Here is a 216162-nt window from a genome sequence, read left to right on the forward strand (position 1 = left end):
ATAACGTTTAATATCAATATATAAATAATTAACATATTGCGATTTAAGTCTGCTTTAATTACAGATAATTATATTATATATAAATAAATATATTATACTTTGAATATATATTTACAAAAATATTTTATATTCTCTAAAAAACACAATGATTATATTAATATGAAAAAATTAGGTGTGATTTGCGGTAAAATAATATGTCGGTCTATTTTCGGATTCACGCGATTACTGTAGTTTTAACCGCTTTTGATTTCCTTCGAAAACAGGAAAACCTGTGCACAGGATTTGATTTGAGCAGTGATGTTTTCATCGTTTTTTCGATGCCGTCTTTCCTGTCTATCTCGCACTTCCTGGACGGATCCTGCGGTCACTTGGAAGCGCGATCGTTTATCGTTGACAGACCGCCATATCCTTTGCGATTCTCTTATAAATGCCAACATCAAGACACTTAGTTAATAACTCGTTGTGTCTCAGGAACAATCCTTGTTCTCGCGCTATTGAGATATCAAGCTTCGCTACCAATTTCCAGCATACGCATCACGTGTTCGCTGATCCTTTACTTGTCGAATTAGTTGCTCGCACTTGTTGACAGTCAACATGTCGGGAAACAAGAAATCGGATATCCTATACCTGTTTGATCGACCCGCAGAGCCGGTGTACGTGCCCAAGGGAGAGAACCAAGTCGCTTTTCAAGTACCAGATAACTATCTGGTGAGTCTGATCTTGTTTGGTGCTTTTATTCCGCGAATAAATTTGAATTTCACAATTGTAAATTTGAAGCTTTGTAGTTTATATGATTTTGAATCTTTCGATTATATATTAAAAGTAAATTGTATCTTAGATCTCTCTCTAGTCATCACATGCGATATTTTTTAAGAGTTATTTAGAAGCTAAAAAATTGTGTGTAAAGAAAGGAAAAATATAAAAAGATTCCTTTTTAATTCCTTTATCATTATGTCTCTTGAATTTCTCTCATATTATCCTCTTCTTCATTTTTTACAGAATTTTTATAAACAATTTGTAATATTAAATTTATTTCCATAATATGCAGAATTTTATTTAAATGAAGAAACAACTTTAAATATTTTTTCATTAACATTATTGATCATTTTTCTTTATGTAACGGTTCTTCAATATAAATTTCGCTTTTTTTTCAAACAAATTTACAGCCCGAAAATCGACAAGCGATGGCTCCCGCGGTGTTTAACCGTTTCGCTGATGACACCAAGACAAGAGTTCAAGTGAAACAGATTAGTCTGCCGGATTTAAGCATCCCTCTTCAACTTGGACGTCGAGAGCCCTTCTCTCTTTTCATCCCTAAACATCGAAAATTAGCTGCGCGACTTATCGACATCTTTTTAGGTTCATTTCCGTGATTTTATTTGTAATATCTTATTTTGCTTGCGCATAATTAAATTAATTTCTTATAATATCTTATTTTGCTTGCGTATAATTAAATTAATTTCTTATTTTGCATAATAAGTTTTTTCATGCGGGCAAACCTTGCGTTTTCACAATTAATTTTTAATTTATTTTATACAGGTATGCGAACCTACGACGATTTTCTTTCGGTATCTGTTTACTGTCGCGATCGCGTTAATCCCGATATGTTCATTTACGCTCTCTCGGTGGCGATCCTGCATCGTCCCGATACCAAGGATTTGCCGATACCACCGCTGTCGGAAATTTTCCCGGACAAGTACATCGACGGCGCGATATTTGCCAGAGCAAGGGAGGAAGCCAACATTGCACCAACTGGCTCCAGGGTATAATGCACTTGCTCGCTGACGCATTAATTACCAACAAGCCTGTTTACCCGATTATGCGGTTTAATTAACCAGTTAACTTATTCTTTAAATGCGAATAATTGTGATTTAGAATACTATGGAATTTTCTTTCCGATTTTATTATGCTTTTCGATATTAAACTCGGGAAAAGTATCATAACAGACCAAAACACGTTTGATTATACTCTAATAGATTGTACCAGAAGCTCAAATAGCGTATTACAACCTATTATAGTTTAGTAAGCGAATCATGTTTAGATGTTCAATTGCAATTTTCGGAAATTTACATACTTTAGAGACCGTTTTATTAGATTTGTATTCCAATATTGTTCGCAGTAAAGTTTCTAAAGCGAAGAGTTACAATAAAAATTATTATAACGCGATAAATAGTCGTTTCGATAGAGGTTTGCTTTTGTCAATCTTCAAACGTGAAAAATTTTATTGCTATATTCGCGTAATATATTCGTAGATGCCCATCGAAATTCCGCGAGATTATACCGCGTCGGATCTCGACGAGGAGCATCGCGTGGCTTACTGGAGAGAAGACATCGGACTCAATCTTCATCACTGGCACTGGCATCTGGTCTATCCATTCGAGACTGACATAAAGATTGTTAACAAGGATCGACGTGGCGAGCTATTCTATTATATGCACCATCAGATCCAAGCTAGGTAAGACACGTAAGATAAGATTGGATACCGTATCATGCCGCAAGATCACGCGGACAACCGAGGATCAAATTCTGACGGCGATCGTTATTATCGGAAACTTGTCTCGAATCTGATATTCCAGCATTGTTTGCCAACGGGTTCTAGTATGCATTCACGCGTAGGAAATCATCGAGGAAACTTGTTACGTGGCTAATTTAAAAAATGAAACTCGAATGCTTGTTGAAGCACTTATCGAAATGCATCAGAGAAATTAAACGCAACGTTATAAAGAATATCTCGTATAAAGAGAATTATATTAAAACTTCAAAGTTATTATCTTTCTTAACGTGTAATAGCCTCCAGCTATTCATGAAATTTTAATTTATTTTTATAAACTCTATTTATATAAAAAAAGCGACTTTTATCCGTAAGAAAGCTTAGTTTTTCTTTTTATTACAAAAGTATTTGCCGTCAATTTATGATTTGCCGGTAGATCGAACATTTGCGGATATCACCTGAGGGAATTTCCGAGGCTTCTGCCGTTATTATTCTCATTCCGTCTGATTTCTCTCTTTTCGCAGATACAATTGCGAACGTCTGTGCAACCGATTGGGTCGGGTGAAGCGTTTCCACAATTGGCGCGAGCCGATCCCGGAGGGTTACTTCTCCAAGTTGGATTCGTTGGTGGCCAGTCGCACCTGGCCGGCCCGTCCGGCCGGTGCCGTCCTCAAGGATATCAACCGTCCCGTGGATCAACTCAACTTCGATCTTCAAGATCTGGAGAGATGGCGCGATCGCATCTACGAGGCCATTCACACCGGCGCTTACATCAACCCCCGAGGCGAGAGGGTGCCTTTGACCGAGTTTGGCGGCGTGGACGTGCTCGGTAATATTATGGAGGCCAGCATTCTGTCGCCCAATCAGAATGTCTACGGGGATCTTCACAATCTCGGTCACGTTGCCATTTCTTACTGTCATGATCCGGATCATCGCTACTTGGTAATGGGTTACGCAATCATATGTTGTTATAATTATAAAAAGTTCGATATGAAAATAACGATATATAATTTTTAATATTAAAGATTTCTTCTTAACTGTATCGAGACAATCGTTTTGTCTTTCCAATTTTTTAACATGCAGTATCTCGGATAAAAAAAAAAGTCACATCTCTACTTTTCACGTTGAGAATTAATGAAAATAATTATATTACATGTTGAAATAATAAACGGAATATTTTTTCTTCGTGCCCTTTTATAGGAAACTTTCAGCATCATGGGAGAACCGGCCACCGCTATGAGAGATCCCATCTTCTACAGATACCACGCTTTCGTCGACGATGTATTCCTGGAGCACAAGAATACACTTCCCGAGTACAGCCTACAGCAGGTGGGTGTGCACAGCTGTCCCGTTTCCGCGATATATCATCAGTTCACCCTAGTATATAATGCCGCTAAGTACATGTAACATGTGGCCTCAAATTGCGCGAAGCCACCAGACGACAAAAACGCGTTAAACTATTTAATTTAACAAGACCACTGGACATGTCGGAATTTATCAATCTTTTTGCCATTGTGGCGTTAATTTAGTAAACCGATAAATAATACGTCAATTTTATTTTATGATTATTAATAATAATATAGGATATTTTTATCAATCTTTTTTCCAGTGTGGCGCAATTTGGTTAAATACTAAACCGATAAATAATATATCAATTTTGTTTTATAATTGTTAATAATAATCTATTTTAGAATTATTTTTACAAAAATCTTTGAAAAATTCTTTTCTCAGTAGATATTTAATTTTTTTTGACGTAATTCAACCGATGTAATTTAATCTTCTCACCAACAATTTTTAAGTTTTTAATTCTGAATAACTTGGTAATTAAAACTTAGCTTAAAGCAACGTAATTTAAAGACGTGGTCGGAGAATAAAAGAAATTTAGAATTAATTTCACTACTTCTTTATATTCTTAAGTCTTTACGTGTCACATTATTTTTATTTTTAATATGAAGAGCTTCTTAATTAAACTTCAATTTAAATTTTATTTCCGAGAATGCCAGCCTTAAATCCTATCTTGGAATTTGACTGAAAGATTGAAGAGAAATAATTACGAGACTCTCTTTTTATACACGGCATTAGCGCGGAATTTAATGGGCTTTTTTTGTTCGCTCATGCGATTTAGTTGGATTTTCCCGGCGTGGAAATCACGGACATAGGAGTGCAAACTCCGAATCAGCCGGAAAATCTTCTCGCTACTTTCTGGAACAAGAGCGACGTCGATCTATCCCGCGGTCTCGATTTTACACCGCGCGGTCCGATTCTTGCTAGATTCACTCATCTGAATCACGCCGATTTCATATACAAAATCATCGCCAACAATCGCAATAACGCACCGCTCCGAGGAACCGTTCGTATATTCATGTCCCCCAGACAGGACGAACGTGGACTGCCTTACGTCTTTAGAGATCAGAAGGAGCTTATGATAGAAATGGATAAATTCACTGTGCTATGTGAGTCGCCTTCATATTAATTTCGTTATTATTTTTATCCTGACTTATTTTTAACATAATCTTATAATATCATATATCCAATAATATATCCAATAATAAATATAAATATACATTATTGTTGGAAATTTGTAGGACCTCTTTTAATTTATTTTTAACATATGACGATCGAAAATGAAAATATTAAAATAATAATGTATAATTTTTGTCATATCAATCTACTTTTGTACATAATCCAAAATTCCAAAAATAAATATATTTTATTATTTAAAAAAAATGTGTGATAAGCAAGCGATGTTTAACAATACTTGTATTTTATAAAATTTTTGTTTACTCGTGTCTAGTGCAACCAGGACAGAATACTATCGAACGTAAATCAACGGAGTCCTCGGTAACTATACCGTTCGAAAGGACATTCCGCAGTCTCGAAGAGAACAGACCGATCGGCGGCGATACTCTGGACCAGTTCAACTTTTGCGGGTGCGGCTGGCCGCAGCACATGCTGATACCTAAGGGAAAGGAGGAGGGATTCCCGATGGACCTCTTCATCATGATATCCGATTACACCGGTGACGCGGTGAGTACTTTTTATACTTATTGAACTCTTACGGGGGGGTGCTTAAGAGCTTACGGTGTGTCAGGTGATGGAAACCTTCCAACCTTCTCTTTTCGTCCCTTTTCCTATCCCTCTTCTTTTTTAACGTCGTTCCGGAAAGACGCGTTCGCGTTACTTCGCTTCTACCCGCAAAAAGAGAAAAAGGAAAAAAAGTAAAACGATACCCAACCAACGCGCGCTAAAGAAATTGCTTTACCGTTCCGCGGTGACGCGTACAGGTGGAGCAGCCCGAATCACGGGATCAATGCAAGGACGCCGTGAGCTACTGCGGTCTGCGGGACCGCAAGTATCCGGACGCGCGACCCATGGGTTATCCGTTCGATCGCAGAGCCCGAGTTGGCGTCGAGACTCTGGCCCAATTCCTCACCGGTAATATGGCGGTCACGCAGATCACCATCCGCCACACGGACACGGTGCTACCGCGAATGCGATCCGGAAGCATGAGCAACACCCTCACCTTCGCCTGAATCTGATGATTGACCGACCGACCGACCCACGGACCACTCTCATGTACCTCCGCCGAGAATTCCGTCACCTCCGATCTTCGCCGCATTCCCGCGATCCTGCAATATCCGTCGGAGATCGCGACTGATTGCGGGGGAGGAAGGGGGCAGGAAGGGGTGCAAGAGACATGGTTCTATCTAGTCTATATCCTTGGACGATGAATGCCGGAATGGCGGGACGAGAGCGAACGAGAAAGGCCGGACGTTGGACGACACGCTATTTCCATATTTTCAAGACGCAGGATTATCCGGAGGATCTTTTCTTGACGCAGGAACGCAATCTTGTACACAAGAATAATTTCTCTAAACGCGAAATCTCGCGAAATCGATTCTCCCTCGAAAAACGATATTTCACTTCAATTGTGTTCATGTTGTAGAACTTAGCGTTTCTCCTCTATTTTACCGCAATTTTTTTTCATACGTACTTAGTTTATTTTTGTTATTTTAGCATACACTTATACAAATATAGCGCTTTATCTGCGTAACTTAGTTATATTTGCGTACTTTTTTATATTTTAATTTTAATTTTATAAATTTTTTTCTATTACGCGCGAATCAATCCTATTTGAATCTTTCTCTCGAACGATTCTGTAGAGATTGTTATATTTACGATTTCACAATTTACACGTCTACGAACAATAAGTACCGCTTAACAAATGTATCTTTGCGTAAAAACGGGAACAAAGACATGCCTCGGACGCCCAAGCGAAGCTTTTCCTGTCTTCTTTCTCTCGTTTCACCCGCATTACGGAAACTAGATTGTAGGAAGCAGCAAATGTAAAAAGCAAAAAAAGATAAAAATAAAGTCTATGCAAATTAGACGCACGTTTTTTTTAACTCCTTTATCGCATTTCCGGTGTTGAAAGCGAGCGACAATGTTTCGAATACACGAAAGCGTCGTTTAGCGAAGATTCTAAATAATTTAATTAAATATTTCAAATTCTATCACATAAATTTCTCTCTTTCTCTCTGTCTCGTCAGCTCGTCATATAATTAGTTTTTACATTATTATTAAAAATGCGTATCTCGCATACATATTTTCGTAAAATATTTTTAAAATATGTATATATTAAACTAGGAATATTTTTATTATATTTCCTTTATTCGCCTCGTTATCATAAAAATTACAACGCGATATTAACAGAAGAATGGAAAAAATTATGAGATTTATGTGTATGTATTTCATTTACAATTTATATTATAATTAACATATTATAGTTTAATTACTAAGTACATCTCTATCAACTAATCCGCAGTCAACATTTTCATATGTATGTATCTAACAAAAATGTCGCTCGCTTTAGAGCCGCGCAATCCTGTTCTCTCCCCCCAAATGCATTTATCACGCGTTTGTTTCTGCTAGTTCGCAGCTAGACGGACGTGGATTTATTCCTGCGAGGGGTGGAAATAGGGACGGGCGGACGAAGATAGATACACGTTTACGACCGTCGCTTAAACCGTCGTCCCTTCCCCTAATATCACTCGCGCGGTTATTCAAGGATTCCGTTTCACGCGAGCATACATTTTGAACGTTTGATATACCGAGTCGTCTGGAAGCAGCAATCAAAGGGCTAAAATTATTTGTCATCGTGCTAAGGCGTGACTAACTGCGACACCATCGTGCAATATTCAAATCAGGGGAAGTGATAATGCATATTTCGTGTTTGTCGATTTGTCGAGGGAAATTTAATGGCGCTACGAAAAAAAAAAAAAAAAAAATGTTCGAAACAATATTCGATAAAGTGCATGTAAATTTCTAATTTTTTAATTTTTATAAAATATTTTCATAAAATATATCGACTCTTTATATAAGAATTAAAATCTTATTTTTATATGATATATATATATATATATATATATATATATATATATCATATAAAAATATATATATATATTTTTATATGATATATATCATATAAAAATATATATATATATATATATATATATATATATATATATATATATATCTTAATGATAAAGGTTAATTTATAAAAAAATTACAATATATATGTATATTATTTATAAATTAATCAGAGTTTTCTCGAATAGTTGAGAAACTTCTATTAATTACTTTTTGCCAGCAAGAAAAAAGAATTTCTTTTCATTACATTCATCTTAACATGGTCTAAACAGCTTTTTGACTTAACAATTGCATCTTAAAGGACACTATTATAGTTTCGTTCAACTGTTATTTTTGAGCTCTCTCATTGTAATGAATGTGTATACACACATTCAAAGGTGGAAAAGGGAGTTAAACGAAGTGGGTAACACTGAAACGGTAATGGAGTCAAGTTATAGATCAAAGGACACAATGGAAGAGAACACTGCAGATGTTTTAGTTTCAAAAACGAAATGGATTAAATTGGAATATATTTCATCAAATATATATAGCATAAATAACATGTTTTAGTTGTTTGTTTCACGCCTCTTTGTATAATTTCTTGTATAAATGCAAGTAATGTGTGTGCTTAGCAAATATATAAATAAAAATCTAAAATATCAGATAAACAACTGTAAATAAATGCAGGAGAAAAACTTCTTTTTATCATACACACAGTCTAAGTGCTCGAAATAGGAATGATACTTCGGATAGATGAAATGAGATCCATCAAAGAAGTCGTACGAGTAGACAGATGTCTTGTGCATTTAGATATGCATTTACATTTCGTAACAACTTTCTCTTTACCTTTCTAAGTTACAGCGAAACTATTTACGCTTTGCAGCGATTTGCCGAAATGAATTTAGGGAGAAAGCATGCAATCCAATATTTAGTCATAATAACTTGTGATACACACACACATACATACGAGTATTTTCATATACATTGCAGTGATCTGCGCAGGTAATAAGGATCGTTGGGATAAATACCTCTCGGTTAAAAGCACGATCTTATTTCGAACATTCATTTCCTTTATTCAAAAAGATTTCGCGAGACGAGACGTTACGTTTATGACGTATATAAAACTGAAGTGCGGGCGTTTATGAAATTGCTACGGAACTACGTAACCGTCTCAGGTATACGTTCTATTTCGCAAAGGAAGAGCACGTCTTGTCCTTTGAATTTAAACGGAGAGCTAGTTCATTTGCACCAATTATATTTTCAGCTACGATGTATTATATATTACGTTTCATCTTTAATAGTTTGTTATTAAATCTCAAAAAAATAATTTTTTTTGTAACGTCATTATTTATATTAATAGAATCAGCATATTATCACTAAACAGTGCTTTTAGTTATAAGTATAGCATTACAAACAGTGAAATTTCATTGAGCAGAATCAATCAGTATTCATGATTGACTTTTTAATGAAATCTTGCCATAATTAATGAAATATAAGATGGAGAAATAAAGTATGAGTATTTTCATCGAAAATCAATGAAATATTTGCTGATTTTCGGTGAAATCTTGTCATTGCTTTAATCAATGGCATTTTTACTGATCCAGCTTAAAAGTGTAAATAATAGCTTAATAAGATTACTATTTTTAGAAGGAATAATAAGGAATGATTTTACGAGCCACTATTACGGTTGCATGATGACAATTTCTATTACCCAAAGATAATTACGTAGGTTCATTCAAATTACTCCTGAGGTTTCTGACGTTGTGTTCTGACCACGTAATTTCCTGATATCGATCACTATGCACCGCGACGCCAAAGAGGGGATGCAAAAAAGACCACTAAAGGTGATCGCGTTATATGTCTCGCTACTTTAGTGAAAATCAAGCTGCTTCCTTCCCTGTCACGAACCTTAATTCGGAGCAATTAGCGGCGCATACATGCTGGGTGTGCACACAATTTGTAGTCGTGTGTATGTTAATGGAGAGATAATCGGTCATTAAGTCTCATAATATTCGAGGGATTACTTCCACAAATAATGACATTTTAATACCATTATTGTTGTTTTGTTTCACGAAATAATATTGTAGACTATTTAACTTGTTACAAATTAATCAAAATTATTAATGCGATATATGTTATTGCGAGATTTTGCATGCAATTTATTGTATATTGCACGGGAAATTGTCATTTACGACTGTAATTAATATCATTACATACATTAGGCTGTATACATATATTTATACCTATACATATTTCAACTTTACAATTGCGAATAGGCAATTCATTAGCAATTGACATAGGCAGAAAGATTTTACGATTTTTTAATTATTAAAATATAGGAAGATACAAACTCTAACTGTATATATATTAATTTATTTTTGTTTACTGTTATGTATCGCTGTTATTTAAAGGTTAATTTGAAATTTGTACGTTTTTTGTGCAAACATGTTTGTTTGATGAAAAACTCACTGTTTTTTTCTCATTCTATTAACCTAATTAATAACTGCATAACTGTGCAGCACTGTTTGCCCACACGCACGCAATGCACGCAATACCTTTCACATGTGCACATAGCCAAGTTCATATGATGCTTGTTAAGTTTGACGATGCGGAGAAGAGTACACGAGCAACGAAAATCAGCCCAAATCCAAACTTTACCATGTGAAAATCACGTCAAATGTGTAACATCCGGCGCGATAATAATTGTTCCGGTAATAATGTAATCCAATCTTTCACACACGGCCATATTAGCGAGAAGACAAATAATATATAACGGAATTAAATAAATTGTGTGCTATATTAATTCAAATGAAATTTATGCATCAAATTAATTTCAAATATTGAGTTTGTATTCCTATCCTCCTGCGACTTTTCTAATGTACTTAATGTCTTGAATAAGACACTACTATCTCGATAAGGGCACGATACAAGAGCTGTAATGTATATCAGCCATTTTTTCGCGGTCTCTTTTGGGAGTGCGATTTCCCAACTGCATTAGGCCGGGAGAAAGATAATATCGTACTCGCATCTCGATACATTTGTTATAGCGGAAAGAAAGAAAGAGGATGTCTTAGCTCTCAGAGGAAACACGGCGAGAATGAGAGTCAAATATCTTAAGTCCTCAAAGGAGGCTTTAGTCTTCCGTATATATTTACGGGAAGCTCATTAAAATCAGTAATTACGCTTGCAGACTCTCAAAGAATTTCCAAACAGGATTATCACCCTGTTAATCATACGCTACAGGGTGGGGTAATGACATGCAACGTAATACTTCGGAGTTTGTATACTTTTCACAGAGCAGCATCAGCTGCACTTAGGCTTCTCTCGCAGGTGAGCCATGTAATATCTCTACGAAATATCTATGTCGTATCTAAGATTTCTAGAGAATAATATTTGTAAAATCGAGAATATAGAACATAATTGTCTATTGCAAAATAAATGCGCTAGTGAAATTCTACATCAAAGATACACCTTTTTCGATTAAATATATTTACGATATATTTTTAGCCACGCATGCAATTTTAAATATAATTACAATAAAATATGACTCGTTTTTGTTTTATTAAATAATCGCATCCTTTATTATTTCTCGTACGTGTGAAAAAATATTTTTATAGGTATCGAAAGCAAAAGAATTATTTTGCGCGTTTTTACGCGAGCATTCGTCGATAAACATCTCATCATTTCCGCGTTTATCGTCTCGGAACAATCGTCGTTATTCGACACAATTCGTTTATTTTCCTTCTCCATTCGCCATAAGTCATGCGTAATAATTATACCCTCCGAACTTGACGACTCGATCTCGATTCCATTCGGTCGAAAGCGAATAGTCACGTTGGCGCGTTAATCGTTAAAGTTAAACTCCGTTTAGGCATTCGCATAGTTTCCGGACGCCAATATAACTTGGAGATTTATCACCGGGCACACGTGCTATGACGGCGTTAATTATTCTGCTTTTATTGAATACCGCGCGGCTTTTTTACTGCGAGAGACGGAAACCCCTCGACCAAACTTTTTATCCGGCGATCATATCTCTTCGGCGATTCGTTGGCTTCTTCTGACCCCTTTGTCGGATACGGTGGTTAGCATCGGGCATATATTACTCGACGGTGTCAAAGTATTGTCCCCGGTGGACCCAGATGGTCGATTTTTCCTTAACTTATTGTCGGAAATTCGTTCTCTCTCCACAAAAATGTTGTAAAAAGTACATATTATATATTCAATTTACAATTAAATTTATAATTTAAAAATTATGAGAGAATGAGAGAATGAATTAATGATAAACCCTCTTGCTCTAATTTTTATATTAAATTTCTCAATAATGAAATTCTCAATAAAATGCGAAGAATACAATGAAACATCCGTTAAAGCAAATTCCGCGTTTGAATTTTTTTCTTGTTTCTCCCTCTTATTAAATTTTCTAATAATAAGGATGGAATTTAACCCGAATTTGTCGAGGGAGAAAGTGATTGCCAATATATCCCCACGTACATAGTTTAACTTCTACTTGCACAAACCTCGGTCAAGGTCATGTCCAGCACTCCACGGGACATCAATATGTATTTTGTTCGAAAGTTGTCTGCACTAGGCAATGTATATTACATTGAAATATATATATATATATATATACACAGGGTGTCAGGGCAATCTATTCCCAAAAAAAAACTCTTGTGGTTTATCTCGAGAGCTTTTCAAAACACTATAATAAAGTATTTTTTCATCGAGTACTTTTCGAGTTATGAGACTTGAAATAATTTCTTAATTTTTACATAAATCATAAAATATCTAGTAAAATATTCATTTTCCGATTATCTTACCTTAATACTTTTATGTACAAAATAATGAGAGGAATCAATTGGTGTAAAGAAAACACATAATTGTTTCGAAAAAAATATGTAATTGTTAATTGCAAATTACATATTTTTTCTTTGGGAGCTTTTTTTTAGAAGAGATTGCCCTGACATTCTGTATATGCAAATTTCTCATAGCATTTTATATTTAATTTATTACAGCATGTTTATACAGACGGTAATAATATGTCGATCAACGTCTTTCAATTTCCTATCACGTTCAACGCCGACGTAAATGCTTCGCGAGGTATAGACAGCAAATGACAGGAATCAAAAGCAAATCTGTTCCCTGCCTATCGATTCCTCCTCCGGGGAATACCGGCTGCTTTCTGTCGTCGAGATCGCCGTTTTATAAGCCGTATAAAATCTGGCAGCGCGGCGACGTTTCCGCGTCTTCTACGAATCTGTAACTATGAAAGGATAGGAAAATGCTAAGGAATCGGTTCTCCCGCCGTGGTTATCGATCGTTCTTACACAGACTACCTGCTTCTCTCGATCTTTCTTCGTCACTCGCATCGGCCGACCCTGTCGCTCTCCTCTCAGAGATAAATCGAGTTTACCGCCAGGTACCGCGCTCGAGACAAAGTTATTATAGTTTCGATTCGATTACGTTGCAACTGCAACGACAGTTACAGGGGAAAACCGGCGTCTCGAATCCCACCGCTTCTGTCCTTTCGTATCCTTTTATCCGACCACGATGATCTTTGTCCTAGATTAGCTAGATCGCCGTGTCTTTCGGGACACTCCTCGCCTGGGACGAGAGGCAGCGAACAGCATGTGTACAAAGTTAGTATAGGTGAAATCTTACTTTTATAATATACAGTTATATACAATTTATAGAGTTTTGTGATATCAAAGTGTCGCGATACTTCTTTTAAATATTTCAACATTAACATCAAATAAGTGACATCGATATTTGAGAAATAATTGAAAATTAAAAACTGAAAATTAATTGAGATTTAAAAAAATTAAGGGAAATTTTTTAAAAATACGTTTTGTAAATTTATATTAATTGCTTGGAAAATAAAAGGTTTTACAAATAATTTTGCTGTCGCAATCGTTAAGTAAGGAGGTGCTCCGATTACACGGCTATATTTTACCTCAGCCTCAGTAATCCGGTCGATTCGAATAACCACATAGGTATTAGTTGGGTAGCCGAGTCTAATTTAACTGGAGATAATGGACTGGATATAACTAGGGATGCTTAAATTAATGGAGAATTCAATAGGAGACGGTTACTTTTTTACACATTAGGCATCGAATACCAAAAGTGTGTATCCAGATTTAATACCTCTTAATATATTCCGTTGTTAAACCTGCGGATAACTTTAAATGCATCACAGCTGTTATTTGTTACTTCCTCTCCCAGTTGAATTATGAATAATCATTCAGCGAAACTATGTAAAACGAAAAGTACCTCTTGCCATGATTATTCATAAATTATTGACAAGAACAGTATAGTGTGTTTTCGTTTCAACGATTATTAACAAACTTTCCAACAAATCATTCTTCTTAATAAACGAGGATCAGTTAGTGGGGAATTTAATTTTCTGTTACGACACAAAATCTCGTATTTAACCATCGCGCGGTCGGGTGTTAATAACGTGATACGTGCGATTTCGCTCGTTTTGTTGCAGCGGCTATTGTAGCGAACGCGGACACTTATTGAAGCTTGCGCCAATGCCAATCGCCGTTCCCTCACAGCTTCCTCTCCCTTTTATCGTTCGCGTTGCTTTTTTTCTCGTTTCACGTAGTGTCCGGTCTATCGTTCGTGCAGGACGAACTGACACGTATCAAAATGTGGAAAAAAGGGCAAAGCCAGCGAATATTGCTGCGTACGTGTCGGGAAATCGTTTACTCTATCGTCCCCTTTTGGGGGGAAAAGGGGAAAAAGGAATGCCGGGAAAGTATATTGTTCGCATATCTGACAATTTCTACTTCCCCGTGCACGCAACATTATAACGTTGTCTGTATTATTACATACACACACACACACACAGTCGCGCATTTTCTCTCAATGGAAATGTTGAATGTCGAGGTACGAGAGCACGACGGTTGTTCCAAAGAGCAAAGATGTGAATAGTTTCCGAGTTCTGTGCAATTTTAAGCGAAAGGTCAGGGTGATACGCTTGAAAAATACATAGGGATAACAAAATTCAATTTTTTCTCTCTTCTTTACATATAGAAAAAAATTCTTTTCCATACACAATCTTTGATATTAAAAGAAAGTCATTTCTAGATTTTTAAGAAAAAACTTTACAAATCCTTTATATTCGAAAATATTCTACATTAATCACGATTAAGAGATAAAATTAACGCGTCGACGGCTTGTAATTTGCAATACTGAACGCTGCGATTCTGACAGCGCGACGCGGCAGGAGGGACATGAGTCATGGAAATATCGTTCGATGAACTAGATACTCGCGAGTAATTGAAATATCACTGCAACGTGTCGGAGTAGAATAGCGCGGGCGACATTAATTCGCGCGTTATTTCATGATCCCGATTGAAACTTTTCCCACGTAGTCGCCGCCGTCAGACAACGGCCGTCCATTTCTTCGTAATGTCGCTTCCGCGATCGGTCCATTCAGCGGGGTAGGTGACCCATCCTGGACCACCCAATGCGAATCGTTCCCCGTGAAGCGTCGCACTTCGCGGATACTTCGCTTTTACGAGTAATGGAAAAACTTTGCTCGACGACGACGACGACGAGGACGGGGAGAATATCGCGCGTTTCCCATTCTTCTCGGTCAGCGACGATAAACACGGCGAATGTGCGCGCCGTCAGTAATGTCAGAGCTTCTGCATTCCTCGGTGGCGTTGACAGAGCGATGTCAATGATGGTCTACCACCATCCACGATGAGAAACACGAAGAATGTCGTGTAAGGCGAAGTTGATTCCTATTTCCTATCCCCCTATTTCCTACACTGGAAACCATTAATGGTAGATGGAAGTTTAATCGCTGGGCTATTTTTAACTCGGAATATTCTTTGACGATAATTTAGCTCAGAAAGTACGGAGATGATAGATGAAAAGTGCGGAGTGGTCCGAGATATTATACTCTCGTAGTAAGTGGTCGAGAAATTTCTTTGTAATTACTTTAAGTGTGTTCGAGAGAATGAGATTTAATTTCCGATTTCTCGCTTTTATCACTCGCAAGTTTCTATTCGGCGTGTATATCCTGCGATTGTGGGGAAATTTGCACCTTTAGAAACGAAATTCACGGGTATTTGAAATTCTAAATATGGACTGACGCGGTTCACGGCCGACTGAAACTGCAACGTTCCCGGTCGATTGCATGCATTCCATTTGGATTCTCCCTTGTAACTGTTGATCGCAGTACTTTATCGTCTATTAATTTCGCCCCAACGAACCGCTCCTTTAACGGGAATAATGTTGCATATATTTCGTTACATTTTACGTCATTTATGCCATAAGTATACACACGTTATCGCGTGACTGGAAATCGAACTACGTACTTTTCTCAATTGCGGTTAATATTGCATGGTTGAAAGAACAAGCTTCTTACACCTCCGTTATTCCTTATTCCGTGAGCTAATAAAGAAAGATAGATTGCTCTATTGGATCGCAAAAGAATATTTAAACATTTTCCTATTTTTTTCAAATCATTTTTTTTCCTTTTTCGCAGTATATGTATGTATATGTATATTTATATTGCGCATATACATATATATATATATTGTCATTTCAACTATTTCAATCAATATTTGCCCGTACAATTCCCGCTGGCTCTCTATGCGGCTTCCACTTTCACAATTAAAGCCTTTCTTAAGATATGAATTGTCTAAGAATAATGAAAAAAGAACTTTCATACATTTTGTCGTAATTTTTCTATATATCTTTCTCTTTTCTCCAGCATAGTCTGTTTCGTCGACTTTTCGTCGAATTATCCAACTGTCATTCTATATGTTTGCCATAAAAGATTGACGTTTCTCATAAAAAGATATGCATGTCAATATAAACTTCGTTTTTTTCAATTTCACACACACAAATTGCATATCATAAATTTTTCAAGTTTATATATTCTTTTAATCTGATAATCTAGATATTCTTTATTTAAGTTCTAGGATGTTATTCAAACTTACATTTTATATCTGAGATATCGTGCAAATAAAATTACTTAAAAGTTCAAGCATACGCTTCATGTCTAATGTTATATCATGCGAGATTTGCGATTGCGACAGTGAGGCGAAGTACGAACGTATCTAAAAATGCGATTTCATCCTGCGGTTACCCGAAAGGCAGGAGATGATGGCGATTTTCCGCTCTGAACCGAGTGTTGCAAATCAATCTCTTGCAACCGAGAGGTTCTCGTCGGTAGCGATCATTTTTATGCCCGCTTGCCTAACGCGAGAGGGTTGCGACGACAGTGAACGGTAGGGTAGTAGAGTCTCTCGAAGATGCTCGAGCAGCAGGAACGGCGCGGTGAAGAGTACATTTTTCCGCGGTGGAGGAAATTTGAAAGTCAAATCGCTGGAAGAGGAAGATCGTCGAGCTGCTCTAACAAAAATCGACTCGAGCCCCTTCCGGCATCTAGCGTGTTCGCGCATTCGTTTATTCTCGCTAAGGACTATTGCGTTCTATTTCTGTTCATCTTTCGTTTTGTTCATTTTTCTGTTTATTACATTCGAGTAATAAATTCTATTATATTTATATTTACACACTCTCGCAAAATAAATTGTCTCTAATGCAAGAGAAATTACGATATTACGAAAATATGATTATCGAAGTATAAGCGACTGAAAATAAATGGCATTTCGTGTGAATTAAACTTTTGAAAGAAATTCAAATAGATAATTTTATTTTCCTTTTAATTTTTTTCGGATGGATCTTAATTTATCAGAGAGAATTTAAATAGGATTTTAAGTAAAGTCTTTTTCATCTGCGAATTCAATTCATATTTTTCTTTTTAGAAGAAATCAATTTTAATTTTGTTACAAATAAAAAAAAATTTACCATTTCCAACTGGTCCAACTGAAAGTAGGATGTGCGAGGATTGAGTTTAAAAACATGGCACAGAGTGTACTTAAACGATGGTCAAACTGATCCGTGCGTTAGCCGTGCAAACAGAGACTGTTAGCATTTCCATGTTGATATTGGTATGCCGCATTGCACTTTGAGCCAGTTGTCGCATCGTTCAAGTATTGACACTTCTGGACTAGATGCTAGGAATACTTAACAATCGAAGGCAAACTTGTTGGGTCGTGTAACTCCATTGTTTGTCTCGTAATTCATTTTAATGTTATCCAGCTCCTCGACGGGAACTAAATGGAAACTCCGCTCGATAATTCAATTGTTGAAATTTCCATTTCTTATTAAACAACACGATGTATCGCGTAGTCTCGACGCAGTGCAAATACGACGTGGGAAAAGCGAGGACAAAAGCCACGGGCAGGAAAGTGGCTGCCGGATAAAATCAATCTCCAGCTACCGTCGAGGAGCTTACCTCGATAAGAGCTATCGTAAATCGCATTGGTTCCCGCATAGTTATTGGCCACTTGTATTTTTGAGATTTATATGCAATTTTTGCGCTTACGATATATATATCGCTGCGACTGAATAAAAACATATTTTCATAAATAAATTTCTAGAAATGACTATATACTCCCGTAGCATCACTTTTAAATTTTCACAAATGTGATTTAAATGATTCATTATTCTCTTCTAAATGACATTTATCATAAAAGAAATAGGATCTAGTACTAGTACATAAGTAATCCATTCCGTTATATCTGGAAAAGGTTTTAATTATGTTCGCAGTTTTAATAAAATGCCCGTAAATCATTTTATACTGATGGCTAAATAATTTAAAGTAATCAATAAAGTAATCAATAAATTTGAGCGATTTATGTATACCTCGATACGATTTACCCCATTACCGTTTTACCGAGGTAGTAACTGATTAGCTTCAAAAGTACTTTACAGCCATGCCGCCTTACTGGCAATCTTCGCTTATTGAGGTAATAGGATCAACGCTTAAGTAGTTTAGAGAGAAGATAAGTTTGGCAACTGAAATCGCAAAATAGCATTTACATAAGTAACTTCTAAAATTGCTGAGCTTTTTCTTAGAATTCTTCCGCAAATTCTGCACTTATGCAACATGTAAAGATGCGTATGTTTTTAAATTTAAATTTTAGGGAATTTTGAAAAAATCGAAATATAATAAATTTCGAAAACATTTTACATGATCATAATATGGTCCTCTTTACTGTTTCAAAAGCGTATTATTATTAAATTCGTTATTCCATAGTGACTATAATTTCGTAAATGTACACGCACTTGAAAGAGATTCATAAAATACCATGCACCGAATCGCGAAGTGGAAATTCGAATCAAGGCGAATCTTATTAAAATAATTAAAAGACTACTTCGAGAGAGGAAAGAGAGACAATCATACATTTACGGACTTCAATTAAACTCACTCCGAATCACGAAGTCGAAAGGATAGAAACGGTAAAACATTCCGCGATCGTGATTTGCATTTATACAGGTTGCCTGCGCAATGTCTCGCTTTAACCGAGGATGATAAATTTATCGTTACAGGCACACGAACGAGCATGCGAGATTAAATCCGACGTATCCCCCTCTTTCTCAGTCACCCTACTTCTTTTTTTGGCCGTTTGATGAGATAAAGTACGAAAACTTTTCACGGATGAATTTTCATGCTTGCTCACGACGACGAATTGAGATGATATATTCTCGCTGGCTTTTGAAGGGAAAGGATCATTAATTCTTTCGTCAGTTACACGATTTGCGGTGAACTTAAATCGCGCCAAATACCGGAACTTTCACAAGAATTTCCGAGATCCTCGGAAGGCATTTGTCGCGGTGAATTTTAATCAAATCATTGTTTTCGAATGCATGGTATTTATCAGAATTGAACTTACAATAATAATTAAAATATATGTTTTTAGATATTTAGAAAATTATTTTATGTAAAAATGACTATATTTTGGAACATATAAAGTGAGATTTTGACATATAATTTATAAGAGAGACTAATTTGTATTAAAGATTTGTTTTCTCTTTAACATTCCTTTTAGAGACATAAATAATAAATTATTTTTTTATTTTTTAATATTTTTTTATAAAATTTGGAACTTTCATAAAAATTTCCAAAGAAAGGCGAGAATTTCCTATTATTGATTATTTTCTAACTAAAAATTTTTACAAATTACATTATTTTACAAAAAAATCTCATAAATCAATATCTAATAATGCAAATTTTCTGAAAATTTCGCGAAATGTGCAAAATTATAATAAAGTTAAGTATAAACAAATTAATCTTATAATTTTTATATATTAACTTATATATAACATACTTTAAAATAATTATTCTATATATACATATTTACATATTTAAAAAATTATTTTGTATGTTCCAAAGTAGTCATTTTTGTATGGAATTTTTTAATTATAAGTAAAAGAAAAATAATCATACTCTTATATAGAAAATAATCTTTTTCATATCGAGAAATTTAAAATGTTATAGCATTTTCGATCCTAAAAAAATAGTTTTTAATCTTTAAAAAAAGTTTTGATAATTTCTTATTATAAGTTGATACAAAACATTCAGAATTTTCTTGGCAAAATTTAAATTCTTTTAATAATTAATATAATGATTTCGTAACTAGTTAAATTATTAAATAGAAAAAATAATTTAAAAAGAACGTGCATTTCTGGAGCAATAATAACTTTTTTAATTTACTGCGTAATTTTGCTTTTTAATTTATTGCAAATTTATTACAGCTCAAGTTCGTCGCGCGCATAATCAATTGTTGTCACCCCCAATTACCAAACACTTTATAGATATATTCTTGCAAACTTGGTTCGAGTGCCGAACTATTAATTTTCTCATTAAAGAAGTTATCGTGCAGTTCACAATAGCAGTAATAAGTTTAATTTTCGCATGAAGAAGCAGGATACGTTTCCAAACCTCGAATTATACTTCGTATTGACTTAGGTTAAGAAATTATCAAGAACTTTTGAAGTTTGTTAACTGCAAGCTGCTAATTGAAATGCATTTTATAACAACTATATATTTAATATAAAAATCTTAATTAAAATGAGAAAACAATGGAATAATGGAAATTCAAAATGATTATAAATCGATATATAGACTAAATCGGAATAGACTATATATATATATATATATATATATATATATATATATATATATATATATATATATAGTCTATTCCGCTGCTTCAAATCTTTTTATATCAATCGATTTTCGTTCTACATTTAATAAATAATTGAAAAGAACACTTAATTAACAGAAACAATAATGTGTAAATTTGGATAGTATACTGATGGTGTGCGCATATGCCTGTTTGCATATTGTGAAAGGCATTTGTTTGAAATATAAACAATTAAAACCACACCGAACTACCCGCATCGCTTTTATCACGCGTGTTCATTGATTCATCCATTTTACAGTCGCATCACAAAATATAATTAAAATTATTTAATATGTAAACAAGATATAAATAGAAAACTTGTAACTTGTAGCTTGACTTTAATCACGAAACTAGAGACCTTGTAATTACTTACACACATACACACATACATACAAAATGTAATATTCGAAAATAAAATAAATCTTTTCCTATATTTATTGCTATATTTATATCTCTTTGTTTACATATATTTATATCTCTTTATATTTCTTTATTTATTACAAGAAACAAATCTGCTGCTTGGTAACATTTTATTTCTCTCATTATTAAAGTCAACTAATAGTGCTGAATATTCATAATTAATATGAAAATCGCAGCATCAAAAATGTAATTTAAATGATGAATTTACTATTTTTTGAGAGCGACATAGTAGTAAAATATCTAACATTTACTTGGAGGATATAAATTGATTATTCTGAAGAATTTTATATATAAAGCATTAAGATGTTCGAAAAATATAGAATTTGCAAAATATTTCTTCTATTATATAAAATATGTTTTCGAATACCACTCTAAACAATAAAGATTTTTACATTATTTTATTATAATTTTTATTATTATTCTATTACTTTTTATTATAAACATATTTTGAGGCTTGATGCTTTATATAATATGAATTATAAAAATATAATTATAATTACAAAATATTATTAGTATAATATTGTATTATTAATATAATATATCATTAGCAAATTTTATACAGTTGCAAGTTTTCTTCTCATTCGTAGCCATATGCATTCCGGTTCGTAGTCCAATGCACCCTCTTCTTTACATCTTCGGATTGTTATGGCTTGTTGCATTCCATTATCTCGAGAAAATATTATCATATTATCATATTAATATTATCATAAAGGTTTAATGCGCTTCTTCCTTCCTGTGAAGTCCATTGGAATATCTTCTGTGACTATTTATTTTCAAGCATTTTTTTAAAAAGATGTTTAAATTATTAAAGTTTCCTCTTTTCTCGATCACTAATCTTTTGCTCCCATTTTATTAAAAAATATTAATAAAATAATTATTAACGGTATCTCTTTTGGTCTGACTCTTTCCCTTCGATCTGTTCGGCATGGGTGACCCTACCGGTAACTATGTTATCACCGGCATAGCTCTCCGGTTCATTAGAGTACTCAAACCTCTTCACTCGGCAAATGCCTTCGTTAAGGTGGAGATACCATCGAGGAGATAAAATTTTTATAATTATTTTATTGAAATACAAGTTATTGTATTTCATAAAAAATATACAATATATAATATTTAATATGCATAATATACATACAATATATAGCAATATATAGAATAACAATACATAACAATATATAGAATGTAATATATCTACTTTATAAAACATAATTACATATGTATATGTAATAATATTTATAAATTAATATAAAATATCGTATTACATATAGAAATACAAAATGTATGAAGTAAAACACAAAATTCATTCAAAGCTTTTAAATCAGATGATATTTATCAATTCTCAATTTTTAAATGTAACATACTTATATGCATATAATATTCGGAGGACAATTTTTCGAAAAATAAAAAAATATTACAATATATTTTTTCTATTTTTCTTTATTTTATTTACGGAGATGTTTCATTGTCACATTATAAACACAATTTTTACATAATTTTATTATAATCTTCATACAAACGTTATGACTTGATGCATATTTTATTATAATATGATAGTTTACCTCGAAATATAATAGAATACACTATAAATAATATGTAGTTATAAAATATAAATATAATTACAAAATTAATATATTTATAAGATTTTCTAAAGCGACTCCATGCAAAAATATATAAAGCTTCGATATTATCCAACTATTAAATCAGAAGATACATCACGGTTTAAATTTCACGAATATACACGATGAATAAATAAATTGACGGTAGTTGTAATATTTAATTACGATGCCTCTAATTTCTCTGATAATTGAAATACGACGTGCGCGCGCGATATAATTATTATTATTTTATATAACAAAATTTCGGTACATTAGGAGCGCATTTCATGATCTATAATTATAATATGCGTAAAGAACCAAATGCGAATATAAAATCAAATGCTTGATTTATTTTCAAATTTGATGCAAATTTCGCGATTTAAAAAAATATATATCTTGTTTCAAGGACAAATTATGAATAATATATTATAAAATGAACTTTAAATACTTAAAACAATTGCGTTATCGCCATGTTCAATGAAGGATAACTGGCCCAACGATTAAACCAAATCAAGATCCCTCTGCCGAGTGACACACTGGTTAATATCTGATAGAGAGAAGAACGATCCTTAAAGTGGAAAGCGACCTCAACTTATCTTATTTCTATTTCGGGCCCCGTGGAATCGATCCGCAAAGGGAAGTTAAGTGATTCATTGAACGTCAGAAGTCCCATTACAGGAGGAAACGAATCCCCGATCTTCCTGATTGCTCCCGATAACAGTGATTTTGGCAGCGAATTAACTTTTATCATATATTGAAAATGATGACGACTGTTACCGTCAATATATGTTTTCAATATATGAGATAAAAATTCGCGTGAAAAAAACATGTTCTTCCATTATTAAGAAATCTCTTTTTATTAAAAAATGGATATAATAATAAGTTTTATGTACACGTGGTTACAATCGAATATATTTAAGGAAAATAAAATACATGCGTAATTTTGTCATTATTTAGTTAAATATGCGAGCACAACTTTAGGGTATGTGCTCGAGACGAATCAAACCTGATAACAGTAAGATTTAAACAAAAATTCAATTCGAATATTTAACAACAACAAAAGAAAAATTATCAATCAATTAATTTTTCTGTAATATTTCAATAATTTGTAGACATCTTACTGATATCAAAGTACCTATTCAATTTGTCTCGAATTTTTTAATTACTCACATATTTTAAGTTTATTCATGCATTCATAATTTAATATTAAGTACAATATAGAAAAGTGTTATAAAGTAAGTGTTATATGTATTATCAAATATATTACACAATTAGCGCATGTATTTTATTATATACATATACATATACACTCGTCCATAAATTAATCATAATATGCTGAAATGGGGATGTCCAGTGCCTGCAAATGGTTTCTTAAAAGAGACAAAAAATTAAATTACTTCAAAATTAATTAATAAAATATATTTGTTTGTAACCATAATTTTTTATTAAAAAGTTTTAAATTTATTTAAATTTGTAATTTAAATTTATGTATTTGAAAAAATGAAATTTATCTATTATATCCATATTTTATCTATTATTATTTTTATTATTAAGATAAGATAAAAAGATAAATATTAATACGAATACTAATGGAAGAACATTCTTAATTAAGAGAAGAAAATATATCTTCTCTCAAACTATACCATTTAATGAATCTAATTTCGTGATTCGATTTTAAAGTGTATGGTGATCGTTGTTAAATCACTGCCAAAAAGAGTATTCCCAGAAACCACTAAGAAAATCTAGGCTTAATTTCAATTCTGTAACGGAAACTTTCGATTTTTAACGAGGCACCGAACTAAATGTTGCGGATAGATTCCACAAAAACCAACAAGAAATAACTTTCTAGTACCTGCAAATTTATTTAAATAATTTTGTGTTTCCCTGAAAATATCTTTTTATTTTTTTTTATTTCCCTAAAAACAAATTTAATCTTATAGCTGTAAATTTTTTCTAATATTGAACTTTTTTCTTAAAAGTCCTAATAGACCGATGTTGCCGTACCTAGCTGCTCTAATAACCCTAACAGACTTAATTTCCCTACCTCCCCGTCTTATTTAGCTTATGCCAGTAGAAATTCGCGATTTGGGGAATCCTAATCAGAAATCCGCGATAATGTGATTTGAGAAGCCCTAACCAGGAATTCGATTATGAGATTTAAGGAGATCAAATCGCGCGATTTAATCGATAACTTCTTCGCGTGTTTTTAATTGTGTGTTATCACACACACTTATTTTTTACGCATCTCCTGGTCATGTACTTTTCAAGCCAATGAGACTTACCTTTATTTCTGGCCATATTTATTGTAACTCGATTTCTTTCTCGAGTCAAAGACCGAGGAAGGAGAATAACTCCTTCTATTGCTGACTAATTATTATTGCCAGCAGATAAGACGACTAATTATGATCGTAAACAAATTTTCAGACGGCAAATCATTTAGTCGTCAAACGTACAAATGATCATGCATAAATAGAATATAATTAGCATGCATTTTAACTCTCTGTCAGCGGGTTATTAAAAATTCATGTATCGTAAAACTTATATAAAGCTCATATTATGTATACATATATATATATATATATATATATATATATATATATATATAAACGAAATAAATATTTCATATATGTCTTGCGCAAAATTAAAATAAAAATATCATATTTTAAAAAATATGATTAATTTAAAATTTAATATACTATATTATTTTAGGATATATATATTCAAAGGAAATTTTTTTGTGATTTAAAATTAATCAGAGCCCGCTATGCATATGGTTATCCCGCCGTCTGAGAGTTAAAGCAACGGATTTATCTAGAATTACTACAATATCTATATCTATATATCTACATCTCCATAAATCTCTATAAATCCGATGCTTCAAAATAAAAGTTTTTGTCACTCACCGACACTGATGCGCAACAGCAGAGTTAATATTGAAGCTACGTTGTCTGCAACATACAAATATAAAATCTAAATTAAAATAACGCTTAAAATAATTAATATTTTAAGAAATTGTTATTGTATGCATTGAATTTTATATCCGATGCATATAATTATAAATAGATATAAATATAAATATGATATAGATATAAATATGAAACAATTTTATAAAATTAATTTTTAAGTAGAAACTTTAATAAAAAGAATTTTTATAAAAAATTTCGCAATTTCTTCTTATTTCAATCATTTAAATAAATGAATCAAATTAATACGTATACGCAATTCATATATAATAATTAATATAAATAATAATACTCACCATCAGGTTGCTCTGCCGGTGCAGGATGCCTTTCCTAGGCCTGCTCCTCCTCTCAGATCATCAGGATTGTTGAGTTGATCTATAACATACAAATAGAAGATCTAAATTGTAATAACGTTCAAATAATTAATATTTCAAAAAATTATTATTGTACGCATTGAATTTTATATTCGATGCATATAATAAGCAAATTAATAAAATAATTCTATAAATTTTGAAAAAAGAATATTATTAATAATTCTATGGTAACTTTATAAAAATGTATATCTTAACTTTATAAAAGTTTATAAGATTATAGCTTTTATATAAAAATTTTCCCCAATTCTCTCTTATTTAAATCATGTAAGTACAAAATTAAATTACGCGATTAATTGCTTAATTTAAATTGCCCGTATGCAATTATAATAAATATTTAATAATAATTACAAATAAATAAATTACTTACCAGAAGGTTGCTCTGTCTGAGCCCGATGCCTCTCCTAAGCCTCCTCCTCCTCTCACAATCAGTCTTAGACGCGCGATACTTTTATCGGCACTCCCGCACTCACGTGCGATATTTTTATCGCTATTTTCGCACTTTTACGCGCGATACTGATCGGCTCTCCCGCACTATTTCGGTACGATAAAAAAATTTTCTATTTGATCGCGCGATGTATATACTTAATATATATATACTTGGAACGATACTCCCGGTACGAGCGAAAATCCCATTTCACTTACGAGAATCATCTTCGAGTCAACAGTTCGGGAATTCAACGGTACCTCCGAACAAGAGTTAAGTCCGAAACGGAAGAAAACTCTCGATTGATGGAATCGACGCGAATGGAGTTTATTCGACTCTTTTTCGCGCATAATTATCCTATCTTCCGAGAGAGGAGCGAGCGTATACAATGTTTCGGTTCTATCGGGAATCGAACCCGGGGCCTTTGGCTTTGTAGACTAGTGTGCTATCTACTGTGCCACGCTTCGCTCTGTCACACAAGGCTAGTAGACGGTAAAAGAAGAGGATACCCACATTTTTTAAATGCTAACAATCAGCAGTTTAGAAAATGGGGAGGCAACCTCTTTTACCGAGTGAAAATCGTGCTTAGAGGAATCCACTCGACAGAGTCTCAACAGGGTTAATACACGCTGTGCGTATGATTGTAGACGGAAAAAGAGAAGGGGCCCATTAACGACGATTCCAAGCAATCGATCGAATTCTAACCGATCCGTACCGAACTAGAGCCCGAAGTAGAGCGTGACCTCAATCAGCCGAACTTGAGTAGAAGCTCAAAACCGCGCGCCCATGTACATAGGTACTGGACATACGTCCTACGCGGCCGGCATCACCAAGTGCCACGATGCACGAGGCGTGAGAATGTTGCATTGGCAACGACTCAATGAAACATCCCGGTTAGTTGGCATCGGAAGATGACAACTCGATGACAAATAAATGAAATTGGGATCACGAAAAAGTCCAACGCGGAAACGCGAAAACACGATGACGCGAGGAAGCTAAACGCGAAAACGCGGTAACGAAACGCCGCCGTCCGCGACACGTTGACGGCACCGACGACGGAAAGTCAACAACGCAATATGTGTCCAGCACATTAAATGCGCGTGCCACATATGAGTTATTGTGCGACTCGTGGCAATGCTGTGCAAATGGGTACTTAGCTTCCCCTTCAGGCTCCTTAAGATTTATCCTAAATAAAAAAATTTAAGATAAACCTCAAGGCACCATCCAAGTACTGAGCCCTCCCACCGCGTCAAGGTGTACCCATGGGGGGTTGTATTATATATACATTTATAATATAATGTATAATTTGAAATTTATTTTATAATTGAAAAATTATATATATAGCATCTCTCTATTTTTTCGATTAAAAGAGAGAAATGCAGATATGTTTTTAAAAAACAAGCTTCAAGGGCCGAGTAATTCGCCTTTTAATTAAAAAATAAATTATATAAAATATATTATAAAATTATATAATATAAATATCATAATTCGAAAATTCATTTAAATATTGTATCAGAAATTAATTATTAGTTATTTGATCTATTATTACTCGTGATGCGAAATTATATTTGAATATAAGAAATGTACATGAGAATCATAATAAAAATAATTATTGTTTGTAAATATATTACAAGCGATATTAGTTGAGATATTAGTTAATATAGATAGATGAGATATTAGTTAATAATTATCTATTTTCGTCGCTTTGATTTCTATTTTGAGAATGAATAAATTGTACGAAATATTTAGTTCAGTAAATAACTATCACGTTGAGAGAGACACATTTATAAATCTTTAACTGTGAAGTTAATTAATTATTCGAACTGTTCGCTACCGTTAATTGTCTGTGAATAATGACTACAAGGAACATCACACAGAGCATCTCGATCAGCATAATCAAAGAACTTTGCTTATCAAGAATGTATACTAATCGATTTTGTTATAATTATAATCCTATAGTATTACTTTTTATTACACACATATATTTTTTTCTCATTTTTTATAATATATAATTTCACACAGAATATTTTACACCTTGCATTTCTAATTAATTATCAATAAACAGTACATCTGCTTTTAACAATACATCTATGCTTTATAATTAATTTATTATTTATTACTTATAAAACAGCTGTTATTGAATATTCTTAATTGCATTAAATTATAATTTTTTCCTCCTTTTACTGGAGGTAGAAAATAATTAATAAAATTAATCGATTTTTATTTTCGCGATAATGGTACTTTTCAATTATTTATATGCATTATATTATATTATATATTTTATTTTTAGAAACTCTTGAAATATATATTTAATTAAATATTTGTAATATTTAATTAAAAATGTTTTTTCTTGGCATATATATGATGTTTTATTATAGAAGAAAATATTATTACATATAGTGTATAAATTTAAATTTATGAATATAAATGATAAAGTAAATAAAGATAAGAAAATATCTATTCTATATTTATAATCTATAATCTTAATTCATTGAGAGAATACTCTGATTGTGTATTCTTCAAAAGACAAAATTTAATCTGAACGTTATGTTCAAGATAATCCAGAAAGCATTATGTGAAATCGTATGCAGAATATACAATATTACAGAATATACTATAATAAAGAGAATATACAATATGTATTAAAATTAATTTAATTAAAAACTAAGTTTTGGATATATATTTCCTTTATTTTCTTAAAAATGATGTATAAATTATAACTAGTAATACTAATTTTTGCTATGATATATAGATGACGGTAATTTTCTTCAATTAAAGGAATTTAATTCGCAGAAATGTTGATAAATAATAATAAGAAAATTACTAATATATAATCACTATTAATAAAATTACTACTAATCTCAATTTTCTAACAACGTTAATGTTAATACATATGACTGTTATTAACTCTTTTTTTCATTATTTATTTTCACTCTTGTATGCACGTGAAATAAAAATAAAAACTGATCGAAAGATAAGAAATATATGTCGAAATATAAAATATGCTGTGTTAAACTGAATCAGTGAAAATATCATTGGATTAAAATAGTGACACAAGATTTCAGGTACTTTGATTTCACTTAAGAGAGTATTGTATCCCAATAATATTCTTTGTGAATTATTTCTATAGAGAAATAAATAGTTTTTAAAAATCTCCAAAAAAATATAATTAGGATATATTTTAAATGTAATTTAAACACGAATATACATATATGGAAATCATCAGTGAATTAATATTAATATACATTAATTATAATGTCATATTATAGTTAAAAATGAAAAGAATATCAATAATATACAAACATTTACTTCTTATACAAACGACATTGATTACTTTGATCGCAATATATCAATATGTTAAACACATCTTTAATAAACCGAGTTTAAAGAAAATTCTCTAAATTACATCAACGTTATAAACGTGTATGTAACACACGTGTAACTAAATGAATAAATTAAATTTGTGTGAGAAACTAAATTGAAACATATAAATCACTCGTACGTGATAAGAAAGTCGATAACAGATGGACATGTAAATAAACATGTTATTTCACACTTTCGATGTAAAATACAACACCTAAATAGGTGAAATGAAAAAAAGCCGAATTCAGGAGAGCCGAGCGAGGCTCACTCGAGCCTTTTTAACAATTATAGAAATAAGATAATATGTAAAGGATGCAATAAGGATACGAGAAGAAAGTCCGGAATATCAATAAGACGCAAGATGTTTCGCGAATTGATGAAATCTGAATTTTCTATTGGATCGAGAATTAAATTGATTATGATTATTGGCTATTGATCGCGAGTCCGCGTGGAGTATTTAGTTCAGCAGTCCGCGCGGATTGTTTAGGTCAGGAAATTCGGGATGTCACCGATATATTGTGAGATATGTCAGACGGATATTGTTCGTTACAAAGACCATACACAAACGAATTAATTGCAAATGCAATCAATTAATAATTTTACAGATCTATATATTCTGTATCAAGCAAAGTGTGCAAAATAATTCATTTTGAATAATTAATTAATTCTGCAATAACTTTTCTTATTTATCTTCTGAACAGATTATAATATTACAAATTACATAATTATAGAAATTTTTTATATAGAAACTTTTAAAAATATGAAGACAATAAAAATTCTAATTTTCATATATAAGATATCTAAATAATTATATTGTGAAATATTTTTTAAAATATTCGAGTATATATACATATATTTTAATTAATACACAAATATTTTACTATATAAATATATCTTTTTTAAATATTTTAAAATAAAACTCGAAATATATATATATATATATATATATATATATATATATATATATATATATTATACGTTATAGTATACGATAATATAGGATCAATCATTATGAAGAAATCAAAAAGGAACGAATAACGATAATTTTGAAAATAATATAAATAATGAATAATTTATAAATTACTCACATATCTCTCTTGTTGCTCCGTACGTTGCTCGATGCCTTTTTAAATCTTTTCCTTTCTTGTTCATCCTTTGCTGTTTTCTCGTGGCAACTTACTCGCGAAAACACAATTAATTATAATTAAATACAAGACATTCAAGACACCTTACACGACAGTACTAATTACGAAACAATCTCATTAAAAATACACTTTATTACGTTGTGAAAGAGTAACCCAGAAAACGATCATTTGATGTTTACGAGGTCAAAATCATAAGTCACTCACTACAATACTATCATTATTGTTGATATACTATATGTATACTAATATGAATCATAGCAAGGTGGAGGTGCGGGAACGAGGAGGAGAGGAACAAGTACTGGAAAGGTGAAGCTGAAAAAAGATGCCAGATCTGCGAGGAAGAGGAAGAAACAATTGAGCACATAAGGAGTCATGTAGACAGTATGAATATTAGAATAAAGGATATCTTAAGCGAGGAAGGAAGGAAGGACGCAGTGGGATGGATGGAAGCGGTTAGGAGGAAAAGAGAGGAGAGGGCGAAGAGAACAGGGAAGACGTGAGAGAGAGCGAGAGTGTATGAGGTTAAGGAATTTATGTAAACCAAGTCCCTTGGCTTTAGGCCTTTTGGCTAACCAATAAAGATTATCTATCTATCTACTAATATGAATCGTATCTTAATAAGATCGAAAGATTAAAATGTGATATAGCAATCATTTAATTAATAATTAATTTATAACAATTTAGCTTGCAATTTAGAAAAATTTAAAGTATTAGACAAAATATATTTTTGTCTCCAAGAGATTATTAAAGAAATAATTTTTATTCGATTTACTATAATCGAAGGATTATGAAACGATATTTTATAATTTTTATTTCTCTTTCAATTTTTAATTGCGATAATGAATAATCGTTTTGATAAAGATTTAGTGTCACAATTCAATTTTATATCGTTTATCAACAGATTATTAATAATCATTAATTGTAATAATCATAACAAATTAGACTAATACTAGTCGCGATCACGTTTAGAAAAAGAATTCGACAATATGAAGTATTTCGCACTACTACTTTATTGTTCGAGTATCGTGAATAAGTTTATACGTTATACGGCGTCAATAATAGCGCGGTATTTAATGCTAGCAAGGTCGAACCTTATGTTATTATATTATTGATAGTTCATTGCCGAAATATTTTACGTACTACGACTTACCTGTATATATGCGTGGAATAAATTAAATTATACGAGTATTTTAAAGTATAGATTAATTATTTATTAAACGATTAATATATGTCATAAAACTTTAACTATATGACTTTATCATTCGATTATTTTATCACGCGTTCTCAATTTGAATTGTATTTAGATTGTTAAAAAGTTGAATGAGATAAAACGAATCGAATAAAATATACTTAATCTTTAAGTATCGTTAAAGAAATAATTATTCTTATAAAGATCATAATAAAACGATAATTTACAATTTTAATTCTTGCCTCACACTTCTATTTTTAAATCAATACGTCAAAAAATAAATACAAGTATAATCACAATTAATATTCTTATAGATTTATTCTTTATAAAACTCGAAATAATTCATTTTATAAAACTAATTATTACGCGCAATCAATTTTTTTATCTTTTAAGAGAGATATTTATCTCTGATATATTAATACTTTAAATGTAAAACTACCAAAAAGTTTTATTTATTATGAATTTTTGAAAAATATAATTAATAAAGAGAGTATGTTAATTTTTATATATGAAATATTGAAATAATTATATTATTTTAAAAATATTTTATAAAATATTTTATAAAATATTTCTACATAAAAGTATTAATTAATAATATTACAAAACTATTATAGGTGCTTTATTATACTTTAAATGTTAAAATAAAACCTGGAATATTTTATACATGCATTATATTATGTGATTTTTAGAATGAATTATATATACTATCAAAAAAATGAAAAAATAATAAGCAATATATCTATTTTAAAAATAGTATATATAAATAATAAGTAATTTTTATTTACCGCATATTTTTCTGGCTGCTTCAGGCTCTCTCACTGCTCTCTGGCTGTCCGATACTTTTCCATGTCCTTCTCCTTTCTTCATCTTTTGCTGTTTTCTCGTAGCACTCATATTCACTCGCGAACAAACAATTAATTATATTTAGTTATATATATGTAGAAATGATCGCGAGATATTTTGCACGGCACTCCCGATTGCAAAATAATCACATGAGATACATACGTATTTTTTTATATTGTAAGAGAGGAACACGAAAAATATTACAATTCGCTCGACATTTAAACGAAACAAAATCATGCAGCACTCGATTTTTACACTAATGATATTTGTATTTATTGATGTATAATATATGCCCAATAACGCGAATCATAAAATTGAAATATTAAAGTAATTAATTGTTAATTGTAATAATCGTAGCGAATTATATCTCAATACTAATCGCGATCGCGTTTAGAAAAAGAATTCAATAATACGAAGCGTTTTGTATCACTACTTTACCGTTCGAATGTCGCCGTGCGAATGATACAAGGTCGTCTATGTATTTATAATTTTTGCCCCTTTCGTTTCAATTTTTATTTGTAACAATGAAAGATCGCGTTTCGATGGATTTATCATCGCCATTTTCATGTTATTTATTAAGAGTTAATTAATTGTTAATTTTAATAGTCGCAGCGAATTATATTTCGATACTAATCGCGATCGCGTTTAGAAAAAGAATTCAATAATACGAAGCGTTTTGTATCACTACTTTACCGTTCGAATGTCGCCGTGCGAATGATACAAGGTCGTCTATGTATTTATAATTTTTGCCCCTTTCGTTTCAATTTTTATTTGTAACAATGAAAGATCGCGTTTCGATGGATTTATCATCGCCATTTTCATGTTATTTATTAAGAGTTAATTAATTGTTAATTTTAATAGTCGCAGCGAATTATATTTCGATACTAATCGCGATCGCTCTTTTAGGAAAAGAATTCAATAATACGAAGCGTTTTGTATCACTACTTTACCGTTGAAATGTCGCCGTGCGAATGATACAAGGTCGTCTATGTATTTATAATTTTTGCCCCTTTCGTTTCAATTTTTATTTGTAACAATGAAGGATCGCGTTTCGATGGATTTATCATCGCCATTTTCATGTTATTTATTAAGAGTTAATTAATTGTTAATTGTAATAGTCGCAGCGAATTATATTTCGATACTAATCGCGATCGCACTTTTAAGAAAAGAATTCAATAATACGAAGCGTTTTGTATCACTACTTTACCGTTCGAATGTCGCCGTGCGAATGATACAAGGTCGTCTATGTATTTATAATTTTTGCCCCTTTCGTTTCAATTTTTATTTGTAACAATGAAAGATCGCGTTTCGATGGATTTATCATCGCCATTTTCATGTTATTTATTAAGAGTTAATTAATTGTTAATTTTAATAGTCGCAGCGAATTATATTTCGATACCAATCGCGATCGCTCTTTTAGGAAAAGAATTCAATAATACGAAGCGTTTTGTATCACTACTTTACCGTTGAAATGTCGCCGTGCGAATGATACAAGGTCGTCTATGTATTTATAATTTTTGCCCCTTTCGTTTCAATTTTTATTTGTAACAATGAAGGATCGCGTTTCGATGGATTTATCATCGCCATTTTCATGTTATTTATTAAGAGTTAATTAATTGTTAATTTTAATAGTCGCAGCGAATTATATTTCGATACCAATCGCGATCGCTCTTTTAGGAAAAGAATTCAATAATACGAAGCGTTTTGTATCACTACTTTACCGTTGAAATGTCGCCGTGCGAATGATACAAGGTCGTCTATGTATTTATAATTTTTGCCCCTTTCGTTTCAATTTTTATTTGTAACAATGAAGGATCGCGTTTCGATGGATTTATCATCGCCATTTTCATGTTATTTATTAAGAGTTAATTAATTGTTAATTGTAATAGTCACAGCGAATTATATTTCGATACTAATCGCGATCGCACTTTTAGGAAAAGAATTCAATAATACGAAGTTATCCGTATCACTACTTTACCACTGGAATGTCGCCGTGCGAATGAGACGAGGTCGTCGCCTATGTAAACAATAGCGCGCTACGTCATCAAGGCCGAACGTCGTATTATTGATAACTCGCTGCCGAAATATTTTACGCGTACTATGACGTACATATACGAGAATTGAATTTATATACAAGTATATTTTTAAAGTCACACACACACGTACACACATATTAATTATTACACACAGATTTATTAAACGATTAATATACCTCACAAGGTTTTCCGTTATGTTATTTATTCGATTTGATCATTCGATCGTTTTACTGCCCGTTCTCGATCGAATTATATTTAGATCGTCAAATAATTACACGATAAAGCATCGGACGAAATATTTTTAATTCTAAATATTAATAGAAGAATAATTATTGGAATTATCGTAAAGATTGCAACAAAATGATAATTTATAATTTTGATTCTTGTCACACACATTGATTCTTAATTGCATTCGATTCTTAATTGCTTAATTAAATGAACGCATCACGCGAAATACGTGCTTCGAAATTATACTCCAATCGAATAATCGAATATTTCGAATAATGGAAAGAGCAATGGTCAAATCAACTATTTATTAATAATGAAATTGTAACTTACAAATGTATTCCATTTATTCCGCACGTTAATATCGCGACAACAATGAATAAACTTTTAAAATAAATAATCAGTATATTGAAACAATTTTTCCAATTACTGATACAAAAACTGGTCAATTGAGTTGGTAAAACTGTTTCAATATACTGGTTCTTTTCTTAAAGGACCTGTTATATGGCGTACATACATCGTATATTATGTTTACGCGCGTCACGCGTTCGAACCTTGACATTCTCGCGGGAAGACTCGAGTCGAACAGATCGTGCGTCGTTCGGTGTCGTTCGTCGTTCTTCAAAACGCGATTGTTGTTTATAATTTTTGCAATTAGTGATTATTAATTTGTACGATTCTTATTCATGCAGCGAGTGGCGCGTTATTTTGACCCCAATTAATGTCGAGTTATAGCTTTTTGAGATTTATTGCATTATTGTCGTGTAGTAAAATGGCGTGGTGTAACGTCGCGAGTGTTATACGTCACGTAAATTGCTATATGATCGTGTGCTGATTAGTGCGTGATTACTTTTTTCGTAAATGAATATCAAGTGAGTCAAATGAATATCAAGTGCCATGAAGGAGCAGGAAAAAATGAACAAGGGAAATGAAAATAACGGCCCATTGGATGCATCGTGCGATGGCGAAGCAATCGTGAGTAATTTATAACCTATTTTATTTTATTATATTATATTATTTGTACAATTAATTATTTGCTTTTATCTTTAATAATAATTTATTTGATCAATGTGAAATATTAAAATATTCTATATGTATTATATATATAAACTTTACTTTAAATTACTTTAAATTATATAAAATATTAAATGATATTAAAATACATAAATATAAATAAATATACGTGAAATATATATATATATATATATATATATATATACATTTAAATATTATTTAAAATTAATAATGATTAAAATAAAAAATAGATTTTCGTTTAGTATTCCATAAAAGCATATATTTAAAAAAAAATTTAATTGCATGCAATAATTTTTCTAAATCTTATTTATTTGTTTTATTACCACTTTGTATGAATTGAGTTTATTTATATTTAATTACATTTACTGAATACTATAATTCCGCTGTTCCGCATCGTACCGGAGAATTAATTTATTTTTATTTCATAAAAAACTTTAAGTATCTTATCGTATTTTTATCGTTTATATATACATGTAACCATTTCTGCACAAATCCATTTAGTATCTCGGAGTGAATTAAAAATTTTTTCTCCTCTTTAATAATACTTTAAACTAAACTTTAATAAAGTATATTTTTACATTTCTGTTGGCACATTAATTCGATATTAGATTCAAACATCACTTATTCAATATTATAAATAATATTATGGACACAAAATTTATATGTATTTTGTCTGACAAAATCTGTGCTTTTTATCGATGCACAATGCATCGAAACGGATTGAATTTAAAAATAGAGAATATCATTGGTCGCAGGAAAAAGGTACGATGTCGGATGAATCGAACGTCGAAAATGCGTGTACGGATAGACGGTAAAAATGTTGGAATTTACGGGGGTATATCTACCTTTCTTTTCGAAGTCCTGCCCGCTTCACTGCACGCGTATTGTCGGCCTTCACGAACCAACCCTCCTACGAATATCCCATGAGAACCTCTCCATTCTACGTGAACTGTGATTCGCGAATCTACCAATTTATCTGCTGTACCTGGTCAGCGACCAATCAAATGTGACATGAAAAATTCGTTTAGCCCTCATGCCCAACAATTTCATATGTATACGATAAAAAATATAATTATTGACTATCACGAAATATTTCTAAATATCTAATTATAATTATATTTACATCTAATTATAATTATATTTTATATGCTTCTCTTTATATGTCTTTAATCACTAATTTTAAAAAGGGTAGAGTTTTTTTCATATATATTTAAAACTATATTTTTCACATAACTTTCTCATTCATGAAAATTATTGCGTGATTAAACAAAGTTATATTTCTACCTTTTACGAAAGGAACCTTTTACGTGAACAAATTGGGTTACACAAACATACTAATTTATCTATTTCCCAACCATTCGTTTAACGATCGAAAAAATAAATAAGACTTACTTTCGAACATTTACGTTTGCTTGTGAAAAGAGAAGATAGTTATCATATATAAGTTTATATATATAGTTTATATATATAGTTTATATATATAGCTATGTTATATAATATATGTAAAATTTCCATTATCTTTAAAAGAGATTATTTCTATCGTGTTTTTCTAAATTTTTTAAAAATCAATTAAAGATTAATATTCAAATCTATAAATTTAATTCGACTTTTGTTTCGGTTGGTCTTTTTCCGGTTTGAACTATTGCTAATTATATAAATATTATATTGCGATTCGATCGCGGCAGATATTATATATGATATTAGATTTTTACTAATCAGGAAATAGAGCGAAAATAGAGAATCAGGGATTCTATTATACGATGCATTATATTTCCTGCAATAATTAATATAATAACGGATGTGTCGCGTTTCTCGCGTAATGATCCGGCGATAACTTAATATTAGCATGTTAATTGTGCGTGAAATCCTCATGGTTTAACGTAAAATTCAAGCATAAAATTTGATAAATTTAAAGTGATATATATATATATATATATATATATATATATATATATATATATATATTTCCGATCGGGAGTGCATAACAATATAGACAAGAGTATTAGATTTCATCTCAACAGGAGATAGCTTAAATAGGAAGTCGATGGCGCTTAACGCATCGTGTGTTCTGAATTAAATTGGTAATTGGGTTATTATGATGTACACATATATCATTAAAATATGTAATAATAAGCGCACATAAATATATTAATTTTATACGTTATTATCGTAGAAAATTTAATCCATTTTGTAGACGAATTTTCTGTGCCGAAGACATTAACGTATTGCCGTGTGCATAATTCAGTTGTGCCTTACAGGCATCTGATATAGGGACTCTTAGTAAATATAACTACGAGTTGATAACTGACGTTGGTACCGGCGGCGATATTAGTATGATAATGCGAAGGGCTTAAGTAGAGGCTGGAACGTGTAATGTTACTGTATTCAATTACGATATAAATTACGGGAGAATGTTAATTTCGCGTTAATTTCACTTTAATTAAGTGTATATGCAGGGATAAGCTTAACGTATTATAATTGAAATATATATCTTAAATATTTCTTCCGCAGAACTCAAAATATATATCTTAAATATTTCTTTCGCAGAACTCAAATAATTTACGAAATGTAGAACGATTAAAATAATTATGTAGTAACATAACGTTTTATTTTTTTCGGTAACATAACTATAGGTTGTGCTTTTGCAAATCAAAAAAAAAAGATTAAAATTCTATTTTATATATAAGATTAAAGATCGCGCGGGTACTTGCAAAATGTGAGATAAATTCATCTCATTAAATTAATTTGTAGCTATTACGCGGTGTAATCGATCGAAAGACGAAGTGTCGATTGTCGATAGGAAATATTTGGTGTAGTAATCTAATCGACACTTTAGTCGTGTTGGTGGATTGAATCGATATCTAACATCGATATCGACTGTTATAGCGACATCGCCTTTCGTTTAGATTAATAACTATCCGAACCCGATATTCATCAGTGTAACCCGACTTAAGCACGAACAAAGTCGTGCCCTTTCGAAGAGGACGGATAAATTGGCGGGTTGTCGACACGATAGTCCAGGATAGCTCCATAGGTGTTAACCGGAAAATGCTTTCAATTAATTTGAAATATCGACATTCCGCACAGTGGTGCTTAAAAGGAATTTCACGGATGAAAAGTTTGTAATTGAATTTTTTAATCGTTTCAGAAAATTGATCAAATGTCACATGCACATGTAATAATAGAAATTATTTAGGAATCGGCAATATCTATAATAAATGTCTTTATGACTTATTCTATATTTTTATGTCAATGTAACATTTTTTATTTCCTTTTAAAGAATATCTTTAAAAGATATTAGACTCTATTTAATGCGAGAAATCATTCCATTATAAATATTTGAATTTACTTTTGATTTTTATTGTAATTTCTTGTTAATCAATAATTTAAAATCATGTTAAATATGTTAGAAAGTATTTTAATTATTAAAACAAATTATTTTAAAAGCATCATTATAAAAAATGTTATAACAAAAAAGAAAGAGTGAGAGAAAGAAAGAGAGGATTTTGGTTCTGTCAGGCCAGCTATTATTGTGACGCTGCAATGCAGTTGCCGGCAGCATCGCACGCTGTGTATTATTAATGGCGATATAATTAATCGCTCGCGGAGATGCGATCGATTATGTCGCGAATGTGTTGCGGCGACGGGAAACGACCAGGTGTATCGGGCAGAGAGCATTAATGATAATTCTTCTGCAGTGTTTTCCTACTTTTCCTCTTAGCTTTTAGCACAGGTTTCACTTCGAAAACCTGTGATAGCATTAAAAACGATCCCATTAAAAACGTATAAAGTAATAATAAATTTTTTGTAATTGAAACAATTATAACGTCGATTTACGCGGAATAATATTCGATTATCTTATTTTTGCTATAGTTAGCCGCGATAAAGAATACATATAAATAAAATTCACGAATTTTCAAAGAAAATCTATTATTTATAAATTTATTATTTATATTATATATACATTATTATTTAATATATATTGCTTGAATAATTATAAATTCGTAGAGTGTGTTAAAAGAAAGAAATGGTCGAGAAAAACTTTTTCCACATTTCGCGCCTTTTCATTCTGGTTATCAGCAAACTTGCCACTTTCAATTTCGTTATGTCTTTTATAGAGCACACGGCACATAGGTTGCCGATGAAAAGCCAATCTTTGTGCTGCCAGCGTAAGTAGTTTGGAAAAAAAAGAAAGAAAAAGAGATAGCAGCGATCTCCTCCCCTACTTCGATATTTCGTTCCACACGAATAAATCGATAAAGACTGCAATGTACATGAGCTATTTATTTTAAAAACGTTGCAAACCAAATTAAGTGGATACATTATTAAAGTAGGTGGACCGCTAAATTCGATCAATACGTATGTTGCATTTATATAATTCTGCAATTGATTGTCGATCATTTTTAAAATAAATGTACCGTTAAAATAATATACTATTAAAAAATAATGCGTTAATTGGTATAACAAATAGTTCGTACATTTTTGGAGTAAATCAAAACATGAATAGCTGAAAATATTTCCAAATTATTATTACTTCTTTCTTTATTGTTCATATTATCGGCGTCTATTTAATTATAATGCAAGATGTGATATAGATTGATGCGCATCATCGAAAGAAAATTATGCGACATTAGTCCCATTATCTCTTTTTAATTAATCTCAGAATAAGGGTAATAGACGTGAACGGTCTCTTCTTGGAAAATTAGTTTAACGAGATTAAATCGATCGAAAGAAATTTTATTTTTATCGAAGTAAAATTATCGACAGACGTACACGCGCGCGAAGGAAAGATAAAAGATTTCTCTTAGATGATTACACGAATTGCTTCTCGCAGAAGTATCACAGAGATATAATGCGTAAGCTCTCTTACTGAGAAAAGTAACATCGTTTATTTTATCATCGCGACATATTTTTCATTTCAGTAAAACAATCCACGGTATATTCTCAAATAATCGCTACTATTTTTAGAGAATAGACATAAAGTAAACGTTAGCTTCTGCAAAGTGCTGAAACTTGTAATCCGTTGACTTGCGTTTATGTCACGGAAATTATATTACGTCGACCCTAAAAGGCGAATCCGGGATTATTGAAGGAAAAAAAACGTGTTAATGTAGGAATGGTAATTTCGACGAAAATCGTGGAAAAGTTTCACGTAAGAAATGACTGGGCAACAGCATTTCTCTGCGCGTGTACATACGTTATGCTATGAGAATTATGCTTAGTCAGGTACTGCAGCGGACGAAAAATTATTCAGCATTTTTATTCGGGTGAAGGGGGAGGGCTCGCTAGGGCGTTTTATAATTCAGAAGCGAAAATGTTAATTGCAACTTACCTGTGCGCAGCGTGATATGTAAAAACGCGTTATAATAATTTAAAACGCATCAATTCGACATGGAAAACGCGTTACTTTAGTCGTAAAAGAAATTCCTCATTAAAAATGGTCCAATAAAATAAAATTTTACAAGTATGAAGACAACTTTTCGCATTTATGTCATTGCATTGCTTGAGCATGAAACCGCGTCTGGAATATCGAAATCGCTTACAGCAAAAAACAAATGGAAATGATTGAAAAAATATATGCTTTGACTAAGCGTTTCGATACTGCGAAAGCCACTTAACGCATTTGGCTCTTTGCTGGTTTTATCGGATTCGGACATTTCGAATATTTCGTATATTTTGTTGACGTGACTATTTTATGTAAATTTTCATAAGAAGGTTCGGTGATTTTATTGAAAATTCGATGTATGGAATCTTTTTATTCGCTCGTTTTCCAGCAAATAAAAAGATTCCATACATGTTGTTCAGTGAGAGAAAAAGAGAGAAGGATAGATTGTACACGCATATAGAATATTTAATATTTCTGCTAAAATATATATATGTATATATATATATAATTATGATCCCGTTTCATATCAATAATTTTGCCTTGCTGATATGAATTAAATATTCGTTGCCATGATACAAAATGTATAAACAAAATGGATTAAAATAGGATTGGAATGCATCAAATGCCCGATTACTCTGCTTAAAACTGTTTAGTAAAGTGCAATATTAAAAAAATATAATATTACTTCTGTCTAATAAGCAATATAAAATGTAACATTTCACATATACAAAAAGTATATTTGCGATGTTTACTTATAAAGTTTAAAAATTTGAAGCGAGAGTTGTTTAATTAAAACATTATTACGAAACATAGGATATACTTTTTCTTGTACATTAAGTTCGTTCCTAATTTTTTAACTATATTTGCTTAACTATACTTAACTTTTGGTCAAAAGCATTTGTCTTTCTGTCATTTGTACGACAGATTAAAACATTTGCTTAAGCTCTCGAAATTAAAAGATATTTTTATATGTAAAAGACTTTAAAGAAAAATACCACGCTGTAGACAAATATAAGAAATAGCATTACACTGCTACCGAAATGCAACAAGAAAAATGTGGTTATTTCAGTTGTTGAAATGCAGTTTGTTTCGAGTGCTTCGATATGAAAAGCGTTGTGTATATTCTGTATTTGGGGAAACAAAGGTATATGTACTATATATTATAACTCATTTAGAAGACATTTTTCACGCTCTGTCGCATTTTAGTGAAAAAGAATTTAATATAAATTCGATGTTTTTTATGTTTAAAAAATATAAAAAAGTAAAAAATAAAAAGTCAATAAAATAAAATCGACAGTTTCATTCCTTTTTATTTCTAAAAATATAAAGTTAACTATTTAGCTCTAAAAAGATTAAGATATCTATTTATGAATATAAAATTGAATATCTCCAGTTAAGGATTGAATATTCCATAAGTTAAAACGCAGCTGTCACACAAAATGTCAATTCTCGAGCCGGAATAGCGACTATATACTTTGTTTATTTGCGGTGACGATATTTTTATATTTTTCTCCAACGAATGCTCTATTCTTCTTCTGCGATCCTGAAGTTTTATCTCGTCGTGAACATAGATGAACGATCGATGACGACTATGATAAGCAATCCCGGTGCCCGAGGGGGTTGTGCTTTATCGCCCATCATCGCGTTCTTCATGGTCTCCTCATTCTCGAACTACATTATACTCACACCAAGAACATGTTACTGCACATACTCGTACATGTATATATCGTGTAAATGTGAAAAATACATTCCTAGGAGAAAATCGCGTGCGAGCGCGCGCGAATAACGCTTCAATATCGCCGCGCATTCGACATTTTCTAGGATCACGCTCGAGCGTGATCTCTCGGTGTGATTCGTGTACGTATCGGCTGCCATCAGCCATTCTCTCGGATTGTACGTTCTTCTATATGTCTATTTCGATATCGCAAGCTGATATCGAAGTGACAAATTCATCGCGAGAAACATTGTTACAATTTGATATTAATCATTCTGAAACACAGCAAGCGAATTATAATAAGCGAGTTAATTTATAATATAAGATTCTTGATTTTTTAAATAAATATCATTACTTATAGAAGACTGACATCGCTGTAATTCTCTCAAATGTAAAATATAAAATGTCGGTAGCTAGATTTGTAGGAGTATTCTCATTTAAATCATCGCTTTATCTCATTACATTTTTTTAAAATAATATTCATTATTAATTTATACGCATAATAAGATGTAGTTAAAAGTTTATAATTAGTTTTTTAATTCGCTTTTAAGAAAAACATGGCTATATTTTTATTTAAATATTTGTATTACAAATATAATAATACTATAATTATTTTATCCGTCTTCTTATTTATTATCGAATTGTTACTGTTTTTCAATATCTCCAGTAAATAACGCGCGTATTAATTATCATTGAAATTTAATTACATCTTTAATTCTATTGTAAATTGATAGCAAGCAAGTGATATCGTTCAAATTAAATCGGATATGACATAATCGTAATATCTCTTGGAGCTGTTTTATATGTTCGTTACCACAATTAACTCGAATTTAACGGTAATGCAATTCGCGTGCAAATAACAGAAAGTAATCTATGTACAATTCGCGCTGACAAGCTATTTCCGTTCATTTACAATTTATATAATCGAAAATTATTTTCTCGATTATTTCCAATTATTATTATTTTTTCAATCGTGACGCATTATTGTAATCTATATAGTAAAATTGCTTTTGCGTTTGATTATTTCGTGCCAAGGCATAGAAATAATAATAAATTAAATGCATTCTTGAAAATGGAAAATGCATTACCTGTAGTTCCATTTTGTAATCGTTAAATATAATATTAAAAATGTGATATTAAAAAATATATATATATATATATATATATATATATCAGATTGATTTATATAATAATGTTTTCTCTATTAAAACAGAAACTTTTCTTCGAGTTTTTAAATTTATTTTGATGTGAACGTGCATATCATGCATTCTGATTTATATTATGCCACGTTCTCATTATAGATTCTGATCTCGTAATAATGAAAACCTTATCTACTAACTTTTTCTCGCAGAGGTATATTATCCATCTATATGCATAATTTTTTTTAATTTCATTATTTTATCTTATATGAGAAAGAGAGAAAAAGAGAGATTAACACGCGCGTTCATTAGTTTGTGCTTTATATATATGTGTGTGTATTCCAATTTTTTTTAAATATTTTATTTTTAGAGAATATATATTTATTTATAATACGTATATATATATTTCTTTCTCATATTATATTATATATAGCAGAAGAATTAAACGCGCGTAGCGCGCACTTTGTAATGTGTTCTAGTTTGATTTAAAATTAAAATTTTTTTTCTTTTGCTCGCACGCACGGGTATAATTAATCTCGAATGCATTTTAATTATTTATCGAGAGTTATAATATTACCTTGAAGAATAGAAAAATAATAGTCATATTTGAGTTGTTGTTGCATAGTGTTAAATATTAAAATACTATATTATGTGTGTTATTTCTCAAACGTATTAATTTTTAAAATCTATTTCTATGACAATGAAATAATAAAATTGCAAAGAATTAAACAGTAAATCCTCTTAATCAGTGTTAAAATGCAATGTGAAAATATATTTAATTATAAATAACTTCATTTTTGTTCGCGTAAGTGAAATAAAATTTCGCGATATTTCGACGTATTCAAATCTGATTTGACAACGTAATCCGTAGCAGCGCAGATAATATATGCGATACATTTATATTATTTTTATTATTGTCTTCATCGGCAATATTTCGTTTCGTAATAGCCCGAAGCTAAATATAATTGTAATTGCGCGCGATCTCGAATGTACGAGTAATTTTAGCTCGGGGAAATAATATGCAAAATCATTTGCAGAAACATAACTCGCAAATAAAATTGAACGAAACGCAATCATTATCCATAATTACGTTTTTCAGCAAAAAATCTGCTGTTCAGTAAAATGTTAAAAAATTAATGTCTTGAGCAAAAATATGAAGAGAAATTAAATTGTCATCTGTCAGTAGCACTTTGCGTAAAATTAAATTTCAGCGTCGTGATTCTTTCGATAAGTCAATTTAACTTTTGTGAAAGATTTCTATCTCTCTCTCTCCTTCTCTCTCTCCCTCTCTCTCTCATTAGATCTAGCTGATTATTTCTGTATCGGAAGCCATTCTTCTCGAGTTATCTCCTTTCATTCCTGTGCCCTTCGTTGCATCGCATCGAGTTGGAAATCCGTTCGACCTCTTGATAGCATGAGTAATCTTAGTTGGAAATAGAATTGGACTAAGTGAAAATTGAGAATCACCGCCGCAAAATTAATATACGACTGTGTAATTCGCGAGCGAAAGAGAAGTTAGATGTTGGAGCAAACTACTTTCTCAGGTTTCAGGAAGAGAGCTTTCAACTTCATTCTATATCGTGTGTTCTGTAATCGGAGTGCAATCTTCGTTTATTAGATTTATTGTTTAATAAGATAATCGATTGTCGGTAGTTACAAGTTTCGATAAAACTATCATGAAATGCTTTTATTACGGTACAAGTTAAAAACGTTTTTGCATCGTTCATAATTATATTTAAACGAATTAACATTTGACGAAGATAATATTTCGCGAAAGAATATCGGAGATTTTTTCAAAATACATATATCGTACGTTTGCATTTTCAGTCAAATCAGTTTTATCCGACGTAGTTTAAATTTTTTCGTATTTTATTTTCCAGACGTGTTCTGGACATGTGCTACGTACGTGTAAAGCAATTGTTATCAGAATTCGGTGGTTTCGCGTGATTTGTTTTTTAAGTTTAATTCAAGAATTATGTGCATCGAAATTCTTCGAGAAAATACGCGCTTTTAATATTAATATATTCAACACACATATATGTATATATATATATGTTTCGAGAAAATATTTCAATCAACTATTTGAATTGTCATTAACAAATACGTCATTTGCAGCATATTATTGACATGTAAGAAAAATTATATTGTTATTTTTGAAATTGATATATTGGTTATATTAATTATATAATAATATTTGTTTAATAATAAAATTTGATGATATTGCGATAAAACTTTTTTTGTTGTGTTTTAAATAGATGTAAAATTATCTCTCCCTCTCAAAAGGAATATTAATTCTAGTAATACTTAACTGCTCATAAACTCTACGAGATATTAATAAGTGATAATTGCTACATAAGTTGCATTCACATATCATTCAAAAAAATAAATCGAAGTATCTTTATAAACTTTTGACTAATCTTAATAATAACTTTAATAATAACCTAATTAATATCTTTGTTGGTGCGCTTGATAATGAACTTCGATTTATGATTAATGAATCACATTGCATTTGTTTTTTAACATTATTATTGAATATTATTTAATAAATTACATTCTGCCATAATGCAAGATATTTTCTGCAATTTATGCTTAACAATAGAGGTGAATAAATTTAAATTTTATATAAAATTTTGATGAATGTAAATTTACATTTTTGCTTTCTCTCTTTCTCTCTCTCTAGTTTCCATTAATTTTGAAATGAAAAGTTGTATTTGAATTATTATATGAAGAGGTCTAAAGTACAATCAAGAATTACGATACAGATAAGAGGGGTTTAACAAATGACATTTACAGACGATGTAGCGGAAAATAACATCACACAATTTTCTGCGTCATAAGCGAAGATTATATAGTATGATAAACGGTTCACCATGGATAGTTTAATCGTTTCGTTGTCACTAATGCGAGCTTATCTAATAGCGGATCTCGCGCGTCGTGTTTCATTAACGACCCTTATACCGTCCCAATTGTTTCTGAACGTTGTTATCAAACGTTGCAGTTGATCGTCATAGCGAAAACGGTACATTTTGGAGAGAAAGAGAGAGAGAGAGGAAGAAAGAGAGAGGGACAGGAAGAAAGATTAATTGTTTCATTGTAACGCGTGTTGTATACGATGCGGATGCGCCATAATGATTGGCATTATACAGTATTATACTAGTCTCGCCTGGAGTCTCGTTAGTTGTTAAATTATATTTAAACTGTGTTTATATAGAAACTCTTCGCACGCAGTACGGGACAGTAAACTAATTACCTGGGTGGATGCATGCGACATGCGAGTCACACGGTTGAAAGTTTCATAGGCCGGGACGACGTATTTTATCGATCGACTAATTTATACTTTTCTTCACTGTAAAAAGATTATTATTTGCAACCAGATATACGATATGTAGACAAAGGGGAAGGAAAATGAATAATATAACGCTCGATTTGGAAAATTAAATGTATGCAAATTTTGCATAACGTACTTTGAGTTCCAAAATTGCCTCCACAAAATAGATAACTGCTCGTGAAAGAAGTTTCTATTACATCCCCTTATATTCTATCAAATATAACCTGTTATCATATTTGCGTAAATTTTTAATATAAATAAATAATATTGAAATAATTTAAAATAATTTAAAATATTATATTGAAATAATTTAAAATAATTTAAAATATTATATTGAAATAATTTAAAATAATTTAAAATATTATATATTAGGAATTATATAGATATAAAACAAAATATAATAATTCTCGCCTACAACATTACAGGGGGGAAAGAGGGATAATAATTAAATAAATTCTCGAATTGAGAATTATTTAAATTTGCTTGGTATCGTACCAAGAAAATTTGTGCCCTGTGCACACAAATAAGTTTCAACGAAAACTTATTTCTCGTTGAACTTACGCACTACCATTCGCGTTTAGCTCTTATTGCCCGTTTAAATTTAAGTTTATGTTTTAATACACAGAGCCTAATTTTCTTATAGTTATTATAAAAATATAATAAAACAAGATGTTATAATTAAAAATGCTATGATGAAAATGAAGAGAAGACTTTTCATAATAAACGCTTCGTCTTAAGATGATGCGTCGGGAATGAGGATAAGAGGGAGAGAAACTTTCGCGACACTCGGCTATATCTATAGCTCTCGGGCCAGCCGTCTTATATAGAAAGGTGAAGTAGACTGCTAATTACCGCGCGAAAACTCGGTCTTGATTTCTCGGACAACTCATTAATCTTAATTAGCACCGACGAATCTTTGAACGCTCGCACACGCCACTGCGTCTTACATGGTGGGTATATTTCGGGCATTTATGCATTTACCGAAGAACCGAAACGGTACGTTTGCGCATCTATCCGCCAGTTGAATCATCATTTGTAAAACGCAACGTCATTTAATTTAAAAAATCGAATTAAAGTCAACTAAAGAATATCATAAAATTGTATGAATAATTAAATTTTAATGGTTCAAGCGTTTTAAATTCGTATCTTGTCTTCTTACTGTCTTCCTTTATTTTGAGATAGCGCTTTCCAATTCTCCCTCGTACGGTAGACGTTCAGCATGTTCATATTTTATCGATACATTGTGCATTCACAGTTGCAATGAAATATGCAGACTGTGCCGTCTCGGATCACGAAATTCCGAAATTTCTAGGCTACGGAGTATCGACTCGTAGCTTACGTGCGATACAAAGACTTTCCATGGCGAGCGGTACTAACGAGCTCTTTCCTATAGATACCGAGACGCTGAAGGATGTAGTTTGAGATGCTTCGGCTCCACAGGAGAGACGAAAGGGGAAATCGTTAACGGAAGTGAACAAGCCGCATACCACGGCATTAGGTATTTACATGAGAACATATACATCGAGAACATATACACAGGGAAGCATCTAACTTTACCATCTGCGAAATATTTCTCTTCTCACATAAAATAGAATACCTAATCGCTCTCTTTTTCACATGTATACAACACATATAAAACGTGTAGAAGGATCTTATATTTACGTCTTGAAAAATTTCGATATCCATCAATTTCTACTTTTTGCTGATTAAATAAATTCGCGATCATTAAACATATATCGCACAATAGTGCGATACGTCGCACATGTGCTCATGAAATTTTACGTTTACATGGGCAAGTTATACGATCCATTTCCAGATTAAATGAATGGGGCAACAGGACTGATATGTCACATTGGGCGCATTCAGCAGAAACAGCAGTTGAGTGGCAATTGGATGTGATTGATATATACCTCTAGATTTCCACTGAATCAGGTTCGATTGTTACGCGGCTGCTATTCAATTTTTCTCTGCTAAATGCAGCCATTCTTGCGAGAATTGATTCACGTCCTCACGCGGATAAATTATTATTTCCCATTGTATCGCATATGCTCTGATTTTAGTGAGTCTCCTGATTCTTTCCATTTGATAAAATTATTTTCTCGAACGGTTGAAGTAACGTGATAGTTGCGAGAAGGTTATAATATTATATTAAAATATAAAAAGCAAGGCTAATTAATATTGTTTACCGATACTCGCGATAAGTAAGAAGAAACTTATGTATGTAAGTGAAATGTTAGTATTCAACAAATTTCTTGAAACTAAGCAACTATTGCTCCTCAAACTTCTTGTACTTTCAAATATTCTTGTGCTTTATGGCGAAAATAAATGTTTCGAAAAAGATGTTGTGATGCAAATAAAATGAAACGCATTTCCTCGATTCTTGATATAAAGATTTATTTATATACTTGTGAAATCGGGCTTACAAATTGCAAATTGCAATTTTCCCAATAGCTCGCTCATAATCACATGGGTTGCTTGCATATGGATTACATGTAGTAATTGTATGAATTATACAGGACAAAATCGATAATCGCATTCATATGTCGCTTTTATCAACCTGCTATCTTATTCTACGATGCGATGCGATGCATTGCCGTTAAAATTCCAACTAAAACGAGCGTATATTTGCTTACGTACGTATGTATATATGGAATGATTTCCATAATTGCACTGTCGATATTCGTGCATCGAACAAAGTGATCTCAAAGTATAAAACAGTCAATTGATCTTTTCTTGGAAAACTTGACATTTACGCTCTCATTTCACTGCACATAAAATAATTAAGGATAATTATAATACCTCTCATTAATTTTAATTTTAATAGTGCGTCATTATATATATGATAAGGTCGATGATTTTTTACCTTAAAATATTTTACACGCGGGCGCAATTTGCCGGGAAGTGGATTTATTTCCCATTAAAATAATCCGCTCTCACCTTATATGTATGGATCACGTAAGTCACCTGTTCGAAAGTAAAAGTAGGTGATTCATAGTCGGTCGTAAGGTATAGTGGAAGTGGCAAGAATGGCTAGCCGGAGCGCTCCATTTTCCAAGGGTTATCACACTTTATCAGCTACGTGAGAGCTTGAACACGGGCGCGGTGAAATTATTTGTGGCGAACATAATCAGGTTACGAGAAAACAAAGTTAAGGGATTCATATGTAGCCTTTTGCACTACGGACTTTAAATATTTTACGGTTTCTGTGTACGAGTTTCCCTGGCGAACAATCTCGTGTTTCGCGCTCTGAAAATGCGTAATACAGCGAATGTACGGTACACGATTCATGGCATATTAACATGAGGATGCGCTTCTAATTTACACGTAACAATAATTAGTATACCAGCTTTAGTATACCGGGAGACCATCCGCATTTAGTACAATTTAAGCAAAGTTGCACCCGCAGTTGTACGGCTAGTTCGGGTCAACTAAGTTTGTTCACACCGATTCGCTGTGTCTCACTCTGAATTACCCCGCGATGAGGAAGGAATATTCAGTTAACCAGTTTCCACTCGCTTTTAATTTGTCACGATTTCCGTCGCGCACTATCGACGGCTGCATTTACATTCGAGAGAAGCTTCACTCGTCACTTCCCGCCATCCGAATTCTCTTTGTCGCGTTTCCCCATCGTGTCTTTTTAATGAAGCGAGAGATGAACCAAGTGAACGAGACGAGGATAAATAGTTCATAATATTGATCACGGATAGAGAGAGACCGCGACAAATGAAAGTGATATAGTGGTGATCATTTGATACTTGCAGAGCACAGTAACATACGCGCGCGGAAGTGGTGGAAACTTTTTAGAGGACTTTCCTTCACGCATTTGTCTTTTCCCTCGTGTCTTCCGTCTTACTATTGCACCTGGCAAACTGTATTGCAACTTCACGGAAGGGAAAATAACGAGGCCGCCTGTTACAAAGTGATTCTGAAGGTTGGCGTAAAGTTTACGAGTGGCTCTATGAAAAAGAACGGTTTCCACGAAGGTGAAACATCACGTAGAATTTCATGTTACCAGAAGGACCTAGACGAAATTGCACTCTCTAATCGAATGTTGATCTTTGTATGAATTTAATATTTTTAGAATCTCGATTGATGTAAGCGGGAATTTTCGAACTCTTGTAAATAGAAGCTAAAACTCTCTATCAATTATATCCTGAAATTCTGAAAGTAGAATACTAGAACTTTGCAGAAACTAAGTTTTATTCTCTCTTGAGGAAATTTTTCAAACTGACTGAATGACTAACTTACAAGTTATTTTAATTCTTGTCGCTAACAACTGTGTATATTTTATCCCAAGCTAAAAGAAGAACTAGGTAAGGATATATAAACTCGAAAGTTGTAATTTTATTTTAAATTCTCAAAGTTTAGTAAGTAGACGTTTTTATAGCTGTAAAAATTACACGCTATCATCTTGATAATTTAACGTAATACGTCATTCGCGCATACTTTTTATTAATTTATTATTTATTGTCTAATTTTTCGCATACTCGTTTTACTCAGCGAAAAAACGCGTGAACGGAAACGTGCCTGAACATATGAAATAAAGGTACGCGTCCTGGCCATTAAGTTATATAAGCCACGAGTGCGACTGACATCGCACAAATTTTGTACAATCGATTCTTTCTTTCCTCGATTTTAGTCGCACATTTTTTGCCTCTTTAAATTTCAATTACAAGATCAAAACTGCCATGGGAATAAGACAAAGACAGCAACGCGATACCGGATAATTACGAACTAATCTGTCTCTTGAGTAATCCGTCTTTAACTCCAGTTAATTTGATCAAATTAATGTTAAGATATAATTGCGTATGATCTACTTAAAATTAATCATAGTCGAAGGAGGAGACTATATCTTTTTCTGGAAGCTTTTTTTCTAGGTTGCACGAGAAAGATCGCGGTGCTTCATTAACAAACATTACGTTTTACGGTTGCTCCTAAACGACTCATCAATTGCTTTAATGAATATCATTGCGACGACGATGCGCGTTATCTAGGAAAAGATAGTCCGTTGCCTACGTTTAACGAACAAAAATAATGCACAAAGGAGATGCGGCTGGAACAGGGTGAACTCTCGAGAATGCTTTCTCCGTCGTCGCATTCGAACTTCGGATACTTTGTGTAACTGGTTGTTTAATTAAATGATAAAAGGAAATACTGTGGCACGTGGAGTACGCGCAAACGGGAAATGGACGAGAACGGAAACGAAGAGAACGGAATCGGGCGAAAAGTTGGCCGTCTCTTCGGTCAGTACTGATTTCCATGCAAGGAAACCCAATCCCTTCTTCCTCTTCCCGAGACTTCTTTTTTCTCATTTTCTCTTTTTTCTCACTAACATTCCCCTGAGCACTGACCTCGTTGCAAGGCGGAAGGGCTATTCTGCGTATACATAGTTATCTTTGCTACATACAAGAATGTATAACTATTTTAACGAGTTCTTCTTCCGCTCGCTTAAAAGCTTTTTGTCGCTTTTGATTCTTCGATTCGAATCGGCCAATAAAAATAAACAACAAAATATTAATTGACCGTATTGAAAAAGGAGAAATCAAAATTAATAATTTTAATATTAATTTTAATATAATTAAAAATATAATTTTATAATTAAAAATATAATTTTTATTATGGAAAAATGTAATCTTATTTACTTATATAGGTCGATATTGATTTGTTTAATGACGTCAGCAGAATTAATGAATATATAAAGCGGACAGCGGTGTATTATAATCCGAAGTAATCTTTTTTAGTTTCGATGCTCGTTAAATTTTTGTTCATGAAATTAAATTCAGTTTGGATGTATTGTTTTTTTTTAGTACCATTTTTCCTGTGTTTTGCAATTAGCAATATATCGGATAAATAGAAAGTGATTTATACGTGTGCGTTCGAATTTGTCTCGCTGACCTCGTTTTACGTGCGTTAAATAATAATTTCACGACAGCGTGCTTGCAGTTAATTCAATCCATCAACACGAACCGCGGATAGGATTGAAAGGCTTGTACGGTAAACCACGTGACGGAAAGTACAAGTTGTTGGCTATCAATTTATATATATATTTGTACGGAAAGCGATAAATTATTTTGAATATTTTTATTTGAGCAACAATTTTTATAATATATCTCTCTTTACATACTTTTTACACTAATATTATCCCATAAATGCAAGTTTTGCTGCTTATAAAATTGAATTGTGACCTAAATATAATAGTTACGTAACAGTATTAGTTGAAACAAAGGTAATTATAGTAGAAGAGAATATACCTGACTGAATATACAAACAAGCAAAGACCAATTTTGTTTCAAATGTAATGTTTCAAGAGTGTTGTTACGCGTCGCATAGCCCGTTGATGGTACAGGAAAATTTCAGAGATCTCACTGTCCTTTGCAGAATCAGTGTAGTGGCTAAATCGGGCACTCGGAAAGCGCGAGCATCGAGCAAAATGTGATCGTATTTTAGCATGCTATTCATTATACCATGTATAGATATCTAATTATCGTTTTATATAAAATTAATCTTATGTAAAATTCTGTTATACGCGCAGAACCATCTCGATTGAACAACTTTTACGTAGAAAATCGTGGCTAGAGCTGGACTTTTTTCATTTTTTTGACATTTTAATAAATTTTTAATACAAAAGAAAAAATTTATTTACTAATTATTTATTTTGTAACGATTTATTTAATTGTATATCAAAAGTATAATTTTTTAAAATATATAAATAATGATATTTAATATTTCCCTCGCGTATGATATTGTTGACTGCAAACTTTTCACCTCAAGACCAATTTGTTTCTTTCGCGATGCGTATCTATGAATTGATCGCCCGAATTATTCGCGCAAACATAACGGGATATACGCGCCGTGAATAATGTGCTAAAGTATATTTCCATCTTTACGGCATAAAAAGGGGAATATAAGTGAAAAACCGTCGCGAGCAATATCGCTCGCGCGAGTGAACACGTACGAGCCTCTAGATATAAACTGAGAAAATATCTTATGAGACGACTTGGCGGCACAAAAATGCACTCTTCAAGACTCGCCATCGTTGCAGCAGTCGCAATCGTTGGATGCGATGATGCTTTATTCATTATAGTGCCGCTGCAGGCGCCGGCGCGTAAGAATTCGATATCCGGAGATTCGTTCGAGGCTGGGCAGAGACGAGGGAGAAGAAAACCCCGACAATGATAGAAATCGTCCTTCTGATACCGTCGTGGCGCGAACAGCGGTGAGTTATTTGGAGGAAACCGTTCGAGCGAACGGAGAATAGGGCGAGAGGGTTAGACGGAGAGTGGCGGAAATTACAATAGAGGTATACAGGTGAAGGAGAAGTAGGAAGGGGGACGAGAGACAGGATGGTTGTTCCAGGCATCGGTGAGGTCGAGGACGAGAGTGGATAACCGCGGAGGCGGAAATCGTTATTAGCCTAGAAGCAGCAGGATTTGGATATCAAAGGCTCGCGGCCGCGGTTAGGTTTATGCGCGGTATCGACGTTATCGGAGACAAAGAGCCGCGAATGTACCAGGATCTCGCCCTGTGTTTGCCATGCGTGTTCAGTTCTCAACTCGACATTCCTAATTGAACGATTAATTGACGTTAAATGTGTAAAAATTTAAAATCGTGAACAGAAATATTTTTAAAATTAAAAAAAAATCTCTATACTTTTATCGAATGTTACTTGTGCTTCATTCTAGCCTTGATTTCAGCCAATATCGCGTCGATATATCTCGAGTCTTTTCATAAAGACGTTGCTCGATTGCTTCGCGTGTCAAGAAATGTGCGTGCCTTCGGTCTAGCCATAGGGAGTCTAAAAGCGATATTGCCCCGATATAAAGTTGTATCGATATTGTAGCGCGCATAATAGGAAGCCATTATAAAAATCTATCGACAAGGGTGAAGCTAACGAAGAAATAATGGAATATCGAAGGCGAGGAGCTAAACTCTTTGAAAGCTTGAATAATGCGCATAGCAGTATTTTTCATATATTAATCTTTAATATATATAAATTTTTAAGACAAAATTGAAAATGAGAAATGAACTTAATAATGGTTGCTGAATCATTTTGATTGATTGACACTGCAAATAACGCTTGCAACAAATTCTAGTCACGTTTTATCATCATGACGGTGAAAATATAAATATTCCGACATCGTCACACAAAGCAAAGAGAGGGAAACGACGAGAAGGATATACCGGAAATTACGGTCGGTCGGACAGAAACACAGGATATCGTTACTTGGTCGACGGAGCATTGCTTGTTCGCGGCAACATATCCTGTTATCGATATACATATATACATATATATATATATATATATATATATATATATATATATCGATTTTCGTTTTTCCTCGCATGCGTCCTAAGGGTCGAATAGACATTCACCGATAAAATCAGTTGATATGTACAAAAGGTATACCTTTTGTATGGCTGAAAATAGGAGTGAGACACGAGTGAAGTACACAAGTAGCCGATAAAAGATGAGAACGAGCAAACGAAACCGGAATTCTATACAGTTATAAATGATCTAAGAGACAAGCGAATACAATTCGATAAATCGTTACGGATAAAAGGTATTTCGATTGAATGAAATTTAATTATCTTCTGTGGTCGTGATCAATCATTTTGCCAAAAGACTCATGTGTGTTAACTAGAAATTATTTATTTTATTTACGTCGTAATTTATCTCAAAATAAGAAATTTATATCTAAAATATATAAAAATTTTCTGCGCGTATCAATTAACGTAGGTCTGCAATTTTACGACTAATATCAAAGCTTACTCGCGAAATAGTCGCAAAGCGTGCAAATACATATAACTTGTACAATTTATGATATTTACCCATATTTTACCGCCAATCTATATGATTATTTGATTACACGCATGCTTTTCAATTCTCTTTATTTATTCTGCATGTTCCCATCAATATTCACGGTGGCCTATTTCCGGCAGATCTTTTCGATAAAAAGCGCAATACAATATTTATAATATTCTCTTTCATAGCTTGGTAAAATCTTTCTACAATTTCTTTGCTTGTATCAATATAATTCTACCGTGTGTTTAGTTAATGTCGTGAGTTTGTAATGCAATGCCTCTTAACCAGCTCGCGAGCTTGTTGAATATCCTGAAGAAAGAAGGCGCGAGAGAAATGGATCTCCCGTTGTAGGAAGATTTATATCGTTGAACTCAACGAAAAGAAAAATAACGAGGAGAGAGGGCAGCAAATGTCGTAAGGAGCTACGTTTTGTGATATGGTTTAGAAGAAGCGTTTTTACGAATGCTGCGAGAGTTTTCATTCCGCTTACTCTCTCGCAGCTTGCGTATCTACAGAAGCGACGCACAGAAGAAGGATAACGTACAATATGAACTTTCTGAAATCAAGCCGGGATAAAGCGAGACTCCGGCCATTCGTTTTATTTTTCACCTTTATTCGATAACATACATTGATACCTCGAGTAGCGGATAAATTGAATTGCGATGAATCGCGATGCCCCCGACAATCGAATTAGTCGACCAGAACGAGAAATATCAGCAATTTACTTTTATGAAGCTTTATCCACGTACGCGTCATATGGCGTCGCAATAAACGGCGTCTGGAATTTCTAGATCACATCGAGAAATGAACCACATCCGGGGACAGTTGGAGAGAACAATATTTCGACGATATCGATACTATAATAAGTATCGAAATAAAGCTAGAATTATACAATAATTTTTAATCATAAAATTATAAATATATATAAAATTCTTCAATTTATACACTCTTAATCAATAATCGTGATTACGTCAGGGAAAAGTTGATTACAACGAACGGATTAAAAGTTATCGTTGTTTGCGATGATACCTGCGAGCTATTTTCACATTTGCACGTGTTCTGTAATTCTTCTCCACCGTTCGTCCACCGCAAACACTTTTATTTTTTTCCCCTCTCTCGTAATATCATGCATATTTCATACTTCTGCTGAATGCTCAACCACGCGGTATTGTTTACGAAAAAAATCGACGGGTATAAATTCGGAAACAACGTAGGCCGCATCGAGCTGCGGGTTACATTTGGTACGCGTGGAGAAAATCCGGATCGTTTTACAAGCTCGTTCGCAGCGTGTCGCCGTATTCTCCTCTGTCTGGCATCGCTGTGTACGGTAGCTCCTCTCGATGCAATGCACGACGACGGAAATAAAACTACAGCTCTCGCCACGGGTCGAACAAAGCGAACGGAACCGGTAAAAAAAAAAGGGAAAGAGCACGAAGGAAGAAAAAAATCGCCGGCGCGATCGTAACCGGAGGCGTTTGCAGGTTTCAACGACGTCCTGGGACCCGTTAATTCACTCTAATCCGTTGCCGCCGCGGTTCGCGATCGAGCGCATAAATCGTTCCAAAGTCGGCGGAAGTACCGGAGAGACCGGACGAGTTTTCCGAGCCCTTCATTGTTTCCTCGGGAACAACAGATGCATTGATATGCGCGCGGTACAATGCGGCCGCGGTCTTTGATGTACATATGGAGTACATTAATGCTTCAATGCATTATTTTATGCACATATCGGGATAGCACATATAGCGTGTTTGTTTTATAGTATATGCAATTTTTTACAATTATAGAGTTACAAAAAATCTTTTAAATAAAAGATATTTGTTTAAAAAAATCTGTATAATGTATGTCTGTATGTATGTGATTTAAACAAAAATTTTAAATTATTTTTTTTAATATTATCCACGACAATTTTTATTGGAGCTGTCTTGTTTTCCCATTCATAAAAGTAAAATAAGTGACGATATCTTATAAACGACTATTGAAAATCTCATTTTACTGTATCATCGAATTTATTATAAAATGCCTTACAAAACTGTAGTAAAATAGATGTATTTTTCTATTAAAAAAAATAAAATTGTTATGCACAAATAACATTAAAAAAATAATTTAAAATTTTTATTTAAATAATATATTATATAAATTTTATTAAACAAAAAATAATTTTTATTTGAAGCATATTTTTATAATTCTATTATTAAAAAATAATTGAGTGTATACATTTAAACCAAATACATTGTATATATGCATTCAATATATATGCCTGATCAAATACATACGTAAATTTATTTGTCAAGATAATAATGATATCATGCGTACGTAGAAGACTGCTGGCTTAAAACGCGAACGATGGGAGTCGGAAAAGGTAGAATAGGGGTGAATAAAACATGAACAGAGCGGTACCCTAGCGATAAAATTCAACGGAACGCGATTTTCAATAAATTTACAATGCACAAGACTCATGAATGTGTTTCTATAATTTACTTTTTATTCTATTCGTTGATTTTTGAGATCAAAACTCATTATCTGCAGTGATATCATGATTTTATTTGTGATCGATGTCTATGAGATATTATAAAAATTGAAATTTAATAATACGTTCCTTCCGATACGGCACATTGAATTGATCTAGACATGGTCCATTTTAAAATGAAGTCATCTCCTGCATGCCATCATCGTAAGAGCATCGGCTGCAACAATTGCGTTATCTCGATTTATACGGGTTCTCTTTGCAATACGGAAAGTGTACGCGAGGTTTTCTGCTTTCTATCGAACGATTCCGCGTCCACATTTATGATTCTTTGTCATCGTTTCTCTTCTGGGGGTGCGATGAGAGAAATTATTCTCTTCAATTTGCCGAAGTAGGTTCTACTTCTTTCCCGCGCAAATATACGCTTTGCACTTGTTTCATCGTAGCTTAATTGTATCATACGGGCGCTTTTTTTATTTGAAATTTCTTGACGGTATAATTTTGCAATATAATTTTGCGTGGTGTCTTTTTTCTTTCCAATTTTTTCTATTTAATGAATAGACAATTGTATATCACAACCTCAAAATAATAGCGATAGTTAAATATAGAATATAGGGAAATATAAATAGTAATGTCTGTCCTTTCTCCCTCTTTCTCTCTCTCTCAGCTATACTGCTTGTATAGTTTCATTGATGTATAAAAGAGGAAATGAAAATTCAGAATAGATATCATAAGAATAGATAACATAAGCTTTCTTTGTTTTTTAAGAGCATTGTCATTTGATTTTATCCACTTGCTCCACTTTTATCTCAATTTTTTCATCTCTTTCAATCTTTAATTAATTTTTTCTCAACTTTAGAGTTTGTTTTGATATAAAAAATATTGATTTTACTTTAACGTGAAAAGCATTGAAGTCAATTCAAAGGATTAATCTTTGTAATTTATTGCACAAAAATTGTGACATTAAAATATCTTTTCTTAACGATACAAGTATATACGAAGAAATGTACATGCGCCTTTAATGTTTCTCTTTGTAGAGAAAATGTATTTGAAAACTGATAGAGCTAACTATTCTTTGTTTTATACGTTTGTTAGGATACGCGAATTCGCGTCTGTTGTTTCTATATTTTATCTTCAACCGCGTACAAGAGAGAGAAAGACCAGAGTTGTCTGTAAAATATACTGGATATTTCACGAATTGAAATTTTTACGACTTTAACTAATCCGACAAAAAGCATTGCGCGAAGATTGCCTTACGTTTACGAATATTTTGTATAGCTACGGACATATATTTTCTATCAGTCTCTTTATAACATCACAGATATGATTGCCCCGAATTGCTTTTACTGATTTTATTATTCAAAAAAAAAGAGAGAATATTATGAGAATTATATTTAAATTGCGATAGAGAAGCAATATGTAAAACATACGAAAATATTACTTTATAAATTAATTAGCGACTGTGAAAATATTAAAGCATGCTTGTCTCGATGAAATCTTTTTTTATCACAAAACATTTGTACGATTTTTCAGCCTTTTTCTCTCTCTTCATCTCAATGTTTAACCGCCACTTCTATGATTTTTACACTTTTGTATAAAAGATACAGCGTTTACGCGAAATTTTTACTTGCCAGTCTTTTTTATTTTCATTTTCCTCTCTCTCTCTTTCTCAGTTTTCCTTACTTAAATATTTTATCTTGTATGTGCACGAGAAACAACTCTGAAGTCTGACGTCTCGTTAAATATCCCACCCGCGTAACATTTCGCGTGAGAAAAGAAAAGAAAATAAGAAAGAGGAGCCGTATATAAAGATAGTGTTCCTAGCAGTGTTTTAATAAATAAAGCGTGAAATTCATAACGAGAACTCATAATCGTGAAAATACTTGCATTTGAGAGAATACAAACAACACATCTGGGTAGGCACGCATTTATACATGTAGCAACAATGAATTTAATAAATTCTTTATTTCCCGAAAGCGAGTACGAGAAAAATCGTGAGCAACGCAAGCCACGGAGCAAAAATGATTTCGCTTCAACGACTCGCTTCTGGTCGCGTATAAAAGTACTATATATATACAAGTAAGGATAAGTAGTCGCCGTTTCAAGATTCGTCGCTTCAAATAAAACGTTCGACGATGTTGGATGAGCAAGTTTGCGCCGCGCCCAGAATGGAACGCGACACGGCTGTCTCTGTCACCCCACGTTATTTCGACTCTGCGAACTTTCTACGTCCTCCATCTTCTTGCCACCACCCCTCAGGAGTTCTTGAATTTCACGGAACGTCCGGCCCTTGGTCTCGGGTACGCCGAAAAATACCATTATGAACGCACATAAACATGAACCTGCGAAGAAATAATAAACGATGTCGGCACCCAGAGAGTCGCCGATCACCTGGTATAGCTTTGAGACAGCGAAGCCAAGCACGCCGTCGAAGATGGTGACGATGGCGCCGGCCAATGCCTTTACCTCGGTGGGAAACAATTCACCGATCAATGCGCTCGGTAGCGTACCTAATCCGAACTGAAAGACTATCTGAAAGGCGATCACGTCGATGACCGGCAGGAGATTCGCTGCGGACATATCGATGCCTTGTCCGTCTAACGTGAGGTATATCGCAAGAATCATAAGGGTAACGGAGGAGCCTAGGGTGGAAGCAATTAACAATGGACGTCTGCCCGCGCCCTCGACGGTCGCGGTTGATAATCCGGATGAGATGAGGCCGACTGCGAGGACGAGTACCGTAGCCATATTGGAATCGATGCCGACGGCCACCTTCTTGAAGAGTACTTCGAGATACTGCATAGTACTGAAGTTTCCGCTTAGTTGTTGCGCCATGATGAGACCGAGCACGATACCGAGGGCACGGATATTGCTGGGCAACAGCATTAGCTTCAACTTGACAATCCAGTTGCGCTTAACCGGTTCCGTTCGTGCTTCGGGACCAGTCGTCGGGATATTATCGTAAACGTCCCCGAGGAAATTGTTGCGCAGAGCATACTCCAGTTCTCTTCTAGCCTCGTCACGATCGCGGATTCCTTTGAAGAATGCCAGGGATCTAGTGGCCTCCGCTCTGCGACCCCTGGCCGCGAGAAAGGCGGGAGTCTCTGGAAAGAAGGAAAAACACACCACGAAAAGGATGGGTATCGCGAGTTGTATAGCCGCTAGAACCTGATAAGACACCCAGGGGCTGATACAGCACGTCAATAAAGAGCCGGTGAACACATTCATGGAGATCAAAGTGCCGAGGGCGCCCCTAATACCGACGTCGGCTACTTCCGACACGTACATCGGGTTGGCGGTGTACGCCATACCCACGCCGATGCCCAGGATTATCCTCGAAACGTAGAGAGCCCCGACGCTCTGGGCGAAGAAGACGACTGTCCAGCCGACGATGAAGAAACAGCTGGCAAACAGAAGAGCTCTCTTGCGGCCATATCGATCGGCGAGACCCGCTCCGAGAAACGGACCGATCATCGAGCCGATCACCGTCAGCGATACGATCCATGAACTTTCGTCCTGGGTGATCTTCACTGGAACGTCGCTGGCGCCGTCCGTGAGTCGTGAGAGAGATGCAGTGGTCCATCCGTAAACAGTACCGACCGCTACCATGGATAGAGTTGCTGCGAAATGAAGATTGATGGAAGATTAATGGCGCGTTGATTAAACAATTGATTGTCACGTGTCACTCTTAAATGCATGATGTCTCTGAAATATGATGCAAACCTGATATACATGCTAGCCATTGCCTCCATTGTGTGCGTTTGCTGTAGTGATGCTTATCTTGGGAAGATGAAGCTTGCGTCATTTCTTCTTTTGGGCCGCCTTCCTTTAACGCACCAATCTACAATAAAGATAAATATTGAAATATTGACCTTATTTTCAGCCAGAAACGCTGTTAGATGAGGCTTATAGCTGCTTAGTAACGTAAATAACGTAGCTTTTTTTCCTGCTTAGCAAAGATAGACACTATTATTTTACATTATAAATCTTGTTGGCAGCTGCAGTTACAAATAAATCAACCGTTACTCCTCTATTGCCAATATGATTTATGAAATATTTCCGTGAGTGAGCTCGAATGTTATTTTCAAATCGGAAGAAATGAGACTCGCGAATGCATCTCCTTGAGCGTGACGGAATGCAGAAATTCTTTCCCGAAGTGAGAAGCAACAGGTGATAATGATTAATGTGGTGTGCAAAGAATTAAATGGAAACCGCGTTCTTCTCTCGAAGAACTCGGACATATCGTGGGAATCAAATAAACTACGCAAACTACGTCAAACTGTAGAAAAATTATTCTCGATTTCGTCAACAGTCGGCTCTCCTGGAGAAGAAATTTGTTTTAATTGCCAAGTAAACAAGCAAACATTCACAACACGCGATTTTACATAGGTTTCTTACTCTCCGATTGAATAAAGCGCCATCATAAGATCACTGATCGAATGCACATGCGCGCTACTATTTTCGAAGCGATACGTCACTCTTCTGCGTGTTTGCGTGTTCGTCGGCGACGCAATCTACAACAGGATCTCATCAGTCGTAACGGCAGCCACACGCGACTTATCGCGATAGTTTGGTGCACGCGAGAACATCGGCGAGGCCAGGAAAGCGAGCGAGCTAGCGAGGCAAATGGTGAACCTGTCTTGGCTTTCGTTCCGTTGCTACTCACCAACGTGTTTGCGCTCCTCGTGGCTCTTCGGAGCCATCGCACGCATTTGCCCGCAAGGTGTCGGGAAGCGGCATCGAATGGAACATCCATTTTTGGCCTCGCCACGGGACGGACTGTCTCGAGTTTATTTCCCGATCGCATGCCGACATCACAATCATACCGACGTGTACACGTGTATCTAATGCACGTAATATAGAGAAAGCACAAAGCGCACAACATTCGTTACGCGATGCGCCGATGGAGGTCAATGAGCGCTGTCTTCATTCTATGCTGAATCATTCCGCCTCCAGCTTTTTTCACTTGCACGGCTCATGTGTATATTTGAAAGATTGGTTAGAACCGGATCATATTTGGACAAATATTTTTTATTTTATTTGGATGAATATGGAGGATTGAATTTCCTGGTTCGCACGAGCGGTTTCAAATACTGGTTTGAAACGCGACGCTCTGCGTGGATGAATAACTCTACAACTTTAGCGAGTTTAATTCGCCGAGTCATAATCTTGAAATGTGATACGTGGATTAAATTTTACAAAGTATAATTAGGAATCTCGTGTGTACACGTTCCGTTCCTTTATTTAGAGAAGCGACGTATATGAATGGGATTTTTTCAGAATCATGAGATGCTCTGAATAATTTCGCTAATGGGGGCTCATCAACCTTTTCGCGCGATTTTCTACAATCGAGTAAAAAAAAAAAATGGAAAAAATGTCAAGATCGTTTGCCAATAGATATACGACACCCGTGCATCGCGTGCGCGTGCGCGCACGCGCGTTTCCATAAAAGCGTGATAACGGCGTTTCCTTCACGTGCACGCGCACGCCCACACACGTAGATATAACCTCAGATCCGAAGTGGATTTTATCTGACACGCGGTACGAAGAATCTCGGAAATGCCAATGTGTCTCGATTCCGACGAAGCGAACGAATCGCGAAGATCGATACTCACCAGCGGGTCCATTGTTTCAGTCATGTCTCCTCCGCTCCGGTCCCTTCAAACGTCCCTTTAAACTAATACCCGCGATCTAAATACAACGTGCCACGATCGACCAGCTCTTCTGTCCCAGATTCGATAGAGGCGACCACTTTCATGTTTTCATCGGAATTAACTTTGGACCGTGTTTTTGGAACCAGATACGTCGGAAAATACGCAGGCGCTGTCATCGCATCTGCTTTCACATACACATGTGATCGCCTCTCTTCATATATATTTTCCTGTCTTTCCCACTCATTCTCTAGATGTTCCGCATTTCCATATTAAACGCGATATTTATAATCGGCCGGAAGACAAAGGTTATCGGTTGATGATCCCTCTGTCGCAACGTTACGATAATAAAGAAATTGAGCAATGGCACCAAGAAATGATCGATGAATATGTAAATGATTTCCTTCATTAAATTAGAAAAGCCATAGAATTTGACAAACAAAGAATGCGCGTTAAAATGTAATTACTGAATAATAATTAATTATGTTAGTAATTGATAAGTTAGTAATGCGATGATTATTATGCGACAATTGCCATTGCAATTTGCACATATTCGTGTAACAAAACTATAGAAATGTTCGAGGAAGATTTATGATGGATTATTATTCAATATTGTACTATAATACTCTGATCCAACAAACAATTATCGAAAATCATTGATTCAATATGCGCGGGGCAGCCGTGCAATTACAATTAATAATAAGTGTCAATTAATCATTTGACTATTGAATTAACGATTGGTAGCAACGTTTCGATTTCGTCTGTTTACGCGGTAACGAGAGAAATCGGAGCAACGTATTGCAACTGCGGAGAGCGCGCGAGCAAAACTGTATCGCTTACATTTGCGATCGTAGCCATGTGAGACGAGAATGGAACGGCTGTCCTATTTTTCCTGACGATTCCGGAGCTGCAGCTTTCAATGCAATGAATTCAACAAGTAGTTTTCTTCAAGTTTTATCGAATGCCCTTAATTTCATCAGAGGCCATCTCCGAGTATCGATACTTTCATTTTTGGAGCATACGTCGCTCTTATCACTTACAATTATTATAGTTTATCGAACGTTCGTGCGCGATCAGTTTTTCAAAGAACGATTTATTAATTTCTGTATTTTTTTATTGTTTTATATTATATTTTTTACAGTATTTTATAATATTTACTTTACAATTTACTCCGAAAAAAAATCGCGTTGGCGTAAATTATTATCACCGGTTCGCAGCAATCGCGCGCAACACTTAATACGTGTACTTTGACGCGTAAACCGAAAGTATAAAAAATTAATTGAGTCAGCTTTTATTACTTTTCGTTTTTTTTTCTCTCGCGGCTTTATATTTGCTGATATCAGCGTCGTCGCGAAAGTTTCTCGAAGGTCGCGATTAACTACTAGCCATTTATCACTTGCAGCCTCGGTTTTCTTGATGTTTCCACCATTCGCAGCTAACGGGCACTGACGACTTCAGAATTCGAAGTCGAGCCGACATCGGAGTCGGCTACGTCTTATCGATGTGTGTGATCCAAGAGATCTAGAGAGATCTATTTATCTGTTACTTCATAATTAACTCCGGAGCTGTAGCACAGACGACCCATCACCGCCCTCGTGCCATCCAATTGGCCTTAATACGATTGTTGATTGTTAATTGCATGCCGGTACAATTATACGGGCAGCTTTAGAGATAACCAGTAGACTCATGGGTCTTCTTTCGTTAACCGATGATAACGTGACGAGCAACAGGCGGTTACTGTTCTCTCAGGGTGGTAGGACTCATCGTTCAGGCATGAAGAGAAGGTGCATCCTAGAATGCCTCTTTTGTGCCCTTATCTCTCGCATGTTTATCATTATCTCGACAATGTTGAGGTCATATGTTTGCCCTCGCATATGTAATCCGCGAAGACGCGCCATGGTTTATCTCGCATGTGCGTTCTCAATCAAACCGCGACGACAAGCAATTTAACTGTTAATTAGCGCCAGTGAGAGATGTCAAGCGATGAGTCTCGAGAATCATTCGATCAACTCTCGCAACTCGATCTATTCCAATCTCGTTTATCATCATTGAAATCGAGATCAATCGCGGAATCATAAAAAGAGAATTTTCTTCCACGTTACGTCCGAGAGAGATGAAAGATATAGCAGTTTCTTTCCCTGGCTTGTTATACTATTACACGTATATACAATATTTGTTCTTTTGAGCAACGCGAGATCGAAATTTATCTTTGTATTCTTTCATAGTTGGCCCGAAGGCTACGCTGTAACGTTAATCTTTTGGCTTATATCGATGAAAGAGAAAATTAATTGATTAGTTCGAGTCTTAATCGTGCGCTGTTGGTTATTCTATAACGAGAATAACAAATATAGGATGCGTTAGAGGGATTTATTGCGTTTCAGAGTTAAGCTGATTGCGTTTCAGAGCGAGTTTCGGTGCTCTTGGAATACGCGTGATCCAGGATAATCTCACGTTTCAAAGCTGCGGCTTTTGCAGTAGTCTCTGATGATTCATAGAAACACTTTCGATGTGACACAAAAGTACCAGGTAAATTGACCTTTAGTTGCTGTCGCAAATGCAATCGAACTGACTCTGATAGATGTAAATTAATTTAAATTATAAAACATATATAACTTGATAGAGCAAACATCTTCTAAAGTTCGTATTCAATATATCTTAAAGAAGAGCAAATTTAAAAGAACAAACTTAAAAAGATTTTTAGCGAAACTTGTATGTTTTTATTTAATAATAATATCGCGCGTTGATATTGCTTTTATAATAATTATAATTGACAATCGTTATTTATTTGAACAGTTTGTACATTTAAGATCCACAGTTTGTGCACACTTTTTGCAAAAAAAAGATTAATGACAAACATTTTAATTATAAGTATGAAGGCTGTCATACTGCAATTTACTATGTCTTGTAACTAATAAGACTACTGTCATTCAACATGTATGTCAACTTAATTAATCATAAGAGTAGTGACAGATCAGGCTTGACATATTATTAACGAGCAGCGAACGTCACGTTGCGCTTGTTCCATGATTAATTCCTATGCAAGCTTTGGTTTCGATTGGTAAATACACGAGTAATTCCGATGTGATAGAAATTTATATCTGTAAACAGACTGCCTTTTCATTGAAATATTAAAAACATTTTAACCGAAAACCACATAGATCCAGATTCAAACAGCTACGATTGATATATCCTATATTTATATAGATTTAAACAATTATACGTAGATTTAGTAATATTTAAAAATAGTTAAACAGTTAAAGATAAATTTGAATATAGACTACGCTCGAATATAAACTACGCTTTAATGAATATACATAATGAATATACATGCTTCTAATAATTTTTTAAATAAAATAATTGTCGGATGTATCAAATATCTTATTATGTATTGTAATATTCTCAGCAGAGAAAAATTATAATATTATTATCGTGATACAGTTTATGCTCGTTATATCGCAAAACAAATATCACATAAAATCATCTCATCCTAAATCGATTTAAAAAATGTATGAACACTGAAATTTAAAAATATTATCGATTATAATTTATTATAATTAATTTAAAAATATTATGAATACTATCTTCCTAATTACTGTCACTCATCTGTCGCAACTGATTGTTTTGAGATAAAGTCTTTTCGCGAATTTAAAGTGATTCCTCCACCGTCGTTAATAAGATAAGGATATGATAATGACAGGGTTTCATAAGAATCTCTTAAATGATTAACAAACAATTACGAGAACAATTTCGCTTTCTTGATTTAAAACCTTCTGTTTCCTGAAACATGTGATAATATCCTGAAAATCTGATATTATGAGTCTCAACGATCCATCGAAAGTAATTCTAAACTTTAATATTTACTAAGTTGCTTCTTCAGGTTACAATACAATAATATCTGTTCCATCTTTTATTAGTTTTACACATCGTTACCTTATATATGCCCCGTCCTTCAGATTTATTTCATTCATTACTTCTAAGTGACAGACAACCTCGCGCATTTTCGTCTTGAGAGAGAACTATATTCGTACTGAACAGCTGTCCTCTTCTCTCTTTCTCTCTCTCTCTCTCTCTTTCTTGAGCAAAGTAATGGCAAATCACCAAGCTTAATGCATTTCGCGACAAATTGCTTCAGTCGGTGTCCCTTGTAATCACGTAAATTGTCATTATCTTAACTGTTTCTATTTAACACAACTGATTGCTCTGCACGAAGCAGAGAGTCTTCGAATCTTAACGCCGCGTTTCGTGCTGCGGCCTCGAGACGAAAAGAAATCGCACCGGTACCGTTTGCTAGCATCGGCTGGCTACGTTCATTCCCCCGCGAACGTAAAGTTAATTAAAGTAATCCTCGGTTAATCGGCGTCGCCCGGAGCCCGTGCTCGTGCGCTCATTATGTCGCCTTTATAAATGCGAGTGCGCCTGCGAGGGTGCCTGCTCCGCTTGGTGTGATTAAAATTTAAAGCGGCGCGCACATTTGTGCTCAACGAAACGAGCTTGGTGAAAATATCGACCCCATCCTCTTCCATCTCTTTTGACTTTTTCCTGCACTTCGAGTCAAAGAGCGTACGTTTATTTGCTTGTTCGCTTGCTAAATATTACGCTTTGTTACTCCGCAAAGAGAAAACAACAGAGGAAATAACGTGGTAACACTCTTCCGATCGAGATAGTACAAACATATTTCCTTATATTTCCGCCATATATTCGGGAAAAATTCTGAAACATTTTTCGTCCAACGGTTAATCCGATTATAACGATTTATGTTACAGAAAAAAAAGACGCGTTCCATTTAACTCCTGTGCGAGTAATTACAGATTGTTTGTCCGAAATGTTATAAATATTCGTATAACTTATTGAAATATTATTTTTATTCATTTTTCCTGTAGTTTGCATATTATCGTTGTGTATATTTCTCCATGTACGTTATTCTGCGTATCGAATATATAAAGCACTATGTCGCGAAATACAGAGTGACACCCAAAGCTTGTATAACGAATTCGATGAAATATCGACGTTTCAATCTCCTGCGTTCTTTTAATTCTTTTTTCTACCTCAGTTGCACTGATAAATCCATTTATCTGTCGGGAGCAGCGAGACATCCATTAAATCTCTTTTTTTCCACATCAAAGAATGGAAGATAAGCAAAGGGGAGAGAAATATATGTGTTTATTAGCTTCTTATACATACATGTAAAAGTTCAATAATATTTTCTCACAAATCTAAAAAAAAAAGATATTGAAAAGGATTTTTGCAAGATTTTATGGCATTTTTTTTTTTGTAAAAATGTATAAAAGCAGGTTTGATTAAATTCGTATTGGTATGAATTTTACCTTGGTCAGGTTTCAGATGAATCATGTTCGTTTTGCGGCACTATGACGCTGTAACGAGTGCGCTACACGTCGTATTATGCGAAATAAATCAGCACCGATGCCGGATTATGTAAGACATTAATCTTTTCGAGACGCGCGATTTTTCACCCTCTTATTGATCTCCCAACAAGAGCAATGACTTTTGACGTTTCACGGGCCTGCGGACGGTTACATGTTCACGATGAAAAATTCATGAGGCGCTATGTAACGCATATGTAACACGCTTGCCGTACATAATCTCTGATCCATATCGACTTTGTGTCACGTGAATCATAACAGTTGTAAAATATTCTGTTAAATTATTAATGGATACTCTGCCATTGTAGAGTACATTGATGTTATAAAAGTTATGTTTTTTTAAATTATTATTTATTCGTGATTATAAATATTTTAGTCATAAAAGTTTTGCTACTTTATAAATTGCATCCATGGATCTTAACGTAAACTTCTTTTTATCCCGTGAATTGCTCAACAAGGATTAATAAGAGTCAGCCTTCGTCGTGACTACGCGTAGACACATATATCTCTTATATTAAAATTCATATTTTTAATTGTCTTATTTACGAAGATATAGGTTTTCCTAACAGCTTCTAGGTATTTTATTACTCTATTTTACTTAGTTTAAAGTTACATCGTTTAAATTAGGATTAATTGTTGGTGAAGCTTTCTAAAGAGCTTATTCAGAAAAGTTTATTCAGAATATTTGTGTATCTCTTTAAAAAAAACTCGTGTTAGTTCCTCCTTAGCGGTATCTCTTTAACGTATAAAAATTTAATTAAAACATTGATTCGCTTAAAAATGCAAATGTTTTCTCAGTCACAGAATTTAAAACGGAATAAGAACCGTCTGTATTTATTTATGTTTTACTTATTACTTATTGTTCTTCACAATGCATACAGCTGATACTATCTATGTTAATCGATACTTTAATAATATATTGATAATTAGGACAGCTGTCGTTATTGTACAAGCGTGAAATTTTCATTTAGAAAATCGATTCGCATCATCCAACGAATTGGTTATAAGCCTCGTTGTAAACCATAATAACTTATACAAACTATCTATGATTTACTCACAGAATTGGCAGTTGTTAAGCTAAGCTACAAAATGTTGCGATGTTAAGCCGTATAAGCTCGTGCAATTCTTGCTTTCTGTTCAACGTGCGGATTAATAGCTGTGATGCAATTCACGAGTGAATAGGTGCAAATCAATTGCGAGATATATAACGATAAATTAGCAAACGTCAAGTTAATTGTTCCGTTCAAACTATTTGTTTCAAAAAAGAGCTTACTATTCCGGATTTATATAATACATTTCCAAATTATTAGATATTTCTTGATGTTAAATTTTTTGAGTAATCTGTAAGCAAAGTTGCAAGATTTTGCTTTATCGTCAATTTTTAGAACAATAATTAAATTTGCATTAAAAAAGCAGGAATGAAATTATGATTTGCCGATAAAAAAATTTTTTTAAAGCGTGTTTTCGCGATTTCATAAAAATCGTAAATGTTATTAATGTATATATATATACAAGGTGTCATCAAAATTCGCAGATACGGAATGCACATCGTGATAGTTCGTGCCAAAAGAAGCAACTTTTCCTTTTAGCAAAATTGCATCTGAATATTACTTTTTTAATGAGAGCAACTTTAAGCTAACGCTTTAGATTACGCATGAATCAAGAGTAGCGTGCGCACAGCTTGCGCAGCGTTTGAGCATATACGCTATTTTATTATTTTGCTAAAGGTTTTACCAGAACTATGCATGATAACTAAATATTTATTAAATATCTATTAAATATCTATTAAATAGCCATTTTCAAAACAATTTACTTAATGAAAGAACATTTTCCATTTGATATCACCGAAATATTGAAAGTAAAATAAATAGATAGATAACATGTAAATAATTTTGATCTACACATATTAGATTTAGAAGAATAGTTCCATTGTGCAATAGCAATTAAGTATTCTAGTACACCCTAAATATTGTATATTTATACAATATTTTCAACTATTTTATTAAAATTATCTCAGAATGATGTAGCATACTGAAATGAGAATTGTGTCGCGATAATTCTCCCTTATTTCGCATTTTCTTTGTACAAGCGTTAACAGACAACAAGCGTTAACTAGATTTGCCTTTGCATTCTTTTCAAATTTGCTAATAGCAAGCATTACGTAGGTCTCGACGCACACATGTTTATGCATTAATCCAGTGTGGTACTGTAATTTATCGGAGCGTGTAGTTGCTCGCGAATGGAAGTCATGCATATAACGTAATCTCTAATGAGAAGCCATGTCGAGACTAAATTTTTACTCCCTTGATGTGATATACGCAACATATACATTACGCGCACACCGTTAAGCCGAGCATATATACTGCATATACCATAGAGGCATATTGTAAAGTCGAACTAAAATCATTGTTTACCAATACTAAAAGTGAATATTGATAAAATAAAAACTTAAAAAAATTTATACGGTTAATGCAAACTTTGACCAAATTATACAAATAAATTATAAGCGCTCGAATCGTTTCGTGATAATCGATATATTGTGCATATGTGTGTACACATTTTTTTATCAAAAATATAATAAAATCATGGCGCGAATCATGGCCTTCGTATTTTAATTATTTTCACGGTTTAATAAACTTGGAAGGACTTACCTCAGGAAGAGGAGGATTTCGTCGTCACACAAAATGGCACATCCATCCTCGTTGTCTTCGCTGTTGTCGCGGAAGCGACAGTAACTTAGTCTCAATTTAATTGTCGCTCGTCGCTTTATACGCATCTAACTGAGGTAGAGTCTGACTACAGAAGTGATGAAGAAACAGAGTGCGACGAGGAAAGCCGAGAGAGAACGGGAGTGTGGTGAATAGAAGGGAAAGAGCTTAACTTTACTTCGGAACTTTGGCGAGCGGGACCCGTCCCGCGGGAAATCAATGTCTAGCTCTTCAAAGGGAAAAGTCGAAAGAGGACGAGTGATCGTATATGTATGTACACGTGAGTCGGTTTATGTGTGATAGTTAATTTGATAACCAACTCGCGCTGGCCTCCTCGTGCCTCTGTTTCTACTTCTGCGACTTCTTCTCGCGAACTTTCCGTTCGTCGTTTTGCCGATTAAACTTCAAGATATTTAGGATGGTTGTGATGTACAGGACGATGAAGAAACACTTCCGAGTAATTAAATAGGAGATCTGCATTTTACAAAGCAATAAGTTACACGAGAATCCTTACACGAAACCAAAGCCCTAATTCGAGTCGTGGCACGCGTTCCTCTGTCGTGCTCCTTTCCTTCCCTTTCTTTTCATACAAATATGAAAATAGCAAGGATTGCAAAAATAATAAAAAGCACAAATGTGTCCTTTTCTACGTAGAAGATTGTTCCCGAGCTAATTCTACATGAAAAAATATTCGCACGGCGTATATTACGTTGTCGGACAAAAGTACGAATATCCTATAAAAAGTAAAATTTTGCGATGTTAAGAAAGTTTTAATCTACGCAATATTTGTTGAAAAATACTTATTTATACTTTTCTAATAAAAAGATTTTTAATATAAAGATTTCTAATATATCTGTATTAAAAATGCTTTTTTTTCATCGGATATACTTCGACTTTTGTTCGGCGTCTTTTGTAATGCGCGTAATTTCATCAATATTCGCATTCGCGTTTATGAAGAAATGGCTCGAATTTTTGTGGAAGACTGGAAAAGGACGATGTCGTTGTCGTCGACGGTTCAAGAAATAAAAAAAAGAAGAAAAAACGGACAAGATAATAGCACCGCAGATGCACGACCAGATGCGACGTGCAAAGTTAGCCACGACATCGAGATTTTTTTTTTTAGAATTATACATAGTTAGCACCTAAAAACTTCATCATCGCTCGCAGAGACAGAGTGCGTGGTCACACAGTTGATTAATTTAATGACCTTAGCTTGATCCACAGCTCGAACTTTAACTCGCAAGTTTGATTTCGTCATTCAACGACTAGCTTCCGCGCTAGTTGATTCTCTTTCACGGTGATTTTATTCTCTGTGACAGCAAAAAAAGGACGCTTTTTCAGTTCGTCGTTCAAGCAGCACGATCAAAATTCATCGTGATTTCGAATTATTTCAGTCCTTCGCAATCACTTTACCAGTCTTTCGTTTCTCCGGACTATGATTCTTGTCACTTTCATACAGGTTTCGGTCGTATACGGGTTAAATACGGATTCACGTTTTGCTCGACGTCTCAATATGCGAAAGTCCATCCGTTACCTGGTCCATTGATCCTGTTTCAGTCGTGCCTTCGTCGTTTTGATCGGACTCGAGGTCCGATAACGGCTCGGATCAATCACTATGAAAAGAAGGAAATTTTTCTTGTAACCAAATTGGGCAGCCAAAATTATTCAGAATTAACAAATGTAAATACAGATTTCAAAATCTCATTTATCTCATATTTATAATTATTGTTTTATACTTTTGATTATATTATTTTATACATTATATTCTTTTGCTCTTACCTATCACTATTCTCGCTGGTGGCTTCCTCGCTGCAGTCCAAGTCGAGTTCACCTTGAATTGCGCTCTGCAAATCGTCGATCCTCTGTAGCGCCAATCTGAGATCGTCTCTAGCCACTTTGGTCTCCGCCTCTGCGGCTTCCAAAGATTTCTCTGTGTCACGACGAGCACGTAAAGCCTCCTGTTCGCGCGATATTGCTGCGCTGGCTTCGTCGCGCGCGTCGCGCAAGGATCGTTGCAGTCTTCTCGCCGCGTCTTGAGCAGTCTGTTCCTTCGTCCTAAGTAAGGCTGATTCCGTCTGTAATTTATCTACGCTCTCCTTCAACCGTGCTATTTGCGTCTGCAAAAAAAATAGAAGTAAATAATTAATGTCAGCTAATTAAAGATAACTTTTCGGAGTAAATTAATTTGACAAATCATGTGTCAATTAATTTTTTTTGGTATTGTTATATAATTTATTTTCTGTGACTCAATAGATTATTTTTAATAATTAAGTACTTGCTAATTTGACAGTACCTCCAAACGCGCTCTTGTAGTTTGTTCCAGTTCGAGTTTGCTCTCGAGCTCTTTGGCTCGGAATTCCAAGCGTCTCGTGGCGAGACTGTTTGCCGTAGGATCGCCAAGTTGCTCCACTGATTCTAATCGTTGTGCCAGTTCCGATAATTGATCCTTCAACGATGACTTTTCCGCCTCGAGTGCGACGATTTGCACCTGTGCCTCTTGCAATTGGCTTTGCTCCGCAGAAACTTGTTGCACGGCAGCTCGATATTTCTTTAAGACCTTTGCAATCATAATAAGATGCAAAATCATTTTACATTCGTATAACTTTCATGCGCGTCTACATTATAAATTTACAGTATTATTCTACAAATCTTAACAATGATATTTGGCGAACATATGATTAATTATTCTAACTTATTAATTTGCTAATCTTCTAGGAATAAAATAGCATACTTCAGCAAGCTCTTCTTCGTTCTCCTCTAACTGAGACAACAGCTCCGTGCGTTCGCGATTAGCCACATTGGCCCGTTCCTCTGCTTCGGAACGTTGTCGCATAGCCTCCTCCAGACTCGCTTGCGTTTCATTCAATTCCTGTTCCAATGCCTGTTTCGCTTTAATTGCCGCTGCTCGAGCGCATTCCGCATCTTCCAACTGATTTTTCAATTGACGGAGCGCGGCTTTGCCTGTCGAGTCTCCTTTGGATCTCTCAAGCATTGTCTGCGCATCCCTGAGTAAAGCCTTTGTTCTCTTCAGGTCTCTCTTCAGTCTGTTTCATTATACATGTGAATTGTTATTTTTTATTTCATAGATAGAACAAATGGCAGAGCTGGATGAATAGAAATGCGATTTCATAGTATTTGATACTCACCTCTGCAGAGTCTCGGCCTCTGCCGCGCGATCGGCTCGATCTTGTTCTTCCAGAGCTACCAAACGGCGTTCTAACTCGTGCTTTTCCCTCAAAAGAATCGTCCTCTCCTCGTGCTCGTTTTCCAACTGCGATTCAAGAGCTTTAACTTTCTTGTGAGCGTTTCCGCGAACGTCTTCCAATTCCTCGTCGCGCTGTTGCATCTCCTTGCGCATCTCCTTGCGCTGCTGTTCAATGCTCATCTCCAGCCTGAGTTTTGCTTGTTCGAGCAGCTGCACCTGTCCAGCTAAATCGTCCAGCTCCTCTTCTTGATCCTTGGTGCGTTTCTCCAGCTCGTGTTTCGCTTTCTTCAGCTGCGCGACTTCCTCCTCCGTTTTTCCACCGAAAGTGAGCTCCTCCAATTCTTGGGTCAACGTGCGAAGTCTCTCCTCCTTCAGTTCAATCTCTAGTCTTGCGTCCTATTATAAAGGTGATATATGCAAATATATGCGATATCGCATTCATCTGTTTCAAGCTGGGAAAATGAGAAAAAATAGATAATAAGGAGGAAAATATACTCACGCTCAGATTTTGCTCCACTGTGAATTTTTCTGCGATCGCAATCTCCTTTTCTCTCGCTAATCTTTCACGCTGTGCTTTCTCTTGTCTAAGGTCGTTCATCAGGTTCTGAGTTTCCGAATCGAATCTAAATACATTTAATACGATGATTAAATGAAAAAGATTTAATAACTTTAATACAACATAATAATTTTATATTATTGATGTGTAAAAAATTCAAAAATTTAAATAGATATTTCAGAGATATTAACAATGTTTAGTTCAGAAAAATATTCTCATATGTACCTATAATATACAATTAAATACATGATAATGCATAAAAATTAATCAACTATTTTAAAACGTTATAGAATAGGTATTAGAAAGAACGGACTGGATTTTGGGAGAGAGTCCAATTTCGTTGCTTATAACGAGATCGGCTCCAACCGGCAACGGACGCGCGCTGCATTTAGATTAACAGGAAGCTATCTTCGCGAACGGTCAATCGTGATTTGCAGGCGCACCGGACGCGTCGCTGAATGCTGGCAAGGTAGATCGGGTGGCGTTACTGGCCTGGCGAGATGCCAGAGACACTTGTTGCCGCGAATGAAATGAGAATAGAGCGAGCTACTACCCGACACCGACTCGTCGATCATTAGTGAATTAAATGCGCTCACATTGTTTCTCAATGCGCGACAAAATGCACAATTTATTTTGGTCTGCAACTTTGTTGACGCGTGAGAGACTTACTTAATGAGACTTACTTGCGCTGTTTTTTCTCGAGGAGATTATTCCTAGCAGTCTGTTCCTCCAACAGCAATCTAAGATCATGCATCTCGCCGTTCAATTTCTGAACTCGCCGTTTCCATTGTCCGACGACTTGTCGTTGCTCCTCTACTTCTTCGTAAGCATCAGCCAACTGTTTGACAGAGCGAAAATGATGATGATGTTCGTTTGTGATTATGAGCATAACTTTGGATATACCTTCTTCTCCAACTGCTTTTTGAGTCCCACCAGCTGCTCCAGATCATCCTCGTGCTGCTGTGCCATTTTCCTCTTCGTGAACTCGAGTTCCCGGATGGCATTTTCGTACCGTTGCCTGTAAACACCGCCGTCCTCGCCTTCTTCGCCATCAGAAGCTACCCCGTTCAAATCAGCAGCTCTCGCGTATAGCAGTTCCATCTCCAGCCGTTCGGTTGTTTGCTGAAGATTCTTATTAGTCTCAGTTACATCCTGCAACTCTCGCTCGAGTCGCAAACGCTCCGATGTTTCGGCATCAATTCTCTCCGCTGCTAATGTTGATGTAGAATGTTCCTCGGCAAAGTCTGCAGTCATCTCGCTCAGCTTGAACAGAGAAACACGTATCTTACATAAGAAAATCAAATGCGACACGCGATAGTAGGTATATTACGGATCATCATTACTTAACCTTGTACTATTATTTTCTCCGTTCCGTGTCTGTTAGTTTTAAATAAATCCGAAATTGTAAAATGAAGTAAATTGCGCAAATTTATGATAATACTTTTATAAAACTCCCTCAAATTTATGATAGTATTTTTTTAAACGAAAAATTTTTTTGACGTTTTTTAATTTCTTATTTTTTTCTTAATGAAAATTTGAAGCCATTATTCTTACTCTACCTCCTGCAATCCCTCCGATAAAGTGGCGTCCTCCGAAGCGCGAGATAAGGAACGCCTCGATGGACTCTTTGTTACACTATTTGATCTACTATAATATTGATAGCCGCGTATCATGATATTCGTGGCGCTTTGACTTCTTCCGATTATAACACGAGGCTTATCTTGCATATGCGGCAAACTTATCGCCTCGTTGTCTACGTCATCCTTGTGACCGAGGCTCCGCCACTCGTCCATGATATGATCGGTACGTTTCAGAAATTGGGAAATCTTCGAGGAGAGATACGATGAAGCGGTGGACGGTTCCAAGTGAGATGCGGTAGGTCGGAAGGATTGCTTCACTCTCTGCCGTTCGCAGCCCAGGACAAAGTTGAGACTCGCATCGAACACGACCGGAGCCTGTTCCTTGACTAGAACATTTTCCACCGACGGCGAGCGCGTGCTTTCGCGAGGATACGTTCTTCGTGGTGGAGTCGAAAAGTTGGGCGAGCCCAGCTGAGAGTGACCTCGCGAGGAAGCGACGGACGGCGATCTCATTCGAGACAAGGATTTCGCGCGGTAAGAGGTATTGGAGGAAATGCTGCAAGGAGAAGGACTTCGCATCGTGAGACTTGAATTGCCAGCGACATGACCTCTACTAGGTGGTCTCTTGGAGTGCGGCGGCAAGGGTGGTCTTTTCATCAGGATCTTCGTGGAATCGGGTGAATTTGATAAACCATTCATCAGACTGCTCATCGAATCATTCCTTTCAAGCGATTCGTTCGAGCTGCTGGAGGCGTTTTGCCTATTATGATGAGGAAGGGAAGGAGTATCCGAGTATCTTGTCGGCACGGAAGGCATCTTGACGATTGATTCAGGAAAGTTAACTCGGGAATATTAGTATGTATAATTAATCCGATCATGAGCGATGGATTAAACAAATTTTCCGAGGCAGAATCGTCGCGATTTGCATTTCAAACTGTTTTCTTCGTGCTTCATAACTTCATTTGTAGTGCTGACGGCCAAGATTGTGATGCGATATTACTTCGGCGAATTGCGTAACGTCGAATGACAACGAAGACGCCCGTGTCGGCAAGGAGTCGCGATGCAACTGCCTCTTCCTGGGTCGACTCGCCGCCGAAGGCGTTCGTTGGAGGAGGCGGTCACCTCCGAGTTATTCTAAGGGGAAGACGGCGAGAAAGAGAGGACCAGCGAGGGAGATAAAAGCGAACAGAAGCGTGCGAGACAGCGATTCTGGCTATTCGCCAAGTTCTCCGTAGATTTCGTGAGAAAAGTATCGAAAGTAAAAGAGGAAAGGAGAACATTTACTCTAGCATTTCGACAGCGGATCTAAGAATTATACCTCTGCGTTTGTAAAAATAGAACGAAGAGAAATGGTGGAAAGAAAAAAATTGCCGAGCTGCAGTGAAATGATTCGAGAAGATTCCAACATATTAATGACATTCAAAGAAACTATGATGCGAGATTTATTGCCATTTGCTAATTGCGTTGACTAGTAAATGATCATTAAATAATGGCTCTTTGCAATCATTTATTCTTTATTAACGAAGACATGTGCAAAGCATGGGAAAGGTAATTTTCTCGAGCAACTTATAAGGATGCACGGACCGTCAGCGTTTTTATATATTAGCGTCCGACTAGAATGGTAGTGTAACGCGTGCGGTTTACTGGTCGAGTCACGATAATAGTCGCGTACTCTCGACACGAGCCGTCTGGCGTGCTTAACCCAATTGTGCAGCGTGCGTGCCGTGAATGCCTAAACGGGCAGTTTCGGCTTAATGTATCCTTCGAGAGTGCCTCTATTAGAACCCATCACGCGGTCACACGCGAAATCATTGTGGTAAAACGGAGAGCAATTTGCAGCAGCGCGTTTCATGTTTTTCAAGCCACGAGATCGTTTTTTAGCCTCGCGAAAACATTGCATAATTGTAACTAAGAGTGGATATTCGCGTTGGATTATAATACCCCTTGCTTGTCGCAACTCACCTTCGCCTCTAATTTATCGTTGTCGTGTTTCAGATGATTGCGTTCCTGCTCCAAGCGCTCCACTTTTGCCTTGAGAAGCTCGAGCTCTTCCTATTGGAATGAAAAAGTGCATTAGAAAATAATATATAATAGCGCGAGTATATAAACTGTGTAACACACATATAGATATATAGATATAACTATTTCTCACCGTTCGCGCCTTCAGCTGATCTTCGGTCCGATGAACGTTCAACAAGGGCGCGACTTTCACGTACAATCTCCACCAAGGCCATTCTCGCACAGACATTAGCTTCCTCACGTTCCTTTGGATGCAGCGCACTGCGAGATCTTGTAGCTGTAAGAAGATTTAATTTGTTAATTTGCTTTAAATCAACGTTATAAATTAATTACTGAAGCGTTACAAATTATCACTAAAGCGAAGAAAATGGAAGAAGTGATGCAAGCATATATTTTTTACACTGTATTTTCCTTCCAATTTAGCAAACTAAAAAAAAGGAAGGTTTTTTTAAAGGTAAAATGTAAATTCAGAGTCATTAGCACAACATAAATTAGACTGTGATTTTCGAACACTACGATCTCTGCATTAATCGAGCAAAAATGAGCGAAAGTGTTCGCAGTTTCTCATATGTAAGGAAAGTTTTTAAACAATTTCTAAATTTTTTTAAATGATTTCTAAATAATTATATTAGAATATTTCAAATTCGCAAGAGAGGAAAATAAGCGACCCACTTTCAAAGTGTTTAGTCTGCGCCGCGCTAGATAGCCTCTGCATCTCGCCTGCAGTAGAATAATGTGGCCTGTGAGTTTCTCGTCCCTCTGAGCTTCTAATCGTTCCAAGGTGCCCGATCTGAAGAATATCTGAGAACAAAAATAGACTCTGCTTCAGATTTTTCATCGATGAATATTAATTGGCATTTAAAATGCTGATATTGTTACGCGATGCTATATTACTGTTAATTATCCTATCTTGATCAAGCGCAATTTATCGAGAGGAATAATCAACTATTAATAACCAGTACATTATACGATGCAAGAAGAATCGCATATCAAATTCGAGTTCATGGGCGATGAAAATGTTGAAATATGCATGGCATAGTTTCCTCCTACTTTCATCTTGCATGTAAACGAAGGATAAATGCATATTATAGCTACTGGAGCGTAAAGGCGCATCTCGATTGCGTTAGATACTTTTACATAAGACTATGTAATGAAAATGTATTGAGTATTAATATAGTTACGTTAATACACACTTTCAATTATACATGCAATGCAATCTCATAAATTCTTAAGTGAGAGGACTCACATATTTTGAGAGATTCGAATCTTGAAGTAATGGTAATCGTTTATGTGAAATTAAAGTATTAAATTAAAGTAATTTAAGAAAGAAGATTTAATCAATAGCGATTTCCTACCAGATTTTTTCCCTATTAGCATTTCATTATGTAAAATCACATTTCTTCTCGCGATATAAACGATAAATATGAACGCGAGCGTTGGATACGCAGAGCAATTAACGCGACCTAATTATCCAGTCGACCTTCTAATTACTGAGCGCTATCAGTATTTAAGTTAACAACTGTACGAGACTGTAATTGTTCGACACGGACCTGTCGTCCATTTTCCGAGCATCTGTCGTCCCGACAATTATCGGTACTGCTAACATCGCTGGACATCAAGGGACTTTTTCGGTTAATGATGATCTTCTTTTCAGGCTCGGCCAGTCTGTGAACGATCGTCGGTTTGAAAATTTTCATACCGTTGTTATCGTCATCTCGATCGATCCTGCTAAAGTACTGCTGCCCTTTGAACTCGTTCTCTCTCTGACCTTGATTCTCCATAGTTTCCTTCCACTCTACTTCGTTCTCATTACTCATGTGACCGCTGTCCTCCGAACAGTTTCCATCCGACGCGTATCCGCTGTACTCGTTCCCGCTCTTGGACTCGTTCTTCTTCAAGGCAGGCGTGTCGATGATAGGATCCACAGATCGCGACTTGATTAAAACCTCTCGCGGAGGCTCCTTGGCGGCTTCGATGTTTTTGCAATTGAAAAAGTTTACCAGATGTTCGATATCCTTGGCTCTTTTACCGACAATATTTTGCTTCCTCTTCGTCTCCTGCGCGTTGTCGACAACGTCGTTTCCAATTCGCGTCGCCTTCGACAGGTTGACGGTTATCTTTCCGGAATTCGCAGGATGGATGGTTTTCGCGTCGATATTTTGACTCGCGGTTCCTCCGATCTGTTTCTCCCAATTGCGCCTCAACTCTTGAATGGAATTCACATTCTCCTTGCTTTTCTTCAATTCCTTGGTAAATTCATCCGGATTTTCGCAGATCTTGATTCGATTAGATTTAGATTCTTTTATCACAGATTCCTTTTTTTGCGAATCTTTTTCTAATTTCATATTATTAATATTTTCAGAAATATCTTTAGAAATAATTGTTTTCTTTTTCTTTACTTTTTCTCTCGATACTTCATTGTTCTTATCATCTTCAAAGTCGCACTTTTCTATAGTAATATTTTCATCATTGCGCAGAGTCTCTCGATCCTCGTAGACAATTTCCGTTCTACACGGAGGAGCGACATCCATGACATCCACTGGCACAATCTCCTTAGACTCCAAATCGTTTTCTAATTGTGCCATTAATCGCGCGGCTCTCTCCTCGAGATTACTCATCGACGTCGATCTCAGAGAGTTGAATTTCGACGCACGATCTAGAGTCTCGCGACAATTCTCGTAGATACGTTCGTTCGATGAAGCATCGAGATTGAGCTCGAAACTGACCATCGTCTGGCCAATTGTCTCTCCAGCACGATCTACTTGCGATAGATCGGCGAGAGATCGGCCGAGACCGGTAGATCGGGTCGCCGGAAGCGGTATCTTACTCGGCCTGAAGACCGAGTTTAGCCTCGCGGGCGCGCCGGAAGATTTCCCGCATTGACTGTTATCCGCTCTCGGGGTCCGGACGTTCCACAAACTGGTAGATCGGTTAATGAGACTTTTTCTCGACAGTTCCGTCTTCTTCTCCTTTTCCGCCGATCTTTTCTCCGAGAAAATCCATCGCGGACTGTTTGAATTCGTTTGATTGTCCGGAGAGGACACGGAGTTTAAACTGACCGAACGATCAAGAAGACTCCTTCGTCGTAGGGCCTCGGGTTTTGCTGGCCTCTTCTCGGGCGTATAAGTGAGGCCTTTTTTCAGCAACGCTCTGTCCTCTAGTATCGTGCACGTGGAAGACGAGCTGGCTGTTTTGCAGACCTTCCTCTTGTCGTTACGTGCAGCGAGCGAGACAGTTTTTGCCGCATCCGGTCGGGCTTCGTTCGGGGATCGTTTCAGAGGCTTCGAAGGCGCAACAAGTCGAGATTTCGAGGAATCCAAATTAGTAGAAGCACGTCGCGGTGGATTAACTACGTCGTTAGATGTCTTGATGGATATCTTCGAGTTTGTTGGTGGCTTTGTCGAACGAGACGATTTATTCGGAGCAATCGTGGGATTCGTCGTTGTCTGGTTTGATTGACTCTGCTTTCTAGCGGACGAAAGCGTCGCTTTTGATACATTCGGACTGCTCTTGGCCTTAACTAAACGTGAACCGCCGCCGGTCACACATTTAGATACGTTATCGAACATGTTGAAAAATCTAAGATGCAATAATGGAGTAAATAAGTCGTTATTCCTAATGGCAATAATGTGCTCCGATTTTAATATCTTTTTTCGGGATTTTTATATTGTCATTATAATAATAATTATTATTATAATAGTTTTTGTTATAACAAATCATCTTGTTCTGTCGTCATGTATCGCAGTTTTCACACATCTCCAAGTAAATTTTCTAATGCAATGAATTAGCGTATATTTTTGTATGTTTAAAAATATGTCTTCTCTCAACAAAAATTAATTTTATGATTTTTGTCTTATCTTCTTTTTTTTATCGATTTAAATATTTTATTTTTTGAGCATTAGCATTTCACTATTTCCCTCTCTAATTTGATTTTGATATAATTCGATAAAGATTGAAGACACGTACTTTCTCTAAAATTACTGCAATGTCTCTTCAATTAAATACTGATTAAGTATAACTTTAAATTCGTCACTCTTGAATCAACCGATAATTTTGTTATGTGTGAGCATTTGTCATTTGTAAGCTTGTGAGCGATTATAGTAAACAAAGATACAATAATAACTCGAGGAATGTTTGTCAGTTCAATTTTGAAACGTTAAACTCCTAACGATTCAAGTTTAAATGCACATTATTTCTGCATAACAAACGTCCATTATTATTTCTGCCTCATCATCATTTCAAATAATGTCCTTTGCAACCTCTTCGCACGACATTAAGCAGTTCGTTACGTCGCGCAAACTTCGCACACAGAATAAATATATATTCGAATACATATATACAAACAATATATGTAGATAATCGTAGGTTTATCTAAATATCGGATTCAATTAATATAGTATAAAAATACAAAAAAATCACAAGTATTTTGTAAGATTAAAAGACATCTAGTCACACGTGCGGAGAATTGTGTATTTAAAGTCTAATAGCTTGTCATGAAAGTCAAGTTGTTTGCCGCACTTGTCACCTCGAGATCGCATCCCCGATCACTGACACTAGCGGGATCGCGATAATTCTCACTTGCATACGTTGCGGAATGAATGGTCGTTGAAGGAGACTTTTTCCTCTCCTCTGCCGCGCAGAACAAGCCGCGACTAAGTGCCGTAAAAGCCGCGTAAAAGTGTACACGCATCCAACTGCGAGGACAGAAGTGAAGAAGCGAAAGAGAGAACAGCAGAGATGACGACAGGAGGGAGGGATGAAGGAGTGAGGGAAATAAAGGGGAGAGAATCGAGAGAGGGACCGGTGAAGGGAAAGGGGCAGATTATCTTGAGAAGCCGGTTACCACGCATCGGCCTGCAACTCTCAACTGGCAGGAAGATGTAGCTGGTTAATGCCCGGGTGCCAGCTTATCATTTTCTTTGAAGGGAGACATCGTGTCTTCTTGCTCCGATAAATCGAAACAAACCGGAAGACATAATAATAAAAAATGTCCGTAATGTTGCGATTTATCGAGAGATTTCCGACGGAAATCGTGCCGGCGAAATTACTGCGAAAAAAATGTTTCCGATTTCCGCATCGCCTATTTCTAAAAATGATAGCGAGACGAACACAGACATTAAAATTTAAAAACGTTAGATAATCTTTATTATAAAATAACGAATCGAATATTTGCCTGATTTTATAATATGAAGTTATAAATATTAAGTTTATAAATATTATGTTCCCTTATATGATGATATAAATAGATCATTAAGAGAGGCTAATAATAAGCGCAGAAACGGCGCGTTAAATTTGCTGTGACTTGGTTAATTAAACGTGCAACAGGGATATTGTGTAAAGCACATTTCGCAATCCTGACCGCTTCTCTTCCTCTCCTTAATTACACGACGCGTTCGTCTGAAGATAAAACACCCGTTAAACGAATGTCTGTACTAAAGTCGACAGAAACAAAACATTGAGGTCCTCTCTTAATCATCGCGAGCGCTGACGTTTTAAAAGAAGTTTCGCGACACAGCCTTTGCAACGTGCTCTTCATTAATTTCGAATGAGGCGAGATATTTTCGAGATAAAGTCACCGTTACGCCAATCAGTGAATACGGAAATGACGTATTAAGGATTCTTTTAGATCTCTTACTTTGCATGAAAGTCTTATTATATGCGAAATAAATTTTGTTACACTGATCGTGTACGTCTTCGTTTCTTTCATCTCTCAAATCGAAATGGTCTCTTTGTATGCAGATAAAAAGCCTATTCAGAAGAGCTCGTTAACTAGTGATATAATCGATTAAGAGCGACGATGATTCGACCGCTGACCAGATGTGAGGCTAATATAGCCAATATTATTCCATCATCAACTCTCAAAGAAAAAGTATATGATATACTGCGCGTGCGAGGCATTTGCATGTTTTTACATAAAGCCGATGATATAACTCTCTCGTATATATATCATCTTTATCTATAATTATTTCTCGAAGAGAAATATTTATTGTGAAATTTTGAAAGATCTGCAGAAATATTTTTTTAAGTAGTTTTTATTTTAGTCTAAAAGCCGGAAGAACGTTACCGAGCCGTAAATATCAAGAGATCAACAAATAAGGCAATTAGCAAATTCACGATGTAATGTCGTAACGTTCGAATAAAGCAAAAACCGCAAAATAAAGGTTATTGATCTTCGTTGCGGATTTTATAATTTTTCTGTAACGCGATCGTACAGAATTATAATACCGGCGTTTCGTTTGGTCGGCAATGAGAAAGCACTTGTGCCGTTCGGTGCTTTATTTCCAGGCCGATGATGTTTACCGTTATCGAAACTAACAGGAAGGTACCGGTGTGGCTGTGGACTTTCTCTCTCTCTCTTTCTTTCGCGGATTAATTAAGAAATTGATGACTTTCTCTCTCTCTTTCTCTCTTTTTCATCTTCCCTCGATCATTAGACGTTTCGTCTAATAGAGTGAAAAGCGAATGTACTTTTCTATTTCGCGCTTCATCAATCTTTACCAAAATTATAATAGATCGTTCCGTATTCGGCAAAATTAAAAAAATCATCTAAAGTGTCGTTCCTTTAGAAAATAAGGGCAATAAAAAGTTTAAGTTTGATTAATTTAATCTTGAACAAATTCGTCAATGATTCTATTATTTAGTATTGAAATTTAAATAATTCAAATCACGAGTAAATTATGCCTTTACAAGACATAAATTTCAGAAATTTAAGAAAATTTAAAAAATTTTATACGATATCTTTGTTTTTTTTAGCAAAAATTTGATAAAATTTCCAAGATTAATAAATTACTGATTTAATATTGTAAATTTAAAAGTTTATAAATTTATTGCAGATTATTATGTATGTGTATATATTATAAAATATGAAAAAAAGACGCGTGTGTGTCTCTTTTTAAATCAAATATTTATCGTATGTGTTGCTTTTAAATTAATTATCGCAAATTATCTTTCTTTGCACCTTTCTTTGCAATCAACCAATATATTCTAATTAATTATTCTGAATAGATATCTCCATCTCCACTTTCGGGAGGAAGTAAGAATTTAATCGACCGGCGTACACTCGCACTGGAAACGCATATGCGCACTCCGCGAACGATTCGGGAGCAATCCGACAAAAGGCAATTCCCTCGCTTGCTGTGCAATGTCAAGGCCGAAAGATGTTCGACGCCCGACGACGTCTCGACCGGGACCAACCACAAACTGAGGCGCAGAGGAGCGGTCGCACAGTCGTCTCGTCGTCAGAAAGCTTGTTTCGCATCAGGTACACGTCCCTCCATCTCGTCCCCACTATACAGGTAATGTGTCACCAACACACGCATAAATCTCGCGCATTCAAACGTACGTCTGGTAGCAACCCCCCCTGCTAGCAACGGCACGTTCTCTCGTAGTGCGCGCGATATCGAATATAAATCTCGAAATTATTATGTCGGAAGAGATGGATAAGGAAGACGCGTACAGTAAAACGCTCGATTAATCAAAAGCGCGATTATGCGAATAATGAATGGCAATGATATATTCGAATTACGTGTCGCTGGACGCAAGTTACACGCGTTTCCGACATGTATAAAGTACTTTGAATTATAATTTTTACATACGTCGAATTATAATCTTGCAAAAACAATTACAGATCCGCGCATTCGATATATCACAGAACCAAAATTTCGAAAGTGCAAGGGAAAGGGATCGCAGATTCGGATCCGTGACAGGTGGGCGCGTCGAAGCGCTGCCAAATGAATCCAGAGGACCGGTCCAAACTGGCAGGTCTCTTTCTTGTTTTCTCGCCTATCCCCGAATAAGGCACACTTGGCGAATCCCATTTCGCTCGTCCGCTTTTTATCTTATGGTCCACCTTGATATTTTAAGGACACGCTCTCGTGTCATTAGTTTTCTAAAATAGTATTTTATTCTATTAGTTAGTTATTTAATTCTATAGAAACGATAAAACATGCATACGCAACAAAAGATCCAAGAAAGGGGCGCTTTTTTGCCCCAGCTCGGCTCACACTGACTCTGCGAATTTTTCGAGCGTATTGCGGAAACGGGGACGCGGGGCCGTTCGCCTTTCGGACACGTAGAAAAGGTCCCTGCATCCTACCGTCCACGTCGGATCGATAGATCTTTGCGGGGATGGCTGCCACGAAGAAATCCGAAACAGACGCGGCGCGGCGTTGGAAAGCGGCCGGCGAGAATGTCCGCTGGCCTACTGACGAACGGGAGAAAGGAGAGACGAGACGACGAGAGAAGGGAGCCACATAAGAAGAGAAAAGAGCTCTGGCCGCGTTATGAAATCGCGAACTTCTTTCCGACAGTCCACGCCAGACGTTTTTTAGTACTTTTGTTTAATGGGACCAACAGCCGCGTCTGCAAGCGATTTCATCGGAAGGTTTATTACTTCTCTTTGGTAGATATCGTCGCTTTATCAAGCCCGTTTCACGAGCAATATCTCATTCTTGTGCCCGTAAGAGAGTGTGAGGTAAGTTGATCGGGTTTATAAATTGCATCGTAAACGATTTCGCCGGGAGCATAGAGAGTAAAGAAGAAAGTAAAAAAGAACTCGTTTCGTGCATTATGCTCGTCGCACGTCCGATTTCATCGTAATGCAATTTTCTTAAGAGGCAATTATTTCTTTTGGAAAGTAGTATATTCATTTTCATCTGGAAAGATCCCATAAATACGAAAATAATCGAAAAGTCTCATATTACAATATCTAATAAATCCATTTTCTATCTCTTACGTGACCCACTTGTCATAAATATACAAATGTCATTTTATATTAAGCTTATCATTGGAAAAGTAGGAGACGATAATTAAAAAATTGTGTCGCAACACATTTGATGCATACGCATGGAAAGTGAAGAAAAGAACCCGTTATATTTCGCATCACGTCTGATTTAATCGTAATATAATTTTAACGAGCAATTAATTCTCTAGATAACAGTAAAGTATCAATGTCAATTCAGGTAGAAACACGACCCGTTTCATGCACCTGCAAGTGTGAATCTTATCGGAAGACATCGGACGCCTACGCCTGGTCAATTAATGGCTTGAAACCGCCGGTGTGCGGTAACACGCTTCTCAAGGGCCGAAAGAAAAGCAGGAGGAAGTTACGTCTAGCTTGTCGCAATTAACCGCGGGGTAGATAGGTAGGTAGAAATGAAGAATCTGACCCCAAGAGAGTCGTGGGTTGACGAAGCCGAGATTGAGCGGTAGAACGCGGTATGCAACGTTTCCGCTTCCCGACGAAGGGAAAACAGCACCGTGTGAGAAACTCGACGGCGTGATGTATTTCGCTTGGTAATTAGTTGGTGTCTTCTTCAATCGTCTATTCGTTTCTGATACTTGATGAACCTTGATCATAAACTTCTCTTCTTCATCTTAAACTTGAATTAATGATATATCCCGAAGTTATAAAAATAAATTTAAAAAATAAAATAGTAAACAATTTAGAGAGGATATAATATATCACTTATCAATATAAAAAAATTAATATAAAAATTCAAACTTCTTTTTCCTTATAATGTACACTTTTTACGTCTAAAATAGAAAATAATTATCTGTATGATAATATAAATTATATAAATATTAAAATAGAATTTATCTAGTTCTCAAGAAAGAATGCGAGTTACTATATATTATATGATATCAAATTCAAATATATATTTTTCCTCTGCATTAACGTAGGTGGAGGCAGCGGGATATTCCACGATCTCGGCTGGCTTGTTGCCGAGATTGTCGTGCGAACCTGACCTAGGCATGCAAGCTTCTTGGATAACTAATCGCGTTTCTTCATCATGGTACTTGATTAGTAGTCCTTCAGCTTCCCAACTTAGCATTGTTGAGTGTAAAATGATTCTTGACATGCATATAATATTTACATATAAGATTCGTATATTTCGATGAGATGTAATTTTATATTATTTTTATTCTTGTTCATAATTTAATAGTCTCTCTATTCCGCATTTTAATCTCGACTGATCTATCTAATTGATTTAATTTTCACTTTTTATTCTTCACAGTTTATATCACATTGGAATGCGGTGGTGGTTAAGGCACGTGCGCGCATAATAAGAATTAATTGTACGGTACTTGTTCCAGAGAATCAATATTCTAATGAAGTTAAGCCACGCTCGTGCTGTTTGCACTTGGCGCTTCGGAATTACTTGGCATACCGATCGCTCAAGATGCAAGACACGCGGTAATCGAAGGCACGTGCAACGGTCACATTTCCGTCGTGAAAACGTTAGCGCCAGATATTTTGGTAGTCATGATGTATATGTTTCAACTGACCGATTAGCTCGACTAACGTTCCGAAAATACGCCGATGTCCATCGTAAGGAATCGTAAGTTGAATACTTTTTTGAAATTTAGCAAGAGAGATACGTCTTTTTTATCTTATTAAAATTATATAGATGTGATATGAACATGAAGAAAAAGATGGAATACGCTGGAAATGGAAATCATAGTGCATACATACGATAGTTGTAAAGCTGCCGTAAACTAACGGCAAGAAATTGCAAAGAAGAAGACGAGAGAGAAGAGAAAATAAGAGATATTAAGAATTAAGTGTACCGGAAAAAGCTGCGCTTAACGTAATGACGTTGTAAGGAGCATATTAATTCGCGAATCGTCGTAGCCGAGACTACTGGTCTTCTTCGTCTCGCGTGAAGAGAAATTGACCGGTTGCAGCGCGTGCAATAGAAAAAATATCGGGGAACGGAAGCGCAGTTAACGTTTCCTCGGGCGAGATACGTAACTCCGGGGGAAAGATATGGAAAAACCTCGTTCTTTCCCGGTCATTCTGGTTTTTCGCATACATGACCGCGGGCAGATTGCGCTGGCAATAAAAGGAAAGGAAAGAACTCGACAGTGGATGACGTACGAGAGAAATAGGCGCATAAACACTCTCGAAGATGATGGAAGATTCATCTGACGGTCGTATAATTTGCACTTCATAATTGTAGCATCCCAGGAAGGAGAGTGCCACACTCTACGTGATGTGATCGTAATAAACGCAATTTAGTAATCCTCGTATCCTGTCGCTTTAGATAGTAACGCGAGAGTTCCGTATCTTTTTTTTATTCGGATAAATAATTCAGTGAAAGGGATTTCACACATCTCATTGGAAGAATAAAAAAAGTCATCCGTCTTCTCTAGAGAACTTTCCACAGAATTTCCAAGGAACTTTCGTCAAATTCGTCAGCTACATGCGGGCGTTTCTTTTTAAAGCTGCGTCTCGCGCAAGTGTAATTAGGTGGGAAGAAATGAAAGGCCGAACGACGAGATGTAAGGAGGCTGATATATCCGCGGTGCAAAACTGCAAATGGATCGGCGAACCAGTAAGGACCAGTACGGCAATTTGTATGTGGGCCACGAGAAAGTCACAGCGCGTGCACTTTTTTCCACCTTCGGGATATATTCATCTTTTTTACACTTTCGCAAGCGAACGATGGTACTGCCTTTTTTCTGCGATTTATTCTATTATGATAATCTCTCGACAAGAGAAATTCGCTTTTAAGCCGAAGAGAATAATAAAAACAAGAGTCTCAGGAATTTTCATAGTAAAATTCTTGAAATGCACCTTGACAGCTGTAAAATATTCACTAGTTGTTGTCACGAAAGAGACCACGTAGATCGTTCGTTGAACATCGCACATCGTAAATCAGACAGTTACGACATTTCGCCCTGCGCCGATGCGCGACTTGGCATGACGTCGATAGTTCGCAGCTGTTTCGATTAAGCTTCTGCAGAATCAGGAAGCATCGGTGAACGCCGCCGTACACATCTATACGAAACGATGACTTTCCACTCGTATTACAAAATGTAAGATGTGCCAGAGAAATACAGCGGTCTTACTACGAATGACGAAGATGGCTTCAACCTGTATCGCCAACGTTTAATTTGTATTTCCTCTATCAACGTAATCATGCAAGTTTACTTCATGTAGAAGTATTTAGATCTCAAATTGACTTAGTTATGTTCGATAATGTCTTAGCCTCGAGATACATCATTCTCTTCTCAGTTTTGTTTGTAATAAACAAGCTTGAAGGAAGTGATCTTTAAAATACTCTGTACATGCTGCTATCTTATTTAAATTTCAAGATACTAAGCTGAAGAACGATTTCACCGAGATGTCTGTTAATTTCGATTTCTTTTGATTAGCAATTTAATAAGCCGTTTAGAATTTGTTGAAAGCATTTACATATTTATCCACAGATTATATCATCGCATTATCAGAGATGAGAAATTCAAAGCTATTTATATTATTGCAACAAATGTAAAAGATTGGAGATTCTAGAATTGAAAAATCATGGAGTTTTATTTTCTTTCTTATATAATTCTCTATAAATAAACACTTTCCAATAATAATTATATAGCTTTCCCCAATGATTTATTTAATATTATTAAATTCTAACACGTTTCTTCATTTATCAAGTGCAGCGAGACTTTCAACAGACGCCGGGAAACAGGTGGTGTCGGTCGAAAGCACTTTACATTCCCCGCTTCTTTAGGACAAACGGGGCGGATTTCGTGCGATGGTGGCGGAGGTGAAACGAGGCAACAGGCAAGGCCAAGGTAAAGGTAAAAGGTAATATGGGGGGCACGGGGAATGCGAGACTGGGAGAGAAACCATGCGCGGCGAGCCGCGCAAAAGTCAACGAACCGAAATCGGCATGTACGCGATAACGCGCTAATCCACGGGCGATTTCCTCGGTAAATTTCAATAACTATGGTCCACGCTACATTCCCTTAATCTCGAGGACGTATACTTTAGAGCGAGGTGTACGTTAGGTACTTTTTCTCAAAGTTCTCAAGGCGGCGAATCCGCTTCAATGACTACGAATTTGCGCTCTGATGAGCGCGAATGTATGTGTATGCATTTATATTATACATACATATTTTTTTATAAATAAAAGTGTAATAAATAATGGAGGACTCTCCTTATGCAAATGTATAAAAATTAATATTTTTCAAATTTTTTTTTATAGTTTTATCAGACCTCTAATTTGAATTTTGTTGAAACGACAATTCGATTTATATTTCGATATCGTAAAAAATCTAAAGAATAATTGTATTTATGCATAGATACATGTCATATTTATACCGCGTATGGTTTATCATAAGCAGAGGCAAACGGCCGCCGCATAACTTACAACACGCTCCGAGTCCTTCGTCGTCCGCGAATAAACCGAGTTAACGGTTGATTGCCTCGTACAAGATGCACACAGCATCAGTTTTAAATCTCGAGCTTTGCGCCTGCTTCGCGTCACACCATGCATTTCACCTGCTTAAAATAATATTGCAAATCATTGTTGTGACATGCTTCCATATTGAATAGTCATTCGCACTCTATAATGGTGCTGTAATATAAAATATGCAAGACGTATCACGTGAAAAATTACAACATTGCTACGCGGGAATGATGACTCGTTAAATTCTCTCCCAGAAACCGATTCTAAATTCGTCTGAGGTGTTTTGCTTAGTAAAGCACGTTTCTCCCTGGAAGAAACGCTACTTCCATGACGATTGCTTTTTCTCCATCCAGTGTGTTTCATGAATAACGCATCAGCAGGTCGAAGAGTGGGACAATGCGGGTCCCGCAGAATCAGAAAGTTGCGCGTTTCGTCGAAACAACGAATTTGGGTGAAATGCCGTCACGAACGGAAAAAGGAAATCTCGATTTTGTTCTCGCAAATGGGAAGTGGTGCACTATGCGCGAACCATCGATGTGTGCCATTGAATTTATCGCATATCTCTCAATCCTATCGGTAGCATTTGCCAAAGATACACTTCCTGCTGCGCTGCAAGCTATGCGCGTTGCAAGGTGAAACCGGCGAAGCGGGTTTTGCGTATCAAGTACAGTTGGTGAAATGCACGAACGCATGGATCGCGCGTATCGTTCGTGCGTGGCCCTTCACCGTAAAAATATACGAACATAACAGGTGCGGTAAGAGGCTGTCATTTATTGACAAGTTGCCGACCAACACCTACTCCCATAAGCTTTCACGCAGGAAGGAAGAGAAATTAAAGGAGGAAGATAGCTTTTTTTTTTTTGAAAGTAACTCGACAAGATCTCGAAAATAATTTCAAAAAGTTGAATTTACACAGCTTTATATAACGCACATGTGCTTTTTTTGAAAAATATTAACATAAAAATATTAATGTAAAAATGTCAACAAGGAAGGAGGGGGAGAACTACTGTTGATTTTGTCCTCGATACATATTCATGATTGAGATACGGAGAAATCGTATAGTTGCGGGGGAAATGTGCACATATATGTGTGCTTGTGAGTTAGTATTCCGAACTGCGGCATCTGTACACGAGAGAATACGATCTGACGTGCGTTATCGATCTTTGGAAAGCGTCTCAGCATATTTCCACTGGCGAAACTACCGAAAGACTAATACGCATGCGACCTCGTTGACCCTCATCTAGCGAACTCGCTTCCTTTCTTTCTGATTTCTATCTAATATAAATCCTTTCTCAAAATCAAGTCTAGAATCTAATGCACAATATTTTTATATCTCTTATTATCAATCAATTAAATCTCTAAATTCTTCTCAAATTGCTCCGATTATAATAAAAGAATTAAAATAAAATTAGTAACAAAAAGGAATCCATTAGAAATAAAATTTCACGACTTGTGACGTTATATTGTAATTATTTAAAGCCAGTTTTTGGATTAAATAAAATATGATATATGTTTTTATAACGATCTAAATATTTGTTTAGCCACGCTCTAACGATGTCGTTCCTGTTCAAGCGGCGACGCTCGATCATCTTCGTGACAAGGACAATTATCGACTCGCGGAAGTGTTGGACACGATGATTTGCACAACGCTCGTTAGGTTAGGCTCGTTGAAGTACGGCTGTCATTTTCCCTTCTGAATTCCTTCGACGACTTCTTGGTTGGCAAGCGAAAGTGCATTGACACGTTTCAGCCTGTGCTTTTCTGCGAGCGTCGTGTCATAAAGCGTCGTTGCGAGGAAAAAAATGTGCGGTTGAACGGTTATTCGCACTTAACATGTCATAAAGATTTATAAGCTCTCGAGTAGTAAAATTCTATTAGAAAGCGAATATTATGCTTTCGTGGTCGGGAAAGAAATCGCGCGTACGAAATATCACGATTTCGTGAATAATAAAATGATAAGATTATGCGACAACTGATACATCACCGCTTTCTAACACAACCTTCGAGTGTTACATGTGCATATCTCTTAATATGTTTCTTCCCGTTACAATCTTCTGATATAAATTATTTATATGTGTAAACTTCTCTAGTTAAAATTGCATTTAATCGCAAATTTTTTTCACATAACTAATTTTATAATCACATATTCTATCAGACTTATACGGTTTCTCTCTAACATTTCATGCAAAACGGTACCTCATTGATGAATATTTCAATGTCATAATGTAACAAACTTTCTCGTAATAAATATTATTTGTTCCGGCCTTTATGACTGATGACATTTTCTCTATTTCTAATAGTTTGTCCACTTTCTAAGTTGTATCGTAAGTTTAACAAAATTATGCACACTTTCGAGAAAATATTGACTCACCTGGCTTTGACCAACTCGATAGGAAGCGGGGTCGACGTCGACGGTGAGCAGCATGTCTTCGACGGCGCGACGTTCATCGGTAACGGGACTTCCGGGACGAGCGTTCACGTCGCTCGACAATAGTCCGAATCGACGTCTGAACTCACCTAGAGCCATATGCTTCGGGAATCCAACTTTGTGTAAACGAATGGCGTCTATTATTTGGCTACCGCGAATCTGTTTAACAAACATACAAAAATGTACCGTTAATATATACTGATTAAATGTTTGACGGAAAGAAAATTAAATCTTCGTAAAAATGAGATTTTATAAAAAATTATATTTTTACTATTTATGAAAGATCTTTCTATAATAATGTGAAATTGAAATCTTTCATTAATTATAGTTTCATTTTCTCAAAATCTAATATTTTTTAAAAATCTAATAAAATGTTTTTACCTGCGATCGCAGAAGAGGCACATTAATAACGCTATCCTCGCTCTGATTTGATTTCACGGAGAGAAGGCTTTTATTGTCGGTACAACCGGCATTGTGCTGAGGTAGAAGACAGTGCACAAATTTCACGCGTGTTCTCCGTAATGTTTCCACGAGACCGTCCTGGAAACAATTCATAATTGTGCTTTACTCCGCTTTATAATGTTGGAGGCAAACGCCAACGAGATAAACAAAGAACCGCATTGTCCTTACTAGATAACGAGCGCAAAAGAGAAAACACGAAAATAAAACAAGGTAATAACAAATGATCTCAATACATATTTCTCCGAACATTTCTAACATGTCGCATTTTGCAGAGCGAAGAGAAATGATTAACGTGCGTGAAAATGTCCACTAGCTATAATATTTATGCGACCAATGTATTGAGAGGTCTTACGATAATGGAACTTGATAATAGTCTGATCTTTGACACCGAGAGACGATTAATGACCTATACTTATAAAAATAAATTTACATAGATGCCGCGATATTCAAAGACGCGAAGAAATCCGAGAATATTCATTAATAAAGAAGCAAAAATTCATCGCATCAATTATTTCAATTATTTTCTCAGGAGAAAGGAAAATGCGAAAGTGCGAATTAAATACTCACTACAGTGAATTTCACTTGCAGGCAAACGTTCTTTCTTTTCACGGCCGTGAATGTTCTTCGTATGCTTGAGGCTCGCCTCAAGGATTGCGAGCCTTCGAGTCCTGGCATGGAACTGCATAAAGCGCCGGAAACACCGGCGCCTCGAGCACTTACAAACAGTTTGCTCACGTGTTCTCTACAAATTTTTATAAAATATAATAACAAACTTTATGTATATATATTTGCTAATGAAAATCTTTGCATTAAATAGATATTTGATTAGTATTACCGTGTACTTTCTTGAAGTATCGTGATGGCACTCTTGGAAACGGGATTCTCGCGCGTGGCTTTAAGCCAACCAGTGGCAGTATAAAGGACGGGATTAGTTCCCAACAAGTGTTGCAAAACGAATTGATTGTTGCCCGGCGCCTTTCGCAGAAACATTTGGTGATCTGTAATAAAAATTATTTTCATACATAAAAAACTGAAAAATTCGTAGCTAACGCGAGGTGATGTCGATGTCGGGAAATTAATTTTACCTCGATCTCCGTAATGAGAGAATAAACGGTCCAGGAAGGTTTCGTCGCTACCTCCAGGACATACGGTCTCCTCGTCTAGCAGCCAGAGTAATCCTTTCCGTTCCATCTGCCTGCTGCCGCTAAGGTCGCTTTGACTAGTTCGCAACATCGTCGCGCTTTGCGAGCTTCCGCGATCCAGAAGAGAAACTAAACCTTGAGGCGATCCGATACCGTCCTCGTCGTAATCATCCTCGTAATCTACATCAATGCCCTCCTGGACGTATCTGATAAATTTTTACGAATTAATTCTCATGCAATACTATTTAGGATTAATGACATAATTAGTGACTATCAAATTAATTTTAATAACGCTATATAAATAAAATATTTTTACTATTACACAACATCTATGGAGGGATTCAGAATAGAAATTTGAAAGTTTATATTTTTAGCATTTTACATTTACCTATCCTTCGGAGCTATTAATGTAGTATGGTGAAACAATAACTGCAGACGCTCCTGCAGATAATTGTGGCAAAGATCCTCGAAAGTTGCACCGGTTTGTCGGCCGCATGAAGCAGGATTTTGGAAACCTGGCGAATCACACAGCAGCACAGATGAAACTGTATGTACAGCGGATGATATGGATCTAAAAAATGACAAATATATGGTATATAAATACTGACAAAACATTTAATAGCTTTATAAAACTGATCATTATCTCGTTAATCTTCTCTTAAGAATATATCTCAATAATTATCAAATGATTTTTTGATTATTTTTTTTTAATTCTTTAAGATAAGAATTGACAAGAATTGATCTTTCAATCGAAGAATGATAAAATGAAACTTATAAAAGTAAAAATATTTTACGATCTTTGTGAAAAATCAACGAGTATAATCAGACCGTCAATTTATTTACTTGTTAATGAGAGCCGCGACGCAGTGGAAAATCTCGGAATAGAGTCCGACTAAAAGTCCCTCCAGCGCATCGAGCCCCGTGACATCTTTGCCCTGCTCCGTCGGGCTAGGTGTTCTCAGAGCCGGTCTCGGAGTGCTTGGTGTTCCGGCGCCACCACCGTTGGCCGAGAAGACGACTCGGCTCAATTCTTCTACAGTGGTGCCCAGCAAATTGGCAGCCTTCTCCGCGCATTCAACTCTGGCGAATTGCCATCTGCTCTGCGAACTGGTACCGGCCTTCACGGCACTGGCACAGCTTAAGTGATAAATACCGGCCAGCACCAGCCAGATGACCTTCTCGTCGGCCTCGGAGATGCCGAGTATCCTGAGCGCGGCGACGATGCGGTTAAACTCGACCATAGCTCGCTGCTTGTCCTCGTGCTTCTGCAGCGGCGTAACGAAGGGATTATTCTCGGCGACTAGATTCGTAAGATGTAATTCTTTTCTCAGTGCACCTTCCGCGCCTGCCAGCAGACGGTAAACGGCATGAAAGGTCGGATCCCCGTTAACTCGCCGGCCTATCCTCGACTTTTCCAGCAGCAGCACCTTGCGAAGAAAGAGAAAAATTCATCGCACGAAGCACGCGAGGCAGATGGCGAAAAGAGAAAAAAAGAAATGTTTTCCTCACTTGCAGAGAGGCCGAGGCGATTTGACCTGACTGGTCAAAGTCGAGGCTGAAGAGCTGCGTGAAACGCGTCGCGTTCGAATTCATATGCGTTCTACTATTTCCAAAGGCCTCGAGGACCGTGAAGAGCGCGTTCAGCTTCTCGATCGTCAAGATCTGTAAAAAGGAAACGATGCTAGCTTAGAGATGTTCCATATGGAAAGCGTACCTTGCGTTCTCGACATCGCACCTTGTTAACCGTGCCAGCAGCCAGTACGAGATAATGAAGAGCGTGTTTGAAGTTTGTAGTTTTCCCCGCTCCGCTACGTCCAAGGAAAACCAGAGAATGATCCCTGCGCGTCGCCAACATTCCTCGGTAAGCCGACTGCGCTATGGCATAGATATGCGGAGGCATATCTTCGCTTTTGCAACCTCGGAACATGTGCGCGACCTGAAAAGAAGGATAGAACTTTTATTTTAGACATAAGAATTCAATATTGATCGCGAAATTCATCGAAAAATTAGTACATTTGAAATTTGACAAGCTTGAGCTTCTTAGTAAAAACTTACATGCATATATAACTCATACAATTTTATAATTTAATTTATTGTAAATTAAATTGGCACACTGAAAAATGTAAAATTTCTCATAAGAGCAGCCTTGCCTTTTCAGAATAAATTGCCAACGGTGCAACTGGATTAATAACGATCATACTGTCTCCCGCATAAGTGTGTATCAAATTACTGGCGTAACGTTGCCTCAACGTATGGAGAACGGACGATTCATTCAAGAACCGCAACTGAGAAAGCTCCTCGGCTTTATCAAACTGGGGTGGATTAGCCTAAAAAAAAATGATGCAACGATAATGAATGAGATACAAGCAATTGAATTACTCGATTTGATTGAGGAATAGGTATATTTAATAAGCATATAGATGAAAATTGATTATGGAAAAATTGCATTACCTTCTCCACATCTTCCTCGTCCACGAGCAACTCCTCTCCAGAAGTGGTCAATCGGATCCTCAGCTTTCCTGTGTCGGGATCGGCGGAACCGCATCTTGTGGCGGGAGTGAAACCTCCGCGGTGCAATAACCAGATCTTCTCGGAAGATAGCCATGCTTGTTCTTGCGCCAAATGCTCCTCCGATCGTGCCTATAAAATATATAAAAAAATGAATAATTAACACATGTAAATTATTTAAAATCATAAAGTATTTTTCAAAAAGCGTGAAGAAAAGAATGGAATAATATTCTTCATTTTTAATTGAAATTTAAGAAATTTGCATTAAGAAAAACAAGAAGAAATTTCACAAAATTCTCTTAAATCCACTTTTTTGAAAAATATATATTTAAGAAATGATTGAAAAATGTCAACTGGGATATGTTTTAGTGTAGCTTATTTCCAGAAAAGAAGATTCAACGATCGAGAATTTAATTGAATCGTTTGTGCAGCGATCTTGCAGAATCTTTGTTTTTGCAGTCACGCGAGCTCCTCGCCCTTTTTTTCTGCTATCCATCATATAATCTTGAGTTTCATCGACGATTCAAGTTTGCCACCGGCAACTTGTTAAGTGCGACCTAGCGAGGACAGCGGACGCCTACGCTTACACGATAAGTTGAATCGAGTACGTCCTCGAGTATCCCGCTACCGGCGACGATTAGCCGCGATGGATCATTATGAAATATTTTATTGCGTGGCTACACAGCGCATTATGACAAACGGACCTGCGTACATTAAGCGGCTCATTAACATCGAAATGGCATTCGTTTGATCCTTTCTATTTCTATCTTTCTCCGCTTGTATCTTTCTATCCCTCTTCAATGATTATCATCCCGAAGGCACAAAAAAGCTTGATCAATTTACCTGCATTGAAGTCTATTATTTTTAGAATGTTATATATAATTGTGCTGCCATACTTTTTATCGATAATATATAATTATAAGATATCGCTTAAAGTTATATAACTGTTTTATAATTAATTTATTTATTAGGGTACTATTAAATCTGTATCTAACATGCACATCAAAGGTTAATTCCGCGATTCTATTCTCTTGAAACAACGCGTGAATCACATCGTGAGCCCGGTGCAGCTGCGAATTCTCGCGTATCGATTTCCGCATCGAGCAACCGCGACGCAGTGACTCGTACGGTTCCACCGAGTAAGGACGATAGACACATGCGGAGAGTTTCCTGGTACATAAATTATCATGCATCACATGGTCTCAGCGTTCATTGGTAGCGCACAACGCGCCATTGTTTCACGGTAAACGCCGCTCCTTCAAAAGGCCTAAATGAGGGGATTGTTCGAATATTACGAGTTTGCCCTTTAAACTTGCACACGCTCTCACGCGATGACAATTTGTCAGAAATTTCCTGGATGCGCTGAAGGTGCACATTATGCCCAAGAGACGAAGACGGGGAAATTATACATGACATCTCTATCTATTTTATTATGAGATTGATGAGATGGTAAAAGGAAAACGTTTCTTGCATCCTATGTTAATATTGTCCTTTGAAACTAGATATGTGTATATTTTTTAATATTATCGGAATTTTTTCAATAATTTTCTATTTCTTAGAGGAAATATTCTTCATTTTTTTTCAGACCGAACAAATTTTAGCAGTCTAAACCTTTTTTGCAAATCTTTCGCGAAACGTACCTCGTTGATTTGCGGCTTTACTCTATTTTCCAGGAGAACCTCCAGGCGCTTCATGCACTCTCCTTCATTCTTCGCGCGATTACTTTCCATGCCATCTTTTATATTCTCAATTATGTTCAAATCTACTGTTCCTTTTCCCCGTATTTTTCGCTTTATCTTTCTGGCCAAGGCGATTTCGAACAGCTCTTCCCACTCGATAATATCCTGAATCGGTTTCGCGCATCTTTGATAAACCGGTCGGCTTCGTTTTGATATCTTCTTCGAATTGTTGGTTCGGTTATTCTTGAAACCGAACATTCGAAGACCGTTGTCCGCGTTCGGTATCCTCTGCTCTATTTCCGCCGTGATCCTGTGCCACTTGCGTTCCCTTGGTATCCTGATGACGTTACTGTCATTCCAGCCCTTCTCCATTCTCTTGATTCTGTCGTCTATGCATCCCATGCGAAGCGTATCCACCCAGTTCTCCTTCTTGATATTTTTGACAGCTCGCGGTAATGGTGAACAGCGATTGCTCCCACACGATCCTTTAATCCTCTCTTTGACATCGGATTTGACGCTCGATGATTGATCGAGATCGCGATTTGTATTGATCGACCGATTTTCCATGCAACCATTTTGTCCGATTTCAGACGAATGTATGCTATCGCTATCGCTGTATTCCCACGAGCTCGTGCTATTTCTGCTGTGCTTCCTGCCAGATGCGAGGCCATTGCTCGAAACGCAGGACTCGCGTTGCTTCGCAAGATCATCCCGCACCGATGACTTTGGAGACTTTTGCGAGGATACGCTTCGATGGATATTCTGTTTGGCTATCCCGCTGGCGTGGGCCTTGCCCCTGCAAGATCTGTGAAGGAGACGATGCGCACCGATCGACATATTGTCGACCTCATCCCTATTACGCGGCATCTTCAACATCAGAAGAGTCGCTCTTCGGAGAAACAGATCTCACGCACGCTGTCACTTTCCCAACGCAATTATCACTAATCTCGATGATTTCTCTCTCTCTCCCTCTGCCTACCTCCTAAGTTTGCTTGAGAATTCGCATGTAAGGAATTCTTCGTCGTCGTTTGAGAATCTCTTCATTAGCGTTTCCCAACGCAAAGATTTCTTTGATCGGTTACGTGGTAACTATGCCACTCCTTTTGTCAAACATATTGCTTAAATTATGATACGTTTCATGATGAAAAATATATAATATATATTTTATTTTTTAATCGATATTAATTTGTCATTTATAAATATTCTAATGTTGATTTACACTCGCAATTTTTTCATCACATGACACATTATCGAAAGCAATCATTGGCAATATCGCCAGTCGTCGTCCTCAAATTCAAAGTGCGTTGGTTCGTAAAAACGCAAATGTCATTTCGCGGTTTGCGAATTCTCTGACGTGTTCCATTCGATTTCTACTTAGGAACGTTTCGCATCCGCGAAGAACCGAGACGCGACTTCCGCCGCGAACTTCCTTTCCTTTCCTCTCATGGCTCGGGACGACGGCGACGGTCACGAGGGACAGAACGCAATCACGAGGAGCATCGCGGGTCTCTCTAGTGTCGACTGAGGCAACGCCGGTGCCTCAAGACAGAGACAGGTCCTCTCTCTCTCTTCGGAGGAGAACGAGAGAGGCGTGTGCCCACGAGAGCCGCCCGGGAGTTCTTTCTCTCCATCACGAAACGTAATTCTCCCGCTCGCTCACCACGTTCCTTCGTCCTCGTCTCTCGCCTCCATCGGCACAGGAGTCCCTTCTCCGTCCCTCCATCGGCCGGTCGACCATACGCTCGTTTGGTTACTTCAGACACGTCCTTCCTCCGCAATTTATACAGACGGCAAACAGTCGGCCAGTAGGCCGATTTGTTTCCGTGGACGATCGCCGATCGAGGTGCGGTTAGCGAAACTTTGAATGACGTCTGATGACTTGACGTATAGATATTTGTCGTGACGTAACATTTGTTAATGCTATTTGAGGAGTTTCGATAAAAAAAAAAATAAACTCATAAGAGTCGTATGCGATCTGTTTTAAAGTTTCACAATCCTACTAATCTATTATTCAAAATTTATTAGACTATTATTTTCAACATACTCACATCTATATTTAACCAATAAATTAAAGCTAATGATATAAATTCGTTATTTAAATGGTCCGCAGGGCTTTTCTTGGAGACTCGATTTATGAAAATGTGATATGAGTGAAAACAAGAGCCATTTCTGAGAAATATTTAACTCGGTCATTCGCTTCAAATATATGTAGCTACCGTTTGTCGTGCAAAGCTCCCGTAAGCGCTTTCGTAAGCTTTGAACGAGAAGCAAAGGAAATGGAGCAATACAGAAATGCTTATATATAGATTTCCTCAGAAAGGAGTTCCGTAGAGACTTGAAGAATCTATTATTTAAATGAGTCTATTAAATAAGATTGTAAAAATTAGTAGCACGCTTTATACATCAAGCTTTCATATTATTCAATCTTCTAAAGATTTTCTCCTTTGAATATTTCTTTTTTAATTCAAGTTTTACCTTTTACTTTTTAATTCCAAATCTACCGGATAAAATTACCATTATCATTTTTATTTTATACATAATTGTAGCATCGTGATAAGAAAATCAATCTCGAAGAAAAACAGTCACGGACTGGTCACGTGCGACGCATTGAAACGACGACTTAGTGCGTGCATCGCACGTGCTGAGAGAAACGCATTCGTGAAGATTCGAGGGAGCAACGAGCTGCTATTTTAAGAAACTCGTAACACGCGAGATTGCGTCCAACCAAAGCAAGTTCCCCGACATCGCCACGCCAAACACGCTGTACAGAAAGACGTAATATAACGGCGAAGTCGGTGTTTAGCGCTTTGGGGTCCGAATATCGTCGCCGCAGCCATATCGGCCGCAAGAATGTGGGCAGAAAGTTCTCGATGCATGATAATTCGCTTTTTGCGTACGCCATAATATCTAAGTATAAATAAATGGAGTACGATACGGTACATTGACTGTAATAAGGCAATTAATAAGCTCTCTCGCTCTCTATGCTTTTATAGCATTTTTCTTTGTAACAGAAGAGATAAAACTTGCAAACCTACTCGGAAGCAGAAATAATACCATGCAAGGACGTATGGCATTCAATCGACTGTAAAGAATCGAGCCAATTAGTTTTCAAAAGACGTTATATTCTAGCTTGTAAATTATGCTAGACCGATGACGCATGGTTGTCATTGTTCGACAATGGATGCTTATTCAATACAGAGACGAGAAACATGAATCGATCGCAATGTGGGCGGATTGCTACACGACAATTTCTTCGTAATGTTTTGTCCGACGTGTAGGATGTCAGATCAACGAATTAGAAGCAGGTAAAAAAAAATTTACATATAGTGCAGCCTAAGGCCAGATCTCAAAAGGAAGAGCGATTTAAAAATTCAAATCAGTTTTTTCTCTATTTTTCTTTCTCTTTCTATCGAAATCGACATATAATATTTTAGTATGGTTTAATTAAACGATAAATAAAAGAAATGAAAAAAATTAGAAAACACATATAGCACAATTTACTTCTGTGTGCACGTAAGCGCTAGTTAGGTTGAAATTAGCAACACGTGAAATGACGCAGGCACAGCTGGCATAAATTATCGCGTGTAATGCAGTATAATTACGACACAATTACGATCCTCAATTATCGATGCTCAATTGAGAATAACTTTTTACCGCGAGATACATATACGCCAATCAAGGGCAGTCGTTAGCGCGAAGCTTGTGTGTGGCTTTAAAAGTTATCTGTCAGGAATAATTCCTGACGAATTCCTGAGAATGGCGATCTTTCTCACGGTTCGCAATGTGCGAGCAGGCTTCACAGTTACATTGTTCCGCGCGGCGATTCGCGCTATGCGCTTTTTTATGCGCTATGATACCGGCGAACGGAACGATGAGGAGATAGGTGGAACAGCTGGAATTAAAGTGTAGGTCGAAACGACTGGATCCCTCTCGATGCAGATCGTGCGAGGGCAAAAGATATGCGACAAATAAGATGAAGTAAATGACTTGACGCGGTCAACGGACAAACGGATTTCAATAATGACTACCTCCTGATGTAACGCGACGCGATTTTTTTCTCGTCGTATTTGCGGAAATTTCATATCCCGAAGGAATAAGGATAATAAAGTCGATTCAGAATTTAGGAAATGATTTTATGGAAAAATTACAGGTAGATTGATGAATTTCATGCACTTATAAGCATCGAAAATGTCGATAGAACCCATATTGGAAGGTCACTCGAGGCCACTCCGAGTTCTTGAGAGAAGAAGGGAAAAAAAGAAAGTGGAAAACGAGTCCTTTGGTCGTTCATGCTGCGCGAATTGCTAAATCGATCTTGCTCGTGATCGACGTGTAGGCGCGATTGCGACCAGCAGAGTTGTAGGTGGATTTAATTGAGCTAAACGTCATTAAAAGTTAAATATCCATTAAAAGCCCGGAAGAAAAAGAGCAATTCAACAGATTAATAGATCATATGAAAGTATTTTGCGAGACAAAATCGCGATAATCGCTACCATAGACGATCTGTCTAGATTCGAGAAGCGGCGACGACGATTCGAAATTTTTGGCTTTTGAATGAAAACTAAATGTTGTTGATTCGCGGGGAAAAAAGAATGATGTTTCGATGACTCACATTGATAAAGACCGGATTGACTGGTACGGTTGCAGCAGACGCGAGTCATAAATCAGTAAGCGTATTCGCAGCCGCATCAAGTGCGAATAACATGCTTAAAGGCTCGCGTCTAAGCCGCGGTTCTTGTTACGATTTGAAACAAGTTCGCTGGCATGGCCTGTACAGAAACCCTTACACGAACGTCCGCTGCATCTAAACATCCATTCGCGATATGACTGCTCCAATTGCAAGCATCGCTGAAGCTTTTTTTATTGATTTTTAATTAATCCTTGATAAAGCTCTAGTTATCCAATAAATATAGAACTTGACGCTATATATATTACACATGATCTCTTTTTTATTTTCTTCTAGATAATTATATTTTAATATAAACGCTATCTATAATAAGAGACAGGAAATATTATTTTCTAATACCGTATAAGAAACATTATACATGTCAGATTTAATTATTCATAATCCCTAAAGAGCATCGGGTTTCATCGAGGAAAGAAAAAATGTATGCTAACATTATGGAATACATTCGATTAATTATTTCGCGGAGTAAGAGAGTACATTGAGGGAGTCCATTCGCATTTATGCTGGGGGAAGAGGGACGAGGACAGAGAGGGACAGTGTTAGAGAGGCGCCAAGGATCAGCTGTAATGCACGCGGCATCTCTCTTCTGTCGCAATCAAGATGCCTCTCGCTACCAGGCGTTGACGGCGCAGCGCGTTAACGCCGTCACGCATCGACGTGGGCAGATAAGAGAGCGGGAGCACGCACGTACGCACGCACGCATACGAGTATACGTATGCGTACGTGTGGAGCCACCGCGATTACGTGCATAAAATTCAAATTACGCCCCGACGTCGCATTCTCGTGAATGCCGACTTCGCCTTTTGCCCACCGATCGCAACTGCATGCAAATTTATTCACGCGCGGCAAAGCCGCTCGAATAGCCTATTCATTTTTGCGAAATAGCGCAACGCTAATGGAAAGTTAAACGAATCACCATTTTTGCCGGGATTTTAAGACTTAAGCCGATATTAATGATGCCTCTCGAACACTTCAATTTGGAAATATTTCTTGCGTAATTATTTTCCTCCGATTGACATTTTGCTTAACTAACGTCCACTTAAAGTTAAATAAGGAGAATATAATGTTTGATCTCTCTCTCTCTCTCTCTTATCGTTTACATTTCTGCTACTGAAATATTCAAATTTGAAGCGTAATCCTTTCTTGCGTGCTTTATCATTGCGATATACCAACAACAGTTTTATAAAGTCGTAGACGCGCATAACAAGAGGCCATTAAACTCTCGCAATTCCTTGCGTGGGCAACCCACTTTTTCCGAATACTCGATATTTATAGATGATAAGCTGACGTCATATGCCAAAACTGCACTCATGTGTGCTTTCGGCATCAAATGTATTATCGCATGTTTGTTGCTCCACGAATTCCTTCTGCTTATGAACAACAACATTTATCATATATCGATCAAAAAAATTGACAAGAGTTTACGGTAAACGATTTTAAAAATTGATATGGATTTAATGGCGCGCGATTTTCCAGATGGAAAAGAAAAATCACGAAGTTTGCTCACGTTCTTACCTTGCGCGAATGCATATGCGCGATCGAAAATATGCATTATTGGCCTACATATTGCGACAAGCAACCAGCTTGGCAGGATCCGCCGGAGATATTATCGCGCGCGCATATCCAGTGCCTTCCTCGCGGGCATAATAATAGTGTTACGGCGGTAACGGCGTAATTATTTAGCGTGGCGCGTAACGTGCAATTCTAATTACGTAATTTGACATTTATGTAGTACTTATACGGAGAGAAGGAGATAGAGAAAGAGAGGAGAGAGAGAGAGAGAGCGAAGCTACGCGGACGCTGCGATTCGTATGTCGTAATTCCAAGTTCATATTTTGCAAATTTGCCAGGTCTTTGATTAATAGCCACGCCAATCGCGGCCGTTGCTCTCTGCATACATCAATACTTGGCAAGAACTTGGTATTCTGAAACGACTCTCTATCATTCATCTCAGAAATAACGATACCGAAGCTGAAATTGCAAAAATATTTAGAAAATTTTACTCCCGATATTTAGATTTAATTTTTAGAAGAAACCAAATTCCGTAGAAATTTTGCCGACATATTTAAATTATTATCCATTTTATAATATATGGATTTCAATCTTTTTTTTTAAATATAAATATTAAATTTATATTTATATAAATTTTTAAAAATAAAATATTAATTTAATATATATATAATAAAATTTTGATAAAAATTTTAGCGATATAGGAAGAATGCTGCTCGTACTACGATGTTCTTCACAACGACATGTCGGCAGCACGTTCTTTACTGTGCCACCATATCGTGGGCTTTACCGGCAGTCAGTAAATATCATCATGCGATTCTACCATGTATTTTAGCACTGACACAAGCCGCACTTTGTTAGAGCTAATTGCCAATTATTACACGTCGCTGCTCGCGTCAAATTGCGCAGCGAGCAACGACGTTCGTTTCTACGATACGACATTCATACAATGTTTCGTTTATAAAACAATTGCTCTATTTCTCATATATCTGTGTCGTTTAATCGAGATTGGCAATTTGATTTTAAACTGTGAGATCTACACGATTGTTAGGAAAGTTTACACAGCTGATTCAATTGAAATGATAATTGAATTACCTGTCTTCCCTACAAAAGTAAACTGTTTCATGTTTACCTTAGGCTTCACGTATTTACATACGTAACAAACGTATTATCTCATTTCCTCATAATTTATTTTGATCATTATAAAAATATGATCATCAAAATATTATCGCTAATAATTTTCGGATTCGATTAATTATTATTAAAAAAAATACATTTCAATATTGAATATTTCACGTAAATGTTTCCCCTTCATTAATGGATTCAAGTAGTACAATGCTCATTTTCGACGTGTTTGTAAACGCGTTACGATCTCATCCACGATGATGAGTAGGAATGCGTATTATGTATATCGCATGACGGTTTAATTTAATGAAGGCAGCTTGAAAGCCCGCAAGCTCTCGACTACCAACGAAGCAAAATAAAGGAGGACTATATATGAAATATTGTGGGAAAATAACGAGATATGCATGTCCATTTCTGCTCATATCGAACGTTAACTCGGAAAATTTTTTATAGATTATATTCTGATTCTTCTTCCTGCACTTTACTATCGTTATTTTATTTGCGGTAGTTGCGGTTGCGACTTTTAACTGCGACTCTCTCGGTACGATCGCCGACTGTAGTCGACGACCGTGAACGGCTTGCGTATCTATGGCCGAGCGTCAACTATGGTTGACGATACAGAAAAGAAAATTATTCAATCGCTAAATTTTATTCAATTTTGATTAATTAATTTAATACTCTGCTGTTAACGTTTCGTGACAGATATCTGTTGTAAGATCTTAATTCGAAAGAATGAAGTGATAAAGACGAGACATCAAATTCCGAGGGATCATTTAAAGTATTAAAAATGTCCTATCTTAAAAAATCTGTTAAGATAATTCTTCTCACGCAAGTAAAAAAATTTAGATAATAAATCCTTTACATTTCTAAAATATTAATTGCTGGGTGACATTCCAATTGTACGGCAAATCCGAGGAAATAATTGCTTTTTCCAGAAACGAGTTACGCCTATAGCTAGATAGCAGTTCGAAGCTCGGCGGAAACGAGATATTACGGTACGAAGCAGTAGATGTACCGTTACGCGATTGCTATGCCACTGCGTTGCTCTAGGGAATGTGGGTGGAAAGTGAAGCGTCTCTACTATTGTCTTCCTCTTCCCTCGCTGCTACATCACGCTGCAGTCCTATCGAATTCCGATGCATTTTTTTGTACCCTTTGTGTCATCCTCCCATTTCTTTGCGCATCCTTCGCTAAATCGATTGCCTTTTATATTCAATTTTCATACCCCTTTTATTCATCGGCCTTCTTTTTATATACGTGACGTTTTGTTGTAGCCTATATATAAGCTATGAAACTACGTGATATATTGAAGCACATATCAGAAATTGAGTGATTGAGCAGAGAAACCAGAACAGCCTGACACGTGAAATAATTCATGCGTGACGACTTAAGTATGAAAACCTGAATGACACAAGTCAATGAACATGATTTCTTAATTTTATCTTTCAACGAATTCTTATGCTACTGTTTGAGGTCGAGAAAGGATAGTTTTTAGACACTTCCTTATTAATTTCTCTTTTCTTTCGAAAGGAGAATCTCGACGAACTTGACTCGTATTTAAGTGTTAAGTCGATGCCAACTGTGGCGATAGGCTTACTGTATTCTGATGAAACCGCAAACTGCCGGATCGTCGAAGCGTGCCGCCGCGGATATTCGCAGGTGCCAATTCGACTTGACGTCCGTCACAGCCGCCGCGTCTTGATAACTCTGACAGCTCCCCGACCGGCTGCACCTGCAACGAGATCGACGCGTTAATATCTATAATACGCATGCATCACGCAAGCACGCCCTTGAGCGTGCCGACGATTGCGATGGCAATTCATTTTCGCTCATGAATAGTCGCATCGCACGAATATCCACGTGTAATATAAATGCAAAACGACAGACACGTATGGCTGCCGCTCTCAGAGAAATAACAATGATTATGATTTTTTTAATATTTAAAATCGCACGTGTCGGAATACGGCCTTCCTGTAATTGATTATATCGTGGGAACTCTTTAGAATTCTCGGCAAGGGAAAGAGCTTGAAGCTTTATCGAGTGTGTCGAAAATATTGTGAGAGTATTAGCTTCTTGCAGAAGTCATATGAAGCACACATACTATGTCCCCCTCTGCCTGGTCGCCCCTAATTCCAATTAATCACCGTTACGGCTCCGCTTGATATCGACATGTCTGCGTGCCCGATACGCACACTTCGTCCATTGGGCGTGTATAACGGGGCACGTGCATGACTTACGCGTGCACGAAGTCGAGCTCATGCGACATACCGTGAACAGGAAGCAGGATGTTGACCGAGAGGCCTGCCGACGCGTTACCTATACACAAATATGTAAATCACGTCACGTTTCTCTTTTCTGCCGAGATGCTGTTATGCTGCGGAAAGAGAGAGAAGGAGAGAGAGAAAGGGAAAGAGAGGAAGAAAATAGAAGATTGGATCTCTCACATGCATATATCGAGAAACTTGCAACACACAATAGATATAGGCCCATATTTTGAATTCTCTTTTATCGATAAAAGTGCTCCTAAAAGCGGCCTGTAGCCAATCAGAAGGCTTATATGCCACTTTTAGAGGCACTTTTATCGATAAAAGAGGATTCAGAATATGGGCCATAGTCTTCTCCAATATTTACCACTTGGTAGCCATTCAATTACAGCGATGATGATAGAAATGGCGAGTTGAAATAGATAGATGTACACATGTTCTAGTGTGCAACGATTATGACAATTGTGAGAGCCCTAACTTATTCCGGAAGATTTTGTGTGTGTGTGACAAGAATTAAAAATTGTAAAAATTTCTGAACTTGCTGAAGAACCCCATGAAAAGTATGCAAGTTCTGACACACCCTATATGCAGCATATAACACGCTCGGCTTGCGAGCGAATTACATCCGGTTTTTCCCCCTCTGCCTCTTTCGCTCTCGCTCTAATGTTTATTTCCTTTCTCTCCTACTCATCCTCTTACGTGCCTAGCATTTTTGGGTGTCTACGCGTTCGACTGGAGAGATTCCCAAGTTCTTTGAGTTCTAGACACAAATAAACTCGGTTATATATACTTAGAGAATATATCGTCCATTTTTCTATCATCAGGACTACTTCCTTCGCTGCTGGATGCTGTTTATACACATGTTTCCCGAGGAATGCATTTACGGTGATGCAGTACAGAGACGTCTATCGATTCTTCGACGTCTTCCGATGCGCGCTGACGCACAAAATCTCCGGATTAACTGTCCAATCCACCCTGGGGGATTACATTCTACGCGTGTGACGCGCAGTGAAAGGGAGAACGGTGCAAACGGACAACACATGGCGGAATCGCATACATTTCGTTTCTGTCGCGGGAACGCGGCGGCATTTTTAGAATTCCGCGGCTACGGGACAAGGTCAGATACACACTTGGGCGCTCTTCACTAAGCCGCCCCCTTTTACTTTTTCGTTCTCCAGACCCGAGCGGACTCATCGCTTGGCTCCTCTATATGAGACGCACGTCCTCAGGATGGTCGATTTTTCGTCCGATGGTGACGACGAAAGAGAAGATTGGATTCTCGGTAAGCCTGCTATTTTCACACGACAGTATCGCTTCCCCCCTCGAGTATAGTTTTATTAGCGAGACCGTGACTCACTATCCCGCTATATTCGTTGCCAGCAGTGGCAATGAACCAACCGACATCGCACGGCAATCACCGGTCCTACCAGACGCTCGTCCGTTTTGCGCATTCACTCACTTTTAACAACCCGAGCGGTCAAGCATCAATGAGACTGATGTAGATTTCTCTCTCTTTCTTTCCCTCTGTTTCGTACTAACATTATTTTTCGTGAAATGTGAAAATATAAGTTTTTTTAATAACAAATTAATTAAACTTTTAATAACAAATTAATAAAATTGATAAAAAAAATTAAAATATTTTATTCGATAAAAAAATATTCAGCTGACACTTCACATTCTAGATAAATCAAATGAAATTATAAATTGCAATAAAGTATTCTGGTTAAAAATAGAATGAAATTATAAATTCGAATAAAGTGTCACGTCAAAGTTACTGTCATTTAATGGGACGCGATGCGTTTCGCCACTGCAATGTAAAGGTCTGAGAAACAACATTTGACCGATACCTTTCTATGACCTAAGAATTCCTCGACCTTTCACCGTTCAATATTGATTTTTCTGTACGATACCGAACGATGCACGTTTTTCAAATAATATTTTAAGATAATCCAAGGCCAGTTGCGACAATAATGAAAGATAAGCGCTTACGCACAACGAACGATAAGCTAATAGTTATTGTTAATGGCTGATAATCGAAGATAAGCTCGTTGCAACATAATGTCGTCATATCAGGCCGTTTGAATGATTACTTTCCGGTAAATATCAAATTTCAAGTCGTGCTTATGCTAATAAGCTCCGTTGTTGCACGCTCGGGAAGAGAAAGGTTCGTTTACAGGGTATGAGAAATCGACATTATTCGACGCGACCGGTACGATCTATAGAAGAGAAAAGGACGAAGTATAGAGAGTACTATCGCTTGCGCAATGTCTAAAGTACGCTCCAAGCATTCTCATCGTTTGACTCTGACGCCTTCGTCAACAAGTCTAACGCAAATAGAAGTCTCCTTCCAACAATAAATAGATAAAAGATATCTCCATCTATATATCTCAAATAATTTTATATAAAAAAAGATATTACTCTCTCTGCAAAATATATCGATCAGATTACATTGATTTTTTATTAACATGTCGATTAAAAATGTTTGGTACATACACAATATTTTTAAATGAATAAAATTATTCTAAAATTATTCTAAAATGGTGGAATATATAATTATTGTACAAGCTAAATTGCGTTAAAGTGAGAATTACCTTTACAGTGACGCTGCTGGCAGAGCTCTTGATGAGATCGATAATCTCTTCGCGCGATTTGTCATCTACGTTGATCCCATTGACCTCGATCAGTCTGTCACCGGGTAATAGACCCGTGTCATTGTTATGCTGAACCAGGGCGCCGGGTTCGGCGAAGATCACCGGTCTCATCTGCGTGACACCATTTGCCGCTCGTTCGACGATGACAGCGCGACGAAGGGAAAAGCCGAAATCGTTTCGCGGTGGCGGCTGCCTCTGAATGGTGAGTTCCCTAGGTTCGGGTAATTCGAGCGGCACGAGCTCCGGCAGCTGCAGCTCAATCCCCTGCTCTTCGAAGGAGACCGACGAACGCCACCTGGAGAAACCCTGGGACTCGCCAACGGGTGACAGGCTGAACGGCGGGGTGGCGAAACTCGAGTTCGTCGTGTCCGTCAAGGAATCCGCGGATGGACTAGCACTAGTGACGACCTAAATATCGGAGACGCTTTGTTACACAATAAAAATTTGACTTAATTTAGATTCACTGGAAATAAAAACATCTCAAAGCGAGGCTTGAATTATGAAATATCAATGATAAATTTAGTTAATTTAGAAAAAATTAAAATAACGATTAATAAACTTTATCTACGTTTAGAATTATACAGAAATTGACAACGCAAATATTTAATTAGAATAATCTTGTTATATCATAAAAAGAAATATTTTGACGATTGCACGCAAAGTGTAAATTATGAAAGGCATAATTCGTTTTTGCTCGTTGTTTCAAGGGAACTTTTTTGCCATCCTCCGTTTACGTCAAATTATGAACAGACCCGTCATCAGTGTCTCATTATTTGAAAATAACTGTAATAATCGAGTTTCATATTGCAGCTGTAATGCGCGAGTCGGAAAGAGAAAGCGAAATGTTATCTAACCTGCAGCAGTTTGGCGTCGATTTGATGATGCTGCTGTTGCTGCTGTTGCTGATAGTGTTGCTGAACGGTCTGTTGCGGCGTGGTGACCACACGCCACGTGGTTTGACAGATTGTCTCCTCCTCGCTACAGACCTCGTCCTTGTTTAGGACGTTGTTGAGGTGCGTCGGCACATTCTGATAAGCTATCACCTCGTTTTGAAGAGTATTCCTCACCAACAGATTGCTGGCTTCCTGGTAATTCGTCTCGGTACCGTTCGGCAGCGCGTTCTCCTCCGAAAGGACACTCACGACGCCGCTGCTGACGCTCAATCGAGGCCCTTTGAGGATCCCTCGCTTGGGCGGCTTCGGTGGCAATGGCGGCAGATTCTTGCCACCCGCGTGACTCGTCGTCGTCGACGATGTAGTCGTAGTCGTCGTTAGTGAGGTAAGAGACGCCTCCGACGAGTCACTCTGCATCAATCCGTCGGGTGTTCTGACGCTGGACCAACTGCTGGTACCGGCGGTGATCGCCGAACCTGGACCCGAGTCCGCATTCTGCGAGCTGTCCAGAAGATCGCGGTCCAGATGCGCAAAGAACGACGCGCTGTAATCCGCGGTGATACCGCTCGGAAGCTTCTCCTTCTCCTTCCGGCGACCGGGAATCTTCAATGACCTACGGACCTGCAACGAAATTTTCGTGGCGAGTAAGAAACGTTTTTAAAAAAGCCTTCCGAATCATCGGCTCCGAGAACTGGACTCTGGCTCATGGATGGTGTCTTACGATGTTTCTCAAGAGACCTTTCTTATTTTTTGTCGAACGATGCGATTGCGACGACGCGTTCTCCATATCGCAGAATAATTTTGCAATTTTCACTTCGTGTAACAAATGCGTACTTCGCGACCGGTACTTCTTATCGCGTGAAACCACATCCAACCGGCGACAATACTGAGTCTACAGAAGAAACGAACATTTTTCAAAACAAAATCTCTTCCGCGCTTATAATAGTCTTGCGTATTTTTATCTAAAAATTTTCTTACGCACATAATTACTATCTTCATAATAAATTCATTTCTTTGAAAAGCGATATATAATGTATTCATCGCATTAACTTAAATGTACAATTTATTAATAATGCCAATCTCTGAGGAAAGCGAAATACGTTACTACCTTTCAATATTGACAACTCGTTTATCGAAAAACTCGAACAAGATATCGATACGATCGATATCTTTGTGCAACTCGCGTAAATCTACATGCAATATCAGTATACACCCACTTTATTAATGGAGGATGTGATAACCAAACGAGTATACGTCACAAGTTCAATATACAAACCAAATGACCGATGAGACATATCGTTATTAGCATTATTTATTTGACCGATGAAATATATCGTTATTAACATTATTTATTATGTTTACGTACGACAAGAAAAGAATAATATTGAGAAGCCAGATTCCTCGGTAAGAACGATGTTCTCACCTCATCCAATCGCAGAAGCTCCTCCGCGGACATGCTGCTGCGATCGCGCTTCTTGACATCCTTCCGCTCCTTCTTCTCGCGCTTCCGCTTCTCCTTGTCGTCCTTCTCCGCGGCCTTCTTCATAAAGTTAAACATCTTCCTCACTCGTTAAACGTTCCCGAGCCGAACGCGAGAAAGAGATAACATACGAGATATCTCGTTTCTCGATTGCTTGAACGTGCTTGACGTGCGACCTTACGCGACGCAATCGCGGACAGTCTCGATTTCTCGCACCTCGTACCATATATATGTATATGTATATATGTATGTATGTATTACGTATATATCACAGAGTGTGTATATGTGTGATTACAGCACCGTCCGTGGAAACAACCGGCGAGCGTGTGCCGTGATTCGCGATTGAGCTATCGGCTATCGGCGTTATTGGCCGTGCGTGGCGCGCCAAATCGCGAGCATCGCTTCGTCACCGCTGCCGCGACCGCCCGGCGCTTACAATGACCCGGAAAGAAGCGTCTGTCACGATTCGTTCCGTGATAAGCTCGGTCCTGCGTCTGAGGAGGCTCCCACCAACGCTTCGGCTCGCCCCGAAGCGTACCGGTGCACCCTATCGACCGGCAACGGCGCGGCGTTCATCGAGTCGCTCTCAGGATCGTCCCCTGGAATTCATCGGAATTAAACGTCACTTACAAGAATCATGGCATTCTTGAGCGAAGGGATTCGCGCGGTGAGAATCTCAACGATGCGCTTGATACCAAGTCGCCGACATCGAATTCCCTTGATATAATTAATGTGTACCGGTCTCTCGACCGAAGGACGCCTGGATATTAGTGCGCAAGGGTGTGAACCGAACTGCTTCTTCATACCTGGACGCTTCCGGCACTCGAGACCGCGAGGTATGCGGAAACGGGGCGACGGCGAGCTCACTCGCGGACTTCTCGTTCGTTAACACACCGGCGGAAGAAGCGGCGATAACGCAATCCTTGTTCGGCGCGATTCACCGCGCGAAGGAAGCTTTCCCTCTTTCTCTCTCTCTCTTGCACTTTTTCTCTTACTCTTTTTATTGCTCGCGAACCGCGTTAATACGCACCGCGTTTTTGTCGTCGCGCTGTCAGCGAAATAAGAAAGTTGTCGAATAGTGCATTTTGCGACCAATTACCTCAGCGATTATCAACATGCGCGTTTCATATTAGTATCAGAAATGAAATTGAATAATCAGTTGAATAACCAGTTATTTAATTAGAAAAGATTATATTTTTCTCATATATGATAGATATTATGTAGAATGAAATACATCGAGCGAGCCTTCACATCCTCATTACTTACATTTGCATGACCTCGCGGAAAGCGATTAAGAAGTCATAACTGGATTCTGAGATCTACGAGAGCGTAAAGAATTAGAAAGGCGACAATTAACTATCACTAACGAAAAGACACACATTTCAGAGTCATTTTAATTGTACGTTCTCATATACACTTTCTCATACATGTACCAGAAGAGAAGATAATTTAAATGCAATCGGAACACGCGGAAGTTTGCATTATGCAAACGATCTTACATCATTAAACTATCACGCGGAATTTCCACATGGAAATGCGAACGATACGTTGGCGATCAAATAAATATCTATACACGTAATATCATTTATTCTCGCGTGTGACGTTTGCAGTGCCGGCGTTATTCGCTCCGCGGGGTGTAAACGGCAGGCTCGTTTTCCACCACACCTTACTCCGTATTCTTCGTTCAAGGGCGGCTCGGAAAATCCCGTTGGTCTACGCCGACGAATCTACGGACGTATCGATCGATCATACGTACGTTGATTCGCGTACGAGCGCGCTCGTTGCTGGCGAATTTTTCGGAGCACGCGGACTGCTCCGAAAATCTCGACTGCGATCAATGTATCGATTCGCGTACGCTAAAAACGAATAAAGAATAATAAAAGTTTCACTATTAGCGGGCAATTTTGTACAAGAAAAAAGTTTAAATTTATTCAATGAACCGCTAGAAAAATTTGAATCCCGATAAGCTTTGAATTCTGAAAATATTGTAGAAGTTTGACAGGATTTTATTTTTCAGAAGCCTCGAATTTCGATAAAAATTATACGCGAATTACCGGCGAATTTCTCGAGGCATGCAACCAGCAAGTTACTCGGAATGTCTCGAAGCGATCGATGCTCGCTGCATTTTGCGCTTCGCTACGAAAAGCGCGTGTGGCATTTTCATTTCCGGCAGATGCTTAAGAGGTAAGTCTCGGAGAAGATGTGTCCTGCCTACCTATGGGATTCGACGAGGCGCATCGATCGTCCGAATCCAAAAGAAGCGTAGCTGCCTGTTGTATCTCGAGGCGGACTAGTACTTAGTGCTCCGTAACTGACAGCGAGCCAGACATGCGTGTGGGATTCCGGGACACGCATCACATCAACAATACCGTCGCCACAACACCCGCCACTTTGCACACGGATATCCACGACGCGCACACGCGCTTTGCGAGACTCCCGCTGATGATGATGATAGTGATGATCAGCACACCCAGGGCGGCCGCGCCTGGTCGACCTGGTCGACCCGCGCGAGAGCTGGTTTGGCGTAATTCCAGCACTGTAACGAGCCACGAGCCGAGATCGGATCTCGGTCGAGTACCTTCTCACAGTATAATGCGGATAGGTACATCAGTCGAGCGTTCAGCAGCGGCGCTCTTTAAACGCGTTGGTACTCGGTGCACTCGCCGCGACACGGAGAAGGACTGTCATGGCAGCATGGATTGGGAGCGGGGCCGGTGGCGACTGCTAGCGCCTTTGGCCAGACAACGGTCTGTTTAGCCAGCACCCTCATTTTCCAGACAGCTACTCTTGTATTCGCGCATGCGTGAGCGGCCTTTAGACCTTTCGATCCACTGGCCGAGCACGGCTTTAGCGGCATCTTCTAAAACAGACCAGGTCTTTGACTTCAGCTCTGGCCGCTTTCCGAGTTGGGAAAGGAAGTGATTTCACCATCAGTCGGTTGGAGAATCAGATAGACGAGTCCTAATGGAAGGAAGGAATAAAATATTGATATTTCAGTGTACTTCAATGAATACAATATAACGATGTGATAGGATAATAATTAAATAATATATAAATTCGATAAAATGGATTAAATAATTGTGTGTATAGTTCATCTGATGAAAAGAATTAATAACATAAGTCTTTTCCAGAACATATAAAGCTATTTCGTTGATAATATCATTTTTGAAAAATACTATTTTACATCAATGCTATTGCGCATGAAATATATTTCTATTATGTTTTATATTTGAAACAGCATGTTCTAATTTTTTTATACATTGTCCTATTCTTTTTGCATATGATATTGCTTCATCTTGTCGTATAGTCGATAAACGTTCAACTGATTTTCGTCTCGCCAGTTGGCAGCAGTTTCTCTACATAATAGAACTTAAAATACGTGTATAATTCCCGATGAATCTCTAACATGGTCTATCAGCTCATGGCACAACCTCAATAACATCTGGTAACCTCTTAAGTCTGTATTTTGCAGCTTTCACAGCATCTAATGAAATATCATGTGGTGTCGGAGTATCTTGAAGACGCGCGCTGTCTTCAGCAATCCGTCCATATCTACCTATGTGCAATATTTGACGATTAACAGTCTCAACTTTGTCACGTTGAGACATCCAGTGCGACGATCGTTCAGTTCGAACGCATGTGACTATACCGTCGGCGATATTATTGATCAATGGAGTCGCCGATTTGAGAACGAGGGCATAACGGAGCCGGTAGAGTCGATAGAACACATAATGGCGCATGTTATAGGAACTAAGAAGGTAACATCGCTATTTTTTCTTAATTGATCATTTCGAGTGTAGTTTACTGATAATTAGTTTACATATACATTTTGTCTAACGCATGCGCGTTCTATTATTTTATTTTTTGTTTGAAATTATTGGAGTAGCTGTTTGGCGCGAATTTTATGACTGTTATTTTCTAAATATTCATTATTTTTATAAAATATGTTAAAATCGAAAATATAAATATCATATGACAATAAGACAGGCAAAATATGTCTTATATTATATAAAGAGAAATAAATACTGAAGCTTCTCTAGTAAAATTCATTCTTAAATTATATTAGACAATTTTTCTAATTTTTTTCTTATTATTATATTTACAGATAATAGATATTTTGAACGTCAGGAATAACCGACTTAATGCAAATCAGATCGAAAAATTGGAATCGATGTGCGAATGTCGGTTATCGAGGTAAGAACTCATTATAATTTACTATATTGGCATGAAGTCCTTTCATTCGCTCATCAATGCAGAGTCCTTGCAGAATGCCAGTTCAGTATATTATTGGCGAGTGGGATTTTCGGGATATCACCGTAAAACTCGTGCCACCGATTTTCATTCCTCGTCCGGAGACAGAAATATTGGTAGATTTTGTTTTGAAGAGACTGAATTCGTTACAACTCGATAGTTGCGAAATCCTGGAAATTGGTTGCGGCTCAGGTGCAATATCCTTGGCTCTCGCTCATGCTTGTGAAAAGGTACACAAAGATGCTATAATGATGTTATCGTGATATTTTACTTTTCGCTAAATCAATCAATAATTAATAGAATTTAATGTTAAAATTTCTTTTCAGATCAAATGCACAGCGATTGACACGAGCCCTTATGCGTGCGATTTAACTATAATAAATCGAGATAAATTGAACTTGGCAAATCGAGTCACAGTGATACATGCAACTCTAAAGTCGGATGCAACTGTTGAAGTTTTTAAGGAATTGAATGGTGCCAGTGACGTGGATCTGAATTCAAGATCGTTTGATTTTGTAGTCAGTAACCCGCCTTACGTGCCGACAAAACACATATCAAAATTGCAACCCGAGATAAGAATGTAATACAAACTATAATTGCAAATTTTTCAATAGTTATAAATGTAAATAATTTAAAAATAATTTGTAAATAATTTATCTATTATGCAGTTACGAGGATCTCAGGGCATTGGATGGCGGCGATGATGGATTGAAAGTGATCAAGCCGCTCCTAAAATATACTGCCAAAGTATTAAAACCTGGTGGACGTCTCTTTCTAGAAGTTGATCCCACTCATCCTGAATATATACAATTTTTCACAAATAAATATCCCGACTTTAAGCTCCATCACGAACATACATACAAAGATTTTTGTAATAACGATCGTTTCGTTGAAGTGGTGAAAGCTGCCTGAAGACGTGATATTACATTCATGTTACATTTTACTGTTCCGATTAAATCAATTTTATATATGATTAATTTTTGTACATATATGTATATAGAATAGATTTAATAAAATGACCACGCGCATTATACATACAAGTTTATTATGTATTTCAGTTATAAATATGTTTCTAAGTTGGACGAATCGCAGTTACAAAAGAATTAATCTTTTGAAGTTTTTTATATGAATTAAACTAATTATTTATGATTGTATCAAGATTACAAATGTATTCTACATATATATTCTACATGTGACTTGTTCAATATGATATATACAGTGATTGGTTAATAAGCCAAATTTAGTGGCACAATTTTGCTTTTCATAGCATTGAAACAGAATGATCTATCTTCTGCGAAATATTCGCGCTTTTATTATGACGTATGTAAAATGATTTTACTTTACATTATGGTGAAAAAGGTTCAACGTGTCGAGTTATAAAATTTTCTGGCAAAAAAGTTTATCAAATATTTACATACTTTCGTCTTTTGATTCTTAAAATTGACGTATCACTTTGCGAGAGTATTTAAGCAAGAGTATTTATCGCACCCTGTTTACCTTTTACTGTCGATGAGGGGAAAACTTTTCGAGTTCCTTCTTAATCGATGCGATTAAAGGTACCGCAGGATCTTCCGGTGGAAGTCTGCTGTCTGCCAATATACGTCTAGTATCCACTTCCGGTAAATTCGGTCTATGAAACGGACCTGCGCTAAGCGGCCTTGAACCCCAGGCACTACGTGAATGAATTTCAGCCTGGCCTGTCTCTGGAATATCCTCGTCAAGATCCCTACGTGGTAATGATGTACGTGGTCGTGCTTTGATTTCCATCGTTGGCGTTGCTACTGGACTGCATAATAATGCAATTATTTTTATCACACTTTTTAGTAAAATTAATTATACATATATAATAATAAAATATCGTCAGACGATTTTTTATCGCAAGTTTTTTATTAAATATATGTCTTTTATTGAGTCTGAAAAAGAAAGAAATATTTGTATTTAATAGTTTGACAATTAAACTTTAATGGTTAATTACCTGTGAGAAGAAGAAGAACAAGAAGAAGAAGAAGGATATGTACCTGACGTGGGCGGATTTGCCTCTCGTCTCCGAAAGTATCGCGAATGTATCCGCCGTACGTGCAAAGGAAGCCGACGGTTGTGACGTTTGCGGCTGCTGCGGCTCTTTGATCTTGACATCTCTGCTTCCGAAGAGACTGAATGAATCCTCGAGGAGTTCGTGAAGTCTCCTCCTGGCGCGACCCACGGGTCCCGATGGTAGATGGTACATTCCATCGACATCCGTTTCGGACGTACCGTTACCTTTAGGCAAGTTGAGTCTTTCGAGAGATTGTGAAGAGATAGATATTGCTTATATTTTATAATAATCGATTGCGAACGAACAAGTCTATACATTCTTGAATTACAATAATTTATGTAAGATTATTATTTATTCGTTCGTAATCGAAGTCACAGAAATATTAACGTCGCTGATAAAACATTCATAAATAATTGTCATAAATATAAATTGAGCTAGAAAAAGCGATATGATACCTTCTGTCGAAAACAACTGCTTGCTAAGATTCCAAACGATTGGTCCTACAGCTCCAGGATCCTTCGAGGCACTCGACGTTCTCGCAAGAAATGTATCGTCAATATTGCCATCTCTATCGCGGCGTACTAATTCCGGAGAATCGATGTCCAAGTGTCTGACCTGGAGTGCATCTTTTTATTAGTATAAAGAATTTACATCGATTAGACCGATGTTAATATTTTTCACTAATTACCATGACGGGTTCTAGCACTCTTGACAGCGGTTCCACGCTACGCATGCTAGGAAATTGTTTGCACGATGGCATCGACAAGTAAGATCGCGGTGAAGCGGTAGATTCCTCCCGTTTTACGTAACCATTTTCTAACGATTCCAATGTCTCCACGTGATCAGTCACCGTGTCCAACGAATCCGGTGTCCTAGGTTGGTCCATTGCATTTGTTCTTATCATTTTTGCATGCGATGTTCTATATTTTGTAAAATTTATAATTATTATAAGAAAATTATATCGCATATTTTATATTTTTACTATAAATTAAAATTAATAGAATATTAAAATAAAATTATATTATTAATTTTTAAATATTATCTTTGTAAGTATCTGTCAAGAACTTTGTTGATTACCTTGCTTTCTTAGCTGGATGTTCTTGAGTACCCCAAGGGGTCGAACCGCGAGTCTTTTTCAGTTCCTCATCGTCGTCGCTGGAAACTTCGTGAATGCCCAGTTCTAAACTATCGGGCGTGTCGGGGGTGATTGGAGTTCTGGACAAAGTTCGTGGAGTTTGCCGCTGACTGGTACCGTCCGTCTGCGAACAAGGGAGAGCCGCATAAAAGGCAAAGATATGCGATTTAAAACGTAACAATTTGCTGGGGAACGGAATAATGTTTCTGTTAGAATCAATATCGTCCCTGACATCGAGGAAATTGTCTTTTGGTTCGCAATGCCCGACGTTTGTTGATCGTTCGCGTGCCGTAATGGTTTTAACGATATCAGATTTATTTCCTTATGGTACCCCATATCTTTAGCACGCAAAGTAAGAATTTTAAAAATTATAAAGTATTCCCTTTTTTTATGAGACATTTCTGTTACACATAATATAATTTGGCAGATATATGTTTCAGCTTTCCTATTAAATATTTTGCATATAATCAAATTTAAACCAATGTTTAAGATATATGCATAAGATACATTTATTGTAGAAAATAATTTTTTTTATTTTGATATATATTTAAAAGAAAAAGTAATTATATTGTGTGTACATATACCTTAATTTCGGTTTCCGACGTTGAAAACGCAGCGTTATCGAGACCAGGTGTCGTAGTTGTATATTCCCGTTCCTTTTTCAGGATACTTTTGTTTGGCGGCGCAACGACAGCACTATGTGCTCTCTTTCTTTTAGCGGCCAAGATTAAACCAGTGAGAACCAAAATTAGGAGAACGACGCCCGCGCTAGCTGCACCGATCAGCAACCAGGCGTCCCTTTTCCTCGATAGAGCCAGAGGTCGACTCTCCTTCAAATAAGCTACAAATATAAGGTAATTTTTAATGCTTACATTTTTTTGTCTTTTACGAAATTTTATCTAGTAAAAACTACTGTTTACTCACGCTCGCTTTGAATAATCACTGGTGCGCCAAGTTCCAGAGCCACCTCCTGGGGCGAGAGAAGTGCCATGTCTCTCGCAGCCATTTCAGCGGGAACGGGCTTGTCGTCGAGATGAACCGAATAAATTAATCTCATTGCACCGCCTTCGATAACGCTCGTATTCTGCATTCTGACTTTTACGACCCCCGGAATTGATCCATCCGTTAAACGCAACCTCGAGCGCATACTTACACTCACTTCATCGCTCGATCGGTTTCTGGAGACAACGTCATTGTTAGATTTCGAATCTGTGGACGTCGGCATCAATTCCTGCGGGACTTGCTCGCTGGAATGACCAGTTTCATCGGAATATGTTGGATTGATAGTTGTAGGTTCATCGTCCGAAGGTCTCGTATCTTCTTTTAAAGTTTTGATGATCTTTTTCAAGGCAAACTCTTTTGTAGGTTTCTCGCGATCGTCCATCGCGTCGACTTCGAATGTCGGCAGCAACATCGTCTTCGGCTTGGGAATTTCTATCATCCTCATGGATTTGATTTGCGAAACGTTTGGAAAATACAATTTGTTATCGGTTAAATTGGAAACGCTCGTTTCGGTTTCTTCGTGAATCGATGAATTTTCGATGGTACCATTCGAATTATGATGGATTAATTCGGATAATTGAGTTTTGGTTGCACTGACGGAAATTTCTTCTTGACGAACTTTTACTTGAGACGAAGTTTCAAAACGTTCCGGTATAATCTGTGCGTATCGAGAAGAATAAAAAAGAGTGGACAAAGTTAACATCTAAACGTGCACACATTTTACCTTTCGGCCAACTAAGCCACGTAATAACGCGTCTCTTCGAGATCGTGGATCCGTCGATAGCAGACCAAGGTGACGTTGTTGTTGTCTGGAAAATGCGGCTCGATATAAGCGAGCTAAACGAAGCTCGACTTTAGGTGGCACAGCCTCCCCTGGTCGAAGAACCGTCAACAACCAATATCTGATGATGTAAATTTAAATTTTTATTATCTCCACATTACAAATGATATTTAATTTATTAATATTTATATCAGATTAATTTTATAAATATATTATAATGGACTTATTTATCAAAATATTTTTCTGTCATTTTTTAAGTTAATTCTAAAAAATATTTAGGAAAAGTTTTGAGAACCATTTAACATATATTATTTTATAATTAATTTATTAATTAGTTGCAGCTACCTTGGACCTGGATCATCTCCGATAAGGACTCCGATACTCTGATCGTTATCATCGTCCAACCTAGGTGTCGGTTCTATGCATGTAATACATTCCGGATTGTAAGTATCTGGACGATGAGGCGATATAGGGTCTGATGGACCTTTCTCGTCGCTCGGAGTGTAAACTGTGACAGTATGAACGATCGTCTTTGTCTCGTAAAATGTTAAACCCTGATTGGGATCTACCCATGACGGCGCATCTTCTAGACCGGTCCAAAAGAAATCTTGCAGATGCACCCGCCGGCCTGGTAGATGTTCGATCAGAATAATTTCGTCTTCTATGCACGAATAAAAATTGATTTCATTATGTTTGACTTTATTTCGTCTGATAAAAATATGGCTAATATTCTTAAAGCAACATTTATTATTAAAATTACAAAAATTATCTCCTATCTCTGTGCCTTTAAATTTCAAATATAAAACGCATGCAACACACATGTTCATACAAATTTTAAAATATTTAAAATATTGTACATCTTCTTTATATAATATTTTAAATTGCTGTTGTAGTTTTTTAATAAATGTTGTAGGATATGAATCTTTAATCTTATCTAATAATTATAAAAAGTATTAATAATTGTCTTAAATTTTAATATTCAATGATTTCGTGTCCTGTCAATGAAAATTTCTGTAAAGATTCGTGAAGGAAACAGGACAAGAAAACACAAGTATATATGTAAAGGCTTTTCCTCGTCGATGGGGTCAACGACCGATAGTCATGCGACTTATTGGCGATGTCACGACATGGCTGAAGATGAACCGATCATAATAGATGCGATAATAAAGACGAAGGACGCAACAGAAGAAGGAATTTCTTATCACGCGATCACGTGACCGAAGCTCATGAAAATTGTACAATCCATTTACATGCGTGAGCAAAACTATTTTCGTTGCGATTTCAGACGAAAAATATAATAGTTATTGCTGTTTATTATATAATTCTAACTATTTTAATAATTAGAGGATAATGCCCTCTTGGACTAAAAGTTTTACGTTAATTGTTAAAAATGAAAAGAATAATCTGCCTCATATTTTATTTTAGCAAGCTGCACACGAGCTTCAGTATAAAATTGATTCTGCGTTGAATAATTTTTTCAGCCGATCATCGCTAAAACTGTCGATCAATTATGACACTACCTGGAACACGTCCATGATCTATTCTTCACGCGCAATTTTTTTCGCGTTGTTACGACGACCTGGTTTCACGGTTCGTTTGACTTTCCGGTGCGTGGAAATATTGTTGTAAAAGTTACGCGCATCCTGACTGCTCGCGTGATTCTGCAACTTCGTATCTGCGAGGACGAGTACTTCGTCTCTGTTTCCTTGTCTCGTCACAATTATCAAGAAATTTAAGGAGAATCTAATAATTCCGATGCATAACTTTCTTTTCATGTGAACGTGCACATGTACTATACATTGTATATAAATGCGAATGCATACTTTTTTCTGTCACTCAACTGTACTTAAGCATACTATGCGTACGCAAAGTTTATAGTCGCGCAGCACATCTCAGGTATTTTTAGTACATGATGGTAGTGTTAAATCGATAGAAAACGGAGTTCCTATGGTGAGAATGAATCGAATTGATCGCTATTAATTCCCGTATACCGCGTTGCTAATTCCATTGCATTCTTATTGGTATTCCCGTGAATTTACGAAGCACGAGTCAAATTATGTCGACAATTCTTCGCAATATTTACACGTATCAAGTTATTATTCTCGATACAACTCGTGTTTTAAAGAAAATCTATTTTCTTCTAACGATGATATAAATATGCAAATTTTATTTAAATATCACAAGATATCAATAAAAAAAATAATAAATCTTATCGCGAAAATACAATGCTATTTTACCGTAATCAGGATAGTAGTACCGCGTCTGTACTTATACAAGCATGTGCCGATAATAATATTGATTACCTGCTAGAACGCACACCTGCACGAGAGCGTTGAATTACTTAAGCTGTCTCGCAGACTGGCGCCTAGTTGGCAACCTGCTCGATTTTGACTTACGCGGAACCGCTAGCATCATTGACAACGCGTCAGGTCACGGAAGGATGCACCCCCGCGGAAATGAGATCACGGCACATTGCTTGTATTTTCACGCGCACGTGTAGTATCACGATGTGAAAGAAAGACTCGCGTCGAATCGATCGAGCACGTGGAACTACGTATATGCGACCTGCTCGTTGCTCGATTCACACACGCTACATATACGCGCGTAAAAATTTACCGTAAAAACTAGCAATATAAATTAAAGATATGTGTGTGATTCATAAAATAAATTCGTATGCGTGTAATAATTTCAACATAATTCATAAGAAATAGGATATATATATTATAAGACAAATTAATTTCTTCAATCAGACCAATAAAATGAGAAGCTTTGCAGAATTCTAATATCTCCAATAACATCAATGCGACTAGTATAAAATGCATAAATATAAAAGACTAATTAAATTAAAAGTAAATCCAAAAAATTATCTTGAAAGCCATTATCAACTGAACACATTGCTTTACGCAAAATGATGCAATTGCAATGATAAAGTGATAAAATGCATTTCTTTGTCAAGAAAAACACTTATATTACTCTTTCGTATCGATTTTGTCCATTCATAGTAATCTATTTTACGAATGTATCGCACTAGGTCACTGACCGGCTCCTGGCGGCATGGACGCGAGCACTCTGGAGATATTGGAGTTTTGCAGTAAGAAGATCGCAATCTGCATGACGGTCCCAAAAGACGCGGATAACGCTGCACGCAGTATACTGCATAGTAACATCGCGTCAAGCGCGCTCCGTTATACTGATTCGACTACAGGGTGTTCTACATGGATGAGTGATAAAATATCAGAGTGGGGTAGAGTTTGCGCAGAGTGGTATATGTTGCGAGGATGGAAGGAAATAGAGTAAAGTAACGATGCGTGAATGGAACTACGAAAAAAAGATGGTCATTGACTGTTACTAATTATTTCGGGTATTTCTTTTTTTTTCTTTTACCAAACGCTTTTATGAGAGGCTGATGTATTGAAATGCGAATTTATATCATCCGATTTGTCTATAATATTATACTTTTTATTTTTTCCAATACATATATTACATTCATGATTATATGGTACATAATATAATATATTATCCATAATAATAATATATTGAATAATAATTTTTAATCGATTAATTGATAATGAGAGTTTGATGAGTTTAACAAAGTAATATTTGTACAATTTTTTAAGTCGCCTTATTTGAGAGATCTTTACTATACGCAATATGATTATATTTCACAGCAACAACAATAAAGCTTCAAAAAATTAAATGTAATAAGTATTGTAAATCAGTTTAGGTGTATCTAATGGCAGTATAGCATGAGTGTAGCATTAAATGAATAAAAATAGAATATTGCATTGGTTTCGGAAAAAAATACAACTTTATTTATTCATAATTTCTTTTAAACTAAATATATATTCTATTTTATCATTTATAATATTTTTTATTATACTTATATACAATTAAATATTAACTTCCAAAATTAACTTATATATTTAACTTATATAAATAAATTATAAAGTTAAATATTTTAAATTAATCTAAATATTTTTTAAATACGCTTGTTGAATTTAGATACAATACAAACATCACAAAATGTACATAGAAAATATATTTAATTAAAAAAAAAATTAAAATATCTAATTATACTACTATTATGATCTGGAATAAATACTTTTAACAGATGTTACGTTATCATCTATTAAATCTAGCTTTAATTTTTTGACATTTTCAATATGTTTTCCATTGATTGCAGCAACGATTTTATCGTTATCCATCATCGTAACGTGATTACCTTCGATATAACATATTTCCACACTCCCTTTAGTAATCTGAAAATTATTTAGCTGTAAAACAATTCTACTGTATGAGTAATCTTTTTATAATCATCACAAAAGTTACCTTATGTAAACCATAATCTTCTTGAGAAAAAGATAGCGCTTGTATTGTAGGTTTTAGGAGTATTATAGGTGATTTAATTTTTGGTAATAGTGTGACATCATATTTATGAACAGCGATCAACCGCTTGTAAATTGTTGTACACAAAGATTTATTGTTATCAGTTGATAAATGTGTATAAGATGAAGGAACATGAGTTATAAAAGTATCTAATTTTTCGTCCCAGCTGGTGCATTTATTTAAATCTAAGAGAAGCTATAAAAATTAAATTACTTATGATTTTCACAAAAAATCTCTCTCCTCATTCATTCAAAGATAATGTCTACGAATAATATACCTTTCCACTAAGTGTTGGTTGTATAGTATCCATTATACTAAGAAGTACATTATTCTCGAGTTCGACAAATGTGGTAAAAGGTAAAAATTGATTTGCCATTGCTTTTATCTGCTCCGGTGCACCATCGATAAGCACTAATCGACCTTGGAGATTCAGCTGTTCTAATTTTCGCATTAACTCTATTGCTATCAATGATCCCATTGAATAGCCCACAATTACAAAGTCTTGATTCAATTTCTTTTTGCTCAAAATATACTACAAATATAAAAGATTGCAAAATATAAAAATATTTTAATTATAATTATAGATATTCTAATTATTATTGTATAGATAAAGAAGTCATACCTGTAGCAAGCAATCAGCAATCTCGTTTATTGAAGTACAATCTGCACCAATATTATATATTCCATGTTGTAAACATGTTGCTGGAGCTTCGATTTGTTGTACTAATGAATCAAATATATTTCCGCAGCCTTCCATTCCCGGCAATAGAAATATTTCGCTTTTCTCTTTGTCTCTTTTTGTCGGAAGATCTATACAGATGTCGGGAATCAGATGATCGTTACCTATCAAACGAACGAACAGTTTAATACCAGTTAATTCGTTCTCATCTCGACCGCTCTTATCCTCCGATTTATCTTTGTCAAACATCTCATCAAGTTTAGCAAAATTGAGATAACGAATATCCTGCGCTGTAAGAAAAACATCGAATTCCCGTTCCAAAGTTTGTTTAATTTCCACAGCCATCATCGAGTCCATGCCGAGTTCCGGTAAAGGTGTGTGGCGAGCTACATTATTCAAATCCTTCAAACCTACATTGACATATTGAATTTTCGTTATTATATTAATTCGTTTAATTAATTGAATAATTTTTTATGTCATATAATTCTTACACATAATATTAGCCACAGTTTCAACAATATTACTTGCGCCAAAAACGTTTGAACGCTTCTCAGCTACAACCATACTCGCTACTACGGGATGCTCTTGTAACAGAAATTCCTCGAATTTCTCGATACAAGAGGTTATCCTTTGTTGCAAAGTACCGCCAATAACCATTTCCTTATCGTCGATTTGCATATCAGCTACCAGACCGACATCGCCTATTGCACCCCATTGAATCGCCAATCCATGCAGACCTTCTTGTACTCTTTTCTCGCAAATTCTTTCCATAATGGAATTCGCCATACCATAATTGGTCTGCCCAGCATTTCCTCTGCCACAGGAAACTGAAGAAAAGACAACAAAGTGCCGCAACTGAGGACATATTTTTCTAGACAATTGATCTAAATTCTTCGTCGTCCAAGCTTTTGCTCTAAACGGTTCCTGAAATGTCTCTATAGTGTGATTCTGGCAAATTTTATCGTTCAACACCACAGCAAGATTGAATATAGCGTCTACTGGCGCTAGTTTCTCCGCTGTTCTCAATACTTGTTCACAACTATCGACATTCGATGCGTCCATATCCGATATTAACAACACCTTAACTCCGTAAGATTTCCACAATTCGATTTTCATTTGCTGATATCCGTTCTTTATTCCTTTGCGCGAGACCAGCACGAGATTCTCGGCACCTCGAATGACCAACCAATCGGCTAATTCTAGACCGAAACCACCTAAGCCACCGAAAATAATGTACGTCTTGTCCGCCATACAATAATAACGCGGAAGTGCCGGAATGGGTGCATCTATAGATTCATCTTCCTTATGTATTTTGATAATTATCTGAAACAAATTGTAATACATAAACTTGATTGTAAATTAACATGCGCTGTCTTTTCTGATATATGATTGATATTTAATGCGAACATAATGATAAATAAAATAACAATTAACTTTAAATATTAATCGACTTACTTTTCCAATATGCTTTCCAGCTGCCATATATCTAAATGCAGCCTCAATTTCATCTCTTTGAAAAACTTTCCTGCTGATTGGTTTGATGGCTCCGCTAATAAGACCATTGACTAGTATTTTATTCAGTGCCATTCTTTGTTCCTCAGTAGCTGAGAATAAATTATCCAACATAACGCTGTAAAATGTTATGTCTTTCGAAAACATTGATAAGTCCAACATATTGTTAGCCATAAAATCGAACTTGCCAATCTCCAAGAAACGTCCATTTTTCGCGAGACAACGAATAGAAGCATGAAGTTTTTCTTCGGCTAATGAATTCAGTACAATATCTACACCGCGACCTTCGGTTTGTCGGAATATCATTTGCTCGAAACTAGTGTCGCGTGAATTTCCGATATGATCCTCTGGAATAGATGGGAAGGTCTCTCTTATAAATTTCCGCTTTTCCGGAGTCCCGACAGTGACGAATACTTCGCAACCTTCGTGAAGCGCGAGATGAATCGCTGCTTGACCAACAGCGCCAGTGCCCGAATGAATTAATATTTTGTCATCTTTCTTCATTCTTGTCTTTACATATAATCCGTAACAACATGTGCCATAAGCGCAGGGGACTGTTGCAGCGTCCTCCAGAGTCCATTCGTCGGGAACATACCAGCATAAAGCTCTATCGGCTATGCGCATATTTGCTATACATCTAGAAGAAAATTTTATTATTTACAAAAAATAAAATATATAATTTTATTTTGTTTTTTTCAAAAAAAGTAATAAAGATTTTTAAATAAATCTTTTAGCTTTTTTTTGAAATTAAAATATCAACATATGGACGAAATTTTCATCAGATATAAATTATATAAATAATCTAAATTGTATATTTTCTAGTATAGTTTTAAGCTAAAATTACTTGTGAATAAGTAACAATAACGTACCTATTTTCAAAAATACCCATTACTCTGCGGCCAGCACTATCGATTCCGACATATTCCAAACCTATCAGACATTCTTCTAATCGTCCGCGTGACATGTATTCATCCATGATGATTCTAGCCGTGGCTATCATTACATCTTTAAAATTAATAGATGCATAAACTATGCGAACAAGATTTTCGTGCTGATAACTCGAAACAATCGGTCCCTCGATCCAGCGAAATGAGTTCAAATCACCGCGAATCTAACGAGAATACATTCTATTGTAGAAAATATTATCAAAAAATGACTTACTTAAAAGATAATAAGACAGAAATAGTCTTATTTTATACAAAAAATCGGATACGTACCATTTGATTGACTAAAGCATGATACGAGAGTTTTGGCGCTAAAGGTCTTAGCGGAAGATGTCTGTATGATCCCCATATCATTCCTGGACGCAGAACATTTGTAATGAGATCGATCTGGAGTTGTTCAGCATAGAACGGTTCGTCTAAAGAAAATTTCGGTGCTGTCTCATCTTGGATCAACACAGCTCTTATTAATTCTCCGCCTGGTTCTCTTCTCAAACAATTTACAAGACCTAATAAACCGCATTCCGAATCTTCTTCGCCTACTAAAATTATTCTCGCTACATTATTCTCGACATTTAAGCTCGATATTAGTCGCTCCAACCAAGAGAATTCATAATTATTCACGCTAATAACTTCTGTCTTTCTCCACAATCTTTTTCTTTTCTTTAAGAGTACAATATGTTCTTTTTTCGTGCGTTTTTCAAGGACTATTGCTAAATCGTGAGTCTCCGCATTTTTAATATCATCTTTTGTCAACGGTTGTCCTCGTGTTATTAAGAATCCGCCATCCTTTAATGCCGACAGAATTTCTTTTAAAGTTTCATTCTTATCGTTTTTTAATAGATTAAATCCAGTCACTAATATCGCGTTATCATCTTTTAATAGCTTTATGGACTGCGAAATGGTGATTTTTGAAGAAAGAGCATTAGAATCGAAACGATCGTTTCGGGTTATTAAACTGAGGTTTGATTTAATCAATGGCAGATTATTTAAGACTTCGAGAAATAATGGAGACGCTAATTCTTCTGCCATTACCTCATCACCGTTTGCAATCAACTCAATAATATTTATTTTCATCACTTGATGACACTCTAAAGCGAGATGCGTCGATAATATTATGCTCTCTTGTAAAGAAACCTCAGCTCCGTCACGATGCGCTACAAATCTATACTCTTCGAGAACAGGAGTGCCTGTTTGCTTTCGACGGAATATAGAAGTAGCTTTCACACCACGAATTTCAATGCCACCTGATACTATAGTATCTAAATCATTGTACACGCGCACAGGTATTTCTAAAATTTAAAATCATTTTTTAAATCATATCTTTATAATTATTTAATAAGTTCCTTTTTACATTTTAACAAATTTTATAATTATAAAGATATTTATAAAACGTATATTGAATATACATATTGTAATGTTGATAAAAGTACTCTCTTTTTCTCTACATATATATACATCATTCCATGAACTTACGTTTTTCTTCCGCTGTTATATTTCGCATATATCTTGCATGAAACTTTGTATCAATCACTAGTTTTTGTATCTCGGTAGGAACATAAAGACTTCTCATATCTCTTCCGAAGATTTTTATTTGCAACATATTATCCATGAATGTTACCCAATTATTCATCCAAGCAATGTGTCCTCGCTTGCCAGTAGTGGATGAACTTTTTAATCCTCGAAATAGATTGGCATATTGATATCCACGTAATTTAAGTTCTTTATAAATGTCTTTTGTCTTCAGAACTTCTTCCTCATCCTCACAATCTTCTTGTAAAAGATATATTCTTTCTGTAGCTGGATCTGATGGAATGCGCGCTGTACCGATAACGACAGTACTATCTCCTTCTATTATTTCAAAGTTTCCAGTGCCTAAGTAGTAAATATATATGTATTATTTTAAATAATTATTTTTGTATTTATATTAATATTGTGTTGAAAAGTTATTTGCGGAATATGTGTATAAGTTTCTATTCTCTTCATAATTTACCTTTCTGAATCATTATTGTTAAGTCCAAGTCTCCTTGCTTCGGAATATGCGTTGCTCGAATAAACTTGACATTTTCAAATACGATCGGTATTTCTTTAAGCCACTGACCCCTCAGCTTACTAATCGTATCCCAAACGAGGGCAAGATATCCTGTAGCCGGGAACAAGTTTCTTCCATCGATTACATGACCGCTTATATATTCAAAAGTTTCGTCTTTCAATGTGACATTGACAATTCTTTCTCCGGAAGTAATCTTCTTATTTGTTTTAAAACACATTACATACCAATCTTCAGAATGATTCCACCTAGAACATCATAAGAAATACATCTGCATAATTCAATTAATTGGAAATAAAAATTTTTGCTTTATGAAAATTATTTTATGTTTTCTCTTTATTTTTATATTATTCTCTCTATTATTATTCTCTATATTTAATAGATAAAATGTTTGATGTACTTGATTAATGGCGAAATCATTGGTGTTCCACGGCTAACGGGAAAATTCACAGTTGGATATAAATTCGCCAGTTGCGGTTGCAAGCCATTATTATACATTTTTCCTAATCCTTGCAAGAATACTTTAACATTGTCTTCATAGTTGCATTGTAATAATGCAATATTGGTTATATTTTCTTCTTTCATGTCGTTTTGAAAAATTTCATCTGGTGCAACATTGACAGTTATCGCACTTTTAGGAATCAATTGCGCAATTTGCTTGAAATGTACAGGATTTAGTACATTATTTGTGAAATATTCAGCATAGGACAACTTAGTACAACGAAGCAATGTTCGCCACTTTTGATTCTGTATCATGGTGTGCGGTATTATTCGATTTAAATAAGATAGAATTGTGGCTCTTACAGATGCCAAATGACGACTGTGAAGAGAAATGTTGCTACTCTTAATTTCTTTAGTATAGATGTCGTTAACCTAAAGAAGTATAAATAAATAATAATTAAATATAATTGTTTATTAAGTAAATTTTATTAAACCTAAAATTAAAAAGAGAAAATATATAAACGAACCTGTAATTGTTTTATAAATGTCTTTACTGATTTCCTTGGCCCATTTATACAGCAAGTACTTGAACTGTTGTTATAGATTACATCAATATCCGGTGGACATATATTTTTCGTATTCTCATAACTGAGACCAATGTCCGCCATAGCACTATAAATTACTTTTCCTTCACTCAACGCCAATCCTATATAATACGAGGATAAAAGCACTTGTTCCATTGTAAAATTACCAGCCACATATCCGCAACAGAGTTCACCGATCGAATGACCGATAACATAATCTGGCACAATATTTATGGACTTTAAAAGATCGATTAATCCGATCTAAAGAAGAAAGTAAAGTATTTCTTTTTGTAAATTCTAAATAAATTTTATATAATTTGAATGATTTACGTTACATTACGCAAATTAGAATAATTCTTCACCTGCATTACAGTAATGCCAACTAACGAGTTCAATATATTGTTAAAAATTGCTTCGTGTTCATTTGTTAATACATTAATGATGCACATTCCACGTGTCCTTAAAATAATATCACACTTTTCTACAGTTTTATAAAATATTGGGAACCGTAGTAACGCTTGTCCTGTGTCAACGCATAAATTGAAATAATTTAATTGTAAGATATTATTTTTCTCTGATATATATAATATACAAAGTAAGATGCATACCCAAGCCAAGCCATTGCGTTCCTATTCCGGAAAACACGAAACATATCGGCTTTTTTTTATCTGAATAATAATGTATTTCTCTTATCATTTTTATAGATGTTTCAGATTCAACAATCGTGTATCCTCTATAAAGATGACCTTGTATGTCGTCAGCATGAAGATCATGCAACAGCCGAATATATTCAACATCTATCGGTTGATTCTCAATCTATCAAACAAATTTATTTATTTATTTTAATAAAAATATTTGATAAATATGTTTTTATTGGTGATATAAAACGCAAAAGTTTTGTATACCTCATTTAATAATGATTCTACTGCTTGTTCAGTTCGACCAGACACGATGACGAGTCGCGGCAAATCGTCATTTGGCGCGCCTCCATTAACTTTTTGCTTCAAATTAGATTGCAGTAGAATATGACAATTGGCTCCGCCAAAACCAAACGAATTAATACCTACGAAATTAGGTTCCCATGGTGTTGGAGTATTTACTACGCGTATACTTCCTTCTTCAAAGGCCTTAACATCTTTCCGTGCTTGTGTAAAGTTTATATTCGGCGGAATTATGCTAGTTTGCATCGCAATTATAATCTTACGAGAAATAGATTATCATTAAAAATTCTCTCTCTTTCTATTCTCTTATTTTTAAATTATTATTGTTTATTAAAATTAATTCATTAAAAGCAGAAAAAAACAAAAGCAGGATTAAATTTAAATTAAAATTTAATAAGTCCGTTTATGATGTTTAACATTGAAGTAAATTAATAGAATACTTTATAATGCATATTATAATTACATTATTACCTTAGCAATTTGACATAAACCTGCAGCAGCCTCAGGGTGACCTAAATTCGATTTGACAGAACCAATTAACAGAGGGGACTGTCTATTCTTGCAAAAAATTTTTTCGATTGCGTTAATTTCTTCCGGGTCACCAACTTTGGTACCGGTACCATGAGCCTCCATAAAAGCTATATTAGTCGGTGATATACCGCATTCATTGTAAAACTCTTGAAGCAAAACTCTTTGCATTTCGCTGGATGGAAAAGTAATGCCTTGTTCTTTATATCCGTCACAATTCGTCTTAGCGTACATGACGGTTGCATAAATTCTTTTAGCTCTCTTTGCTTTTTGTAGAAATATTATACTGATTGTTTCGCTACGCATATAACCGTTTGCATTTTCATCGAAAGGTCTACATACTCCGTTAGGCGATAAAACTCCTAAAATTAAAACAGAGTTATGAGAATAATAATATTATATATATAAAAATATATATTTGAATATTTTTTTTAAATTGTTCTCGAATTTATATATCTCTTATATTTTAAAGTTAAGTTATAAGATTTGACAACAATACCAAGTCGTGTGAATAGTAAAGCTAAATTGGGGTGTAAACAGAGATTTGCGCCACCGACGACAGCAGCATCACACTCCCCCGATCGCATAATTCTATAAGCATGCTCCAGAGCAAAGAGACTTGAACTGCAAGCGGTATCGATTGAATAAGACGGTCCTGTTACACCCAACCATTGAGAGATTCGATTTGCCAGCAAAGCTTTACTACATCCAGAAATTGCAGAGTCAGATATCTAATGCATATATATACATTATTTAGAGAATTTATATGCTTGTTACACATATATTTTAATATAAGAAAATCATTTCAATTCTTACAATTTAATATATAAAAAATAATATCTATCAAAATTTTTTATGATTAATGCATAAATTGAATTTGAATACCTGATGTTTTTCATAAAACCAATTTCCTTCCGATTCAGAAAAACACACTCCGATAAAAACTGCAGTTTTTGTTCCACGTAAATCTTTTGGATTTACTCCCGCGTCGACAATAGCTTCGTAAGTATGTTCTAGTAGCATTCTACCCATAGGATCTATCAAGGGAACCTCGTTGAAGGAAACATCAAAATATTCCGCATCAAATTTCTCTAAATTATTGATTTTTCCTGTGCGTTGGGGTATTTCTGGATGATCTGTAAATTTTAAATCATATGATTTAATCGAGATATCTTTTTACTTAAAGTTTTTATTGATTATATAGTGTAATTATATAAATAATTGTCAAAATTAAATAATTAATGTATAATTATATACATTTTCGTAAATTATGTGATACGATTTTCTCACATTATGTATACCAATATGATGGAATTAAATATTATTACCGTGATTCCATCGTCGGTTGTCATTCGATCCGAGGTCTATCTTGTTAAATAGATTCTCCTGAAGATGTTTTATGTTATCAGATTCAGGAAATCTTCCGGCGATACCAGAAATAACGATTTCTTCTCCAGGTTCAATATCGAGGAGTGTAGTTTTCTTGCAATCCATTTCTTTAAATGCTTTTAATCGAATAGATTAATATTTGGAATTCGAAAAGATAAATAACACAAATGTGAAAACGCAAACTTTACTGACAATTTAATATTTTATTTTGTATTTTCACATTTGTTATATGCTTTCTTTTTCAAATTACAGATTTTAATATTTTCGATTCAGATTTTTAAACCCAAATTTATAATTTTGTGGTAAAGTGCGAAGTCTTGTGACATATGGATTGCTTAGATGTTGAACCTACTTATATAAGAAACCTATATGGTAAGTATTTAGTAGAATTTTAGAGAAACTCATTATTTATAAGCTTGAAAATAATGTGTGAATGATGTCACAAGTATACATATTAACTTCTAACACAGCACAAATGAAATTTAAAATTATTTAAAATTATTTACATCAAGGAAAAAACATGTGTGCTTCTTCCTTTACGATAATGTCTGCTCTATTATGTGTCATGTATATTTACAATATGTAAATTAAAAAAGGTGATTCTCTATAGCATCTATCTAACATAATTAACATTATTGTAATTCCGATGAGAAAGAACAATAGTTTTACGCAATTCTTTATTATGAAAAAAAATAATGCATTATTTATAGGTACAAATTATTAATAAACATTCGAATAACATATTCAATTTAACGAACTATATTTGCAATCTTTCTTTGAATATGGTCAAGGGTTTCCTCTCCTGTATTATATTAACTGATCATCGACCGAAATCAACGACTGTGCGTTGATTATAAGTCTATTGTAGTAATTCAAATAGATCTTGCTTCAATTATAGATTCAAATTTTTAGGAAAAGCATGTATATAAAGAGTCGATTATTTTAAAATATCGAATTTTATTGTTGTCTACTTGTAGTGATGCTGTTTGCTTATACACTTGGTATGCACTGCGTGTTACATATCAAAATGAAAATCTGTCATTCGGCAAAGATTGTGCAATTTAACAGCTTAATTATCAAAAAAATTAATAGTGTGCGAAAATTTTATCCATTTGATGCGAGTTTAATACTCTCTCTGTTGCTTTTAAAAAATAGAACTATATATTGCTGCAACTATATACAATTATATATTATTGTTAAAAAACTGTTCTTGCAGAAATTGCGTATTTTGATAGCTTTCTTAATGTCGAGCATGCAACGACCGTAAACACAGGAAATTTCCTACGTCTATGAGTGGGTAAGTTTACTTACAATGTGTTATTCTCGACATCGAACATGAGGCTAACAATAAGTGCATTCACGGCATGTTACTTTCGTCATCGAACGCGATATTGTGAAATGCGAATTTGTATTTCAATCCGATTAGCCTAAATTCTTTTTATCTTCTTTAATCTATCAATATTACACACATATTTTGCAATCAATGGTTATAAGATATATCATGAGCAATAAATTATCTATAATAATAATACTGACAACATAAATTTTTAATCAATTAATTTATTTGATCAATTTAATATACATTACTTTTTTGTACAATTTTTTAAAGAAGACACCAAAAATGTCGACTTTTTAAAAATAATCTTGTTACGATTTTATGGCAATAACAATAAAGTTTTAAAGAATTAAATTTAATAAGTCTTACAACTATAAGTCTGCTAAAGAATATATAAGAATTCTCAGCATTAAATTACTAAATGTATAGAATATATATTGCATTGCTTTTGGAAGCATGAAACCTTTCTTTATTCATTCATTTAATAATATTCGTTATCACCCATAATTCTATTAATCAAGTATAATTTTTATCTATATTTATCATGTTTTTTATTATATTTATAAAAAAATATCATAAATATAAGTAAAAATTATATATGATTAATAAAAAGTATGAGTGGATAAATAAAATTTTACATTCTTTCAAAAACCTATTGCAATTTTTTACATTCATTAATATAATAAACTATTTAAAATTAAATACGTTTATTTGACACTTAGAAATTAATGAAACAATTATTTGTTAATGTATTCTCTATGCAAAATTGTATTAATATAATATTATCAAGCAATTATATATATATATATATATATATATATATATATATATATATATATTATATAATTGCTTAATAATATTATATTAATACAATTTTGCATAGAGAATACATTAACAAATAATTGTTTCATTAATTTCTAAGTGTCAAATAAACGTATTTAATTTTAAATAGTTTATTATATTAATGAAATATAATATAAAAGCAATATATTGAGATATTTTACAATTCGAAAATATTTAACTTTGTTTAATTAAAAATTAACGAAATATATATATATATATATATATATATATATATATATATATATATATATATATATATACACACACACACACATATATATATATATATATATATATATATATATATATATATATATGTATATATTGTAGTCGATCTTTTCATAACACTTTTTCGTAACACTTTTATTACCTCTCGAAAAATCAATACAATTCTTAACCTTCGTGTGTGTTCTTTTTCATTTTCGTTACTCCTCTCTTTCTCTCGCGTCATCTGTCTATCTCTTTGCAACCGCGGTTCACAGACCCAGGCGCCACGCACGCTACAATATATACATATATATATATATATATATATATATATATATATATATATATATATGTGTGTGTGTGTGTGTGTGTGTGTGTATATATATATATATATATATATATTTCGTTAATTTTTAATTAAACAAAGTTAAATATTTTCGAATTTAAAATATCTCAATATATTGCTTTTATGATCTTGTATAAGTGTCTTTAATAGATGTTACGTTATCATGAACTGTTAAATCTAATTTTAAATTCTTGACACTTTCGACATGTTCTCCATTGATCGCAGCTACGACTTTATTGTTATCCAGCATTGTAATATGATTACCTTCGATGTAACATACTTTTACCTTTCCTTTAGTAATCTGAAAATTATTTTGCTGATTAGAACTACTATGCTGAATAAGTGATCTTCTCATAATTATTACATCAATTACCTTATGTAATCCATAATCTTCTTGAGGAAAAGACAATGATTGTATCGTAGGCTTTAAAAGAACTATTGGTGATTCAATTTTCGGTAATTGTGCGATATCATATTTATGAACTGCGATCAATCGCTCGTAAATTGTTGTACACACAGATTTATTATTATCAGCTGACAATAGTGTATAAGTTGGAGGAACATGAGATAGGAAAACATCTAATTTTTCATTCCAGTTGGTGCATTTATTTAATTCCAAAAGAAGCTGCAAAATTAAATTATTTAATTATATTTATTTTTTATCAAAAACGGCTCATTCAAAGAAAATGTCTGTGAATAATATACCTTCCCACTAAGTGTTGATTGTATTGTATCCATTATACCCAAAAGAATATTATTTTCTAATTCGGTAATCGTCTTAAAAGATAAATGTTGACTCGCTATTGCTTTCATTTGCTCAGGTGCGCCATCGATAAGCACTAATCGACCTTGAAGATTCATCTCTTCTAATTTTCTCACTAATTCAATTGCGATCAATGATCCCAATGAATAACCCACTATTACAAAGTTCTGACTTAATTTCTTCTTGCTCATAACATTCTGCAAACAAATAAAGAATTATAAGATATAATAAAATATATTTGAAAAACAATGCTATTAATTTTACTCTGCTATTCTAATATTCTATGAGATGATATATAAAAAAAGAGTAATTAAAAGATAGTAATTAGATATAAAATGTATACTCTTAAGAGACGATCAGCGATCTCGTTTACTGAAGTACACCCTGTGCCAATATTATACGCTCCATGCTGTAAGCACGTCGCAGGAGCTTCAATTTGATGTACCAGCGAATCAAATATATTTCCGCAGCCTTCTATACCTGGCACTAAAAATATTTCGCTTCTCGCTATGTTTCTTTTTGTTGACAAATCCACACAAATGTCGGGAATCAGATCATCGTTGCCTATCAAACGAACGAACAGTTTAATACCAGTTAGCTCGTTCTCATTTCGACCGATTTTATCCTTCGATGTATCTTTGTCAAACATCTCTATAAGTTTAGCAAAATTGAGATAACGAATATCCTGCGCTGTAAGAAAAACATCGAATTCCCGTTCCAAAGTCTGTCTAATTTCCACAGCTGTCATCGAGTCCACGCCGAGTTCCGGTAAAGGTGTATGACGAGCCACGTTATTTAAGTCCTTCAAACCTACATTAACATATTAAATTTTCGTTATTATATTAACTCGATTCATTCATTAATTGATTAATTTATTATTCTTACCCATAATATTAGCCACAGTTTCAACAATATTACTTGCACCAAAAGCGTCCGAACGCTTCTCAGCTACAACCATACTCGCTACTACGGGATGCTCTTGTAACAGAAATTCCTCGAATTTCTCGATACAAGAGGTTATCTTTTGTTGCAAAGTACCGCCAATTACCATTTCCTTATCGTCGTCTTGCATATCAGCTACCAGACCGACATCGCCTATTGCACCCCATTGAATCGCCAATCCATGTAGACCTTCTTGTACTCTTTTCTCGCAAATTCTTTCCATAATGGAATTCGCCATACCATAATTGGTCTGCCCAGCATTTCCTCGACCACAGGAAACTGAAGAAAAGACAACAAAGTGCCGCAACTGAGGACATATTTTTCTAGACAATTGATCTAAATTCTTCGTCGTCCAAGCTTTTGCTCTAAACGGTTCCTGAAATGTCTCTATAGTGTGATTCTGGCAAATTTTATCGTTCAACACCACAGCAAGATTGAATATAGCGTCTACTGGCGCTAGTTTCTCCGCTGTTCTCAATACTTGTTCACAACTATCGACATTCGATGCGTCCATATCCGATATTAACAACACCTTAACTCCGTAAGATTTCCACAATTCGATTTTCATTTGCTGATATCCGTTCTTTATTCCTTTGCGCGAGACCAGCACGAGATTCTCGGCACCTCGAATGACCAACCAATCGGCTAATTCTAGACCGAAACCACCTAAGCCACCGAAAATAATGTAAGTCTTGTCCGCCATACAATAATAACGCGGAAGTGTCGGAATGGGTGCATCTATAGATTCATCTTCCTTATGTATTTTGATAATTATCTGAAACAAATTGTAATACATAAACTTGATTGTAAATTAACATGCGCTGTCTTTTCTGATATATGATTGATATTTAATGCGAACATAATGATAAATAAAATAACAATTAACTTTAAATATTAATCGACTTACTTTTCCAATATGCTTTCCAGCTGCCATATATCTAAATGCAGCCTCAATTTCATCTCTTTGAAAAACTTTCCTGCTGGTTGGTTTGATGGCTCCTCTAATAAGACCATTGACTAGTACTTTATTCAGTGCCATTCTTCGTTCCTCAGTAGCTGAGAATAAATTATCCAACATAACGCTGTAAAATGTTATGCCTTTCGAAAACATTGATAAGTCCAACATATTGTTAGCCATAAAATCGAACTTGCCAATCTCCAAGAAACGTCCATTTTTCGCGAGACAACGAATAGAAGCATGAAGTTTTTCTTCGGCTAATGAATTCAGTACAATATCTACACCGCGACCTTCGGTCTGTCGGAATATCATTTGCTCGAAACTAGTGTCGCGTGAATTTCCAATATGATCCTCTGGAATAGATGGGAAGGTCTCTCTTATAAATTTCCGCTTTTCCGGAGTCCCGACAGTGACGAATACTTCGCAACCTTCGTGAAGCGCGAGATGAATCGCTGCTTGACCAACAGCGCCAGTGCCCGAATGAATTAATATTTTGTCATCTTTCTTCATTCTTGTCTTTACATATAATCCGTAACAACATGTGCCATAAGCGCACGGGACTGTTGCAGCGTCCTCCAGAGTCCATTCGTCGGGAACATACCAGCATAAAGCTCTATCGGCTATGCGCATATTTGCTATACATCTAGAAGAAAATTTTATTATTTACAAAAAATAAAATATATAGTTTTATTTTGTTTTTTTCAAAAAAAGTAATAAAGATTTTTAAATAAATCTTTTAGCTTTTTTTTGAAATTAAAATATCAACATATGGACGAAATTTTTATCAGATATAAATTACATAAATAATTTAAATTGTATATTTTCTAGTATAGTTTTAAGCTAAAATTACTTGTGAATAAGTAACAATAACGTACCTATTTTCAAAAATACCCATTACTCTGCGGCCAGCACTATCGATTCCGACATATTCCAAACCTATCAGACATTCTTCTAATCGTCCGCGTGACATGTATTCATCCATGATGATTCTAGCCGTGGCTATCATTACATCTTTAAAATTAATAGATGCATAAACTATGCGAACAAGATTTTCGTGCTGATAACTCGAAACAATCGGTCCCTCGATCCAGCGAAATGAATTCAAATCACCGCGAATCTAACGAGAATACATTCTATTGTAGAAAATATTATCAAAAAATGACTTACTTAAAAGATAATAAGACAGAAATAGTCTTATTTTATACAAAAAATCGGATACGTACCATTTGATTGACTAAAGCATGATACGAGAGTTTTGGCGCTAAAGGTCTTAGCGGAAGATGTCTGTATGATCCCCATATCATTCCTGGACGCAGAACATTTGTAATGAGATCGATCTGGAGTTGTTCAGCATAGAACGGTTCGTCTAAAGAAAATTTCGGTGCTGTCTCATCTTGGATCAACACAGCTCTTATTAATTCTCCGCCTGGTTCTCTTCTCAAACAATTTACAAGACCTAATAAACCGCATTCCGAATCTTTTTCGCCTACTAAAATTATTCTCGCTACATTATTCTCGACATTTAAGCTCGATATTAGTCGCTCCAACCAAGAGAATTCATAATTATTCACGCTAATAACTTCTGTCTTTCTCCACAATCTTTTTCTTTTCTTTAAGAGTACAATATGTTCTTTTTTCGTGCGTTTTTCAAGGACTATTGCTAAATCGTGAGTCTCCGCATTTTTAATATCATCTTTTGTCAACGGTTGTCCTCGTGTTATTAAGAATCCGCCATCCTTTAATGCCGACAGAATTTCCTTTAATGTTTCGCTCTTATCATTTGTCAATAGATTATATCCAGCGATTAATATTGCATTATCGTCCTTTGATAGCTTCATAGATTGTGAAATCGTAATTTTTGGAGGAAGGGTAATAGAAGCAAAACGATCGGTTCTAGTTATTAAATTTATGTTTGGTTTAATCAACGGCAGATTATTTAAGACTTCGAAAATGAATGGAGACGCTAATTCTTCTGTTGATATCTCATCACCATCTTCAATCAATTCGATAACGTTTACTTTCGTCATTTGATGATATTCCAGAGCAAGATGCGTCGATAAGATTATGCTGTCTTGTAAAGAAACTTCGGTTCGGTCGCGATGCGCTACGAATCTATATTCTTCGAGAACAGGACTCGCTGGTGGCTTTCGACGGAATATAGAAGTGGCTTTTACACCACGAATTTCGACCCCACCTGATACTATCGTTTCCATATCTTTATACACGCGTACAGGAAGCTCTACATACAATTTCAAAATAAAATTTTAATTATTCTTTAAAATTATTAAAATGATCATTATTTGAAAGAAAGTAATATATTTGTATTATTATTCTTTATTTTTAAAACTTCCAAGATATTTAAATCGTTGAATGTATAAAACAATTAAAAAAAGAAAACAACATTCTCTAAACTTTCCCTAAACAACATCTATATACATCGTTTAGCAAACTTACGTTTTACTTCATTTGTTATATTTTGTATACACTGAGTATGGAGCTTCGTATCGATCACTAATTTTTGTATCTCCGTAGGAACATAAAGATTTCTCATATCAATTCCAAAGATTTTTATTTGCAACATAGCATCCATAAACGTCACCCAATTATTCGTCCAATCTATGTGTCCTCGTTTTCCAGTAGCGGATGAGCTTTTTAATCCTCGAAATAAATTAGCATATTGATATCCACGTAATTTAAGTTCTTTGTAGATGTCTCTTATTGTCATGACTTCTTCCTCATCCTCGCAATTTTCTAATAAGAAATGATTCGATATTTTTTCTTTAGCAGGATCTGATGCAATACGTGCTGCACCAGTAACAATAGCATTATCTCCCTCTATTATTTCAAACTTTCCAGTGCCTAAACAATAAATACATAATTATTGTCTTAAATATTTATTTTTGTATTACAGTTATTAATGATGTGTTTAAAAGTTGTTTGCAGAATATAAGTTTCTATTCTAAATAAAATCTACCTTTCTGCACCATTATTGTTAAGTCCAAATCTCCCTCCTTCGGAATATGCGTTGCCCGAAGAAATTTGACATTTTCAAATACAATCGATATGTCATTAAGCCACTGACCCTTCAGCATACTAATCGTGTCCCAAACCAGAACAAGATATCCCGTGGCTGGCAATAAGTTTCTTCCGTCGATTACGTGGCCACTCATATAATCGAATGCTTCATCTTTCAATGTGATGTTAATATTTCTATCCCCGGAAGTAATCTTCTTTTTTGTTTTAAAACTCATTACATACCAATCTTCGGAATGATTCCATCTAGAACATCAAAGGAAATATGTTTTACTATTCAACAATTTTTTTTATATAAAACGTCGTTAAATCATAATCAATTATTTTATCTTTTCTCTGTATTCTTATGTGTAAATCAATAGATATAATGTTTTATATACTTGATTGATGGAGAAATCATTGGAGTTCCACGGCTGACAGGAAATTGTACAGTCGGATATAAATTCGCTAATTGCGGTTGCAAACCATTGTTATACATTTTTCCTAATCCTTGCAAAAATATTTTAACATTGTCTTCGTGATGACGTTGAAGTAATGCAATATTTATCGTCGTATCGGTCAATTCTTTCATAACGCTTTGAAAAATTCCATCCGGTGCAATTTCAACAATTATCGAATTTTTAAGAACCCAGTTTTCCCTTCTTGCAGTTTTCTCGAAAAGTACAGAACCTAATAGATTATTTGTAAAATATTCAGCATAAGACAATCCACGCATTTCGCAAAATGGACCTTGCCACATCAGACTATGTTTCATGTTATTAGGTATTATTTGATTTAAGTAAGCCAAAATCGTAGCTCTCGCAGATGCGAGATGACGACTGTGAAGAGGAATATTGCTGCAGTTAATTTCTTCAGTAAAGATATTATTATCCTAAAAAAGTATAAATGGGAATTTGATGTTATTGCTCATATAATTTATTTTATTAAAAATAAAATATTTAATTAAGCCAGAGAAAATACATAAAAGTACCTGTAATTTTGTTATAAATGTTGTTACTGATTTTTTTGGCCCACTTATGGTGCAAGTATTTTGACTTTTAGCGGAGATTATGTCAATGTCCAGTGGACATATTTTTTTCGCGTTCTCATAACTAAGACCTATGACCGCCATAGCGCCATGAACTATTTTTGTTTCATTCAACGCCAATCCTATATAATACGAGGATAGAAGCACTTGTTCCATTGTAAAGTTACCAGTCACGTATCCGCAACAGAGTTCACCGATCGAATGACCAATAACATGATTTGGCACGATATTTACGGACTTTAGAAGTTCGATTAATCCGATCTAAAGAAAATAAAAATGAAATATTTCTTTTTGTAAATTCCTTCTAAATAACTTATATAATTTGAATGATTTATGCGATAATTAGAATTACTCATCACCTGCATTACAGTGATGCCAACTAACGAATTTAATATATTATTAAAGATTGTTTCGTGTTTATTTGTTAATATGTTCGTGATGCACATTCCACGTGTCCTTAAAATAATATCGCATTTTTCCATAGTTTTATAAAATGCCGGAAATTGTAGTAATGCTTGACCTGCGCATAAATTGAAATAATTTAATTGTAACTAATTTATGTATATATATGTATGTATGTGTTTGTGAGTGTGTGTTTGTGTTTGTGTGTATATGCAAAGAAAGATGCATACCCATGCCAGACCATTGCGATCCTATGCCGGAAAACATGAAACAGATCGGCTTCTTTTTATCTGAATAATGATGTATTTCTCTTATTTTTGCAGATACTTTAGATTCAATAATCGCGTATCCTCTGTAAGGATGACCTTGTATATCGTCAGCGTAAAGATCATGCAACATCCGAACATATTCAACATCTATCGGTTGATTTTCGATCTATCAGACAAATTTATGTATTCATTTTAATAAAACAATATATATATACAGGGTGAGCCATTTTAATTAACGCACGCAATTATTTCGGAAACAAAGCATTTTAGAGAAAAATGTTTCAGACAAAAGTTTTATGGTTTCGAGGGGGCCATAAGATGGTATCATTGGTTTGATACTGAAGAGTCATTTGAAGGTCACGTGAAGGTCACTTCAATTTTTTTAAATGGAACACCCTATATATTTTTGCACACTCTTGTAGCTTTTCTCGAGAGCTTTCCAAAACACTATAATTAAGTACCTTTTCGTTAAGTACTTTTTGAGTTATGAGGCTTGAAATAATTTCTTAATTTTACATAAACCGTAAAATATCTTGTAAAATATTCATTTTTCGATTATCTTACCTTAATACTTTTACGTACAAAATAATGAGAGGAATCAATTGTTCTAAAGAAAACACATAGTTGTTTTGAAGAAAAAATATGTAATTTGCAATTAACAATTCCATATTTTTTCTTAAAAACAACTATGTGTTTTCTTTACACCAATTGATTCCTCTCATTATTTTGTACGTAAAAGGATTAAGGTAAGATAATCGAGAAATGAATATTTTACAAGATATTTTACGGTTTATGTAAAATTAAGAAATTATTTCAAGCCTCATAACTCAAAAAGTACTTAACGAAAAGGTACTTAATTATAGTGTTTTGGAAAGCTCTCGAGATAAGCTACAAGAGTGTGCAAAAATATATAGGGTGTTCCATTTAAAAAAATTGAAGTGACCTTCACGTGACCTTCAAATGACTCTTCAGTATCAAACCAATGATACCATCTTATGGCCCCCTCGAAACCATAAAACTTTTGTCTGAAACATTTTTCTCTAAAATGCTTTGTTTCCGAAATAATTGCGTGCGTTAATTAAAATGGCTCACCCTGTATATATATATATATATATATATATATGTATGTATATATAATATAACATAATATAATATAAATATAGGCTTTCATCAATGATATAAAACGCAAAAGTTGTGTATACCTCATTTAATAATAATTCTACTGCTTGTTCACTTCGACCAGACACGATGACGAGTCGCGGTAAATCGTCGTTTGGTGTCCCACCATTAACTTTTTGCTTCAAATTAGATTGTAGTAAAATATGACAATTGGCTCCGCCAAAGCCAAATGAATTAATGCCCGCGAAACCAGGCTTCCATGGTGTTGCGATATTTACCACACGTATTCTTCCTTCCTTAAAAGCCTTGATATCTTGTCGTTCTTTTGTAAAGTTTATATTCGGTGGTATTATACCAGTTTGCATAGCAATTATAACCTTACGAAAAATAGTTTTATCAGAGATTTTTCTTCATTCTCTATCTTCCTTCTTTATTGTTTTTAAATTAATATTCATTATCATTCATATATCATTAAAATTAATATATTAAGAGCAAGGAGAAACTAAAAGCAGTACTAATTTGTTTACGTTAAATTTAATACATTAGTATTTATGACGTAAATAAAGTTTGAAATATAAATAAAGTAATACAATAATTTACGTATTGTAACTATACTCTTACCTTAGCAATTTGACATAAACCTGCAGCAGCCTCAGAGTGACCCAAATTTGATTTAACAGACCCAATTAACAGTGGCGTCTGTCTATCCTTGCAGAAAACTTTGTCAATTGCATTGATTTCTTCCGGATCGCCAACTCTAGTACCGGTAGCGTGAGCCTCCATAAAAGCTATATTAGACGGTGATATACCGCATTCATCATAAAACTCTTGAAGTAAAACTCCTTGCATTTCGCTGGACGGGAAAGTAATGCCTTGTTCTTTGAATCCGTCACAATTCGTCTTGGCGTACACAACAGTTGCATATATTCTCTTAGCTCTCTTTGCTTTTTGCAAAAATATTGTACCAATTGTTTCGCTACGCATATAACCGTTTGCGTTTTCATCGAAAGATCTACAAATTCCATCATGTGATAAAACTCCTAGAATCAAAACAATTATAAATTATAATATATATTGAAATATGTTTGAGTGTATATTTTCAAATTATTTTTAAAATTATATATATATATATATACAGGGTGAGTCAAAAGTATGTTTTAAAAATTTGTGAGCGTGTTCCTGGATAAAAAGGAAGAACAAATGTTCATATGAACATATGGTCGCAAATGCTTTGTTGTCGAGATAATGGACATAAATCAGCAGTATCAAATAATGCTTTATTTGAACGTTTACAATTTTGTTATTGTTGTTTATAAGAGATGTTCTACATGTCCTCCATCATTTTCAACACATGCTTGAGCACGACGTCCGTATGACCAAAGCCAAACCAAACCACACTACCAACCAAAAAAAAAACAAAAAACAAAAAAAAAACAACAATAACAAAATTGCAAATAAAGCATTATTTTTTTTTTGGTTGGTAGTGTGATTTGGTTTGGTTTTGGTCATGCGGACGTCGTGCTCAAGCATGTGTTGAAAATGATGGAGGACATGTAGAACATCTCTTATAAACAACAATAACAAAATTGTAAACGTTCAAATAAAGCATTATTTGATACTGCTGATTTATGTCCATTATCTCGACAACAAAGCATTTACGACCATATGTTCATATGAACATTTGTTCTTCCTTTTTATCCAGGAACACGCTCACAAATTTTTAAAACATACTTTTGACTCACCCTGTATATATATATATATATATATATATATATATATATATATATAATATTATATTTATTTTATAATATTATATTGTATATATATATATATATATATCTCATATTTTAAATTTCGTTTTCCTATATTTTAAGTTTAATTTAATTTAATTTTTAATACCAAGTCTTGCGAATAGCAAAGCTGAATTGGGATGTAAACAGAGATTTACACCACCGACGATAGCAGCGTCACAATCCCCCGATCGCATACTTTTATAAGCATGCTCCAGAGCAAACAAACTTGAACTGCAAGCAGTATCAGTTGAATAAGATGGCCCTGTTAAACCCAACCAATGAGAAATTCGATTTGCCATCATAGCTTTGCTGCATCCAAGAATTACAGGACCGGATACCTGATATACATATATATATATATACATATATTATTTAGAGATTTTGTGCATTTATAATAACTACTCTTATATTTTTTCCCAAGGAAGTTAATTGATATATAATACAATTGATATATAATAATACCATCTATCAAAATTTTTTAAAAAGCAACACGTTTGAACTAATTTATTGACCGTTGTGTTCATTAATAATATTTTGTGTACCTGCACTTTTTCGTAAAACCAATTTCCCTCTGATTCGGAGAAACATGCCCCGATAAAAACTCCAGTTTTTGTTCCACGTAAATCTTTCGGATTTACTCCTGCATCGACAATAGCTTCGTAGGTATGTTCTAGTAACATCCTACCCATAGGATCTATCACTGCAACTTCGTTAAAGGAAATATTAAAATATTCTGCATCGAATTTCTCCAAATTATTAATTTTTCCTGTGCGATGGGGTATTTCTGGGCGAACTATAATTATGTCAATAAATAACAAATTTGGATATTTAGAAATAAAATTACATATAATTATAATATATTTTTATTTATTTTAAAAATATATTATACGATTTCCTCACATTATATACATAAAATATGATAGAATTAAATATTACCGTGATTCCATCGTCGGTCATCATTGGATCCAAGATCTACCTTGTTAAACAGATTCTGCTGAAGATGTTTTACGTTATCAGATTCAGGAAATCTACCAGCGATACCAGAAATAACGATTTCGTCTCCAGGTTCAATGTCGTGAAGAATATTTCTTTTACAGTCCATTTTTAAACACTTTTAATCAAAATAATAAAGATTTGGAATTTAGAGAAATATAACACTAATGTGTGGACAGAAAATCTCTTGACAATTATTAACAATGATACAAAATAATGTTTATTTTATTTTATATTATTTTATTTTATTTTATATTTTATTTTATTTTATTTTATTTTATAATATATTATATTTCCGATTTAGATTTTTCAATCCAAATTTATGATTTTACGATTAATTATTGTTGATGTCTCGTCACAATATGAATTGCGTGAATGGATTTTGGACTTATTTATATATAAGTGATCTGTATGGTAAATATTTTATCATTATGAAATACTATAGAAACTTATTATTTATAAGCATTGAAGTAAATAATGAATAACAGCAAAACTATTTATATACTTCTCATATAGCAAATGTAATAATTTACAATTACTTGCAATCATTTAAATGAAAATGTGATTTCTTATTTTGCAACAATGCTGAGATGCATGCTATGTATATGTATGATATGTAAATTTTAAAAAAGGCAATTTTATAATATCTATGTGATACAAAATCAACATTATTGTAATTTTTAATGAAAGAGTACTTTAATTATACAACTGACGAACTTCTATTATTAAAACAGCGATGCATTATTTATATGTACATATTAATAATGTACATATTATTAATATAAACATTTGAATAATATATACAATTTAACAAACTTTATATGCACTCTTTATATGCAATCTTAATGTAGTCAAAAAACTTCGCTCCTGTATCGTATTAACCCTTTCGATTACTGACTAAAATTAACGATTGCATATTGACTGCAGTTGACTTTATATATATATATATATATATATATATATATATATATATATATATAATTTATTCCAATTTTATATTTAAACTCTTAAAATTGATATGTATGGTCGGTTATTTACGTAATTTATTATCAAAATTTATCGCTACTCTTTTTATAAAATTAGTTGGTTATTTCAAAATGTGTGCATTGTTTTAACTTATTTATGTGTGTCATTATATAAATATAGAATTCAGAATTAAATTAATATGTATAAATTATTTTTATTAAGTGATCACTTTAGTAATATACATATAACAGAAAATGAAAATCAGAAATTGCCAAAATGCATTAATGGAAGTAATGTAAATTCAATTGCTCGATCTCGTACAATCGACAAAATATCAAGGCTACAATTATATTTTAATTCTTCTTACATACGTAATCTCTTAAGTTTATAATTAATGGCAGATCTGTCACACATTTTATATTCTGCATGTTGTCAGAAAAGCTTATATTTCATGAATATTAATATTTATATATAATATTTATAATACTACTAATTTATATTTTAAGTATATTTTGCTACTAATATAATATTTTATCTAAAATTATTGTTTCAAATAACATATACAAAAACTTGTTTTAATATTTTTTCCATTTTCTTACATCTTATATATTTTATTCTCTTTTATCCTCAATACATCCCGCAAATATTCAATCATACGATTTTATATTATATCGCATTGTGATTTTCTAACATTATCCATATAATTAGTAATAACAAAAATCTTCTCTGATATAATCACTAAAAAAATTTTCAAAACTTAATTTAGATTTAGCTAATACTAACATTATTCATGTCATAAGATTGAAAATTGAGTTCCGCTCTGCACGCAAATCGCGGTGAAACAATGTTGACACGAGTAATTTTATTATTTGATAGTATATTATTTCTCATTGTTCCCACAAAACTTGACACGCAACTTGATCCTTCAAATATATACTGTAATGAAAAATTTATTTCGTATTGTCTTTCGTCTTAAATAAGAATCATTTGTGTATATCTACAAAATTGAGAAGTTTATAAATAATGAGTTCTCGTTTAAAAAGAATAAAAAATCTTTAATCTTTCCAATCTTAATAAATTTCTAAAATAAAAATTTCTAATTAAAAAAAACTCATTTATTGTGATTTGCTTGCACAACTGCAATAAGGTTTATTATCGACCGTGTGTATTTTCTTTCTTTAGTTTGATTTTAATTTTTTCTCATAAAATTTGTCCGAATTCTCTTTTAGTTTTCCATTATTCACAACACACAGCGATTAAACATCAAGATATATCATGTTAAGCAAAAACTCATTTCCATGAGCTCTCTTCAAAGCGCATTGTCCGGCAAAATGCTACAAGCCGTTACGTTGATTAGATTGAACTTCCCTCGGTGAAGTATAGGCCGCTATAAAATAGCATGCTTCCTGTCTCCAAAGAATAAACCCGTTTTATGATAATTTTTTCTGTTATATCGACAAATTATCTCTCAAGTAATTTGTTTACTACGATTTATCACTTTCTTACGCAGATCTTTTCAACCTTCAATTATTACAATCACTTTATTCGAATAAATACTACTATTTGTAACTTTCTTGATGACCGTATATTCCTTTTTTCTAGATGTAAGATATAATAGTGTTATTAGAGAGTCTTCTATAAATAGATCGTTGCGAAAGGAGATAAGTATGATATTTATGGTATTTGTGAATTATGTATGATTTTCATCGAAAAGAAGATGCCACACATGATCAAATGATGAAGCATTATTTATGCCGGACAATACAAGACCGCAAATATTTATTAAACGTTGGAAATAAGCCTCGAACATTATATGATTCATTCAATTAAAATTGCAAATTATATGTTTAATAGACTGTTATAAAAAAATAAATTGTTTAATAGACTGTTTTAAAAAAACAATCTTTTAATATTTTTCTCATAATTTCTCTACAGGTCAGCATTATTATTATTATTATGCTTCTAGAATGAGACATATAATCTACTTGAAATCATCGATCATTAATTGTAACATCCTGTAAAATCTAGCTCTGGAAGTAAGTGCAATGTCTATATATGGGTATATTAAATGTAAAGGGAAGAAACGGTCTCATGCTAAAAGTCTCTCTGAGCGTGTTTTTGCGAGCGAAATGCACAGAAAGGAGAAAAAAGACATCCACTGACAAAATTTTACACCAATTTTACACTGACAAAATTTTACACCTCGAAGAAGGAGAGATCAAGAGATAAAGAAGACCGACTTCTCCTTTCTCCTTTATTGACTTGGGCTACTATTGATGCAGCGAAGATCCAAAGAAAGGCAGGTAGAAGATGAAACCCGAGCAAGGTAGACAGACGCAAGGTAGATGGAGAAAGACATCATTGGAAGTATGAGAAAGAGAGAAAGGAGGATGGAGCGATAAAAAAGGAAGAAAGACCAGCTTCTCTCTTTCTCCTTCAAAGAGAAGCGAAGGAGAGAACCAAGACACGAATTCAGGACGGAATCTGTTTGACAGCGTCGGTTAGAAGTCGCTTTTAGAAGCCTCTCTCTTTCTCTTTGCGAGCGTGTTACCGTCGCGATTGATCTCGAGTCGATCTTTAAGAAGGTGTGGCGATCAGACAGAGAGCGGAGGTAGGAGAAGAGCTTAGGAGAGAAAGGGCAGAAGATCGAGAGATGTCAGGGACCTTCAGAACACAAACGTGAGAGGCCGCCATAAGATCGGACATAAAAGTTCCATCAAATCCCCCCATCATCATTCCCCCCTCTCTCTCCCTCGTTTCACTTTTCTTTTTTTTTCGTTCACACTCGATATCTTCCATATCTCGTGGAATTCGGCATATATTCGATATGCTGAAATAATTTTCGATACGTCCTCGTCGCAACAAGTAGGCGAGCTGAGCCGAGGGATTTCGGAGAAGGCCGATTTCGCCTCGCGAGCCGAGGGGCCCGCTGGTCCCCATTCCATTCCATTCTGTTCCGTTCCCCTCGTTCAGATCGACGAGCGTCACTCGACAGAACGGAGCGGCCTTATGGCCTGTGCGTGGAAAAGTGGTTAGACTCCCGCAGCTGTCAGACGAGGCTGCGAATTACAGGTGTGCATATCGTGTTCGTGCAGTCGTGTATACATGACGTGTGCGGGACAAGCGTGTTTCGTGCGAGAGACCCCCCCCCGATTTTACGAATTGTCTTCAGGATAGCTACAAAACGCGAGACGAGGACCGCCGACATATATACAGGCAAGTGGTGGTATAATAGAGTAATGTAGGGCCCCAATGTCTCCCCACTGCAGGGACTAGGGCTGTCGCGTAGGGCTACCAACTTCTCATCGATCTCGGCGATGAACATCCTTAAATGTCCAGGATCGTCTCAATGTTTCGAAAAAAACATGGTGTACCTTTTCTTCCCTTTAACTCTTCAACTGAAAGCAAATTCTCCTCATAATCGGCAATCAGTTTTAAATTGCAAGACATATACATGTTGAGATAATTAATTAATTTTTTGATACCGGCGGTGCCAGGCCTTGGACGGGATCGGACATCGGACGTGACTTCCGTTCGGACCTTCGACTATGACGGACGTGCTAATCGAAGTGCTCTCTTGCTTTGCTTATAGAGTGTCTTATAACCTCCTCTGCTTTTCGGGGAGTGCTTTTCTCTTTCTATTTCATTGTTTTGTGACGGTTTTTGGTATTTTCGGCCTTTCAAGCGACTCGGCTATCATACGTGAGCCGTACAAATTTTCTGCGCATCACAGCGCCACGTCATCCTCGGCCATCATGGATGGCATAAGGAAATAACAAAAGATAAAAGTGGATATTATGAAACATATTACTCTTGTTATTTTTGAGATTCTTGAGCGAGTTTGAGCTGTATATAGTGCTTCGATAGATATGAAAATAAAGTTTGGTGTGGATTCAGATGGTGCAATTTTAGTTGCTGATATATTATTGATAATGATTCCTAAAGACTGTGGACTTCTGGAGATAAGAAACTGATGGAAGACAAGCAGGTAAAAATCTTTTTAGTGAGCAATTTATGTTTTTTGTTATTATGTTTCAATGTTACACTCTTTTATTTAAGATTATTTAAGATTGTTTTATCTGTTATCAGGTATACAGAGATTTATCCTATGTAATACAACAATTGAGAAACAGTAAAACAGCGACATATAACATCGAGTTACGAAAAGTCGAGTGAGAATTATCAAATCTACCTACTTTGACTGAGATACAAAAGAAGCTCTCTGTGTTTTATCAAGTTGCAGTTGAATATCTGGAAGACGTTAAATTTTTAAATCCCTATTTGTTCGAATCTAAAAAATCAGCAAAAGCTTTGATCGAAGGCAGAGTCTTGTCAATATCATATGCGAATCATTACAACAAATTAGGTTTATTACTGCAAGTCTTGCATCATAAAAGTTCTACTCAATACTTGTCAACTTGAGTGTTGATACTCAAGAATGCGGATGCATCCAATTCCGAAGCTGCTGAATTCAAGAGTCCTCAGATATACAAAACATGATGCGAAATGATTGGCTTAACGAAGAAAAGGCTTTTTGTTCCGAGCACTAATGCATCGCACGAGGTCATAACTTTGTACTCATGGCATATATTGAAAATAACCAAGTGCCAGATAAAAGTCGATTGCTCTTTAGTGCTGAATGATTGGGAAAAGCGGCAAATCTCACGATTTAAGTAAGAAGTAATATAACAAAGCAGCAAAAATTTTTATAATATCTTATTCATTTGCTATTTCCTTTCTCCAGAAACGATCCACCAGGGCAGACTTGTCAAATGGCGATTCAAGAATTAACTTCTTTATCATTTAAGGCTGCTACCAATGCTCAAATTTTATGTCTTTATGTCGAACCTGTATCAAAAAGCGATTTTCAATTAAGAATAAAGCATAGAGACAAGTTAAAAGCCAAGCTTAACGACATGAGATGTATAGAAATACCAAATTTCGAAGAACAGTTTAGACCTGTATTCGAGCGAAATCAACTCGAAGATAAAAAACGGCAGCTCCGGCTTAAACTTAACGATGAAGGAATGGCACTGTATCTAGATTATCTGAATATGGTGGCACTGCTCAAACAATTGAAATATATAGATTGCAATGAAAGAGGTTTATTATGATAAAAGTATTTCTATATATGTAATAGCGTTGCATGTGAATAATATTTCTTTCTAACACAATTAATATTGATTTGCAATTACTTTAAAAGGAAGAGTCGCGTTGCAAATGGGTAGTAACGAATTGCTGATAACGGAGCTGGTTCTCAAGAATGTGTTAACAGTTTTACAACCAGCAGAAATAGTAGCGCTGCTATCAACACTGATCTTTCAACAACGCACAGATTCAGAACCTACACTCACACTGAATCACACTCTCTCTCTCTAATGTACATGTCATCAATTGTCTTTTTTTTTTAATAATTAATAAAGTTTAAAGAAAATTACATATCGAATAATTAAGAGCATCGGAAAGCTGAAACAATGTTCTTTTTTTCCAGAGTTGTGAGATAATGAACAAGGTACATGCGGAATTGGAACGTTTAGAGCAGCAATATCAATTGTCGACTATACCGCCATTGAATTTCGGTTTGGTGGAAGTTGTCTACGAATGGACGCAAGCTAAATCGTTCGCGGAGATCATGAAAATCACGAATGAACAAATTTATCGTTCGATGCATGCAGCAACTCGGCGAAACCTTGAGAGATGTTAAAAATGCGGCTGCGACTATAAGTGATCCGATTTTGAAAGAAAAAATGGAAGAAACCTCGATTGCAATCAAACGCGAAGTATAAAATAATTAAATAAATGTCTAAAAGACATTTAAAAAAATTCTCTCTTTTTAATAATTTTTTATTTTCACATCGTAAATAGTTGGCAAGCCAAGTGTGACTTATACAGGGTGTCCCATTTTAAATAACGAAAAAATGTAATTTGCAATTAACAATTACATTTTTTTTTTCGAAACAATTATGTGTTTTCTTTACACCAATTGATTCCTCTCATTATTTTGTACATAAAAGTATTAAGGTAAGATAATCGAAAAATGAATATTTTACAAGATATTTTATGGTTTTATGTAAAATTAAGAAATTATTTCAAGCCTCATAACTCGGAAAGTACTTAATGAAAACTAACTTAATTATAGCGTTTTGGAAAGCTCTCGAGATGAGCTACAAGAACGTGCAAAAATATATAGGGTGTTCCATTTAAAAAAATTGAAGTGACCTTCACGTGACCTTCAAATGACTCTTCAAGGTCAAACCAATGGTACCATCTTATGGCCCCCTAGAAACCATACAACTTTTGTTTGTAACATTTTTTCTGTAAAACGTATTATTCGGGAGATATTTGAGGTCGTTATTTAAAATGGGACACCCTGTATGTTTAAAATATATTATAATTATATATTTTTGTTTATATATTTAATGTCTTAACAAGATATATTGTGTGTGTGAATATGCAGTACATGTTCTATCTTATAATTTGTAGTGAAAAAGGTAAAAATTTTATGAATGTGAAAAATGCTTATTTTACAAAAGTTGTTCAATTTTTTTCGGTATATTTACAAATCTAACACTTAAAACTTATAATTTTCTGTTTTTCCTTCGTACAAATTGAAAAACATATACAAATATAGAAAATATGTACAATAATAAACTTATTTTAGAAAATCGTACTAAAAAAATCTTTAGGATAACCTCTCTTTTTACCTAAAATTTTTAACAAAAATATCTAAAAGATCAGAGAGAGACTGTTCAGCAAATTTTTTATAAGATTCGAAATAGACTTCTGTGATATATATCTTCAATTTTCATTTTCGTAGATTGCATTCTCAACAACCGTCATTCGGTCCTGCTTGCCGTTTGGCAAAACGGTGATTATCAGCACAATTGTTAGATGATACTCACGTATCGGAAGTTGTAATTGAATTGCTTATGGCGTCGATATATTTAATGCCAGAACCTTATAAACCAGCTCAAATGCCGCAAGTGGCATTTCTACGATTTCTAGAAGTTGTTGCAAGATCTCATTGGAATATTGATCCTGTCATCATTAATTTCAATGATGAAATGACTAGTAAGTTTTGATATATTTCCAATTTTTCATCACTGTAAAAATTTTTGCAAATGAATCATTATAAAATAATTATTTAAATAATTAATTAAATTACTGAAATAATTGATAAATTTTTTCTTTTTCTTTTTTTACCCGGAAAATTTATATATTCTATTTATTATTCTATTATTTATTATATATATTCAGATATATAAAAAGATAAACAGAAATGCAATCTCTTTTATTCCAAATTTATCTATGTGTAATTGCTTTTGAGCTTATTTACATAATATATATATTAATATATTACATTAAATTTTTTTCCGGATGAAGAAATCTCCGCCGTAGAAACATTATTTAATACAACTCGCGCTTCGTTATCACCCTTATTCATATCTACCTCTTATGATCAACAGAAATCCTTGTGGACAAGGAGAGCGCCATCTCAGTTGATTTTAAATCGTATGAGTGCACTCGCGAAGGAATCATTAAGATTATTTGACAATCTATTGTTCGATAATCTGGATATAAAACCTATATTTCACCCTTCACTACAAGAATATGACTGTTTGTTATATCTGAAGTCAAATATGAATCCTAGAAAACTGCAGGCGGTCGATGTATCCAATAATGTGGAAATCGTTGATCTGCATCCGTATAAAGCGCATTCAAAAAATTCCAGTCATAGACTTTGATCCTGTGCAATGTTTCCTGAAAGATCTAAGAGTTAGTATTTGAAATAATTAACAAGCGATTGTATTGTTAAATTGTATGAATAGATTTATGCACGCTTTAAAAACAAAGAAAGAAAAAAAATTATATATTGGTATTATCATGATTGACGCTACTGCTATATCTAAATCTTTTTTTGTATTCTACATCTATTTTTCTTTTATTTCTCGAGGATGGTTACGATGATTATGCCTTATTCTTCCATGACATTTATAGTGGTATAGTGATTGGGGTTTTGTTGAAACCCGCTGTTTTCGAGGATTTTAAAGTGACAGATGTTAATTGTAGAAAACTCGACAGCAATGGTAAACTTGTTTTAAATATATCAGCATGTGAATAATATTTCTTTCTAACACAATTAATATTGATTTGCAGTTGCTTTAAAAGGAAGAGTCGCGTTGCAAATGGGTAGTAACGAATTGCTGATAACTGAGGAGCTGGTTCTCAAGAATATGTTAACAGTTTTACAACCAGCAGAAATAGTAGCGCTGCTATCAGCACTGATCTTTCAACAACGCACATATTCAGAATCTACATTCACACCGAATCTCGCTAATGTACGTGTCATCAATTGTCTTTTTTTTTAATAATTAATAAAGTTTAAAGAAAATTACATATCGAATAATTAAGAGCATCGAAAAACTAAAACAATATTCTTTTTTTTTCCAGGGTTGTGAGATAACGAACAAGGTGCATGCGGAATTGGAACGTTTAGAGCAGCAATATCAATTGTCGACTATACCGTCATTGAATTTCGGTTTAGTGGAAGTTGTCTACGAATGGGCGCAAGCTAAATAATTCGCGGAGATCATGAAAATGACGAACGTTCAAGAGGGAATTATCGTTCGATGCATACAACAACTCGGCGAAACCTTGAGAGATGTTAAAAATGCGGCTGTGACTATAAGTCCGATTTTGAAAGAAAAAATGGAAGAAGCCTCGACTGCAATCAAACGCGAAGTATAAAATAATTTAACTTTTTGAAACAGAAAAATGCATTTCTTTATAAAAATAATGAACTGAATACACACACATATTGTTGAAAACGTAATCTATTTGTAAAAAATATCTTGTCTACAAGTATATACAATACCTCAAAATATTAATAATTTTTTGATAATAATTGTATAATAAAATGTAACTTTATAATTATAAAATTATAACTAAACGACATTATATTATATTTTGTATATGTTTGCAAATGTTCAAATGCTAGCAGTAAATAACTCGTAGTAATTCTATAGTTTTTTAAGATATACTTAATTTTTTCAAACAAATTATGTTAATTTATAATGCTTATTTGTACAATTATTATTTTATTTCTATCAGCGATATTACAATGCACGTTGATAGAAATAAAATAATATTTTTCTGGATTGTTAAGATTCCCTTGATCTTTATTCAATAAAACAATAATTGTTTGCAACACATTGTTATACTATACACATACATTTATTTTCCCAATATCGATTTGTCTATTCAGATATCTTTAAGACATCTAGAAGATATTTTCCAAGACATTTAAAAGATATCTTTAAAACTTTTTTTCTTATGTCTAAAAGATTACTTTAAGACTTCTTTAAAATTTCTGCAAGATATCTTTAAGACATCTATAGATATCTGAAAGACATCTGAAACTGTTGCATAAGACATCTTTTAGATCTCGAAAAGACATCTTTTCGTAAAAAATGCAAGACATCTTAAGATATAACAAGAAATCTTTTAGAAATCTAAAAGATATCTTTTTGTCTATCTGGGTAGGGAATAAAGTTTACAAGATGTATGAATTATTATAAATTAAGTATGATTTTCATCAAAAGGACCATGAGTGATCAAATGAAGCAGTATTTATAATACAAAACCGCAAATATTTGTTAAACCATTGGAAAAAACTCAAGCATTATATAATTCATTTAGTTAAATAAAATAACAATTTAAATTATTATGGTAAATTGCTTAATTTTATATAGACTTTTGTTCATTTATAGAGAGCTATTTTATGAAGATATCACACTCTGCCATTGATCAATTTCAAATGGCATAAATTCTCGAGATATTAGAGTTTTACAAAGATTTTAGAAAGATTGAAATCTGAACGATGATCCTAAAAAAACGCGGACAACATGCATGCAATATATTGTATACTACATTGTGTCAAGTAACATCGTTCTGTTATATTAATTTGACTATAGAATATTTTACATGAATGAGCAATAAAATATCAGAATCGAATAGATTACACAGAATGATGTATTAGATGCTGCGTGGATGGAAGACAGTAGCATAAAATAATAATGCATAAGTATGAAATTACATAATGCATAAATAAATTATAAATAATGCATGAATATATATATAAAACTACTAAAAAAGTTAATCATTGACAGTTATTTTTATTCAATCTCGTTTTATTTACCAGACCTTTATGCGCAGTTGATGTATTGAAGTATAATTTTTCTTTTATTTCTAATGATTATTTCTAGTGATGCTGTACGCATATCCTGCATCAATCAATATAGGAGTAATGTATTATATTTAACATGTATTTTTTATCTATATATAATATAGTAATGTTGATAACATTAATAATTACAATAATTATTAGTAATTATTAATCGATTAATTAATCTATTTGACAAATTTAAAATAAAATATTCTATGTATTTTTGTACAATTTTTTCAAATAATAAAAATAATATTGTCTATTTAAAAAAACTTAGCTTTGTATGATTTTACAGCAATAATATATAATAAAGTTCCAAAAGATTAGATTCAATGGATATTATAATTATAAGGCTTTTAAAAATTCATGATAAAAATAGCATAAATTTATAGCGCTAAATTAAGAAAAATACAAAATATTCTATTATTTTGAAAAACATAAAACTTCATTTTACCAGTATAATTTTTAATCAAATATTATAATTTCTCTTTAACTTTCGTGTTTCTTTTTGCTTTATACATATATAAAATTAAATAAGTGTATTTAAAATTTTTTTAAATGTGTAATACATAACTAAGCATGTTTAATTAAAAATTAATTAAAATAATTACATATTGCTACCATATTTTATGTGTTAAATTATATAAACAATGTTAACATGCAATGATGTTATTAACTTTTAATTGAACGCGTAAAATTAGCCATTTTCATATTATATAATGTTGTAAAAACAATTATTTAATTTTACAAGTATAATAAATATATCACAAATATAGATAGAATTTTTACAATACAAAATATTTAATATAGGTCTAAACATACTAGTTTTATAATCTGGTACGAATATCTTGCATAGGTATTATTTTATCGTTATCTACTGTACGTTGCTTTATTTTTTTGTCCGTTTCAATATATTCTCCATTAATCACAGCGACGACTTTATTATTGTAATGTGGTTACCTTCGATATAAAACACTTCCACATTTCCCTCAGTAATCTGAAAATTAATTAACTATAAAGGTACTGTGTTATGTGAGTAATCCTCTTATAATAATCATATAAATAATACCTTATGTAAACCGTAATCTTCTTGAAAATAAGGCAACACTGACATTGTAGGTTTTAAAAGTATTATAGGTGATTTAATTTTCGATAATTGAGTCACATCATATTTATGAACAGCAATTACACGCTCATAAACTGTTGTACACAAATATTTATTATTATCAACTGAGAGACGTGTATAAGTTGAAGGGACATGAGTTAAAAAAGTATCTAATTTTTCGTTCCAGTTGGTGCATTTGTTTAACTCCAAAAGAAGCTGTAAAGATTAAATTGCTTGAGATTTTTAAAAAGAATCAAATATAATAATATTAATATTAATATGAATAATACCTTTCCACTAAGTGTTGGCTGTATAACATCCATTAAACATAAAAAAACATTATTCTGAATATCGAAACTCGTAGTAAAAGATAAGAATTGATTTGTTAATGCTTTCATTTGCTCTGGTGCCCCATCGATGAGAATTAATCGGCCTTGAAGATTCATCCCTTCTAATTTTCGCAACAACTCAATTGCAATCAATTCATCGAATAACTCAATATTGTAAAATCTCGAGTCAATTCTTTTTTAGTTAACAGATGCTACAAACATATAAAAAATTGCAAAATATAAAAATGTACATTAAAATAATATCATATTAATAATTATCTTCTACATATTATATATTAAAATACTCTAATTATTCTTATATAGATAAAAAATCCGTACTTGTAATAAGCAATGAGCAATCTCGTTTATTGAAGTGCAGCCTATACCAATGTTGTACGCTCCATGTTGTAAGCACATTGCTGGAGCTTCGATTTGTTGTACCAGCGAATCAAATATACTTCCGCAGCCCTCCATTCCTGGCAATAGAAATATTTTGTTTCTCGCATTGTTTCTATTTGTCGGAAGGTCTATACGGATGTCGGGAATCAGATCATCGTTGCCTATTAAACGAACGAACAGTTTAATACCACTTAGCTCGTTCTCATCTCGACCGATTTTATCCTTCGATGTATCTTTGTCAAACATCTCTATAAGTTTAGCAAAATTGAGATAACGAATATCCTGCGCTGTAAGAAAAACATCGAATTCCCGTTCCAAAGTCTGTTTAATTTCCACAGCTGTGATCGAGTCCATGCCGAGTTCCGGTAAAGGTGTATGACGAGCCACGTTATTTAAGTCCTTCAAACCTACATTAACATTTTAAATTTTCGTTATTATATTAATTCGATTCATTAATTAATTGATTAATTTCTTATTCTATATAATTCTTACCCATAATATTAGCCACAGTTTCAACAATATTACTTGCACTAAAAGCGTCCGAACGCTTCTCAGCTACAACCATACTCGCTACTACGGGATGCTCTGGTAACAGAAATTCCTCGAATTTCTCGATACAGGAACTTATCTTTTGTTGCAAAGTACCGCCAATAACCATTTCCTTGTCAGCGTCTTGCATATCGGCCACCAGACCGACATCGCCTATTGCACCCCATTGATTACCTAATCCATGTAGACCTTCTTGTACTCTTTTCTCGCAAATTCTTTCCATAATGGAATTCGCCATACCATAATTGGTCTGCCCAGCATTTCCTCTACCACAGGAAACTAAAGAAAAGACAACAAAGTGCCGCAATTGAGGACATATATTTCTAGACAATTGATCTAAATTCTTCGTCGTCCAAGCTTTTGCTCTAAACGGTTCCTGAAATGTCTCTATAGTGTGATTCTGGCAAATTTTATCGTTCAACACCACAGCAAGATTGAATATAGTGTCCATTGGCGCTAGTTTCTCCGCTGTTCTCAATACATGTTCACAACCATCGACATTTGATGCGTCCATATCCGATATTATCAACATCTTAACTCCGTAAGATTTCCACAATTCGATTTTTATTTGCTGATATCCGTTCTTTATTCCTTTGCGCGAGATCAGCACGAGATTCTCGGCACCTCGAATGACCAACCAATCGGCTAATTCTAAACCGAAACCACCTAAGCCACCGAAAATAATGTACGTCTTGTTCGCCATACAATAATAACGCGGAAGTGCCGGAATGGGAGCATCTATAGATTCATCTTTCTTATGTATTTTAATAATTATCTGAAAAAAATTGTAATATATAAACTTGATTGTAAATTATCATGTGCTGTCTTTCTTGATTGATATTTAATGCGAACATAAAATAATGATAAATAAAATAACAACTAATTTTAAATATTAATCGACTTACTATTCCAATATGCTTTCCAGCTGCCATGTATCTAAATGCAGCTTTAATTTCATCTGTTTGAAAAACTTTCCTGCTGATTGGTTTGATGGCTCCGCTAACAAGACCATTGACTTTATTCAGTGTCATTCTTCGTTCCTCAGTAGCTGAGAATAAATTATCCAACATAATGCTGTAAAATGTTATGCCTTTCGAAAACATTGATAAGTCCAACATATTGTTAGCCATAAAATCGAACTTGCCAATCTCCAAGAAACGTCCATTTTTTGCGAGACAACGAATAGAAGCTTGAAGTTTTTCTTCGACTAATGAATTCAGTACGAAATCTACACCGCGACCTTCGGTCTGTCGGAATATCATTTGCTCGAAACTAGTATCGCGTGAATTTCCGATATGATCCTCTGGAATAGATGGGAAGGTCTCTCTTATAAATTTCCGCTTTTCCGGAGTCCCGACAGTGACGAATACTTCGCAACCTTCGTGAAGAGCGAGATGAATCGCTGCTTGACCAACAGCGCCAGTGCCCGAATGAATTAATATTTTGTCACCTTTCTTCATTCTTGTCTTTACATATAATCCGTAACAACATGTGCCATAAGCGCAGGGGACTGTTGCAGCGTCCTCCAGAGTCCATTCGTCGGGAACATACCAGCATAAAGGTCTATCGGCTATGCGCATATTTGCTATACATCTAGAAGATAATTTTATCATTTACAAAAAATAAAATATATAGTTTTATTTTGTGTTTTTTTTTCAAAAAATATAATAAAGAATTTTAAATAACTCTTTTGGCTTTTTTTTAAATTAAAATATCAACATATGGACGAAATTTTTATTAGATATAGATTATATAAATAACCTAAATTGTATATTTTCTAGTATTGTTTTTAGCTAAAATTACATGTGAATAAGTAACAATAACATACCTATATTTTCCCAAATACTCATTACTCTGCGGCCAGCACTATCGATTCCGACATATTCCAAACCTATCAGACATTCTTCTAATCGTCCGCGTGACATGTATTCATCCATGATGATTCTAGCCGTGGCTAACATTACATCTTTAAAATTAATAGACGCATAAAGTATGCAAACAAGATTTTCGTGCTGATAACCCGAAATAATCGGTCCCTCGATCCAGCGAAATGAATTTAAATCACCGTGAATCTGAATGAGAATACACTTTATTGTAAAAAATAGTATCAAAAAATGTTTTATTTAATTGATGATAAAACAAAAAAAGTCTTATTTTCTTTACAAAAATCTCATACGTACCGTTTGATTGACTAAAGCATGATACGAGAGTTTTGGCGCTAATGGTGCTAGCGGAAGATGTCTGTATGATCCTCATATCATTCCTGGACGCAGAATATTTGTAATGAGATCGATCTGGAGTTGTTTCGCATAGAACGGTTCATCTAAAGAAAATTTCGGTGCTGTCTCATCTTGGATCAACAAAGCTCTTATTAATTCTCCGCCTGGTTCTTTTCTCAAACAATTTACAAGACCTAATAAACCGCATTCCGAATCTTTTTCTCCTACTAATATTATTCTCTGAATGTTATTCTCAACATTTAAGCTGGATATTAGTTGTTCTAACCAAGATAAGTTCGATATTAATTGCTTTAACCAAGAAAACTCGTAATTATTCACGGAAATGACTTCTGTTCTTCTCCACAATTTTTTTCTTTTCTTTAAGAGTACAATATGTTCCTTTTTCTTGCGTTTTTCAAGGACTATTGCTAAATCGTGCTTCTCTGCATTTGCAATATCGTCTTTTGTGAGTGGCTGTCCTCGTGTCAATATGAATCCGCCGTCCTTTAATGTCCACAGAATTTTTTTAAAGTTTCATTCTTATCGTTTTTTAATAGATTAAATCCAGTCACTAATATCGCGCTATCATCTTTTAATAACTTTATGGACTGCGAAATGGTGATTTTTGAAGAAAGAGCATTAGAATCGAAACGATCGTTTCGGGTTATTAAACTGAGGTTTGGTTTAATCAATGGCAGATTATTTAAGACTTCGAGAAATAATGGAGACGCTAATTCTTCTGCCGTTACCTCATCACCGTTTGCAATCAACTCAATAATATTTATTTTCATCACTTGATGACACTCTAAAGCGAGATGCGTCGATAATATTATGCTCTCTTGTAAAGAAACCTCAGCTCCGTCACGATGCGCTACAAATCTATACTCTTCGAGAACAGGAGTGCCTGTTTGCTTTCGACGGAATATAGAAGTAGCTTTCACACCACGAATTTCAATGCCACCTGATACCATAGTATCTAAATCATTGTACACGCGCACAGGTATTTCTAAAATTTAAAATCATTTTTTAAATCATATCTTTATAATTATTTAATAAGTTCCTTTTTACATTTTAATAAATTTTATAATTATAAAGATATTTATAAAACGTATATTCAATATACATATTGTAATGTTAATAAAAGTACTCTCTTTTTCTCTACATCCTTTTTATATACATCCTTCTATGAACTTACGTTTTTCTTCCGCTGTTATATTTCACATATATCTTGCATGAAACTTTGTATCAATCACTAGTTTTTGTATCTCGGTAGGAACATAAAGACTTCTCATATCTCTCCCAAAGATTTTTATTTGCAACATATTATCCATGAATGTTACCCAATTATTCATCCAAGCAATGTGTCCTCGCTTGCCAGTAGTGGATGAACTTTTTAATCCTCGAAATAGATTGGCATATTGATATCCACGTAATTTAAGTTTCTTATAAATGTCTTTTGTCTTCAGAACTTCTTCCTCATCCTCACAATCTTCTTGTAAAAGATATATTCTTTCTGTAGCTGGATCTGATGGAATGCGCGCTGTATCGATAACGACAATAATATCTCCTTCTATTATTTCAAAGTTTCCAGTGCCTAAGTAGTAAATATATATGTATTATTTTAAATAATTATTTTTGTATTTATATTAATATTGTGTTGAAAAGTTATTTGCGGAATATGTGTATAAGTTTCTATTCTCTTCATAATTTACCTTTCTGAACCATTATTGTTAAGTCCAAGTCTCCTTGCTTCGGAATATGCGTTGCTCGAATAAACTTGACATTTTCAAATACGATCGGTATTTCTTTAAGCCACTGACCCCTCAGCTTACTAATCGTATCCCAAACGAGGGCAAAATATCCTGTAGCCGGTAACAAGTTTCTTCCATCGATTACATGACCGCTTATATATTCAAAAGTTTCGTCTTTCAATGTGACATTGACAATTCTTTCTCCGGAAGTAATCTTCTTATTTGTTTTAAAACACATTACATACCAATCTTCAGAATGATTCCACCTAGAACATCATAAGAAATACATCTGCATAATTCAATTAATTGGAAATAAAAATTTTTGCTTTATGAAAATTATTTTATGTTTTCTCTTTATTTTTATATTATTCTCTCTATTATTATTCTCTATATTTAATAGATAAAATGTTTGATGTACTTGATTAATGGCGAAATCATTGGTGATCCACGGCTAACGGGAAAATTCACAGTTGGATATAAATTCGCCAGTTGCGGTTGCAAGCCATTATTATACATTTTTCCTAATCCTTGCAAGAATACTTTAACATTGTCTTCATAGTTGCATTGTAATAATGCAATATTGGTTATATTTTCTTCTTTCATGTCGTTTTAAAAAATTTCATCTGGTGCAACATCGACAGTTATCGCACTTTTAGGAATCAATTGCGCAATTTGCTTGAAATGTACAGCATTTAGTACATTATTTGTGAAATATTCAGCATAGGACAACTTAGTACAACGAAGCAATGTTCGCCACTTTTGATTGTGTATCATGGTGTGCGGTATTATTCGATTTAAATAAGATAGAATTGTGGCTCTTACAGATGCCAAATGACGACTGTGAAGAGAAATGTTGCTACTCTTAATTTCTTTAGTATAGATGTCGTTAACCTAAAGAAGTATAAATAAATAATAATTAAATATAATTGTTTATTAAGTAAATTTTATTAAACCTAAAATTAAAAAGAGAAAATATATAAACGAACCTGTAATTGTTTTATAAATGTCTTTACTGATTTCCTTGGCCCATTTATACAGCAAGTACTTGAACTGTTGTTATAGATTACATCAATATCCGGTGGACATATATTTTTCGTATTCTCATAACTGAGACCAATGTCCGCCATAGCACTATAAATTACTTTTCCTTCACTCAACGCCAATCCTATATAATACGAGGATAAAAGCACTTGTTCCATTGTAAAATTACCAGTCATATATCCGCAACAGAGTTCACCGATCGAATGACCGATAACATAATCTGGCACAATATTTATGGACTTTAAAAGATCGATTAATCCGATCTAAAGAAGAAAGTAAAGTATTTCTTTTTGTAAATTCTAAATAAATTTTATATAATTTGAATGATTTACGTTACATTACGCAAATTAGAATAATTCTTCACCTGCATTACAGTAATGCCAACTAACGAGTTCAATATATTGTTAAAAATTGCTTCGTGTTCATTTGTTAATACATTAATGATGCACATTCCACGTGTCCTTAAAATAATATCACACTCTTCTACAGTTTTATAAAATATTGGGAACCGTAGTAACGCTTGTCCTGTGTCAACGCATAAATTGAAATAATTTAATTGTAAGATATTATTTTTCTCTGATATATATAATATACAAAGTAAGATGCATACCCAAGCCAAGCCATTGCGTTCCTATTCCGGAAAATACGAAACATATCGGCTTCTTTTTACCTGAATAATAATGTATTTCTCTTATCATTTTTATAGATGTTTTAGATTCGACAATCGCGTATCCTCTATAAAGATGACCTTGTATGTCGTCAGCATGAAGATCATGCAACAGCCGAATATATTCAACATCTATCGGTTGATTCTCAATCTATCAAACAAATTTATTTATTGATTTTAATAAAAATATTTGATAAATATGTTTTTATTGGTGATATAAAACGCAAAAGTTTTGTATACCTCATTTAATAATGATTCTACTGCTTGTTCAGTTCGACCAGACACGATGACGAGTCGCGGCAAATCGTCATTTGGCGCGCCTCCATTAACTTTTTGCTTCAAATTAGATTGCAGTAGAATATGACAATTGGCTCCGCCAAAACCAAACGAATTAACACCTACGAAATTAGGTTCCCATGGTGTTGGAGTATTTACTACGCGCATACTTCCTTCTTCAAAGGCCTTAACATCTTTCCGTGCTGTGTAAAGTTTATATTCGGCGGAATTATGCTAGTTTGCATCGCAATTATAACCTTACGAGAAATAGATTATCATTAAAAATTCTCTCTCTTTCTATTCTCTTATTTTTAAATTATTATTGTTTATTAAAATTAATTCATTAAAAGCAGAAAAAAACAAAAGCAGGATTAACTTTAAATTAAAATTTAATAAGTCCGTTTATGATGTTTAACATTGAAGTAAATTAATAGAATACTTTATAATGCATATTATAATTACATCATTACCTTAGCAATTTGACATAAACCTGCAGCAGCCTCAGGGTGACCTAAATTCGATTTGACAGAACCAATTAACAGAGGGGACTGTCTATTCTTGCAAAAAATTTTTTCGATTGCGTTAATTTCTTCCGGGTCACCAACTTTGGTACCGGTACCATGAGCCTCCATAAAAGCTATATTAGTCGGTGATATACCGCATTCATTGTAAAACTCTTGAAGCAAAACTCTTTGCATTTCGCTGGATGGAAAAGTAATGCTTTGTTCTTTATATCCGTCACAATTCGTCTTAGCGTACGGTTGCATAAATTCTTTTAGCTCTCTTTGCTTTTTGTAGAAATATTATACTCATTGTTTCGCTACGCATATAACCGTTTGCATTTTCATCGAAAGGTCTACATACTCCGTTAGGCGATAAAACTCCTAAAATTAAAATAGAGTTATGAGAATAATAATATTATATATATATAAATATATATTTGAATAATTTTTTTAAATTGTTCTCGAATTTATATATCTCTTATATTTTAAAGTTAAGTTATAAGATTTGACAACAATACCAAGTCGTGTGAATAGTAAAGCTAAATTGGGATGTAAACAGAGATTTGCGCCACCGACGATAGCAGCATCATACTCCCCCGATCGCATAATTCTATAAGCATGCTCCAGAGGAAAGAGACTTGAACTGCAAGCGGTATCGATTGAATAAGAAGGTCCTGTTACACCCAACCATTGAGAGACTCGATTTGCTAGCATAGCTTTACTACATCCAAAAATTGCAGTGCCAGATATCTAATGCATATACATACAATATTTACAGAATTTGTATGCTTGTTACATATATATTTTAATATAACAAAATCATTTCAATTCTTAGAATTTAATATATATAAAAAATAATATCTATCAAAATTTTTTATGATTAATGCATAAATTGAATTTGAATACCTGATGTTTTTCATAAAACCAATTTCCTTCCGATTCAAAAAAACACACTCCGATAAAAACTGCAGTTTTTGTTCCACGTAAATCTTTCGGATTTACTCCCGCGTCGACAATAGCTTCGTAAGTATGTTCTAATAGCATTCTACCCATAGGATCTATTAAGGGAACCTCGTTGAAGGAAACATCAAAATATTCCGCATCAAATTTCTCCAAATTATTGATTTTTCCTGTGCGTTGGGGTATTTCTGGATGATCTGTAAATTTTAAATCATATGATTTAATCGAAATATTTTTTTACTTGAAGATTTTATTGATTATATAGTGTAATTATATAAATAAATGTCAAAATTAGGTAATTAATGTATAATTATATACATTTTCATAAATTATGTGATACGATTTTCTCACATTATGTATACCAATATGATGAAATTAAATATTATTACCGTGATTCCATCGTCGATTGTCATTCGATCCGAGGTCTATCTTGTTAAATAGATTCTCCTGAAGATGTTTTATGTTATCAGATTCAGGAAATCTTCCGGCGATACCAGAAATAACGATTTCTTCTCCAGGTTCAATATCGAGGAGTGTAGTTTTCTTGCAATCCATTTCTTTAAATGCTTTTAATCGAATAGATTAATATTTGGAATTCTAAAAGATAAATGACACAAATGTGAAAACGCAAACTTTACTGACAATTTAATATTTTGTTTTGTATTTTCACATTTGTTATATGCTTTCTTTTTCAAATTACAGATCTTAATATTTTCGATTTAGATTTTTAAACCGAAATTTACAATTTTGTGGTAAAGTACGAAGTCTTGTGACATATGGATTGCTTAGATGTTGAACCTACTTATATAAGAAACCTATATGGTAAGTATTTAATAGAATTTTAGAGAAACTCATTATTTATAAGCTTGAAAATAATGTGAGAATGATGTCACAAGTATACATATTAACTTCTAACGCAGCACAAATGAAATTTAAAATTATTTAAAATTATTTACATGAAGGAAAAAACATGTGTGCTTCTTCCTTTACGATAATGTCTGCTCTATTATGTGCCATGTATATTTACAATATGTAAATTAAAAAAGGTGATTCTCTATAGCATCTATCTAACATAATTAACATTATTGTAATTCCGATGAGAAAGAACAATAGTTTTACGCAATTCTTTATTATGAAAAAAAATAATGCATTATTTATAGGTACAAATTATTAATAAACATTCGAATAACATATTCAATTTAACGAACTATATTTGCAATCTTTCTTTGAATATGGTCAAGGGTTTCCTCTCCTGTATTAAATTAACTGATCATCGACCGAAATCAACGACTGTGCGTTGATTATAAGTCTATTGTAGTAATTCAAATAGATTTTGCTTCAATTATAGACTCAAATTTTTAGGAAAAGCATGTATATAAAGAGTCGATTATTTTAAAATATCGAATTTTATTGTTGTCTACTTGTAGTGATGCTGTTTGCTTATACACTTGATATGCACTGCGTGTTACATATCAAAATGAAAATCTGTCATTCGGCAAAGATTGTGCAATTTAACAGCTTAATTATCAAAAAAATTAATAGTGTGCGAAAATTTTATCCATTTGATGCGAGTTTAATACTCTCTCTGTTGCTTTTAAAAAATAGAACTATATATTGCTGCAACTATATACAATTATATATTATTGTTAAAAAACTGTTCTTGCAGAAATTGCGTATTTTGATAGCTTTCTTAATGTCGAGCATGCAGCGACCGTAAACACAGGAAATTTCCTACGTCTATGAGTGGGTAAGTTTACTTACAATGTGTTATTCTCGACATCGAACATGAGGCTAACAATAAGTGCATTCACAGCATGTTACTTTCGTCATCGAACGCGATATTGTGAAATGCGAATTTGTATTTCAATCCGATTAGCCTAAATTCTTTTTATCTTCTTTAATCTATCAATATTACACACACATTTTGCAATCAATGGTTATAAGATATATCATGAGCAATAAATTATCTATAATAATAATACTGACAACAGAAATTTTTAATCGATTAATTTATTTGATCAATTTAATATACATTACTTTTTTGTACAATTTTTTAAAGAAGACACCAAAAATGTCGACTTTTTAAAAATAATCTTGTTACATGTACGATTTTATGGCAATAACAATAAAGTTTTGAAGAATTAAATTTAATAAGTTTTACAAATATAAGTCTGCTAAAGAATATATAAGAATTCTCAGCATTAAATTACTAAAAGTATAGAATATATATTGCATTGCTTTTGGAAGCATGAAACCTTTCTTTATTCATTCATTTAATAATTTTCGTTATCACCCATAATTTTGTTAATCAAGTATAATTTTTATCTACATTTATCATGTTTTTTATTATATTTATAAAAAATATCATAAATATAAATAAAAATTATATATGATTAATAAAAAGTATGAGTGGATAAATAAAATTTTACATTCTTTCAAAAACCTATTGCAATTTTTTACTTTCATTAATATAATAAACTATTTAAAATTAAATACGTTTATTTGACACTTACAAATTAATGAAACAATTATTTGTTAATGTATTCTCTATGCAAAATTGTATTAATATAATATTATCAAGCAATTATATATATATATATATATATATATATATATATTGTTGCGTCCACGGAACGATATTTATCGAACGTGCGCGACACAAACGATCGGCACACGCTAATTACGCGGCACCCGCGCACTCGTAAATAATGACACGGTTTTAATGATTAAGAGAACTTTAATAACAGAACACAGAACTCAGAGAACACAGAATAACGATATTAATAAGCCGCGGATCGAAACATAACAATATATATATATATATATATATATATATATATATATATATATATATATATACATATATATATATATATATATATATATATATATAATTGCTTGATAATATTATATTAATACAATTTTGCATAGAGAATACATTAACAAATAATTGTTTCATTAATTTCTAAGATATATTTCTAATATATATTTCTAATATATATTTCTAAGATAGATTTCTAATATATATATATATATATATATATATATATATATATATATATATATATATAATATAAAAGCAATATATCGAGATAATTTACAATTCGAAAATATTTAACTTTGTTTAATTAAAAATTAACGAAATATATATATATATATATTTCGTTAATTTTTAATTAAACAAAGTTAAATATTTTCGAATTTAAAATATCTCAATATATTGCTTTTATGATCTTGTATAAGTGTCTTTAATAGATGTTACGTTATCATGATCTGTTAAATCTAATTTTAAATTCTTGACACTTTCGACATGTTCTCCATTGATCGCAGCTACGACTTTATCGTTATCCAGCATTGTAATATGATTACCTTCGATGTAACATACTTTTACCTGTCCTTTAGTAATCTGAAAATTATTTTGCTGATTAGAACTACTATGCTGAATAAGTGATCTTCTTCAATTATTACAACAATTACTTTATGTAATCCATAATCTTCTTGAGGAAAAGACAATGATTGTATCGTAGGCTTTAAAAGAACTATTGGTGATTCAATTTTCGGTAATTGTGCGATATCATATTTATGAACTGCGATCAATCGCTCGTAAATTGTTGTACACACAGATTTATTATTATCAGCTGACAATAGTGTATAAGTTGGAGGAACATGAGATAGGAAAACATCTAATTTTTCGTTCCATTTGGTGCATTTATTTAATTCCAAAAGAAGCTGCAAAATTAAATTATTTAATTATATTTATTTTTTATCAAAAACGGCTCATTCAAAGAAAATGTCTATGAATAATATACCTTCCCACTAAGTGCTGGTTGTATTGTATCCATTATACCCAAAAGAACATTATTTTCTAATTCGGTAATCGTCTTAAAAGATAAATGTTGACTCGCTATTGCTTTCATTTGCTCAGGTGCGCCATCGATAAGCACTAATCGACCTTGAAGATTCATCTCTTCTAATTTTCTCACTAATTCAATTGCGATCAATGATCCCAATGAATAACCCACTATTACAAAGTTCTGACTTAATTTCTTCTTGCTCATAACATTCTGCAAACAAATAAAGAAATATAATATATAATAAAATATATTGAAAAACAATGCTATTAATTATACTCTGATATTCTAATATTCTATGAGATGATATATAAAAAAGAGTAATTAAAAGATAGTAATTAGATAGTAAATTTATACTCTTAAGAGACGATCAGCGATCTCGTTTACTGAAGTACACCCTGTGCCAATATTATACGCTCCATGCTGTAAGCACGTCGCAGGAGCTTCAATTTGATGTACCAGCGAATCGAATATACTTCCGCAGCCTTCTATACCTGGCACTAAAAATATTTCGCTTCTCGCTATGTTTCCTTTTGTTGACAAATCCACACAAATGTCGGGTATCAGATGATCATTACCTATCAAACGAACAAGCAGTTTAATACCAGTTAGTTCAGTCACATCTCGAACATTTTTATCCATCGATGTATCTTTGTCAAACATCTCTATAAGTTTAGCAAAATTGAGATATCGAATATCCTGCGCTGTAAGAAAAACATCGAAATCACGTTCCAAAGTTTGTTTAATTTCCACAGCCATCATCGAGTCCATGCCGAGTTCCGGTAAAGGTGTGTGACGAGCCACGTTATTTAAGTCCTTCAAACCTACATTAACATATTGAATTTTCGTTACCATATTAATTCGCTTTATTAATTAATTGATTAATTTTTTATTCTATATAATTCTTACCCATAATATTAGCCACAGTTTCAACAATATTATTTGCACCAAAAGCGTCGGCACGCTTCTCAGCTACAACCATACTCGCTACTACGGGATGCTCTTGTAACAGAAATTCCTCGAATTTCTCGATACAAGAGGTTATCCTTTGTTGCAAAGTACCGCCAATAACCATTTCCTTGTCATCGTCTTGCATATCGGCCACCAGACCGACATCGCCTATTGCACCCCATTGAATAGCTAATCCATGTAGACCTTCTTGTACTCTTTTCTCGCAAATTCTTTCCATAATGGAATTCGCCATACCATAATTGGTCTGCCCAGCATTTCCTCTGCCACAGGAAACTGAAGAAAAGACAACAAAGTGCCGCAATTGAGAACATATATTTCTAGACAATTGATCTAAATTCTTCGTCGTCCAAGCTTTTGCTCTAAATGGTTCCTGAAATGTCTCTATAGTGTGATTCTGGCAAATTTTATCGTTCAACACCACAGCAAGATTGAATATAGCGTCCACTGGCGCTAGTTTCTCCGCTGTTCTCAATACATGTTCACAACCATCGACATTCGATACGTCCATATCCGATATTATCAACACCTTAACTCCGTAAGATTTCCACAATTCGATTTTCATTTGCTGATATCCGTTCTTTATTCCTTTGCGCGAGACCAGCACGAGATTCTCGGCACCTCGAATGACCAACCAATCGGCTAATTCTAAACCGAAACCACCTAAGCCACCGAGAATGATGTACGTCTTGTTCACCATACAATAATAACGCGGAAGTGCTGGAATAGGTGCATCTATAGATTCATCTTCCTTATGTATTTTAATAATTATCTGAAAAAAAATTGTAATACATAAACTTGATTGTAAATCTTGCGCTGTCTTTCTTAATATGTCTTTATTGATATTTAATCCGAACGTAATGATAAATAAAATAACAATTAATTTTAAATATTAATCGACTTACTTTTCCAATATGCTTTCCAGCTGCCATATATCTAAATGCAGCCTCAATTTCATCTCTTTGAAAAACTTTCCTGCTGATTGGTTTGATGGCTCCGCTAATAAGACCATTGACTAGTACTTTATTCAGTGCCATTCTTCGTTCCTCAGTAGCTGAGAATAAATTATCCAACATAACGCTGTAAAATGTTATGCCTTTCGAAAACATTGATAAGTCCAACATATTGTTAGCCATAAAATCGAACTTGCCAATCTCCAAGAAACGTCCATTTTTTGCGAGACAACGAATAGAAGCTTGAAGTTTTTCTTCGGCTAATGAATTCAGTACGAAATCTACACCGCGACCTTCGGTCTGTCGAAATATCATTTGCTCGAAACTAGTGTCGCGTGAATTTCCGATATGATCCTCTGGAATAGATGGGAAGGTCTCTCTTATAAATTTCCGCTTTTCCGGAGTCCCGACAGTGACGAATACTTCGCAACCTTCGTGAAGAGCGAGATGAATCGCTGCTTGACCAACAGCGCCAGTGCCCGAATGAATTAATATTTTGTCACCTTTCTTCATTCTTGTCTTTACATATAATCCGTAACAACATGTGCCATAAGCGCAGGGGACTGTTGCAGCGTCCTCCAGAGTCCATTCGTCGGGAACATACCAGCATAAAGGTCTATCGGCTATGCGCATATTTGCTATACATCTAGAAGATAATTTTATCATTTATAAAAAATAAAATATATAGTTTTATTTCGTTTTTTTCAAAGAAAAATGATAAAGATTTTTAAATAAATCTTTTAGCTTCTTTTTGAAATTAAAATATCAACATATAGACGAAATTTTCGTCAGATATAAATTATATAAATAATCTAAATTGTATATTTTCTAGTATGGTTTTTAGCTAAAATTAGTTGTGTATAAGTAACAATGACGTACCTATTTTCCCAAATACCCATTACTCTGCAGCCAGCACTATCGATTCCGACATATTCCAAACCTATCAGACATTCTTCTAATCGTCCGCGTGACATGTATTCATCCATGATGATTCTAGCCGTGGCTAACATTACATCTTTAAAATTAATAGATGCATAAACTATGCGAACAAGATTTTCGTGCTGATAACCCGAAACAATCGGGCCTTCGATCCAGCGAAATGAATTCAAATCACCGCGAATCTAACAAGAATACACTCTATTATAGAAAATAGTATCGAAAAATGTCTTATTTAGAAGATAATAAGACAAAAATAGTCTTATTTTATACAAAAAATCGGATACGTACCATTTGATTGACTAAAGCATGATACGAAAGTTTTGGCGCTAAAGGTGCTAGCGGAAGATGTCTGTACGATCCCCATATCATTCCCGGACGCAGAACATTTATAATGAGATCGATCTGGAGTTGTTTCGCATAGAATGGTTCGTCTAAAGAAAATTTCGGTGCTGTCTCATCTTGGATCAACACAGCTCTTATTAATTCTCCGCCTGGTTCTCTTCTCAAACAATTTACAAGACCTAATAAACCGCATTCTGGATCTCTTTCCCCTACTAAAATAATTCTCGCTATATTATTCTCGACATTTAAGTTCGATATTAATTGCTTTAACCAAGAAAACTCGTAATTATTCACGGAAATGACTTCTGTTCTTCTCCACGATCTTTTCCTTTTCTTTAAGAGTATAATATGTTCCTTTATCGTGCGTTTTTCAAGGACTATTGTTAAATCGTGCTCCTCCGCATTTGTAATATCATCTTTTGTAAGCCGCTGTCCTCGTGTCAATAAGAATCCGTCGTCCTTCAATGCCGACAAAATTTCTTTTAAAATTTCGCTCTTATCGTTTGTTAATAAATTAAATCCAGCGATTAATATTGCATTATTATCCTTCGATAGCTTCTTGGATTGTGAAATCGTAATTTTTGAAGGAAGAGTAATAGAAGCAAAACGATCGGTTCTAGTTATTAAATTTATGTCTGGTTTAATCAACGGCAGATTATTTAAGACTTCGAGAAACAATGGAGACGCTAATTCTTCTGTTGTTATCTCATCACCATCTTCAATCAATTCGATGATATTTACTTTCATCATTTGATGATATTCCAGAGCAAGGTGCGTCGATAAGATTATGCTGTCTTGTAAGGAAACTTCGGCTCCGTCGCGATGTGCTACAAATCTGTATTCTTCGAGAACAGGAGTTCCTATTGGCTTTCGACGGAATATAGAAGTAGCTTTTACACCACGAATTTCAATACCACCTGATACTATTGTTTCTATATCCTTGTATACGTATACAGGAAGTTCTATACAAAGATTTTCAAATTAATTTTTAAATCATTCATGTATCATTATTTAAAAGAAAATAATATAGTCACTATTCTTACGCTTTAAATAAAAAAACACGTTTTTGAATCTTATTACCACGATATTTAAAACATTGAATATATAAAGCAAATAAATAAAAAATGGAAACTGTGTCTCTAAACAACATCTATATACATTTTTCGGCAAACTTACGCTTCTCCTCAGCTGTTATGTTTTGTATACACTGAGCATGGAACTTCGTATCGATCACTAATTTTTGTATTTCCGTAGGAACATAAAGATTTCTCATATCAATTCCTAAGATTTTTATTTGCAACATAGTATCCATAAACGTCACCCAATTATTCGTCCAAGCTATATGTCCTCGTTTCCCAGTAGTGGATGTACTTTTTAATCCCCGAAATAAATTCGCATATTGATATCCACGTAATTTAAGTTCTTTATAGATATCTCTTATTGTCATGACTTCTTCCTCATCCTCGGAATTTTCTAATAAGAGATGATTCGGTATTTTTTCTTTAACAGGGTCTGACGCAATACGCGCTTTGCCAGTAACAACAGCATTACCTCCTTCTATTATTTCAAAGTTTCCGGTGCCTAGATAATAAACATGTCATAATTGTCTAAAATATTTCTTTGTATTACAAATATTAATGTTGAGAAATTGTTTGCAAAACATAAATTTCTATTCTTAACAAAATTTACCTTTCTGGACCATTAATATTAAGTCCAGATCTCCCTGCTTCGGAATATGCGTTGCCCGAAGAAACTTAACATTTTCGAATACAATCGATATATTATTAAGCCACTGACCCCTCAGCATACTAATCATATCCCAAACTAGAAGAATATATCCCGTAGCTGGCAATAAGTTTCTTCCATCGATTATATGACCGATTATGTATTCGAACGATTCATCTTTCAATGTGATGTTAATAGCTTTTTCTCCGGAAGTAATCTTCTTGTCTGTTTTAAAATTCACTATATACCAATCTTCGGAATGATTCCATCTAGAACATCAAAGAAAATATGTTTTATTATTCAACAATTTTTTTTTATATAGAACGCTGTTACAATTATTTTATGTTTTCTCTGTATTCTTATGTGTAAATCAATAGATATAATGTTTGATATACTTGATTGATGGAGAAATCATTGGAGTTCCACGACTAACAGGAAATTCTACAGTCGGATATAAATTCGCTAATTGCGGTTGCAAACCATTGTTATACATTTTTCCTAATCCTTGCAAAAATACTTTAACATTGTCTTCGTGTTGACGTTGAAGTAATGCAATATTCATCGTCGTATCGGTCAATCCCTTCATGACGCTTTGAAAAGTTTCATCCGGCGCAATTTCAACAATTATCGAATTTTTAAGAACCCAGTTTTCTCTTCTTGCAGTTTTCTCAAAAAGTACAGGACCTAATAGATTATTTGTAAAATATTCAGCGTAGGACAATCCACGTGTTTCACTAAACGGACCTTGCCACATCAGACTATGTTTCATGTTATTAGGTATTATTCGATTTAAGTAAGCCAAAATCGTAGCTCTCGCAGATACGAGATGACGACTGTGAAGAGGAATATTGCTGCAGTTAATTTCTTTAGTAAAGATATTATTACCCTAAAAAAGTATAAATGGGAAAAGTATAAATAGGGATTAGATGTTATTGCCCATATAATTTATTTTATTAAAAATAAAATATTTAATTAAGCCAGAGAAAATGCATAAAAGTACCTGTAACTTTGTTATAAATGTTGTTACTGACTTTTTTGGCCCACTTATGGTGCAAGTATTTTGACTTTTAACGGAGATTATGTCAATGTCCAGTGGACATATGTTCTTCGCGTTCTCATAACTAAGACCAATGTCCGCCATGGCGCCATGAATTATTTTTGTTTCATTCAACGCCAATCCTATATAATACGAGGATAGAAGTACTTGTTCCATTGTAAAGTTACCAGTCACGTATCCGCAACAGAGTTCACCGATCGAATGACCAATAACATGATTTGGCACGATATTTACGGACTTTAGAAGTTCGATTAATCCGATCTAAAGAAATTAAAAATGAAATATTTCTTCTTATAAATTCTTTCTAAATAAATTATATAATTTGAATGATTTTTGTGCGACAGTTAGAATTGACTCATCACCTGCATTACGGTGACGCCAACTAAAGAGTTCAATATATTATTAAAAATTGCTTCGTAGTTATTTGTTAATATGTTCATGATGCGCATTCCACGTGTTCTTAAAATAATATCGCACTTTTCTATAGTTTTATAAAATGCCGGAAATTGTAGTAATGCTTGACCTGCGCATAAATTGAAATAATTAAATTGTAACTAATATATATATATATATATATATATGTATGTATGTGTTTGTGAGTGTGTGTTTGTGTTTGTGTGTGTATGCAAAGAAAGATGCATACCCATGCCAGACCATTGCGATCCTATGCCGGAAAACATGAAACAGATCGGCTTCTTTTTATCTGAATAATGATGTATTTCTCTTATTTTTGCAGATACTTTAGATTCAATAATCGCGTATCCTCTGTAAGGATGACTTTGTATGTCGTCAGCGTAAAGATCATGCAACAGCCGAACATATTCAATATCTATCGGTTGATTTTCGATCTATCAGACAGATTTATGTATTCATTTTAATAAAACAATATATATATATATGTATATATATATATGTATATATATATATATATATATATATATATATATGTATAATATAAATTTAGACTTTTAATTAGCGATATGAAACGCAAAAGTTGTGTATACCTCATTTAATAATGATTCTACTGCTTGTTCAGTTCGACCAGACACGATGACGAGTCGCGGTAAATCATCGTTTGGTGCCCCACCATTAACTTTTTGCTTCAAATGAGATTGTAGTAAAATATGACAATTGGCTCCGCCAAAGCCAAATGAATTAATGCCCGCGAAACCAGGCTTCCATGGTGTTGCGATATTTACCACACGTATTCTTCCTTCCTTAAAAGCCTTAATATCTTGTCGTTCTTTTGTAAAGTTTGCATTCGGTGGTATTATACCAGTTTGCATAGCAATTATAATCTTACGAAAAATAGTTTTATAATAGATTCTTCTCTTTTTCCTTTCTCTTATTTTTAAATTATTATCATTTCTTACAATTAAGGCGATAAATTTCTTACAATTTAGGCACAAAAAGAGAGCAGAAACAGTCTTAGCTTTGTTTAAAGTTAAAAACTTAATAGATCTGTTTTATGATTTTACTAATTGTAAGATAAATTAATAGAATTAGCATGCATATTATAATTATACACACACACACACACACACACACGTGTGTGTGTGTGTGTGTGTATAATTATAATATGCATGCTAATTCTATTAATTTATCTTACAATTAGTAAATATATATATATATAATTACCTTAACAATTTGACATAAACCTGCAGCAGCCTCAGAGTGACCCAAATTTGATTTGACAGAACCAATTAACAGAGGAGTCTGCCTATCCTTGCAGAAAACTTTGTCAATTGCATTGATTTCTTCCGGATCGCCAACTCTAGTACCGGTACCGTGAGCCTCCATAAAAGCTATATTATTCGGTGATATACCGCATTCATTGTAAAACTCTTGAAGCAAAACTCTTTGCATTTCGCTGGATGGGAAAGTAATGCCTTGTTCCTTATATCCGTCACAATTCGTCTTAGCGTACACGACGGTTGCATAAATTCTTTTAGCTTTCTTTGCTTTTTGCAGAAATACTATACCAATTGTTTCGCCACGCATATAACCGTTTGCATTTTCATCGAAAGGTCTACAAAATCCATCAGACGACAAAACTCCTAGAACGTAAATACCGTTGTGTGAGTCATAGTATATATAAAAAATATTTTTAAAATATATTTAAATATTAATATTAAAATATATTTAAATAAATACTTTTTTAAATAGTTTAAATTTATATAAATCTGTTATATTATGAATTTATAGTTTTAATGTAAGCAAAAATACCAAGTCGCATAAATTGCAAAGATATGAGAGGGTTCAGACAGAGATTTGCACCACCGACGATAGCAGCATCACATTCTCCCAGTTGCATACTTCTATAGGCACGTTCTATAGCAAAGAGACTTGAACTGCAAGCACTATCGATTGTGTAAGATGGTCCGTTTGTATTCAACCAATGAGAAATTCGATTTGCCGACATAGCTTTGCTACATTCAAGAATCACGGGACCAGATATCTAATATATAAATTGTTTAGAAAATTTCTATACTTAATACTTATATATTTTTATCCAAAAAATCAGTTGTTTATATTATGATGCATAATATAAATCATCTGTCAACATTTAAACAATTAACGCATATACTTAAATTAGATTTTTGATTTTAATATTCATTAATAGCATTCTTTTTACCTGCATTTTTTCGTAAATCCATTTATCCTCCGATTCGGAAAAACACTCCCCGATAAACACTCCAGTGTTTGTTCCACGTAAATCTTTCGGATTTACTCCCGCGTCGACAATAGCTTCATAAGTATGTTCTAATAGCATTCTACTCATAGGATCTGTCAAGGGAACCTCGTTAAAGGGAATATTAAAATATTCTGCATCGAATTTTTCCAAATTATTGACTTTTCCCGTGCGTTGGGGTATTTCTGAGTGAACTGTAAGTTGTAAATCATATGATTTAAACGAGATATTTTTTTAATTAAAGATTTTAATGATCATATAATATAATTATATTAAAAATGACAAATTCAGATAATTCGAATATAAAATTATTACATTTTTATAAAATATGTTATATGATTTTTCCAAATTATGTATCCCAAATATATGATAGAATTAAGTATAATTATTACCATGATTCCATCGTCGATTGTTATTCGATCCAAGATCTACTTTGTTATACAAATTCTGTTGAAGATGTTTTATGTTATCAGATTCAGGAAATCTACCGGCGATACCAGAAATAACGATTCTGTCCTCTTCTACGTCGAGGAGCGTAGTTTTCTTATAGTCCATCTTTTAAATGCTTTTAATCAGTAAAATTAAGATCTGGAATTTGAAAAAGAAAATATTATATAAATGTGAGGAAATAAAACTTCTTGATTAAATACAATTATTGGACAATTTATTGTTCTATTTTATGTTTTTGTATTTTTTGTACATGTTTTCTTTTTCAAAAATTATAGAAAATTACACCCACACATTGTGTGTGTGTGTGTGTGTGTGTATGTATGTGCACATATTACAATTACACATTACCTTAATTTTTCTGATTTAGATTCTTAAAGCTTTATCTTGCGATGCGTGAAATCTTATGACGTTATGAATTGCATAGATGGGATTGGACTTATTTATATAAGAATCTTCTATACGGTAACTCTTCCTCATTAGAAAATATTATAAGAACTTATTATTTATAAGCATTGAAATAAATGTATATGAATAAGAGTAATGGTATAACTATACATATATTAACACTCTTCATATAGAAAATATAATTTATAATTATTTAAAAGAACATCCTTGTTTACTCTTGAATAATGTCTGCTGAATTGCATTTCATGTATATGTATAATATGCAAATAAAAATTTTTAAAAGTAACAATACCTATTTAACAAAATAAATATTATTCTAATTCTTAATGTGTGTGTGTGTATGAGCAAGTACAATACTTAAATAATTGGCGAAGCTTTCATTACGTAAAAAGAAATAATGTTATTTATAAGTATAAAAGATAAATCACGTAAATGGAACAAGTTATAGTATCTGTTTCCTTGAAGATAGAAAAAAATAGTACAGACAAAAGTTGATATAACAATGTCTATTTTCCTATTAGCTATTTTCCTACTGACTATTCTTTTTCAAAAGTGCAACGATGCATCGGGAAAGTGCAACTGGATTTTTTTCTTTAACAGAATTGTGTAATATTTCAATGAGTATCAATGAGTGTTTATTATTAAACAAAGATTAATTTGACAGTTTAAATTATAAAAACATTAATAATGCTTGAGTAATTTTATCCATTTGCAAGTTTAATATTATTGTCTTTGTGAAAAATAAAGAAAATTGTAATAAACTATTTCTGAAAATTTGTAACAATATATAAAGGCTGTCATTTTACTGATTTTGATAGCATTTTAATAGCAGGCAGTTAAGTTTATTCGCAGCATATTGCTTTCATCGCATAAGTGAAATAAAAATTTAAAAATATATAGAATAAAATCTCAGTAAATATATAAATTCATGTAAATATATGCTCTATATATATAAATATATCTAAGTTACACAAAAACTAATATTTATGAATTCTCTTCAAAGCGCATGCTTCCTGTTTGAAGAAAATAAATTTATTTTATAATAATTTAATTTTCCATTGCATCGATAGATTAACAAATAATTTGTCATGATTTATGGTTTTCTTATATAGCTTTTTTTGTATTTAGAATTCTTAATGATTGATTACTTTATTTGAATAAATAAAGTAATAATTTAATATTTGAATAAATAAAGTAATAAATACTCTATTGTTCGTAAATTCCTTCAAAATATTAAACAGTATTAACAAGTATTTCGTCCTTGATGTAAGAAAAATCACAAAAATACTATTAAAGTCAGAGAGAGACACAGAGTCTTCTATAATTATATCTCTATTAAAGGAGATAGGCTAATAGGGAATAAAGTTTACAAGATGTATGAATTATTATAAATTATGTATGATTTTCATCAAAAGGACCACGAGTGATCAAAAATGAAGCAGTATTTATATATTATTATATAATATAATTTTGTAAAAACACTTAGTTAATTTTACAAGTATAATAAATATATCACAAATATAGATAGAATTTTTACAATACAAAATATTTAATATGGGTTTAATATGGGTCTAGATTTATGATCTAGTACGAATATCTTGCATAGGTATTATTTTATCGTTATCTACTGTACGTAGCTTTATTTTTTTGTCCGTTTCAATATATTCTCCATTAATCACAGCGACGACTTTATCATTGTTCATCATTGTAATGTGGTTACCTTCGATATAAAACACTTCCACATTTCCCTCAGTAATCTGAAAATTAATTAACTATAAAGGTACTGTGCTATGAGTAATTCTCTTATAATAATCATATAAATAATACCTTATGTAAACCGTAATCTTCTTGAAAATAAGGCAACACTGATATTGTAGGTTTTAAAAGTATTATAGGTGATTTAATTTTCGATAATTGAGTCACATCATATTTATGAACAGCAATTACACGCTCATAAATTGTTGTACACAAATATTTATTATTATCAACTGAGAGATGTGTATAAGTTGGAGGGACATGAGTTGACAAAGTATCTAATTTTTCGTTCCAGTTGGTGCATTTGTTTAACTCCAAAAGAAGCTGTAAAGATTAAATTGCTTGAGATTTTTAAAAAGAATCAAATATAATAATATTGATATGAATAATACCTTTCCACTAAGTATTGGCTGTATAACATCCATTATACTTAAAAGAACATTATTCTCAAGTTCGAAACTCGTAGTAAAAGGTAAGAATTGATTTGCTAATGCTTTCATTTGCTCTGGTGCCCCATCGATGAGAATTAATCGACCTTGAAGATTCATCCCTTCTAATTTTCGCATCAACTCAATTGCAATCAACGATCCCATCGAATAACCCACTATTGTAAAATCTCGATTTAATTCTTTTTTACTTAACAGATGCTACAAACATATAAAAAATTGCAAAATATTAATAATTATCTTTCTACATATTATATATTATATATTAAGATACTCTAATTATTCTTATATAGATAAAAAATCCGTACTTGTAATAAGCAATGAGCAATCTCGTTTATTGAAGTGCAGCCTATACCAATGTTGTACGCTCCATGTTGTAAGCACATTGCTGGAGCTTCGATTTGTTGTACCAGCGAATCGAATATACTTCCGCAGCCTTCCATACCTGGCACTAAAAATATTTCGCTTCTCGCTATGTTTCTTTTTGTTGACAAATCCACACAAATGTCGGGAATCAGATCATCGTTGCCTATCAAACGAACGAACAGTTTAATACCAGTTAGCTCGTTCTCATCTTGATCGATTTTATCCTTCGATATATCTTTGTCAAACATCTCTATAAGTTTAGCAAAATTGAGACAACGAATATCCTGTGCTGTAAGAAAAACATCGAATTCTCGTTCCAAAGTCTGTTTAATTTCCACAGCCATCAACGAGTCCATGCCGAGTTCCGGTAAAGGTGTGTGACGAGCCACGTTATTTAAGTCCTTCAAACCTACATTAACATATTGAATTTTCGTTATTATATTAATTCGCTTCATTAATTAATTGATTAATTTTTTATTCTATATAATTCTTACCCATAATATTAGCCACAGTTTCAACAATATTATTTGTACCAAAAGCGTCCGCACGCTTCTCAGCTACAACCATACTCGCTACTACGGGCTGTTCTTGTAACAGAAATTCCTCGAATTTCTCGATACAGGAACTTATTTTTTGTTGCAAAGTACCGCCAATAACCATTTCCTTGTCATCGTCTTGCATATCGGCTACCAGACCGACATCGCCTATTGCACCCCATTGAATCGCCAATCCATGTAGACCTTCTTGTACTCTTTTCTCGCAAATTCTTTCCATAATGGAATTCGCCATACCATAATTGGTCTGCCCAGCATTTCCTCTGCCACAGGAAACTGAAGAAAAGACAACAAAGTGCCGCAACTGAGGACATATTTTTCTAGACAATTGATCTAAATTCTTCGTCGTCCAAGCTTTTGCTCTAAACGGTTCATGAAATGTCTCTATAGTGTGATTCTGGCAAATTTTATCGTTCAACACCACAGCAAGATTGAATATAGCGTCCACTGGCGCTAGTTTCTCCGCTGTTCTCAATACATGTTCACAACTATCGACATTCGATGCGTCCATATCCGATATTAACAACACCTTAACTCCGTAAGATTTCCACAATTTGATTTTCATTTGCTGATATCCGTTCTTTATTCCTTTGCGCGAGACCAGCACGAGATTCTCGGCACCTCGAATGACCAACCAATCGGCTAATTCTAAACCGAAACCACCTAAGCCACCGAAAATAATGTACGTCTTGTCCGCCATACAATAATAACGCGGAAGTGCCGGAATGGGTGCATCTATAGATTCATCTTCCTTGTGTATTTTAATAATTATCTGAAAAAAAATTGTAATACATAAACTTGATTGTAAATCATGTGCTGTCTTAATATGCCTTTATTGATATTTAATCCGAACGTAATGATAAATAAAATAACAATTAATTTTAAATATTAATCGACTTACTTTTCCAATATGCTTTCCAGCTGCCATATATCTAAATGCAGCCTCAATTTCATCTCTTTGAAAAACTTTCCTGCTGATTGGTTTGATGGCTCCGCTAATAAGACCATTGACTAGTACTTTATTCAGTGCCATTCTTTGTTCCTCAGTAGCTGAGAATAAATTATCCAACATAACGCTGTAAAATGTTATGCCTTTCGAAAACATTGATAAGTCCAACATATTGTTAGTCATAAAATCGAACTTGCCAATCTCCAAGAAACGTCCATTTTTTGCGAGACAACGAATAGAAGCTTGAAGTTTTTCTTCGGCTAATGAATTCAATACGATATCCACACCGCGACCTTCGGTCTGTTGGAATATCATTTGCTCGAAACTAGTGTCGCGTGAATTTCCGATATGATCCTCTGGAATAGATGGGAAGGTCTCTCTTATAAATTTCCGCTTTTCCGGAGTACCGACAGTGACGAATACTTCGCAACCTTCGTGAAGCGCGAGATGAATCGCTGCTTGACCAACAGCGCCAGTGCCCGAATGAATTAATATTTTGTCACCTTTCTTCATTCTTGTCTTTACATATAATCCGTAACAACATGTGCCATAAGCGCAGGGGACTGTTGCAGCGTCCTCCAGAGTCCATTCGTCGGGAACATACCAGCATAAAGGTCTATCGGCTATGCGCATATTTGCTATACATCTAGAAGAAAATTTTATCATTTACAAAAAATAAAATATATAGTTTTATTTCGTTTCTTTCAAAAAAAATAATAAAGATTTTTAAATAAATCTTTTAGCTTTTTTTTGAAATTAAAATATCAACATATGGACGAAATTTTCGTCAGATATAAATTATATAAATAATCTAAATTGTATATTTTCTAGTATGGTTTTTAGCTAAAGTTAGTTGTGTATATGTAACAATAACGTACCTATTTTCCCAAATACCCATTACTCTGCAGCCAGCACTATCGATTCCGACATATTCCAAACCTATCAGACATTCTTCTAATCGTCCGCGTGACATGTATTCATCCATGATGATTCTAGCCGTGGCTAACATTACATCTTTAAAATTAATAGATGCATAAACTATGCGAACAAGATTTTCGTGCTGATAACCCGAAACAATCGGGCCTTCGATCCAGCGAAATGAATTCAAATCACCGCGAATCTAACAAGAATACACTCTATTATAGAAAATAGTATCGAAAAATGTCTTATTTAGAAGATAATAAGACAAAAATAGTCTTTTATACAAAAAATCGGATACGTACCATTTGATTGACTAAAGCATGATACGAAAGTTTTGGCGCTAAAGGTGCCAGCGGAAGATGTCTGTACGATCCCCATATCATTCCCGGACGCAGAACATTTATAATAAGATCGATCTGGAGTTGTTTCGCATAGAATGGTTCGTCTAAAGAAAATTTCGCTGCCGTCTCATCTTGGATCAACACAGCTCTTATTAATTCTCCGCCTGGTTCTCTTCTCAAACAATTTACAAGACCTAATAAACCGCATTCTGGATCTCTTTCCCCTACTAAAATAATTCTCGCTATATTATTCTCGACATTTAAGTTCAATATTAATTGCTTTAACCAAGAAAACTCGTAATTATTCACGGAAATGACTTCTGTTCTTCTCCACGATCTTTTCCTTTTCTTTAAGAGTATAATATGTTCCTTTATCGTGCGTTTCTCAAGGACTATTGTTAAATCATGCTTCTCCGCATTTGTAATATCATCTTTTGTAAGCCGCTGTCCTCGTGTCAATAAGAATCCGTCGTCCTTCAATGCCGACAAAATTTCTTTTAAAATTTCGCTCTTATCGTTTGTTAGTAAATTAAATCCAGCGATTAATATTGCAGTATTATCCTTCGATAGCTTCTTGGATTGTGAAATCGTAATTTTTGAAGGAAGAGTAATAGAAGCAAAACGATCGGTTCTAGTTATTAAATTTATGTCTGGTTTAATCAACGGCAGATTATTTAAGACTTCGAGAAACAATGGAGACGCTAATTCTTCTGTTGTTATCTCATCACCATCTTCAATCAATTCGATGATATTTACTTTCATCATTTGATGATATTCCAGAGCAAGATGCGTCGATAAGATTATGCTGTCTTGTAAGGAAACTTCGGCTCCGTCGCGATGTGCTACAAATCTGTATTCTTCGAGAACAGGAGTTCCTATTGGTTTTCGACGGAATATAGAAGTAGCTTTTACACCACGAATTTCAATACCACCTGATACTATTGTTTCTATATCCTTGTATACGTATACAGGAAGTTCTATACAAAGATTTTCAAATTAATTTTTAAATCATTCATGTATCATTATTTAAAAGAAAATAATATAGTCACATTTCTTACGCTTTAAATAAAAAAACACGTTTTTGAATCTTATTACCACGATATTTAAAACATTGAATATATAAAGCAAATAAATAAAAAATGGAAACTGTGTCTCTAAACAACATCTATATACATTTTTCGGCAAACTTACGCTTCTCCTCAGCTGTTATGTTTTGTATACACTGAGCATGGAACTTCGTATCGATCACGCATTTTTGTATTTCCGTAGGAACATAAAGATTTCTCATATCAATTCCTAAGATTTTTATTTGTAACATAGTATCCATAAACGTCACCCAATTATTCGTCCAAGCTATATGTCCTCGTTTCCCAGTAGTGGATGTACTTTTTAATCCCCGAAATAAATTCGCATATTGATATCCACGTAATTTAAGTTCTTTATAGATGTCTCTTATTGTCATGACTTCTTCCTCATCCTCGGAATTTTCTAATAAGAGATGATTCGGTATTTTTTCTTTAACAGGGTCTGACGCAATACGCGCTTTGCCAGTAACAACAGCATTACCTCCTTCTATTATTTCAAAGTGTCCGGTGCCTAGATAATAAATATGTCATAATTGTCTAAAATATTTATTTTTGTATTACAAATATTAATGTTAAGGAATTGTTTGCAAAACATAAATTTCTATTTTTAACAAAATTTACCTTTCTGCACCATTAATATTAAGTCCAGATCTCCCTGCTTCGGAATATGCGTTGCCCGAAGAAACTTAACATTTTCGAATACAATCGATATGTCATTAAGCCATTGACCCTTCAGCATACTAATCGTATCCCAAACCAGAAGAAGATATCCCGTGGCTGGCAATAAGTTTCTTCCGTCGATTACGTGGCCACTTATGTATTCGAACGATTCTTCTTTCAATGTGATGTTAATAGCTTTTTCTCCGGAAGTAATCTTGGTTTTTGTTTTAAAATTCATTACATACCAATCTTCGGAATGATTCCATCTAGAACATCAAAGAAAATATGTTTTATTATACAACAATTTTTTTTATATAGAACGCTGTTACAATTATTTTATGTTTTCGATGTATTCTTATGTGTAAATCAATAGATATAATATTTGATATACTTGATTGATGGAGAAATCATTGGAGTTCCACGACTAACAGGAAATTCTACAGTCGGATATAAATTCGCTAATTGCGGTTGCAAACCATTGTTATACATTTTTCCTAATCCTTGCAAAAATACTTTAACATTGTCTTCGTGTTGACGTTGAAGTAATGCAATATTCATCGTCGTATCGGTCAATCCCTTCATGACGCTTTGAAAAGTTTCATCCGGCGCAATTTCAACAATTATCGAATTTTTAAGAACCCAGTTTTCTCTTCTTGCAGTTTTCTCAAAAAGTACAGGACCTAATAGATTATTTGTAAAATATTCAGCGTAGGACAATCCACGTGTTTCACTAAACGGACCTTGCCACATCAGACTATGTTTCATGTTATTAGGTATTATTCGATTTAAGTAAGCCAAAATCGTAGCTCTCGCAGATACGAGATGACGACTGTGAAGAGGAATATTGCAGTTAATTTCTTTAGTAAAGATATTATTACCCTAAAAAAGTATAAATGGGAAAAGTATAAATAGGGATTAGATGTTATTGCCCATATAATTTATTTTATTAAAAATAAAATATTTAATTAAGCCAGAGAAAATGCATAAAAGTACCTGTAACTTTGTTATAAATGTTGTTACTGACTTTTTTGGCCCACTTATAGTGCAAGTATTTTGACTTTTAGCGGAGATTATGTCAATGTCCAGTGGACATATGTTCTTCGCGTTCTCATAACTAAGACCAATGTCCGCCATGGCGCCATGAATTATTTTTGTTTCATTCAACGCCAATCCTATATAATACGAGGATAGAAGCACTTGTTCCATTGTAAAGTTACCAGTCACGTATCCGCAACAGAGTTCACCGATCGAATGACCAATAACATGATTTGGCACGATATTTACGGACTTTAGAAGTTCGATTAATCCGATCTAAAGAAAATAAAAATGAAATATTTCTTCTTATAAATTCTTTCTAAATAAATTATATAATTTGAATGATTTATGCGACAATTAGAATTGACTCATCACCTGCATTACGGTGACGCCAACTAAAGAGTTCAATATATTATTAAAAATTGCTTCGTGGTTATTTGTTAAAATGTTCATGATGCGCATTCCACGTGTTCTTAAAATAATATCGCACTTTTCTATAGTTTTATAAAATGCCGGAAATCGTAGTAATGCTTGACCTGTCAACGTATAAATTAAAATAATTTAAATGTAAGTATTTCCTTTTCAATATATATATACATATATATATATATATATATATATATATATATATATATATATATATATATATATATGTATAACCACATGTATATGTATACACATGTTTGCATGTATATATGCAAAGAAAGATGCATACCCATACCAGGCCATTGCGATCCTATTCCAGAAAACACGAAACATATCGGCTTTTTTTTACCTGAATAATAATGTATTTCTCTTATCATTTTTATAGATGCTTTAGATTCAATAATCGTGTATCCTCTGTAAGGATGACCTTGTATATCGTCAGCGTAAAGATCATGCAACAGCCGAACATATTCAATATCTATCGGTTGATTTTCGATCTATCAGACAGATTTATGTATTCATTTTAATAAAACAATATATATATATATATATATGTATATATATATATATATATATATATATATATATGTAATATAAATTTAGACTTTTAATTAGCGATATAAAACGCAAAAGTTGTGTATACCTCATTTAATAATGATTCTACTGCTTGTTCAGTTCGACCAGACACGACGACCAGTCGCGGTAAATCATCGTTTGGTGCCCCATCATTAACTTTTTGCTTCAAATGAGATTGTAGTAAAATATGACAATTGGCTCCGCCAAAGCCAAATGAATTAATGCCCGCGAAACCAGGCTTCCATGGTGTTGCGATATTTACCACACGTATTCTTCCTTCCTCAAAAGCCTTAATATCTTGTCGTTCTTTTGTAAAGTTTGCATTCGGTGGTATTATACCAGTTTGCATAGCAATTATAACCTTACGAAAAATAGTTTTATAATAGATTCTTCTCTTTTTCCTTTCTCTTATTTTTAAATTATTATCATTTCTTACAATTAAGGCGATAAATTTCTTACAATTTAGGCACAAAAAGAGAGCAGAAACAGTCTTAGCTTTGTTTAAAGTTAAAAACTTAATAGATCTGTTTTATGATTTTACTAATTGTAAGATAAATTAATAGAATTAGCATGCATATTATAATTATACACACACACACACACACGTGTGTGTGTGTGTGTGTGTATAATTATAATATGCATGCTAATTCTATTAATTTATCTTACAATTAGTAAATATATATATATATAATTACCTTAACAATTTGACATAAACCTGCAGCAGCCTCAGAGTGACCCAAATTTGATTTGACAGAACCAACTAACAGAGGAGTCTGCCTATCTTTGCAGAAAACTTTGTCAATTGCGTTGATTTCTTCCGGATCGCCAACTCTAGTACCGGTACCATGAGCCTCCATAAAATCTATAGTAGACGGTGATACACCGCATTCATTGTAAAATTCTTGAAACAAAACTCCTTGCATTTCACTGGACGGGAAAGTAATGCCTTGTTGTTTGAATCCGTCACAATTCGTCTTGGCGTACACGACAGTTGCATAAATTCTTTTAGCTCTCTTTGCTTTTTGTAGAAATATTATACCCATTGTTTCGCTACGCATATAACCGTTTGCATTTTCATCGAAAGGTCTACAAAATCCGTTAAGTGATAAAACTCCTAGAATCAAAACAATTATAAATTATAATATATATTGAAATATGTTTGAGTGTATATTTTCAAATTATTTTCGAAATTATATATATCTTATATTTTCAATTTAGTTTTCCTATATTTTATGTTTAGTTTAATTTAAGTTTTAATTTTTAATACCAAGTCTTGAGAATAGCAAAGCTAAATTGGGATGTAAACAGAGATTTGCGCCACCAATGATAGCAGCATCACACTCCCCCGATCGCATAATTCTATAAGCACACTCTACAGCAGATAGACTTGAACTGCAAGCGGTATCGATTGAATAAGACGGTCCTGTTACACCCAACCATTGAGAGATTCGATTTGCCAGCAAAGCTTTACTACATCCAGAAATTGCAGAGTCAGATATCTAATGCATATATATACATTATTTAGAGAATTTACATGCTTGTTACATATATATTTTATTGTATGCTTGTTACATATATATTTTAATATAACAAAATCATTTCAATTCTTACAATTTAATATATAAAAAATAATATCTATCAAAATTTTTTATGATTAATGCATAAATTGATTTGAATACCTGATGTTTTTCATAAAACCAATTTCCTTCCGATTCAGAAAAACACACTCCGATAAAAACTGCAGTTTTTGTTCCACGTAAATCTTTCGGATTTACTCCCGCGTCGACAATAGCTTCGTAAGTATGTTCTAATAGCATTCTACCCATAGGATCCATCATGGAAACCTCGTTGAAGGAAACGTCAAAATATTCCGCATCAAATTTCTCCAAATTATTGATTTTTCCCGTGCGTTGGGGTATTTCTGGATGATCTGTAAATTTTAAATCATATGATTTAATCGAGATATCTTTTTACTTAAAGATTTTATTGATTATATAGTGTAATTATATAAATAAATGTCAAAATTAGATAATTACTGTATAATTATATACATTTTTATAAATTATGTGATACGATTTTCTCACATTATGTATACCAATATGATGGAATTAAATATTATTACCGTGATTCCATCGTCGGTTGTCATTCGATCCTAGGTCTATCTTGTTAAGTAGATTCTCCTGAAGATGTTTCATGTTATCAGACTCAGGAAATCTACCAGCGATACCAGAAATAACGATTTCGTCTCCAGGTTCAATGTCGTGAAGTTTATTTCTTTTACAATCCATTTTTAAACACTTTTAATCGAAATAATAAAGATTTAAAATTTAGAGAAATATAACGCTAATGTGTGGACAGAGAAAATCTCCTGACAATTATTAACAATGATACAAAATAATATTTATTTTATTTTATATTATTTTATTTTATTTTATATTTTATTTTATTTTATAATATTATATTTATTATGTTGTATGTTTTTAAAATTTATGATTTTACGATTAATTATTGTTGATGTCTCGTCACATTATGAATTGCGTGAATGGATTTTGGACTCATTTATATATAAGTGATCTGTATGGTAAATATTTTATTATGAAATAAATTTCATTATGAAATACTATAGAAACTTATTATTTATAAGCATTGAAGTAAATAATAAATAACAGCAAATCTATTTATATACTTCTCATATAGCAAATGTAATAATTTACAATTATTTGCAATCATTTAAATGAAAATGTGATTTCTTACTTTGCAACAATGCTGAGATGCATGCTATATATATGTATGATATGTAAATTTTAAAAAAGGCAATTTTATAATATCTATGTGATATAAAATCAACATTATTGTAATTTTTAATGAAAGAGTACTTTAATTATACAACTGACGAACTTCTATTATTAAAACAGCGATGCAATATTTATATGTACATATTATTAATATAAACATTTGGATAATATATACAATTTAACAAACTTTATATGCACTCTTTATATGCAATCTTAATGTAGTCAAAAAACTTCTCTCCTGTATCGTATTAACCCTTTCGATTACTGACTAAAGTTAACGATTGCGTATTGACTGCAGTTGACTTTAAATATATATATAAATCTTACTCCAATTTTATATTTAAACTCTTAAAAATGATATGTATGATCGGTTATTTACGTAATTTATTATCAAAATTTATTGCCACTCTTTTTATAAAATTAGTTGGCTATCTCAAAATGCATTGGGTAAATGTTTACTTCACGTCACACAGCTCGAAATATTTTTATTTTCACATATGTTGTAGAGGATACATTCCTAAGTAATACACCGTTTTGTGGCGCTTTCTCTTCGTTCCTGAGATATGCAATTTTGAAATTTTATACTTACTTGTATCATCTTTTCGTTACTTTCTAAATATGTTTATATTTTTCTGTTTACATTTCCTAAGGTCATCTTTCTGAATAACTTTCAGAAGGTTTTAGCCGCTTATTGTTATTTATTAAATAGTTATTAACAAAAAAAGTTTCAAGAATACAATATAATTTTACCACATCATGTATGTTTAAGAAGAAATATAGGCACGCACACACACACATACATGCGCGCGCGCGGGGATGAGATATGCAATTTTGAAGTTTCATACTTTCATGTCATCTTTTCGTTATATCCTATTTATGTGTTTACATTTTTTGTTTACATTTGCTCAACACGGTTTCATATTATATTTTCCTTGTGTGTTTATATTTTTTTGTTTACGTTTGTTCGTTGTGACTTCCATGTCGCTAAGGTATAGAAATATCACAAATATATGTGTACACACACACACGCGCGCGGCCTTCGGTCCCCCCTCCCGCAACCACCCCGCCGGTAGGGGACGCATTGCGAAGAGTTCATCACAATGGATATATGCTGTAAGTTGTAAAGCGAGGTCCACCTTGACTACCGGTGTGGTGGTTACGGGAGGGGGGGGCCAAAGGCCCCCCTTGTACTCACCGCCCGCGCGCGGGTGTGTGTGTGGTTGTGTGTGTACACATACATTTGTGATATTTCTATACCTTAGCGACATGGAAGTCACAACGAGCAAACGTAAACAAAAAAATATAAACACACGAGGAAAATATAATATGAAACCGTGTTGAGCAAATGTAAACAAAAAATGTAAACACATAAATAGGATATAACGAAAAGATGACATGAAAGTATGAAACTTCAAAATTGCATATCTCAGGAACGAAGAGAGCGCAACAAAATTCAAACGGTGTATTACTTAGGAATGTATCCTCTACAACATATGTGAAAATAAAAATTTTTCGAACTTTGTGACGTAAAGTAAACATTTACCGGAAATAGGATAATAGGGAATAAAGTTTACAAGATGTATGAATTATTATAAATTATGTATGATTTTTTCTTCAAAAGGACCACGAGTGATCAAATAAAGCAGTATTTATAATACAAAACCGCAAATATTTGTTAAACCATTGAAAATATCTCAAGCATTACATAATTCATTTAGTTAAATAAAATGACAATTTAAATTATTATAGTAAATTGCTTAATTTTATATAGATTTTTGTTCATTTATAGAGAGCTATTTTATGAAGATATCACACTCTGCCATTGATCAATTCCAAATGGCATAAATTCTCGAGACGTTAGAGTTTTACAAAGATTTTAGAAAGATTGAAATCTGAACGATGATCCTAAAAAAACGCGGACAACATGCATGCAATATATTGTATACTACATTGTGTCAAGTAATCACTCTGTTATATTGATTTGACTATAGAATATTCTACATGAATGAGCAATGAAATATCAGAATCAAATAGATTAGTTAAGGAGAAATTATAATATTTGATTAAAAATTATACTGGTAAAATAAAGTTTTATGTTTTTCAAAATTAATAGAATATTTTGTATTTTTCTTAATTTAGTGCTATAAATATAGTGCTATTTTTATCATGAATTTTTAAAAGGCTTATAATTATAATATCCATTCAATCTAATTTTATGGAACTTTATTATATATTATTGCTGTAAAGTCATACAAAGGTAAGTTTTTTTAAATAGACAATATTATTTTTATTATTTGAAAAAATTGTACAAAAATACATAGAATATTTTATTTTAAATTTGTCAAATAGAATAATTAATCGATTAATAATTACTAATAATTATTGTAATTATTAATGTTATCAACATTACTATATTATATATAGATAAAAAATACATGTTAAATATAATACATTACTCCTATATTGATTGATGCAGGATATGCGTACAGCATCACTAGAAATAATCATTAGAAATAAAAGAAAAATTATACTTCAATATATCAACTGCGCATAAAGGTCTGGTAAATAAAACGAGATTGAATAAAAATAACTGTCAATGATTAACTTTTTTAGTAGTTTTATATATATATATATATATTCATGCATTATTTATAATTTATTTATGCATTATGTAATTTCATACTTATGCATTATTATTTTATGTTACTTTCTTCCATCCACGCAGCATCTAATACATCATTCTGTGATATATTTATTATACTTGTAAAGTTAAATAAGTGTTTTTACAACATTATATTATATAATAATATAATGTTGTAAAAACACTTATTTAATTTTACAAATATAATAAATATATCACAAATATAGATAAAATTTTTACAATACAAAATATTTAATATGGGTTTAAATATACTAGATTTATGATCTATAATAATTATTATTATCTATATAATATGATCTATGATAAATGATCTATAATAATAATTATTCTATTCTATAATTATTAATCGATTAATTATTCTATTTCTATATTTATGATCTGGTACGAATATCTTGCGTAGGTATTATTTTATCGTTATCTACTGTACGTAGCTTTATTTTTTTGTCCGTTTCAATATATTCTCCATTAATCACAGACGACTTTATCATTGTTCATCATTGTAATGTGGTTACCTTCGATATAAAACACTTCCACATTTCCCTCAGTAATCTGAAAATTAATTAACTATAAAGGTACTGTGCTATGAGTAATTCTCTTATAATAATCATATAAATAATACCTTATGTAAACCGTAATCTTCTTGAAAATAAGGCAACATTGATATTGTAGGTTTTAAAAGTATTATAGGTGATTTAATTTTCGATAATTGAATCACATCATATTTATGAACAGCAATTGCACGCTCATAAATTGTTGTACACAAATATTTATTATTATCAACCGAGAGATGTGTATAAGTTGAAGGGACATGAGTTGACAAAGTATCTAATTTTTCGTTCCAGTTGGTGCATTTGTTTAACTCCAAAAGAAGCTGTAAAGATTAAATTGCTTGAGATTTTTAAAAAGAATCAAATATAATAATATTAATATGAATAATACCTTTACACTAAATGTTGGTTGTATAACATCCATTATACTAAAAAGAACATTATTCTCAAGTTCGAAACTCGTAGTAAAAGGTAAGAATTGATTTGCTAATGCTTTCATTTGCTCTGGTGCCCCATCGATGAGAATTAATCGACCTTGAAGATTCATCCCTTCTAATTTTCGCATCAACTCAATTGCAATCAACGATCCCATCGAATAACCCACTATTGTAAAACCTCGATTTAATTCTTTTTACTTAACAGATGCTACAAACACTTAAAAAATTGGAAAATATTAATAATTATCTTTCTACATATTATATATTATATATTAAGATACTCTAATTATTCTTATATAGATAAAAAATTCGTACTTGTAATAAGCAATGAGCAATCTCGTTTATTGAAGTGCACCCTGTGCCAATATTATACGCTCCATGCTGTAAGCACGTCGCAGGAGCTTCAATTTTATGTACCAGCGAATCGAATATACTTCCGCAGCCTTCTATACCTGGCACTAAAAATATTTCGCTTCTCGCTATGTTTCTTTTTGTTGATAAATCCACACAAATGTCGGGAATCAGATCATCGTTGCCTATCAAACGAACGAACAGTTTAATACCAGTTAGCTCGTTCTCATCTTGATCGATTTTATCCTTCGATGTATCTTCGTCAAACATCTCTATAAGTTTAGCAAAATTGAGACAACGAATATCCTGTGCTGTAAGAAAAACATCGAATTCCCGTTCCAAAGTCTGTATAATTTCCATAGCCATCATCGAGTCCATGCCGAGTTCCGGTAAAGGTGTGTGACTAGCCACGTCCTTCAAACCTACATTAACATATTGAATTTTCGTTACCATATTAATTCGCTTTATTAATTAATTGATTAATTTTTTATTCTATATAATTCTTACCCATAATATTAGCCACAGTTTCAACAATATTATTTGTACAAAAAGCGTCCGCACGCTTCTCAGTTACAACCATACTCGCAACTACGGGATGTTCTTGTAACAGAAATTCCTCGAATTTCTCGATACAGGAACTTATTTTTTGTTGCAAAGTACCGCCAATAACCATTTCCTTGTCATCGTCTTGCATATCGGCCACCAGACCGACATCGCCTATTGCACCCCATTGAATAGCTAATCCATGTAGACCTTCTTGTACTCTTTTCTCGCAAATTCTTTCCATAATGGAATTCGCCATACCATAATTGGTCTGCCCAGCATTTCCTCTGCCACAGGAAACTGAAGAAAAGACAACAAAGTGCCGCAATTGAGGACATATATTTCTAGACAATTGATCTAAATTCTTCGTCGTCCACGCTTTTGCTCTAAACGGTTCCTGAAATGTCTCTATAGTGTGATTCTGGCAAATTTTATCGTTCAACACCACAGCAAGATTGAATATAGCGTCCACTGGCGCTAGTTTCTCCGCTGTTCTCAATACATGTTCACAACCATCGACATTCGATGCGTCCATATCCGATATTATCAACACCTTAACTCCGTAAGATTTCCACAATTCGATTTTCATTTGCTGATATCCGTTCTTTATTCCTTTGCACGAGACCAGCGCGAGATTCTCGGCACCTCGAATGACCAACCAATCGGCTAATTCTAAACCGAAACCACCTAAGCCACCGAAAATGATGTACGTCTTGTTCGCGATACAATAATAACGCGGAAGTGCCGGAATGGGTGCATCTATAGATTCATCTTCCTTATGTATTTTGATAATTATCTGAAACAAATTGTAATACATAAACTTGATTGTAAATTATCATGCGCTGTCTTTCTTGATTGATACTTAATGCGAACATAATGGTAAATAAAATAACAATTAATAACAATTAATTAAATAACAATTAATTTTAAATATTAATCGACTTACTTTTCCAATATGCTTTCCAGCTGCCATATATCTAAATGCAGCTTCAATTTCATCTCTTTAAAAATCTTTCCTGCTGATTGGTTTGATGGCTCCGCTAATAAGACCATTGAATAGTAACTTATTCAGTACCATTTTTCGTTCCTCAGTAGCTGAGAATAATTTATCCAACATAACGCTGTAAAATGTTATGCCTTTCGAAAACATTGATAAGTCCAACATATTGTTCGCCATAAGATCGAACTTGCCAATCTCTAAGAAACGTCCATTTTTCGCGAAACAACGAATAGAAGCTTGAAGTTTTTCTTCGGCTAATGAATTCAGTACGATATCCACACCGCGACCTTCGGTCTGTTGGAATATCATTTGCTCGAAACTAGTGTCGCGTGAATTTCCGATATGATCCTCTGGAATAGGTGGGATGGTCTCTCTTATAAATTTCCGCTTTTCCAGAGTACCGACAGTGACGAATACTTCGCAACCTTCGTGAAGCGCGAGATGAATCGCTGCTTGACCAACAGCGCCAGTGCTCGAATGAATTAATATTTTATCGCCTTTCTTCATTTTTGATTTTATATATAATCCATAACAACATGTGCCATAAGCGCATGGGACTGTTGCAGCGTCTTCCAAAGTCCAATCGTCGGGAATATACCAGCATAAATTTCTATCGGCTATGCGCATATTTGCTATACATCTAGAAGAAAATTTTATTGTTTACTTCAAAAAATAAAATATACAGTTTTATTTTCTGTTTTTTAAAAATAATAAAGATTTGTAAATAAATCTTTTAGCTTTTCAAGTTAAAATCTCAACATATGGACGAAATTTTTATGAGATATAAATTATATAAATAATCTAAATTGTATATTTTCTAGTATAGTTTTTAGCTAAAATTACTTGTGAATAAGTAACAGTAACGTACCTATTTTCATAAATACCCATTATTCTGCGGCCAGCACTATCGATTCCGACATATATTCAAAACCTATCAGACATTCTTCTAATCGTCCGCGTGACATGTATTCATCCATGATGATTCTAGCCGTGGCTAACATTACATCTTTAAAATTAAGAGACGCATAAACTATGCGAACAAGATCTTCGTGCTGATAACCGAAACAATCGGTCCCTCGATCCAACTAAATGAGTTCAAATCACCGCGAATCTAACGAGAATACATTCTATTGTAGAAAATATTATCAAAAAATGATTTACTTAGAAGATAATAAGACAGAAATAGTCTTATTTTATACAAAAATCGGATACGTACCGTTTGATTGACTAAAGCATGATACGAGAGTTTTGGCGCTAAAGGTGCTAGCGGAAGATGTCTGTATGATCCCCATATCATTCCTGGACGCAGAACATTTGTAATGAGATCGATCTGGAGTTGTTCAGCATAGAACGGTTCGTCTAAAGAAAATTTCGGTGCTGTCTCATCTTGGATCAACACAGCTCTTATTAATTCTCCGCCTGGTTCTCTTCTCAAACAATTTACAATACCTAATAAACCGCATTCCGAATCTTTTTCGCCTACTAAAATTATTCTCGCTACATTATTCTCGACATTTAAGCTCGATATTAGTCGCTCCAACCAAGAGAATTCATAATTATTCACGCTAATAACTTCTGTCTTTCTCCACAATCTTTTTCTTTTCTTTAAGAGTACAATATGTTCTTTTTTCGTGCGTTTTCCAAGGACTATTGCTAAATCGTGAGTCTCCGCATTTGTAATATCATCTTTTGTCAACGGTTGTCCTCGTGTTATTAAGAATCTGCCATCCTTTAATGCCGACAGAATTTCCTTTAATGTTTCGCTCTTATCATTTGTTAATAGATTATATCCAGCGATTAATATTGCATTATCCTCCTTTGATAGCTTCATAGATTGTGAAATCGTAATTTTTGGAGGAAGGGTAATAGAAGCAAAACTATCGGTTCTAGTTATTAAATTTATGTTTGGTTTAATCAACGGCAGATTATTTAAGACTTCGAAAAAGAATGGAGACGCTAATTCTTCTGTTGATATCTCATCACCATCTTCAATCAATTCGATAATGTTTACTTTCGTCATTTGATGATATTCCAGAGTAAGATGCGTCGATAAGATTATGCTGTCTTGTAAAGAAACTTCGGTTCGGTCGCGATGCGCTACGAATCTATATTCTTCGAGAACAGGACTCGCTGTTGGCTTTCGACGGAATATAGAAGTGGCTTTTACACCACGAATTTCGACCCCACCTGATACTATCGTTTCCATATCTTTATACACGCGTACAGAAAGCTCTACATACAATTTCAAAATAAAATTTTAATTATTCTGTAAAATTATTAAAATGATCATTATTTGAAAGAAAGTAATATATTTGTATTATTATTCTTTATTTTTAAAACTTCCAAGATATTTAAATCGTTGAATGTATAAAACAATTAAAAAAAGAAAACAACATTCTCTAAACTTTCCCTAAACAACATCTATATACATCTTTTAGCAAACTTACGTTTTTCTTCATTTGTTATATTTTGTATACACTGAGCATGGAGCTTCGTATCGATCACTAATTTTTGTATCTCCGTAGGAACATAAAGATTTCTCATATCAATTCCAAAGATTTTTATTTGCAACATAGCATCCATAAACGTCACCCAATTATTCGTCCAATCTATGTGTCCTCGTTTTCCAGTATCGGATGAGCTTTTTAATCCTCGAAATAAATTAGCATATTGATATCCACGTAATTTAAGTTTTTTGTAGATGTCTCTTATTGTCATGACTTCTTCCTCATCCTCGCAATTTTCTAATAAGAAATGATTCGATATTTTTTCTTTAGCAGGATCTGATGCAATACGTGCTGCACCAGTAACAATAGCATTATCTCCCTCTATTATTTCAAACTTTCCAGTGCCTAAATAATAAATACATAATTATTGTCTTAAATATTTATTTTTGTATTACAGTTATTAATGATGTGTTTAAAAGTTGTTTGCAGAATATAAGTTTCTATTCTAAATAAAATCTACCTTTCTGCACCATTATTGTTAAGTCCAAATCTCCCTGCTTCGGAATATGCGTTGCCCGAAGAAATTTGACATTTTCAAATACAATCGATATGTCATTAAGCCACTGACCCTTCAGCATACTAATCGTGTCCCAAACCAGAAGAAGATATCCCGTGGCTGGCAATAAGTTTCTTCCGTCGATTACGTAGCCACTCATATAATCGAATGCTTCATCTTTCAATGTGATGTTAATATTTCTATCCCCGGAAGTAATCTTCTTTTTTGTTTTAAAACTCATTACATACCAATCTTCGGAATGATTCCATCTAGAACATCAAAGGAAATATGTTTTACTATTCAACAATATTTTTTATATAAAACGCCGTTAAATCATAATCAATTATTTTATCTTTTCTCTGTATTCTTATGTGTAAATCAATAGATATAATGTTTGATATACTTGATTGATGGAGAAATCATTGGAGTTCCACGGCTGACAGGAAATTGTACAGTCGGATATAAATTCGCTAATTGCGGTTGCAAACCATTGTTACATTTTTCCTAATCCTTGCAAAAATATTTTAACATTGTCTTCGTGATGACGTTGAAGTAATGCAATATTTATCGTCGTATCGGTCAATTCTTTCATAACGCTTTGAAAAATTCCATCCGGTGCAATTTCAACAATTATCGAATTTTTAAGAACCCAGTTTTCCCTTCTTGCAGTTTTCTCGAAAAGTACAGAACCTAATAGATTATTTGTAAAATATTCAGCATAAGACAATCCACGCATTTCGCAAAATGGACCTTACCACATCAAACTATGTTTCATGTTATTAGGTATTATTCGATTTAAGTAAGCCAAAATCGTAGCTCTCGCAGATGCGAGATGACGACTGTGAAGAGGAATATTGCTGCAGTTAATTTCTTTAGTAAAGATATTATTAGCCTAAAAAAGTATAAATGGGAATTTGATGTTATTGCTCATATAATTTATTTTATTAAAAATAAAATATTTAATTAAGCCAGAGAAAATACATAAAAGTACCTGTAATTTTTTTATAAATGTTGTTACTGATTTTTTTGGCCCACTTATGGTGCAAGTATTTTGACTTTTAGTGGAGATTATGTCAATGTCCAGTGGACATATTTTCTTCGCGTTCTCATAACTAAGACCTATGTCCGCCATAGCGCCATGAACTATTTTTGTTTCATTCAACGCCAATCCTATATAATACGAGGATAGAAGCACTTGTTCCATTGTAAAGTTACCAGTCACGTATCCGCAACAGAGTTCACCGATCGAATGACCAATAACATGATTTGGCACGATATTTACGGACTTTAGAAGTTCGATTAATCCGATCTAAAGAAAATAAAAATGAAATATTTCTTTTTGTAAATTCCTTCTAAATAATTATCTTATATAATTTGAATGATTTATGCGATAATTAGAATTACTCATCACCTAAATAATTATCTTATATAATTTGAATGATTTATGCGATAATTAGAATTACTCATCACCTGCATTACAGTGATGCCAACTAACGAATTTAATATATTATTAAAGATTGTTTCGTGTTTATTTGTTAATATGTTCGTGATGCACATTCCACGTGTCCTTAAAATAATATCGCATTTTTCCATAGTTTTATAAAATGCCGGAAATTGTAGTAATGCTTGACCTGCGCATAAATTGAAATAATTTAATTGTAACTAATTTATGTATATATATGTATGTATGTGTTTGTGAGTGTGTGTTTGTGTGTGTATGCAAAGAAAGATGCATACCCATGCCAGACCATTGCGATCCTATGCCGGAAAACATGAAACAGATCGGCTTCTTTTTATGAATAATGATGTATTTCTCTTATTTTTGCAGATACTTTAGATTCAATAATCGCGTATCCTCTGTAAGGATGACCTTGTATATCGTCAGCGTAAAGATCATGCAACAGCCGAACATATTCAACATCTATCGGTTGATTTTCGATCTATCAGACAAATTTATGTATTCATTTTAATAAAACAATATATATATATATGTATATATATATATGTATATATATATATATATATATATATATATATATATATGTATAATATAAATTTAGACTTTTAATTAGCGATATGAAACGCAAAAGTTGTGTATACCTCATTTAATAATAATTCTACTGCTTGTTCAGTTCGATCAGACACAATGACGAGTCGCGGTAAATCGTCGTTTGGTGCCCCACCATTAACTTTTTGCTTCAAATTAGATTGTAGTAAAATATGACAATTGGCTCCGCCAATGCCAAATGAATTAATGCCCGCGAAACCAGGCTTCCATGGTGTTGCGATATTTACCACACGTATTCTTCCTTCCTTAAAAGCCTTAATATCTTGTCGTTCTTTTGTAAAGTTTATATTCGGTGGTATTATACCAGTTTGCATAGCAATTATAACCTTACGAAAAATAGTTTTATCAGAGATTTTTCTTCATTCTCTATCTTCCTTCTTTATTGTTTTTAAATTAATATTCATTATCATTCATATATCATTCATTAAAATTAATATATTAAGAGCAAGGAGAAACTAAAAGCAGTACTAATTTGTTTACGTTAAATTTAATACGTTAGTATTTATGACGTAAATAAAGTTTGAAATATAAATAAAGTAATACAATAATTTACGTATTGTAACTATATTCTTACCTTAGCAATTTGACATAAACCTGCAGCAGCCTCAGAGTGACCCAAATTTGATTTAACAGACCCAATTAACAGTGGCGTCTGTCTATCCTTGCAGAAAACTTTGTCAATTGCATTGATTTCTTCCGGATCGCCAACTCTAGTACCGATAGCGTGAGCCTTCATAAAAGCTATATTAGACGGTGATATACCGCATTCATCATAAAACTCTTGAAGTAAAACTCCTTGCATTTCGCTGGACGGGAAAGTAATGCCTTGTTCTTTGAATCCGTCACAATTCGTTTTGGCGTACACAACAGTTGCATATATTCTCTTAGCTCTCTTTGCTTTTTGCAAAAATATTATACTAATTGTTTCGCTACGCATATAACCGCTTGCGTTTTCATCGAAAGATCTACAAATTCCATCAAGTGATAAAACTCCTAGAATCAAAACAATTATAAATTATAATATATATTGAAATATGTTTGAGTGTATATTTTCAAATTATTTTTAAAATTATATATATATATATATATATATATATATATATCTTATATTTTAAATTTCGTTTTCCTATATTTTAAGTTTAGTTTAATTTAATTTTTAATACCAAGTCTTGCGAATAGCAAAGCTGAATTGGGATGTAAACAGAGATTTGCACCATTGACGATAGCAGCGTCACAATCCCCCGATCGCATACTTTTATAAGCATGCTCCAGAGCAAACAAATTTGAACTGCAAGCAATATCAGTTGAATAAGATGGCCCTGATTTCTTACTTTGCAACAATGCTGAGATGCATGCTATGTATATGTATGATATGTAAATTTTAAAAAAGGCAATTTTATAATATCTATGTGATATAAAATCAACATTATTGTAATTTTTAATGAAAGAGTACTTTAATTATACAACTGACGAACTTCTATTATTAAAACAGCGATGCATTATTTATATGTACATATTAATAATGTACATATTATTAATATAAACATTTGAATAATATATACAATTTAACAAACTTTATATGCACTCTTTATATGCAATCTTAATGTAGTCAAAAATCTTCGCTCCTGTATCGTATTAACCTTTTCGATTACTGACTAAAATTAACGATTGCATATTGACTGCAGTTGACTTTATATATATATATATATATATATATATATATATATATATATATATTTTATTCCAATTTTATATTTAAACTCTTAAAATTGATATGTATGGTCGGTTATTTACGTAATTTATTATCAAAATTTATCGCTACTCTTTTTATAAAATTAGTTGGTTATTTCAAAATGTGTGCATTGTTTTAACTTATTTATGTGTGTCATTATATAAATATAGAATTCAGAATTAAATTAATATGTATAAATTATTTTTATTAAGTGATCACTTTAGTAATATACATATAACAGAAAATGAAAATCAGAAATTGCCAAAATGCATTAATGGAAGTAATGTAAATTCAATTGCTCGATCTCGTACAATCGACAAAATATCAAGGCTACAATTATATTTTAATTCTTCTTACATACGTAATCTCTTAAGTTTATAATTAATGGCAGATCTGTCACACATTTTATATTCTGCATGTTGTCAGAAAAGCTTATATTTCATGAATATTAATATTTATATATAATATTTATAATACTACTAATTTATATTTTAAGTATATTTTGCTACTAATATAATATTTTATCTAAAATTATTGTTTCAAATAACATATACAAAAACTTGTTTTAATATTTTTTCCATTTTCTTACATCTTATATATTTTATTCTCTTTTATCCTCAATACATCCCGCAAATATTCAATCATACGATTTTATATTATATCGCATTGTGATTTTCTAACATTATCCATATAATTAGTAATAACAAAAATCTTCTCTGATATAATCACTAAAAAAATTTTCAAAACTTAATTTAGATTTAGCTAATACTAACATTATTCATGTCATAAGATTGAAAATTGAGTTCCGCTCTGCACGCAAATCGCGGTGAAACAATGTTGACACGAGTAATTTTATTATTTGATAGTATATTATTTCTCATTGTTCCCACAAAACTTGACACGCAACTTGATCCTTCAAATATATACTGTAATGAAAAATTTATTTCGTATTGTCTTTCGTCTTAAATAAGAATCATTTGTGTATATCTACAAAATTGAGAAGTTTATAAATAATGAGTTCTCGTTTAAAAAGAATAAAAAATCTTTAATCTTTCCAATCTTAATAAATTTCTAAAATAAAAATTTCTAATTAAAAAAAACTCATTTATTGTGATTTGCTTGCACAACTGCAATAAGGTTTATTATCGACCGTGTGTATTTTCTTTCTTTAGTTTGATTTTAATTTTTTCTCATAAAATTTGTCCGAATTCTCTTTTAGTTTTCCATTATTCACAACACACAGCGATTAAACATCAAGATATATCATGTTAAGCAAAAACTCATTTCCATGAGCTCTCTTCAAAGCGCATTGTCCGGCAAAATGCTACAAGCCGTTACGTTGATTAGATTGAACTTCCCTCGGTGAAGTATAGGCCGCTATAAAATAGCATGCTTCCTGTCTCCAAAGAATAAACCCGTTTTATGATAATTTTTTCTGTTATATCGACAAATTATCTCTCAAGTAATTTGTTTACTACGATTTATCACTTTCTTACGCAGATCTTTTCAACCTTCAATTATTACAATCACTTTATTCGAATAAATACTACTATTTGTAACTTTCTTGATGACCGTATATTCCTTTTTTCTAGATGTAAGATATAATAGTGTTATTAGAGAGTCTTCTATAAATAGATCGTTGCGAAAGGAGATAAGTATGATATTTATGGTATTTGTGAATTATGTATGATTTTCATCGAAAAGAAGATGCCACACATGATCAAATGATGAAGCATTATTTATGCCGGACAATACAAGACCGCAAATATTTATTAAACGTTGGAAATAAGCCTCGAACATTATATGATTCATTCAATTAAAATTGCAAATTATACAATAAATTGTTTAATAGACTGTTTTAATGAACAATCTTTTAATTTTTCTTATAATTTCTCTACAGGTCAGCATTATTATTATTATTATGCTTCTAGAATGAGACATATAATCTACTTGAAATCATCGATCATTAATTGTAACATCCTGTAAAATCTAGCTCTGGAAGTGAGTGCAATGTCTATATATGGGTATATTAAATGTAAAGGGAAGAAACGGTCTCATGCTAAAAGTCTCTCTGAGCGTGTTTTTGCGAGCGAAATGCACAGAAAGGAGAAAAAAGACATCCACTGACAAAATTTTACACCTCGAAGAAGGAGAGATCAAGAGATAAAGAAGACCGACTTCTCCTTTCTCCTTTATTGACTTGGGCTACTATTGATGCAGCGAAGATCCAAAGAAAGGCAGGTAGAAGATGAAACCCGAGCAAGGTAGACGGAGAAAGACATCATTGGAAGTATGAGAAAGAGAGAAAGGAGGATGGAGCGATAAAAAAGGAAGAAAGACCAGCTTCTCTCTTTCTCCTTCAAAGAGAAGCGAAGGAGAGAACCAAGGCACGAATTCAGGACGGAATCTGTTTGACAGCGTCGGTTAGAAGTCGGTTTTAGAAGCCTCTCTCTTTCTCTTTGCGAGCGTGTTACCGTCGCGGTTGATCTCGAGTCGATCTTTAAGAAGGTGTGGCGATCAGACAGAGAGCGGAGGTAGGAGAAGAGCTTAGGAGAGAAAGGGCAGAAGATCGAGAGATGTCAGGGACCTTCGGAACACAAACGTGAGAGGCCGCCATAAGATCGGACATAAAAGTCCCATCAAATCCCTCCATCATCATTCCCCCCTCTCTCTCTCCCTTGTTTCACTTTTCTTTTTTTTTTTCGTTCACACTCGATATCTTCCATATCTCGTGGAATTCGGCATATATTCGATATGCTGAAATAATTTTCAATATGTCCTCGTCGCAACAAGTAGGCGAGCTGAGCCGAGGGACCTCGGAGAAGGCCGATTTCGCCTCGCGAGCCGAGGAGCCCGCTGGTCCCCATTCCATTCCATTCTGTTCCGTTCCCCTCGTTCAGATCGACGAGCGTCGCTCGACAGAACGGAGCGGCCTTACGGCCTGTGCGTGGAAAAGTGGTTAGACTCCCGCAGCTGTCAGACGAGGCTGCGAATTACAGGTGTGCATATCGTGTTCGTGCAGTCGTGTGTACATGACGTGTGCGGGACAAGCGTGTTTCGTGCGAGAGACCCCCCCCGATTTTGCGAATTGTCTTCAGGATAGCTACAAAACGCGAGGCGAGGACCGCCGACATATATGCAGGCAAGTGGTGGTATAATAGAGGAATGTAGGGCCTCAATGTCTCCCCACTGCAGGGACTAGGGCTGTCGCGTAGGGCTACCAACTTCGCATCGATCTCGGCGATGAACATCCTTAAATGTCCAGGATCGTCTCAATGTTTCGAAAAAAACATGGTGTACCTTTTCTTCCTTTTAACTCTTCAACTGAAAGCAAATTCTCTTTATAATCGGCAATCAGTTTTAAATTGCAAGACATATAAATGTTGAGATAATTAATTAATTTTTTGATACCGGTTTATGGAAAAAAATATTTATAAAATTGTTAAAAGTCCTTCGGGGGTGTTTTTAAAAGAATACAGCCACGCGTGCAAAGAGATTCAATCAGTATATTTAAAATTCAGTGCACGTGTGTAACGTCAAATGGAAAAGAGACGTGCAAAATATGTTTAAGTAGTTACGGACAAAATGTTAATTTAAATATCAGAAAAAGAGAAGCGTCAAAATTTATATAATCCGGGATTACTTTAATAAAAAGAATTAACAAACCGAAAGATATCTTTTTGCTAACATAAAAAATATTTTAGACAAAATTATTGTAAGAACAATAATAATAAAATATCACAAATTATTATTCATTTAAGATCTATGTTAACATATGAATTTTTATGATTTATCTCAATTGATATCTATCGATATGCTTCCAACTGGTAAAATATTTCCGTTGTAAAGCACCGTCGTCGTTAAAGATCAGTGGGAAACGATTCGCCGAGAGATGGATAACATGGAAACGGGTTTAAGCGTGAAAGTAATTGAGGAAGTGGATGAACCGACAGACTTGCTCGCGCGGCAGGCACGGTAAAAGCCTAGCTTGTGGAAAATTGACGTTTTTCTTCAATCAAGAAAGAAAGAGAGAGAAAGATGGAGAGAAAGAGAGAAAAATGAAGTGTATAATTAAATAAAAATTATGCAGGAAATTGTATCTGTTTACGTTCTGCGCGATCACGACGTTATCCACGCAATTTCCATAGTCGCTTCCGTACCTGAATATGCGTTTAATATGTTCGCATTATGTATTAAAAAATTTTTACTATATTTTCGATTCGTTATCTATTACGTAAAAAAGAACTTTATTTGTTATGCTAATCCCGCAATTCAATCTCGATTCCTATTTCATCATCATAAAACTTTTCACAGGTCATAACAATAAAAAAATA

General features: G+C 34.3%; 10 protein-coding genes and 3 pseudogenes across 32 annotated transcripts; 4 read left to right on the top strand and 9 right to left on the bottom strand.

Moving 5' to 3' along the window:
- Window positions 1–457: 457 nt before the first annotated feature.
- On the top strand, window positions 458–6879 carry Ppo (phenoloxidase subunit A3). The gene is made up of 9 exons (XM_083092748.1): window positions 458–708; window positions 1167–1359; window positions 1540–1763; window positions 2253–2455; window positions 3016–3433; window positions 3692–3820; window positions 4617–4944; window positions 5286–5518; window positions 5776–6879. The coding sequence occupies exons 1-9, from the start codon at window positions 595–597 to the stop codon at window positions 6022–6024; spliced, it is 2091 nt and encodes a 696-aa protein (XP_082948874.1). The 5' UTR covers window positions 458–594; the 3' UTR covers window positions 6025–6879.
- Window positions 6880–36102: 29223 nt separating this feature from the next.
- Window positions 36103–95004, top strand: LOC145968775 (uncharacterized). 6 transcript variants are annotated; one of them, XM_083094555.1, is made up of 6 exons: window positions 36103–36504; window positions 87504–87759; window positions 88126–89792; window positions 90180–90332; window positions 90594–90838; window positions 90908–95004. In XM_083094555.1, the coding sequence occupies exons 1-3, from the start codon at window positions 36427–36429 to the stop codon at window positions 88230–88232; spliced, it is 441 nt and encodes a 146-aa protein (XP_082950681.1). In that variant the 5' UTR covers window positions 36103–36426; the 3' UTR covers window positions 88233–89792; window positions 90180–90332; window positions 90594–90838; window positions 90908–95004. The 6 variants fall into 6 exon arrangements, with proteins under 6 accessions (XP_082950681.1, XP_082950682.1, XP_082950683.1 ...); XM_083094556.1 differs by having other exon boundaries at window positions 89459–89792; XM_083094551.1 differs by lacking the exons at window positions 36103–36504; window positions 87504–87759 and having other exon boundaries at window positions 88237–88971; window positions 89459–89792.
- Window positions 61345–66795, bottom strand: LOC145968773 (facilitated trehalose transporter Tret1). 4 transcript variants are annotated; one of them, XM_083094547.1, is made up of 3 exons: window positions 65890–66795; window positions 63122–63239; window positions 61345–63018 (listed from the first exon to the last, which is right to left on the bottom strand). In XM_083094547.1, exons 1-3 carry the CDS (start codon window positions 65905–65907, stop codon window positions 61592–61594), a joined length of 1563 nt encoding a protein of 520 aa, XP_082950673.1. In that variant the 5' UTR covers window positions 65908–66795; the 3' UTR covers window positions 61345–61591. The 4 variants fall into 4 exon arrangements, with proteins under 4 accessions (XP_082950673.1, XP_082950672.1, XP_082950671.1 ...); XM_083094546.1 differs by lacking the exon at window positions 65890–66795 and adding an exon at window positions 65014–65847; XM_083094545.1 differs by lacking the exon at window positions 65890–66795 and adding an exon at window positions 64065–64984.
- Window positions 73597–119246, bottom strand: LOC145968770 (unconventional myosin-XVIIIa). 8 transcript variants are annotated; one of them, XM_083094534.1, is made up of 28 exons: window positions 118732–119246; window positions 116460–117115; window positions 115758–115928; window positions 114998–115657; window positions 114084–114551; window positions 110826–110960; window positions 100172–100360; window positions 99871–100047; window positions 99456–99656; window positions 99230–99382; window positions 98564–99147; window positions 98109–98291; window positions 97664–97926; window positions 97414–97576; window positions 97146–97320; window positions 96498–96656; window positions 96060–96275; window positions 81171–81299; window positions 80632–80775; window positions 80442–80531; window positions 77803–78162; window positions 77583–77737; window positions 76843–76966; window positions 76285–76739; window positions 75870–76182; window positions 75432–75695; window positions 74918–75255; window positions 73597–74751 (listed from the first exon to the last, which is right to left on the bottom strand). In XM_083094534.1, the coding sequence occupies exons 2-28, from the start codon at window positions 116592–116594 to the stop codon at window positions 74745–74747; spliced, it is 6411 nt and encodes a 2136-aa protein (XP_082950660.1). In that variant the 5' UTR covers window positions 116595–117115; window positions 118732–119246; the 3' UTR covers window positions 73597–74744. The 8 variants fall into 8 exon arrangements, with proteins under 8 accessions (XP_082950660.1, XP_082950659.1, XP_082950661.1 ...); XM_083094533.1 differs by having other exon boundaries at window positions 116403–117115; XM_083094535.1 differs by lacking the exon at window positions 115758–115928 and having other exon boundaries at window positions 118732–119245.
- A 529-nt stretch (window positions 119247–119775) lies between these two features.
- Window positions 119776–121807, top strand: Hemk1 (HemK methyltransferase 1). Its single transcript, XM_083094550.1, has 5 exons — window positions 119776–120274; window positions 120622–120710; window positions 120784–120997; window positions 121094–121347; window positions 121436–121807. Exons 1-5 carry the CDS (start codon window positions 120014–120016, stop codon window positions 121677–121679), a joined length of 1062 nt encoding a protein of 353 aa, XP_082950676.1. The 5' UTR covers window positions 119776–120013; the 3' UTR covers window positions 121680–121807.
- Window positions 121808–121825: 18 nt separating this feature from the next.
- LOC145968772 (uncharacterized) lies at window positions 121826–128893 on the bottom strand. Of its 3 annotated transcripts, none has more exons than XM_083094542.1 (10): window positions 128761–128893; window positions 126066–126381; window positions 125664–125841; window positions 124862–125597; window positions 124522–124778; window positions 123880–124061; window positions 123491–123722; window positions 123258–123417; window positions 122786–123026; window positions 121826–122553 (listed from the first exon to the last, which is right to left on the bottom strand). In XM_083094542.1, exons 1-10 carry the CDS (start codon window positions 128885–128887, stop codon window positions 122268–122270), a joined length of 2715 nt encoding a protein of 904 aa, XP_082950668.1. In that variant the 5' UTR covers window positions 128888–128893; the 3' UTR covers window positions 121826–122267. The 3 variants fall into 3 exon arrangements, with proteins under 3 accessions (XP_082950668.1, XP_082950670.1, XP_082950669.1); XM_083094544.1 differs by having other exon boundaries at window positions 122424–122553; window positions 122786–123043; XM_083094543.1 differs by having other exon boundaries at window positions 122547–122680; window positions 122786–123043.
- A 663-nt stretch (window positions 128894–129556) lies between these two features.
- On the bottom strand, window positions 129557–139454 carry LOC145968488 (fatty acid synthase-like). Of its 2 annotated transcripts, XM_083093986.1 has the most exons (19): window positions 139111–139454; window positions 138668–138918; window positions 138282–138513; window positions 137726–138144; window positions 137219–137512; window positions 136922–137129; window positions 136676–136836; window positions 136257–136574; window positions 135689–136161; window positions 135232–135536; window positions 134715–135113; window positions 133515–134530; window positions 133167–133408; window positions 132241–132934; window positions 131277–132108; window positions 130729–131195; window positions 130384–130638; window positions 130050–130301; window positions 129557–129979 (listed from the first exon to the last, which is right to left on the bottom strand). In XM_083093986.1, the coding sequence occupies exons 1-19, from the start codon at window positions 139274–139276 to the stop codon at window positions 129803–129805; spliced, it is 7161 nt and encodes a 2386-aa protein (XP_082950112.1). In that variant the 5' UTR covers window positions 139277–139454; the 3' UTR covers window positions 129557–129802. The 2 variants fall into 2 exon arrangements, with proteins under 2 accessions (XP_082950112.1, XP_082950113.1); XM_083093987.1 differs by lacking the exon at window positions 139111–139454 and having other exon boundaries at window positions 129558–129979; window positions 138282–138484; window positions 138668–138781.
- A 2202-nt stretch (window positions 139455–141656) lies between these two features.
- On the bottom strand, window positions 141657–153543 carry LOC145968435 (fatty acid synthase-like). The gene is made up of 19 exons (XM_083093879.1): window positions 153146–153543; window positions 152752–153002; window positions 152316–152547; window positions 151038–151456; window positions 150500–150793; window positions 149259–149463; window positions 148986–149146; window positions 148570–148887; window positions 147980–148470; window positions 147541–147845; window positions 147021–147425; window positions 145790–146805; window positions 145442–145683; window positions 144516–145209; window positions 143552–144383; window positions 143010–143476; window positions 142609–142863; window positions 142277–142528; window positions 141657–142204 (listed from the first exon to the last, which is right to left on the bottom strand). Exons 1-19 carry the CDS (start codon window positions 153309–153311, stop codon window positions 142025–142027), a joined length of 7185 nt encoding a protein of 2394 aa, XP_082950005.1. The 5' UTR covers window positions 153312–153543; the 3' UTR covers window positions 141657–142024.
- A 3847-nt stretch (window positions 153544–157390) lies between these two features.
- On the top strand, window positions 157391–163378 carry LOC145967936 (superkiller complex protein 2-like; annotated as a pseudogene). Its single transcript, XR_014437618.1, has 5 exons — window positions 157391–158156; window positions 158258–158841; window positions 158913–159271; window positions 162326–162507; window positions 162620–163378. The product of XR_014437618.1 is annotated as a superkiller complex protein 2-like (transcript).
- Window positions 163379–164774: 1396 nt separating this feature from the next.
- LOC145967935 (fatty acid synthase-like) lies at window positions 164775–174747 on the bottom strand (annotated as a pseudogene). The gene is made up of 19 exons (XR_014437617.1): window positions 174582–174747; window positions 174139–174389; window positions 173751–173982; window positions 173200–173613; window positions 172694–172986; window positions 172397–172604; window positions 172151–172311; window positions 171732–172049; window positions 171164–171636; window positions 170707–171011; window positions 170190–170588; window positions 168956–170000; window positions 168604–168847; window positions 167681–168360; window positions 166719–167550; window positions 166167–166633; window positions 165789–166039; window positions 165463–165714; window positions 164775–165390 (listed from the first exon to the last, which is right to left on the bottom strand). The product of XR_014437617.1 is annotated as a fatty acid synthase-like (transcript).
- Window positions 174748–177346: 2599 nt separating this feature from the next.
- On the bottom strand, window positions 177347–187574 carry LOC145968365 (fatty acid synthase-like). Its single transcript, XM_083093760.1, has 20 exons — window positions 187519–187574; window positions 187113–187308; window positions 186664–186914; window positions 186255–186486; window positions 185667–186085; window positions 185033–185326; window positions 184672–184876; window positions 184391–184551; window positions 183972–184289; window positions 183367–183857; window positions 182936–183240; window positions 182423–182827; window positions 181193–182208; window positions 180845–181086; window positions 179918–180611; window positions 178953–179784; window positions 178401–178867; window positions 178002–178256; window positions 177670–177921; window positions 177347–177598 (listed from the first exon to the last, which is right to left on the bottom strand). The coding sequence occupies exons 2-20, from the start codon at window positions 187273–187275 to the stop codon at window positions 177419–177421; spliced, it is 7182 nt and encodes a 2393-aa protein (XP_082949886.1). The 5' UTR covers window positions 187276–187308; window positions 187519–187574; the 3' UTR covers window positions 177347–177418.
- A 1508-nt stretch (window positions 187575–189082) lies between these two features.
- On the bottom strand, window positions 189083–199072 carry LOC145968177 (fatty acid synthase-like). 2 transcript variants are annotated; one of them, XM_083093486.1, is made up of 19 exons: window positions 198812–199072; window positions 198369–198619; window positions 197957–198188; window positions 197385–197803; window positions 196757–197050; window positions 196403–196610; window positions 196063–196223; window positions 195646–195963; window positions 195044–195531; window positions 194614–194918; window positions 194099–194503; window positions 192869–193884; window positions 192524–192765; window positions 191598–192291; window positions 190637–191468; window positions 190085–190551; window positions 189723–189977; window positions 189403–189654; window positions 189083–189332 (listed from the first exon to the last, which is right to left on the bottom strand). In XM_083093486.1, exons 1-19 carry the CDS (start codon window positions 198975–198977, stop codon window positions 189153–189155), a joined length of 7185 nt encoding a protein of 2394 aa, XP_082949612.1. In that variant the 5' UTR covers window positions 198978–199072; the 3' UTR covers window positions 189083–189152. The 2 variants fall into 2 exon arrangements, with proteins under 2 accessions (XP_082949612.1, XP_082949613.1); XM_083093487.1 differs by lacking the exon at window positions 198812–199072 and having other exon boundaries at window positions 189084–189332; window positions 197957–198159; window positions 198369–198475.
- A 3397-nt stretch (window positions 199073–202469) lies between these two features.
- On the bottom strand, window positions 202470–211770 carry LOC145969107 (fatty acid synthase-like; annotated as a pseudogene). Its single transcript, XR_014437945.1, has 17 exons — window positions 211737–211770; window positions 211260–211451; window positions 210671–211089; window positions 210129–210422; window positions 209766–209968; window positions 209499–209659; window positions 209020–209337; window positions 208432–208920; window positions 207993–208297; window positions 207473–207877; window positions 206242–207257; window positions 205894–206136; window positions 204972–205665; window positions 203990–204821; window positions 203447–203904; window positions 202766–203017; window positions 202470–202695 (listed from the first exon to the last, which is right to left on the bottom strand). The product of XR_014437945.1 is annotated as a fatty acid synthase-like (transcript).
- Between the last annotated feature and the right edge of the window lie 4392 nt (window positions 211771–216162).

This window comes from Camponotus vicinus, unplaced genomic scaffold (assembly GCF_025532165.1).
Source record: "Camponotus vicinus isolate PSW18456_S1 unplaced genomic scaffold, iyCamVici1.0 SCAF_3, whole genome shotgun sequence".
Taxonomy (NCBI): domain Eukaryota; kingdom Metazoa; phylum Arthropoda; class Insecta; order Hymenoptera; family Formicidae; genus Camponotus; species Camponotus vicinus.

Excerpts from the sequence above, each read along its gene's own strand:
- Ppo (XM_083092748.1), top strand. The coding sequence starts at position 595 with ATGTCGGGAAACAAGAAATCGGATATCCTATACCTGTTTGATCGACCC. Across the intron at positions 3,434-3,691 it reads ATCCGGATCATCGCTACTTG|GAAACTTTCAGCATCATGGG; the intron begins GTAATGGGTTAC and ends GCCCTTTTATAG. Across the intron at positions 4,945-5,285 it reads GGATAAATTCACTGTGCTAT|TGCAACCAGGACAGAATACT; the intron begins GTGAGTCGCCTT and ends ACTCGTGTCTAG.
- LOC145968773 (XM_083094545.1), bottom strand. The coding sequence starts at position 64,283 with ATGTTGTGCGCTTTGTGCTTTCTCTATATTACGTGCATTAGATACACG. Across the intron at positions 63,240-64,064 it reads CGAGGAGCGCAAACACGTTG|ATTGGTGCGTTAAAGGAAGG; the intron begins GTGAGTAGCAAC and ends TCTTTATTGTAG. Across the intron at positions 63,019-63,121 it reads ATGGCTAGCATGTATATCAG|CAACTCTATCCATGGTAGCG; the intron begins GTTTGCATCATA and ends TTCATTTCGCAG.
- LOC145968775 (XM_083094551.1), top strand. The coding sequence starts at position 88,687 with ATGTCCGCTGGCCTACTGACGAACGGGAGAAAGGAGAGACGAGACGAC. Across the intron at positions 88,972-89,458 it reads TGCCCGTAAGAGAGTGTGAG|GTAGAAACACGACCCGTTTC; the intron begins GTAAGTTGATCG and ends ATGTCAATTCAG.
- LOC145968770 (XM_083094533.1), bottom strand. The coding sequence starts at position 116,594 with ATGTTTAACTTTATGAAGAAGGCCGCGGAGAAGGACGACAAGGAGAAG. Across the intron at positions 99,148-99,229 it reads TCGCCTCGGCCTCTCTGCAA|GTGCTGCTGCTGGAAAAGTC; the intron begins GTGAGGAAAACA and ends TTTCTTCGCAAG. Across the intron at positions 76,183-76,284 it reads GAGGCCGAGACTCTGCAGAG|ACTGAAGAGAGACCTGAAGA; the intron begins GTGAGTATCAAA and ends ATAATGAAACAG.
- Hemk1 (XM_083094550.1), top strand. The coding sequence starts at position 120,014 with ATGTGGTGTCGGAGTATCTTGAAGACGCGCGCTGTCTTCAGCAATCCG. Across the intron at positions 120,275-120,621 it reads ATGTTATAGGAACTAAGAAG|ATAATAGATATTTTGAACGT; the intron begins GTAACATCGCTA and ends TTATATTTACAG. Across the intron at positions 120,998-121,093 it reads TCGCTCATGCTTGTGAAAAG|ATCAAATGCACAGCGATTGA; the intron begins GTACACAAAGAT and ends ATTTCTTTTCAG.
- LOC145968772 (XM_083094542.1), bottom strand. The coding sequence starts at position 128,887 with ATGTTACTATGCAGTATACTGCGTGCAGCGTTATCCGCGTCTTTTGGG. Across the intron at positions 125,598-125,663 it reads GTGGCTTAGTTGGCCGAAAG|ATTATACCGGAACGTTTTGA; the intron begins GTAAAATGTGTG and ends CGATACGCACAG. Across the intron at positions 123,418-123,490 it reads GAGTGCTAGAACCCGTCATG|GTCAGACACTTGGACATCGA; the intron begins GTAATTAGTGAA and ends GATGCACTCCAG.
- LOC145968488 (XM_083093986.1), bottom strand. The coding sequence starts at position 139,276 with ATGGATTGCAAGAAAACTACACTCCTCGATATTGAACCTGGAGAAGAA. Across the intron at positions 137,513-137,725 it reads GTTTATGTCAAATTGCTAAG|ATTATAATTGCGATGCAAAC; the intron begins GTAATAATGTAA and ends ATTTCTCGTAAG. Across the intron at positions 133,409-133,514 it reads ATGCTTTAGTCAATCAAATG|ATTCGCGGTGATTTGAACTC; the intron begins GTACGTATCCGA and ends TATTCTCGTTAG.
- LOC145968435 (XM_083093879.1), bottom strand. The coding sequence starts at position 153,311 with ATGGACTGTAAAAGAAATATTCTTCACGACATTGAACCTGGAGACGAA. Across the intron at positions 144,384-144,515 it reads CTGGAAAGCATATTGGAAAA|ATAATTATCAAAATACATAA; the intron begins GTAAGTCGATTA and ends AATTTGTTTCAG. Across the intron at positions 142,529-142,608 it reads AATCAACACTTAGTGGGAAG|CTTCTTTTGGAATTAAATAA; the intron begins GTATATTATTCA and ends TTAATTTTGCAG.
- LOC145968365 (XM_083093760.1), bottom strand. The coding sequence starts at position 187,275 with ATGGACTATAAGAAAACTACGCTCCTCGACGTAGAAGAGGACAGAATC. Across the intron at positions 186,915-187,112 it reads CAATCGACGATGGAATCATG|TTCACTCAGAAATACCCCAA; the intron begins GTAATAATTATA and ends TACAACTTACAG. Across the intron at positions 178,868-178,952 it reads AACTGTGGCTAATATTATGG|GTTTGAAGGACTTAAATAAC; the intron begins GTAAGAATTATA and ends ATGTTAATGTAG.
- LOC145968177 (XM_083093486.1), bottom strand. The coding sequence starts at position 198,977 with ATGGATTGTAAAAGAAATAAACTTCACGACATTGAACCTGGAGACGAA. Across the intron at positions 198,620-198,811 it reads CAACCGACGATGGAATCACG|ATCATCCAGAAATACCCCAA; the intron begins GTAATAATATTT and ends TAAAATTTACAG. Across the intron at positions 192,766-192,868 it reads ATGCTTTAGTCAATCAAATG|ATTCGCGGTGATTTGAATTC; the intron begins GTACGTATCCGA and ends TATTCTTGTTAG.